This window comes from Cheilinus undulatus, linkage group 19, assembly GCF_018320785.1.
Source record: "Cheilinus undulatus linkage group 19, ASM1832078v1, whole genome shotgun sequence".
Lineage (NCBI taxonomy): Eukaryota > Metazoa > Chordata > Actinopteri > Labriformes > Labridae > Cheilinus > Cheilinus undulatus.
The window spans coordinates 24,439,329-24,727,686 of NC_054883.1; the positions used below are offsets into that span (position 1 = coordinate 24,439,329).

Consider the following 288,358-nt stretch of genomic DNA (forward strand, 5'->3'; position numbering starts at 1 on the left):
CAGGGAGCTTGACCCCCGTCCGCTTCCTCAGGCTGACCTATTGACTCCGCTGCAGGGAGAGCACAAGTTCGAGTAGAGCGCCGGATTGATTGCTGCTATTAAACATAGTAGCGCATGGAGTGAAATGTTAAAGTATAGTGACATTACAGCCATATTTAAGGGTTTACAGCGATAATACCAAGCACATAAAAGACTAAGTGATTCACAGAGTGATTCACTGCTGAGACATAATCTCTAAAGAGCAATGTTCCTGCACTAGCTTTCTGAACTGTAGGTTATGCAGGGCAGATTCAGCCATCTTAGAAGAGTAATTCACCATCAGAAACATTAAACAGCTGATAATCCATCTATAAGGCAGATAGTAATGTCTCTACTCATGATGCACTGTGCAGTATAAAGTCACCAGACATGCAGGGAGTGATTGGCATGACTCTCATTTTTCCAGGACTGGAAAAATGAGCTTGAAGCTGCTATTTTATTTATCCCCTCTCCCCTTCATGTACACCAATGGCTTTTATAGACCAAGATATTTCAGGACACAGGGGAGTGCAGAAGTCTGGATTTTCAGGTCAGCTCATGGTTCAGTTGTTCTACCAGTCTGCTGGAGCAGCGGTTCTCAAGTGGTGGGTTGAGGCCAAAAGTGGGTCAAGGAACTGTTTCTTTTTCTTATGTTTAAGATAGATTTTTTTTTTTTTTTTACCTTTTTTGATTTCATTTTGATAGAACCACTGAAGAGAGATGGGAAATTTGAGGAGAGAGTGAAAGTCTAGGGTGTGGCCAAGGTTAGCCTGGAAATGTCCACCTTAAAATCAAGGTAGCGTTAAGCCTGCCCTCTTAGCATGCTCAGACAAATAATCTGCATGCTGGTCAAGTTAACATGAGTGTTTTTTAGTTAGGTGGGCTTTAACTACAACCTTTCACTTCAACTACAGTTGACACAGATGTCTGATTGTCAGGTCAGCTTAGGTATGGGAGCTTGTGCCAGTTTGGCAATTAGCTGCATCAGCTTTGGCCCTGTACTGCTTTGGCCTCTTGATGGCAATCCTCCAGGCCCATGGTCCATCTCTACAGGTATCCTCCCCGCTGCCCCTTGAACAACACACGCAGATCAAGCTTTGGATAACCTGGATGACTGAAAACCAGCACAGATTTTATACAGGAGAAATAGGTTATAATCATATATAACATTTTGTTGCATATGTGTCACACTTAAATGTTTCAGATCAAACTAATTTTAATATAAAAAAAAAGATTACCCCGGAGGAAATGAAAAAGTCTGTTTTTAAATGATGACTTTCATTTATTAAGAGAAAAAAATCCATCCAAACCTATACCTGGCCCTATTTGGAAACATCATTCCACGTTAAACCTAATAACTGGTTGTTCCAGGCTTGGCAGCAAAGAATGCAAGCAGATGACTGTGGAGGAATTTTGGCCAACTCTTCTCTGCAGAATTGTTTAAATTCAGCCACATTAGAGGGTTTTTGAGCATGCACAGCCTGTTCAAGGTCATGCCACAGCATCTAAATCAGATTTAGGCCCAGACTTGACCACTCAAAAATTCTTATTTGAGTTTTTTAGTCCATTCAGAGGTGGACTTGCTGGTGTGTTTGGGATCATTGTCCTTCTCCATAACCCGTGTGCTTGAGCTTGAGGTCATGATCTGATTGCTGGACATTCTCCTTCAGGATTTTCTGGTAGAGAGCAGAATTAATGGTCCTATCAATTACAACAACAATGGTCCAGGTCCTGGTCCAGACCATCACACTACCACCACCATGTTTGACTATTATGATGTTCTTTTGATGAAATGCTGTTAGTTTTACTCCAGATGGAACAGGGCGTGTAGTTCCAAAACTTTCATCTGATCAGTCCACAGAATATTTTCACAGAAGTCTTGGGGATCATCAGGATGTTGTTAGTCAAATGTGAGACGAGCCTTTGTGTTCTTTTTGGTCAGGAGTGGTTTTGGCCTTAAAACTCTCCCATGATGCCATTTTTGCCCAGTCTCTTTCTTATTGTTAAATCATGAACTCTGACCTTAACTGTGTCAAGTGAGGCCTGCAGGTTTTAAGATGTTCTTCTGGGTTCTTTCCGGACCTCCTGGAAGAGTTGTCAATGCATTCTTGGAGTCATTTTGGTAGGCCGGACACTCCAGGGAAGGTTCACTGTTTTCTCCAGGTAGATTGAAAGTTTTCTCCATTTGTGGGCTCTCAGCGTAGAGTACCAAAGCCTTGGAAAAGACTTTGTAACCCTTTCCAACACTGGAAGCTCATAGTAATACTGCCATTCCTGTTGGAGAAATTCTAGAAATGAGTGAGCGAAAGTGTTCTGCTTTAGAACAATCAAAGTAGGTAGGAAACCAGTGTACACCAATTGCTAATGTGTGTTACAAATCACCTTTTAACTACTGAATATTAGCATTCTTAAAAAACACAAGGAAACACAAGGGTAAAGTTGTCTCATTCAGTCTTAAAAAAGTTGTGCCTTCTTTCTGGGTTAAAGAGGGCATAAAAGATGCTAGACAGAGACAAAAAAGCAACTCAGAGACTATTCTCTGTAGCCTATTGTCAAAGGAAAATATAACATTGCTAATTTACACCACAGAGCTTCAATAAAGTTTAAAACCTCTGAACTCTGCACAAATAGGCATTTTTTTTAGCTCATCTATTATTGGAAATCACCAAATGAATCCCAAGTAAATAATGCACTTTGCAGGAAGTGGAAATGTTAAAATCAGTCTGGTCAGCCAGTCGGTCTCTCGTGTAAGCGGGCTGCTACAGACGCCCTCTAATGAGCTGGAAGCTTCTGATCCAGCGGCCCTCGCCACATTCCACTGGCTCTAATAAGACCATGTCCCGCTCTGTGAGCTGATCGCAGCTTCATTAACCACACTATGAACCTCCACAGGAAGCTGATAGGGGGTTTTATTAGGGTTTTATTGCGCAAGAGAAAAGAAAAAAGTCTGATTTAATTGGAGCCAACAAGCAAGGTGGGAGCTGGTGGGAGAGGGGGCACGGCAGAGAGGAAAGAGTATAATCTACGTTTCATCTCTGCCTATTCTGCTATTCCTCCTGATCTTGAGGAAATCAGAGGTGGAGGCGAAGGAAGAGATGAATAGAAATGTGCCGCAAAAATAGGATAATGCTCCTGAGGATGAGTTTGTGTTTGTTCCCTTTCTCTCGATTCTGCACAGCTAACCTCAATCCTGTTGTGCCGCCGGCAGGCATCAGGAATCATTTGAGGCAAAGAGTTGTGATGTTTGACATAAGCTGGCTTGGGAGGCATTTTGAAGTGTTTAAGAATTTAGGTTGATTCTAAGTATGGATGCCTCCATAGTTAGTTCAGAGCCTATATTTATCCAGTGTAGATTTTTTATGTCAGGGTGCAAGAGGTGACACGAGACGTGCTCTCCTTATTTTAGCTGCAGAGATAAATAGGAGATGCAGGCATTGTTCGCTGTGACAACACATAATCTTGCTGTCGCTGTGATAACAGATATACAGTAATATTTTTCTTATTTTTGTATTCTGTTGGAGTCAAACGCTTTCCCTTCATTGTTATGCATCCTCAGCACATCTGGATGTTTTCATGTGACACTGCGGGGGTTCGACAGAACACTGGGTCCCATGGATTATCCACAAACACAATACGGATCTATGTGTGGCTGCCAGCAGAGCCACTTGGAGCTGAGGCTGAAACACAGAGCTGTCTTTGTGGCCTCCACCCTCATGTCCATATTGTCCTGAACTGAGCCCAACAAGTTAAGTGCTTGTTTCTGTCCCTCCCTTGTAGCATCTCCACCTCCCAAGGAATCGAGCGCTCAGGCCCTCATCCACGCTGACTAACACAGACCAAATGTACATGATCAATATCATATTAAGTTACACACCATCATTTTAAAACCAAACAGTGCACCAAAAAGCTAAGGCAACAGAGCCTAATCCAGTTATATTCATAGTGCTTGTTGAGATTCATGCAGACAGACATAACTTCATCTAAACAGCCTGTCTATTTTGGCTGAGGGATGCACACAGAAAAAACAGACAAGCCTGCTGTCCTCTAACCTTGCAAAACAGATGGATTAGCTGGACTCCATATCTATCATCGGGCAAATCCAATGTACAAAACTCCAATCTACAACATTTGAGGAGAACGAGGCGGTAGTCATGAGAAAGGTTTAGTTGTAATGAAGCTTAGCATAAGTTCATAGTAATGCTCTCCCAGTAATTTAATCCAGGGAGCATCTTTGAAGCAGAGCCTTATCCACCAAGTAAATCTCTAGCTCTATTTTACAGTAAAATGGTCAAATGTATGACAAGAGTGTTCCTGACTGAACTGAAAGCTGAAAATAATGGCTGCCAAAGGTGTAGCGCTGAACTCGGACGTAAACAAGTGTGTAGCAATATTTTAATCGGAACTGGACCACATTTCTTTGTCAATGCAAGAGCAAAGAACAGCAATGACAGCTTTTCATGACGGAAGAGATATTTTTGCTTTTCAGCTGATCTCTTTCAGCAAGAATTTTGCAAGAGTTGCGCATGGGGTTAAGTTGTGCTATAAGCTGATGTAGCCTGTTCAATGGCTGCTGGTGGAGTGATTAGCTCAGCTATAGCCACAGTGGCAGTTATCATAACTGGACCACATTTATTAATTAAAACAAGAGCAAAGACAACATGTTTTCACTTTTCTCTTGACTTGCTTCAGCACAAGATTGTTACCGGTGGGGTTCGGTTGTACTATAAGCCGGTGTATGCAATGGCATACTTTTTATGGGAGGTTTTCCAGATGAATGTGCAATATATCTCTGCAGTGTAGTCTATCTAGCATGTCAGGGTAGCTATCCTCTAGATTTTCCACGAGATGCAGCGCTAACAGAGGCAGTCTAAAAGGCCTGACTTGTTAACATGCAAGCCAAAATGAAAATCAAACCGTGATTCTGCAGCACCCACACATCCAGTCTGAAACATCCATGTGGCCATGCACAGCCAACAGCTGATACCTGCACAATGAATACAGATGCAGTAGGATGATATGGAGGAAAGTCGAAGCAGCATTTGACACACCATGTACATTTAATTATCAACAAGATACCAGGATTTTTGTGTGAAATAATCCCATAATAATATATATTTTAAAAGACTAAATTAACTTCATATTGACATCCAGCCTGAAACATAAGCAGATCATGGCTCAGCTGTGATCCTTATCACTACCAATGTGAATCATTTTTGGTTGTTAAGGCTAGGTTAGCTGAAGACAGTGTTGAATGGGTGAAAATTACTTCTCTATGAATTAGTTAAGGATTCATGATTAAAGGGCTTTCATCACTTTTTCTGATCTGTAATTGAGAAACATTCTGATTGGTTAATATTTGGACATAATTTCTGGGAAGGGAAGCAGCTGGAAACAAAAGCCTTGTTTTTAGCAGTGAAGCTGTTTCTGACATTTCATCTTTTGTCAGCAGAAGAATCCATAACGTGTGTGATAAAGCTATTTTTATGGTAGATTGAAAGATGAAACAACCTGTTTTGTTTGTGGATATAGCTTTTTTTTATGGGTCTGTTGCAAAGATGTTTGTGTTGCAATGGAATAAGTCAAAAATAAAAAAGGCGAGATGACATTTTATTCCATTTATGCAGCCTGAAGTCTCGGCTTCACTTTTATATCATGTCACAGAGCTGCAGAGACACTTGGCTGATGCATCTTTCTGGATCTGTCCAATGCATGCCAACAGTAGTTTCAAAGATGGATTCATGCACCTTAATGAAGAAGAGGATTTCATTTGGATGCTTTTCTTCCTCTTTTATCCCTCTTAAGTCCCAGCTATAGTGATTTTGAATAAATCTCTCTGAGGGGCACTGGCAGTACAAGGCTTGTTTTTAGTCTGTCTCATTTCATTTCCGTGCCTCTCTCTTACGCACAGATCGCCAATTTGTACTTACTGGAATACAGTGAAGCAGAGAAAAAACAACATTCCAGTATTTCAGGAATTCACCAGCCACCTACAAGTGACATCTGAAATTAATTGCGCATGGAGGAGTAGAGGGAGGAAAATGTTTTCCGTAGAAGTGAAACACATGGCGGTCGCAGTCTATATTGCACGAGCAATACCGCTGAAAGAAAACAATCTTTTACACTGAGGGGGGAATGAAATACTGCGGCTTTGATTGGAAAAATAATAGAAAAAAGGAGCAGCCCCTAGTTTCTGATTATAAAAACAGAGCGTCTGAATTGTATCTTTATGATTTCCTGGAATGAACGCCATTATGTCTGAATGCTTGGGAGCCAAAAGAACCCAAACACAGGAAATAGTCTGTTCTGCAGAGATGGTAGAGGGGTATGGTGCCCATTTTAACATATGCACATGCATTATTCTGTTCTGCAGCAGCCAGTGCAAATGAGCTTGAGCTCAGTCTATCAAAGGTAGTAATTGCATGGAACTTTTTTTTTATTTCTCTGGAACATTTAAATCCAGGGCTGAGTTGCAGTACAGTAGGAGCTAAGGTGTCACACAAAATCAATTTTAGAGTTAAGTTTTAGCAAATGTAGAATAGTACACCCGTATAAATGTAAGAACTGCTGCAAAAAAATCTTATCTTTGAAGGTATTATTTGTAAGAAGGTTGATATGCACATCATGAAGGTGCTGGATAATTAAATAACAGCTGCAGTGAAAGGAAAGCCTTGTATGCCTTCTCAGATCAATAGTAGACAGTTCTACAGAGCTGTCACCAAGATCACTTAGTGAAAACAAGGTGATGATTAAAGTCATTGTGCCCTTGATCTTAACTGAAAAATGAAAAATTTTGAATATAATACACATCGTTTTCTTATAGAGTGCAAGTCATGTCTCCTTTCATGGCAGTGCTATCTGGATGAGTGATATCCAATTTGGGGTTTTTAGCATGTACAGTGAAAGTTCAGTCACTGGTTGATCAGGATTTCTTGCTACCATTACACCATTAACTAAAGAACACTCCAAGGAATTCAGAGAAAAGGATATGGAAAAGTATAAGTCAGAACCCGGCTGAAGGGGATGGATACCAAAACATTTCCAAAGCTCTGAACATCCCCCCGAGTTCAGTTAAATCCATCATCAAGAAATGAAGTAATATGGCACATGTGTAAATCTGCCTAGACCAGGCCATCCTCACAAACTGAGTGAGTGTCCAAGGAGACTAGTGAGAGAGGCCACCAAGACACCCATGACTACTTTGAAGGAGATACAAGCTTCAGCAGCTGAGAAGGGAAGGACTCTGCATACAACAACTGTTGGCCGGATTCTTCACCAGTCAAAGCTTTATGGTAAAGTGGCAAAGAGAAATCCAATGTTGAAGAAAACTCAGATTCAATCTGTTCTAGAGTTCACCAGAAGGCATGTGGGAGACTCCATGGTCAAGTGGCAGAAAGTTCTGTGAAGCACGGTGGTGGCAGCATCATACTGTGGAGATGCCTCTCAGCAGCTGGCCCTGGAAGGCTTGTAAAGGGAGAGGGTAAAATGAATACCGTAAAATATAGGAAAATTCTGGGGAAGAGAAGTTGGGAGAGGCTTTATTTTCTAGACCTGAAGCATACCACAAAAGCTACACAGAAATAGTTTAAAGACAACAAGGAAAATCTTCTGGAGTGGCCAAGTTAAAGCTCAGACCTCAACCCAATAGAGAATTTGTGGCTGGACTTGAAAAGGGCTGTTCACGTCTGATCCCGCAGGTTTTCTCTCTTTCAGTGTGTATAGCATTTCTCTTGTTTTCCTACAGCACCAAACACTTATATTGTTTCATCTGCCACAACCACACTGAGTTAAAACACAATTCTAGGCTCAGTTTCCTGTTCTTAGCTGATAGGAGTGGCACCCTGTTTGGTCTTCTGCTGTTGTAACCCGTCTGCTTCAATGTTCGATGTGTTTTTATGTTCAAAGACACTCTTCTGCAAACCTTGGTTGTGAAACATGGTGACGATTTCTATGTGCCTAAATGCTTTGGTGACTGGCCAAGTGGATATTTGCATTAATGATGAGCTGAACAGGTGTACCTACGGATGCGATCAGTCAGCGTCTTTGCACATAAGAAAAAATAGATAGCTCTGGCCGCTAGGACTCAAGATAGCTATGTCATGTAATCAGCAAAGGCATTATGATTTATTATCTGGAATCATAAATCTTTGAACAAACGTCATTGCATTATCTCCAACAGATGATGATCTATTTTAATCTTGTGCAGTGGACCTGCTGACTGACCAACAATTTTGTTGCCAGCATGATTTATAGCTTTAATGCCAAATAAAAAAATCCTGCAAAATTGCTTTTTTGTCATGTAATATGAAGGAATGTGAGCTCTTAAAATATTTAAGAGGAATGTAAAAAGAGGCCACATCATTCTTGATCGATGTGGAGCTGGCCATAGACTGGGTTTTTTTTAGTTTAACGAATCACAAGTCAAAGAAAATGTGGAACCAGTACTCAGAAATCTAAAGCTGATTCTGGTTATTATTCTGTAGCCGTTATAACTCCTGAATCTACCACCCTTGAGACACTGCTGCAGTCATTTCTAAGCCGAGTGTGAACTTGAACCGGCCTTGTATCTGTGCATATGCACGTCCATACGAGTGTGCATAAACTCAGCCAGGTCCGTGCAGTGCAGGGAGCCAAGGCCGGAGCTGACGTGCAGGCTCTCACACAGCTGATAAGGCCTCTCTGGCTGCGGTGCAGACTGTAGATTAAGCTCTTATAGAAAAGGGAGGAGAAATCTGGCTCATGAGGATGAGGAGGGAGAGGGGGATGTTAGTGATCAGCCCCCCTCACCCCACCCCCACCCCACACACACACACACACACACACACACACACGAGGCCAGTATTATTATCTTTACAGCTCTAACACTGTACTCTCAGCCTGCTCTCCAGTCCTGCTGTCCTTGGTGTAGCCTTGTCTTTACACTCCTTCAGGGGCTTACACACAGACCAAACATTGTGGACCCAGGCCTGATGGTCAGTTCAAGGTCCATATCAAACACATGCTGGACTGCTGATTAGATACACTGACTCAGGGTTACATCAACAGTACATTTGAAGGTCTGATATCTACTTTTCATCCCTTAATCCCCAATTTTTTGAGAAAAAAAATACAACATTCAGGATGTAAATTATGATAAGTTTGAACTCTTTTAAATAGGAGGTGATCAAAATTGACTTGCTGCTGATCGATAAAGTTGAACAAGGTGTCAGGAGTGTGAAAGAAACACAGTCAAGCTCCTGGCCCCTAGCCATGCAGTCTCCATTTACAAACATCTGTGATCCTAAATGGGTCATTCTCAGTGACTTCAAGCATGGTACTGTGATTAATGCCACCATCGCAATAAGAAAGAAATATCATTCCAGCTAAATGTTCCACAGTCAACTGTAAGTGATAATATTAGAAAGTGGAAGAGTTTAGGAACAACAGCAACTGAGCCATGACAACTCTCTGCTGATTCCATAGCTGAAGAGTCCTGAACTTCTACTAGCATTAATGTAAACACTAAAACTGTGCGGTGGGAACTTTATGAATGGGTTTCCATGGCCGAGCAGCTGCATGCAAGCATCATGTCTACCTAGTCCAATGCCAAGCATTGGATGAAGTACGACACAATATATGATACAATACGATATACAATAAGATACAATACGATATATGATAAGATACAATAAGTTATACGATACAATACAATATACGATATCATACGATCCAAAATACTATACGATACAATTTACAATATGATGCGATACATTATACAATACGTTATACGATACAATAAACTGTACGATACGATACAATATAAGATATGATGCGATACAATACAATATGATATACGATAACATGTAATAAATAAACTAGAAAAATGCCAACAATAACCTCGTGAACGAAGTTGCACATATCAATAAAGATGCAACCATATGACCCACACACATTGCACAAAACTCTCATACAAATAGTTAAAAAGAAAAATGCAGGAAATAAATAAAAAAGACAAAGAGTAAAATACAGCCAGATAAAAAGACAGCATGACATTGACATTATAGCACAATATGGCTACATCTTCAGGAAACATTATTCAGAACCCTTATTGAGGTGGGCGCAAACAAGTTTTTAAAGCAGTAGCTACAGTTTATATTTGGGGACACTGTATCGCCTACCAGATGGTAAAAGTTCATACTCAGGGTAGAGAATTTGAGAAGGATCGGATAAAGCTCGCTGCACTTGCCTTAGAACAGACTGTTCATAGATGGACTGCAGGGAAGAGTTTTCAGTCCTCCCTACAACCTCCATGGCAGTCTGCAGCAGGCAAGCAAGTTTAGATTTTAACTGGACAGAGAGATTATCGCACCAGGCTGACATCCCATACTGAATAATGCTGTCTAAAACAGCCTGATAAAACAAAAACATGATCTTCTGATCAACACCAAACATCATGAGTCGATGTGAAAAATATTGCCTTTGCTGCAAACGAGAACACAAATTTGAAAAATGTATTTCTCAGCTAAACAGGTTATCTAAGTACACACCTAGATACCTGTAAGAGCTGATCTGGTTAGCAGTGGGGTATGATCACCAACTGAACGAGGGTCGAGCACCATCTCCTCAGGTTTCTTTACATTTATGGTGAGAAAGTTAACATCACAACAGTGGACAAAAGACTGTACCTCATTAAAGTGCAGTGAGGGATCTGAGTCTTTGTGCAGGAGGCCTGTGCTGATGGTTATTGAGTCAGAGATGGCCTTGTTGACTCGGACTTTTGAATTCTGTTGGTTAAAAAATAATAAAACCACTTAATAATAAAAGGGTTACTGGCAGTTGATTGGTTTTGGATCAGTAAATGAGACTGTGGCATGTTAAAAGCAGAACTAAAATCAATAAATAAAAGATGTGCATAGGCCTTTGGGTCTTCAAGATTTTTTTAGAGTTGAGGTGAGGTGAGAGGTGGGTGATGCCATTGATGGAGTCATCTGTACCTTGCCTTCGCCTTTAAAGCAAACCGAAAAGGATCCAGGTCAGAAAACTGACAGTGGAATGTGGAGCAGTAGAAACGTGTTCTGTGGAGTGACCTATCAAACTTCTGTCTTTGACAGTCAGATGGCTGAGTCTGGGATTGGAGGATGCTGGGAGAACATTACCTGCCTGACTGGATTGTTCCAACTGTGAAGTCTGGTGGAGGAGGAATAATGGCATGGGGCTGTTTTCAGGGTTTGGGCTAGGCCTCTTATCTCCAGTGAAAGGCAATCTTAATGCTTCAGCATACCCAAGACATTCTGGACAATGCTATGCTTCCAACTGTGTGGCAAAAGTTTGGGGAAGGCCTTTTTCTATTCCAACATAACTGTGTCCAGTGCACAAAGATGGACTACAAAGACATGGTTTGATGAGTTCATTGTGGAAGAGCTTGACTGGCCCACACAGAGCCCTGGCCTCAACCCCATTGTGGAGATTGTGAGGTCGTAATATGCAATACATTTTCAATGGGAGACAGATCTGGACTGCATGCAGGTCAGAATTACAAGTTTTGGGATTTTACATTTTCAAAAACTTGAATTTCTAATCTTGATTAATCTGACCACAGAACAGTTTTCCATTTTGCCTCAGTCCATTTTAAATGAGCTTTGGCCCAGTGAAGACAGCTGTGTTTCTGGACCTTGTCCACATATGGCTTCTGTTTTAAGGCCTCTGTTTTTAGGTTTTTAGGCCTTGTCCACACAGAGACAAAAATGATATATTTCCATTTCGTTTTGAAAAAGTTTTCCGTAAACAGGGGATTGTTTCAGGAAATGTCCACATAAGCACAGAACCACTGAAAACGACTGAAAACGCTGCAGTATCTATGCCAAGCCTGTGAGTGGCGTTGTAACACTGCAATGGAAATGCACCAAAAGAGAGAAGAAGATCACTGTAAACTGCCACAAATTTTCTCCTAGTTGCCCTTCTGGTTGTTCTCTGCGTTGGATTTAAGAACATATAGTGTATTTTGTTCACCGTGGTGTTAAAACAGCATCAGATTTTGCTGTAAAAGCCACAATAAGCTCAATATCTTCTGCAGCACGGACACAACCTTGTAGTCCGCCATTGTTGTTTTGGTTCGACATGCGCATGCGGCCTAAGTGTACTGCACTATGTGTGACGTAATTGTTTCAAGAAAGATGTGGTTGGCTGTCCACACAGAGACGAAACAGTAAGCCTTTACAGATTTGTTTACCCTGGGACCCGGTTTCAAAAAGTAGTATTTACGGCCTCCCAAAATGCCGTTTCCGTGTGGATGAAACGCCAATACGACAAAAACCTTTTGCGTATACTCCTGAATTTGTCTCTGTGTGGACGGGGCCTTAATGCAGTGGCTTCTGATGGCCCGACAATCATGTGCATCCAATATTGACCTTCAGCCTTGTCCCTTGCTCACAGAGATTTCTACAGGTTGGCTGAATCTTTTGATGATATTATGTTCTGTAGATGGTGGATTTTTAAGTCTTCACAATTTATATTGTGGAACATTTTTCTGAAGTTGTTCAAAAACTTTAAGATGTAGTTTTTTCGCAAATTGGGGAAATCTGCCCATAAATACTATTTAGACTCTGCCCCTGCCTTAGCTTTTGTTGCCCCGTCCCTAATTTTTTAGATGTGTCGCTGCCATAAAATTCAAAATGAGCTTCATGAAATGGTAAAATGTCTGAGTTTTAACATCTAGTATGTTTTTTTATATTCTATTGTGAATAAAATATAGGTTTATACGATTTGGCAATCATTGCATTCTACTTTTATTCACATTTGCACAGTGTCCCAACTTTTCTGGAATAGCAGTTGTATTCACTGATTATATTTAGTGCAACTCTGATATCCAATGCTGTAGATCTTCAGTATAAGCCTGTTCATGGCACAGTGGGAGCTCTGACAGAACAACAGAGCAGGTGTGATGGCGCACATGCAGCAGCTGGAGCTCTAGGGACTCATGTCACATGTATATATGTGGGATCACACATGCATTCTCTACTCACACTGTAAAGTCACCCAGGAGAGCCTGGTGGAGCGCTGTGGATGAGGTTGCTGGGTTTCCATGGATACCCACACCACGACCTGTACAATAGCCATGTGTGTCTATGCGGTGCACCCAGCTCATCTTCCGTCAGAGCGGGCTGGTCTGGCTGCTGCTGAATGGATGTAGCCTCTCTACTGTCCAGAGAGAGAAAGAATGTGCCAACCACAACGAGCCTGACACTGGGGACGCTCTGGCTGCCACTATCTCTGTGCCAGACTCCAATTAGGCAGCCGTCCAACAGTGAAACAATGGTGCTGTTGGTGGGTACTGTAAGCATGCATTCCCGTACAACATACAGTTTTGATCATTGTTATCTTGGACATTTGCACTTCATTGTAGTGGATACAGAGATACAGCTTACAAAGGTTACTTAAATGCAGCTCACAATAGGCAGATTTTCAACATCTGCGCTTTCGCTGTGGAAACTGCATCCAGACATGCACACACTGATAACCTTAGGGGCCTCTGTGTGCAGCAAGGCAGCTCAAATGTTCCCTCTCACCACCCTCAATGCACAGCAAGCTGGGGTGTTGATGTGTGGAAAAGCTGGAAGTAAAAGAGATCCCATAGGAGCACCAAGACGCTTGTCCCTCAACCAAGGAAACCAGACCTCTCCCAGTGCTATGGGGGACAATACGTGGAACCGAGAGGGGAAGTGTTTTGGAGATTACGTTCTCCACTCTGCTCTGAGGTCTTTGTGGAGGTAAGTGGAAGGAGTGGCGTGTTGATCGGATGGCTTGATAAAACAACTTCTGAAAGTGCTCCAGCTGATAAGGTCTCCACATCAAACACCAAGTTCTCCCAGAGCAAAACCCTGCAGCGCTAAAAACAGTCTGGGAAAGACGCCGCTAAAGACTTTAATAATTCTACAGAGGTATTCGACCTGAATTGCATGCCAAGCGCTTTTTTATTAAGTGTTGTTTTTTTCACCTCAAATCTCACCGTGTTTTCAAACCCTCAGGCCACCCTTTTACATTCTTTCAGGCTCTTTGGAGCTGTGGAAAAGGCAGCAGCATAAACTCTGGCCATCACCCTGCTGAACTTCTGGACTTCCTGTGATCCACATTGGACTTAACGCCAGTTTTCTAATAAATCAGAGCTCATGCTGTGATGCATGAAAACACCCCTGAGGAAGGTCAGGCTAGCCACACTCAACCTTGGTCCTTTTACAGACTTCACCTGAAGGTCACATAAAAACCTTGACCCCACAGCAGATGAGATGTGCTACAAAAAGATATCATTAACCTTGTCAATGACCTGTGGTAGCCTTTTGGCAAGTGGCCACAGTTTCTATATATCCCTGTAATTACCCCATAAAGCGTTCAATAGATGCAGAGAGGGGCATCAAAAAGAGAAAAGAGGTCTATAAATCTAACAATAGAACCTTCAGGGATCTCTATATATCCAAAAGAGCCAGTAGGTAAAATGTACCCTTTATCTGAGTGAATTTCACAACGGAAGATGATTCATTGCATCAAAAACCATCTTAGGACTGATGGCTCAGTCCTGAAACGTCCCTACCACCAGATTCTTCTTCAACCATAGCTTTCACCATAGTCATTGACATTTCACAATGATGAATGTCTTTTTTTCTGTAGTATCCATGTTTAGGGTTGATCTATAACTTCTGATTAGGCAGTGCAGCCATAGAGAGGGTTCTGGATGGCAACATCGATTATTTATCTGGTAGGGTGAAATAAATCAGTGGGAAAATAAATGTTTGTTATGCTGTAAATTTTACCTGTAATAACTTTCTAAATAAAGTCAAGTTAGACTTCTAGTTAGGGTGAGAGGGTTAGGACACCAAAAGTTAAGATTCTGACCTGCAAAAGTGGATTCCAAAACATTTAATAAAGCCAACTAAACTATCTGCACACAGGAAAAAAGCTTATCCTCCATAAAAGCACTGAAACACAACAAGAGACATCAGACGCCCCCTCTTGAAAACCACGATGCTAAGGAACGACATGTGTCATGACAGAAATGAAGTTTCTCTTCTATCTTCTGTATGACTTAATTCCCACTTTTGATTATTTTAAATTCAACTTTATTCATGAACAAAGTCTGTCAGTCACATTCATAAAAATAAACACATTACAGACAAAACAGCATTTCATACATAAAACAGAATAAAGGTCAGGGGTCTAACGTGGGATTTAATTATGTGTAGAGCTGTTTTAGAAGTTAAAAACATGAACAGTGGCTTGCTTTAGCTTTGTTAGCTTGAGCCAAAGCTAACATAGCTATGCTAGCTATTTAGTTAACATTACTGCTCAAGCCAATGTAGCTATGTCAGCTTTAGCTAAACTTAATGCAGCTAAAGCTAACCACCATTCATGTAACTTCTTATAAAATGGGTCTAGCTTAGTAAAGGCTATTGTAGCTAAATTAGTTTTGTTCGCTTTAGCTTTGTAAGTGACTTTGCCAAGTTAAATACATAACTTTTGTATCTAACATAACTTCATTAGCTTTAGCCTCAGCAATGTTACCTATGTAGCTTACGTAGTTTTGTTAGCTTAAAGCCTTAACTATGTTAGCTGTGATAGAGTAGAGGACAACGTTTTTTCTGCTGAGCTGTTTATTGTTTATACAGCTTTGTGAAACATTTTATAATCAGGCTTGGCAGGCTTTTAACTTAAGGTACCCTAACCCTTACCTTTGGCTAGCCCTTAGCCTAACCGGAAGTTTTATCAGGATTTTACTTTGGAAGCTTTAGTACATAGATCCATACTGACAGGGTAGTCTGAGATTTGTCTGCAGCCAGAGTGTCTTGGCAAATGTAGCTGAAGCAAATAGAGCAACATTAGCTATGTAGCTAAAGTAGCTAAGTAAACTAACATAGCTTTGTTTGCCTGAGCTAAATTTACTAAAACTTAAGTTATTACAGCTAGGCTTGTAGCTAATGTGGCTATGTTAACTTCTGTAGCTATATTATCCTATATAGCTTCACTGACTGCATAGCAAGTCCAGCCATGTTAGGTTAAGATAGGTAGCTAAAGCGAATATACATCCCCAACATCCCCAATTCCATAAAAGTTGGGTCACTGTGCAAAATGAAAATTAAAAATAAATGCAATGGTTGTCACAGCTCATAAGCCTATATTCACACCTCAAAAAGTAGAGAAAGAGCCATGTTTACCATTGGGTAGCATACTCTCTTCTTTTAACAACAGGCTGTAAATGTCTGGGAAGTAAGGAGACTGGTTTCTGGAGTGTTGGTGGAGTAATGTCCCATTTTTGTCTGATTCAGGTTCTAGCTGCCCAACAGTCCTGTCTTTTCTTTACTGAATTTTCCCATTTATGATGCCTCAAATGTTGTCTGTCGGCGAAAGGTCTGGACTGCAGGTGGGCCAGTTCAGGACATGAACTCTTCTACTGTGAAGCAATGCTGTTGTGATGGATGTGGTATGTGGTTTAGCACCGTCCTGCTGAAATAGTCAAGGCCTTCTCTGAAAGAGACGTTGTCTAAATTGGAGCATATGTTGCTCTAAAACCTCTATCTACTTTTCAGCATTGACAGTTCCCAGATGTTTAAGCTGCCCATGCCATAGGCACTAATGCAACCCCATGCCATCAGACATGCAGGCTTTTGAACTGTGCCAGGTAAACAAGCTGGATGGCCTCTCTCTTCTTTAGTCTGCAGGACATGGGGCCTCTGGTTTCCACAAAGAATTTGAGATTCATCTGACCACAGAACTGTTTTCCATGTTGCTTCTATCCATTTTAAATGAGCTTTGGTTCAGAGAAGATGGCGGCGTTACTGGGTTCTGTTCAAATATGGCTTCTTCTTTGCATGATCCAGCTTTAACTGTCATTTGTCCATATCAGTGATTTCTGGAAGTGTTCTTGAGCCCATGCAGTGATTTGCAGAACACAATCATGCCTGTTTTTAGTGCAGCACTGCCAGAGGGTCCAAACCCGTATCCCTTTTTCACAGAGTTTTCTCTTCTTTTTATATTACTACAATAATTGTAACTGTAGTTAATAATGTAATGGCAGTCCTAGTGTTAAAAGTAATGCACATTCTTACCACAAAATAGAAATCAAACATGCACCATGCTGACATTACACCTTCAAATGAACCCCAGCAGTCCTATTTCATCAGATTCTCCAGAGGTGTTTATTTCCCCACCCAATTCCCCCCAAACCATGGCATTTCATAACCACTCTGTTGCTCCACCAGATCAGATTCATCAGTTAGAAAGTCACTCGTAGAAATAAACAAACTGCATACCTCAAAGAGCACTGCCACTCTGAGAGGAAAGAGATGACTGAGATAGAGAGAGAGGTAATGAAAGCTCAGAGAGAGGAGAAGGTAGGGACAGTGATTGAAGTTCAAACCCAGAGTGACGGGGAGGAGGGGCAGGGGGCTGAGTGGCGGAGATGGGTTTCTACTCTGCCTCAGTTCTTTGGTCCCAGCCGTGCAGTGCCCTCGTGGCAAAGGGTGCAGAGGTGGTAGAAGGGGAGGGGGAGGCAGTTAAAAGTCTCTCCTCTCACCCCTCTGACCTCCCACAGCAATGAGCGGAAAAACAGCTGTGGGCCGCACACTCTCACTCCCCTTACAGTGTCCCATGGGCCTGAAGCACATATATACAAACACTCATAGGATGTGAACCTGCACATGCTCTCCTAACACACGCACCCTAAGGTCCTCTTCCTTTGCTCTGTCTCACATGCACATACATTACACTGCTTATGTAACTTTGGAAAGGAAAATAGGATACACATGACCTTTTTGGTGTTTTGACTTTTTGGGGTTTGGACCACGTTTAAGCAGTTTTACTGGCAGACTAAGACACTGGAAACTAAATTAAGTATGCTAAAAGGTAGAAGTCACTTTTCATATAGTTAATATGATAAATTAACAAGTAGGGTTCCAAAGAGGTCAATCCATTCTGCAGTCTTCACCACAAAACTGGCTGACTTTTGGTTTTCCAGTGTACTGGGTGACTAAGTTGATGGCCTGTCTGGTTCTATATAGATTTATTTAACATGCCTTTACCATTATGTCACTGCCTTTGATATTTCAGCTAAAATCCAGATGGAACATTGGAGAGAAAGTTGCATGATGTCCTTCATTTGACCAACATATGTCGGAATAGATTTATTAAAACCCACTCTTGTAATTTTGCACATAAATTTGGGTATCTGGTGTTTCTACTGAGCCACTAAATGTGAAATAAGCCAATATACTCCTTTTTTAAGTCAAATGTCACTTCCTGCTCCCTGGAGGGACCATTCCCCCATTTGGGCAGAGACCGGATGGGAATAAATTACAAAACTAAACATTGGTGGCAGTGTCAAGCTATTGTATTGTGTTTTGCATGCCTAGCGATGTAAAACACAATGCTAATATACATTTTATTGTCAAATGACAAATGAGTGTAAATAAAGAGATCTGTGGCTTTGGGTTGCATTAATAGGAGAAAGGGGGTAAAAACTGGGACTGGTGTCCCACCAATAATAAGTCGCTAGGCTGGAGTTGTAGGCCAATGATATGCTTGCTGTTTATTACACATACACTCATGGACAGAATAGTTTTTACCCTTCTGTTAAAGAAAGAAAAACCCACAGTGGTCAGTGAAATAACTTGAAACAGACAATAGTAATGATAAATAAAAATTAAATAAAAAATTAAATCATGAAAATCAGACATTGCCTTTGAAATGCAGTTCAGCAGAATCATTTTAAAAAACAAACTAATGAACAAAACTGATGGTACCCCAAGAAAAGATGTAAAATAATGGAGCATAGGGATATGTTAAAATAAGGTGTCCTGTAATTAGCATCACAGGTGTCTTCAAACTTGTCATCACTCAGTCTGCCTATTTAAATGTAAGTCGCTTTGGAGAAAAGCGTCTGCTAAATGACATTGTAACATTGTAACATTGTAAAGGGTGAAAGTAGTCACTGTGCTGTTCAGTATAATGGTGTGTACCACACTGAACATGGACCACAGAAAGCTAAGGAGACAAGTGTCCCAGGAGATTAGAAAGACAATGATAGACAAGCATGTTAAAGGTGAAGGTATTAAGACCATCTCCAAGCAGCTTGGTGTTCCTGTGACTACAGTTGACCAGACTATTCAGAAGTTTAAGCTCCTCAGGACTGTAGTCAGCCTCCCTGGGCAAAGACCCAAAGCCAAAGAGCCCAGAACAATCTCCAAAGAGATCAGAGGTCATCTTTAAGGTCAAGGTACCTCAGTGTCAGAACGTATCATCCGTCAATGATTGAGCCAAAGTGGACCTAATGGAAGACAACTGAGGAAGACTCTACTGTATAAAGCAAATTACAGAAAAGCCAGACTGGAATTTATCCAAACTCTAGTTGTATTACTAATAGATGTTTTAATTGAGGTAAAATTTCATGGAAATCCAGTTTCAATCACATTTAGTCTTTCACTGTAAAATACGGTAATGATTACAACATTTGCCAGGGCCTGAACCAAACGTGTTTTCTTTCCAAACAAAGACTTTTTGGCCTTGGTTTTTACTTAATAAAGGGATGTTAGTTTTGTAAATTAACCTTTTTTAATAGCCTCTTTGATGTGAATGTTGCTCTTGGACCATTAAGAAATCAATCCTACCTTTTTTTTCTTTTTTTACCTTATCCAACTCATTCGTCAGCTTTTTCTCAAACTTAAGCATCATACACTACATGGACAAAAGTATTCAGCTGCTTGACCATTACACCATCAGAGACTGTAATTGTATTCCAATACATGAACTTTAGCATGGCATTGCCCACTCTTTCTCTGCTATAACAGCCTCCACTCTTCTTGGAAGGCTTTTGGTGTGTCTGTGAAATTTATCTGTAGGTTAAGCCCATCCCTGTTGCTTGTGCACTTTCTTTATTCTCACAAGTTTCCCTTCCAGTCAACTTTCCATGAATATGCTTTGATTCAGCCTGTGAGAACAGTCTGACCTTTCAGCAGTGACCTTCTGTGGCTTACCCACCTTGAGGAGGGTGACAATGATTGTCTTTTGGACAATAGTCATGTCAGCAGTCTTCCTCATGATTGTGGTTATGTACTGATCCAGAGTGAGAGAATGTAGGCTCAGGAAACCTTTGCAAATTGTATTTGACCACAGTATTCTTATTAAGGCTGTTGGAATGAATTTTAGGGTTTGAATATAATTTGAATATGTGGCTAAAAACTTAGAGTGGCTTCAAAACTCATTAATATTTGAAAGCTGAGGTTACTATTCAAGCATGTTTTTAAAAAATATTTTTACTGTTTATAATTATTCTCGAGTCTCTCCACTCTCTCCTTGGCCTCTACTTCACCCATATGTAGGTGTAAGAACGCTCTGTTCTTGGTACAGAAAACAGGGATCACCTCGTGTTTTTTAGGTAAAAACATGTAGGAACAAGATAGTACCAACATATTTTAAATGTTTTGTTCATTAAAAACATGATGTCATCACTGGCGTAAGCGGTGCAATTTAATTTATTTGTTTGACATTTAATTTCTAACACGTGTGTTCGTTTTAAAGTTGACCATCAGTACCAAAATACCCGTTAAAGGCCTCTAAATGGTGCAGGTGGCTGTGTTTGCACTAAAAAGTTCATAAAAATAAACATTAACTTCTTTTGCTTTTAGCTCATTATTTCTTCATTGCAATCTGTAATATAATATTGAAGGGTTCCCTAGTGGACAAATGTGTAACTACATGGTGATTAAAGCAACTTAATGTTTTACATACATAATGAAAATGTGCATAAATTTTTGAATATAATTCAAAATCTATAAAAAGCCCTATAAGAACGATGATTCTGGAATATATTGAAGTTTCACCTTCTGAAGTAAATCACTGGAAAAATATGAACTTTTTCATGACATTATGATTTTTTAAGATGCACCTATGTGGTTAATTTAGGTGGCTGTTGGTGGAAAAAGCTGCTATTTAGCTACCTGTGCTTAAGGTAAGAAAGGTAAGAAGACTAGTCCTACAATGAGAAAATCGGACACAAAAACAATTTATATACAAAGTCTTTAATTTACTGTATGAAGAGATTGTAAATCAGAAAAAAACTGTGTGAGGAATAAAACTCTACTCCCTTAGTGAAAAGTTTGCAGTTGATTTTTAAGTATATGATTCCCTTTACTGCCTTTGTGGGTACAAATATGCTGACATTATTTGGAACTGAACCATGGTTATTATTATGTAATTCAAGCCTTGTTAAAAGTGATTTTGTTTCAGGTGTAAACAGATATTATTTGATCAGCATGAAGAACAAAATCCACTTTAAATGAAATGTAAATCTACAGTCTCTCATCCTAAAGAATCTGGGATGACTTGCATCAGTTTCAGTCTCTACAGTATGGGCTTTAATAAAAGAAGAGAATGTAGGTTTACAGAATAATACACAATGACAACTCCTTTATTTCAGGTCCCAAAAATAAGCACATACAGGACTCACTTGCACCCTCCAGTGTCCATGTTCTGAACAACAGCTGACAACAGAAGTTTCTCCTCACCTCCTCTGTGCAGCATCAGGCAATAAAACCCTGACGCCCACGACTGGAAGATTTAAAGTTATAGTTGGAGAACTGAGCTGAGTCTTAGCTTTTCTTTTGCTGGTTATTTTTTAATGACTCCAGCAAGCTCTTTATCCTCTCACTGGCTGGCTCTCGTCTCTTCTTCTTCCTACTTTTGACCCCCGCAGCCTGGGAGGGCAGGAGGAGAGAGGCAAGTCCCCAAGGTGTGGCAGCGTTTGTGCCTCCTGGTGTCCTGATTTCGTTCTGCTGGAGCAGCCACAAGCTGTTCTGACACAAAGCTAAGAAGCGGTTGAGCTGTGCAGCGTTGACGTTCTTGCTGACGTTCAGAGAGGTTTCAAAAGGGTTCTGGATGTGCAGTGGGGCCACTTCTGGCTTGTTCTGCTCTTTGCCCTAAAAAGAAGGAAGGGGACAACGCCGACAGATGAAAACACATTCTTAAGAAGCAGCAGTAGCCATAAGGCCTGTATGTATAGTATGACATGGTCCAGTCTATCGTATCTGTCATGGTTTTAGCAGTTTGCAGCTGTATTTGGGGCACTTATAGCTGACTAAAGCCCCCCTCTGCATGCCAGCAGATGGGAGACGGATCGACTCGGACATGGCCTTGGGAGGGATTTGGACTTGAGTGGAGAAAGTGAGAATAAATCATCAAGTGGAACAAAATAATGACAGGAATGTGTGGGACTGGTATTAAAACCTGTTATGCATGCCGTACATATTATCAACGGAAGCATGTATGATCTGTTGCTCTGTTTACCACCCATGGCCTTCAGATGAACCATTAATATGTGGGTCACACAGAAGTCAAGAGCCTCACAGGGTGCTTTGCATGCCGTGTCCTGCCTAAAGCCTGACAGTAAGGGGGCAGGAGTGATAAAGGGACGGGGCTGCGGGGGACAGAAGATGGCAACATAAAGCCATCAGTCAAAGGAGGGGAGTGAACCAGAGAATTGTTGCACAGTAAAGCAGATTTATGGCTGTTGCTCCTCTGGTGAAAGCCTATAGGTATGGGTCATGGCCACAGTCTACCTGCTAGCTTCCTCCACTGTGTCAACCTCATATTAGTCTCATATATTAGCCTGCAGGGTCCTTCTTTCCCACAGGCATCGATTCATTATTCTCCAAGCTCCAAGAAGTGCCACCGGAGCATGAACACCTACTTCATCAAGTACATTTCTGGTGGGAAAAGTAGCAGCTGATTAATAGGATGTTATTAAATGATGCAGATTTTAAAGGTAGGTTAATTAACCATCCTGTACACATGCAAAGGACAAATTATCCTTCTTATATAACCCTTTAGACACAGTGTAACTTTTGAGATGGGTCTAAGGACCTTGAACTTGCCTCTTTATTTTATTCAGAAAAACTCAAAAGTCTCACCATAGAAAAATATTCATTGCTTCTATAAAGACTTACCAACAGGCATCAGCAGGCTGATTGTCTCTCAGGTCATTCATGAATAATAATCAATTGACTGACAAAACGATAATAGTAAAAAAATAAAGAATTTTCAACAATTTCTCCATTTGTCCCTTTAGTTCTTCTTGTGTAATTTCTATTTTTTAGTTTAGGAATCCTTAGAGTGGCTCTAAAAAGTCTACACAGATCCATTTATCTACACCGCTCATCCTAGGGGGGAGCCAATCCCAGCTGTCATTCGGCGAGATCCAGGGTACACCGTGGACTGGTCAACAGTCAACTACAGGGATGACATTTGGAAACAACCAGGCATGCTTATACTCACACCTACAGGCAATTTAGAGTTACCAATTAACCTAACAAGCATGTCTCTGGTGGTGGGAGGTGGCTACCTTTTCTCTTACTGACTCTGGCAGGAAGTTTTCAGCAAAAAATCAGCACCTGGGTTAATAATAATACTGTAAGCTAAGTGTCTATATGAGAATTTTTAAATTCTGGCATTTTAACAACACTTTCTGAAGATGTGTTGTGTTACTGCCGCTGTAATCTCGGCATAATCTTGCAGTATATTTTATAGATTACCACGTGTTTTCGTCATCCTTCTTTTTAAAATCCAAACAACTGCCAGATGACAGATTCAGTGCTGTAATTTTTGGGAACCAAATTGTCTGTTAACTCGCCTCGGCGCTGTGTTTACTTTCCCCGCTCTCATGCGTCCCCTCCATCTCCTTCTGATGCAAAAACTCACATGCATGGCGGAGAGTTTGCTGGTTTAGCAGGGTAGTGTGCCGTCTGCTGTGAGAGAGCCACGAGGAGACAGTAGGAGAAACAAAACTCCAGAGACAATTACACACTGACCTATAATTTATGGTCGTTTTATATGTCTTACATGGCAAAAGTGCAAAACATCAAGTATACTCGACATGTCGCCCACCCCTACCTGAAACATGAACAATTCAACCTGAAAAAAAGCCAATATTTTTGTAGGAATAACTAAAAAACTATAAATCTGCATGTCCCTCGTCTAATACTTCATGAAAGCACCTTTTGATTTCATTACAGCATCCAAACTCTGGTCAGAAGTCTAGTCAATGAGACCTATCTGGAATTTGCCCACTCTTCATTGTAAAAGAACTAAGGGCATTTCCTCTGTGCACAACCCTCTTCAGGTTACCTGCAGGTTTTCAGCAGGATTCAGGGCTTTACACCACAAAAATATTGGGTTTTTTTTTTTAGGCAGAGTCCACATGTAAACGGGTATTTCTGAGGTTTTCTTCCACTGTTTACACAAATAATCCTGTCCACACATTCTCAAAAACTCTTTTGTCTACATGTAAAAATGCACCGCTGTAAAGGGCACGTCATGTCAACAGTATTCTGTCCTTCACTGTGCAGCTAAAGCAGCTCACCCACAGACGGCAACAATGCCTTTGACCATTTCATTTTCAAAATTTTCCCTATTCACATTTAAACACTGCAAGTGGAATTTCTAGAAGTCTTCACCCTGGAAGGAGTTTCTAAAAGATGTTAGGCTAAAACCCACAGAAAAACCTCAGTTTTCAAAAATACTTCCCTACATTTGGACAACGCCTTAGAGCAACTGTGTATTCTCACATTCTGTCCCACTTTTTCTATTTGTCTTTATATTTCCACATATTTTATTCACTAATTAATACTTTTATGCATTCATCCCTCTGTGTTTTTGTCATTCTTTTAGAGATTTAGTTTTTTTTTACAGTGGCAATCCTATTACTGCACAGGCAGTGGGTGTAAACAGAATAAATATGTGTTTGTTTACTCTAAGCCTGATGGAGCTCTTAATTGGGATCCCAGCTCAAGGGCGCCATGCTCTGTGGGGCCGACATCAATCACACATGACAAGGACAGCTGTCATCTGTGTGGGAAGACGCCATGCACCAAACTCTGCCTTTATTACCAACAGATTTCTCTGCTGGAGCTTGGCTGTGAAGCTGGGAGGGAAACTTGAAAGAAGGCTGAACTGGGTTTCCTTTAGTGTTGTAGCTCTTTCTGGAAGGAGTTTTTGTTTTTGTTGTAGTTTCTCAGTGATGCAACAGTTTAATTTTCAGACTAGATCAGACGCCAGCAAAGCAGCATTATGTCCCCAGGGATGGAGGGATCATTTTGAATTTCCAAGGCTTTTGCCAATAAAGATATGAGAATTACAAAATAATTTTTAAGGCTGATATTAACCTTTTAAAAATAAACTAAACATAAAACACTTTCCAGAGTTTAGAAAATGCGTTGGTCAGTAATCAAACAATAAGCTTTAATCCTGTTTAAAATTTCAATAAAAACTAAACTTTGCATTTCTGCACATTTTCAGATAATTGTCAAAAAAACACAGTGGCAACAAGCAATTATTAAAGCTGGCTGATTTACTGAAAGAGTGTTAACAATGGCTGCAGTCTCAGAAAAAAAAGTGTCCTGCTGCAAAGTCCACAAGGAGTCCAATGTTATTTTAAGACATGGAATAAGGCTGGCATCATCTATCTGTTATAAAAACGGCTTTTTGGTGACGTTAATGTTCTGTTATTACTTCTCAGGGCTTCATCCAGACAGTACAGGACTGTTTTATACCTAGTTCATTATGAAAAGACAGGAGGGTCTTAAGAAATAGATGTGCGGACAGGAATGTCTCCACAAAAAATTCAAAGGAACTCAAACCTCTGCATACTGTCCACTTTGCACAAAAAGGGTTAATTTACTTGCAAGTTTCAGTACTAGACCTTCATCAGGCAAACAGTTTGTTAAAGGGACAGGGCATCTAAAGGCACACTCACACGATGCATTTTGTACCATATCTGGGCACGTTTGAGCCTAATCTCCAGTTTGTTGGAGTAGTGTGAGTACACTATTCCATGCTTGGGCATGGCACACTGCGCTGCATGCTCAGCAAACACTGTCCAGAAAGAGAGAGGCTGATAGAGATGGCAGGATTTTTCAAGAGAGGTGGAGAGAGAACTATGTCTTTTTTCTAATTTTATTTTAAGAAGTTACAAAGATTTTATCAGAGCTGAAGAGTTTCACCATTTGCACAGAAACCTCTCATCCTAATGGAGCCCAATCTTGTCCGGATTTCTGACCAGCCTCTTGTAAAGTCAGGTCATGGACACGCAGAGGAACGACTGAAGGATTTATAGTTCAAAGGTTGGGGTTTGGGGAGCTGATCAAGCTCCAGATTAGGCTTTGGTGAGGGATAAATCTCCACAATTAACCTCTTTCTCAAAAGAGAGTAAATTTGCCATAAAAAATACAGTAGAGCAATAAAGGGATGTGGGGCGGAGGGTGTATAACGGTCTTTAATTCTAGTTAATCATCGTTCTGATGAAAAACATCTCTCTAAAGGAGCCCCAAAATGAGACCTTCCTAGAAAATCCAACTTTGCAAACCTTGCGCAACCTTCATGGACTGACCAGATTCCATGTCTGCCATTAGGCAAATTCATATTGCAAAGAAACATTCCTGTTCTGCCTGTAGCAGGGTTTAGCTGTACTAGAAGCCGATAGCGATGGCTGCAGCCAGTGTAGCGATTAGCTTGGATGTAGCTGTAGTATAACATCAGTTATATCAGAACTCAACGACAGTTCATTTGAAACAAGAGCAAAGAGTTGCACTGAAAGCTTTTCTTGTTGATGTTTTTGTACTTCTCTCAACCGACCTGAGTTTTAGCCACAATTGGCCTCCACTATTGCAAAACTACAACTGCGGTTTTCTGCCAAGCTCAGGCCACTTCAGGAGCTATGCATGTCTACTACCTCATTTTGTCATTCCTGCCCTTCCCAAATGCTTTGTATGGGAGTTTTCCCAGATGAATATGAAATACATGGAGATATGAAACAGTCGATCTGGCATGTCAGGTTACTGTGGAAGCCCATTTCAGCCACTAACAAAAGAAAAATGTGAAAGTTAGGCAATTGTTAAAAAAAAAAAAAAAAAAAAAAAAACAGAAAGAGAAAGAGAAAAAAAGAACAACAAACAACAAGATGAAGAATCCTAAGTCAAAATAATGAGAGAAAAAGTCGAAATTATGGAGAAATTCATAATAATAAGATTCAAAAGTAAAAAATTATAAAGTAAAAAGTCAAAATTATGAAATAAAAAGTCATAATAAGATAAACAGTCATCTACAACTTTATAATCTCATAACTATGACTTTTAACTCATAATTATAACTTCTCATCACAACACTTTGACTTTATCTATAATTTTGATAATTGAAATTATTAGATTAAAGGTCGAAATAATGACAGTCATAGTTTTGTGATAAGTCATAATTATGAGATAAAAAGTCATGATTATGAGATGATTGTTTATCTAACAATTTTGACATTTTATCTCATAATTTAAAATTTGCATTTCATAATTTGGATTTATCTCATATTTATGTCTTTTTAGCTCATAATTTTGCCTTTTTATCTCATAATTTCGACTTTTTATCTCAATACTTAGACTTAACTCACAATTATGACTTTTTATCTCATAGTTTTGACTTTATCTCATAATAATGACTTTTTTCTCATAATTTTGACTTTTTATCTCATGATTTCAACCTATCTCATCATTATAACTTTTTTATCAGACTTATGACTTGTTATCTCATAGTTTAAATTTTTTTAATCTCATAATTTCAACCTTTTATCACACAATTATGATGTAGGATTATGAGATAAAATGTCATAATTATGAGATAAACAATCATCTCATAATCATGACTTTTTATCTCATAATTATGACTTATCACAAAACTATGACTGTCATTATTTCGACCTTTAATCTAATAATTTCAATTGATCTCATTACCAATTTTATCTCATAATTTTGACTTTTTATCTTACAATTTTGTCTTTTATTCTAATAATTTGGACTGATTTTTTATCTCATAATTTCGACGTAACTCATTACTTTGGCTTTTATCTCATAATTATGACTTTTGATCTCAAAGTTTTGACTTTTTATCTCATAATTTTGACTTAGCTCATAATTTTGACTTTTTATCTCATAATTTCAATGTTTTATTTCATAATTCTGACTTTTTATCTCATAATTTCGACTTAAATTCGCAATTCTGACTTTTTTTCCTCATAATTTCAATCCATCTCATCTTTTTCCTCAGAATTATGACTTCTTATCTCATGGTTTTGATTTTTTTTAATCTCATAAATTCAACTTTTTATCTCACAATTATGATTTAGGAAATTTTTTAAATCTTTGTTTATTTTAGAATTGCCACATTCTAAAACTCATGTGAATCAGATTTTTTGCTTGTTGTGTTAAATCAATCTGTAGCAGCTAGGTAACGTTGCAGGGGTGGAGGGTTTGGGTTACCCTTGACATCATCTTTATGATTGTTTTGATTGAGAGTCCCCTGGTGGTAGAACTGACATACTGTGTGTTCAAGATTTACAGCATTGTATTCCTAAATTCTCCAATAATAAGAGGAAAAGGGTATTTCAATCATTTGGCTTATTATTTATAGAGCATTAATCATACATACCTTTCTGATACTAATGGACATCCTGTTGAATGAAAATGAAGCGTAGAACTCAAAGAACTCACAGAGAAGTTTCTCTAAGACAAAGAGAGTTAGAAAGTGGAGTTAGCCATCGACAGAATCATCAGTATCAGTCAAACTGAACTGTAGCCCTGCAGCTCTGATTCAACGCTCTCTTTCTCACCCAGGGTTTCTGTGTTGCTCTGGAGCTGGATCTTGCTGAAGTCGGTGACAAACGTGCAGTCGTTGCTCTCAATCACACACTTGTCTGTGGGACCTTGTGGGAGGAAAGAGGGGATACAAGGTAAATGGCTGGTGTAACAGGTCGGTGATAGCCATAAACAAGACTCAGATGGATGGTGACTTTGCTTTCATGAGGAGGAAACAGACACAGGACGAAGAGAAATATGCACGTGGACAGTGGATCATGTCCTTGTTTGGTTTACTTCTCAAGCTCTGCCCTTGTTACCAGTCTCCTTTACCCCAATGATGCGGCTGTGTCTGTGTTTTACTCCACTGTTTAAATAGCTGCCTGCGCACTAGCTTGTGTGTCCAGAGAAGGCGGGGTCATCAACCTTCCAGAAATGATGGGCCTTTTATTGTCCTGTAAGCACTCTGTGTGATAGAGTCTGCGCTAAACTCAGGCCGAGACGGGAGGAGGCGGAGGAGTGGGGGTAGATTGCTTTTGGAAGGCAATTATCAGGCAGCCAAGGTGACAGAGGGAGAGAGGAGACCAGGGCGGCGGAGCTGCAGTGCACTGGTGGTTCACAGTCAGGACAGATTTATATTTGGTAGTAAGACAGCGAGACACACTCCTAAGTTTTCTACAGAGCCAACATGGAGCTCACTAAGATAGGTCAAATAAAAGACTAACAACTGAAGACACTCGGAAGAAGTTAAAGATGGAAATACCCGGTACTTTAGGTGCATGCTGAGGGTTATTAGGTCATTCTTGACATTGAGGGGCTGCTTTTAGCTAAAAAACTCATTTGAAGCTACATTAACAGTATGTTTCTGTCCAGATATGAACAAGAACAGAAAACATGTTTTTGAGCACTTAAACTGATTGCTTCATCTTGGTTATTTGTAATTATTGGGTAATCCTTATCAGCAAAGAAAAATGAAAGTTATGGTAGTTGATAGTCTAAATCAGTTTCCCTCTAAATCCTGATCCGAATATCTGTATCAGTTTGTTTTATTATTTTCCCTTTATTTTCCAATTTCCCTTACCTGATACTTGAATAAAGTGAATATCTTTAAGTTTGTTTGATGATAGCTTGGAGAAGCTAAGGCCTTCCTGTGTATCCCAGCACATTCTGAACAGTGAAGCTGTCTCTTGCAATGCACAATTCATGGGGGTGAATATTTAATCACATCAGGTCGTGTGCAGTGGGTGATGGGGGTGGCTGTGATCACAGTTTAGCCTGCACGTGTTTAAGTATTTTATACAGGTACACTAACTACAGTGTACCTGTATAAAAATAGCTGCTTACACTGTGGGTTTTATAATAGTTATTGAATAATTGGAAAAATCTGACTGGGTTAAGAGTAAAAACAATGGTTAACTGAAGCCCTAGATTAAGATTTTTACAACTTCATAAAAAAAAGGAAATTAGCAAGCGTGACAACTAAAGATGTCCAGCACTGTCTGAGAGTAACTAAACCCTCAGATTAATTTTTCAGAGGTAAACCTATGCACATGGGTATGAAGTACTGTTGATCAGTTAGGGTCCTAATCTTGAAATTTAAAGCACAAAGTATACACCCCTTTATGGCCAAGGCCACGATGATGGCATAGTAGAAGCTGGAGGCAAACAAAGTGAGCCATGAATCACCAACACAGTGTAAGCCATATAGGAGCCTTAAAATGTCATCATGTGGGAACTGGTTTAGTTCAGTGGATAGAGCAGGCAACCATATACAGGTGCTACAGTCCTCACTGCACTGGTCACAAGATCAGTCTTGGTGCTACTTGGTTTTTGACTGTTTCCCGTTTGAGTGCCAGTTTCCTTTCCTCCATCCTTTATTGATAATCAGTCCACATTTAAAAAGCCAAACTGGGGCAAATGAAGAACCGTTTGGGAACCAAACAACCAGCTATCCTGAACTGAGCCAAATAATCTAGACCTCTAAAATGAGACGGATTTCTCATCACAAGGAGCAAAACTGGACGGGCATCAGCTGAGGAAACATGGTTAAGATCAGAGTTAAATGAGCTAAAATCATGGCAAAACTGTACTGAACCAAACCAGACTGCATTCTGGAAACAGACCATACAGGAGTGCTGTGTGATATCGCTTGTCTAGGCTTTAGATGGAGGCTTTTTAAATCCTTCCCTGCTGTTATTTCACTGTAAGTTTATTTAATCTTTCTTTTACCTGAATATTTCACTACTTTCAGGACACAAAAGTGGCTTAATAATTAAGAGTGTTTTTATTTTTGTACTTAGAACACTTGGCATAGTGTTGGTGGAGTTTCTCCATGTGGAAATCACTTCTTACTCCCCCATCAGGAGTTTTCCACTGCCGAGTTTAGAACCTTTGAACCATGTCTTTGTTCATATGAAGTGGCTATTATACAAACTATGTCTTCCACATGATCGCATATCATCGCTTCACACTCAGGTAGCTTACGGTAAGTCCACCTTGAATGGTTATAATATTCTGCCTAATAATAAATCTGAAAAGCAGCATAGACTGAATGATTTTGTTGCTGATAAGGGACAGAAGGAATTAAATTCCAGAATAGCTGCACCTCTGCTCAAACTCTGGGGTTTAGTTACTTTTTAAACGACTTCTGAAGCTTAGAGAAATTGCAATTGGTGATAATTACTCAGACTTTTCTATAGATCTATTTGAAACTCTTAAGTAACACTTATCTGCTCAAACAAATCTTAAACTTACCACCTTCCTGCTATGTGCACTGTGATGGCTTAATAAGTCTATTATTCATCAAGTTTATTTCAGAAGGTGCCTTAACACTGAGCGGAAACCTAAATGAATTACATGGATAGCATGAGATAAGAAATATATTTGAAACAGCATTTTTAAGTTCCTCTCACCCGTAATAAGAAAGATGAGGCAGTGTTCCTATTTTTTGCTTCCCATTGTTGTAACTGTTGTGAATAAATATCAGGTGTTACCTTGCTTAGGAGGACCAATACAGACTTGGTTTTAAAGATTCAGAAATTAATGAAAAAAAAGCTATATCAAAGAAAAAAGAAGGAGTGAAAGTTTGGACTGGTGGTACCTGCTAGGTCCCTGAGGTGGTCCAGTGTTGGGATTATAGGGGGGCTCCTCTTTTGCAGGAAGAACAACACCATGACGGTGAGGGAGAAGTTGGTGATCCAGGCTCCAGGAATGCTGCTGGTGATGCCGTGAGCTCGGGCCCAGCAACGCACAGTGAACACCAGGTAGCGGACCCGTGGGTCCAGCTCCCCATACAGGTAGAGCAGCTCTGTGCTCTTCATCGCCACCCTGTGGAGATCATTCAGTATTACTGTCTAACATCTGTGCTGCAGAATTGCTTAACTCAATAATCACTCAGCACACTTTGTTCAGTGTAAAAATTTACATACAGGGAAAGAAATGATTTCTGCATTCCTGAGCTTCATCTGTGGTCTACACTGATTGGATAAAGAGTCAGCTTTCTGCTCTGAGCAGCCAATGAGAAAACACTGAACCAAGGAGAAAAAACATGCTTGAGCCTACATTGTGTTGCAATAACGCATTTGAAATTCTGTGGTTGCTATTGTCCCCATATAAGCATAACAGAAGTTGAATCTGTCCTTTCATGCAAAATGCACATGACCTACTTGTAATCTCCCTGCATGTATTCATGTATGTGTAGAACTCCCACAGCCAGTTCTTTAATATTGATATTAATTTATTGGATAAAGACTTGACAACTTTGCACAATGGTACATGGTTGAGCATGTCTGTCCTTATGAATAATTAAAAGTGTGTTAAATGTGTAATTGTGTGTGAGTTTTAAATTTTAAATGCTCTTTGTAACTGGCGCATACACCACAGTATTTTCATGTTCCTTTTTATTTCTAGAAAGCATCAGAATAAATCTCCAGATACCAATCCTGGATTTTTGGGGGGTTGTTCCTGCTCTTAAGTAACTGTCCTAGTGCATTATTTATCACTGTGTCTAAACCATTAAGATTTCATGGATTTTGAAGGTAGTGAACTCTCTGACATCTCAGTACATGGATTCAAGTTCATCATCATAGAGGAACCACATTTATGATGTTTTTGGATCACTCCCAGTCCCCAGGTCACACTAATGTGTATGCTCTAAAGTGGGGATAATTGAAAAAAGTGCCATAAATAAGTTATTTAAGGATCAAGATGGATGATGTTCTCTTTCAGAGTACTTAAAATGTGGTTAGAAGACTAAAACTAAAAAAGGCTTTTTAAAGTTTTCCCTAAGTTTGTCTGTTAGTGGTAGTGGCCTGGTTACTTGAACAAAACAAAGACAGTTTTATTTACTTATTTTTGTTTGTTTATTAAAGCATATTTACTGTATATAGGTTAAAAAAAAACACTACAGCCTAAAATGGCATATTTAGTTTCTTGAATATTAGATGTAGATATAAATGGTGGGGATGTGACAGTAAATACATGATGCATAAATCTGGGCCCTGAGTAGGCATCAGTCTGCCCCCTGCTGTTCATGTCACTGTGTTTCCACCAGGTATCCCAGTTTGCTTGCATTTCCACAAGAGATGTAACTGTATTTCACCGTATCACAGTGACAGAAGCATCTCATTAAAGTTGTGGACATGTGACTGTTTCAAACAATAGGTATTCAGGGCAGAAAGTGTTTTTTTTTTTTTTTTTTTTAGTGGAGCAGAGAGAAGGGACGTGGGAACTACAGTTACCATCGGCCCTTGCATACCCATCACCCTTCATGCTCCACCAACCGGCTTGATCCAACCGCACAAAAATGCTACAAATGGCAAGGGAGAACCAAATGACAAAGTTTTAGAGATTATGGAGGCTCCAGCGACTTTTAAATCTGACGTGAGGAAGCATTTTGGTTTTCAGTGTCAACAAAATGAGAAAGGAGAAGGACAAACAAAAACAGCACTCAGACACTGTCAGACTGAGGAGACACTACTGATGGGGAATACAAGTGAAACAAGGAGCCACTCGGCAAATCATCCCCCTGAAAAGACTGAAGAGCAGACGGCGCAGAATCCGTATATCACCTAAGACCTACAGCTGTTCTAGCGGTGGACAATGAAGGTTTTAGAAGGTTAGTAAACACTGGTGCCAAAGTATAAGTTTATATTTCTAAGCCTAATGCACACCTACAGCATTTTATGCCATATTGTAGGAAGCAGGAAACAACTTTATTTCAGCTGCAAACTGCCATCTTTTTCATTTCCAAGAAGAACATACATTTTGAAAATGGGAAATAGAAATGTTGTTTTGAAAAGACTCCTTTTTCCAGCTTTGCTCATGAGCAGGACATGCTGTTCTTTGCAAGAGAAAACATGGGAAATAAAGGCTATAAGAGTTAATTTTTCAGGGGAAAATGAATGACTCTCAGCAGATATCTTTGTTATAACAAGGCTGAACTATTTTGGTGTTTATTCGTGCCATGAAATTTCACTGCCACACTACGATGATAAGTGATTATAATGATGATCGATGAAAAAATATATAGATGTAATCATTTCCAAAGTTAATGGCATGACATTTGCTGATGAAATTGGCGGGTCGCCTTTCAAACTGTTTTCATTTCCTTTTTCCCATTTACAATGTTCTAAAACCAGCTGTCTGCAATTTGACAAGCTGAATCACAGCCAACTCGGAGAGCTTCACTCAAGCAGCAACATCTCAGTTCAGACTGCTGCAGCTCTCACCAGCGACATTTAAAACTGTCTGGTTGCATCACAAATCGTTTGACTGAACTGGGCCTTTACCTTAATAACTATTAATAACAACAATATGAGTAATTACGTAAATATCTTCATCAATTTTTAGCAACAATCCACTAGGTGGTGTTCCTACTTGGTTCCAGGAGATTCATGCAGCTCAGAAATACTACTACTCCTGAGACATGGGATAATGTGCTGATAATTCTACTTTAAACGTTTATTCAGCCTTTATTTAATGTTAAAGAATTATTGACGGCATGCAATCATTTTCAATTATTTAGTGGTCTTGGAAAAATCCAAGACTCCATTTGGCTGCTGTTGGGCCATAACCTCTTATCTCCAAAAAACACCACTTTTCAGGGGAGGAGACACACTGTATTTTTCAGACAATTTCACACTGAACAGTAATAATAAGCATCTTCCTGACACTTTTTTACCATCAGCACTGATTTATGACAAAAGATTTAAGAGGTTTTGGCACCGGCAATTTCAAAACCATGCAGCTAAGAAAATCAATTTTCCATCTTTGAGCTTAATTTGTTGATTTTTGTCTTTGTGTTTCATATTCAAGTTGGTTTATGTTTTGTTTCATTTATTTTTAGTCCCCTGATGGCAGAAATAATGCTGTTCACTTGCTTTACACTATTATAATTCTACTTATATGTTTTTTCTTTTTTACACCAAAAACACAAAGACAGAAAGTCCTTGTATGTGTAAACTTGAACGATTACTCTTGTGCTGTTTTTGCTGGGGTTTCCACAGAAAAGACATTAACATTTTAAGAGGATTCCTGGTTTGATCATAGTTTTATACATTTTTATTTTACAAGAATGTCTAGTGATTTGTTTCATTAGTATGTAATTCAACATAGCACCTTTAAATCTTAAATAAATTACCAACAATTCAAACTTGAAAAGAGGATGTAGATGTAGAGTTAAAAACATATTTATAGTTCCTCTAGGCTTTCAAGTTACAGAAGGTAAAATTTGTCTTTGAGAGGTCATTGAAACTACAAACAGTGATACCACCACTAGAGGGCAGCCTTCATTCTGCTACACTGAGCTGCTATCGGTTTTCTTTTCTACACAGTCGAAAAGTGCTGCGCTTCAGAGATCTATCAGCTCAATAGGAGAAAAGTCCCCCTAACATCCACCCACATCTGGGCGGTTCAACTTTATTTCCTTCGAAACTGCTGTGTGGTTTTCTATACGTTAGCAGGTGTGTGCGTGTCAAAATGCTGCCTTCAGCAAAGACCATGACCTCTGTGTGGTTGAGAGGGAAGAAGTGAAACACAGACAAGCCCCCTCTTTGGCCCTGCTGTTCAGTTTGACTGTGGCAGTCAAATGAACTGTCATAGCACTTTATGCATTAGTCAGGTTTCTGTTTGGGGCTTTTACAATGTCAGTGTGGCCCCAACAACATTCAAGACAACAAAGCCTCGCAGTTTCTGTGAAGCAGCAAAACTATGACCAACTCGAACTGAAATTTTGACAACATGAAACCGAGCCGTTCTGTTAATGTATGCATGTGTTCGAGTGAATACCTGTTGTTGGCTGTGAGGTCACACTGAAAACCAGAAGGCTGGTGGGCGAAGCGAACCAGGGGACATCTTGCATTAAGAATCTTTTGCACACCAACACAGCCAGGTCCAAACTGATCCACACATTCCCCGATGACGGACAGGATGCTCTGAGTGACGGCCCGCTCAGAGTTTTCCCTCTTCATCTGGTACTCCAGGGACAGACCAGACTTTGGCTGCAATACACAGAGTTTGGAGATTTTGAACTATCTTAATCTAACTGTATTAAATTCACTAATAAACCATTTTCTTAACAACTTTGTAAAAAGCCATTCATATCATACAAAAAGATCCTATCCAGTCAACCAGTTTTTAAAAGTAAACAGTCAGACCTTTATCTTCTAATAAAGGAGTGCAAACCTGCTCTGGTGGGATTTCAGTGTCTGTCATTGGGGGTTTTTTCCATCTGACCCACTATGAACAGCTCCAATGTGGTACAAAGCTGATGCATGCACATGTTAACAGCTGCAACTATTTCTTAATTTCATAGTCAAGTGATCAGCAGTCCCATGCAAGAACCGTCTCTATTGAATAATCAGCATAAGTGTTGTATTAATCTAATCTGGAAAGTCAAAACCAATTGGCATGTTGTAGGGCTGCACTTTTAACACTCTTAGCACTCTTTTAAGGCGCTACCCATGAACACGGGCGGCCCGGGTTCAAATCCAGCCTGTGGCCCTTTACCACACGTCTCTCCCCACTCTCTTCCCTGTTTCCGAGTCTATCCACTGTCCTAACTCTATCAAATAAAGGCATGAAAAGGCCCAAAAATAAATCTAAAAAAAAAAAAAAAAAACCCACACTAACGTGTTATAAAAAAGCTATGAATTTGAGGTAGTGGTGATGTACTACTGTGGCCAAAATGTAACAGACAAAACTGATGGACAAATCAAGGTCGTGTTGATTAATGATCCTTTTTTGACATCCAGCTGCACAATAAGACACTCCTCCCTTCACACCAAAGACCCTGCCCTGTTTCCTACATGTTTCTCCCCACTTGCTCCCACTGTTATTCCTGCCACCACTGCTGTGACATAACTGTAATGTCTTCTTTAAATTGATCTATGACACAAATGATATTTTGAATCTCCCTGTTAGCTCATACTTATGCCTGTAAATCTTCAATCTAATTTAGACACCTAGTAAAAGACAACCTCAAACTCCAGTATTACCAGTTTTCTCCCACTGATGCCATCAAGGTCTAGAAACATGTCCAGGTCACAGCCGAGCTTCCCAAAGCCATTCACTGATGAGCCAAAGGGCTTGATAGTGCATTCTGGGAAATAAGCAACAGCAATGTCCTTGAGCAGAGAGCAGACGAGGAAGCGCAGTCTGGTGTTCTCATCTGTTAGCTGATAAGCTTCTGTCAAGGAGGTTACCTGCTGGTCTATCTATGGGGAAATGAGGAGACTGGTTAACACACAGAGAGACAAAAGTTTAACACTTTAACTCACTTAAAGCACTTACACTCTCCTCCCTGGATAGCCTCTGGATGAGCTCATTGATGGGAACAGTGGTTTGTGGTTGGCACAGCTGGTCTAGTTGCTTGTTTGTTGTGTCAGCTGAACCGGTGTTCCTCAGTGACAGTAGTCTTGATTTAAAAGGCACCATGGACTCATGGTTGACACTGGGAAAAGCTGCATCTTCAAGTAATGAGGAGACACTTTCCCGGTTGGTGTATTCTACAACAGCATATATTCCCTGTATAAAAACAACACACACGCCCTTTCATCTTTCACACAAACCATTTTATGACAAAGTTTGATGTATACATTAAGAGAAATGTCGAAAAAAAAAAAATGCTTAACCAAAGCATGATTATGCACTTACATAACTTTCATAAAAGAAGTATTTCTTGATTTCTCCATGACTGGATAAATATTCCACAAACTTTTTCTCATTGGTTTTGACGAGGCAGTTGATGAGAACAGATCTCTCTGCCTGTTCTTGTCTCTTCAACAGGAGGGTCGGCATAGAATGGGGTCCACCCTTCTCATCTGAAAACATTGTAAATAGTTACATTTCAACTTAAAATAAAAGCTCATCCTAATTTAAAGCCCTGTCCCATTTATCACCTGGACTATTTTGATGAATGAAGACAAGTCTCAAAAGGAAACCCATAGTGTGTATTGTTGAAATAGTGTTAGATCCAAATAAAGGAACAGGAAAACAACACCAAAAATTAAGATGAACAGAAGCTTACTACAAAAGAACAAGGCTAGTGTACACACTAGCTGTGTAAATTTACATTAAATAGTAATGTAATCTGCTGCAATTTTCGAACTGCAGAAGGTGCAATATTTCCTTGACGGGAAATGTGTGTCAAACCTTGTTTTTACTGCAAAAATGTTATGTCTTTTACATCATACAATCATTCATGTATCATTTTTAAGTACAGTTTACCAAATAGTACTACTTTTCTCATGATTGCATTTATTTTTCTTAATCTAAATGTAAATACCGTAAGGATCACTCCCTGAAACATCACATATTGCAGATTTAATATGAGCTGTTGTATTGAAGGGAATGAACATTATTATGCCATTCACATTGTAAATAAAAAAAACATATACAAAAATAAGAAAAGTACAGTATGTTCTACATTCATGCTGCCCACAGCAGAGCCAAATAAAACCCACCTGAATGAGGCTACTTCCATAACTGTGCTAAATACTTTACTTTAATGTCACTCTTGGTAAACGAACGTAATGCCGAACTCAACAGAGCCCTTCATGTTTTATGAACATCTTAATTTTCTATAAAATATCTTAAAACTTTTGTACGTACGGCAGAACAACTGAAAATACAACGATATTTTGATGGCGTTCTGACCAACGGTCACTTCAGGTAAGATGCTAAGAGTTTAGCCAGTAGGCTAACTTTGTTCATTTGACAGCTTTAAATACGAACCAGTTTCTTCTTTGTGGACGGCCTCGCCTTGAGCCGCAACAACATTTGATACGATGTTTCTTTTAGTGAGACTGTCGACCCTCTTTAAGCACTTCAGCAGGCTGCCCCTACCCGTCATATGTAATCTGCACACCGCAAAGGAGGACGCCATTGCTGCTTGGGAAGAAATGATAAGGCGCATGCGCAAGGCTGTGTCTACGGCAACTGAAAGAGACAAAACCGATCAAGTTGTGATTGTATTATATATCCCTAATAATACCGCTGTTTATACTCGTTATACTAAACTATACTTAAATCTTAAATTAGAATTACTCTATGACCAAAATTCAAATAAAATAAAATAAATAAATAAATAAACAGAACATTTAAAAAGGCTTTGCGGGAAAATTAACGTATATACATTCAAATCATGTCTACATATTAGACTTTCACAAAAAAAACAAAACCTAAGCAAAAACATAACAGCAAAGTACAGCAGTATATTTATAGAGGTAGTGATATTCAACAGAGTCTTTTTCAACTCAGTGCATTCAGAAAGTATTCAGACCCCCTCACTTTTTCCGTTTTATGTTGCAGCCTGATGGTACAGTCGTATAACTTCATTTTTATTCTCCTTATTCCACACTCAGTCCCTCTTCACAACAAAGTGGAAAAAGGGTTTTAGATTTTTCGAAAATTTATGACAAATTAAAAAAAAAGAACTATCACACTGACATAAGTATGCAGACCCTTCACTAAAACTCTTTAGTTAATTTAGCTCAGGGTTCTCCCATTTCTCTGGATTTTTGCTGAGATGTTTCTACACCTTGACTGGAGTCAAGCTGTGGTAAAGTAAATTGATTGGACATGATTTGGAAAGGCATACACCTCTCCATAGAAGGCCTCGCAGCTGACAATGATATCAGAGCAAAAACAAAGCCACAAGGTCACAGGGACTGCGGAGCTGCAGAGCTCAGAGACAGGATTGTTGACAGGCACAGATCTGGGGAAGGCTATAAAAACATGTCTGCTGCACTAAAGGTTCCCAAGAGCACAGTGGGCTCCAGAATTCTCAAATGGAAGAAGTTTGGCACAACCAGGACTCTTTCAAGAGCTGGTTGCCCAACCAAACTGAGCAGCTGGGGAGAAGGGCCTCAGTAAGAGAGGTGACCAAGAACCTGATGGTCACTCTGATGAGCTCCAGAGATCCTGTTCTGAGCTGTGACAAAGTTCCAGAAGGACAACCATCACTGCAGCCCTCCACTGATCTGAGCTTTATGGCAGAGTGGCAAGACCAAAGCCTCTCCTCAGTGCAAAACATATGAAAGCTCATTTGGAGTTTTTGAAAAAAAAAAAAAGTCTCTGAAGGACTCTCAGACTGTGAGAAACCAGATTCTCTGGTCTGATGAAACTAAGACTGGACTGTCTAGCCTCAAAATATGGAGGAAACCAGGCACAGCTCATCACCTGCCTAATACCATCACAATAGTGAAACATGGTGGTGGCAGTATCGTGCTGTGGGGGTGCTTTACAACAGCAAGGACTGGGTCAGGGTTGAGGGAAAACTAAATGGAGCACAGATATCCTCAATGAAAACTTGTATGCACTGTTCTGTTTGTAAAATGTATATTTTAATCCATGTCCCCCTTTTCAATGAATCCCTGTGGGAGAGGATCCGGAGCAGGCTGTGAAGTTTATGGAAGTTTTTTCTCATATCTTTGCCAGACATTAAAACTGGTCAAAGAGAAAATCCCAGTGTAGCAGTCTCTTTCACATCATCATAAACACAATGCAGAAATTTCCACCAATTAGCTACATGAATACTTCTGTCAATGTGAAATTTCGTTGTTGTTGGGTTTTTTTTTTGTTTGTTTGTTTTGTTTTGTTTTGTTTTGTTGTCCTTTAATTGAATTTACAACATTTAAAAAACTCTGTTTCACGTTGTTATTATTGGGGTATTGAGTGTAACTTCATAAGAAAAAAAATACTTAAATGATTGTAGCACAACATGCTTTCTGGATGCTCTGGTGCAATTTATTGTGATGGTAAGTGAATTGACAGTAAAAAAAAAAAAAAAAAAAGTCAAGAGCAAAACGTTGTATCTTGAGACAGCTGTGCAACCATGCATCTAAAAAAACTTCCATGTAAGGAAAGGATCACTGTTTTGCTGCTCCCCCGCCATGACAGAGAGGTGTTGTACAACATTAAAAGGTGTATTATGAGCTGATGTTCACAAAAGTAAGATTTCCCACAGAAAACACCCAGCGATTCTGTGGAAGGTGATGATCTGTGTTTCAGTAATCATGCCACATAAAATTTGTTTTTCATCTGAGCAATCAGTAGAAAGGGAAAACGAAACTTAGAGATAGCAAAGCGCAGGCACCTGACATTAAGCACACACCTCCCACGCGCTGATCGCGTGTACTTCCTCTGTTTACTTCCTTCTAAACACAGTCAGACCTCAGACTGCGACAGTCAGTCTGCGTAGGACACCACGGGCGACGTACGATGGATAGAGAAGAGTCCTAGTAAACTCCTGACTCTGATACGGCAAGTACATTTTCTTTTTGTTTGTATTTCTTACCCAACATGATTAAAGAATGCAGTAGACCTGTTCGATATACCTACTTTTATTTAATGCGTGTTAGGTTGCAACTTTTGAACGGCTTTCCAAATGAAACCTCACATTTTTTTATCAATTAGATATAAGCTCTTAATTTGTAAAGTTCTGTGTATGTTATCTATGCAGTTAACTATTTTCATGTGCTGCTGACTTGACCTATAATGAGGACTTTTGAAACCAGTTAGCAGCAGATGTAAAGTGAGGTCTACCTTCCCTGGGGGCTTCCCAGCTGCACTGTGAAACTCCCTTCATTTGCTAGGAAAACAATCTTACGCCCCTCCCAGATAAGCTGCACTGAAGTTTCATGCCTTAGAGAGGTGTCACTCTGTCTCTTCTGCTTCAGCTCGAGACATGGTCTCTTGCTCTTCTGATCTGGGTACAGCAGCAGGAATGTTGAGAAACTAACTGCTTCATGTTTCATTTTAGATCAAGCAGCAGAAACCAAACTTCAAGATGGATTACAAATATGATACTGGAGTAGAACTGCTGTTGGCTCACATGAACCTTGAGGACATCATAATCGCTGCAGAGAGGCTGTATAAACTTGAAGAAGTGGAGGAGGAGGAGGAAGAAGTGGGCTTGTCTTTCGAAGAGGAAAGTCTCTCCCAGGAGGAGATGGATGACAGTGAGGTGCAAGAGGATTCAGTGGGCTCTAGGGGTCCGCAGGAGGACTTTGGGGTTGATGGGGTTGGTGGTGTGCGCTACGGGACAGTGGCAGACCTCCTGTCCTTTGTCAACCTGCTCTCTGACATGCAGGCAGCAGCCCTGCAGAATGTACCAAAGGAGATGGGAGTCCTGTTGAACAAGGTAAGAAGCACCTCAATAGTCAAAATGAATGTTTGTGTGCATGCAAATGAGTCACCCTACTACACATGATACATATTCTCATTATTTGGCTGACCTTTATTTGCAGAAGTACATGTCTGTGAAGAAGAGTCGCTACCAGATTAACCTGGACGTGCTTCTTTTTCCATGGAAATTGACCTACAAAAATCACGGCTCTACCCTCGTGCCTAAGGGCTCATTTGGGAAAGTCCACTTGGCTCAGGACACAAGCACCAGAAAAAGGATGGCTTGCAAACTGGTGAGTCCTGTTCAGCAAAGACTGGAATGCAGTAGCAGCCTCTGCTGGCTTCTCAAAACTTTATAAGTGCCAGTAGTTCACCTGGCAAGAACTATTTGTTCTCGCTGTAACTTTTCCCGTTTGTTCAGCGGGTGTTAGAGTCAACATGACATTTTGTGTTTTGAGTAAAAGGGGAACAGCAGACTTCAAAAGAAGACAAACATCCGTTTCTTGCAACAAAAATGGGCCAAGACTAGTGCAAGAATGGAAAATGAATTGGCCCGTGTGAGAGGGGGGCTATGTGACAGTGTGTTTACTGTTTCTCACTTGGAAAATATTGACCGCTAAGGCAGGAAATAGTTACTACCTCGTCTGCTGTTGTCATCAGATCACAATGTTGACATGGTGGGTTAGACACACAGATAAGAGGGTTTACTGGAACTGCTTTATTTAGTTGTTATCTTAATTGCATAAGCATACTGTAAATCAGAAGACAGACACATCAATAAATCATTGTTTAACATCTGCTCCATGACAAAAGCAAACAATAGATGGGGAAAATACTTATATAGAGAGTAAAAGCAGAGGCAAAGAGCCATACCATCAACTCTTGTGAAAAAATATCAATATTTGGCACTGATGTAGGCTAATATTTTGAGTAGATATAGACCAACACTTACAGCTGATATAGGATGATAATTGTATGATACAGGCCAGTATTTGAAGCTGATATGATACAGGCCAATATTCATAGCATATATAGGAAGATAACTTCTGCCAATACATGTCAGTTTTTGTATCATAAAGGCCAATATTTACAGCACTTATTGGCCAAAATTTTCAGCTGATATTGGCCAAAATATACAGCTGATATAGGTCGATTTTTACAGCTGTTATAGGCCCGACATTTATATAATATAGGCCTATATTCAGAGCTGATAAATTCCAATATTTAAACCCCATATAGGCTGATATTTACAGCTGATATAGACCAGTATTTATTAAATACAGACCAATATTTACAGCTGATAAAGGTTGCTATTTACAGCTAATAAAGGCTATTACTTGTATGATATAGGCCAATATTTAGAGATTACATAGTAGAAATGTACATTTGCTGTAGGCTGATATCTATATGATATAATCCAATAAGTACAGATGATATAGGTGTCTTTACAGCTGATATGGTTCAAATTTTGAGTTGACATAAGCTAATACTAGTATGATATAGGCTAATATTTACAGATGATTTAAGTCAATATATATTTAATGTTGGCCGATATTCACAGCCAGTATATTTACAGCTGATATAGGTTGCTATTCACAGCTTAAATAGGCAAGTATTTGTATGATATAGGCCAGTATTTGGAGCTGATGTATGCTGATATTAAAAGCTGATATTGGCCAATATTCACAGCTGATACAGACTGATATTTACAGCCAATACATTCAGTGTTGATATTGGTAGAAATTTTACAATTGCCAGTACCACCAAACAACCTTTTAAGCTAATTTCAGCTGATGCCCCTATCATGCATACAATATAGTGCATTTCTACCATTTTGTGAAAAAAAAATCCTTTTGTCTTTGTTTTCTTTTTTTGCATGGATTAAACAAACAAGTTTATTTTTTAGGGGATTTTTAGCACCAGTAGATTTGTTTTTTCACCTTCACACATGTCAGGCCAAGGCCATCAAGGTTCAGGGACTACTTGCAGAATAGTTGCTGACTCAAGCTCACAGGACTTCAATTCATTTGAAATATGTTTTGAAAACAGTCAAATGATGAATCATGAAGTAGTAGTTTTGTCTGAATGGTGAAATATGAGTCTTGCAGACCTATAAAGTTACTTTACATGGAGACAAGTCAGACTGACAAACGCATCAAGCATTTTCAGCCCTGCATATTTTAAAAATGTTTTACTATATTGACGATAAACTCCTTTAAATGCATTAGGTAATGTTTTTCCATCATTGTGGCAGATCCCTTTGGAGCACTTCAAGGCAGCAGATGTGGAGTTCCAGGCCCGTTTCCACCACGAGAACATAGCTGAACTCTTCGGCGCTCTGCTCTGGGACCAGAGCGTCCACTTGTTCATGGAGGCTGGAGAAGGTGGCTCAGTCCTGGAGAAGCTGGACAGCTGTGGACCAATGAGAGAGTTCGAGATCATCTGGGTGACCAAGCAAGTCCTGCGGGGCCTGGAGTACCTACACTCACAGAAAGTCATCCACCACGACATCAAACGTAAGTGCAACAGAGACGCATGTGAAGTGTTTTTGGGGGTCATGCTAAATTTAACAAAGATAACACAAATGTTTCTGTACATGATGTAATGTCACTTTAAACCCCCTTTGCGTCAAAGTCAAGCCACAGCAGGATGCAGCTCTCGATGAGTTAAGTGCCAAGTAGGAAAGAGGTGATTCAGTCAACACAACCACAAACCAGGAAGCTTACAGAAATCTCAGACTGAAATTCTTACGCACACTTTAGGATAGTGGTAAAACATAGTCAGGTCACACTGTCGCATAATGTGGTCACTAATTACTTAGATTACAGGAAGATATGTCAATTACAGTAGGCGTGGTTCAGCTAAGAGGTAGTTTAACAGTGGTTGGACCGCAGTAGAGCTTCTGGGATCAAAGACTCCTCCAGCGCCTTGTGTCAGGCCTCGTAGCCTGAGGGCTGTTTGGTGTCTGGAAATTCCAGCCCTCCTTCTCGTGGGTTAATTGAGGGTCCACAGAGGCAAGTCTTTCATGACAATGGCCAGTTTGGCTCAGTGACATGTAGCTGTGGCTTTAGTGTTTTCTTCATGTGATCAAACTATCTTATTAAACCTTGGTGGGGTTTAAGAGAAAGGATGAGTCTCTTGTCAAAAGTCTTACCCTGAGGTTATCTGTCAAACTCAGGGCTAACAGCACAAGGCATGCTTGAATTCTTCTAAGGAAGCTATAGAGCTGTTTCCCAGTTTAAAGGAACACAGTGCAAGTTTTCCCTTAAATCCCAGCCTGCACTGCAGAGATTGCACCCCTGTGATGCGGGAATCACAGCTGTTATTTCTCTGTCATCCTCAGCCAGTAACATCGTCCTGATGTCGGACAAGGCAGTGCTGGTGGACTTTGGCTTGGCAGTGCAGATGACAGAGGATATATACAGTCCCAGAGACCTGAGAGGAACTGAGGTAAGACATGTAATCAAGTCTAAAGTACTATTTACATAAAAGTAGTAACACCTGGGGACAATGTGTGACTAATACATGTACTTCCTGCTGAGCATTTGTGTGTGACAAGCCAAATCTTTGTTTAACAGGCTGCACTGGCCAAAGTTATTATAGTAAACTATAACAAACTAAATAACAAAATGTAACAATCATTTTAGTTAACTGAAGTTAAATAAAAACTGAGCTTTACTAAAAAGTAACTAAAAATTAATTCTGTATTTGCAAAATTAACTATAATGAAGTAAAATTAGAGATAAAATCTCCTAGTCTTTGACAGCAGCAGACTGACATGTACATGAACACCCAAGTGTGGGGAGAGAAAAATAGCCTGATTTGATAGAGAAAGATTTCATAAAATGGTCAATTTTAGGTCCTGAGTTGTATTCAGACACCTAATTTGAATAAATACAATGAACAGTGAAATCAGCCTGTTTGACGGTATTTGTAAAAGTTGTATGATGTTTACTTTTTATGGCCCTTATGGATCTCTCTCCTGTCGATTATCCCATATTGCTGAAAAAAATAAAACTAACACTAAAACTAGGGCTGTCAAGGTTAATCACATTAATCAATCCACAATTAAAGCACTAAGAAAAATGTAACTGCGATTAACTGAATGATTTATCATCCATTTCAACACACTTTAGTTAATCCACATCAACATCTCTTTGCAGCCACAGTGATGTAAAATAAATCCTCCACTATTCCTAATGTCTCATTTCACAAAAAAAAAGTCACAGATGGCTCAGTGGACAGTCTAAACTGCAAACTAGTTGAATTTTAAAATGTGATACAAGGGGTGTGATTAATTGCAATTAACAACAAAAATCCTGAGATTAGTAACTTCATACTCAGTTCATCATAATGGTGTGAAATGATGAAATGCTGCTGCTGGAAACCTGTGGAGTCTCCATGTGGAGAATACAGCATTTATTTTGTTCCTGCATGCACGCAGACTTGCTCACAGTGGCGGTATCTGTGACTTTGTAACTTTGAGTCGCTGCTTTGTTGTGTCTCCTTCTCATCTAACCGTATGTCAGTCACTCACCCATCAGCTGTTGGCTGTGCTATCATCAGTCAGAAGCTTAACATGAGTAGTGCAACGAGCCGTTGTATACTGCAGTGGTAAACTTAGCAAAACAAACTCTGTCTGAGTGCCATAGAGTCCACTGTTGGCTCTAAAAAGCGAAGTTATAGCTCCAGTTAAACACACCATGTTTGTTGTCTGACAGCAGACAGAGCAGAGACACACACTCGCTAACCAACGCATACACATAACGCTCATCTGTGCGTACTGTCCAACACTGCCAAAGCTCGTATGAGAAAGAAAGACCGCAAAATGATAAAATAATCTATTTTTTTTAATTACAGCAAATGTGTTACTGACAGAAAGATTTATTTTGAGTGTTTTAAATATGGATGTACTTAAAGAGGATGAGAAATAGTTTGATTTTACTGATGCAGCTCTTTCACTCGGTCGTAAATAGTTTTAAAGTACTTTAAAATAATCGAAATGCTCTTATTATGTATAATCAAATATAATATTAAATATGATTATTGTAATTGTAGCGATGAGTGCATTGTGTAGTAAAATAAAGATGTGGTTGACTGTTGAAATGAAAAGTTTGATGTGAAGAGCATTAAAAAGTACACTCGTCTTGTGAGACAAGTGTCTCATCACGCCACTATTCAGAACAGTGTTGGATTTAATCCTTTCAGAGCTCTTCTTTTTTTCTCCATATAGAAATGGGAAACACTTTATGCTGAGCTTTATTTTACCTTAAATAGATTAATGTTCCTCTTTATATGGTGCTCCATTTTACTCTACATAGATCATTCTATCCCTGCTGCTTGTAATGAGGGGAACAAAAAACAAGGTGGTTTTGGAGTTCTTTTAGTATTTACGCAAGAATTAGACCTAGTGTTATAATTTTAAAGAAACACTTATACCAGACACACACTATATGGACAAAAGTATTCAGCCACCTCACCATTAGACAAACAGGGACTGTAATGAAATTATATTAAATGTTAAATGTACTTTCACATGGAGTTGGCCCTCTTTTGCAGCTATGAAAGCCTCCAACTCTGGCAGCAGCTGGTAATAAATACACTTAAAGGAGGACTATTTTAGAGGAAAATATTACTGTATCTCTGTAACTTGGTAAAAATAACTCCCCAGATTTTCCAGCACACAGACAACTTAAGATTATTTGCAAATCTCAAGAAAGCCATGATAATACTAGTCCCTTACTAATGGGGCCTTAGTATGGTCCCTTATTAATGAAACCCTAGGGAATATACATCTACTTATCTTCTCTTTTATAATTGTTTGGGCCAATAACTAACAGAATTGATCACAGGTGTGCTACAGAAGTAACAAGTCTCAATGAATCCTGATGCTAGCCTTCTCCATGGTCTGAAAGTCTTAAGACTTGTCAGCACTCGTCATTTTTAAAGCAATGGTTGTCAGTGATTGGCAAGCATTGCTGCAGAGCAGCCGGTGCACTTGTTGACTTTAATGATGCTAATAATAGTTTGCCGTCAGGGTTCCCAGGGCAGATTTAATCAGCAGTTTCGGGAAATTGAAGGATTAATACAAAACATCTTCCACAAGCCTTTTTCCCCCCACTATCTGTTTGTCTTTCTTTCCCATGTTTTGGCCTGTTTGTGTGTCACTGTGTATTGGTCCCTGCACATGCAGCCTTGGCCTCTCAGAATTTGACTTGTGGAAATTCCCAGGGCGGACAAACAGCAGTAATACTAAAAGAGGCAGAGTGAGCAGTTGCACCAGGCTGCTCAGGCTCACATTTACATGAGAAACAGCCTGGAATTTCCAGCAGAGAGAGAGAGGGATATTTGCTTTTTAACTGCCCTCATCTTGACACACACAGTTTGAGATAAGGTGCAAACCACTCAAATAGGAACTAGTTCACACCGTCTCTTACAGTTAACCTCTACTTTACTATTATGTTTAATTCATGTTGTGCTTTATGTTATATAGATGTACATGAGTCCGGAGCTGGTTCTGTGTCGAGGACATAACACCAAGACAGATATCTACAGCCTGGGAACCACCATCATTCACATGCAGACTGGGAGCCCTCCATGGGTCAGGAGATACCCACGCACTGCATACCCATCTTACCTTTACATTGTAAGTATTTGATGCGTTTTGGCTGCTGGTTAGTCTATTTGTTCACAACCTCGGTCTTAAATGAAATTACAGAAACACTTTATTATAATGCCTATACAACATTAAGCAATAGTAAAGGATTAGGAAATACTGAATAACCTTGAAGAGCAGATGGATTGACAAGACTCCATGTCTGTCATTGGGCAAATCCACCTTACAAAGCTCCAGTCTGAAACATTTGTGCCAGGTCTGAGAAAGGTTCTGAAACAATCAGCGTCATTTAAGGAGAATGAGTTATAGCTTTATCAGAATTGGGCCACATTTCTTTGTTAAATAAAGCCCCTAACAGGCTGGCTGCAGACCACAGCTTTCAGACGCCCCCTGTTGCAGACCACTATGAGATGTTGCTTCTGTCAGGACAGAAATACATGCTTACACGTTAAAGATAGAATCTGATTAATTTTTAGTGAGGTTTGGGTCAGAGTTAATGTAAGTTTGAGTATAATGTAGCTAAGGATAAAATTAATGAAGTCACATTGGCTGCGTAAGCTACAAAGTTAACATAGCAGAAGACTGTACACCTTTTACAAGTTTTTAAAATCCCACATTTCTTCACTTAAAATAGCTAAATAGCTAGCTTAGCTAAAGCTAACATAGCTATGTAGCTACATTGGCATTAGCTACATTTGCTAAAGCTTACATTGCTAAAGCTAGCGCAGCTACATTGGCTTGTGTAGTAATGCCAACTATGTAGCTAGCCTAGAGCCAAGAAGCTAAAGCGAGCCACTGTTCACGTAGCTGCTTCTAAAACATGTAATTTAACTGCTTGACTTTGGTTCTGTCCTGACAGAAGGGTGTGTCTGAGAGCTGTGGTTGCAGTCTGACCCCTCTCGCTTCGACATGAGTTTGCAATGGTTTTCATGGGTGGCTTTCGCATAATGAAGGAGGAATGCTGTTTGTAGTGACCCTACTGGTTAATGCTGTAAGCTACCCAAAAAGCATTCTAGTATTGCTTGCAAGGCAAAGCAGGAAGTGCTCTTTTAACAGCTTTTCTCCAAAGGGAGGTGGGAGTAGCTTAGCAGCATGTCTGGTTTCTACACAACCTGGGAATGCCAGGTAGGGCCCTAAATGTTACATAGGAGAGGCTGTTTAGTTTCCCTTTACAGGTGTGAGCTTACATGATTGATTTTATGGCAGAGAATAATTGTGTTCCTCCATAAGGAGGTAGCATAAATGAGATGCAGCAATGACATCCTGCCAACACAGGGAATGCCCTATTAAAACTTGAAAACTGAATCATTTCACTGGTTTTAAAATCAATTGGAAGTATTTAAGATAATGTAAGATCTCAACTAAAATGTATAAAACATAGGAGTAAACATTTATTAATTAATTTAGACCTCAGTGCAAACATTCTTTATATTGTTGCTTTAACTATGATGCCCAAGATCATTTGAGCTGTACTTTGTTTACAGAGATTCACTATCCAGTCACATAGCTATCAAACCAGACTTTGATTCTATCAGTGTATTTGTTTTTTGCTGCACAGTGACACACTTTCCTGTGACATGCCTCGGGTCTTCCACAGCCTAGATTATCATGGGATAAAAGAAGGCGTAACACGACTGATAGTCGTAAGACTTTAGCGCCATTTAGTCACTCTTCTTCTGCTTTTTAAAGTTTTCCGTGACATAGGTTCCTTGCTCTCTAAATGTCTCGTTTCTGTTTTTAAAACAACTTTTAGCCTTTTTGATTCAGATCATTACTCACTTCCTCATGAAACTGCCGTCATGGGGAAGTGATGTTCTGTCTCTTTTATAAGTAGCTTTGCTACTTTTGCTTGTTTCCTTTTGCTGCACCAAACTTGTTTGACTTGTTGATAATCAGAATGGCACTGTAATGGCTAACATAAAGCCAGTGAAGGCAAATAGATGGGCAAATTAATTCAGTGAGTCCCTCATCATGGCATTGCTTCTGTGAATTTTTGTGAAATAAGACAGTCTTTCTTTTATGGAATATTTACTGGTAACATTCTTCACTGTTCTTTGTACGCAAGATCCCAACAATGTGCATACAAATCCATACAAAGATTCACGAGACAACACTCTGCATTAGTTACTCAATGTGGCAATAAAAACCTAAATGAGTAACACTGACTCCTTAGTGAAAGTCCCTACCTTAAAAGTGCACCAACTGAACTTAAAAGTGACACCTGCCGGAACAGTTTGAGTCTCACAGCTCCTACAAACACTAAAAGTAGGTCACTGATGCAGGAGGAATTCTACATGTTGTTTTCATTGTTTTGAGTTTGTTACTATTCAAATTTTTCCCTCATGTTGCATTTTCCTAACCCCCTTACAGATCCACAAGCAGGCCCCCCCTCTGGAGGACATACCAGAGGACTGTAGCCTGGCTATCCGCTCTTTCCTTGAGCGAGCTTTGGAGAGGAACCCTTCACTGAGGAGCTCAGCCTCTGAGCTTTTAAAGGATGATGCTATCAACCCACCCAGAGAAGATCAGCCCCGCTGCTGGAGCCTGGACTCTGCTCTGGAGGAGGCAAACAACACCATACTACGGCAGCAGAGCCAGCAGGCCGAGGCTACACAGGGTAAGGACTGGGTTAGGTTATTTGAAAATGACATCACACAGCAGGGAGAACTCCCCTTGGAGGGCAAGATGGGATTTCTGCATAGAGAAACACAACAAAAAAGGCCATGTTTTGGGCTGTTTACAACTATGCAAAGCTTTCTAAGTACATAAATAGAAACATCCGTTATTCTACTCTTGTGTCTCAAAAGAAGTGAAATATCAGGGTAAAAACATTTGTATTATTATAGTTTTATCTTGCAATGTGAATTTAAAATGCCTCTGTCTAAAGCCTGGACAAGCAGTGTCGCACAATGTTCATGTATGATCCGTTTCCACAAAGCAGTCCAGTTTGGTTGTGATGGGAAATCTGTCTCTTTTTAGAGATCCAGATCATTCGGCTCAGCTCAGCAGAGCTGGTTGTTTGGCTTCCAAATGGGTCTTCATTTGGTACCAGTTTGGCTTTTTCAATGTGGATTAAATAATGACAAGGGATGGAGGAAAGGAAACTGGCACTCAAACAGGAGCTAGTTCTTGAACAGCACATCTTTATGCGGTCGCTCATCCCACAAGGTTAATTTGGTTAAGTACATCACCGTTCCAATTACAAACATGTTTGTGATAAAATGATTTTTTTGTGTTTAAGAGGCGCAGCTAGCCTCTTAGCTCAGTACAATGGAGCTTTTCCACTATGATTTTTGATCATACCGATCCAAGCCAAGCCATGCTAATTTACTCTCCATCACCAGTTTTGCTGCACCGGGTCCTGCTCTGGAGCAGGGCCCAAGCATGCTTGTCTGCCTCATGATGTCACAGCAGATCGTCATCATTTAGGGACACCGCACTGATATGTTTAGGTAGCAACAGCTGCACCAAACTTTGAAATACCTCAGGACAACAGCACACACAGGCATGATGTGGGTTGACAGCTAAACCAAACAGTACTTCTTACTGAAGTGCAGCTATTTAATATCATCAGCTCAAAACGCTGTGTCATCCACTCTAGATGCCCCTTCAAATGGGTAGCTCAGTTGTGGAAAAGAAAATCCCCTGCCATGCTTGGCTGCTGTGCTGAGTTAAACCAAGTAGAACCGAGCTGCTCAATGTGATGGAAAAGCCCCACAAGACGATGCTAGAAGCTAGGAGGTCAGGACTTCTTTTGTAAAGTGTAAGGATCTTACTCCCTGTATGTAGAAATTTTCTGGTAATAAATGCAGCTTGAAGTCCTGTTTAGAGCTTTAAAGTACTAACTCCGATCACATTTATTCCTAATGGCTGTCCCTCATCATGACATTCAGCATAACGTGACTGCAAACCACCTATGCTGATGTTAATCTATACAGGTCAATGATAGCCATTTTACCCCTATAACATGTTCATTTGTTTGTTTGTTTTTTCTGCAGAATCTTCTCTGTACTGTGAAGACTCTGGTCACATCAGAAGAAACGGCTCCTTGTACATCGACCTGGGGGCCCTGTCAGGTTACTCTAAACTGGTGACAGGACCCCCCACTTCAGAATATGGCTAGCAACGAACTGCAGCATATCATAAATGAAACTGGACATTTTCTTTAAAGAATGGCTCACTCTCCGCTACGGAAGCTGGCAGATGTTTCCAGAAGGATCACCTGCTGCAGGTGACTTGACCCATTGATGGACTGTGATTATTTACAGGAGACCAGAGACAAAGAAGGAAAAGATTTAGCTCAGACTTAGAAATGGAAACCACTGCTGGACAGTGGTTAAAGAGATGCAACGTGGATCATCAGGGTGAAGGATCTACTGGAAATGAGCATGCTATGTTTCAGTGGTTAGATCAGGAATCAAACAGCTGTTTCATAAGTCAACTGCATATAATCTAATATTATTTTACAGGTGAAATATGTAAGCTACCTGTTAAAGAATGTGTGTATAATGCAAACATGTATAATATGTAGTTCTTAAAGGACTTCCTCTTGTTAATTCCTGTGGAATTTGAATGTTATGATGTTGGCCAAATGCAGTTTCTATGTGAGGTCTGATTTCTGATTTCTACATCCTGTGAGATGAGGCCTGCTGTGCTTGTTTGAGCCAATGTGATTCACTATTTTTGAGACCAAAACAGATACTATTTTAAAAAGAAAACATTAACTTATCATAGCAACCACATTAGTAAAAGTCCCAATGGATTCAAATGTTTGCACCCCTGTGGCTCTACAAAAGCCCTAAAGAGGTTGATTTTCAACAACTTAAATAAAAATATTTACAAATTGTATGTTTTTAACCATTATTGTCTGCTCAGCTGTGATGTGATGCTACATGTGCTGCAGACAGTGTTTAGAGTAATGCAAACTATGGTATTCAATGCCTTCTGCATGGCAAAGTAAATGATAACACCTTTTCAAGCCCTCATACTGATGCATAGTGGAATAAACATTACTATTCAATCAGAAGGATTTTTCTTTCCTATTCAGGAATGCAATGGCCAAAATTTTGAAAATCTGTAAGTTTCTTGTAAAATAAAATAAAAAAAAACAATAAATAAATGATGCATGCAACAGTTATTCATTTTTTATCGTTTGGAAATGACAAACAGAATCTTTGACTCTCCATCCACAATGTTACGCTTTGAAAGTGTGAAAAGATTTGGTGTTTGATAATGAAATGACGGTCCTGACCACTGATGATTGTTAATGGAAAGAACAGAATGAGTTTTGTCTGTTAGTGAAAATGGTCCTGTGGTTGAGAGTAGGTGGGGGACATTCAAGTTCCACTCCTGTTTGTGCTATGGAGTAAAACACCATTTAAAGGTGATGTAATTTTTGCAGTTTGGTCAACACGCTCCATCCAGCCAAGAGTCACTGAGAAATTCTACATTCAGTTGAAATTGCTAAGATGCATCCTTATGGGTGTACAAAAGGCTGTGCTTAAATTGTAGCAATCTATAAAATAACTCTCCAGATACCTCAGACTGGATGAAAGTGCTGTCCTGAGCAGCCGTTTCACAGCAAGCATTACAAAAGTGTTACTTCTGCAGAGTGACAGTTTCCTATGACATACTGCTTTAGTTAATATAAGGGAAACACAACTTTTGCTTTTTCAGTAATTTTTGAAATTTAAACATTTTCATAACAGGATTTCTGCTTGTACAAAAAGAGAATTCAAAATCTTCTGTGTCATTTCATCAGCCATCTGACAAACCCCATTTCCAAAAAAGTTGTTGTTTTTGTAAAATGTGAATCAAAAGAGGCATTTTTTTACCAATATTAGATTGAATACAGCACGACAAGATATTTAATGTAAAAAAAACAGATACTGTTTTTTTTTAATTCACACACATTCTGAATTTTAAGCTTGCAACATGTTCCAAAAAACTTGGGACAGAACCATGTTCACTGTGGTTTCATCCCCTTTTCTTTTAACAGCACTCCATGCACGTCTGTGGACTGAAGAAAATGCAAATAAAAATCAGAATGCAAGGGTTTACAAATCTCATAAATCCACAAATGAATGTTAAAGCTGGGTCACCCAAAGAAGATGGCATATGTGAACAGGATCCAGAAACACAGCTGTCTTCTCTGGCTGAAATATCATTAAAAATGGACCAAAGCAAAATAGAAAACTCTTCTGTGGTCAGATTAATCCAAAATTGAAACTCCAGATGCTGAGTCCTGTGAATTTAGGAGGAGAAGAACCATCCAGATTGTTACTGGGGCTCAGTTTAAAAGCCTGCATCTCTGATGGTGTGGGGTTGCATTAGTGCCTATTTTGTGAGCAGCACAGATGGAAAGGTACTATTAATGCTGAAAGTAGATAGAGGTTCAGAGCAACATATGCTCAGATCCAGATAATGTCTCTTTCAGGAAAGGCCTTGACTATTTCAGCATAATGCTAAACCACATACCACATCTATCACAACCACATGGCTTCACAGTAGAAGAGTCTGGGCCCTGAACTAGCCTGCCTGCAGTCCAGACCTTTCACAGAGGAGAAACATTTAGAGCACTAAAGGAAAATTTCTGACAAAGAAGACGCAGAACTGTTGAGCAGCTAGATTCCTACATCAGACAAGAATGGGAAAGCATTCCTCTCCCAAAACTCCAGCAGCTGATCTCCTCACTTCCCAGATGTTTATGGTTAAAAGTGGGGGTGCAACACTGTGGTTGAACATGGCCCTGTACCTACTTTTTTGAGATGTTTTCCTGCCATCAAATTCAAATTGAGCTAATATTTTTAATGAAATGGTCAAATGTCTCAGTTTAAACATCTCACATGTTTATTATCTGTTGTGAATAAAACATGGATTTATGAGATTTGACAATCATTGCATTCTCATTATATTTACATTTTACACAGTGCCCCAACTTTTTCAAGAATTGTGGTTGTATTTTGTTTTAGTGTTACACTAGGACACTCTTACTGCCCCAGATTTGGAATTGTATTACTAATCACATTGCTGCTACATAATCTGGAATTTTTGAGCCATATGTGTGCAGAAAAGAGCAATATAGTGGAGGAAAGCCAGAACTTACATTTGACTGTGAGCTGATTAGAGCTTTTTATTTTTGTTTTTATCAAGATCTCCATGTAAGAATAAAGTTCAAGCATGTTAGACAAACACACAGTCAGAGTTGAGGTTGTTTCCTCCCAAATGCTAAATGTCATTACTCATGATGCTTATCTACTACTGGTTTGACATCAGGGAAACCCGAGTAGTAGAGATGTGTCAAGTGTTTTTTTCTCTTATCTCCTTCACAGGCCTACTCCTCCTCTTTTCAACAGCTTCACGTGCGAGTGGGTGTGAAGTTCCTCTGGAGGGGGGTTGCCTCAGAGCTTCATATGAAAGTAGCACCTTTTACTGCAATCTCACATGGCTTCATGATGACTGTGGAGGACAAATGCTTCCATCTGCTGGTTATTTTAAACAATTCAAAAACATTCTGTAAAGACAGCAAACAAGTGAGAAGAACAGATTAAAAAATAATAATAATACAAGAGAAAATCATACATGATTTTTTTGTTTGTTTTTTGGAGGTTCAACATTTTAGATGAACAAGAGCTGTCTAGTTGAAATCAGTCGTGGCTGTGAAAGGGATTTACTATCATTTTTACAGAATGTAGTGGAGTATAACAATGCATCATTTGCATAAAGATGAATTTTGCAATTCCCTGTTTAATTTGCAATATGTGTTGTTATGAGTTGTTGTAATGTCATCTCTTTTGTTTAAATAAAGAGCACATTTTTCTTTAACAGTTGAATGTGTTACTCCTTGTCCCATTTAAATTTGAATTATAAAACAAAGTTCTTTTGATAATAGCTGAATTTTGTGTCAAGATAACAAGCCAAAATGATAGGAAAGTAAGGCATAATATGAATTTTTTTTAAAACTCAGATTAATAAGACACACATTTTCATAATAACAACATTTTAATCTCATAAAACCCTTTAGGTTAATCTCACAACTACAACTTTTTTAGTCTCATAGTTTTATCTCAGATGGTGACTTATTTTCTCAAGATTTCGACTTTGATCTCATATATGACTTTTTCCCTTAATTTTGACTTTTTATCTTAATGTTATGACTCACTTTCTCATTATTTGGCATTTTGATCTCATGATTTTGACTTTTATGTCATAATTATAGTGTTGCTTGCTCCGGCAGCACAGATGATGAATTGGATTTTCTTGAATTTTCCTCGGAATTGATAAAGTATCTGTCTATCTAGCTAGCTATGTCTTCTTGTAGAGGGACCAAACTCTGCTTTAGCAACTAGCCGGTGCCAGATCCACCTGGCCTGTTCATGTCTGGCCCATGTATTTGAACCACAAGAACACCTGAGGTTAAGCAACTTCCGGTATGTAGTTGAGGTAGGGGAGAGGTGGGTGATTTGTGCTGGGGGGGGGGAGTAGCGCCACCCCTTGTGTGTAGAAACCATAGAAGAAATTGGTCCATTTTACTCATCCTGCAAAGAAGAAAGACACATGGCATGAGAGGTATGCACATTTTAGCTCAAAAAAGTGTTTTTGCCTTTCAAAGTAAAATTTCTATGAGCAAGGTTTTTTGATCATTGTGTCTGAACAATTATAGACAACTTTGAAAAAAGTTTACACATGTTTTAGTGCTTTAAGAGGCTACACAATGAGTCTATATAGTTAGCATGATCTTAGCTCTAAACTGCCGGATCATGCTAGTTTTTCAAAATGGTGGGGCTGGGGTGATTTGTGTCAAAGGGCCTGGGTTAAGTTTTGCCAGTGGCACAACTCAACCTACACAGCCAGACCCAAACACCCACAAACCCAGACCCACAGACACACCCAAATTTTGACACCCACACAACCAGACCCAAATACCCACAAAACCAGACCCACACATGCAGACCCACACACCCAGAGACATAAATCCCAGACCAACAGACCTAGACCCTAACCCACAGACCCTCTCACCCAGACCCACACTTCCAGTCGCACAGAGCCAGACACACACCTGACACACCCACCCTAACAAATCCACACAACCAAACCAACCAGTTTTCCCAAAAACTAGAAAATATGACTTATGCCAATAGTTTAATAGGGTGACAACTTCTAAATAAACCTTAAATTATTAATTTTGTATTGAATTTGTCTTGCTTTTATATAGCATTAAAGTTTATGAGATTAAAATGTTCTGTTGTACTTCAGTAATCACTGGCACAATTTTAACTTAACCCGCACCAGGGGCAAGTTGTGCCACGAGACCATTTTTTTTTTCCCAAAAGCTATATTTCTTAAATAGTTTATTTCAGATCCAAAGTTACTGTTCCCAGGTTTGCACCACATGCTGAAATATATAGACATACGTTGGAGGCATTACTGTCATGGCCTCACTTTAAAGTCACTTTGAGTAAAAACTGGCACAACTCACCCCACTCTCCCCTATGGGCCGTTGTCTGCAGGAAGGTACTCTTGTATAATTTTGACTTTTGATCAGATAATTTTGTCTTTTTATCTCAAAATGATGACTCATCTTCTCATTATTTGGCATTTCGATCCCATAATTTCAACGTTTGATACCATAATTATGACTTACTATCTCATAATTTTAATGGAATTTATTTTCTTTTAGAATTGAGGAAATAAGCTTCCATAGCTTCCATACTATACCGACCCTATGAAAGAAAACTTAAAGTGCAAAGAAGCTCCAAGCTCTCAGTCAATCCGTTTTATTTTGAAGTGCATCCGGAAGTGTTTGAGTAAGCCCCCACTGAATCTAACTTTATTGAAAAAAGAACTGGGTGAAAAGTTGTCATCAGCCTCAGTGACTCTGAGTACAGCAAACGGAAGCTGATCCTTCCCACAGACGGAGAATAAACAGACATGAAAATGGGTTTGAAACAGAGTCATTCTCGCTTTAAACTTCTCCCTGTGAAGAATCCTGAACTCTGGTTCGATTCTTCTTCAAATCACATTTCTGTGGTGTCACGGTCGACGATGTGGGCTCTGACAGCAGCTGTCAACACATCGCCGTGCTCCCGGTGTTTCACCGACCCTTCCGGTAACTTCATGAAGTTGATGTGGAGAAGAAGAGGAGCAGGGCTGAAGATGATGAATCATTCTGCTGTGGGGAAAATCCCAACGAGAGGTAACCGCCAATCTGAGTAAGACTGTAATCAGAGCTTCTCAGACAGTTAATAGCTGCAGTATATAAACAATAATAACCGTAGTTTTTCCTTTAATGCAGTTGCTGTGTGCAGCAATGACACATTAATGATTATAAAAACCTACTTTTCATGCAGTTTGTTGCAGACAGCGTTTCTGACCTTATTTATGTAAGCCTGTTAGACCAGCCATAAATCTTTAAGGTCGTGGTTACAAGCTCTGTCTCAGTTTTAATGTAAACTTTTAACCCTTCTTTATTTCTTCTGGGAATATTTGATATTTTATGGACATATAACATGCAAAAGCTTTGTTGCTTTTCTAGTATTTCCACCAGTGTAGATCACCAGAAAAAAAAATGCAAATGTCTCTTGCATCTGGCTGCTGATTGTGAAAATTAACAAAGTGAGGGGTGTATGATTCCTTTCTGAAATAATCACTGCCTCGTATCAGTAGGGGCTCTGTCCTGAAAACACTCCTCTGACTCTTAACTGCAAACATTGGTCAGCACCTCAGTGTTGTGTGTTTCTAAAGTCAGACTCTGATGCCTAACCCTCCATGTTTTCAACTGAAACCTTGTCCCACATCACGCTCAATATTTACTAAATATCCCTAAAGGCCTACATTTTTCCAGGTGTGTCACATTACAGAGTGTGTTTTTCTCCAATTAATGTTTTATTTAGTCATCTGTGTGCACCTGTAGATGTGTTACGGTACAACAAAGTGTAATATTGTAGGTTAAAGTTAAGATACAACTTCATAAAGCCCTACCTCTCCTATGTGATTCATTCCAGATCTGAGTACCTCTGTTAACACCCTCCAGTATGATTTAAAACCAGGCCCACCAACATCTGAACCTGGCAGACTGATGTTTGATACGCATGCTGTGGTTCGACTCTTCGAGAACAACGGTTGGTGCTTCAGAAGAAGAAATCACAGAGTGATTCTTTTAAAACCAGTCTGCTGATTTGTCCTAAAACCAGCTTTTCTCCTAATCAGGCTTCACAACGCAGCAGGCTGAAGTGATTGTTAAAGTACTAGTGAGGATGACGAACACCAACATGGAGGTCATTTACAGCGACATGGTGACCAAAGTGCAGCAGGTGAGACGGTGGGGGAGGCATGTAAAATGCATTTTCATTTAACATTATTTAAAGGACAGTTTCACTGATTTTTAACCTGCTGCACAGCTGTTGCTCTTCCTGCACCAGCGACATCATTTGTAGTAATTTGTCTAGCTAAGTAGTACATATTATTTCAACTTCTAGTTTCCACCTTCATATTTATCATAGAATATTTGCAAAACTGCACTTCAAATTGACAAAATGTCACCACAAACAATGAGTGCACATTTTGTTATAGGCAAAGAGATGCATGGTGTTAAAGCTGACTTAAATATGCAGTTTAATTTATTTGACCAACAGAGTAGGGCTGTAGAAATGCTGAAGTCTGCCAGAATGCAATGCATCATGGTACATGTAGTCACTGCTCCACAAGCAGGAGAGCTCAGCCTTCACTGTCTCTGTTACAGCACCAGGCAAAGATATAAAAACAGCTATTTACTATTCCTAAAACTGATCAATGGCCCATTATTTTCTTCTTTACATCCCCTAACCATTATGCTTTTTTGCAGAGATAAGGAGGTTTATTTTCTAACTTTTGCATTTGTTGTCTGTTTTTTTGCAGGAGATCATGCTGCAGCGTGTGATGTCTCAGATAGCGGCTGTAAAGAAGGACATGATTATCCTTGAAAAGAGCGAGTTTTCGACTTTACTGGCAGAGAATGAGGTTAGTATTTTTATCAACGTAATCCATAAAATATCCATATTTATTTTTACATTGAATCTTAGCTCTTTGCTGACTATATAGCTGGAATTTACACACAGAGAAATAAACACGCTTTTGACTAAGATAGTTCACAGAACATTTACTTGAATTCATGGAAGGTAGTTCATGCTTCATTGAAATCTCGGTAAAATATAATACGACTTTTAATCAGGATGCACAATGTTATCAGCATTTTTTTGCACTTGCATAGAAAGTATTTTGGTGTAATTTAAAGTCCCCTTGTAAGAATGTGGTCTATACAGAGCTTATTGTCTTAATACTGACTTCATATTTTCAATATTTGAACATTTCTCTCAGAAACTAAAGATCCAGTTACTGCAGCTTAAAGTACAACTGGCTGTAAGTGGATTTGATTGTTTTTTACTCAAATCATTTAGTAATTTTTTTTTATTAAATGTTCATTGAGACACCACTTTCATATTTTTTTTCATCAAATTTAGCAACAATTCTGTAGTGATTTAACTGTGGTTCTGTTTTTGTAGGATGTCCTGAATAAAGTTCGCTCAGACACGATCCTGGACATGAATCTGGAGAAAAGTCGTGTAAAAGAATTGGTAAGAATTAAACTAAGTTATTTCATGGATTAACTGAGCATTACTACTGGATAAAAGACAGATCAAGAAGCGCTCCAGTCAGGGAACCTCATCTTCAGCTCTGCCTCCCCCACCTTCTTGCTAACCTCTCTCTCTCTCTCTCTCTCTCTCTCTCTCTCTCTCTCTCTCTCTCTCTCTCTGTCTCTCTGTCTCTCTCTCTCTCTCTCTCTCTCTCTCTCTCTCTCTCCCCCTCCCTTGCAGTTTCGTGTGTAATGTTGGTGCTAGGGATCATTGTAGTTGTATTTATGAGTAGTGCCAGGGTTGGTAGTATCAGCATTATCACTACCTGGAGCTTGCATGTACGAATCCTGGGTCTGTTGAAGGTGGCAAGCTGTTCAGCCAGTGTGGGCTGTGCGGTAAGGTAGATAAGATGATGATGTCTCCGTGGTGACATGGAGGCGGGTGTGAGCTGGCATGGGGAGGGGTGGCTCTGGAACGCTGGAGGTCAGTGTTCAGCCCTCTGGAGGTGTCATGGCACTAACTAAAGGAAACACCACTGAAGAGGGAGTTCCTGCTTGAAAACCCTGGAGAAGTGTTGGCTTTTTGCTACCTTTTGGTCTGCGTGGTTGACTTGTGGAGGCAAATAGCAATGGAGTAGGGATTTCTTCACTGAGTGCTGATCCTATATGTAGGGCACAAGTATCTTGTGTTTATTAAAAAAAATTGACCTTATGATTAATGTACATATTCAGATTCTGCTTGTGTTTCTCCTCTTAATTAGACATATTTTTTCATTTTCAGAAAGCAGAGCATGAAAGGAAACTTCTAGAAACACGGACTGACATAATGGAAATGGTTAGTACATGTGTAGTAAATCTCCATCATTTCTCTATCTTTCCATGTGTAGAGTCTACTCCACTGTAAGTATGAAATATAATCCCCAAAGGAACTTTAAAGATATCTATTTTGCCATTTTAAAAACTATTGTTTCAGTCTATTTTTAACACTTGTTTCTTTCTGCCTTTTCATTTTTATTTGTTTTTCAGACGGCAGAGCAGGAACGATATTTAACTCAGACCAACATGAAAATAGACACTGAAGTGGCTGGTTTGAAAACCATGTTAGAGTCTCATAAGCTTGATACGATCAAATACCTCGCAGGTAGGACATCAGACTTTCAGACGCCATTGAATTAATAATTCAATGGCATACTGACTCTATAATGATTATATTTATACTATACTGTACTTTTTATGTATCTCTTATCATAGATTATACTGTACTTTCACTGCCCACAATATACAGGTTCATTTCGTATCACACATTCTCTACATGACAATATCCATTATTTGAATATTCTGACTACTACTATACTACATCAGGAATATTATTACAATATTGTTGCAATTTATACAAAATACTGTATATTATATTACTGTTTATTTTATAAAGGTAATCAAACATCACTTATTCAATTCAAATGAATTTGCTAAATTTTAAATAATCATATCAGTTTTATTTTGTTAAATGTATGATTTAAATTAGGTTATTTTGCACCAAAAACTATTTTGTTATTCCATATTTGTAATCTATTCTAGACACAATGTCTGTCACACTGCTACTGGAGTTTGGTCTGAAACCATGACAGCTTCAAAGTGCTTTTTAGTGTTAATCTCTCTTATACATTAAGAAATATGCAGGAGTGCATGTACAAAAAAGAGATTTTCTCGACCAACCGTTCCTTGTTTTGCTTTTGCTTTATCATTTATGCTGCCCGAAGACTAAATTTCTCCTCTGGAATCAAATAAGGATGATCTTTTCGGATCATTTTTTCAAGTTTGCGTTAATTTTACTTTGTTCTAATAGGAGTAAAACATGTTTAAGTAGAAGATAAAATCTGTTGATCTGTTTGTCTCTTACAGGTTCAGTGTTCACCTGTCTAACTGTGGTCCTTGGTTTCTATCGTATTTGGATGTAAGCATCACTACAGCTCTGATTTTATTATAAACTCTGGTAACACTTGAATTTTCATTTCTTTTGCAGTGTTAGTATTTTCTCAGAAGTTAGATAATGGAAGAAAACATTTGATCAAGTTAAAGTTATATTGACTTTAGAAAGCTTTAACCGTTGTGGGCCTTAGGCCGATAAATTTAAGCTGCCTTTCTCTTTGTTTGTTTTATTTTTTCTGTACAGTTGGCAGGTGTACTTATTAAAAGTTTTATGTCCATTTTTATTCCCATGGAAAATAACGGTCATTCTGGAAACTCTCCATTTAGATAATGTACAAACATTTATAAAGGATTTGTGTTTCCAGAAAAATCTGTTTGAAACAGAAGTTTTTAAAAATGTTCTTTGATTATTTTATATGTGCATTTTAAGCTAAATAACTGAAGAGAACATCATGGAAGGTTTATGTTGTGCGACTTTTAAGTACTCAGATATACAGCCTCAGAGATTTTTTTTTTACTGTTGTGTCAATAGAAGTTATTGAGGACAACTGAATAAACTGATTTATCATCCAATACAAACGCTGTGCAAAGTGTCTCTTTATTATGACAGTCTTGTGGGGAATATAATTTTTTAGGAATCCTTAAGTGGAAGTAAAATTACTAATTTCAAAATATACAAAAAAAAAGGACAAGAACCCCAAAGAATGGTTACAGTCATCTGTTAAGTTGTTATTACTCGCCACCTCTGTTATTAAACCAATTAAAAAAATGTTTTGTTTCTGAATGTTACATTGATGTTATCCCATAAAAACATTTGCCCCGAGAATAGTTATATCGATACAGAGGGGACCAACATATGAGAGTTTGCCTATGAAGGTTGGAGAGTTTATTTGGAAGTTTGCCTACAGCACTAGGGCACATTAATATGAAACTAAGACCACCTCCTTTCATAAAAAAATTGGACTATTATTCCACATGCTACATGGAAAGTATAAAAACATGTGATATATATATATTTTTTTTTCAATTTAAATATCTAACAAGGAAGAGCTGGAATAAGAATATTTTCGTCTTGCTAAATGTTCCTTCAGCGAGTTGAAGTATTAGTGAGAACGGCCTGTATTTGCCGACAGTCAATGCTCCAGTTGATGGCGGTAAAGCTCAAAAGCGTTGTTTGCCGTATTACAAATAACTCGAAGAAGAAGAACCCGGAAGTGATTCCCCGTTGAGCCGTGGTTGTTATGTACTCCTCATCGTTGACACGTGTGTATCTGTCAAAGAGACTTTAATCTGTATGGCATTAATTTGTATGCATTGATAAGGAATTTTAATAATAGTTTAGAATGATTCCAGCTAACAAAGAACTCTGGAGTTGAATTAAATCAGCCAGCGGTTTAGCTAACAGGAAACCGTGGCTATCTTAAAGAATACGCAACTGTAGATTTAACATTTTTGTGTCATTTTTTGTTGATATATAGCCCAAAACTTACAAAAAAGTACAATATAATTCCTTATTATAATAGTAGTAGTGGTACCAGATGTGTAAATATATTGACTTGAGTCTTTAATACTGTTTTTCAGTAGTTAAACGAAAGATTAAGGGTTTTCATTTTCTTTTTCCGCTTGTTTCTAGTAGATACACTCATATGTTTTTATTGTTTTTGTTTCAGGCTGCTGTATGTTTCATCTGCTATAATGGCTGATGCGTTCAGTAGCAGCTCGGAGACCGTAATACAGCGTGTGGTCGATGTTACGTTTAAGACCCACACCCCTGTGGAGAAACTTGAAGAGTTGTATCAGATAAAGGAGACTCTTGACTTCATCAGCGAAAGACAGTTCAAAAAGGTGAGGAAAATATTTTAACTTCCAAACATGTAAATAGTGTAATAATAATGATGTTACTTTGTATAGGATGGTATTTAGTTCATATTCTAGTACAGACTCACACAGACAACACAATAAAGAAAGCCCAACGTTGTTATAAAACTATAACAACAAAGTAACTCTCTATCACAACTGGATTTATCCTCCAAATATGGAAATGTGCCCATGTTGTCCCACTGTGTTGAAACGACCTCAGTGACTACTGACCAATTTCCAAACTGTCCCATCTTTGTAATCTTTAGTCAATAATCAACTCAAATCCTTCTTCTCAAGAAATTCTGCATGAAGTCCGGTTGAAGTACCAGTCTGGTGTTAGAGCTAAGCACAGCAATCTATCTGCAGTCACTTTAGCTTTAAATGATATAATATCTGTCGACCAAGAATAATACTGTGCTGCCTTGTTTGTCGAACTAACCAAAGCTTTTTATAATTTTTTTGTGATACATTGTCCTGCAGTGGTCACATGATGTTGAATTTGATGATTTCATGTTTATCCGTCTTATAGACTACAATGTGTAATATTAGAAGATTATAAGTTGGTATACTTACCATTATCAAAAAGGGTTCTACAAGGCTCTGTCTTGAGCCCTTTACTCTTTATATTATATGTATTAAAAAATTGTATCACTATTGTTACACTGTTATGCTGTATTTATGCTGATGACACAGTCTTGTATTGTTTTGCCAACATAGCACAGAAGGCCAGCAAAATTTGTCAGCAAGCATTCTACAACCTGAAAAATGCACTCTTTAAACTGACGTTTAGCCTAAATGCAAACAAAATATAAATATATGCTCCTCTGCAAATGCAGAGATTACACTGACAACAATTTACATGTATCTACTTTGGATGGTCATGAAATAGAAATGCCCCCTAAATACAAATGTCTCAGCATCTGGTTGGATCAAGAGCTTACATTTACAATGCTGCAATGCCGTTTAGCAGATGCCTTTGTCCAAAGCAACATACATCTGGGGCAGTCGTTCATGGTGTGAAGGACCTTGACCAAAGGTCCACACTGGATTCTCAGAACCCCCAGTCGCCTGTAACCAAGTCAGAGATGTAAACCACTGGGCTATCCAGCCATTTAAATCTATTATCAATTCGCTAACCAAAATATTAAGACAAAATAAACTGGATATTTGTATAGAAATAAACACAATTTCCCATTGACTTGCAGAAAGCAGATAATTGGATCTGTCTTTATGTCTGTTTAGATTATAGAGATGTAATTCACAGACATGCTTCTGCTTTCACTTTAAAATCTTTAGACTCGGTTTATCGGTCTTCCCTCAGATTTATCGCAGGTAACAGCTACTCCAGTTATCATAGCATCCTGTATGACAATTTTGAATAGCTTTCGTTAGCTGGATGTAAGAAACACTGGCTTCTATTTATCTACTAAACTCTCACAGGAAATCTGTCTTCTTGCCTAACTTCTTTACTAAACCAGGCATACAGTCAATACCAGACTCGACCGAGTAATTGGCTAGCGCTCAAAGTGCTATGGGTCAATACTAAAATTGGAAATCATCCTTCACCTTCTGTGCTGCACACCTCACAACATACACTAATAGTCAACACAATTATCATCTGGCAGTGTAGAGAGAGTCCGTTGTGAAATTTTTCCATTATAAACAACTAGAGATGCCCTAAGTTATTGGGAACCCATTATAAATTATAAAAAATTAGGATTTGTCAATGAGAAATCATTTTTCTGGTCACCGATCACTAATAATGATCACTTGTTGTTAATCAGGTAGGGCACACATTGATGTGACATGATTGAGAAGTAAATTTGTCTGATGACTTTTCACAGGTTGCTCTCCAGTTTCCTGATGAGCTGCTGGTGGATTCAGTTGCAGTTGCAGCAGAAATCGAGAGGAACAGTAAAGCCACTCCGTATATTTTAGGAGATACATCCTATGGCAGGTAACAACTAGGTTTAATTTTTGATACGAAGTCCAGAATATGACCAGTTTTATCTGTTGCTTCTTCAATTCTCACACTTTCACTCCTGGAAATTTCAGTGTTGGGAGTTTTTTGCACATTCAAACATAGTTGTTGATTCCTCTGAACAGCTGTTGTGTGGATGAGGTCGCCGCAGAGCATGTTGGAGCAGATTGCATTGTTCACTACGGTGGCGCCTGCCTCAGCCCCTCCATGCGGCTGCCACTAATGTACGTGTTTGAGAGGAGAGATTTGGATCTGGAGAAGTGTTCCTCTTCATTTAAAGAACTTTACCCAGATACACAGGGTCACATCATCATCCTCTATGATGTCAACTATGTTCATGCTATGAGTAAGTTACTGTACAGATCCCTACTTCGTTCTCATGAGAAGATAAATTGATAAAATACAGTGCATCCAGAAAGTTTTCAGACCAGAAGTTTTCCAGTCCCGGATTAGTGAACACAAACCTTTTTTTCATATGATAATTTTTAAGACTTTCTGGTTAATATTTTACACAACTGCACAGATTATTTATGCAGGAGTTTGTTTGCAATTTTTAACAATTGTAAAATAAGAAAATCACCCAATATTGCGTGCATAGGACTACTGATTTTTTCTTGTTTGTATTGATTTTACTTGATTTTTACAAGATTCATATCAAAATGTAGTATCATGATGAGTCTCGATTGTACATATGCATTCTGTCAAGGCAGACAGTATTAATATCTCTTCTTTTCCACATTTTAACTCCAGAAAAGTTTAATATTTTCCTCTCTGTACTTAAAACCTTTATTTTTGTGATTCCAGATGATCTTCACTCCCTTCTCTTGCCTGAGTATCCAAACCTGGTCCTGTCAGAGCTGGTGGTGGACGGGGAGCAGTGTTACAGCCATGGCTGGGTTAAAAGACGGCATGATGACAGCAGTGCGTCAGAGAGAGATGACAGTACCGTTATCTGTCAGTTTGGACGGCGGTTGTCGTTAAAGAGTGGCTCAAGCATAAAGGATTACAGCATGTTTTATGTGGGACAGGAGGGACCCATTCTCACTAACTTCATGATGACCTGGAATCGCTGCTCATTTTCTTCTTTTGACCCTAAAACAATGACAGGAAGGAGCGAGTCACTGAGTATAAACCGTGCATTAATGAAAAGATATTATGCCATAGAAAGAGCCAAAGATGCTAACGTGGTTGGCATCCTGGTCGGCACACTTGGTGTGAAAGACTATCTCACCGTCATCCAGCAGCTGAAGGAGACAATCCGCCGAGCAGGAAAGAAAAGCTACATGTTTGCCATGGGGAAACTCAATGTGCCCAAACTGGCCAACTTTCTAGAAATTGACATTTTTGTGTTGATTGCATGTCCTGAGAACTCGCTGCTAGACTCCAGTGAGTTTTATAAACCTGTGGTTACGCCATTTGAGATGGAGGTGGCCTGCAACAAGAACAGAGAGTGGTCAGAGGAATATGTCACTGACTTCAGACACCTTCTGCCAGGTTAGACTGGGATTTATTTAAGTTTATGGTGCAAGACTAGTTGTGCAGGTGTGGGGATATTAGAAGTAGGGTTGTCACAACACTGGAACTTCAAACTTTACTGTCATTCTAGTCTAAAATGAAACAATATTAATACCTTTTTCAGTAACAAAATAGAAGTCCTAGGCACCAAATGTTTGGCAGTTTCTTGTGATAGTTGACAAATATTGCAGGCAAGCATCTGCAAACTTTCTAAATTGCACAAAACATTATTGTATTTGTGCAATTTAGACAGTGCTCAGGGGTTTACCTGCAATATTTAATTCCTCTACTACACACCTGTCTTATGAACCAGAGGTAGTTTTTAAATTCTTTGTTACTTTTTGATACTGTCTATTATATTTAATCTCCAGTGTTTGGCTTTGCCTTCTTTTATCTCTTACATGCTCCAGGTGGGCAGAGTCATGTTCCTTTAGCAGATCAGCAGGATGGCGATGAAGAAACCGATGTTTCTTTAATCACTGGAGCTCTACGCAGCAGCAACCTGATGATCAGCGAGCCTACAGAATCGTCGTTTGGCTCCTCTGTCGTCCTCAGGAATCAGACTCTGACCGTGGCCAACACCAGTTCAGCTGGTACGAGACGCTCAGAGACTCAGTTTCACTCTATTTCCTGGCTTTAAAAAAATGTATTCAACTATATCTCAAACACATGCAGTTATTGTTACACCATGTGCACAGTAACAGTAAAAAGGATTATAAATATCTCAATACCCATTTGTGTTTTTTCAGCCTCTTTTCTGGCAGAGCGAAGCTGGCGGGGTCTGGAGCAGAAGTTGGGGGAGACTCCTGTGGTGAAGGCAGTGAAGGGGAGGAGAGGCATCGCCATCGCGTACGAAGAGGAGGGATCATGATTTAACACTGATACCAAACTGAGTATTTAATAATGTTTATCTGCATTTGCTTCTTTTAAATGTATGCTCCCGGTAATTGCTGTAAGACACGAGTAATGACTGATTTTGTCTCTTAAGCGTACAATGAAACCTGCAATTCTGTTTAAATATTGTAATCTGTCTAAAGATGGATGAAGAAAATAAAAATGACTTTATTTTGATACTTAAATGTTAATTTTGTAAGCCCTTTCACACATACTGGTCACTACAGTGGACAACTATTTATAAGCAGGTTTCTACTACAAGGATGGGTTTAGATCTGTGACTCCCAGACCCCCCTCCCCAGGACCCACACAGAAAAGTGACACATTTTGGTCATAAAATGAAAACAACTTTAATTGTTTGCATGGATAAAATCACAGCAATAGGTGCCTACATACTAAAAGAACTTTGTATAAACTATCCAATCCCATAAGTTTGTTTTCATGACTTTAGTTAATGTGCAAGTCTTATTTTAACAACCTAGGAGCAGAAAGCGTCAAGCTCCTCTCTAAGATCTTTGGTGGTCACTCAAAGGGGGCTCAGGTCTAAGGTTGGGAACCAGTGGTTTAGATGAAATGGTTTCACTATGACCATTTAAGTGGACTTTTGTTAGTCCTAACATGTTCTGCCCCCTATTGTCAGGATGGCTGATGGAAAGCCACAAAAGTTGTGTAACAGGAATATCTTTCAAAACCTGCTATTCAAGAGAACCCTGCTGGTTTTACTGTAAACATTTTTATTCACTACATCTGTATGATATCAGTTTTTTAGACTTGTATAGTGCATTCAGAAAGTATTCATTGCAAATGTATATCTCTTTGAAAAAAGGAGGATCTGTTCATTAAAAAAAAAAAACGTTGTACCTTTATATGGAACCAAACTTTTTTTTTTTTTAAATAATTGAGCAAAAATAGCCGATTGTGTAGAAGAAAATGATCCTGGATTAAGCCTTTTCCTTGCACATGTCCTGCAGTGGCAAACCTAATCATGTTATACCTCGCTGGGACTAATCAATAAGGGAGTACCTGTGACTTTAACCCAGAATTATCCCTTTATCATTGTCTGGACTTAGAAGATACATTTCTGTAAAGTGGAGCTATCCAACCACTGTTTTCAGTTAGGTTTGTCACACATTTTTGACTTTAAAGAATCATAAATTTATGACGCTAAAAAATTGGAAGTCTGGACTTAAAATGCCAAATTTGCCAAGTCTTAAACTCAGGAATTGTATGTTTGGCTTCTTGTAAAAAACTAAGACTGATAGTCTCAAGCATTTTGTTTTATTTCTAAAGATTTTCTAAACATTTTTTTTTCTCAAAAATTAACAGATCTTTTATTTTATCTATCAGGATGGTTTTAATACACTGTTATGTTTTTGATCATGATTTTTTTTTTAAATATGTATATATATGCACATCTGATTTTGACATGGTTGTTACAGACAGGGTCCAATTACCCCACCTGAGATCTTTGGCGCCCCTAGGTGTTCTGAACCCCCAGGCAGGGAACCACTGGTCTAGGGTAATGACTAAGAAAAAAAGCTACTGTTAACATTTTAAAGTATTGATTGTTTAGAGAAGTGATGAAGAGAGAAATACATTATTGAACTGCTCTCCATGAAATTGGCCGTCGTGCATTGCTGGTGGTAATTCAGTGAAAGTTAACATTGATTTTGAGATTTGCATGGAAGGGTTAAAGCCTAAGTTGGATCTAGTTTTATTGTTGAATAATCTCCTGAAATGTCAGAAAAATGACACCTTCAAACTGCTTCATTCCTCAACCAGCATCCAAAAAACCCCAAAGATGCTCCATTCACTGCCAAAAATGATAAAGAAATGCAGAAAGTCTAAAAAACTCAATAAGCTTGAACCTCGAGATATTTGACATGTTTATTGAAGACATGACTAAAACACGAAAAAGACCATTAAAATAGCTGACAGTTTCCTCTTGATGGACTGACTGTAGCAGCTTTAAATTAGTTCTATCTTTAAATTAGCCCATTATAAAAGGGGTTCTAGCTTTGGCCACTTCTCTCTACCACTAGCTTTTCTTGCTTTGAGCCATTCATTAAAATCACTGCATACTGAGAGGAACCTCTTCCACAAAAGCTGCAGGAAATATTCCAGTGTTCCCGTTACACTGGCCCTCCAACCAGTCCTGGTTAACTAAAGAAATGGAAAATAAAACATGGATTAAAACTTCAAATATTATGCTATATTAAAAACCAGTAAAAGGAAGGAGTAGTACCTCTAGAGAGGAATATGATTTTGTCTCCTTCATGAAAATTGAGATCTTCTGGATTTGAAGACTCGTAGGAGTGAAGGGCCACAAAGTGAATCTCTGTCTGAGGCTCTCCATCAGTTTGCTGAAAACAAATACATACAAACATTTGGCAGTCAGTTTTATCATTAATTCTGTTAAATCTTCTATTTTAGTCTGAAAATCTCTGATTTTTGTCGTTTGTGCAGCTCTAATACTCTGTCATAAGATTTCAAAGAAAAACAGATTTTTCTGGTCAAAACTGTCATATCCTTTGAAGTTGCAAATTACATTAAAGAGGAATTTTGATCTTTTTAAACTTGGGTCCTCTTGATATTATGAAAAGGTTCTGAAATACTCTAGAATTTCTGCAAATTGTTTCGGGCAGCAGCTACAAGATAGGCTGTAATGTTTCCAGGTAACCCCTGAAAGATTTGATCAATGAGATTCACTAAAAGTTTCACTGACAGGCTTTTCCAGCACAAAATTTGTGCAGCTGCACTAAAAACAGACTGAATGAAGCAATATCTCCACTAACTACTCCAAGCTCTTTCATAATCATTCCTAATTTTTAGCAAGATGGAATAGAATTAATATATTTTTAAAACTGAAAACAATGAGAATTACCCTCTTACCTCTTTGGTGTGACACCACAGAGTGATGCGTCTGCCTTTTGCACGACTCCACACATTCTCCATGTCTGAGTCTGCATTGATTACACTTTGTTCTGTTTCCTCAGAGGTCAGACTAAAAAGATTTAGAATCAGAAACACTTCAGTAATTCTAGATGGGAAGCCTGGGCATTACTATTGCTCCAACTGAATATAAGCATTAAGTTATAGAACATAAACCTAAGAAAGAAAAAGTCAGATATGATTAAACAAACATCCCTGGATAGAGAGGTTTTACTTAAATTGGAAACACAATACACAATTTAAACTTCTTTTAAATTCTACTTTTAGGACACAGACCCTACCTTAAGGTGATCCCATTATATGGGAGATTCAGTTTCTTGCTGATTTTGTCGATCAGTATTGCATTTGAAGACTCAGCTGGTACTGAGACAGCAAAGGTGAACGAGGAGCGGACTTTAACGGTGAATGAATTGTCTGCAGGCTGCGAATCCTGGAGATTATTAGAGGACAAATCTCAAAATAAAAACAGATCTCTACAAAGTAAGGTCAAGTAATAAAAATTTGTAATGTTAAAAAAGTGCATAAATATTCAACCCCTTTAAAGAGACTGACCTAATTCAACAGATGTCCAGCCAATTGGTGCCAGTAGTCTCACAATTAATGAATGTGTCTCAGTGATTGTAGTATAAAGACACCCATGTCAGGTCACTGGCTAATCAGGATTCCTGGCTACCATTACACCATGAAGGGAAAAGAACACTCCAAGCAACTCAGAGAAAAGCTTATTGAAAAGTATAAGTCATATGATGGAAACAAAAAAATTTTCAAGGCACTGAACATCCCCGAGAGTTCAGTTAAATCCATCATCAAGAAATGGAAGAAACATGGTACGTGTAGATCTGCGTAGATCAGGCTGCCCTCACAAACTGAGTGAGCAAGAAGGAGACTAGTAAGAGAGGCCAGCAAGACACCTATGACTACTCTGAAAGAGCTACAAGCATCAGCAGCCGGGATTGGAGAGACTCTGCATACAACAACTGTTGGCTGGGCTCTTCACCAGTCAAAGCTTTATGGGAGAGTGGCAAAGAGAAAGCCACTGTTGAAGAAATCTCAGATCAAATCTAGGCCAGAGTTCACCAAAAGGCATGTGGGAGACTCCATGGTCAAATGGAAGAAAGTTCTTTAGTCTGATGACACCAAAATAGAGCTTTTTGGCCATCAGACAAGATGCCACACGCTGCACAGCACCACGAACACACCATTCCCACTGTGAAGCATGGCCGTGGCAGCATCATGCTGTGGGAGTGCTTGTCAGTAGCTGTTCCTTGAAGGCTTTTAAAGGCAGAGAGCAAAATAAAAACACAACCAGCTATGTGCAAAGTGGTCAGCAGTTTCAAATGCTGCACTGAGATCTTCAAGAATTTCAAAAAATACCTTTGGCAATGTTTTTTTTTTTTTTTAATTTCTTAATATGGTGTTTGCTTTTAATCCGGAAAAATTTTTTTTGTGAAAATACCCAAACTTATGAACTTGTGCCTAAAAGGCACTCTTACTCAGTCAGTTAAAAACACACCAGACATTTAAACCCTTCAAGTGCTATTACGGCATTGTGTATTAGGAGTGTGCAGTGTTGCTCTCATAAGCAAACTCAACAAATGAAGGATTAGAGTCAGCATACCTTTGATCGTGTCTCTCCACTTTTTTTATCACTGCGAGTACCACCTGAAACACAAAACAAGATTTTCATATTTTGACTATAATATCAAGAACTTATTTATAAAGCAGGTTTAAAAATGGATGCATATAAAAATGGATTGTTAGGTCAAACAAAGACTAGTACACAATTTAAAATGCAAGATCAGGATGCAAATACAAAATATCAACATGAATAAATGCAAAAAATATAAAGGAATAATAAAAAGATAGAACAGGTCAGTCTTGAAAAGCAGTTAAAGTAAAAAATAAATCAAGTTAAAGAAAATAAAATCTAAAGTGATGAGACTGTGATGAGTACAAAGGCAAATCAGGCTAAAACATGTCTGGTGTGTAGCCAGCCTGTCTCATCCCAGGTCAGCATGTGTCTGTATGACTTTGATTTCTAAAATGAATCTTATTACAGAATAGATAATTGCTCCTAAATTTCCTGCAGTGGCTTCGTCTGTGATGTGAAGAATACTCATTGTATTTGTAGCAGGGAGAGCACATTTGTAGTAATTTCAGTTCCTCTGAGAGGTCAGGTCACTACCTTGTTTCCTTTCAGGTCTGGTTGGAGGTTCTCGAGTTGGAGGGACAGAAATCCCTTGCTGAATGTAAGCACCATAAAAAGGAATTCAACTTCAGCCAAGAACAAAATTTCAACAAATGCCATCTGTCAAACCTGCATAGTATTAACAGTAAATTAGAAGTTAATTTATTTCCTCACCTTGTTCTGCTTTGAAGCTAACGACATCTCATAACGCTCCAGGTAGTTGTAAGGAACAAGCCCTCTCTGTGACAACCATCCATGAATGAGTCCTCTTTACACAACGTGACAAAGGATGTCCATACTTATATAAAACATTATTAAAATGCTTTCTTACTCTTTCATTGAAGACGACAGACGCCCAGTTGTCAGTTCCTTTCTGCAGCACAAACACGACGTTACCCGGCACAACAGCAAGCTCGTCACTAGTCTCAGGAACAAACTCAAACAAGACGATGTGCGGTTCTCCCTCTAAAGCCCTGAGAAAATGCAAACACATACACACAACATGCAGCTGAGGATGCACACTGGTGCTGATCATAACTATGGTATGATAAATACAGTATCTGTCCTGCTGCTGCAAGTTTAGACTGAGCTTTTAATAATATCCTCTTAAAAATTATTTCTGAATGCACATGCAGAGCGCTTAGAAACATGCAGCATAGTGTTTTTACCTTGTGGCTTTAGCTTTATCTGTATTTCGTTTTATATAATCTGAAGGCTGCCACCCAGAATTATCATGAAACATCCGTGCACTGCAGTAACTGTGAAGGTCTCTCTCTCTCTTTTATCATTTCAGTAATAATAGCATGTATTTTGGTTAGGGTTAGAGCATCAAAAGTGCCTGTTGTACCTCAGAACCTCAGGTTCTTTAGGGTGAACTGGACCATCTTCTACCTGTCAGGTGTAAACAAAGGCACAAAGCAATAAATTCAGTCATCAGTTCTGTAAATATGACTCAGCATAGTTACAGCTGTTAAGAGGAAGATCTACATCAATGCCAAAGGGCACAGAATTGGGTACTGATGCTTGAAGTGTGTCCCACCCATAACTTAGTCTGACAAGCCAAAGTGAAGCAGAACATTGGGCCATTCATTATTGTTTGTCAATAAATGAAAACACAAGAAAAAAAACTCCTTTCTGCCACAAATCCAACTAACTGGTGGAGAGATGTAGACTATAGGCAAGAGCTTATACTCATGAGGAGACATTTAAAAAAATCCATATTTCATTTTGGAAATAATATTATTGGTTAATTTTTTTCTGTTTTAGTTGCTAAAGAAGAGCCAAGAACATTTTACCTGTGGTTGTAACGGTGCAAATCCAGAGAAATCATCCTGAGGAACTACAGAGGAAATGATCTGAGGAACAGAGAACAGAGAAAACACATTATTTATGTCTAATTTAGAATATTTTCCTCTAAAATGAGCTCTACTCAGTATAATGAGGCCCACATCACACTATAGATAATTTTAACAATTCACAAGATGAAGTTTCACCTTTGCTTTGCCCAGGTAGTCCTTCTTCTCCAGCTCAGCCACGTAGTGTTTATTTGGTTTGAAGAGAACTTTAGATGGGAACTCCACCAGTTTGAAAAGTTTTTGTTTCTGTGGGGACATTGAACCACAATACAACTGTTTGTTGAGCGTTAATGACATGAAACACATTTTTATTGATAAGTAAATCTCACTATGTGGGACGCTTGAGCTCTCACTGTTCAGAATGATATGTGCTACATTAACTTTACATTATCAGACTTTATCAGAGCCCTGACCTGAACCCTATTCAACATCTTTGGAGCGACCAGAAAATGGCTGTTCGGCGCCAGTCGCCATCCAACCTGACTGTGTTAGGGAGGATTTGCAAAGAAAACGGCAGAAAATCCCCCAATCCAGGTGTGCAAAGCTTGTTGCATCATATTCAAAATGACTAGAGGCTGTAATCACTGTGCTTCCGTAAGTACTGAGTAAAGGGTGTAGATTAATGAGAATAAAAATGGATTTAAATGATTGTAGCATCAGGCTGCAACATAACAAAACTAGTAAAAATGAAGGTAGTCTGAATACTTTCTAACTGTATGGTAAATGATTTGTTTAAGCTTTAGCTGTTTGCAGCATGTTTCTTATCAATCCAGAATGTTATAAAGAAGCATTTTTAACACTAAATTTTCAACAGGCCATCTTAAGGCTAGTTTCATTTGACTGCTTGGAAATTATGTAAGAGCATCTACAATGTGGACAGGCTGAGTGAATAAGCATTACTTCTTTGCATAAAATCTTCTGCAATTTATACCAATAAAGTCCAACTTTCACAATGTTTTGATGTGAAAGCTTATACTGTGATGATGATAAAACTGAGATTTATTGTGCAGCACTTCCTGCTAAGATTTGAGCTTTTGCAGTCATCACCTTTCAGTGTTACAATATCATTTGGTAGACGCTGCTGTCTGAGTGCATAGCTTTCTCTAAAGAGCTGGGTGTTTAGCTTTTTCTTTGAAAGTAGAAAGGGACTCTGTGGATCGAATGGAGTTGGGCAATTCACTCCACCAATCAGGGACAACAGAGAAGAAGAGTCGAGGTAGTGACTTATGGCCCTGATGTGATGGAAGTACTAGCTGGGATAGGCTCCAGCCTCCCGTGACCCCAAATGAGATACGCCGTGTAGAAAATGGACGGATGCCTACACTTAAACTATTGAGGAGTGTCACAAAACTTCATCCTGAGACTAAAGGGAATGGATATTTTCTTAAACTCAATACGATTTGCATGAAAGCTGAATATCTGTAAATCTCACTGATAGTAACCAAACCACTGAAAATAGTAAAGCAGCGAAATGTTTTTTTGTTGCTGGTTGTCATTCCTTGTTGGCCTGAGGACTGAGTGTTTTACTAAATAATGTCATGTTCACTGACCAGTGTGGACTCCAGCGCTCGGTCAATGACACTGAGCTTGTTCTCCGTCTTAAAGTCGAGAGCTTTCACAAGGTTCTCCTGAGCTTTCTCCCAGTTTCCCAGTTGAGCCTCAGACAGAGCCATGTTATGAAGAACCTGCAGCCAGATACAGTCTTATTTAAAATTGTGGCATTTTAAATCCCCTATGCAAACAGAAGGATGAAGAAAAAAGCTGGACATCTGATGTAATGAATTTTAAAGGATTTAAAAGTGTAAAATTCTGCTTCAGACATCAGTCGAGCTGTTTAGAAACGGTCCAAAGTGAATGTGTATTTCTTTAGTAGAAAGGGAAAAAAAGGGGAATTGTGTTTACATGTTCTTACCTCACATGCATATAGTTTGTATCTGAGGCCAAGAGCTTTGTAGTCGATCAGCTGGTTTCCTCTCAGGGTTTTGAAGGCGTGTTTGAAATCACCTAAACTCTCCTCAAACCTTTGAATATAAAGAATACATCTGTTAACTTTTGACAGATGAGAATTGGAGTGGAGATTAAAGCTCGGCTGAGTCTAATATACAACATTTTTAAAATGTCTATAAAAGTATTCATCCCTTGATTATTTTACCTTTTTAGTGGTTATATAAATCAGTCATGGTCAATGTAATTTGGCTTTTTTCAACAAAAAAATGACACCAAAAAAAACAAAACTCTTTAATGTCAGAGTAAAAGTAAATGTATACATCATACTATATTTTGCCACATTCGTTTTACCCTCTACCTTTACAAGCCTTCCTGAGAAGCTTCCCCACAGAATGATGCTGCCACCATCGTGCTTCACAGTGGGGATGGTGTGTTTGCAGTGATGTGCAGCCTTTGTTGTCTTGTCTGATGGTCAAAAAGCTCCATTTTGGTCTCATCAGACCAAAGAACTTCCTTCCACTTAACCATAGAGTCTCCCACATGCCTTTTGGTGAACTCTGGTCCAGATTTGATCTGAGATTTCTTCAACAATGTCTTTCTTGTCTTTCTTTTTGCCGCTCTCCCATAAAGCTGGCGAAGAACCTGGCCAACAGGTGTTGTATGCAGAGTCTCTCCCATCTCAGCTGCTGATGCTTGTACCTCCTTCAGAGTAGTCATTGGTGTCTCGATGGCCTCTTTTACTAGTCTCCTTCTTGCACACTCACTCAGTTTGTGAGGACGGCCTGATCTATGCAGAATTACACATGTGCCATGTTTCTTCCATTTCTTGATGATGGATTTAACTGAACTCTCGGGGATGTTCAGTGCCTTGAAAATTTTTTTGTTTCCATCATATGACTTATACTTTTCAATAAGCTTTTCTCTGAGTTGCTTGGAGTGTTTCTTTGTCTTCATTGGGGTAATGGTAGCCAGGAATCCTGATTAACTAGTGACTGGACCTTCCAGACATAGGTGTCTTTATACTATAATCACTGAACTCAGGTGATCCCCTTTTCACTAATTGTGTGACTTCTAGCACCAACTGGCTGGACATCTGTTGGATTAAGTCAGTCACTTTAAAAGGGGTGAATATTTATGCAGTCATTTATTTTACATTACATATATTTTACTAATTGACATTTGACATTGACATTACTTTGTAGAAATCTGTTTTCACTTTGACATTAAAGAAGTTTTGTAAAAGTTTTTGTCAAAAAAAAGCTAAACTATATATATATATATAAAAATTATCACTATCCATTGGGATGGCAGATTCTGTTCTCTGCCTTAGTTTATAAGAAGTTAGTTTTAAAATACTGGAAAAAACAGAGGCTCCTTCTCTATATGCATGGAAAGGATTGATGAGATATTACTTGACAACAGAAAAGACACTAGCTGAAGATAACAATAAGGTGAAACAATTTAATGATGTATGGAAACAGATTCATGAAGCATTGTGAAATTCGAATTATTGAAACATTCAATTTTACAATTATGGGGTAAAGGGGGGCATCAGTGGAGAACACAGGACAGGGACCAATGTTAAGTGTTGTGTGTATGTGTGTATGAGGATATGTACAGGTGTACAGGGTGATTCTTGTTGGGGGTATGAGACTGCAGGAGTGGTATATGGATTTAAATGTTGTAATTGTTTACTGTGTGTTTTTTATGTTGGTGTATAAATGTATAAATGTTTCATGTTATTCTGACACCACTGTGGAAGAATGTAGATTGTGTTATATTGTTATGTTATGTTATGGTATGTTATGTCATGCTATTGTACTGTTCAGAAAAAAAGGCTATGTACCCTGTGGTGGGAAGCATGAAAATTAATAAAAAATAACTTTATAAAAAAACAAAACAAAACAAAACAAAAAAGCTAAATTATAGTGATTTATGACATCAATAAATGGGTAAAACATCCTAGGAGGTGAACAGTTTTTATAAGCACTGTAAATCCCAATGTAAAATAGGACAAGGACTGTCTCAGCCCCAGAAATAAAACTTTTACACAAGGCTATTTAAAAAAAGGCCTTGTGTTAGGACTTAATTGCTGCAAACATATATGTAAAATTTAGACAGCATCCGGACTTTATCTGAAACTGTTGATAGTTTTTTCTTTTCTTGACTCAGAAATAGTTTCATCTCTTTTTTAAACCGATGATATCTAAATATTTTGGCAATCCCAAAACATAAACGCAGACATTTATTAGGATAACAAGAGTATCTTGCCTCTTGGTTCTGTAAAATGTTATTCCTCTTTGAAAGAAGGCAACGGCAAGGTGCTCGTCTTTTCCTATGCTGCAATCGAAGGCCTGTGAAATAAAAGAAAACTGTAACTTCCTTAGGAAGAAAAGAGAAACAGTGACTTCTTCTTTTTCAGTGACTTGCACTTTTACACATAAAAATGTCACAGCATTTCATCCCTGCTTTATCACCTAAATCCTGTCATGGTTTTACTCTTTAGTACTATTAAGAAATAAAAATATAGAGATGTGTATGTTATGTTGGATTGTATTTACCTTCTCAGCAGCTTCCAGGTCTTCGTTGAGAAGCTGAAGGCAGCCAATGTCAAAATAGATTTTGGAGTTTGGTTCTTGGATAGAGAGAAAGATCCTCAGAGCGTTTGACAAATCCCCTCGGTCCACATAGGTCACAGCCTCATCCCACTGACGCAGAGTGTCCAGGAAAGACATGGTGACAGTTTGAAAGCACACAGGTCTAATGATCAAGTTAAGGAAGTGCGTCTGTTTTAAACCAATGAGAATAGGAAGTGAGTCAACTCTATATACACAATCAGCACCACCACCTGTTTAAAGGTCTGCTTATTGTCACTTATTCACTCTACAATACAGTTCAGGTTTCATTTGATTTTCTAGGACATAACAGGTTTGACATCATTAAACCTCAAATCCAAAAAAGTCGACTGAAGCCATTATACTGTGAAGCCATGTGATGGATGTGGTATGTGATTCAGCACTGTCTTACCGAAATAGTCAAGGCCCTTCCTGAAAGAGACAATGTCTGGATGGGAGCATATGTTGCTCTAAAATCTTTATCTACTTTTTAGCATTGAAAGTTCCTTTTGAGATGTGTAAGGTGTCCACGCCATAGGCACTAATGCAACCCCATACCATCATAGATGCAGGTTTTAGAACTGTGCCAGGTTAAAAAGCTGGATGGTACCTCTCCTCTTCAGTCCGCAGCACAAAGCATCCATAATTTCCAAAAAGAATTTCAAGTTTTGATTCCTCTGATGACAGAATAGTTTTCCATCTTGCCTCAGTCAATTTTAAATGAGCTTTGGCCCAAAGAAGACGGCAGTGTTTCTAGATCCTGTTCACATACGGCTTCTTCTTTGCCTGATACAGCTTTAACTTGCAATTTTGGATGGCACGGCCAGCTGTGTTGAAATTATTTCTGGAAATGTTCCTGAGCCCATGCTATGATTTCCAGTACATAATCATGCCTGTTTTTACTACAGTACCATTTGTACTGAAGATTGAACTTCCAAACTGACCTTCGGCCTTGCCCCTTGTGCACAGAGATTTCTCTAGACATCTGAGTTTTCGCAATTTTATGTTGAGGAACATTTATCTAAAATTGTTCTACAATTTTTAGACGCATTTTTTTTGCAGAATGGTGAACCTCTGCCCAACTTTACTTCTGAGAGACTGCCCCTCTAAAATGCTCTATTGTTCTATTATGAATCAAACATGGTTTTAAGATATTTGCAAATCATTGCATACTGTTTTTATTAACAATTTACACCGTGCCCTAACTTTTTTTGGAATTGTGGTTGTAATTGTAATTGTTTGCTCTATATTTCTCGGTTCTCTATTTTGTTGCATTGCGACAGGGCACACCTGGAAAACAGACCTTGGTTTCAGTGGGTTATCTGCTAAAATAAAAGATACAAAGATAAAAAGATTTGACAACTAGTACACCAAAGTAGCATGCTTCAAACGTTTGCGAAATACTTTTCTGAAACACGGTCAAATGGAGCCTGCCAACCCTCACATCCCATTTCTATAGGTTTCACTATCTTACTGTAAATTCTAAGACAACCACGCGACTTCTAGAAGGAACTATTAATACTTTTTAATCCTTACCTTCATCAAATTTCCTCATGTGTACCCCAAAGTAAATAAAACTCTTATTTTTAAAGGAAAGTGACGTATTTCCGTTATTGATGTGGACAGTCGCCTTGATGTAGCCGTCGAGAGCTAAACAAACATGGCTCTGCCACTTTATCAGACGTCAGATCTTTACGATACGTAGACACAAGATATAGCAAGTATGCGACGATTAATCAGAATAATGCCAGCCAAAGGCGTAGATAACCGGGTGTATTACTGTTGAGTTAGTTAGTTTAGCGTATCCCTTTGTGACCGTGTTTACACAGTGCTAACTCTTCAGTTGGCTAATGTAAGCTAGCAAGATGGACCTTGGAACAATGTTGTACAACAATTTAAAAGATGTTACATGGAGCACGACGTCCTTGCCGCTAGATCAACTGGTCAGTGCTTACAGGCTGCCCCAGATTGTCAAGCTTGATAACGGTTAGTAAGTTTATGTTACTGCTATTTTTTTATGCTAGCTGCTAAAATGCCTGTTAGCTGTTAGCATAGACACCGAGCCGTTGGTGTCACACTTTTTCTTTAGGTTTGTGGTGTATACTTCAGTAATTTTCTGCAACAGTAGCATGTAAATATTACTGGAACTTTGTTTTTTATGACCATGACAGTTTGATATTTAAGGACACTTCTATTTTTAAGTCTTTGCTATGTCTTGTTAAACTCACAAATATGTAGAGTAGTCCTGTATTCTCAATAGAGTCCTGCTGTTATATACTGTATATATGGTGTAGAATATACTAAAAACAGTTTATGCCCTTTTTGACTTGTACTTGTAAGACATGTGCGGGGAAATCAAAAAGAAAGCATCAGAAGACTGCCAGTTGTGAACTTAAACAAAACTTAATGCAATTTGAAGTTATATCATACCACATTTTTTAACTTAAGTCTACTTACAGTAAACATCAAACAATGTCAGTGTCGGTGCCAATACTACAGCTTAGAGGTTTAGTCCTAGGCACCCACTGTTTGGCTTTTTGGTAGGGGGGTGGGGTAACCTACTAAAAATGTATCCAGACTCACACTGTAACCTGCAGAAATGCAATGCACATTACATACTGTATCTTTTAAGGATGCACGCTATTTTTGGCATGATATTGATGTCAGCAGATGTTTATTATTGGTATTGGCAGATTGGAAGATTTCTCACAAAATTTCAATCCGTATTTTGGCTATTAAAGTATGTGTATATCAGCTGTAAATCAGCTGTAAATATTGTCCATACAAACAAATGTTAATGAAGTTTTAGGCTGGACCAACAGGCTGAAGTCTTTTTCTTTATTCATCATCATTCCTTGCACTGTAAGTGTGTTTGAAGGATTGTAAATGTGTGAATTTGTACAACATCATACTTTGAATTTTCTGTTTTAAGGGCTGAATTTTGGGGTCTGAACTACATCTAAATATTGGTATTCTCCACAATTAATTTGTAAATATTGGCATGTCAGATATTGTTGATTATAAATAAAGACTTACCTCATTAAGGGTAAAGCAAACCTACGCAAAAACTCTAGTCGCAAGATGCATCCAATGGCCAAAACACTGCAGTCTGGACTGCCTATTCAGGCCCACAGCTTTGATTACATTAGTCCCATTATCTGCGCTGATGAATACTTGACAAGTTTCTGACAAGTTCCATGACATGAGAGCATCTTTCAGACCTTGATCAAGGAGCTCTCTTTTGTGATCTCTGTTAAAAACTTTCACCTATTTTAAACTTGATAGTCGAGGTACTGCCATTTAATACATCTCACATGGCAAAAGCTATAATACATCGATATATATATATATCGTCCACCCCTAGATCAGATAAACTTTTCCATTTCCTGACTCTCTAACAGATCAGCCATAGGTTGGCTGGTTAGAGAATGGGTTAGCTTGATAAGAGAATATTTTTTAATGTTGTTTACTTCTAGTTGATTATAGTACAAAAAGATAAAAATGATACTTGTTACAGTACCACAAAACTGAATCACAAGTTCTCAGTAATAACCTGCAAGAGTGTCTTGAGTCTGACCTAAATGATAAATAATCTGCATCGGCCAGTGCTGCTGCTTCCCTGTATAACAGGCAGCAACTTTTGGTCAAAAGAAGAAGATGTGCCTGCACACATGGTCGGAGCCACAAAAAACAATTAGATTACTAATGTCTGGGGAAAAGTGTTTGTATGTAATAACCAGAGGTCTTCTTTGGGTGATGACTTTTTATCCAACGTTTTTGTGGCTTGACCCAGTGTGAGGTCAAATGTCTCCCTTTTTGAAAAATGCTTTGTTTGCATAACCTGTCTTTTTCTCCCATGAGACAGTAGTAGCAGTATGAGTCAGCTTCAGTTGCCCCTTTAAGTCTGTAATCTGTAAAAGACATAAACTTAGAGCTGTTTAAGCAAATTGCTTGATAATTCAGTACATTATTTTTGATACATGTGATACAATATGATATAACCTCTAATGTGGATTAATCTGTAGAAAGTTGAGTTTATTTTGATGCGCAGTTTAAATGGAAACTTTCTGAACTCAGCAGTAGTTATGATTTGTGCTTTATCCTGTTTGAGACCTCTGTCACACTCTGCTGCGCCTCTGCTGCAGAACTGTGAAGGTGCATTGCTACTTTTAAACTGGAGTGCTTGCTTTTAGAGAGGTATGGATTAGGGCATTAGTCATTGTCCGTAGAGGATAGTGACTGGAGTTAGCTGAGAAATCCAATGCCCTGGCATGAGTGGAGCAGACACAGGGGCAGTACAAAAGAGAGAATGGATTATAGTGCAATTATCCTTGGCATAGTTGAGATAATATTTAAATGAAATATTCTTTATGCACATGATCTTGTCAGATGTATTGATTTAATAAATGCCACTTTATGCCAATTTTATCAAAACTCCAGTAAAAAGACTCATTTCATCATTTAGCTACAGTATTAACTAAGTACTTTTACATTTTGCAGATGTCATAAGATGTGATGTTCAAAGGGGAGTACAGATATTCGTACATAGTTTTAATATTTTGTGGTTTTCACTCTTTATAGCATCTTGCAGTATTGCAGCATCTCCTGGACTGTGATGTGTTATCACTGTGTTCACTCCTGCAGGTCAGCTGGTTGAAGGGCTCAGGGAAAATGACTACCTCTTGATTCATTCCTGCCGTCAGTGGACAACTATTACTGCTCACAGTCTAGAGGAGGGACACTACGTCATTGGGCCCAAAATAGAGATTCCAGTTCACTATGAAGGTAAGCGACTTCCGCTTGAATGCATCCTGTGTCTTTGCATTTTATTAAAGTGTGACTGATTTATGTTGTTGTTCTTCAGGTCAGTTTAAGCTTCTGGAGCAGGACAGAGATGTGAAGGAGCCAGTGCAGTACTTCAACAGCGTAGAGGAGGTTGCCAAAGCATTCCCTGAAAGAGTTTACGTCATGGAAGAAATAACTTTCAATGTTAAGGTACATCATCTCTTTGAGGAATTTTATGACCTGGCATGCTGGTTTAGCTCAGTTGGGAGGCTGCAGTCCTCGATTCTGTGGTCACATGTATGAATCCTGATCTTGATTCTGTTTGGTGCAGGTCTTCCCCCAATCACTCATTCCCAATTTTTCCTGTCTTTCAGCTGTTCTGTCTAATAAAGGCAGAAAGCTACACAATAATGAAAAAATACAAATAGTTAAAAAAAAGAAAGATTTGTGACGGTTTCTGCAGCCTTTTTTAAAACAGATCAGTCAGAGATGTACGGTGTGTGAAGTCACCAAACCTCAAGTTCAAGTCTGAGTTGAGCCACCAATGCTCAAAGAAGGATCTGAGTCAAGTCTTCATTACCTGAGGAGGCTTTTAGGTTGAGTGTGAGCTATTCTGAGATAAGCTTGTTCCTCCATTTTAGCACATTTTTCAATTTATTTGAAAATTTTGTTTGATTAAATGCTTTTAAGATGAGCTTGAACTGATAAGCTTTGACTGTACCTCAGTCTTAGAAGGTGTGATATTGTTTAAAATCAATTAATCAGCTAGCCCTACCCTTTTATTACTTTTGGAGACCTATGTGAGGATTGAGGGGGGCTTCACTTTAGTGGTTTCAGTCATGTCTTAAAGATGTTAAACCATAGATTACTTTAAAATGGTCTAAATCTGAGCGACAACAAGACATAGGTCATTGTGTTTGGTCAGCCTGATCTGCTAGAAAGCACTCTCAGCCCTCTTGCCTCTGTGTGCATTCTTCAGTGAAGTCTTGGTGCTTATTTTGATGATGCTTTTAAATTTGATCAGCACATCTCTTCTGTTGTAAAGCTTTTTTTTTTAACTAAGGCTAATATCTAAAGTAAAGTTGCATTTCCCTTTCAAAGATTCAGAGAAGATTAAGCATGCATTTATATCATCTGGACTTGAGTACTACCCCTACAGCTAATCCAAAATGTGGCGGCCCACCTCCTGACAGGCACGACAAAGAAGGACCACATCATTACCCAAGTTGCTGTCACTACACTGGCTTGTTGTTTGCTACAGGATAGAATTTAAGATTTTATTGATAGCTTTTAAAGCTCATGATGGTTTGGCACCATCTTACTAATGTGAACTGCTTCATTTACATGCTCCAGCTAGAATATTGAGGTCTGCCAACCAGCTGCTCCTGGATGGGTACAAAACAAGGCTCTAAACCAGGGCTGTTCCAGCTTGGTCATTAGCTGCCCTGAAACTGTGGAACAGTGGAACTTACCCCTCCAAATAGGCCAGAGAGATCAGCCCCAGTCATTGTTCAACTCGTCTCCTCTCTTTGTCTTTCATTTCAGGATGAGATTGTTTTATCTCAACAGATTTGATATCACTATTTCTTTAACCTTTATTTTATGTTATATTTTAATTTATTTTATGTATACAATATTATTTCCTCATGATGTATTCCGATTTCATGTCCTTCCTTTGACAATGTGAAGCACTTTGGTCGATACTGATTGTTTTAAATGTGCCATACAAATTAAGTTGAATTGAATGCTGTGAGTGATGTATAAATATGCCTGCCATTATAATATCTTTATGCGCTATGTCATGTTTCCACAGATGGCTTCAGGGGAATGCAATGAAGACACTGAAGTTTACAATATCACTCTGAGCACAGGTGATGAACTGACACTAATGGGCCAGGCTGAGATCCTTTATGCCAAAACCTCCAAAGAGAAATCAAGATTCAACACCATTTTCAAGAAGATTGGGAAGCTAAACTCGATCAGTAAGATCGGTCGAGGAAAGATGCCGTGTTTGATCTGCATGAACCATCGCACCAATGAGAGCATCAGCCTGCCATTCCAGTGTAAAGGCAGGTTCAGCACATGTAGTCCGCTCGAGCTGCAGATGCAAGACGGTGAGCACACCATCAGGAACATCGTGGAGAAAACCCGCCTCCCAGTTAATGTCACAGTGCCCAGCAGTCCGCCCCGCAACCAGCACGACCTCCACCTCATCCGTGAAGGTCATCGCTACAAACTTGTCAACATTCAGACCAAAACTGTGGTTGTATGCTGCATTCTGCGGAGCAACAAAATTATCCCAACCCACTTCCCTTTCCACATGGCCATGCCCCGGTTCATTATCCCAGAGGAGCTGCTGCAGGGAGAGCTGTGGCTTGACACCATGGTGCATCGCTGGTTCTCCTTCTGCCAGGAGCAGTTTGACATTGACGACTATTCCCGAGCTGTCCGGGATGTACGGACAGACTGGAACGATGAAGGAAAGAGCCCGAAGAAAAGCAGCGGGAATGGAAGCTGCAGTGGAAGCAGCGGAGGGAGCAACACCTCCAACGGATGTCCCAACCACATGCACATCCCCAGCTCTTTAACCTATGCCCGTGATGAGCTCACGCAGTCCTTCCACAGGCTCTCTGTGTGTGTGTACGGCAGCAACCTGCACGGGAACAGTGAGGTGAACCTGCAGGGCTGTATGACGCTGTGTGGAGACTGGGCTCTTCTGCCGTCTGATAGCATCCCGTCAGACTCAGGAGAGAATGAACACTATTTTCCCGAGCTGTTAGAAAACACAAACCAACAAACGTCTCTCAACAAGTCAGATGTCCCCTATGAGGAGCTGTGGTTGGATCACCTGAGAAGTCAGATCCCTAAACCTTCTTTGAGTGAAGGACTTCAAGGCATCAACAATGGCTGTTCTTCAACAGCAGCTCTGTCATTCCCGGTCACGTGTCCTCTCAGTGCAGCGACAAGCTCAGATGTTTCTCTGACTCCACCACCTGTCCCACCCAAATCTGAAGCTGTGAGTATGCACCTCATATATTCACACAAAGTGCACCTAAGAGTTCTAGAAAATTTCAGACAAGCTGTCTCTAGAAATCTTATTCATATATGTGGGAGACCATCCCTGTTGGATGGGAAGGAAGGGTCTTACCTGTAATTCCACCAGACGCATTCTCAGTCTGTCTCTGCTCCGTCACAGCAAAGGAACCGATAGGTTTCAGTTTTAGCCAATGAGAGTGCTTCCATCAGCACCATTGCGTTGCTCCATCACGGCACTCCTCAGCAGATATGCAGGGCTATTTTTGCCAAATGTTGGACCACAGACGGCAGGGCATTCAGTCAAACTACAGTGCAACTGTGACAGACTTGGAGACAGACCCAGTGGAAGTCCAGGGTTAGGAGGCATGATATGATGTTAAAGGAACAACCCAAGTGGCAGATAAAGGAACAGTCTTTTCTACAACTGGCTCTTTAAGTTAACACATGTGGCTTACCCTGAACATTTCAGACAGTTTTTAGGAGTTTTGTTAAAGTGTGAATAGGGCTTAGCAAACTTAAAGGGTTACTACCCAGTATTTTCAGTCTTGGTTGTTTTTGCAACACCCTGGGTTATTTTTGTAACAGGAAGTCTAGTTAAATGCTCTCACACTCTCTGCTACTTTTGTGGAGAAAAAACAAGTTAACAGATGTCATTCAGTAACTAATATTATCCAACTGTTATCTGGATTGTATTTAACTTTTTTTAATCAAAGTTCTGATTTCATGCTGCTAACAGTGAGAGCATTTTTCCATAAAAGAACACAGCACAATTATATCTGCTACCTGGCTGATGTGTTGAAGTATGAGCCCTTTTACACCACTTTTTAAAAAAATGTTAAAATATTCTTTGATGCAAAACTGTCAGAATTTACTGTTTCCTGGGGCTATATCATACATTGGGCACTCTTGACGTTCATAGCTGATCCGTCTTAACAGTGGTCATTATTTTGAATTTCTCCAAAGATAAACTGTATCACACAAAAAGCATCAAAACATTTTATTTGATTAAGACCTTTGCAGGGTGTCTACAGGCTCTTAAAAAACTATTAAAAGTTGATAAACCAATTTAGCAAAAATAACCTTTTAAAAAGTTTCAAAAAGTCATAAATACAAGACCATGTGGTCTTACATTTTGTGGCTATTTTCAGTTTCATGTTTGTCAAGAAAGGTTGCAGGCAACTTTCCTGCTTTAGCTTTCACATTTATTTCAGATTGCACGCATGTTAATGTTCTGGCCCATTGAGCTACCACTTCATCCATAAAGCTCCGTTGGTCCCTAGCGAGGAAGTTGACAGTATGATTCAGTGATGTGTGCATGTAAATGATCAATGTAAGTTTCATGAGAAGGTTATGGAAGTTGAGGCTGGAGTGAACCATTGATAGTGCAGTGAAGCTTTTGTCTAGTGTAATACTGGCACACAGCATGTTAATGTTAGCACTGCTGACATTTCAAAGTAAGCTTTATTTGCTTACAGCACCAACAAATACTGTCTGTGCTTTCTTTACCAAGTAGTCACATTTTTATCCTACCATCCAAACAAAACATGCACATAACTGTCGCAAGTGTAACTGGTTAGAAACTGAAGCTGTAAATGAGGTCTTAAAATACATGGAGAAGTCTAAAAAATAATACATTTAATGTGAGAGTTCCTGTATATACCCTGCTTTAATATTGTCTGGTACTAATCTTGCTTAAAATAAATATTGAATATTTGTTTTGTTTTATGTTGAAACTTTTTTCTTTCCTGACCAGGTGAAGGAAGAATGCCGTCTTCTAAACGCCCCTCCTATTCCTCCACGTAGTTTGAAACAGATGCCGACAGTCCCCGTCCTATCCAAGCCTCGGCAGCAAGACACCCGGTCTCCAAGTCCAACCCTCTCCTATTACTCCTCTGGACTCCACAACATGTAAGAACTTAAATCTTTTGAGTAACATTTGCATATTACATTTTAAGTCTTAACAGGGTTTTAAAAATACTTTTCCTCTTCCTTGCTAAGCTGTCCCCGGATATCTAGCTTGTTTTTTAAAATGATACATCTCTCAAAGGTAAACCTGACAAGTCTTAAGAAAGACCATTTCAAACCATTAAAGCCAGCCCTTTTATTAATGGTGGGCTGTTAAATTGATTAATTGATAGATTGGCTACTGATATTAATAACTAGAAACAGCCATTCTGTCACTCCTTCCAAAGCTACCACTCTGCATGGACTAAAACAGTACTAACCCTAGCTATGCGACACATGGAAACAGCAGGTTTGTTTTATTGAGCGTTTATAGATGGTTATTTTATAATCCAACATGGTATTTGTGCAACACAGAATCAACTGAACAGCTGAGGTAAAAGATGTACAGAAGACTCAACATTGAAGTTACTCTTTTTGCTAGTTGAGTTGGTCTGTTTAGAAGAATATTTGGGATGATGTTTACAAGGCGCTCAAGGAAGCTACCATTTAGTTATGGAGAACAGAACATGCGTAATAAAGATCGATAATCAATAATAATATGACCCATGACTGGAGGACAGAACACACAGTCTGGGCTCTGTTTCTCAGACAGCTTTTTCTGTATGCGAGCGTAACAGCCAGAGTGCTTTGGTCTAAACTGTGACCGCATTAACGTGCAACTTCTAGCTGATTGCGTCCATAGATTTCATCGTAACAGAAGTTGTTGAAAATGGAAACATTCATCCTCATCTGGGTCATGGTGGCAACAGGCTGAGCAAGTCAATCCAGACATCTCGCTCCCAAGTGACATTTTCCTACTCCTTCTGGGGGATCCCGAGGCGTTCCCAGACCAGACAGGATACATAATCCCTCCAGCACATTTTGGTCTCCTTCTAACCGGACGTGCCTCCAAAGGAAGGCAGACCAGACCAGATGCCCAAACAACCTCAAATGGCTCATTTCAAATGCAAAGGAGCTGCAACTCTACTTCAAAATCCCTCCTAATGTCTGAACTCCTCACCCCATCTCTAAGGCCAAGCCCTCTGGAGAAAACTAATTTCAGCCGCTTGTATACGACATTTAATTCTTTCAGTCATTACCCAGAGTTCATGACCACAGATGAGGGTTGGAAGGTAGATCTACCAGTAAATCTTGAGCTTTGCCTTCCAGCAGCAAGGCCCCCCTGCCTCCCTCTTCACCACAACGGACCTACACAATGCCCACAATACTGCTGATGCTGCACCGATCTGCCTTTCAGTGTTACACTGTTTACCTTTACTCATGAACAAGAAAAAGTCTTCCCGAATGTCCAAATATACATCAGATATGTATTTAATGAAAAACTCAACTAATACAAGCACAGCCCCAGAGGGATTCAGCTGAATGTCACCAGTTATAAGGTCACTTGTAGACTGTACTTCAGTCTTGTTCCCATTAATTTTTCAGGTTTCCATGTCAATTTCTTTAACAAAACTTATCTGTGCCAACCTCCTACAACAGGCATGTTTGTCTCTGTGTAATAAAAATAACACATCCTAATAATCTGTATGATTTTAGACTTGATCTGTCAGTTAGTTCTGATTTCCACAGCTGTTGTTCCTGATGTTATGTTGCTTCTGTTATATCCCCTCTGCCTTCTTCTAGGCCTGGGTGATATGGCCTAAACATCATGTAAGGGAAATTTTTCTTGCAGTTTACGGCAATGGTAATTTAAAATTAAAAGAGATAATGCATATAGATGCATATTCACATGTTTAAACCCTCTTCCTCCCCCTTAAACAAGCCTGTGTTGGCATACTGAACTCATATGATCGGAAAAACATTTTTTTATAAGTCTTTCTGTGTTCCCTTCTTTCTCCTGTATTCATAGTTTTAACTGCTGAGGTGTGTTGAGCTGCTACTGATTTTGGCACATTTCCTGACATGGGCAATCACAAGAAAAGAATTTGAGGAAAAATAACAACTATGGACTTTTATTGCGATGCCCTTGACAGAAGTAGCGTGTCTATCATTGATTTAATTTAGCTTTGGCTGCCTAACGGTCAAGTTTACGCAGCTTAAGAGCTTACAGCTGTTTCTCTGACCTCGTGTAATGCCACAGCCTGGATATTTGACTTATCATGGACTTCACACAAGACAATCAAAAGTTAAAACACACCTTTAAAAGGTTGTTTGAGCCTTTGTAAGAGGAACCGTTGCAGCACTGGTCTCAAGACAAACCAAGACAAACTAATGCAGCATGTACCATGTGTTAAAACTCCAGACAGACAGATGCTTTGAAAAGCAAATACTCGCTGTATGTTGCTGTTATTATAGCCATTAGAGTTGGAGAGGAACAAGCATGCCTTTTATCTGTATGCATGTTTAGTAGAAAAAATAAAATAAAATAAATAAGTAAAGGGTGGGGGATATTTGGTTCATTACCCAGCTGCTCCTAATGCTAGACCAAAATGTGCTAATGTTTGGGCTAAACCTGTAAAGACGGTGTTACAGAAATGCATCCCTTGGCAGAAATTTTACCAGTGATGGTATTAAAACTAGTTTACTTCCCACCATTGAATCCTACTTGTAAAGTAATTTGCCTCCTGCAATTTATGTGTTAATTCTGGAGGGCATGCACAGCTGGCGTTTTAAACAGATGCTGGAGACATGTAGCAGCTGTCACGCATGTGTGTAACTAAAAGCAAGCATTTCTCCAATTTAAGGAAAAAAAACCTAAGTCTTTCAGTGGCAAAAATGTCACTTTTAGAAGAAAATTTAGACAAGAACATATACCTCCAGAAATAAGCTGCAGCCATTTTTACCTGTTTGTTTACAGCTGAAGAAATCGAGTTTTAATGGTCTTTTAGACCGTAGAGTATGTGGTATTTTTAAAATCTGGGAATAAAATCACTGGAATTGTCTTTAAACAAGACTCTATCATATAGAAGTATTACTTTAGAAGTCTTTGCCTTCAACTTTAAGAACGTTTAAGGATCATGTCTCTCTCTGTTTAAAAATAACCAATGTCTTACAGTTGTCCATATGATGTTATACATGCTAATCTTATATTTTTCCCACAGTAGTGGAACAAGTGAGCCAGAGGCGGTGGAACCACAAGAGCAGAGTAACGTGTGCTATCCCTGTAACTGGGCTAAATCCAGCTGCACTGAACCAAACACTACGCTGTCCAGTGGCAGCCTGCCATCTGACGGGATGTCTTCCAGATTGTCTTGGCCAAATAACTTCAGCGGAGGAGAATCCCACGGCATGGATGAATTCCTGCCAACCAGCTGTCGCAGCTACTACAGCTACCCCAGAAAAAGGACCCCGAGCACCCCGAAGACCTGCACGTCCAGCTTGGTCGACTTCGATGGCAGAGAGCACGCACAAAGCAGCAAAGACTTCAGGCTACAGAAAGATTCTCTGAACCAGTTCTGCACCAAATCTTCAAGTTACAATTCAGACATGTACAGAGACAAACCGATAGAAGAATCAAACACTAAGCAGAGCCTCTCCTGTCCAATTTTACCACCCAGGACACCAAAATCAAACGCTGTAAAGAAGTGCACAGATTTACCGACGGGATCGATCTGTGACGGCACACAGGAGACATCAAACAGCTCTCTGACTCAGACAGAGCCGGGAACTAAAGAGATATTTTCCATCATCAACACATTAACTCCTAACTGTCCATCCTGGCAGCCCCCACCCTGTCTCGCCGGTCTGTCCATCGAAGAGGTTTCTAAATCTCTGAGGTTTATCGGCCTGCCTGACGACATCGTGTCTCTGTTTGTGTCCGAAAAGATTGATGGTAATTTACTTCTGCAGCTCACAGAGGAGATTCTGTCTGAGGACTTCAAGCTGAGCAAACTGCAGGTGAAGAAACTGATGCAGTTTATAAACGGGTGGAGGCCCAAGATTTAACTGACCGTATGTGACACTAAATCCAGAGACGGTGATGCCTTCAGTATATATGCTATGCACACACCAAGCCACAGAGTTTGTTTTGTATAATATGAACTTAATCCATGTTCCTTATTGTGGAGGAGGCTTCTTCTCCACGTCCCCTCTGTGACTGCTCTTTACTAATTGAATGAAATCATTCGGCACTTTCATGAAGACGTTTTCATGTCGGCTTCTTCTTAGTACTTTTCACCCAAAGCCTACAAGTGTTCATGTCATAAAAACAAAAAAGAACTTATTTAAAGTTAAACATTGATGCAGCAAGGACAAGAAAACATCTTTCAAGAGATGTTCCTGTTAAAGACAGAGTGATTCTGATTGCGATGGAAAATGTGATGAATAGATGGACATGATAACCAACAGAAAATATGATTTTAATTCAATAGATTGTTAAATAATGAAAAGTATGGGGTTAAGTTCTGCTTCCTCCAAGGTCCAGTAAAGGAGGATGTTGCTCCTTTATAAAACCAAAACCTAAATTTAGCTCACAGGTTTCGAGATAAACCTGTTCTTTTCACATTTTAATCACGTGTACATCCTGAGGGTAATTCTGGTACTAAACCTGGCTCTAGTTGTGCACAATATGAGGTCTAACTGGTTTAAATTCAAAAAACTTCTGGAGGTGCTAAAGTGAATTATTTGGCCCAACACAAAATTGAACAAGCCAGCTTCATCCCTTTGGGCAACTTGGCTAAAGTCCATCCTCTGCTAGTTGTTTTGTCGCACACAGGCTAGGATTGTTATTCTAGTGTCTGACATTAATGAAATAATCCCTACAGAGATGTACCTTTGTGTTAAAGACAAAAATGAATTTCCAAACCATAAGATAGTCACTGTATCATTCTAGTGGACAGACTCCATTGACTTAAACAGTAATTTCACCCTAATGTGTACTGGGCAACTTCTGCCTTGACCTGCTAGTTTGTATGTGATTGCATGTCACAAGATGTTGTGTTGGATACGATGTGTCCCAGCTTTTTTGACTACGGCACTGACTTGCACAGGGGTGGCATTGAGTAACTTATTTACCTACTCTGCCTCAGTTCACCAATAATATCTGCTTTTAAGTACGGTAAAATCCAGTGAATAAAACATTTTAGTACCTATGTTTTCATCTAAATAGACCAATATACTTGTATAAAATGCTGAGACAAAGACCATCATCCTGAGCCCTTTTTGCATAAGCACTCCTGAAAATGTTCTTTTAAAAAGTAATAATGAATAATGATGTGGAAATTTTCAGGGTAGCCAAACCAGAACATTTGGCTTGTGTTTGAAGACAAACTAAGTATAACTTCCTTCACACATGCACCCCACTCAGAAAAATTTAGGAAATTTTGAGGAATTTTGTGCAAGTGCAAATAAGGCTATTCACTGCACATGACCAGAAACTATTGAAAATTCACTTCCATTCATGTGCTTCATTTTTTATAATTTTCTGGAATAAACCAGACTGACTACGCCACTTTTTACCATCCCATCTCTGTCATTAGGATAACAATGCTGCATTTAATTTAACAGCGGTGTACTGCATAGTAAATAAACCTTGTGGAGGGTTGGTTTGATTGAAGACTCAATTTAAGACAAGAAGTCGCCTGAGGAGTTGAACAAACTTGGGCCTTCACTTCATAACTGTGAATGTTACTGTATGCTAAGGCCTCATCTACTATGCTATCACCTATCAAACAGCTGACCTCCACATGGTGAAAACAGATGTCGCTAATAGAGAAACACAGCTGCACAGAACTTGCAAAACATAGTAGAACTCATCCTGCAGGAAGACAGTTTAAAAAATTTTCCCTCTTGAAGCCCCCCCCGAAGAATACTGTCTTATTCTCTGGATTTTACTGTAACACAACAGAATGGCAACCTTCAAATCTTCCTAGCTTTAAAATTCTGCATGTCAGCTCCAACACAAACATGCAAAAATGTATTTACTAGTAACTTCATTGCAAGTACATCAGTATGAAGAAGTTACCTTGCAACATTTTATGGACTCTTTTCCTGAATACCTGCACAATGAAATCAATGAACAGAGTATTTATTTACAATTTAAATACCAACAAAAAGAATTATGCTACATTGACATGTAGGCACTACTAGTATCCTGTTGTAACAGCTTGAATAGCAGACTTAACACTCTCATATGGATGCAGGATACTGGATTTTTGCTGGCGCCCAATATGCCAGTACTTACAAATTACATTATTATAGATACTGATATTTAAATGTAGTTCAGACCTAAAATTTTAGTCCTTAAAATGCACTTTAAAGTTTATGGAATAAGGATGAATCAGTCTGTTGGTCCAGCCTAAAATTCCAACTTATTTGTTCATACGTCCAATATTTTCAGTTGGTACAGGCAGATTTTATAGCCAAAATTTCTGTTCTAAATATCAGCAGAAATCTTCATATCTGCTGATACCAATAATTCACTCTTTAAAATAATATCTGCCGATACCGATAATATCGTGCATCCTTAAGGTCTCAACTCTCACACAGCAAACATCCAGTCAAAGAGGAGGATTTTTGGGGTGGCCACCCGTAAGCACCCCTCTGGGCACACCCCTAGTTGGATCTAGTCAAACTCTTTAAAGCACCAAAAAACCCACATCAAAATCTTTTTCCCTGCTGCAGTTCTAGCACCTTTGGTACCAGTTATATTGAAATAAATATGAATAAATAACAATTTGTGTTATGCCCAGTTTAAAAATACAGTAAAACCTACCATTGTTCCATCAGTGTCCTTTTAACAAAATTAACCCCTTTGAAGTTTTGTAGTAAAACTTTCAGTCTGCATCATAAAAAAAGACATTAATTAATGTAAGCTAATCAGTGATTTTGTGCTGATATAAACACTAAAAAAATACATGGAGAAGCTATACAGTTCTTAATAGAAAATACTTATAAATAAAAAAAGTAAAACCAAAAACATCATCAAGCTGTTGGAGCATATATTCTGTGATTTTCTTCACAGATCTCTGCAAGTGCAAATCCAAATAACGGTTCTTATGTGATATCATTATGCAAGTTTTTTTTCCTATCTAATGCCTTTTAATTGTAAAATTAATTCTTATTACTTGCTTCAAACATGGCCGCTGGCCGAAGAGAATTATGTCCCAACTTTATAACTAACATGCAAAGTTTACCCCAGAGGTGAATGACGTGGACGGTCTATGTAAACATGAATTATGCATCATGCACTTTGGTAGATTTCAGACTAACTGCAGAGAAGGTCATTAACTATAGAGCTATAAAAGAAAATTCTATGTAGACAAAAGCAGTGCATGCTTTTTCAAATGGTACTTACGTTTTGTTCTCCCTCTCTGTACAGTAAAGGTTCTCTAATGATCGCGCCTTAAACCCACAGACCTTAAAATGTTTCACCTCTAGTGACAGAACAGTCTTTATAAAATGCTCCAAATTTAGAGATACTCAGTATGATCTCAAATTTAATATGGTTTTCATGGTACCTAATTAACTTTAAATTTAGAGTTATTTAATTTATGCAGCTATGAATGAACTCGTGTATCTGGATGTAGAACGATGCAGAGTAGTTAAGGACAGACTGTTTGTGTGGCTGATTCATGAAGGTGCCTCAGCAGCAGCAGCCTCTGTACAAACACAGGTCTGATCTGTTGTTTTTAGTCTCTACTCCGCTGATGCTTTTAGCAGTGGAATGTTACATATTTTACTTGATATTTTTATTTTTTATGTAAGTGCGAATATAATGTTATTTTTTAAAAGAACGATTACTGATGTTGAAATAATTTTTATTGAAAAAAAAAAGCTCATGTTCAAATTTCAGTCTTTTGTTTATACTGTGTGATGTTGGCTACACACCAGATGGTTTTCAAATCTTAGCTAATTTTAAGAATGACATGGGGACAGCTACAACTGATTTGTTCACATTATAATCCTCTAAATTCTCGAGACAGACCAAGAGGCCACACTCCCGTGGTGATTCCACAGATGAGATCTCACAGAAACTCGTGATTAAATGTGTTTTTAGAAGAAAATCAGATATGGAGGATGACTGATGTGATCAGCTGCCTGTCCTGGGCTGTATTTATTTTTGAGTGAAACACAAAAAAACAAGGATATGTGAAATCCTGGCCAAGAAGGCGGCATTGTGTGACAGCAGTAAATTACACTACATCTAGCTGGTAAAGCCGTCCACTCTGCTTGCTCTCATTGGCAATTGCAGCCCGATCTTCAGTCAAGGCTTTGACTTGATCATGAGCAACAAATGATCATATTGGTGGGAAAACTTGAGGGTTTTATTAATTAAAAAATTGGTTGTGACAAGCCTCAAATTGGGAAACTCATTTTTGATTGTTTAGGGGGCAAGTCGGGCCTTAAATCATCTAGTCTGTAGCCATTATAACTTGGGTTGTAATTGGGGTTACTACTACATGCATCACAGTAACAAGTTGATCAGCTGTAAGCCACAGTTACAGTACATGCACAGTGACCAAAACGTAATGTTTCTATGCCTTGTGTCCAGGTAATTCTGCAGATTTCCTCTGAGATTTTCTTAGTGTCATCATGTTTTATGGATGAGTAAGATCTGTCCTTTTACAATATCGTCATCTGGTGGTTCATGTTCTATGCAAAGTCACGGCACTTCAGAGACCCGAAGAAGGAACAAAAGGAGTATTATGATTGATGAAATTACCAGTGTTCATTTCAGGTGAATTAAAATGCCAAAGGAGTTAAAAACCAGTGAATAATTCAGAGATGTATCTCTGAACATCACCATCATCACAGTGTTAAAGGCAAGTCCATAAAGTGTGTGAACTGTGGATGACTTAATGTGGACTTAAATGACTGTGACTCTGGGTTTGATGATATGGATCAGCGTAACTGAAATATGGACTTATTGATGGTTTTGTTTCAACTTCTGTTTTATTTTTGATTGTATGATCTATTAAAAAAGGATTAACTGATAACCATGGACATTTTTTGTCTCAGAAATTGTGAGTTAGATAAAAGTAGACCTTTAGCACTATTTGCATGGGATTAGTATTATCTGTGACCCTCTGGTAATTTATGAATCACTCCCTGACGTCAGTGTTTGGTGCAGTGCATTTGCAGTCTGGGATGTAATTAAATTTTCGTCTAATTCTGAAGGAAAACATGGAAGTCCTGCACGACAGCAGCAATGAACACATTGTGGATTTTTACTTGTAAATTCCATACAAAAATGTAATGTGGTGCACCCGTTTGCAGGTTAGGCTTCCTTCACATACATATGCTTTTAAACAGAGTTTACAAACGTGCCAAAGTATTTAATATTTTTTTACAGCAAGTTGTCCACGATCAACAAAACAGTGAATGATCTCTCCTGTCCCTCCTGTTACACGTGTGTTTAGGATAGGAACCGCTCTCGTCATCTGTTAAAGGTTTTCTGCAGTTTATTCTGTTCATGTTATCTTGCACCTCATTAATTTGGGATAATTTTTATTGTTTATGTTTGCTGACATTTTTGGCCGCTTGCAATCTGAGCCTAACAATTTCTTTTACAGCTTCTGAGCGATAATGACCGTATATCATCAAAAGTAAAGCGTGAACAAAACAGTTAAACTAATTACAGTCACACTGACGAAAAAGGGAGTTAAGATATAGAGTGCCTATAGAAAGTATTCAACCCCTTGGATGTTTTAGCCTTTTATTGATTTTATAACTCAATAATGGTTAATATAATTTGTATTTTTTTGACAAAAAACTTCTTTAATGTCACAGCAAAACAGATTTCATATGACTTATTGAATTTGCATAAATATTCATTCCTTCTAGTCAGTATTTAGTAGAGTCACCTTTGGCTGCAATCACAGCACTGAGTCTGTGTGGATTGGTCTCAATCAGGCTCAAACCTGACACTGAAATTTCACTCCATTTTTCTTTGCTAAACTGCTCAAGCTCTGTCAGGTTGCACAGGGATCAGGCGTGAACTGCCCTTTTCAAGTCCAACCAAAAATCATCTATTGTATTGAGGTCTGGGCTTCAACTCGGCCACTCCAGAACATTCCCCTTGTTGTCTCTAAACCATTTCTGTGTAGCTTTTTCTGTATGCTTTGGCTCATTGTCTTAAGTCTTGGAAATGTTTTTGTATCTATCTCCCCACTTATACTTTTCAATAACATCTTCTCTGAGTTGCTTGGAGTGTTCTTTTGTCTTCATGGTGTAATGGTAGCCAGGTATGCTGACTAGCCAGTGCCTGGATCTTCCAGACACAGGTGTCTTTATGCTACAATCACTGAGTCGATCCCCATTTCATTATTTGTAAGACAACTAACACAAATTGGCTGGACCTCTGTTGAATTAGGTCAGTCACTTTAAAGGTGGTGAATATTTATGAAGCCACTAGATATTTTTGTTTCTTTCTTTCTTTGTGGAAATCTGTTTCCAAATTGAAATTAAAGACAATTAAAAAACAGAAAAATTATATTTATGGTGATTTAATTGATTTATAAAATTAATAAAAGGGTAAACTATACAAGGGGGTGAACACTTTTAAAGTGCAGGCTTCTTTCAGTCTATCTCCAACACTTTACTTATCTTGGTTGAGTTTCAGGAAGGCACTCCTTTCAAAGATGACCCTGGCCTTGTTGTGACTTGCCTTTTTAAGGTCTGTTATACTAAACACCTGCTTAACAAAGGCTTGTGACGCAGGCATTGCTAGTAAATCTAAAGCCAGAGGTTTCAAAGTCACATATGCCGAGTTTTGCTGTTCCAACCAAAAGTCAATGCCTCGCTCAAAATGACAGCTTCCTGGACACAACAGCTCCTCTTTGTATTTCTTCAGGTCCTGTTGAGCAACACAAATGTTGGGTTGTTTTGACAGTTTAGAGGATGCTGACTTGGTGGACAGAAACCTAAACAGCCGCTTCTTTGAAGGGGGAACGTCTTCCCTCACAGACTCGTCCCCATCTTCACACTCGTCCTCCTTCTTTAGTGAAGCTGGTGTGACAGCACTGAGGATAAATTTTTCTGCTTCAGCCAAAAGCTCCTGGATTCCATCATCTGTGTTTTCAATAAGAGCATCGCCAGCAACTGTGGGGTCAAGAAGGCAAGCGGTGGCTGCAAGTGGAGAGAACTTAGCTGCACTGGGATGCAGGAAGCAGCTGAAGCGCTCCTGCAGGTCTGCTTTCATTCTGTCTGCCAGTCTGCAAAGGTCACTGTGAGGTGACTGCAGAGAGAACTGGGAGAGGTGAGCCATCAGGTCGAGTAAGGCTGGCACTGCCATAGACAGAGACATCGTATCACTGTGAAGGGTTTTTGTGTGCTCTGCAAAGGGCAGCAGGAGTTCTTGGATGGCCGTCATCTTGATCCATTCACTTGGTAGAAAACAATCCCAACCCATCTCATCTGCAACTTGAGCCACAGAATCTTTGACCTGCAGGAGCCGGGAGATCATCTGAAATGTGCCGGACCATCTCGTCTTACTGTCGTTAATAAGAGTCAGTCCACACAGCTGACGTAGTTTCACCATTGCACTGGGAGACTTTCTAAACTGTTGGACAACTGCATTCACCTTCTGCAGAAGTCGGGAAGCAGAATCATCTTTGTGTATCATGTTGACAACCAGCTGCAACATGTGAAGACAGCAGGGTATCCGCTCGATGCCTCCATACCTGAGGACAACACAGAGAGGAAGATTTCATTATCGATATCTGGGCTCCTGCTCTACCAAGTTAGCTAAAGCTACCTCTACTCTTGAAAGCTGAGATACAGTTTTCTACAAAAACAATCCCTTAATCCAGGGATTCACAAGCTTTTTCAGTTTGAGACCTAAATGAGACCTTTGTGGTCTCCCGAAGAACCAAACTTCTGGAAACACACCATGTATCCCCATAACATCTACATGTTAAAAATTATATATATAAAATCCTTATGAATTTTATGATTTTTAAATATTTTTAGAGGGAACACGAAAAAGACTTGACACAAGTTATACTTTGGCAGCAATTACAGTTTCAGGTGTTTTTGAATATGACTCAAAAAGCTTTGCACGCCTGGAATGAAGGATTTTCTGCCATTTTTTTCATTGCAGATCTTCTCAATCTCAGTCAGGTTGGATGGGGCCTGTCAGTGCATAGCTATTTTCAGGTCTCTCAAGAGATGTTTGATAGGGTTCAAGTCACAGCTCTGTGAATGTCCCAGAGTGGCTTAACCAGAGTTGTCACTATAAGTCACTCCTGTGTTATCTTGGCTGTGTGTTTAGGGACATTGTCATGTTGGAAGGTGACCCTTCAGGCCTGGTCTGAGCACTGTGGATTAGGTTTTCATTAAGGATATCTTTGTACTTTGCTCCATTGAGCTTTCCCTCAACCCTGCCAGTCTCCCAGCCATGCTGCTGAAAAAAACCTCCACAGCATGATACTGCCACCACCATTTTTCACTGTTGGGATGGTACTGGGCAGGTGATGAGTGGTGCCTGATTTCCTCCAGACATAACAATTAGAATTGAGGCCAAACAAACTCCAAGTGAGCTTCAGGTTATGCACTGTGGAGTCTTCCATCTAGGCACTCTGCCACTAAGTCTAGATCAGAGGAGGGCTGCAGTAATGGTTGTCCATCTGAAACTTTGTCCCATCTCCACACAGCATCTCTAGCATTCAGTCAGAATGAACATCAGGTTCTTGGTCACCTCTCTCACTAAGGCCCTTCTCCTCTGATTGATCAGTTTGACTGGGCAGCCAGCTCTTGGAAGAGTCCTGGCTATGCCAAACTTCTTCCATTTGAGAATTGTGAACTCCACGGTGCTCTTGGGAACCTTCAGTGCAGTGAAAGAGCTCTGGGCTCTGCAGGAAATTCCTTTGACCTCAAGGCTTGGTGTTTGCTTTGATATCATTGTCAGCTGTGAGGCCTTCTATAGAAAGGTATGTGCCTTTCCAAATCATGTCCAATCAGTTTAATTTACCACAGGTGGACTCTAACCAAGGTGTAGAAACATCTCAGCAAAGATCCAGAGAAATGAGAGGAGCCCACACTAAATTTCCAGTGTTTTTGCAAAGGGTCTGAATACTCATGTTGGTGTAATATTTCAGTTTTTTTCTTTTAATAAATTTGCAGAAAATGTGAATTCTGTTTTCACTTTGTCATAATGGGGTACTGGGTGTAGATTAATGAGGCTGCAACACTGAAAAAATGAAGGGGTCTGAATACTTTCTGTATGAACTGTTTAACTAGGGTACTGAAACTTGCATGGCTTGTCTCATTTCTGTTTCTATTTACTCTTTGTCACTTACTGCAAAACAACTGCACACCTGTCTAAACTATACAAAAACACTGGCAGTGTGCAGGGTTTGTTTGCAAGTTTGATGGACTTATACCCCTGTCTAATGACTTTATTTTAAGCTTCAGTACTTTGCAATTCAATTGATCGTCAAATTAACAGACAGTACTGTTGTAAATTACGAGGCATCCCAAGGTTAAAGTACTGAAACATTTTTGACCACATGTATTGATAATGTTGTTCTTACCTCGCCTCGTCCTCATCCTCCCAGTCTCCATCGCTACTTTCATCGTCTTCTGACTCATCCGAGGAGCTGTGCCCCTCCTCCTCCGGTGTTTTAAATGCAGCAGCCATGTTGCTCCCATTATCTGTGATGACCGTGATGATTTTGTTTTCTGGTATCCCCCACATTTCAGTGCAGTTGTCAACACAAGCTTTGACGGACCTGTTAGTGTAGGGATGAGAGATCTGTTTGACGCTGAGTAGAATGTGCTCAGGTTGGTTCTTTACAGTGCAAAAGAAGCATGCACTTACAGCCAGGAAGGAGAAATTTACTCTCTTTGTGGTCCAAATGTCTAGTCCGATTGTTATCCTCCGAGCTGTGGCCAGTCTCTCTTTGAATTTCTTTCTTTCGTCCCTATAGATGCCCTCGACCAGGTTAATGATTCTGGTTTTGCTTGGTAAGGTCAACTTCCTGTCAACTACTTCCATCAGTTTAATGAAATCCCTATCCTCCACTGTCCGCACTGGCAGACCGCTGCGGCCTATCCACAGAGCTAGAGCTCTCTCTTTAGTTTGTTGCTCATTTTCACCAAGATGGTACTGTAATCGCGAAGTCAGCATGCTGGGAATTCTTGACTGTTCTTTCACTGTTTCACTGCATAGTTTCTGTGGTCGGTATACAGTCTCAGGAATCTGAAAGACAAAATGTTCAACATTATTATTTATTTCAATATTTTACAATCAGAAAAATAATCATTAGGTATGTCTTTAATGAAAATCTAACCTACAACAACTATAGATGCATTATTTTGCTATATGTAGTGTTTTGTTGAAGTTGCAAACAAACAAGACACACTCATGAGCCAGTAACAGTTCTGGGCCCCAAATTTATTCCACAAAAACCAAAAGCTACCAGGGTCTAAATGAATCCCCCTGGTTCTCATAGTCAGTTGTGTATCTTTTTTGCTGGCTAACAGCCTGCTGTCGTTTGTTGTAGTTTTAGTCTCAGACTAGTCTCTTTGGACTTTGGTCTTCAATTCACCCAACAGGTTTCAATATCAGAGCTTTGGTCAGGCCAGTCAATAACATTCACTTTGGTCTTCTGAAGCTAGTTCTTCAACAGTACAGGAACCACAGATGTTTTGGTCACTGTTGTGTTGAAGACAAAGCAACAACCCAGATCCAGTTTTGCTGCAAGAGTAGGGATGGGGATCGTTAATTTTTATAGAAACTGATACTGCTTTCGACACTCCTTATCGATCTGAGTCCTTATCGATACCACTGATGATACTTTTCTCTTTTTTCTCTTTTCGTTTGGGTTAGAGACAATATGAGGAGAAATACTTAGAATAGAAGTGGTAAAAAACTGAGCTGTGTTTTGGTTAAAATGTCATAATACAGTCTGTAACATCTAGGTTACTTCATATCCCTCAAATGCAAATAATTTCCTCATATTCACGGGTGCATTTATTGAGGTTTCTTGTCAAAAAATAAATTTTCATATTTTTTAAGGGACATTTGAACATATAGGATACAGTCGTCTAATTTCCTGAGGTTACCTGAACGCACCTTATTTTCTGTCTTTCAGCTGGCTGAGTTCGCTAATTAACTTCAAGTCTGTTGATTTCAGCACGGATTTCTTCACTGGGTTAACATTTTTAACAAACAGGACTTGTTGCAAAGGTTGGGAGCACTTTTCAACATTTCTCTGAGCACATGAAGAAGAAAAATATCTTAGAGCAGTTGAAGAGATTGTTATGAGAACATCTCAAGGGCTCCTGTTCGTGTCTCGGGAACTTGTAGAACGAATATTTAGGGCTCCCGTCTTCATTTCTCATAAAGTGGTGGTTTCGGCAGGTCCGTGCACTGAAACACTTCACCATAACAGCAATTTAAATTTCGACCTATTTCAGACCCGTCTAGATAACTCGACAAGGGAACTGTTGGGGTAGGTCACGCCCCCCGGATGCCCGTATGTACGTGTCAAAGTTGTCAGTTGCTGTAATCACTCTTTACTTCATTACAACAGCAAACTTATCGCTTGATGTTTCGGTTTAAAAAGGGACCGTGTTACCTGATGTCTCTTTGCTGAATGGATCTGAGCTTGTAGCAAAAAGTGGTAGTTGTTTAACAACCGAGAAAAGCCTCGGTAACGCTGTTTTATTCATTTTTCCAATAAAACACATTTAAACATTAAGGTGTATTTTGATTGCATCCGGCAAAAGTCACCAGTCAACACGGTCACTCGTTAAATCAAAACACCAGACACACTGTAAAATCTGATGTAGGTGTTTGACAGTGTCGTGTCGTGGATTCATCACAGATCACAGATCATTTTGACATACCTGGGCAGACACTTCGGGATGCTTCAGCCTCAGGTGTCTTTTTAAATTGGTGGTGTTTTTCCCCCCCATCTTGTGGCCACAAGGAACCCCGTACTCATCTGGAACGATGCACCGGGTCTTCTCTTCAGTTTTAATGTAGAAGAAATGTGACCACACGTCACGTCTTCTCTTCCTTCCCGCACTAGACTCTTCTTCGAGTAAAGCACTCATATTAAAGAAGTAGCTTTAAATGTATGTTTGTGAAAAAGGAGTGAAAGCTCGCTTCTTTTGGCTAGCAACCACTGGTACCAATACTACCAACGCGTACTTTCTTCTTCTACGCTGAGGTTTTCGACAGACGGCTGCTGTTTAAGCTGCATTACTGCAACCCTCTGGTTTCATAATTTACTTCATTAACCCCTATCCTCACTTACTGAACCTCAGATGTGATCCATCACATCAATGGTTATCTTTTGAATGCTGTTTAAGAATTAAATAAATTAAGACAAGAATAGATTTAAATAAGTGAATAAAAAAACAGCCACTGGATGTTCAAAAAACTTCCCTCTCTGTGACTCATGCCTTTTAATTCTGGCCTTTGCTGGAAGTTTTTATTGCTTATGTCTTCATGTCAGTGTTAATTTATTATCAAAGATACATTTTCCATATATAATTTCTGAATTGACTAATTAAATTAAACGGTAAAAGGAAATTACAAGCAACTGACCCCATAATAACTAGGGGTGCACAACTTTGGATTTTGGCTGATATCCACCTATATTTACAAAATAATTTCAGTCAATACCAATATTGATAACCTCCTAGGACCTGAGCTTTTGTTAATAATGCATTTTAAAGTTTATCCCACTTACAGTGCTTAACAAATTTATTAGACCACCCTAACCCTAACCAAAGCAAGGTTTATGCCAAAGCTGCCCCAAATTAACAGCATTGGTAATTACCAAATTTGTTTTTATGTTTCTGCAATAGTTAATACACCAATATGTAGAAGCTCTTTAAACAAAATGATATTTTTAATGCTAAAATATAATTATTATTATCCATAAATTTTCAAATTGACCGATTTACAAAAAAACTGAAAAAATAGTAAAGCACATTATTATTTCTTGATTAATATGTCAAATTATAGTTATTTACTTGCATTCCTGAACAGAAAAATGAATTTTAGTGGTTGAATGTTATGCTTGATTAATTTTGGATTTCTCAGAGATGCCCAGTGAGCTGGCTCAAATGAATTCAGTTTGAAATCCCTCATTCCTGTTCAAAATGGTAAAACGTGGAGAGCTCACTGAAAATAGAAGAGTGCGCATTAAAGCACTTCATGATGCTGGATGGTCTTTAAGACACTTATGACAGATGGTCTAAGAAATTTGATAAGCACTGTATTTGGGATTAGTAAAAATTTTAAAGGCAAAGTCTTGTTTTTAAGGAAGAATTCGTTTTACCAAAAATGATGTGTCCACAGATCTCCTGGGGGTCTTGTTTCTGCAGAAAATACAGACCTGGATCGGTTTTTAGAGCATATTAAACTGGGTCTTGGCCAGTTGGTCAGTCATTGAGAGAGGGATGGGGGAGTCATTTTTCTTGTTTTTTTGGTGATGGACCTCAATGACTTGTTAAGGAAAAGCATGAATAATATTTCCACTAAAAGATCAGAATTTATTAGGACATTTTCCTTTCCAAAATCCACACAAAGCCCCTGCAATTTCAAAGAAAATACTTCAAAATTCAGTGAAAATTCTCTAACATATTTTTCAAGTATTCATAACGCTTATTCCAAAATATCTTCAAAATTTCCTTAAATGTTTCAGTGAAACTTTATCATAAAGCCTAAACATTCCAACAAAAAAGTCCCCAATATTCTATGAAAAATTTCAAGCAAATTTCCCAGAATTCCGAATGAACACCCCCCCCCCCCCCAATTTGTCAAATTCTTCAAAATTCCACAAAATTTCATGAAAATGAAAAATTGCTCCAAAGATTCAAACAAATTCTCAGAAATTTTCCTTGAAAATTTTGAACGACATCCCCACCCAAATTTACAAATAAATTTCCAAAATTTCCAGGAGAATATCCACCCAAAACTTCCATGAAACTTTCCAAAAGGTGCAAACATATTCCCAGATTTTTCATTAGATCTTTTAATTTCCAAGCAAGCTCCCCAAACTATTCAAACTCCAAAATCCTAACATTTTCTAGCAAATTCTCCCAACATTTCATACAAATTACTTAAACTTCAGTGGACATTCCAGACAATTATCACAAGGGAGTCAGGGTTTGGGCTAGCCCCCTTATCTCCAGTGAAGGCCAATCCTAATGCTACAGACTACCAAGACATTTAGACAATGCTATGCTTCCAACTGTGTGGAAACAGGTTAAGGAAGACCCTTTTCTATTTCCACATGACTATGCTTAACAAAGGACTATAAAGACATGGTTCGATGAATTTGGTGTGGAAGAACTTCACTGGCCTACACAGAGACCTGGCCTCACATTATCACGATTGACTGATAATGGCATAATAAGGAAATTTTCACTGATTAATTATTAACTGATCATCTTTTTGTTTTGGTGTAAGAGTTGATGGCATATCTTGCAATTTTATGATTTTAAACGGTCTTCAGTTTCAACCAGGAAAACGACAGATTCATTAATATGGAAAGAGTGAGTTAAAGCCAGACTTGATTTAAATCTCAAAAGTGCCCAAACTTTGGTTTGGTTTTCAGGTAACTTATAAAACCAGCCACTTTGAAGAAAGTCATCAGATCATTTCTGAAGAATTTCAGGAAGAAGTTCTTCTTCGCATTCTGTTCTGTTGTTGCAGCTGCAGTTTCCGGTCTTACACCAAAATGTCAACAGCTCAGATGTTACACCACTTCTGCTTTGTAGAGCCATTTTCTCACCAAGTCAAGATTTTAAACCTGAAGTGAAATACTCTTAATTCCTATTTAAAGCCACAAAACTCTCAGTACCAGACAGAGTTTGGAAATCGCAGATGTGCATTGCATATCGAATTAATTTGTACAACGAGCTTTCCTTAAATTTTAAAAAACACCACGGACCTGCATAAAACAGAAGTATCTCTGACTTTTTTGGAAATAAATATCTGTGAGCTAAACTTGTAAGCGTCCTTGCTCATGGGTTGAACATTTCCCTAGAAAGCTTTAAATTTGTCTGCCAAAAAACTTGTGCAAACATTCCTGGTTCAAAGACAGCTAATCAAAATGAGACAACTTTGGTTCACAGTGAAATATTTTGATAATCTCGAAGTATGGCTTTGGACCTTTTTTGTGTTCCATACAGGATGATTTAAAATAATTAATTTCCAGACTCCAGGCTTAAAGAGATTTATTCCTAGGTAGATATAATGTATGACAAGCCGATCCTTCCATTACAGTAAACATGAGATTTATTTAACAGGTACAAAAGAGAAACTGTGACGTTAAAGGCTTTTTTAGATTTATAAAGGAAAACGTTCCCAGAATTCCCTGCCCATTCTCTATAGTCTCATCCAAGCTGAGTTTCCACCAAGCCGTCTGAGATGGACGCTCTGTTTTGTGTTTGGTCTAAAGAACCGCCACTTCCCATGTGACAACTGTAATAATAAAGAAACGCAGTATGTGCCATGTTTATGGGCACAATGTCTGTGTATTGCTCAAGCTTTCACCACCCATCTACCACGTAAGAGTACTGTGGAAACACAAGAGAGATCAGGGTTTACCATACCAAAACCAGACAATTGGTTGGAAATGTACCATCACACACCTTTTTCAAAGATGTGTTTTTCATTTATCCTGGATGACAATTTCTCAGACCCACGGCTCCCAGCCCACCCACACTCTGCCAAGCACATTGGGATCCATGGCCTGGTCTAGCAGACAGTCAACCTGCTGCTCCACGGTCAGACCTGCAGCTGGAAGTCGAGCACGAATGTTGTGCTCCTCAGCTCCCAACGCCACCGACTGCATCCCAGAGAAGGCGTCAGTCTTCTCAAAGCCCAGCTTCAGCTCCTCACTGACAAAAAGAAAATGTTCAATTCAAATTCTGATTTTTGGTTCTAAAAGGCCAGTTAAATGTTTTTGGTCAGAAACCAGTAAAAGCTCATACTCATACTACCAAAGTACTATTAAGTGGTATAACATGTAATCTGGTGGGTACCTGGTTATAGCAGATGGATTTGCTCCCTCTAGTTTTCTCCTGGCAAAGTTGACTTTCTGTAGAGGATACCAGTTGATTTCTTTAGTGTTTACGTCCTCCGTCCATGTTCCTCCTTTCTTCAGCTGTTTGAGCTCAAAGTTCTGCATCAAAGCAACAAGAAAAAAAAAAATCTTACTTTATTAACTATATCAAGAGTCTTGAATCAACTACTCTTATGTCTGTGATACATAAAATTAAACGACTGTGACAAAATTATCTTTCCATCTTCTTCTGCATATCTGTGGGTTGCGGTGGCAGCAGGCCAAGCAAGTCAGCCCAGACATCTCTCTCCCCAGAAACATTTTCCAGCTCCTCCAGGGGGTTCTGAGGCGTTCCAAGGCCAGATAAGATATATAATTCCTTCAGCAAGGCCTGGGTCACCCCAGGTCCCCTCCCAGTCCAGATCTCGTGTGTTCACCACTGGCACCCTCTTCACTAAAGTCGTTATAACAATGGTAGGTGTTTGGTCTCATGGTCTGGCTGCACTGTCTAGTACAGTGATTTCCAACAACTTTTCCTTGGAGCCCCTCGTACTCGTATTTAAAGCAAAGCTGAGCCCCCCCAAACATACACAAAAAAATCTCAACATATCGTCCCCAAAAATCAACATCCATTGAAGTGTTTCACTGATAAAACAATAAGAATCTGGCTCTACACATGTTTTTCTTACCAAAAGACCATTGTATAAACTGTTCATTAAGTGTTTTATCATGATTTTTACTTAATATATACAAATCTTATTATTACAACCTCAGAGCAGAGGAAGCCTCGCACCACCTCTGAGGTCTTTGGCACCCCCCCTAGTGGGTCCCTGACCCCAGGTTGGGAACCACTGGTCTAGTACTGTATGTACTCTCGGAGGATAATAATGTTAAAACTGTTTGAAACTGTCCTTATGTTGCTGGCCTCCAATGTTTTTTAGAATGAGTTATTCTTTAAAATCCTCTAAAGCCTTGGTTCCAAACCTGGGGTCCAGGACCCCTTGGGTGGGGGGGGAAGGCAGAGATTTAAGGGGTGGTGCGATGGCCTGTTTGCTCTGAGGCTATCAATATTAGGTTCACTCAAACTACCTAAAATCCTGATAAAACCCATATGAATGGGTCATACCAAGGTTTTTTGTTAATAACATTTGTGATTTGGGCTGTTGTATCTGCCCGATAAAAACAATACAAATTTATGTGTATTTTTGACATCAATATGTCACTTTTTTCCATGTGGGTCCTGAGGGGGGCACAGCTCTTCTTCTTCTTATTGGAAAGGAGGATGCACAATGGAAAAAAGGTTGGGAACCACTGCTCTAGTGTATGGCCAGCCTGATTTTATTCCCTTTGGTAGAGTGATGTTTACCTTCCAGTCCAGCGATGGCTCCTTCACGAACACGTCCATGGTGTTGAGCAGGAGGTCAGGCTCCGCCCTGTACGCTCGGAGGGAGTGCACCATGACGCTCTGGATCAAACCCAGCTCCTTTAACGGCTGCATCAGATTCACAAACTGCTGAGTCAGCCGGAAAGGCATAAGCTCAGGGACGGGGAGGAACTGGGAGAAGAGACGCAGGGTTAATTATACAAGAGACAAAATATAGGAATATTTTAATACTTAATTTAATTATTCACTTTTTCCCCTTAAATTGTTATTTAATATTTCCTAAAGATGACCCTAGGAGCAGCACATATACAGTAACTTACAGCGTGCCTGCATCCTGTTGCAGCAGCTCTATATGACTTAAGTCTTAAGTTTTGGTGTAAAGTACACCCTAAATCAAAATCTAATGTTTATTATTGTACTGATTTTAATATTCACCTAAATTGAATACATCTGAACATTTAGTCCCAACAGGACCAAACAATCATGGCTTACTTGTGTAGCCGAACCAAATGCATGACCGAAGTCGATGCCGATCATTCCTCCCGTCTCCATATTGATCATGAAGTTGGAGAGGTGGCGATCTCCAATACCCAGAATCCAGTGGCTGACACAGAGCAGTGCATGAGAGCTGATGAAGTGAGAGCGTAGAGAGAGGAAGGCCTCCGGGCTGTTACACAACTTCAGAAAGGCTCTCCTGTTAAATAAAGAGAACAAAGCGTTGGCATTTTCAGTACAAAGTTTAGTTATACATCACATTATCAGAGTCCTTTCATTCAGCTTACTTCAGGAGGTCTGTGGGCCAATGCTGCAACACCCTCAGGAAGTTGCTCACAGCTTCGGGACGTTTAGCTTTCCTGGTAAATAAAAGATGTGTTAAATAATCCTGACTCATCTTCAACAAGTAAGTGTTGCTTAAAATTTAAAACAATAGTTTTGAGATTTAAAGAGCTGTAGATGCTGAATAGTGATCAAGAACTTTGAGGTATAATTTTCAGGAGTGTTTAATAGGAAAAACAGAATCTTACTTGTAAGCCGGAGGATAAAGGGCTGCAGCGTTACGAGACTTCGAATTTGGAGAAAATGATGAGAGCCATTTATTATAGATTTCTGCAGACCTGAAAGAAAAATGCTCAGGATTAGAGGATTCTAGACTGTCCTTCACTACATGTTAATACCAGTCATCTTAATGTACATTTTTTTCCAGTGACAATGGAATAAAAAGGGAAATGGATCACAAATGAGAATATTTTAGTTTAATATACACCGTGTTCCAGATTATCATGCAAACTGGATTTCAGTGTCATAAACATTCATTTTTTGTTTCTCAATTAAACTCATGGATGGTATTGTGTCTCAGGGCTCTTTGGATCACTGAAATCAATCTCAGACACCTGTGATAATTAGTTTGCCAGGTGAGCCCAATTAAAGGAAAACTGCTTAAGAAGGACTTTCCACATTATTAAACAGGCCACAGGTTTCAAACAATGTGGGAAAGAAAAAGGATCTCTGCTGCCAAAAAGCCTCATATAGTGCAATGCCTTGGACAAGGTATGAAAACATTAGATATTTCACAAAAACTCAAGCATGACCATCATACAGTGAAGACATTTTTAGCTGATTCAGAGCACAGATGGGTTCGTGCAGATAAAGGCATAATGAGGAATGAGGAAGGTTTCTGCCAGACAAAATCATCAGATTAAGAGAACAGCTGCTACAATGTCATTACAAAGCAGCAAACAGGTATTTGAAGCTGCTGGTGCCTCTCGAGTCCCACAAACCTCAAGGTGTAGGATCCTCCAGAGGCTTGCAGTCCATTGCAGTACATAAAGGTACTATTCGGCCACCCCTAACCAATGCTCACAAGCAGAAATGGTTGCAGTGGGCCAAGAAAATATATGAAGACCAATTTTCCAACAGTCTTGTTTACTGATGAGTGCTGTGTAACCCAGGATGGTCCAGACTGAGGAGTAGTGGTTGGTTGGTGGATGGCCACCATGTCCCAACAAGGCTGCGACATCAACAAGGAGGTGGTGGAGTCATGTTTTGAGCTGGAATCATGGGGAGGGCGCTGTTAGGCCCTTTTAGGGTTCCTGAAGATGTGAAAATGACCTCTGCAAAGTATATAGAGTTGCAGACTGACCACTTTCTTCCATGTTAGTACACAACTTTTGTCATTTTTGAAAAGAAAACAACTCACTGCTGGTCTTTGTTCTTCTTTTAATGAAGAAATGTTGTCAAGTTCTGATAAACTGGTGCTTTAGCAGCATCCATGCTATTGTCATGTCTTCCGCCATAACGGCACTGGCCTCTTATTGCTGCTTGCTTACGTCATGACTCCGACGTGCCTGAAAGTACTGCCCCTTGTCACTGATTGGTCATGTCACTTTCTAACAGGACCAAAATGGTTCAGACGGGAGCTCTGAAAGATGGATTCACCAGTTAGAAACAAGGAAACGGGCTTATCCATCTGCTTTGCAAGGTTATGTGGGAGCAGCATTTTTAAAACTCCTTGATTTGGAATGAAGGGCTGACAGTAACATAATCAGAGTAAATGAAATACTGTACCCAGCTACTCTCTTCTCCTCCTCTGGAGTCATGGTGTTATACAGAAACTCCTTCAGCGTGCACGTGTTCTCCATCCATTCAATTAAACCGATCCTGGAAACACATCAGAAAATTCAATAATGGGTTACTTACAGGAGTGTAAATGAAAGACTTCCTCTGAGACAGATTTTTACACTAAAACAAGTGCTTTCTCTTGGTACAGACCACCTTCATTCTTCCAGGATTTTTTAAAGAATAATCCGATTTAATAAAATCATAGTACATCAGGAAATGTTGCTTTGCCTTTTTCTCTATAACCTTCTGTCAGTATGCTGATTGTATTTCAGTACCTGGTGTTGATGGGAATGACTTGATATGTGCGCAGTTGCAGGCCTCTGTGGGTGCAGGCGGCATCATGACTCAGCAAAATGTTCATGACAGAAAAGAGCTGCTCGATGCGCTGATCCTGACGGAGATCTTCTCCACCTTTTACCAGGAAGGGGTGGTCCTGCTCATCATCGCCACGGATGATCAGACGTTTGGGGCGGCGGATGGAGGACATCACCTTTACCTGCAGGCAGATATTCACTTTGAGTCCCAGACGTGTTTGATAGAGGAGTGTTATATTCAACAGAGAAAAACATTAAGAGTGTACCCTTTCATCAAAGCCTGTAATCTTTGCGTGGTACTCTGGCAGAGGTTTGGATCTGCCATCATATTGTCCTGCAAAAGAAGATCATAAGGTAAAAACGGCTTTAACAGATGCTCTCAAAAGTTCTGCTGTTTGGAGATGTGTGAGGCGGTACTGACCGGGGATCTCCAGCTCATTGCTGAAAGCGTCAGCTTTAAATCCGCTCAGCCACGGTGAGTACTCCTTCAGGTTCCCGGGTTCCTTCTGAAATCCTCTCATGGATGCAGCCAGCTCCTCCACCTGCTGCAGCATGCTCTTCTCTTTCCTCTTCTCATACAGCTTAGTGCCTTTGGGACCAATCACTTTCTCCACATCTTTGGAAAATCTCTGCAACAAATCCCATAAAAACAGTGGTGAGATGGTTTAGATTCCAACAAGCAGCAGCTGTGTGCCTTAGGTAGATTTACCTTGGTAAGTGAATACTACTTCTTCCAAAACGGGTTATTCATGCTTAACCACCTCCTTTCTGCTAGTAACAGATTGTGGACTAGTTTATACACTGTGTTCCAAATTATTATGCAAATGATATTTTTCTCTGATTTTCGTAAATAGTTGATGCAAATGACAGGCAGTATAATTTTCAAGTCATCAACCATTACAGCATTATTCAAATTTTACTGAACAAACCTCCCAATGATAATTTTTTTCAAAAATAAAAAAAAACTGAAAATGCACATTTTCAAATCATTATGCTAAACAAGAGTTTCAAAACATTTTATAGGCTCTAAAGAACTGAAAACTTTGTGTTCCTCCCGAGGAATTTTGAGTCGATCTGTAGCCAGCCTTCATTTGTGGTGACAAACAGCTTATTGTAAATCAAAGTTGGCTGCTTAATTTCATATTAATTTAACAGTTGACAGCTTATCAACTGCTGCACCTCTGATGGTCTTTGCTAAACAAATATTAAAAGATAAAGTAAACACAAACCTTGATAAACTTCTTGCGAAACATCCCGTGCCCCTCTGTGTTGTGATCCCCAAGTGATGAGTACATCTCATCATACATGTGGCTCATCCGTTTCTTATCAAAGCTCGGTTTCTCCAGTTCATTCTTCACACAATCCCACCAGTCCTGATCCAAAAGAATTAATATAATTATCAATGACAGGTAAGATTTACAGGTGCTAAAGGGGTTAGTTTCAATTATTCAAGGTTGAACTTGTTACCCTAAAAATCATGTCAGGGTTCGTCAGCTGCTGCAGAGCATCAACGAACTTCTTCACAGCTCCGTCTTTATCCAGCATGCTCCTCAGCCTACACAAACATACAGATTTAGAACCAAACTCAGGATACCACTCTCTTAGGGATCTCAGAGAAGCAAAGGGAATTTATGTTTAGTTTTTAATTTCTTCAGGTCACCTGTTGACAAACTGCTGCTGCTTATGTCCCATGGCCGAGTCCTCGAACTGATAACTCTCACTGCTGATCATGAGAGCGTAAACCAGAGCCTGAGGGTAACAGTCTGCGATCTGACCAATACAATTCTGCACAGCCACGGCTTCAGGTTTATCCAACAGAGCCACCATCTGACTGATCCAACCAATCAGCATCCAGCATGGCACTGACGTCATCTACACGATGAAAACACAGAAGAGTGACATAGAAAAGTTAAGTGCACAAAAATCAATGGAACTCCATCCCTGCAATCATGAGCTGTTTGAGTCCACCCACCTCTCTGGTCATGAGGTCCAGAGTCTCAGACGGATATGACTCAATGATCTGCAGCAGACGGGGAAACCTGAGCCGAGCTTCCTCTGAGTTCATCTTCAGAGCTTTCAGCATGCTCTCCACCACATGAACAGGCAGCGACATCACATCTGGAAACTGGCTCTCTGTATAAAAAAGACGCAATTAAGATTTTTTTTTTCTCCAAAGATTGCCAAATAGAGTCTCAGGTGTAGGGTTAGCATTTCTGCATAAGTGTGAATCATTTGCCTTCTTTTGTTTTACTCCTGAAGACACAAAACTTAAATGCAGTGGGTACTTTTTTTTTGTTTGTTTGATCTGTCTATTTACAGAAAACTTAGGATTTATAGGGAAATATACTGGAAACCTAAATTTTTCTTTTCTTTCTCAAATTTACAAAATACTAAGGTCAAAAATTCACAACACGACAAGACTGTCAAAGAATGTCCCAGGGGACAATTGCAGCTGTGTGAACTGTGCCTGTCTCAGCTTGAATCAGGCCAGGTCACCATATTGTCTGCGATTCAGTTTGTCAAATCACCAACAGCTGGTTTCTGAATGCTGCAAGCTAGAAATGTGAAATGGGAAAAAATAAACCAAATGGAATGTTTTTAAATGACAGAAATAATTCTGTAATGAGAGTGTTAAAAAACAAAACCTTTTTTTTTCTTTGGGTGTAATATAACTGAATTGTGTAAAATGGTACAAATTGTCATGAATGTCATGAAATGAATCCTAACTCCCTTTGTTGAATTATAGAGACACTTGTAGTGTGATAAAACAGTTGACTAATTGATAACCCTAATGATTAAAGCTTTGATTCATGTTAACAACAAAATCACTGTTTTGTTGGGGAAATACAGTGAGACAGATATAAAATGTGACCAAAGGTCCTAGCCAAACCCAAGTGGGAAAAATAGATTGAGGTAAATTGAGTCACTGAGACAAAGTGGCATTAAAATACTTAAAACCAACAATTATTTCAGTTTTGATGATGACTGTAGAGCTAACATCTGTCAGATATAAAATGCTAACAATTGTTCCAGAGAGTATTAACATGTTAGGACATACAGAGTCCCTCACCAGTCTCCCTCTGCTCCTCCTCTCTCAGTATTTTGTCACAGAAGTTTGCTAAAGTCATGTATGTCTCTGTGATGCTGCTGCTCTCCACACAGTCCTGAGAGAACGACTGAAGCTCTTCATCCGCCCTCCTGGACGCTTCACACAGCAGCTTCAGGGCTTTAAGCTGGAGCCCAACCTCCACTGTCTGCAGGGTTAACATATTTATAGCAAATGAATTCACTATCATTTATTTAGGCTCTATTTAAAACTACCAGGTCATGTAGGCTGGATTAAACAGCAGTACCTTTGGATTTTCATTTGGCCAAGTTGTTCCAGAAAGCGTCACAATTCTCTCTGCTTTTTTAGCATCAATGGTTTCCAGCACTGAGGGGCTTCTACCCAAAGCATTGGCCAGGATGCTGAAAGACGTACCCTGAAGGATCTTTTGGTACCTGAAAACTTTGGCTGAGGCGCTCTGACAGTCAGCCTGCAGGTCCTCTGCAGGGGAGAAGACAACAGAAATAAAACATTGTACTTTAATTCTCACTAAAGTAAACATTCTCAGGTGGTTAATCTAGTAAGTTATGTCCTATCCTGCACTCACCCAGCAGTGGGATGATCTTTATGATGGAGCTGACCTGCTCCACAGGTCCCTGGCTCTGACTGCGTTTGTGGCTATATCGACTGAAGCTGTGGACCCATCGTAGTAGCCAGCGTCTGTTCGTTTTAGCGTCTCTGTGAAGATCCTTCAGCAGTTTTGTGGCTACAGGAAAGTTATTCTGGAAACAACATCTATGGTCATTAAGAGGTAAATATGACAGTATAGAAGACAGTGCTTCCTCTGGCGTATCTTCACCTGCTTCCAGGCGCTGTCAGCCATCCGTGACTTCATACTGAACTTGCAGTCGTCCACTAACGTGTCAATATCCGTTGCTGCGTCCTCTGAACCATCCACCTCCATGCTGTCAGAGGGAGCATGGCCTCGCAGCTTCTCCCTGATCTTATCCAAGAAGAAACATCTGAAACAAAAAGATCAGTTTATCCCTTTTGATTTCCTGATAATTCAAAGGATATTCAACCTAAACATTAGGTTGCCTACCGAGATGTGATGATATCATCCCACAAGTTCACAGGATCTGCTTTGGCATCAGGATACCGTTCAGTCCAGAGTCTGATGAGCCGCTTCAGGGAACTCACAGAGACTAAAACAAGATTAAAGTGAGCACAGTGGGAAGAGCAGAAAGGTTAATTTAAAGCTTTAAACAAAGACAGTGAAATTATTCAGCATGCAGCCCTAACACAGGCTGTAGAAGATGCAAACACAGTCAAATATGCTGCACACTAAAGCCCACTAAACTCATACAACCTTTTCCAACTTAAACTCCAGTTACTATGCTGTTGAAATGCTTTTACTATGAAACAGTAATATCAGGAAATTGGATGTTTTAGAAGCAGTTTAACACAATTCACAGAAAAAGCACCCTAAAACTCATTGCAAATTGAACACACACACACACACACACACAAGCAAAGAATCATATCACAGACACACTGCTGTCAGCGTGAGTCTGGTTCTACTCGAGGTTTCTGCCCGTTCAAGTGAAGGTTTTCCTTATCCTTGAAGTGCTGAGCTCATGGTGGTTTAATATTGGGTCTTTAAAGTAATACATCAAAAAGTACGGTCTAGACCTGCCCTCTTTGTAAAGTTTCTTGAGGTGACTTGGGTAACGAATTTGTGCTGTACAAAGACTGATTAACTGATATCACCGGCTTGTTTGAGGGAGAGAAGGCAGATCACAGTGCATGAGCCTGTATTCATATGCATGATCCCTTTAAATTTTGAAAGACCTCAACATATATGGCTTCCGGTCAGCTTCTGCATCGACTTAAGATCCTGCTCCTGACCTCCTGAAGTTCAAATTTATTTATGCAACTATTATATTCTTGTGGCAATAAAATGTAAATAAAGAACCCCAGGTTTAAATTTCTGGTTTATTATAATAGGGAACTTCTGATTCTCTAAGTTTTTGGGAATGTCTTTTCTCTTACCCTCTCCTTTAATGAACAAAAGGAAGTCCTGTATTTCAGTCAGAGCCTGCACAGATTGCAGGGTGGCAAGTCGACTCTGAGTCAGCAGAGAATCGACACTGGAGTAATTCTAGACAAAGAAAACAGAAACTGGAGTTAAGAGGTAATGCATTTCTGAAACACATTCATAGAGAATTTAAAACACTTGTGCATTAGCATGCACAGTACTGTGCAGAACTTTACGGCATGTTTCGGCCAAATATTGAAGCTGAAGTAGGGCAGGAAGGAGGATTCACATAACTGTGGTCATGTTCTGGATATCCTTGCATTACATCAGGGCCATAAACTGTTGAAAAAATAAAAAAGTCCACACTTTTAGGGCAGAGTAAGGGTGGACATGGCAAGTAAGCAGGGCTTAGGGAACTTCCCGGGCAGGTAGTAGGGTTGCCACGGACCCCTGGTCTTGCTGTGGATGTCTCAACGTTCTTAGAACCACTGGAAGTGTCCAGGCATATCATCAAGGCTGAAAAGGCCCAGACAAAGGAAAAGCCATCGAACTTGGCCTCTGCTGCCAAGCGACACATGTGTTGACATGTGTCAAGCTGTGGTGAATCTCTACATGCCTAAAACTTGTGCACATTACTGTTTATGCAATCCTCTTTACAGTAAAAAAAATCTTTCCTTCTCCTACAGTGGACATTTATAGATTCATTAGTCTATAGCTAAAAGCTGATGTGAAGTAACATCAGACCTCCATGAAAAGCTGCATGGCATTGTTGGTGTAGTATTTTGCTCGGTCGTAGTCCTCCTGCAGGATATAAAGCAGGCTCAGCTCCTGGCTGTAATGACTCTCCAGCAGCTTTTTGCATTCCTCCACCTTCATGGCTTTGTCGATGAAGCTCAGGAGAGACTGATCCGTCTCACCCACCTGCAGCTGCTTCAGCATGCTGCGAATCATGTGAGGCAGGTACATTTCCTGAAACAGATGCACAAGATTCATGAAGGACTCTTGCCCATTTCTTGCCTACTAAACTCTTAAATGTACAATCCACATCCAGTATGTCAGACTACTCACCTGGTAGAGCGGCTCTGACCACATCTTGTCCAGGTTCGGTGGAGTGTTTTCATCTATATAAATTGTGGAGCAGTACTGAAGAGACTTCCAGTCTGTCAAATGACCGTAGGCCTCCATCGCAGCCACATCCCAGAAATCCCTCTCTGAGGCTGTGGGCTCACCGTCACTCCACTCCTCAGTGTTCAGAGCCTAAGAGTACAAAGAAAGAACCCGTTTTACACAACCAAAACTGTAGCTAAATCAATTTCTTCACATCCAGGATTCAACCATAAGCTTCTTCTGTCCATGGAACATCAGTACCTCGTTGTAAAGCTTCACAGCTTCTGCAAAGTCAGAATTGGCTTCAGCTTGTAGAGCAGCACAAGTGATCGCTTTGGTCCCAACTTTTCCTCCAAAGATTCCACGCACAACATCATAATCCTCCAGAGATCTGTAAAGCCTGTAAGACAGAGAGCATGCTCAGTAAGTGACCACATTAAATCAAATTAACAACAATCTGTTTCTAATCAGTTAGCATTGTTTTTTCTTTTTCAGACAGACTTATATTCCTACATTTATCACTGTTTTGTCTCAATGAAACACACCAGATAAAGACCAATACATTCAGAAAGCGTTAAGTTAAAAATGCATTGACAGGCTCTGATTAAGCTCAGTTGGTAGAGCAGGCAAATGAGGACTCTTCAAGACTTTCCTCTGCTGGAGAAACACATAACAGAGGGCATGCACTGCAGACCACCACATCGCCTCATGTCACAGAGACTGGGACTCTCCTCCCTGAGGCTGACTGCTGGTGCCTCAGGTCACCACAAGGGTTGACAAGTTGAGACTGAAACGTCTGGCAGCAAAGCAAACATATGACGGATCAGCGAGGGATCTATGAGCTGAAAATCGGCCAGCCAGTACAGGGAGAGCCCCTCCCAGGGGAGAGGAGGGGCCAATGGAGGAGAAGTGCATGCATCCAGCAGGAAGGACACCGATCCTATCTTGTCAACATTGAGGGGACCATGTATCGTTGCAACAGAGTTGATCTAAGACCAGCAGAGGTAGCCACCCCCCGCCTGCACTCTGGAGTCTTCAATGTCATTGCCATCAAGGTCATGACTCCAATCCCCTCAGACTGTGAACACACCTTGCTGTTCTGATGTTATTATGATGCAGGTATCAGCCCAAGGTGTCCTGGTTGTTTATTATGGTTCTATATCAGGTTCTAATGCTCTAACAGCTAATCAACAGGTTGTATTCTGCTTTTGAAAGGTATCTTGCTAAAGAAAGGGAGATGTTACAGGGTGTCTTGTAATAGAGAAGTCAACAGCTCCACTCTGTGGATGCTGACTGCCATGTTAGGCTCACGTACCTGCCTATGTGTTGACATGCCTCAGCTGAATGTATGCACTGATTCTGAATACACCGGTCCTGAGACACAGGCCATCTCATGTCCTTCATTTATATACCTAACCCTGTACCACTGTCTTTCCTCACTCTCTCTCCCCGCATTTCCTCTCTCTTCAGCTGTCTGAACCAATGAAGGCAAAAAGCCCCAAAGATATTCTTAAGGAAATAAAGAAGCATTGGCATACTTTGCGAGGTGGATCCATTTCTTAGTGTCTGGGGGGATTTCTTTGCGTCCTCGTGCACGTTTAGTCGGAGGTTCATCGTGGCCTGCAGCGTGCAACAAACCCTCCTCCAGGAGCACGATCCCCGATGGCTGCTGGAGACTCACCAGGCAGGTGGAGCTGATCGCCGCTGGATCAAGGTGCTGGAGATCTTTGTGCTGGAAGCACATGTCCTGAAAATACAAGTACGTCTTTATTTCTTTGAATGGATAAGAATGTTTGCATCATTCTTTAACAGTCTGCTTGCTGTTTATCAGCACTTCAGCCTTTTTTTGATGTAATATTAAGTACATTACGTTTCACAGGAGATCGTGCTAACATGTATACAAAGGAGAGCTGACAACCCTGAAATTAGTCTTATTAATGCAGGTTAATAATGACAATAAAGCTAATAAAGGCGTTTGATAAATGCAGCTCATGCAAAAGGAAAGAAAACATTTCTCATTAAAAAAGAAAGGCAAAAATCTGAACAGGGGTTGACAGAGAGCCATTCATTGAAAATAACACACAATTAACAAGTTTTGATAATTTTGTCATAATTTGAACGCACTCTTGATGCATTACCTAAAACATTCATTTATCAGATAGTATGACAATACCACAGAAGTGAAAATAACTGGACATTATCTGGTAGTCATACCTGTACACATGCAATGAATGGAGGGAAGCAGACGGTGCTCTTGCTCAGAAACGTGTTCATGCGGGTCTGTAGCTCCTCTTTAATCCTCATGCTCTCTCCCCTTGGTTTGTGAGTCTCCATTTCTTGAAGGATTCCAGCGAACAGAGAGCTGAACAGCTGTTTGGCTAAAATCGGATCTCTCTGCAAGACGTCAAAAGACAAAAAAAAAAAACAAAAAAAACCAAACACATTTACACAGAAGGAAGCTTCTTTGTTTCACAGACTGATGCTTCCATGGTCATGAATCAGTCTTACTTGTGCCAGAGCTTGCAGGGGCGCGATGAGGCTGCTGTAGGAGATCTGGATATCAGGAAAATCTCCCACTCTGTAGTTACGATACAGAGTCACCTGAGCTTCTTTTTTCAGCCTTCGATCAGCCTTCTCCTCCTGCAGAAAAAATAAAAAATAAAACAGTACAACCACTGACATTCATTAGCACAGGTGATGCCTTTAAAGGTTAGTATGGTGGTATTTGTTACCCTTTTCTGTCGTTGTTGCTGGATTTCTTTTTGAGCAAAGTTCAAGCTGACTTTCTCTTGATCTTTGAGAAATCTGCGCCTCAACCTCAGGATGTTGATGCGCTGCTCGTTTGCTGCTGTAGACATAAAGACACAAAACATACCATCATCACTGATTGGAACACTAAGAGTTCTGGTGTTACTGGACTATTTTAGCTCCTGCACCTTGAGAATGGAGTGAGCTGCATGTTTAAACAGACCATCCAGACTAGACCCACCTTTGGTGCGACTGTCCACCTCATCTGTTGATGCGGTCAGACGTCTCAGACCAAATCCTTCCCCTACTGCTCTCCTGGTTGCAGCTCTCCTCTCTGTTTTCTTTTCAAACACCATCAGTGAAGATAAAGACTCAGAGCCAAGTGTGTACTCTGCCAGAGTGTCCACGCTGCTGCCGGTCAGCCAGTTATACGTCGTACTTCGACCTTAGGGGAAGAATGAGACAGAATTAAACCTGAAAGCTCTAGGACAGCACAACTACTGCTATAGATCACCCTCTGTGTATTTAAACTTAGGATAGCATACCTGCTTGTGTCTGGGAGAACTCTAATGTTGTCTGAGTGGCTCTGAGTTTCCCTTTCATGGATCCAGACTGAGACGCTGCCACACTCTCTGGACTCTGAGAGCTTTGAGTTTCTACAAACATGGGAGTCATCACTGTGCTCCTGAAGCGCCAGTCAGAATCAATTACATAGTCCTGCAGAGAGGGAACATTCAGTCAATGAATCATCAGAAACATATGAATAAAAATTAAGCAACAGAGGAGTGAGTCTGACCTGGAAGGTACACTCTGACAGAGGATACTCAAACATGTTTCTGCTAAAGTCAGGACTTTGGCTGGTGGTTTCCAACAGCAGATTGGTAGCCAAACTTAGGAAACACCTTTCTATCTGGCAGGAGTACAGAGAGCGAAGCACTGACAACATCCGCTCCAGAGTGGCAGTGGGCAGACGCTTCTCCTGACTCCAGAAATTACGGACATAAAGCCTGAAAACACAACAGACATATGATGTTTTCAGGTTGATCATTGTATGTTTAATGAAACTTTTTTCCTTCCAACATTAGGAGATTTTATTAAAGAATTTAAGGCAAAACAATGCTTTCAACTGTTTAGAAATATTGAAAATACATAATAAAAGATGTCCACAAGCCCTGTGCAATGTCTGCAATATATTGCAAAACAATAGCAACACAGTAGAGTTGCTGATTGTGACAATCAGGCACAATGCTGATATACAGATTGTTAAAATAAGAATTGCCAGTGTCTTTTGTTGTAACACTCCCACTATGCCACATTTTCTCTTATGTTTGAGGATGAAAACTGACCAGAGTTTGTCCAACAGCCCATACCTTTGGCCCTATAAAACCACCTGCTCTCTGAATCAGCCATTAGGTGTGCAAGATTCAAGGATTAAAATGATCATTCACAACAGATAAGTTGCTACTGACAAAGGTTCATGCCCACAATGCTGGTCAAAAAAGGGCCAATATCTGCTGATACCGATGCTAAACTGATGCATCTCTGAAGGAGTCCGGCCTGTAGCCTCTATCTCTATCCCACTCTCTCATCCCAGTTTCTGGCTCTATCCACTGTCTTCCTCTATGAATAAAGGCATAAAAAAATCTCCCAATATGTCTTCATATTTGTCTTTGTCTGTACTTACTGGAGTCCCTGGTTTTCCTCAGACAGTCCCTGAAGCAGTGTTTCTTTAGCTGTATTCAAAACCTCCAATGAGGTCTCATCCTCCATGCTCTCTGTGTCACTGCAATGAGATAAAACAAAATATACCCAATCAGAAACAGCTTTATTGGCCAAGTATGCTTAAAGATCACATATTTTACCCCTTTAAGACAAGTTTATATTGGTCTCAGAGATCCCAAAAACATGCCTGTGATGTTTGTTGCTGAAAAGACAAACCATTATTAGATTTATGCATTTCAAGAATGCTGAGTAGACATGATCAGGATGTGGGCAGATTTACATGAGGTAAATAACAGAATATTATACATTAACTAGTCCAAACGTGCATATAAGGTGAGGCATTTTACTAGGGGTGACCTGGAATAGTCGGCGATTCGACGATTCGATTCAGAGGAGTCTGATTTGACTATGAACCTCATAGTCAAATCAGACTCCACCCACTTGTCCTGCGGTGCTGGGGTTGTTGATCACCTCAGACGGCAAGCACATGGCTAATTATGTATGCACGATGACATCAAAGCAAGTCTATCTCTCTGCCCAAGCTCAGTATCGCTGGGGACTGTCCTGGGAAAGTGGGAAAGTTTGACCAGAGCTTTCTCGTAAAGCAGAATTTTAATCTGAGATTTTCCTGGTTAGGTAGGCTTAATATCATCAGCGGTATGGAGGGATGTTGTGACATCGCTGCAAGTAATAGGGAACTATAGCCGAGCGCCGTAAGCACCGATGCGGCAACAGAGAGAGAGAGGCTTACGCCGGCTAATTAGCAGAAGTAGTCTTGGATAAGCAGTTAATGAGAGGAGGACTGGACCAGACTATCTGCTGTGGTGCTTTTGTATTTTCGGGACTAGTCCAAATAAACCAGGATGGTTGGATTTCCAGCTTTAACAGAGGTTTCAGTTGTCATCATGAGGACTGATATTAGACAATTGACGGTAAGACTCATTTTTCATTGAAATGTAGATTTCTAACGCGGTGTCCAGTTAAGAGAGCACTTTTGTTATGTGTTTGGATGCTTCGTTGTTGTCGGTGGAGGATGGTATTTGGCTGTTGTGAGCTGCTAAGTTATAGTTGTGGCCAATGTGCTAACAGGCTAACAGTGCTAATGTGAAGCTAACTGTTGTTGTTTATGAGTTTAACGTGGGCGTATATTGTGTAACTGCCTGCTTGTGTAAGGAAAAGCACGCAGCTTTCATTTTGATATTTTAAACCACTTACACAAAAAAATAAGAGAGAGATTTATGCATTTTGCTGCTGTTAATCTTACAAAATAATGTTAAAGCAAATGTCCGGTAGTTGTCCGAAATGGCTGGAATTCTTGAAGACTGCCTGTCATTTTGACCGGGGACAAAAAAGTCTAGTGGAAACGCTGTTCGACTATTAGTTGACTTAAGGCAAAATCTGACGAATCAGATTTGACTATGAAAAACCTTAGTCATTGACACCCCTACATTTTACCACAGAGAGCTTTCTTACAGTCAAACAAGAAACAGAAGATACAATAAACCTACATCCATGGTTCCTACACTGAGAGTACCTGTAGTTGTCCTGGATCCACATAAGTATGTCGTACATCCTCTCTCTGCACACCAGTGAAGGATGAGAGATGAATGCTGTAACGGCTGACAGGAGCTCCTGAAGCTGAACCGGAGTCAGGAGAGCGATGATCTTATGGATGATATCCAAACAAACTCTCTGTCTTGCTTCATCCCTGCAGAAACAGCAGAGTAAGGTGGAGAAACGTAAGCATGTGAATATTCAAACATGTTATTCATGATATTCAGAGATGCAGATTTGCAGGTGCAAAGATTTTAACCAACTTTATTCTACTCTGATGGATGGAAACCAAAAAAACAACTCATGAAAAAAGATGTCAAGTATTGAAATAAGGAAGAAGATAACAATCAGGACCAACCTGTGTGCCATCATCTGGGTGAATCCGGTGGTCTTCAGCTGCATAAAGATTTCAGGGATGACCTCAGCTCGGCTCAGGACGCACTCCAAACAAAGAGTCTTTAAGATGCCATGAAGCTTCGGCAGCAGGAAGAACACATGGTTCACAAACCTGAAAATAAATAAAGCTGCAGTTATAATAAGGTCAGACAACTTTTAAAAATAAGACTTGGTAAAATTCATAAAAGAGAAAAAGAACCCCAAAAAACTACAAACTCACCGATCCATGAATGGTGGAAAGTGCTTAGACACTTTGTCCAGACAGATTATGAACTTGTCATCCATTTCTTTCTTCTTCAGATTTGTAATTTTACTCACAGCAAGACTCAGAAGTTCCTGATGATGCTGAGACAAGAATGAAAAATGAAACTAATCAGTGCTCAATTTTAAAATTGATTTTCTCAAATAGGTACTGTCGGTCAGTTGGATCCATCACAAAGATATGAGTATATCTGTACAACTGACTTTACCACAGGATCAACATACAAAAATGTTTTTAATCATAAATGATAAAATAATAAAGACTCATACACTCTCCATGTCTGTCATATTCTTCAGAATGAGGCCAATTATTTCAGCAGCAGCTGCGTAGACATCTTTATACCTCACGAAGGACACGTTGTTGGTCAGAGACTGGATGTACCTGAAATTAAAAAAAAACATTTAATGATTTATGGCAATCAAGAAAGGGCTGGTAGCACATATTTAAATGATCCATTAGAAGGTAATTTGGGGAAAAGTTGACCCTTTTCTTTGCAAATCAGTCTCAATGCAAAACTCCTATTCACACACTAATACCTATGCTAATAACCATGACAGAGTGAGAAAAGGCATTCCACTGAGAGTTGGTGGTATCTGCACTGCAGTATCAATTAGAGATATTATAATATATATCAATCACATATCAATATGTCTCAATATGTGCTTTGTAATTTGACATTAAGATGGAACAGAGAGAAAAAGCAAATGATGCGCACTTTTTGAGTTACTTTCCATCCACACTACACAGAAACATTTCAGTTTACCTGTCATAATCGATTCCACACGATGCGTCATATGCAGGGAGGTTGTTGGCAAGGATGATTCCCAGCAGCTGAAGTCCCAAAGAGTTATCTTTACTGTTTGGATCGGTGCCGCAAAATCTCTCATAGATCAGACTACAAGGACAGAAAAGAAGCAAAGAAGCTCAGGACCGCTTAAGTATCAGATGTACTACAGACTATATCATGTTTTCTGAGATTTTCTTTTTGGAAATGGCGGAAATTTGATTATCAATAAGAAAATGTATAAATACATTTTAGGCACCATTTTGAACACTTTGCCTACAGCCAATTTCAGAAGGCTGTGGCCATCTGCTTTACAAACAGCTCAAATTTAAACTACACTCGTAGAAAACACACCTGTGCAAATCTTACCTGTAGGGAACATGCAGACAGTCTTTCCAGCACTCCACCAGGGTGCGAATGATCTCCAGGTTGTGTCTGAAAACCGCCCTCTTAGGATGAAAACTGTGCTTCATCAGGAACTCCAACAGGCGGTTAGCTAGCACCTCATCTCTGGGGTTACCCTGGGAAATAAAAGTGATTATTAAATACTAGTATTTTATTGGTTGGTGACATTGACTGGGGATATGTTGGATTTTTTGGGAAAAATGCATTGCATATGTTAGGATATAACAGTCATGATTAAAATTCCCAACTTATTTCTGTTTGTTGTTTTTAAATGCATTTACAGTTTTGTGTGCAAGTTCAAGGCATGTAGGGTACTGAGGATTCATCACAAGGCCAGAGAGGTTGTGTCACTCAACTGCCAAGGTCAAGCTCGAGCATGTTTTTTAGTCCAGGCCTTTTCACCCCTGGGGACAAACCTGGAGAGTGCTGGTGGTTGTCAGGCCCTAGGGACATCCACAACAATACCAGAGGCCTTGTGGCAACCCAAGTTTCCATCCCGAATCAGTACCCTAGGCCGTGCTTACTCGCCACATCCACGCTTCACTCCGCCCTAAAGGTGTGTACTTATTTTTTGTTACTTTTTTGTCAGATTATTGTCCAATGCCCCTGGTAATACACAAGGACATCGAGAGCACTACAAAAAAGTTGTGTCAATCGTCCTCCACGCCTTATTTCAGCCTCAGTTTTTGGCCAAAACATGCCCCAAAGTTCTGCACAGAACTGTCTCTACCTTGGGGCTAGCCACGCTCGTCCAGGAGAGAACTGTGACCACGATTTCCACCACCATAAAGTGGATCCCCTCTCCCCCGTTGTTTCCAGAGACAACGAGCTGCAGGAGCGGCCCGAGCCAGTGTCTGGCATATGGTCGAAACACCTAGAAGATCAGCAACAAAAGGTCGTCACAATACCAGAATTTTAAACTTTTTGACACTAGAAAATATCTAATAATAGCAATACCTCAGCAGATAAAACAGTTCTTGGTACCACAACATTGGACAATTTCTGGACTGATTTATTACTCCGTAACACAAGTGTCTCATGCATTTGTCTAGTTCAGTACATTTTGATAGTATTGATATTTAAAATATCATAGAAAATGTGTGGTATCAGCTGTGTGGTATAGAGTATTGTCAGTTTAGACAACCTTACAACAACGAAGATCAAGAAAAATGCAGTGCTTCAAACATGCCATTTTTGTAACCAAAAAAAAAGAAAAAAAAAAAAAAGACTGACCTCCTCTGTGTTGGTGATGAGCTTTGAGATGAAGAGTCTAATATTTAGTGGTGTTGCTGGGTTGGAGAGCTTTGTGTGGAGGAATTTCATCCAAGGAGGAAGATCACTGGGCGAGCTTCCCTGTTAGTTTGAAGAGAGAGTGTGTTATGAAATTATATTTGCTGACAATCTAACAATGTTTTAGTTAATCTGGTACCAAAGTAGCTGTTAAGGACAAAGCTAACCCTCTCTTTGAGACTGTTTTAGTGGCACAGACCTGTTCAACTTTGGGGGTGATGCTGTTCCTCTGCATGTGTCCAATCAGAGCAGTCATCGCCGCCATACATTCATGTTGATTCAGCTCATCCATCTCCAGATCCACCATTGATTCCTGGGAGGGATTTGCCTCCTCTGTCTCCTTAATGGACAACATTATCATAAATTAGTGCTGAAAAACCTCTTCTGAAACATTTTTAGGCCCTTCAATACTAAAAATCACACTGCAGCATCATCACTAACTCTCTTGATGATGGTGCGTCTGTGTCCTTCAGGGTTTTGGGAGTTGAAAGAGAAGCTCTGGACTCCGGTGGAGAAATCAAACTGGCTCATCTCCTCGCTCAGGCTGCTGTCAGCCATGTACGACTGAGAGGACAGATACACCGGGGCTTCTATGGAAAAACAAAAAACATGAACGAGAATCATCAAAACCGGACATGCGGGGTGGCCAGGTGGTTGACGGCCCAGGTTCGGGTCCAGCACGGGGCCTTTACCGCATGTCTCTCCCTGCTGTCGTCCCGGTTTCCGACTCTATCCACTGTCCTTATCTATCAAATAAAGGCACAAAAATGCCCAAAAATAAATCTTAAAAAACAAAAACAAAAACTGGAAATGCACTGGCTGTTCCACTGCAAAAACTAAAATCTTAGCAGGTTTTTTTGTCTAATTTCTTTTCTAAACTATCTGACTACTCTTATTGTAAACTAAATACACCTGAAAGATCAAGATAAGCATCTTCTTTCTCTGATACTACAGTCATTAAATTAATTTTTTTCTCTCATTAATCTCCACTCAGCAACCCCAAGCTATGAGGTCAAAGGAACTGCCTCCTGAGCTCAGAGACAGGATTGTTGATAGGCACAGATCTGAGGGGGGGGCATAGTGATAGAAGTGACCAAGAACCTGATGGTCACCCTGACTGAGCTCCAGAGATCCTGTGTGAAGATGAGACAAAGTTCCAGAAGGACAACCGTCACTGCAGCCTTCCACTGATCTGGGCTTTATGGCAGAATGGCTAGACGGAATCCTTTGAAAGCCCATTTGGAGTTTGCAAAAAAACTCCTGAAGGACTCTCTGAGTGTGAGAAACAAGATTCTCTGGTCTGATGAGACAAAGATGGAACTGTTTGGCCTCATTTATTAACACTATGTCTGAAGGAAACCAGGCACCACTCATCACCTGCCCAATACCAACCCAACACTGAAGCATGGTGGTGGCAGCATCATGCTGTGGGGGTGTTTTTGAGCAGCAGGGACTGGGAGACTGGTCAAAGCTGAATGCAGTGAAGAACAGAGATATCCTCAAGGAACACCTGTTCAGCAGCTATCAGGACCTCAGACTGGGCCGAAGGTTTACCTTCCAACATGACAATGGCCCTAAGTACACAGCCAAGACAACCCAGAAGTGGCTTAGGAACAACTCTGTGAATGTCCTAGAGGGGCCCAGCTGGAGCTCTGACCCGAACCCTGTCAAACATCTCTGAAGAGACATGAAAATGTCTGATGGTCCCCGTCCAACCTGACCGAGCCCCAATCCAGGCGTGCAAAGCTTGTTCCATCATATTCAAAAAGACTTAAGGCTGTAATTGCTACCAAAGGGCACGAGCACTGGAACTGCAAGACTGGCTAAAAAGGGAGTGATTAGCTCTACAGTGTGCTTTGCAAGTGGATTGTGGTGCAGCTGTCATACGTGGAAATTTGAGGTTAAAAATACCAGAATAACCCTCAATGCTGTCACTAGGATAGTTTTAATGCTAAACACAGATTTGTCATTTCACCTTTACATTAAAACACAAGTGAGACATAGTCAGCCAATAAGGTTGTGAGCTGAACATACCTCCACTCTCCTCGCTCACTTCTTTTCGAATCATGACGTACTTCTTCTTTCTTTCAAGTGGAACCTACATTGATATAAAAAAGAATAGAATAAGTCATGACGGCCAGAAAACAGTCAAACAAAGAGGTAGGAGTGAAATAAACACAAACCTCTATCTCAATGGGAAAGTTGTAGGTCCGTCCAACATTGATAATATTTTCCAGAATGAACTGATTCTGGAAAAGGAAAGGAAATCATCACCAATAGACAACATCAGAAATGTGTATGGATACATGAAAAGAGAACTGTTGGTACCTTCTCAGGTTTCTCACTGAAGAGAAAGCCGTGGTAGAATTTGGGCTCACTGAAGCTGCAGCTGATGACGGCGATGGCACAGTTATAGGCAGAGCAGTGAAACTGTCTCCTCTGCTCCAGCAGCTGAGTCTCACCAGCCATATTTTCAGTGAACGCTTCAACACAGGACCTGATGAAATAATAGCCACCGTTTATTTTTGGATGAATATTCTAGGTAGTTCCTAAATTCTGTGAGTGTTGTTAAATCATACTTGATTAACATCTTGGACAGCTCGTTGCCCTCTGTCTTCTCTAAACGGCAGTATGCCTGGTTAATACGAGACTCTTTTGAGTAAACTTCTTCCTTAGGAAGTCGAGAATAAAGCAGCTCCATCATTTTGAAGCAGCCATTCTTCTTCAGCAGCTGAGTCTCAAATGTTAATTCATTTGACTGTAAATAAAACAAATTAATTATCTACAAAATGAAATACAATATACAAAGTAAATAGCAGCCAAGCATGTGATTTCAGTTAAAATCTCAATATGCTTTGGGGCTAGGATGGCCTAGCAGTTTGGTTATGTTCTACGCACAAAAGCTAGTCCTCTAAGAGGGCAGCCAGGGTTCAATGATGCCCCCAGGCAGCTTACTAGCCACATCTACACCCTACTGCAGCCTCATTCTTTTGCCCAAACATGCCTAAACCTTATGCACAGGACTGAAGAAACAAACCTTAGTGAAGCGGCTGAGCAGTAGAGCTGTCATGTCAGAGATGTTTGCTATAAAGAAGTCGCTGAGGGCCTTGGTGCTGCAGTTTGAGGCCAGAGGCAGCAGAACTCTCTCCATCATCGCCTGCAGCATGGAGATCATCGGCACGTCTCCCTGCTGGACCACTTGGTAGACTGCACACAGCAGCTGCAGCTGACGCTCAACACTTGACCTGGTAAGACAGATCCACAGAAGAAGAATGGCACAAACCCAGCAGCAATTAGAACAGAAAGTAAATAATCATTTATTACCTCGTTGTGATGTTTTGTGCAGGCTTTACTCACCGCTTAGCAATTCTTTGGAAGCAGGTTTGGAAGTTTTCCTCCATGATGTGTTTTTTGTCTCGGCACAGAATTCCTGCCATCAGTTTGAGGAGCAGAGGACTCTGAGAGAGCTCCAGGGTGTCCAGCAACTAAAGACAGACAAAGGCAGAATTGGAAGTATATAGGAAGTGGTCAAAGCTTTTTGGTCTCCAATGGAAGCCAGCACATAACGTCTTAAACATGCTGCATTCTTTATTTAAAAGGTACAGCACTGGGTGATTTTATCAGTCAGTTTCAAGTCTTCCTCTATACACCATGTTCATTTAGTAAATTATGGTCCCCTTTAGGGTCAGATAGACCAGATCAATTTCAGTTTCAAGTGATTGAAGTATTAAGATACCTGTCTGGAAGGAACATGGTTCATGTGTAAATCTGCCTGGATCAGGCTGTCCTCACAAACTGAGTGAGCATGCAAGAAGGTGAGAGAGGCCACCAAGACACCTATGACTACTCTGAAGGAGTTACAAGCTTCAGCAGATGAGATGGGAGAGACTCTGCATACAACTGTTGGCAGGGCTCTTCACCAGTCAAAGCTTTATGGGAGAGTGGCAAAGAGAAAGCCACTGTTGAAGAAACCATCCCCACTGTGAAGCACGGTGGTGGCAGCATCATGCTGTGGGGATGCTTCTTGGCAGCTGGCCCTGGAAGGCTTGTGAAGGTAGAGGGTAGTATGAATGCTGCAAAATAAAGGAAAATCCTGAAGGGCAATGTTATTCAGTCTGCAAGAGAACTTAAGCTTGAAAGGTTTTTTTTCCAGTAAGACAATGTGCCGATGCATACAGCAATGCATAACATTGTTTAATTGACATTAATTTTTAGAAATCTGTTTTCACTTTAACATTAAAGAGATTTTTTCTGTATTTTTTTTTTGTCAAAAAAATTGTAGACCATGACTGATTTATAAAATCAATAAAAAGGAAAAACACCCAAGGAGACAAACGATTGTTATAAGAACTGTAGCTGTTACCTTTCTGATACAGTCCATGTAGTTGTTGCGGTGCAGAGATCCTTTGGCAAACTCGTCTGAAGTCATAGGGAAGTGAGAGGCCACAAGAGCATCCAGAGATTTCTGCAGCTCAGAGAGCTGCTCATCAGGGAGGGTGGTGAAGAATGGCAGCACCAGCAAAGCCTGACTCTGAAAAGTTGAGAAAAAACACCAAAAAAAGACTTACAATTAAAACACAAGCAGAGAGGGTTAAAGTAGAATGGCTAATGGCAGAGCATCTAGGCTCTATGTTACCTTCAGATTCAGGGGCAAAGTCATGTCGACCAGCAGCAGAGTGAAAGTGGAAAACACTGATCTGAATGCTTGATGGTTAATATCAGAGCAGACGGATGAGTCAATCTGACAGGAGTGGAAGAAAGAAGTCATGGAAGAAAGACAAAATTGATATTTATAATAGTGTAAGCATTTTCAGACTGTGATGTATTGTTACTGTTTCAGATGTGCTCACTCTAAACAATGAGCATTAATGCATTCCCTTTTTTAAATTGTGGTATGTAAAATCCCACTACAAGGGGGCTTTCAACCAAAACAATAAGACAGTATGAGGAGTACGGACCAGCTCTGACCATAACTTCTTGTTTAGAACTGAGGAATCTGTTCAATAAAAATTGCACCTCATAAAGCATTTACTAAACAGAAAAGCAACGTTCTTTTTTCATTCATAAAGAGGGAGAAATACCCTGAAAAGACACTTCGTGACAGCACTGGAAGTGATGCTGCAGCTCTGATGCAGAAGTATAAATCAGGTTTTAGAGGGCAGTACCAACATGAGCTCGGTAATACCTGCAGGAGTTTAGAGAGTAGCAGAAGAATCGCTGTTTTGCCCTCTGCAGTTGAAGACGGTCCTTCCCACCATGACTGTAGACTGGCCCATCTCTTCAGCACCTCTTCCACCAGCTGCTTGCCCTGAGTCTTCCTCACAGAGCGCTCTCTGAAGCTGTGATCCAGCATGCCGTTCAGCAACACACTTACCTTATGACAAATACAACAATAGAAAACAAGCACACACAAAGCAATACAATAATATTCATTAACATGAGAGCAGCTTCATTGCACTAAACAGAAGAGACTTTAAATCACTTACATTTCCATTTGTTAAAATGAAAATCAAACTATAATTTTGCTGATAATGATCCTTGTAAAAGCACCAGAGAAAGAGCAGTGGTACCATGCTTTGGTTTTGAGATGAAGCCTTCATGAGGTGTGGGACGGTGGAGTTCAGACTTCTCAGCAGCTCGGTGTTGATGGTCGTCTGGAAGAGGCTGTAGAAGTACTCCCCATGTGAAAAACTCAGGAAGTTACGGCTATGACTTCCAGATATCGGCACAGACAGCATGATGGTGTTCAACAACAATTCAACCAGCTGCTCACTCTGCAAACACAGAAATAAAGAACGGGAGGCAAAGTCAGGAGGTTTAAAATCTATCCTAAATGTATTTTTCCTCCATTTTAAAGTGTTTTTTTTACAAACCTCTTCACTCAAAGAAAAGGAGAGCTGCAGCAGTCCGTCTGCCAGTCTCTTTGTGTTGATGTCCAAAGATGGAAGAGACTTTCTGTCCTCACCTGGAGCGATACCTTTATACACCGTCATCAGGAGTTTGGACCCAAGGGATTTGGTAAAGACTGCATCCTTTAGAAATGACAAGAAGCACAAAACAATGTGAGGTTTCTGCTGTAATGGAGAGCATGATCTGGGAACATCATCTACAATCTACATTGTTGAAGTAAATCTACATACATACAAAAATTCATTATTTAAAAGCTTAAATATATTTTAATTAATGATAATTAAAAAGGTAACTGCATTGTTCACCTGGATGACAACACTGACTACAAATGGACAGCAAAATGCTTCTTGCACCAAAATCCAGTCCCACACCATTAAAATTACTATGAATGTGAACCTTTAATTGTAATTTCAATTTTGTAAGCAATGCTAAAGTTATTTCTTTTATTCAAAGGTACAATATTTGATGTTTTTTGCACTGAAATGGCTTCATAAATTAAAAAAATGGTAATGGTCTTTCAGGGGGAAGGGCCTTAGTAAGAGAGGAGACCAAGAACTTGCTGGTCACTCTGAGCCCCAGTCATCCTGTGTGAAGATGGGACAAAGATCCAGAAGGACAACCATCACTGCAGCCTTCCACTGATCTGGGCTTTATGGCAGTGTGGCTAGATGGAAGACTCTGAAAGTTGACTTTGAGATTGCAAAACAAATAACCTGAAGGCCTCAGGGAGTCTGAATATTTTCTGAATGCATGGTTTGTGTCTGATGGTTTTCCCCCAATCGTACTGGTTTTCAGCTATTTTTAGTCTTGATTACAGATGTTTCAGTACAAAAATAGCATTAGATTAACCCTATAATAAGACTTTAAAATGCTGAAGATGGTGACTTGTAAGGGGAAAATCCATTGCACAATTATTCGTAACACTGTTCAGATTCAGGTGAAATATGTTCATTAATTCAGAAGGGTTAAATTGTTGCAGGTAAGCATTCATAACTGTTAAAATATATGTTGATTTGAGGTCAAATACCTGATTGTGCAGGATGGAGCTGAGGGAGCCGGCTTTGTGGATCTGTTTACAAGAAGACAGAACCATCTCCATCTGATCCTGACAGCTCACAGAGTCACAGTGATAAAGATCAACCACACACAACTCCTCCACACTGAAGGAACACCACAGAAAGGAGAAAGACATCATATAATAAACTGCCTGTTTGTACTTCTTTAACCAAAGTCCTCTGAGGTACAATAATTCCTTTAAAGAGTTTCCTTTGTAAGGAAAAACAATGAAAGTGATACTGTTCTATATATTATTCTTAATGATAGTTACTGCATGCATAACGAGGTCATCATGATGGATTCAGGGATGATGACAAACCTTTTACGTGAGATTTTGGTCCTTAAACTGCTTTCAATCTGAGAGCGGTAAGGAGAGGCCAGCAGGGCCTTCAGTAAAGGAACACACACTTCTGGAAGCTTCTTCATAACCTCCACATCAGCCATGTTGAACCCAACAGAGGATGGTTCACACACCACCAGCGATGTCAGCTCAAAAAAAGCTGGGATGAAAACATCTTGCTCCAGCAGCTGTGGATACCCAAACCAAAACGGTGAGAAAACATGATAACTCATTTATTTCTTCATCTTAGACTTAGTACTACCTTCCAAAACTCCTGGTCTGCTTTCATGAGAATCATAGTGACAAAATCCAGCAGGCGAACGATGATGGTGCACTTGCTGAAGTGGTACTGGTCCACCTCTCTGGGGCTGAAGTGGGACGTCTTCTCACTGACAGGGAAACAGCTCTCTGCTGCTGACAGGTCCCGGGTCGCCAGCTCAGTCAGGAAGAAACTGACTGCTTTCAGAAAACTCGATTTCTCTTTCAAGTCTTCAAGATAAAGGAGGAAAGTTTTTTTTTGTTTGTCCTTTTTTATCAGTCATTTCAATCTCTAAGTACATTTTAAAACTGTTTTGCCCTTTCCAGTTAACATGCAAACATGCAAAACAAAATTCTGCATAAATTCCAGGGTCACTATATTCAGTCCCATTAATAACAGTATTTACGGGGCGCAGGTGGCCAAGTGGTTAAGGCGCGCCCCATGTACGCGGACAACCCGGGTTCGAATTCGGCCTGAGGCCCTCCACCGCAAGTCTCCCCCCCTCCTCATCCCTGTTTTTGACTCTATCCACTATCCTCCTCCATCAAATAAAGGAACAAAAATGCCCAAAATAAACCTTTAAAAAAATAATAAAATAACAGTATTTATTCACCAGTATGGCTGACTTACTCATCATGTGGTGAGGTCTTATGATGTGTAAACTGATGAAGGTGTTGTAGCAGTCCAGGGCAGCCAGCAGCAGGTCCATCCACTGCAGTGTGGCTCTGATGCTGAACGGACCTCTCAGCTCTTTGAGGGTTGGCTGGGATAGGAGACCCCCACCCTCGAACCGAGCGATCAGGAAACCAACGCCCTGATCCTTCAGCATGCTGTCGAACCACTGAGCAGTAGACTTCTTACCTAAAGAGAGTCCCACATATCATTGAATTACAACTGCAATTCTTCAAAAAATCTGGACGCTGTGTAAAATGTAAATAAAAACAGAATTTAATGACTGTCAGATCTAAAGAACCCATCTTTTACTCACAATAGAACATAAAAAACCATCAACACAGCTGATGTATTAAACATTAAACAGTTTATTATTTCTGTTTATGAAATGCTTGTGCGTGGTGGGATTGCTCACCTGGAAGGAGAGGTGTGAACTCATAAAAGAGAGCCATACATCTGTGTCTGCACTCAGTTTGAGGTCGGCCACACTGTTCAAGGAGCCACAAAACCACATCAGAGAGACACAGCTTCTCATCAGGGGGAAAACCTCTGCAAGAGGAGGACATGTTTGATTGTTCCAATCAGGAGTTAAAATATCTAATCAGGGCATACACATAAATCATCAAGGGAATAAAAAAAAAGGAGAGTGGGCACAAATTGTTTGATAAAGAGTAATGGTCAAGATACAAAAATGTATCATCATGTGTTTATATTTCAGACAGTGATGTAAATAGATTTTTCACCAAGTCTGTAAGCATTATCTCTATATATTATTTCTATTTAGTCACAACCAGAAATTGACATCAGTCATCTTTATTATTAATCACACTGTCTTTTTATATTTTGACAAAAATATACAGTTCAACAATGTGTTATTTTATTCTCAGAGCACAAACCTGGGAATGCGTCTCTGTGCACTCCGCTCATTCAGGCTGGGAGCTTTCTGTTTGATGATTCTCTGCAGATGATCGATGGCACTGCCACACTGCTGCAGCGTACCTAAGAAACAACAACATAAAACCCATAACTAAAGGAGCTAAATTGTTTAGTTTTTTCTAGTTGTTTTTCAGTAAAACATTACAAGAAATGTATCACTGATATTTACACTTCTTAAGTAAATCTGAACAAATAAATGAACCAGTAATTGATCAGGTTGCACAACATGCCAGTTACTGAAAAATAAACAGATAGCATTTGACTCAGAGCCCAGCCTCAACTTGCCAGATTCACCCAGCAATCACACCTGCTTAGCGCCTTCGCACCAAATAAGGATGGAATCATCAGAATGACAGGGGTGTTCATGTGGGACAGTCCTTGCAGACCGGACAGGTTTAAATTCAAACACTGAACGAATTCAATGACGTTAATCCACAGCAGCAAGCTCCTCTGACTATTGGAGAAAATGTGTCCCAACTTCCTGGTTACTCCTTGTTTCGTTGACATTTCTATGTTCTTATATTCTTATATGTTTTTTATCTGATTTTGTTGTGATTTCACATTTTGTTTAATAAAGCCAGTTTTGGGACGATCTGACCAGATCAAAGGTTTGGAATAAATCTGTGTTTCTCAACTGGTGGGTCTGGACCCAAAAGTGGGTCGCAGAGCAGTTTTCAGCGGGTTGCAAATGTGTGTATAGAAAAAAAAAAATGTTGCAAAAGTCTATGAAGAGCATGCACTCGTACCATTTATTTTACTCTGTTTTATTGTGATAATGGGCAAATTTAAATGTTTTATCACAATTTCAACTTATTATCTCTTTTTCTTGCAATAAAAGAGTGGGTTTTACCATGTTAATGAAATAATTTCTCAAGATATCTGGAAAATTGGCTAAAACTTACACATTATCATGAGGAAAGGGGCATGTAAAATGTGAGCAGTTGAAAACCACTGGTATAAATTGGGCTAGGTTCAGGGAATGCTATTGAGTTTTGGTCTTTTAGATACATGTGGCAACCAAAAAAGGGCCATAATTCCATACCAAAACTCCTCCATAAAGATATAAGGCCCAGCTACGAGCCAAATCAGCTATTATATTTGGTGTGTTCCTGGTAGAGGTCTGGTTTTGTTATTATTCACTGCTGACACACACTTGGGTCAGATTTTGGCCGCCATGCACTTCCTAAATGTAGGATATCTTTGCTGTTCATCTGGTACATATCCGAGCCAAAGGACTCTTGCTCTCAGTGTAGTTTTAGATAGCATCCAGCAAAAATATTTGCACCAGATCAGCCTCACAGCTGGCACAGCCTGTGACATCTTTGAGCTAGATCTGGGCCAAATGTCTTTGCTATCTGAACATTAACTTTTTCTATTTCTATTAATCTGGACCTGTTCTGGTCCAAAACTGTTCAGATTCATCATGTGAGTCCACACAAGATCATGACCATTGTGCAAAAAGAAACTGGGATGGACCCATTTCTCTAATTTGTACCCAAAAAATGAAACTTTCAGGTAAAGTTTGCAAACAGCTTTGTAATAAAGAACTGTATTGCTGCAGAGATGCCCTTATCTTCAGATTTTCCCAGATTTAAAGGGGACGTATCATGAAAAACCCTCATCTTAATATATTTTGCAGATATATTTAGGTATTTTGAGAGTCCATTCAACTGCAAAATGTGAACTAAGCCTGAGTTTTGTTCATGGTCTGTCTATATATGAAAACATTAAATTTGACAGTCTGTTCAAAATCTATGAATAAATAACCAAGCCAAATTTAAAAGCAAAGTTCTGAAATGTCAAAAAGGAACACAATTTTCTTACATATCTTTCAGTCCCAGTTGATACATTCAACAAAAAGCTGTTTGTTAATCTATGACAAGAATTACTTTATTGTTCTATTACTAAGTTTCCTGTCTTTGATTTTTGACTGGAAAAATTATTTACCCATGGATCTCTCATCTGAATGTGCCATAGCCAAACTTTCCAAAAAAATGACGAGAATCTCGAAGACAAACTGTTCCACCAGCGAACTCTCCTCCCTGAAGACATAAAACAACAACACAGAGAGAAAAACTGATTTTCCATCCTTTTGAATCCAATCATTAAATCAGCATAGCTGTGGGGTTTTAAAGAGAGTAGATAAACGAGGAGGAGAGACAGATACCTGAACAGCCTGTAGATGCTGTTGAACGCTAACGCTGCACCAAGTCTTTTGAAGCCGTTTGGGTGGAGAGCCAAGCTGTAGATCCGTTTGAACAAAGACTTCATGTTTGTGGGGCTCTTCTCCTGTTGCTTTGGGGTCGTTTGTTTGATCGACCATTTGACAAACTCTTCAATGCAGCGTCCGCAGAAATCTCTGAGAGTGCTGTCCATTGGGTCAACAACACCGTCCTGAAGACCATAATGAGAAATAAGGCAAACAGAGGAGGAAGAGGAGGCAGCAGGTATTTACAAAAAGCAACACTGAAGACAGAAAAGACTGCATCTTAAGAAGAGCCTCTAAAGTGCTGATAGATTAGAAAAACTAACCATAATGGCCTCCAGGACAGCAACTGTGTCTTGACTCTCAAACTTCTTGTTGTTTGTGAACCAGTGAATCAGCTGCATAACCAGCGGCTCAAAGAGCTGACGGGTCACCTGATAAAAAAGAAATCAACATTCATCACTGTACAGTATTGTGGATCAGTCCACAAACCCCTATATGAGGAGGAGCAGATGTGCAGACATCACTAAACGTGTGGAGCCTTTCAGAGATTATCTGTCTGTTAACAGTCTGCACTGCTCCTCACTCAGTTCATTGGTAAACTGAGCTGCATCAAAACAAATAATCCATTCAAGTATTTGCTTCTTTTCATTTCAAATGAGTAAGTGTGCAGTGGGTCCGCGGTATATCTAACATTAAACTGCAAGTGCAGCTGCCAACATAACACAATGCACACACCATGACACTAAAAATTTTAAAAAGTAATGGGGCTATAAAGACAAAAGACAATACTAAATGGAAATTGAAACTCAAAGACTTTTATGTATTAAACACAGTAAACATCGATGACTATGAGTTTTTTTTTTTTTTGGACAAACTTGTTCTTCTATCTCTTTGGGACTAAAGAATAAAAAAAAATAATACTGAGACAAAAAGTCTCCAAAATATTCACATTTTTATAATAAAAGTCCTTGCACTTTTGGGAATTTGAGTCATTATTTAAAGTGTAGAGACTCTGAGGGATAAATTACACTCTCCCTGTGTTTATTTGTCTTTATTATGAGCCATTTGTACTCTCCTTCAGTTTCTAAGTCGACAGATCAGCTTCCCATTGGATGTCACAGCACGGTCGCAATGTATTCTGGGATACAAACAGACAATATGGCAGTGGGGTAACTGGCTAACTTTTGAGAATGATTGAAAAATGGATTATAAATTGATAAAAAGACGTTCAATATCGGAGTTAATGGCATGGATTTAATCTTTAAAGACCCTGGAAAGTCAGCCAAGTTCCAGACTGACCAGAAAACTTTTTGTAAGAGCTATGAATCCAGTGACAGGGCCACAGGTGCTCAACTAGGGTCAAATTTTGACCTGTTCAAAAAATGGACGATTTTTCACCCAAAATTTGAAACAGGATCACAGACGCTCTTTTTTGGTCAGGTTTTGGAGAACACCATTAGAAAGACACAACACAGAGCTTTCAGAGTAAAAAACAAGTAAGTGCCCATGACTTACAGTTCAAATGTTACCAAGAAATTTATAAGGGGTGAGCTCTAAGGGTTTTTAAATATTCAGTTTGTTGCAGCAGCTCAGAATTAATATCAGGTAACGGAACGTGTATAGAAATTGGAACAGATCAGGACTAAAATAAAAATACATTTCAAGAAAACAAGAGTTCACTGTTAGTCATCTTTTGTGAGTGTTGGTTTCATTGAAGACTCCTCAATTAAAGACAAGTGATGGAGGAGGTGGGCAGACCCTCTCACAGGCTGTGGGTTTGTATTTCACAACTATTATGATACTGTAAGCTGAGAGCAAAACTACCATACCAAAACCAGCAGGAGTACAAACTCCATGTGGTGATAAAAGGTTATTTACAAGAGTTACACAGCTGCATGGAAACTGCATGTTGTGGTTTCCTCTCCAGGAGACACCAAATCCAACTGCCTCTTATATACCAGTGTGAATTACATAACAGCTTTTACAGTAATTGTTTATCTGTGACTGTGATATTTAAACATTAGTAGTTTTTATGGGGCAGCATCGTACCTGATCCACATCACAGGCCAGACGAAGCAGGACAGGAAACAGTCTCTTGTGCAGTTTGTACATCGGAGGTAAAGTATTTGTTCCCTGCACCATCTGAGCGCTTTTCCCCACCATGTAGACCACAAGACTGTGCAATAGCTCACAGGCTGCAACCTACAGAAAAAACACAAGACAAGCTGGGTTAAAACCATCCCTCATTTCTACTCATTTCATCATATCTTTGCATCAAATCCATCAGGAGATTATGAGGACATACTTTGGTCTGTCTGTCACTGGTGGACAGAGCCAGTTCACTGATCCGGGGCAGGAATGGGTCGAGGTAGATGACCGGCTTCATATCAGCGAACGGCACTGCAAAGCTGAGCCTCTTCTCAGAGTCCCAAGACACAAATTTCTTCATCATCTCCTCCGATGAGACCTCTGATTGACAAAAAAATCAAATATCTTATTTCACTTTCATGTTTAAAGTGCTTTGAAACATCACTTAGCCTTTATAACCCTCCTCTCGGTGTTGCAGTAATGTAAATCCTTACCAGTAACAAGGTTCCTGTTGAGCTTTCCTCCCAGGTGACCAAGTAACTTCACCACCCTCAGTCTCACCGTGACAAGAGGAGCATCTTCCTGCAACCAAGAGTCATTCTTTCACTCATATGGAGGCAAGAGAAAGTAAGAACTGCAAATACATTTTCTTCAGGGCTGGGAAGTTGGAACAAACATGCAAATCTGCAGAAGAAATATTGATAACTTATATGAAGTCCCAGGTGTTTTTGGTACCATTGTTAGCTGGTTTGATTTTTTAAGAAGCCTGGTCATCACTTTGCTGTATCCTCGGCCACTGCTTGATGACACAGAAGACATCACCTCCCACTTGCTGTCATCTTTGTCTGTAAGAATTAGAAAAATTAGATTTCTAATGAATTAGTTAACTGGTGTGTAATAAATACTCAGGCCATACTGTCAGTGGAGGTGGTCTTCAGGTATCCATCCAGCAGAGGGAGGATGTTGGAGTAGCACGGCTGCATCGTCTGAGGAGGGATGTGAGAGGACCAGTCCTCCAGAGCATCGAGGGCAACATTAGCCAGAGGAACATGGCTCAAACCCAGCTTCAGAGCTGCCTGGATTTACCATCGACGAGCACAAGAACAAACAAACAAACAAGTTATAAAGGAAGACCAAACAAAAACAGTTGCTATCCAATACACTCAAATATCCCATTCTTAATCTGCAACATTTATTATGCTCTGAATGTTCTTCTGAATGTACTTATCACCATTAATGCTAGTCTGCATTTGAGGCCAAACAGTTCAATCTTGGTTCCATCAGACCAGAGAATCTGGTTCCTCACAGTCTGAGAGTGCTTTAGAGATTTTTTTGCAAACTCAAAGTAGGCTTTAAGTGTTTTTAGCCACTCTACCATAAAGCCCAGATCAGTGGAGGGCTGCAGTGATGGTTGTCCTTCTGGAACTTTGTCTCATCTCCACACAGGATCTCTGGAGCTCAGTCAGAGTGACCATCAGGTTCTTGGTCACCTCTCTTAGTACGGCCCTTTTCCACCCTGATTGTTCAGTCTGACCAGGCAACCAGCTCTTGGAAGAGTCCTGGTTGGTCAAAAGTTCCTTCATTTGAGAATTCTGGAGGCCACTAAGTTCTTGGGAAACTTCAGTGCAGCAGAGATGCAGCAATCCTGTCTCCTAGCTTTGAAGGCAGTTTCGTTGACCTCATGAGTTTTTGCTCTTATAGGCATTAGAGTTGTCTGCCTTTCCAAATCATATCCAATCAGTTTAATTTACCACAGGTGGACTCCAATCAAGGTGTAGAAACATCTCAATCCAGAGAAATGGGAGGAACCTGAGCTAAATATCAAGTGTTTTTGCAAAAGGTCTGACTGACTGACACTAATGCCAATGTGATATTTTAGTTTTTATTTCTAATGCATTTGCAAAAATATCTAAAACTTCTGTTTCACATTGTCAGGATGGGGTACTGAGTCTAGCATCAGGCTACAACATAACAGTGTTCAGCTGTTTTAATTTATCTACCTATTCTAGTTCATAAGATTATGCTTAAAAAAGAAAAGTCTCACCTCCAGAGCGGGGCAGTATGCCTTGATGTCCAAAGCAATGATGTTGTGATGCAGTGAGAGGACAAATGTGAGGCAGGAGGCCAGCAGCTCGTCCTTGTACTGCTTCATTCTCACACACACCTGGAGGGAATTTACAGGTAACTCAAATATCGCACATTAACCTTCACACAGCCTGATAAAAATATGTGTTTAAAATGATGATACCTCTTTTCCAAACTTTGAGATGAGTGCTAAAGTGGCACTTTTCACAGAGTCACTTGGGGAGGATGTAGAGCTTTTCAGGCCAATGCCCTGTAAAAAAAGAGATAACTTCAACAATCTGTAACTCCTGTTCAGCTGTGGTTAATCCTACCCTACATGTCTGTGTTTCTATTATGTCTTCACTTTAAAATTTTCAATTGTTTTATCTTAAAAGCTCACTTGTAAATAAAGAGCTTGGACTTTCAAAGATAATATTTCAAATGCATTTGCTAGAGCAAAAAAAGTAATGTGATAGATACTGCTTTGTGCTAAAGCAAGTATTACCTGGTAGTATTTGATCCTCTTTGATATCTTCATGTTGACTGAGAGTAGTTTGTAAAACCCGCTGACGAGCGGGTTTCTGATGGAGTGGAGGATGAGCTCGTGGCTCAGAGGAAACACCCAGGACTCAAAATACTCCACATGATTATTCAGCAACAACTCACTGTAAAATAAACACTAAATTACTCAGACTGACAGCCACAGTTTAAAATAAACTCTACATGTGCTAAAGTGAATAATTAAGATGTCTGAAGACACCAATGAATTAATTTAACATTTTTATGGCCCTTATAATGTCTGACATCTCAGGTTTTGATGAGCCCAGAAAAATTTAGACTTGCAACTAGGAGGAAAATCGGTTTTATAGATCTTGTCCACACTACTCTGCTTTTCTGGAATGATAACAGTCTCAGATGTACATTCACTAAAATCTTTTGCAGTGCACTAATAGCTCCTCTTTTGCACCAAATCCACTAAACAATTCACTTTAACCCTTACGGGTCCACGATCATGCGGGTGAGATTTCATCATCCGCTATGTTTGTCACATGATAGAATGAAAATAAAATCACATTTTGCATTGCAATCACTTAGTGTGGAAAGCTTAATTTTTAAGCTTTCTTTCCTTTTTTATATCAATCAAACCCTCCAAGACGAACTTGGAAAAATTAAACATAAATTTTATTGTTTTCATTGAGAAAAAATAAATAATAATAATAATAATAATGTACCTACATACATTGGCTTTTGACAAAATATTTATGTATAAACTATCCATTAAATTGACAATGTATAATAAAGAGGATCTGTTAATTTTCAAGAAAAAAAATACAGAATTCTTAAGCCTTAAAAATGTAAAATCTTTTTACTTTTAAAAGTTGTAAATGTACTTGAACAAAAACGTACAATTTTTGAGACTATAAAGTCAGAAATCCAACCACTGTTTTCAGCTTTCTTGTATCTCATTTCACTTTTCACTGTTGTAAATTTTAGGACCTAAAACTTGACATTTTTGAGTTTTAATGTCAAAATTTAAGTCTTTTAAAACTAGGAAATTTCAAGTTTTTTCGAGCAAATTTCTGACTTTATGAACCCTGAAATTCTGAATTTGATTCCATCTAAATATATGACCATAATCTCTAAAATGTTGGGGGGAGGGTTCAAAAATGTTGATGTTTTTGCACAAAAATCAACAGATTCTCTTTATTTTTTTAATCTTTCAGGTTGGCCCTTCGACATTATGTCTCTAATCGTGGTTTAAAAAAAATATATATGAACATGTAATTTTGACAACATCAGAACGCCTCCCCTGAGATTTTCGGCAACCCTCCTAGGGGTGCCCGGACCTCAGGTTGGGAACCACTGCTCTAAGGATTAATCAGATGGGGTGCTAACATGCCTAGAAAGTTTGCCACCCAAGTGTACTTAGCGCATTTTGCCACAAAAGCAAAAAAGTGAAAGCAGTTAAAGAAATTAAAAATGATGAAAAGAAGTAAGAGCAACAAAACAAAAACAAACAATACAAATATGAATTTAAAAACAAATTCTAAAAAAGGAGAAAACTTGTAATTATTTGCAGTCATTTTAACATATTAGACCTTGTGAGTTAAAGTTTAGGGCTCTAAAATCCAGAAAACTGTGGTCAAAACTCAAACAACATTTCTCAGACATGTAAATATGTTAACAGAGCTCTAAAATGTTGAGCATAGACACAGGTATTTGCTTATTTCGACAGCTTTCTTTGTGTTTTGTTTCCATTACCTGCAGAAATCAACGAGGTTGATAAAGGCGGTAAAGTCTTTGGTCTTATTGGGAACCAGGTGAGCTGTAGGGTCAGTAGAGGGCAGGACATGAGCAGCATCGTCAGGTTCCTACAGACAAAAATTAAGTGTCTTCAATTATTCTTCATCCAACTGAAAGACTTCTGAAGAACTGAATCATGTGTAAAGTAAAAAACTTCAGCAGCAGGTATGCAAAACATTTCAAGCTTTTTAGAAGTGTTCTGTTAGAAGGTGTCAGAAGGTTTCTCTGGGACTTTAAACAACCTGAGCCTAGGAAATGAAGAGTATAATGTTCTGGATGTATTTAGCACCCGTCACCTCACCTCCTCTCCTGATGTCACTTTCTGCACAGATAGGTCTAATTTCTCCACAATCCTGAGAATGGACTTCACCACCTCGTCATAAAGGAGTCGACTCAGAGAACCAAGAGCAGCGTTTTGACTCTCAAAAGCTCCGTCCAAAAATCCTGAATCCTGAGAAGGAGAAAGTAAAATGTTATGAAGAGGTCTCATAGTAAAGGTGCAACAACTACCTGCTACAACAGGATGTCTTTTTATCTGTTCAAATGAAAATTAAGTATCTCCTACAGAAGAACAGGATAAGGTTGTCAAACTCTTTAGTTTGATAAATACATAGGTGCACCTTGAGCCGATCACAGTCCAGAAGGTTTTTATACAGAGCAAGGTAGTTCTGACTCGAAGGAACTTTCCATTTTCCAGTCCGAACCTCTGAGGACTCAAACGAAGGGCTGTCTTTCTCCTAAGAGGAGAAAAACAACAAAAACAGTAAAAACCCTGTAAACAGGATGACTGACCTGAAGGAGAATGAGACTGAAAATGGGGCACTGTTTGTGAGTTTAAGCATTGATGTGAAAACAGGGATCTGACCTTCGACATGATGGGTTTTGAACAGACACGGATTAAGCCCTGGTGCACTGAAAAATAAGCATAAATGAGAGTCAAGTTCTACTTTTGTTTTTTTTACAGATAACCTGAAAGCATCTATTGGACTTTTTACTAATGTGAACCTGATCTGATAAAGGCCCATATATTCTATGATAGTTTTTAATACCATGCTCCTGTTCAACTCACCCACAGAGCTGATAAAACTCCATAGAACAGGCCCTTTAGAGGCCATGGCAACCAGCACCTTCAGGATAGACCTGTAGCATGTAGTCTGCATCCTCTCACTGTAATGAGGGAAGCTGTCGATCTGCACCACCAGGAGGCGCTCCAGCAGAGGAGTGTACACCTCTGGGATCTGTAAGAATCCAGAAAAGGCAGGAGGAGATGATCAGAAGTGAGTCAATGCTTACAATGTGTGAATCTCTGCGACAGTGGAGGTGTTTTTCTACCTTATCCAGGTGAATGAGGACACTGGCGATGGAGTCGAGGAAGCTGGGCAGCTGGTAGAAGCTGTCATCCTCTCCATCAGACTCCGTCAGGTACATCTGTTTACAGCGCTGAATCAGCTCTGTGTACATCAGGTCCACATCCTGAGGGCATACTTTCTTACACGGCTGCAGGAGGAAAAGGGATTTCTCTTTGACTATTCTAAAAAGTAAAGGTCAAAGTTATACCAAAACAACAGAATTCACAATACAAATGTACAGTTATCTATATCAGAGTTCTCAAAATACCCAAAAGTGGGTTCACAGAGCTGCTTTCTGCAGGTTGTACATGTATTCCTTTTATTAAAAAATGTAGCAAAGTCTTTGACATAGAAAGGTCTGAAGCTGACATACAGGGGTGGAAAGAAAGTAATCACATGTACTCAAATGACTGTAATTAAGTAGTTTTTAGGTGTACTTGTACTTTTTGAGTAGATTTTGGAAAACGCCCTTTTACTTCTACTGAATTAAGTTTTATCCAAAGTAACTTTAATTTTACTGGAGTACAATACTTCTTTTCTTTTCCACCTCTGTTGACTGTACTGTAGCACATAAAGAGAGATAACTGCTGGGGTTCTTTTCGTTATGTTTCTGGTGGACTGCTGTTGTATTTGATGTGAGAACTATTTGTACCATGGGTGAAGTTATCCACTGAGTTACAGTTCCTGCCTGTGACTTTAGGTGTTCCTACCGTTTGCATAGTCCATAAACTTTATCAGTATGCACTTCCTTTTGTTTTCTTGTGGAAACACGGAAATTTTGATTTTGGTTTCTTGAGATCTTGACTTATTTTATCTTATTATCTTGGAATAACTGGAGCTGGTTTACCCAAAATATTCAAATCCAAAGAACACTTAACCCTTATCAAACATTCCCTGTTTACTCACAGAAAGAGGAATTACTGTGTTTTTAATCATACATTACTGTGGATCACATATGCACATTTTCCATCTTGCCTTTCAAGAGGACCTGCTTTGGTGCAACATATATTGCTGTGTACGACTACCGTACATTTGGGTCAAAATTGAGGCGTATATGTGGTAAGTTAGCCACCTGAGGGCACCATCAGGCGGGAAGGAGGATTTACACAACCCTAGTTCAGGTCTAACCTTGTAAAGCAGATGGATACGCCCGTTTCCGTGTTTCTCACTGGCGAATCCATCTTGCAAAGCTCCCATCTGAACAGTTTGGGTTAGAAAGTGACAGGACCAATCAGCGTCAGGGGGCAGTACTTTCGGGCCCGGCAGAGTCATGATGTAAGCAAACCGTGACAAGAGGCCGGTGCAATTATGACGGAAGACATCAGCGTGGATGCTGTTATAGTGTGTCAGTTTTATCAGAACTTGATGACATTTCTTCGTTAAAGAAGAACAAAGAACAGCAGTGAGTTGTTTTCTCTTCAAATACAACAAAAGTCGTGTACTGACATGTCTACCATCGCAATGGTTTGTGTTACGCAGTTCTCTGTGGAGTTTACTCATCTGTTGCAGCGCACCTCCGTAGCGGCTAGGATGTCACATTTTGTTGCTTTGATTGGCCCGTTAAGATGTGACAGACAGAATGTTCATCCATAATTACCCTCCGAGTTTTTTTTAAAGGCTCTGTCCTTTCACAAACACAGTCTATTTGGAAGTTTTCCAGATTGATGTATGAAACAAATCCATCTGGCGTGTCAGGTTAGTACTGTTCTGGATGTCCTTGCATATTACCAGAGGCATGGAAAAATAACCGGTTGAAAAAATAGTCCACACCTACTTTTAGAGAGGAATAAAGGGGTGAATGTGGTGAGTAAGCATGGTCTAGGGTAACAACTACTTGGGTGAGTGGTAGGGTTGCCGTGAGCCCCATGTTGTGCTGTGGATGCCCCCAGTGCCCAAAAATGGCAAGCAGTCCACAGGTGTATTACCAAGGATGAAAAGGCCCAGATAAAAGAGATGCCCTTGTGCTTGACCTTGTCTGCTGAGAGACACACGTGTGTCGACATGTTACGAGCTTGACTCTGCACCCCAACCACCCTACAGCCCCAGGCTGTGGCACATCAGGACCTGTGATGAATCCTTAGTGCCCTACATCTTTCCTTGTGTTGTACTCACTCTCAGATGTACGTTGCTTTAGACAAAAACATCTGCTGCATCTCTCTCTGCTGCATCAGTGGCATGTGAATGTGTATGACTGGGATTAGTTACTAATGATAGGCACTTTGCAAAGCAGCCCCTGCGTGTAACTGTGTCAGTGAGGTGTGAGTGGGTGCGTGTGATCTTGAGTGTAGAAAGCACTTTGAGTGATCAGATGGCAAAGGCAAGCTCAGGTCCATTTACCATGTTTAGTTGTGTAAAAGGTGGATGATTTAAAATGAGTTGGTTGTTGTTGTGGTGCAACACCAGTCCTCAATAACAACCCATTCACTATAAATCCTCCCTCACAAGCTACAGCTGATTTTGGACTGGCAATCTTTTTAAACCTGCTCCATGTCATATTACACCTAAAATCCGTTTATCCTCTGGTGTTGGGCTTAAATAAGCTCTAATGACGATTAAATGAAATAAAACAAGGCACATACCCCTGCAAAGAATCCATATCCTCGTATGGCGATGGACAGTTCTTTGTGAGTCGAGTCCATGGTCTTAATGATCCCGCAGAACTTCTGCATGAAGAATTTCAACTTGCTTTTGTGCTCCTCGATATTTTCAGCCACCAGCATCGCAATCTACAGACAATCGCAAAAGCATTTTTAAGGTGATATTTTGGCAGCTGACATCATGGAACAGTCCATAGGTTTTTTCGAACGAAGTACTGATCTGTTTTTGAACACGTTTCTGTGAAACTGGCTGCAGAATTTACCTGTTTGAGGAAGGCTTCTAGAGCATAGTAACTCGTCTTCTTCATCTCAGCGTTGATGTGTCCGCAGAGTTTAGACATGACATCAAACAAAGCTCTGTAGTGATCCATTAGGCAGCTGCTGAACTGAGCTGCATGTCTGGCAAAGAGTCGAAGCCCCGCTGGAAAAGAAAATACCAGAGAACTTCATAGATTTCTTCTAAAACTTAAGTACCAGATTGCTCGATAATTAGTGCACAAATTATGAGAAATGACATAATCCCCTCATCAGCTGCCTGCGTAGGCAGGGCTCTCAGCACTATACTAACATGCATGCAGCATTTTATGGTAAATAAAGAGAACCAGTAGTGAATTCACGAACTGTGCAGCCTAATGGTAAACCTTATGACGACAAAGATACAGAAAAAAATCCTGGCATAAACAGTAAGCTGTCAACTGTGTAAAGAAAGAGTAAGCAAGTGTTGCAGTATGTGTGGCTGCTGCCATGTGCACGCCCCAACATGTACATGACAGTGCATGTGCAGTTATTATCCTTCTTGTAGAGACACACTGAGCTCAGAGCAGCTTAAAAAACAAATCCAGTCAGCTAAACTGAATGTGGGAATTATCACTGTGAAAACAATTCACTGTTTACCCCAGTTTCAGCGGCGTGAACTGGTAGGCTTTAAGAATGGTACATAGTTGCCTGTTGCAAGCTTTTTGCAAATATTTGCGTGAACTATGCATTTAACTTTTAACTTAATTTCCATATGGAAAAAGTTGGCCTTACCGAATGTGACAGCATAGCGAGTCATTTCCATCTGCAACAAAAAAATAAGAAGACGAGCTTACAGGAAAGATTTAACGGTTTATTTATTCATTTATTTATCTTTTAATTTACTCTATTCCAATACTTTATTAAAGGACATGCAGTAATGAGGTGATGTAGGGTGAAGGAGCTGCACCCTGAGCCGTTAGGATTTCAATGTCTTGCTTAAGGGCACATCTACAGTGCTCAGGAAATGAACAAGCACCTCTACAGAAACCAGTCCTATTTGCAAACTTTGGCCAAACCAAGAACCTGTACTAGGGCTGAACGATTTGTGAAAATAATCTAATTGTGATTTTTTTCCCCCTAATATTGCAATTGCGTTCTAATATGAAATTATTTTTAGGCTCCTCATGTTGTGTATTGTTCAAAAAACACAAGCAATAAATCATATGATTTTTTGCTTATATATTTTAACCAGCACAATATTGTAGATGAATTAAACAAGGGAAAGAAAGACTTGAAAAAAAAATCTCATTGTAATTTTGGCTCACATAAAAAATTTGATATCAATTGCTTTACTTAAGTGGGTATTTTTCCATGTTATTCTCATTTTCATTAAGAAAATAATTTACATGAACAGGAAAAGTGGGATTTTTGTAAACTATTCTAAAAGAAGACACTTAAATTTCTGCATAATGTGTAGAGCAAAAAATCTCTGAGGCAAAAAATTGAATTAAACTGGTATTTTAACACATTTCAGGTTGAGGAAATATTGTACTGTCTGCGATTTAAAAATAGCAGCAGGTCAGTTGCGATTAAATCTAATTTGCGATGAATTGCCCAGCTCTAACCTGAACCTGCGACACTCCAGTTATAAACCCAAGTCTGCACATACTGAGTATTGCTGCCATTTAGCATAATGCAATTAACACAACCCATCAGCAGCTTCTCTTAAGTTAAGTATAGCATTAGGAAATACTTATTGATTTAGAATCCTGCTTTGGTAAACAGTTTGTGCCTCTAACTACAAAACTATTTTTCAGCTGATAGAGAAACATACTGAAGTTTGGCACCCATCCCTGTTCACTACACCTGAGCGTTTATGTCCTCATTACACATGAACCACAGCTGTAAAAGTGAAGATGATGAAATCTACCTGAGGACTGATGGCCTTCAAAGCGTACTGAAAAATGTCCTTCGATGTGGCTGGATCTGATGTCAAACACAAACACTGATTCAGTCATCCTGCAGCTTTAGAACCAGATCTGAGAATCATTTTGTAAATGTGAAATAAACTGACATGACAAGTAAAACATGTAAACACAAACCTTCCTCCATGGTTTTAGTGAAGTTAACCATCAGAGCAGTGATTCCTCTCAAACATCCGGCTACAACAAAAAGTTTTGGCTCTCTTGTTGCAGATGTCATCTTAAACAGAGGACAAAAAGCTTATTTTATTTTTCTGTTTTGAGCTGGCTGCATCCCCATCACAGGATCAGAAAATCAACATACAACAGAGCACTAAACTCTCTCTGCAGCGTTGCCTTTAAGCACACCTGTTCTTTCAGCTCCCCCAGGTAAGCTCTGTACAGTTTGTCAGAGTTGTTGACCATCTCGCTTGGATGAACCTCCGCAAGAACTCCCAGCAGCTCGTAGATTTTTCCAAGAACTATTCAGGAAAGAAACAACAATGAAAAGTTTTTCATATTTTCATGGCAAAGTCTATGGGCTCATTGTCCTTCTACTCTCAGGAAGGAATGTGTTCTGAAAATCCACTTTTACAATAAAAAAATCTGACATTGTTGAATCATTAGGACGTGTGTTTTTCCTTAATTTTGCACGTTTATATCATTAAATATAGATATACAGTGCGTATGGAAAGTATTCAGACCCCTTCAAATTATTCAATCTTTGTTAATTTGCAACCATTTGCTTAAATCATTTAAGTAATTTTTTTTCCTCATTAATGTACGCACAGCACCCAATTTTGACATATAAACACAGAATTGTAGACATTTTTGAAAATTTATGAAAGAACAAAAACTGAAATATCACATGGTCACAAGTTTTCAGACCCTTTGCTCAGTATTGAGTAGAAGCACCCTTTTGAGCTAATACAGCCATGAGTCTTCTTGGGAATGATGCAACAAGTTTTTCACACCTGGAACTGGGGATCCTCTGCCATTCCTCCTTGCAGATTCTCTCCAGTTGTGTCAGATTGGATGGTGAGCGTTGATGGACAGCCATTTTCAGGTCTCCCCAGAGATGCTCAAATAGGTTTAAGTCATGGCTCTGTCTGGGCCATTCAAGAACAGTCAAAGAGTTGTTCCTAAGCCACTCCTTTGTTATTTAAGGCACATTGTCTTGTTGGAGGGTGAACCTTCGGCCCAGTCTGAGGTCCCAAGCACTCTGGAAAAGGTTTTCTTCCAGGCTATCTCTGTACTTGGCCACATTCATCTTTCCTTCAGTTGCAACAAGTCATCCTGTCCCTGCAGCTGAAAAACACCCCCACAGCATGATGCTGCCACCACCATACCTCACTGTTGGGATTGTATTGGGCAGGTGATGAGAGGTGCCTGGTTTTCTCCTAATCAAATCCAATCAATTTAATTAAACACAGCTGGACTCCAATAAAGGTGCAGAACCATCTCAAGGATGATCAGAAGAAATGGACAGCACCTGAGTTAAATATACAAGTGTCACAGCAAAGGGTCTGAATACTTATGGCCATGTGATATTTCAGTGTTTCTTTTTTTAATGAATTTACAAAAATGTCTACAAATCTGTGTTTTTCTGTCAAAATGGGCTGCTCTATATACATTAATGAGGAAAAAAAACACTTAAATGATTTTAGCAAATTGCTGCAAATTAACAGATTCAATAATTTAAGGGGGTCTGAATATTATCCGTACCCACTGTTGTAGTCATCGTTTTCAGGAGTTTATGGCAGTTAAGCTAGTATGACTGAAGAGCACCATGCCAATAAACTAAAATACTTAAATTCAAGGTTGTGTATGCCTCTGGCATGAATGCTTGCATGCTTACTAATGATGATGAATTGATCATAGAATGATTGAAATAACCCTGCAGATGCTTCACACTTAATTTAAACAATAAACTTAAGAGAGACATTTCACAAAAAACATGGAACAATGCTGGTGAATGCTATCAGCAAATGAGGCATTTTTACTAAGTTATTCAAGGACTCAAAAAAGACTGACCAGAATCTGAAAGTTTGGTCTTCTGACAGAGCTCGCTGTAAAATCTGTTGAACATTTCACAGATCCGAAGGTCTGCAGCCACGCTGGATGCTTTTGTGGTTTGGAGAACCTGGGGAGAATAAGAGGAATGTTTGGGGAGAATTTTGAAGCAACAACTTGATAAGGTACAGTGGATCATATGAATACAATAATCCTTTATTGTTACCTGTTTAGGTTGTTGCTCTGAAGGATCTATTCAGATAAGAACGATCTAGATTTGGTATTAACCAAGATCACATAATCCAGCTCACTTTAGCTAGTTCACAGAAAAACTATGATGGACCAACCTGATCCATGGAGGAGGTGAATTATTTTATGAGAGCAAATCATTTAGAGACTTTTTACCCTAATTTTTACCTCATGAAAGCAAAAAAGTATTCTGGAAATTATTTTTTATCTTTTAATTTTGACAACATCAACTGCCTTGTGAAAACTGTTGAATTGTTAGACCAGTTAAATCTGTCTTGCAATCTGTCCTGTAATCCAGCCTGAATTCAGGCTTCTTTTGGATTTAGAATAATCCTGGTTTTTGAATTAAAGCTATCACAACCCTTTTCAAAAGCTTTCAACAACACAAACTTTTTTTCAAACTTCTCAAAACTGAAGTTTAAGATTTGATCCAATCTAGTAGCTGCAGTCCTGTTGGATTTGTTTTGGAAAACTGGCCCGAAGATTAAGATTCAGCAGAATAATATCATACTGTTGACAGTGGATCTCCTCCTTTGGTCTGGTTACATTTTCCAAGGCCGCTTTTTATTCAGAAGATATAAAAATAATCTGACCTTAATTAGGAGCTCCAGAGTCGGAGTTCTGCATTTTGCAGCTTTTTCCTTTGTGTACACAACCAAACACGTGTCCTGCAGAAAACAAGAAAGAAGAGAAAATAAAAAACAAGTGAAACTAGGTCTGAACAGTTAAGCCTGTCTGTTAGTTTGTCATTTAAAGTTGTCAATAATTAGGGCACTAATAGACACCAAATTGTGTTATCTAAACATTAAATAAAAAGGGCACATCAGTACAAAATGATCTGCTCCCTCAGTAATACTTTTACTTCTCTCTGCTCTTACTCATATAAATGCAAAAATTCCTAGTGGCAAGACAAAACTTCCCTATAAAAACAAACATTTTATCTGGTCTGTAAATGGGCTGCTTACTTTGATGTCAATAGCGTACGTCTTCTCCCATCCTTTGACTCTGGGGGAGACTCGGTCCAGAAACTTCTCCAGAAAACACAAGATTTCAACTCTGGTGTCCCGAAGCTTGAACAGAGAAGTTTCCATCAGTGTAAGAACTTTAATTCAATTACTGTCCATGAGATGGTAATTTAAATTTACCTCATCTGATACCAGGGACTTCCTGAGGAAGATGAGCAGTCCATAGTCTTTAGAGAACAACAGGGATGTGTGTAAGCCTTTAAAATAAAAAGAAAAGACGAATGTGAATTACACTAACAACATCTCAATCTGTATAATGACAGCAAGATTGAACTGAACACAATGGACATATAGTGAATATGCAGCTTCAAAGTCTCAAAAGCAGACTGCCAAGAATCATCCCTACAGCATGATGCTGCCACCACCGTGCTATAAAGTGGGGATGGTGTGTTTGCGGTGATGTCAGTGTTTGGCGTCTTGTCTGACAGCCAAAAAGCTCCAATTTGATCTCATCAGAACAAAGAACTTTCTTCCACTTAACCATGGAGTCTCCCACATGCCTTTTGGTGAACTCTAGACCAGATTTAATCAGAGTTTTCTTCAACAATGGCTTTCTCTTTGCCACTCTCCCATAAAGATTTGACTGGTAAAGAACCTGGCCAACAGTTGTATGCAGAGTCTCTCACATCTCAGCTGCTGAAGCTTGTTACTCTTTCAGAGTAGTCATAGGTGTCTTGGTGGCCTCTCTCACTAGTCACCGTCTTGCATGCTCACTCAGTTTGTGAGGATGGCCTGATATAGGCAGATTTGCCATATTTCTTCCATTTCTTGATGATGGATTTAACTGAACTCTGGTGGATGTTCAGAGCCTTGGCAATGTTTTTGTATCCATCCCCTGACTTATATTTTTCAATAACCTTTTCTCTGAGTGACTTGGAGTGTTCTTTTGTCTCCATGGCATAATGGTAGCCAGGAATAATGACTAACTAGTAACTTGACCTTTCAGACATTGGTGTTTTTGAAATATAAACACTTAAGAAACATTCACTGCACTCAGGTGATCCCCATTTTACTAATTCTGAGACTGCTAGCATCAATTGGCTGGACCTCTGTTGAATTAGGTCTCTCACTTTAAAGGGGGAAATATTTATGCATCTTATTCTAAATGGTATATTATTATTAAATCAATATTCCGTTGTAGAAATCCATTTTCACTTTGACATTAAAAGGTTTTTTTTCATCAAAAAGTCCAAATTATACTGACCATGATTGATTTATAAAATCAATAAAAGGGGAAACATCCAAGGGGATGAATACTTGTTATAGGCACTGTAATGTCTGGTAGGACAAACCCTCTGTTGCAAAAACCGGAGGATTGTTTTAACACTGACATCCTTTATCTTTTATTATGTAAATAAAGTGTCACTGTGGCACTTGCAGACTTTGCCCACCTTCACGGTCATGCGTGGTCCATACATCTGGCTAGATTGAGCGTTACCGCCCACCATGATGCCGTTTTGGCGGAACAAGCTCTCATGGTGCAGGTAAAGTAAATTAAAAAATAAATTTTTCTACATTATTGTACATTTGAGAGTGGGACGAACTGATAATCAACTTCTAACAGTTCTTAAAACTACAAACCCTCTAAGGTTTTAGATACACATCATTCACAGGAGCATGATTCATGTTGAACGGACAGGTTTGTGAATGGAGTCTGGTACCGGTTCAATGCCTAATCTAATGTAGTATTTAATGGACTTTATCGTCTTACCAAGCTCATTCTCTGTTGGTGTTAGCATGCACTCCTGACCCAAGTCCCCGACAATATCGTGACATTTTAACGCTGCAGCTCTCGAGTCTTCGTCTGAAAGTGATTCATGAAGTTTGAGGAGGAGAGTCTGGATCCCTCCAGAAGACATGACTGTAGGTCTGTGCTAAGCTAACGTTAACATCACTACCAACACAAAGACTTTAAAAACAGAACAAAACTTATCATACAGCTAAACAACACAGTCATAGCCGGTGTATAGCCTCTCTGCGCATTCAACTCAGCACCAGGAAGAGCCGAGACCGGATACACGCTGCATGTTTCAAAATAAAAGCACTGGAGAAGTATGACTCATATTTCAGACAAATGATGCATTGATTAACTCAGCATGCTCATCGTCGCTTAGTTAAATAGATAATTCAATTCCCTTTCCTCTTTAATGATGTTCAAGGAATTTTGTATCATTGAACTAAGGGTTTCTGTCAATCCAATTTACGACTTTAAAAGTAAAAGTTTTTTTCTCTCTTGAGTTTACGGTTTTAAAGGTCAAAACTGTATTTTATTTGTCTCTTAAATTTATGATTTTTTAAACTTGAAGACTTTTAGTTATTTTTTAACATAAAAATCCTTTTGTTTGATTACCTAATTTAAGTGCTCCTATTTATGGATATTTTAGACTGATTTTTTTTTTGCAAGAACCTATTATTCAGGCTTATTATGTTGGGATTTTGTAAATTAAAACATTAGAAACCGATTTTCCATTTTTCCCAAGTGGCTCCTTTTAAATTGTGATTAATCTCTGAATTTCTGTAGTTCACTATGATTAGTCGCCCTCTTTTTATTGCATTTTTAACTTCCACTGTATTGCATGTGTGACTGTTGTAATATTTGGGATTTTCACAGTGTCTTGAACAAATTGATTTCCTGTTTGGATACAGACCTACTTATAAATGCAGATCAAAGATTTTAACATGAACTTAACCATAGCAAAATGAAGTTGCGACGGATCATAAATGAATGAGGGATCAGCAAAAAGGTAAATGCTTGATAGCACAAAGTACAGATGATTTTGACTTGCCCACTGAGCTGTTCGTGAGTTTTTAAAGAGAAATGAAACATTAAGAGACATTTGTGGACTTGTGGACTGGATGCAGGGAGATGTTGCATTGGCTTTGCCAAAGTGTGTTGAAAGAGACAATAAAGCATTTGATTAATTGCAATTTTCAAAATTAGTGCACTAATTGTACACCTTGAATAATCACGGTTTATTAGATTAATCTTGACAGCCCTACTCTAAACAATTTCAAAGTTATTTATTCGTAATAGCCTAAAAGATCTGGCTCAGTGTCTCAAAGGCTAAATGAATCACAGAGTTCTGTTATTCTTACTGTAATAAGTTTCAAAATGTGGATAGTATTTAACCAGTGTTTTTTCTGTGTTTTCATACAAATATTTAGGTAATTTTTGATTGAATAATAGAAATAAATGGACAACACAATGGTATCATATCAAGGTTCATTTTTTATAATGCATAACTTTTCTATTACAAACAATATGTACAGGATATATCAAAGAAATCCACAATAATTAGAAGTGAATATTTTGCCTCTTACAGATGTTAAACTACACAGCATCATTACCTTTGACTTTTTCTGTGGCATCAAGGAATAAATATGGAGAGATTTCATGCTTTCAATAAATTACAGAAGAAAAAGGGGATCATAAAGGTTTTAACCTTTTCAAAAATCAGTCTGAACCAGACTGTGTTGACTTTTTAAGTGAAATTAGCTGGCAGCCAGGAGTTTCATTGTCACTTTGTTCAACAAACAAAGTTTAAAGTAGGCTGTATGGCAGCTTATGAATGACTACACTATCAGATACATGATTTTATATTCTGAAGCTCATTTAGCTCCTCCCCAAACTGTTTTTGGAGTAAATATAAAAAGAGAGAACTACCTCATTTGCAGCAGTTTTCTGCAGTGGTCTGCTAAAGTTTTAAAAAGCAAAGTTTATTATGTTCAGGTTTTTGCTCATGAGAAAAGGACAATGCTGACAGAGAGAGTCGCTGCCACTAAAACAACCACCAGCAGTAATAAGAACACAAAGATGGGGCTGCGCTGGCACAGAGACTTTGGCTCCTGCTGCTCTTCATCGATGGACATCAGAGCTAAGGACGTGCTGTCTGAGCAGCTCAGCTGGTCGACATGCTTCGGCCCCCGAGGCTCCACCATCCAGCGCAGAACGTTCACCTTCATCTCCATGTCGTCGATCATGTGATCTATCTGACTGATCTCCTTCTCCATGCTGCTGCGCTCCTGGATCTCCAAACCTGAATGGAGGGTGGAGGTCTGAGCTTGGTTCAGATCCGGCAGACTGAGGGCCCGAGCACACACTTCACTGCCTCCTCCTGAAAGAAACAACACAAAATATCATAAATTAATGATCATAATTCACATAAAATCTCAATATTATCACCTTAAAACAAGATTTGATACACAGGACTGTTACATTAGAGTAGTGGTACGTTATTTGTGTCTAAATGTACCTAATAAACTGGCGTCTTGTTATATAGAGTTACACAATATTAAGACAAATTGTGATATACAGTTTATGGACAAAAGTATTCGGACGCCTGACCATAACATCAACATAGACTGTAATGATATTCTATTCAAATAGGATGGCAGCAAGAAAGATGCACTCTTGAGCTATATCTTGGACTTAAAGTGTTTTTCACAATAAGTTGACAACATATGTTGAAACCGATGAAAGCAACAAAGATGGATAGTCCAGTACACCTCTGAGATAGAAAACGGGAAATTTCCGTCAAGAAAAACCCATAAAAGGTGAAAAAGAAGACTTCAGTCTCAACTACAACTCCTGGCTAGCTTAAAAGCTAACAACAACTGCCAGTAACTGCCACCAAACACTGCCTGATCAACAAGAGACCCCTGAATGCTACCTGTTGAGGTAGCACGGGATGGCAATTACAAAAGCAGCGGCCTGGCGCTCCATCACTAGCAGCAAAACAAAGCCCTATGGGATTAAGGTCGAGGCTCTGTTTGGACCAGTCAACTTCTTTTACACTGAACTCATCACACCATGTCTTTATAGTCCTTCTTTGTGCACTGGGGCACAGTCATGTTGGAACAGAAAATGGCCTTCCCCAATCTGCTGCGACAAAGTTGGAAGCATAGCATTGTCCAAAATGTCTTGGTATGCTGAAACATTAAGAACGGCCTTCACTGGAGATAAGGGGTCTAGCCCAAACCCTGATAAACAACCCCATACCATTATCCCTCCTCCACCAAACCTCACATTTGGTAAGGCAGTCAGACAGGTAACGTTCTCCCAGCATCTGCCGAACCCAGACTCGCCCATCTTACTGCCAGACATAGAAGTGTTTCCACTGCTCCACAGCCCAGAGTCGGTGGGCTTTACTCTACTCCATCTGATCCTTGGCATTGGACTTGCTGATGTGAGGCTTGCATGCAGCTTCTCGGCCATGGAATAACATTGATGAAGCTCAGCTATGGAGTCAGCAGAGCGTTGGAGACTTTTATGCACCATGCACCTTGGCAGTTGTTGACCCTGCTCTGTGCTTTAACCTGGTCTTCTGCTTCATGGTTGAGTTGCTGTTATTCCCAAACTCTTCCATTTTCTAATATTACTTACAGTGGAATACCCAACAGGGATGAAATTTCATAGATCGTTTTATTGCAATGGTGGCATCCATCCCAGTACCACACTTTAAGTCACTAAGCTCTATAGAAAGACCCGTTTAGGATCACATAAGCTTGTGAATGGAGAGTGCATGGGTAGATGATGATTTTATGCACCTGTGGAAACAGACTGAGACACCTGAATTCATTAGGTAACATGTGTGGCTAAATATTTTTGTCCATATAGTGCTTTGAGACTTTTTTTGAGAATTAAATAGGATTCCAATGACCTACTGAAAATTTGGTTTAGTTTGCATAAATCTGACATGACTATTTGTATACATCATCTATTTGATGATGGATGATTTGGGGTCACCCCTGCTGTCTTGTACAATCTTGAAATATAATTTCAGACAGAAATGGGTCGTACTATTCTTTGACCATGATGATGACTGAACTGCAGTAATTCACATCTGTGTAGAAATGGTTTAACCCTGCACCCTGGATAAAAAGCTGAACTCCCTGAACTTTGATTGTTTAATTTGCACTCTGAGTGTTTCTTGAAAGACCTTGTGGTACATGTACAAATGAGGAAGTGAAGCGGTGCTGCCCTCAGGCCAGATGGTTTTATTCTGTAAAGGGTGAAGAGACAAAAGCTTGCTGAGGAGAGCTGTGCACAAAGCACATCCTCTCTAGAAAGTGTCTCTATGGGTCTGAACAAAGAGCAGCATTAGTCTACATTTTAACTTGAACAAATGTCTGATAGAGGGTTGAGATTTTCTTTTAAAGTCACGTTTGAGCTCTTAATGACATTATATGACAGCCTTTTTTCATCTAAATTAAATGGTTTGGACAAGAGCGACTACTTTGCAATCACTACTCCTGAACATAAAAGCTAAATAAAGTACTTCTCAGTCTACATATTGGTTGTAATAAACCTGGTTTAATATCAACTATCGATGCAATTTTAGAGAATCTAGAATTGGTATCATAGTATTATCATGCTCAAATCAGTTCTGTGGCTTCACCAAGAACCTACCTTTAAATATTCAATTGCTAAAGTTGGCATAACTTCCATATTCTAAATAATCTCCTTTTTGGTGATATAGTCTCTAATAATTTAAAAAGAATGATTGTTTTAGACAGTAATAAATGCAATGCAATTAGTCCATCAAAATTGCAGGCCAGCTTTTGTACACAGGATGCAAGAGTTTGCCTGCAAATTTTGGCAATTCAAAATGAGAAACTACCTAGTGTTGGGTGTTTAAGATTTGTATGTTTTTGCCAACCTAATTTTACTGGTGTAAAAATCAAGTTTTTTTTACTCATATCTAAGTTCAAAATTCTTGAATCTTGTCAATCCAGCTAGATGCCCAGAAGACTGAATCTCTTTTAGTCCCCTTGGTTCCATTGCCATTTCACTCTACCAGGCACCATTTGGTCAGTTTTCATTGAGATTGCTTTCATTCTTATGCAGATGATTTACAGTTGTACCTGCCAAAAATCATTACCCACCCAATATCCCTACAGTGAAGCATGGTGGTGGCAGCATCATGCTGTGGGGGTGTTTATCAGCAGCAGGGACTGGGAGACTAGTCAGGGATGAGGGAAAGCTGAATGGGGCAGAGATATTGTCAGTGAAAGCCCCAGCTTGAACCCTGTCATACATCCCTGGAGAGACCTGAAAATGGCTGTCCATCGATGGTCCCCATCCAACCTGACTGAGCTTGAGGATTTGCAAAGCAGAATGGCAGAAAATTCCCCAATCCAGGTATGCAAAGCTTGTTGCATCATATTTAAAAAGATTTGAGGTTGCCATATTTAAAAAGACTTGAGGTTGCCAAAGGTGCTTTCAGTAAATACTGAGTGAAGGGTTTGAATACTTATGTCAATGTGATATTCCATCTATCCATTTACTACTTATTCCGTTGGGGGCCGCAGGGGTGCTGGAGCCTATCTCAGCTGTCACTGGGTGAGAGGCGGGGTACACCCTGGACTAGTTGCCAGTGAATCACAGGGCCGACATATGGAGACAAACAGCCAGGCAAGCTCACACTCACAGCCAATTTAGAGTCACCAGTTAACCTAACAAGCATGGGTGGGAGGAAGACCGAAGTATCTGGAGAGAACTCATACGTTCATGGGGAGAACATGCAAACTTCACACAGAAGTTGCTGCTGTTGCTGTGGGGCAACAGCGCTAACCCCTGCACCTCCATGCAGCCCTCAGTATTCAGTATTTTCATATCTAAAAAAAGTGTGTTTTATCATTGTCAGTTTGGGTCGTTGAGTGTAGGTTAATGACACAATTAATACGATGTGCTTGCCGCTGATTTTCTGAGTAGGACCATCATTTACCTTGCAGACCAGTCTTCACCAGAACTTTTGTGTTGGTCAGACAGAAGGTGTCACCCATGTTGAACACTTTGCACATGTCGAGGTGGAGGAGCTCCAGGCTGGAGGAGAAGGCCACCCAGAGGAGCTCCATCTCCTTACGCTGCTCCTCAGGGAGGCTTTTATTTCTGAGGTGAGAGGTCAGGTGACTGCAGATGTCCACGGCTAACTTCTGGGCCTTTTCTCGTGTTTGTCGGAGCTCATCCCGAAGCTGCAGACTGTCTGTGCAGCCACCGACACACGAGGCCAGGTGTCTGTAACATGCCACCACCTGAGTGAGGAGAAGAAAGAGTTAAATGTGCTTATGACGAGAAGCTGCCAGCTAAGACAGAGTTAATATGGCCATTATGTGTTCTAATGTCCTTGACATATAAAGCTCAGGGAGGATTACATGCAGAAGGCTCCTTCTGTCTCAGACCTGATGACTCTTTAATTTTTGTGTACACACCTCTGATTAAGTTTGCAGTAATACTCCACAAAAAACACCAGACGCCATTGATAAAATCAAAAATTTTGCCTTTTCAAAAAGTGGAAGTTGCTCATCTGCAGCTGCCTGACTCAGTTGCATGTCTTTTGTGTTATTATGTGCAAGACAAATACTTTGTTAGATCTAAACTCACTATTTCAAACACCAAAAATAACATGAACAAAACACAGCACAGCTATTCCACACCCTGCAAGGTGAACTCAGTGCATTTACATGCACAATCAAATTGAGCAATGGTTATGTTTGATTAGGATCTTTAACTGGACTTCTGTACACTGATAAAACGCTGAGGATTTTATTCTATTTAGCGTTCATTGAGTCTGTCCTGTCCTCATCCCTTATTTCATGGTGTTGGCACCCTGGCCAGAAAAAAGCTTTTAACAAAGCCATGAAGTAGGTGAGCAAGCTTATACAGGTGCATCTCAAAAAATTAGAATATTATGCAAAAGTTCAGCTTTTTCCAGTGATTTAATACTAAAAAGTTTTATTTCCATTTATTCTGGATTTATATCACACAAAGTTAAATATTTTCTTGACTTTTTTGTTTTAATCTTGAAGATAACATCTTACAGCCAAAAAAAAAAACAAAAAAAACCCCACAATCTCAATTAATTATGATATTGTGAAAAAGTCAAATTTGCAAAGGTTTCCTGAGCTTTCCTTCTCTCTCTTTATGGTTCAGTACACACAACCATAATCATGGGGAAGACTGCTGATTTGAAGATTGTCCAGAGGACAATCACTGACAGCCTCCACAAGGAGGGTAAGCCACAGAAGGTCACTACTTAAAGGCCAGGCTGTTCTCAGAGGTCGTATCAAAGAAGATCCAAGGAAAGTTGGCTAAAGAGAAAAGTGTAGTAAGAAAAGGAGCACAACCAACAGGGATGAGCTCAGCCTCGAGAGGATTGTCAAACAAAGCAGATTCAAGAACTTAGGGGAGCTTCACAAGGACTGAACTGAGACTGGAGTCAGTGGATTAAGAACCACCACACAGACAGGTCTTCCATCTGCTGAGAAGCTTCATGAAGAATTTATGTTCCAGCAGGACTTTGAACCTGCCCACACTGCCAAAAATGCCAAAAGCTAGTTAAATTACCATGATGTTTCTGTTTTTGATTGTCTTGCAAACATCCCAGACCCAGACCCCCTAACCCTATAGAGAATTTCTGAGATACTATCTAGAGGAAGATGACACACCAGACCCCAAAATTTAGACGAGAAAAAAGCAACCTGGACTTTATAACATCTCAGCAGTACCACAGACTGATCGCCTCCATGCTACACCACTTTGATGCAATAATTCATGCAAAAGGAGCCTAAAGCAAGTGCTGAGTGCATAAATGAGCATACTTTACAGAAGGCCAGCATTTAAGTCTTAAAATCCCATTTTATTAGTCTTATTTGGTCATGTAATTTTTTGAGATAATGGGTTTTGGGGTTTCTTTGGCTGTGAGCCATAATCATAACAGTTGAAATAAGTTAACTTTTTCACAGTTTACTGAGATGCACCTGTAAATTGATTTGATCCTATTCCACAATAAACGCTGTGAATTTCCATCATTTTTTAAGTGGCACAAAGAGATAGAAATACTCCGTAGCAGTTTCTTTAGTGTAGTCAATCACGTTTCTTTGTCTCACACTGAAAAAATAACGCTTAAACATAATTAAACTACTTGTTTTACAACAAAATTACAGCAGAGAATTATGGGTCAAACTAAAAAATAGAGGCCTGCAATGGAGTAAAATGTCTGTGCCTTTAACACAGACAGTGCGGTTATAAAGATGCAGTGGAGCAAAAAGTTATTTTCAGTGAGTGCTTTTTTAGCTGCAGGGGGCTGAGGATGTTGTGATGTCGTTTTTGTCTGTGACATAAATCAAGATTGAAACAAGGGATTACAAATTAAGATTTTATAATTACTAATATGAAATATATTTAACTTTTCATTTAGCATCTGTGCTCGGAAATATCAAAAGGTAACCTGAATAAAGTGGAATTTTTGCTAAAATTGCACACAGCATTGATTCTGTCTTTAAAAATAATTTGCATGTATAAAATAAGCTCAAACTTGAGGCGGCTTACCTTCACCAAAGAATCTACCAGAGCTTTCCCATCAACCAAAGCCTTCTCTGTTCCGACTGTGCCTCCATCGCCCACCTTGTTGTTTACCAGCGGCATGGTCCAGACTCACAGATCCCGGCCAGGCGGCCCCTTCCCTTCACTACTCCGGCTGCCCCTGCTCCTCTTCCTCCCCTGGATGATGCTTCATTCAATGGCTAAGGGTCCAGACAGAGTCAGTCCCTTGCTGCATGATGCATCATAAAATCCAACTTTGGTCAGCAGAATTACAGGTGGACATGCTCCTGTTGTTAAAAAAAAAAAAAACATGAGCCAAGAAAGTGAAGAGGAAAAAGTGTAATAAAGTGATGTGAGTCTGAGCAAGGTGCTAATCCTGTGATTGACCCCTTTGGACTGACGCAGGCTTACACCAACAGCTAATCTCATTAAGTATCACTGAGACCAGAGAGATAGATGAGCAGCTGGCTGTCTCTGCCACAATGACCCTTAACTGGGAGGAGGCTGGGCTCTGCAACAACACGGATACACAACATTCAACCCAGTGGAAGGGCTGGAAAACTACACAACATAATTTTTTTTAAAAATCAGCATTTTGTTTCTAATGTTGCATTGGAAAATAGTGAATTTTACAAACTGAGTGTAAAATTACACCAATGAGTAAACACTCAATAGTGATGCATTTAAAAGATTGAAGTTGCACATGCCATCTTTGCACCATCGGGGTCTTTTGTGCTTCTTCCCCTCAGGCTGTGGATAATGGACAGCCTCATTTGACCAGGCTGATATGAGGTTCAGTGCATTTCCAGTATGAATTCCCTGGCGTGACATTCCTATAGAGATGAACAACGGGGTCTCAATGCAGAAAAATCACTGCACGAAAATAGAAACAATATTGGAGCGTGCGGTGGCCAAGAAATGACCTCAAAGCAGCGGAAAAAAAGAGTCCGAGATTTATCAAAGGACAGGAAATCAAGCTTAAACGTGGATTTTTAGTCACGGAAGGACTCAGATTGTATGTGTGGACAGCATTTCAAGAGGACCCTCAAAAAAAATCATTTTTTGTCAGACCTTAGCATGCACTTTTTTACACCAGAGACTTATTTAATCAGCCTTGATGTAGCCAGGTTAGTCCTATGAGGTCAGACATCTCTTGCAGCAACACACAGTTTTGACAACCAACGCATAAAATTCAAAATATTTCAAGACTTTTTTATTTACATCTTGATGATTACGGTTTGCAGTTTACAAAAATCAAACATCCTCTATCTCTAAATATTACAATATCACAGAACAGCAGTCCAAAAAAGGATTCATAGTAGACGTTCTGGAAAATTATGCTCATCTATGTACTGAGTACATAGTTGGAGCTCCTTTTGCACAAATAACTGCAACAATCAGTCTGTGGCACTACTTGGGTGTTATGAAGCCCAGGTTGCTCTGATAGCAGCCTTCAGCTCATCTGGATTGTTGAGTCTGGTGTCTCTCATCTTCCAGAGATTCTCTACGCTGTTCAGGTCAGACCTGGCCAATCAAACGCAGCAATACCATGGTCAGTAAACCAGTTTCTGGTAGTTCTGGCTTCACTGTGGGCATGTGAAAAGGAAATCAGTATCTCCATAAAGCTTCTCAGCAGATGGATATATGAAGTGCTCTAAAATCTCCTGGTAGACAGCTGACAACATTAAATTTGGATTTGATAAAGACCAGGAGACCAAAAGCAGCAGCACAAACCATCACGCACTGAAGGATTCTGGTCCTGTCTCATCTTCCCCCAGACTCTGGAACCTTGATTTCTAAATGATATCCAAAATTTAATGACATCTGAAACCAGGACTTTGGACCACAACAGTCAGTGTGGTTCACCACACTTGTAGTCCGTGTGGTGGCTCTGGATCCACTGACTCCAGTCTCAGTCCACTCCTTGTGAAGTTCCCCTAAGTTCTTGAATCTGCTATGTTTAACAATCCTCTGTAGGCTGACCTCATCTCTGTTGATTCTTTGTCTGAACCATTAGGGCCCAGTTAGAAAGTGACAGGACCAATCAGTGTTGAGGGGCAGTACTTTTGGGCAGAGTTGTGATGTAAGCAAGCTGCAACAAGAAGCCGGTGCAATTATGGTGTAAGACATTAGCATGGATGCTGCTAAAGCGCTGGTTTTATCAGAACTTGACATTTCTTCTTTAAAGGAAGGACAAAGAACAGCGTTGAGTTGTATTTTTTTTTTTTCCATAAACGACTTAAGTCATGTACTGACATGTCTACAGTCGCCATGGTTCATGTTAACCAATCCTGTATGGAGTTTACTCCTTCGGTACAGGCGCAGCTTGGTAGTGATGATGTCACGTGTTTTGTTGCTCTGAGTGTTTTTTCAAACGCTCTACCCTTTCCCAAACACCGTCTATGGAAGGTCTATGCCAGGTTGTCTGTTCAGCCAGCCTTCCATGAATATGCAATAGATTACGTATTTAAAACACTAATACAGCAGCAACCTCCAACTGAAGTCGATCATCTGGTCTATGATTTATGAAGGATCTTTAGCATTTTCAAGCAGATATGTCTATAAAGAAATTGTTAAAAGGCATCACTGTGTTTCAGCTTATGCAGTTAGCACGGATTATATTCTACCTTGGTTTTTCTATCCACATGGACAGTTTCATCTTCGTACACCAAAGCCTGACAATACATAAACAGTGATACTGAAAATCCTGACCCCTGTGTACTGATTCTACGTTTTTGTATAGAACCTTTTGTATAGTAATACTGCTTATTACTATAGCAGTAAAAGAACAGGATCTCTCTGTTGAAGAGAAAAACTATCCAAGGAAGTGGGGACCAAGAAATGACCAAGCAGAGAGCAAGAGTTAAATTCAAATTTTATTAAAACATTTAAAAACTTAATCTGAAACCTACATAAAGCATCACACAGGTAGGTTTCAGTGGTCTGGCTTCTTCATGGTCTTCCTCAGAGTCCGGCTGGAGGTCGTCTTCCGTGGAGAAGTCACCACCTCCCTGATGTTGGCGAAGAGACTGCGTTTGTTTTTTTGCTGCACAGGAGACTTTTGGGAAAGCTTGGCAATTTCTGCCTTTAGTGAGGCGATCTCTCTGTCCTTCTCAAGGTTCTGTCGCAGGATGTCCTCAAGATTTTTGCCCTGGGATGGATAAAAACAAAAAGGGACAAAAACCTTCAAACTGCATGGAACAAAAAAATCCTTCAGAAAGAAGAAATTTGAGAATTTAATTGTAAGGTCATGATGCTGCAAGAATGAAGTCTACATTTTACTAGAATAGGTTTAAATAGTCACAGATACGCTCAGGCTGCCTGTCAGACTGACCTTTGGATCAGACTAATACTGAGTTTAAAGCTTAATTTGAGAACACAGAAAAGAAAAATATTGCAAGTTAACATAGCATGTGTGGTGCCAAAAAAAATTAGCATGCAGTTATTTGTACAAACTCAAGTATGACTAGATTAGCTCAGGTTACTGGGTGCTCATTGGATATTCCCCTGTTAAATTATAGATAAGCTAAATATAGCTTAAAATGTACTTGAATTGCCATACTGTGCAGAACTTTTAGATATGTTTGGGCCAAAAATTCTGGCAGAATTAAGGTGTGTTATGGCAAGTAAGCCTCTGCAGGAAGGATTGACAGAACCCCAGCAGTGCTCTGGATGCCCTTGCATATTAGCAGGTTGGCAGCAAGAAAGATGCACTCTTAAGTTTTATCTTGGACTTGCAGTGTTTTTCACAATAAGTTGACAACATATGTTGAAAACAAAGAAGATGGTCCAGGACACCTTTGAGAGAAAGAACTGGAAATCTTCATCAAGAAAAACCCAAAAAAAGGTGAAAAGAGGATCTCAGTCTCAACTACAACTCCTGGCTAGTTTAAAAGTTTTAACCTTTCCTGATGGAGATTATCCGGAGAACTGGGCATTCAGAGACTGACAGGAGGAGGACGTGGAGCAGCACAACACCTACAGCCAGTGGGGAGGAGGCAGTGACAGCATTGGGCGAGAAGGCGAAAATGGGGCAAACAAGCTGGGCTGCAGGCTTGGCTAAGAGCGGCCCCACACAAACCTGCCCGGTACCGTCCAGGTGGGTAGTAGGGTTGCCATGAGCCCCTGGACAGGCTGTGGATGTCCCAAGGACCTGAATATCACCAGCTGTCTCTGGGCATATTAATAGAAGTGAAAAGACCCGGACAAAAGAGATGCCTTTGAGCTTGACCTTGGCTGTCGAGCACGACTCTGACTGGTGCTGCATTTACAATATGTACCCCCTACGTTTGTACATTAATGTGCACCGTCCCTTTTAAATAAACAAATAAATTTTAAAAAAGTGTAGTTTATGAATGGTGGAGCTTGTCGGTAGCTAAAACTCATGCTGTGGCCGGTTGAGAGAAGACCAAAAACATCTATGCCAAGAGAAGCTTTCATTGTGGCTCTTTGCTTTTGTTTTAATGTTTTAAGATGTGGTCCAGTTCTGATGAAACTGCTGCTTCACTATAGCTACAACCAGACTAAGTGCTACACTGGCAGCAACTATTACTGTCAGCTTCCTACAACTAACCCCTCCTGTAGCTACCGCCTTGTTTTCCTCAAATGATGCCGATTGGCCAGATCTGTTTTTAGACCTGGCACAAATGTTTAAGATTAGAGCTTCGCAAGATGGATTGCCTGATGATGGAAATTGGGTTTTTAAAATTTTGGATAATCTATCACTTCTGACTCACCTGAGATTTGAGATTTATTTATTTTTTAAAAAATAGGACAATATGCATTAATGGACATTTACATTTACATGTAAATACATGGGATTTTAGCCCGATGGCTATACCTGGTCATCAGATTTTCTCTGCAGAAGCTCCAGATCAGCAGACTTCTCCAGGAAACCATCTCTGACCTTCTGCAGGGTGTCACTGAGCTCCATCAGCCGTCTCTCCAGAGACAAAATCAACTGAAACAAAGCGGAAAACTGAGCTTGTGATGAAATAAGATAAACACAGAATTTAAAGTAGTCTTTGTCACCTGCTGTTTATCCTCACACATCCGCTCTATGGCACACTTCTCTCTGTAGAGACGATTGCAGCGATCATCAGCTGTCAGGATAGAGAGAGCTGAGTGGAGTTTTACAACGAAAGTCAGAAACTTAGTGAGATACAGAAGAAAAAGTCGGAGCAATGCATCTTAAAGAGGAATTTGTTTTAAAACTACTTAGGAACAAAATAAAGTGGTGTGAAACAAAGGCACTGACCTCCTGAATCTGTTGGTTTCTGTGGTTGAGTTTGGCATGACTGATCCACGGTTTGAACTGCCTGCACTCTATTACTCAACATTAAGTTCTCCAGTTCTGACACTTTTCGCTTCAGAGCCTTCACAGTTAGCAAGACAAAGTTAAAATTAGTTTACTTTATAAAAAGTGCACATAGTCATTTATTGTTTTATTGTCAACCAATGTGAAATCTCAAGTTTGTCATTTTGACCATCATCTAAGGCAGGGTACACACAACAAGAGAATTGGGACGATTTTGGGCCCCATTCGTCCTTACAATCAGATTCAGCAAAGGCCTGACTATCCAACTTTTCTAGAGATTATCTTGCCAGATTTTCCTGTGGTGTGATGTCTGTTAAAAACCAGCTCAGACCACAGGCTGGACTTGAACCCAGGCTGCCCGTGTTCATAGGACACAGCCAAACCACAAGGCCATTTTCCCAACATCTTCCCATCTTTTATACCTTGTATGTCTCTGCTCGGTTACCAGCTGATATGACAAACCTCCACTTTCTCCTGCTCAGCCATGAACTCGTCCAGCGGCACGTAGTTGTCTTCCAGGTTGTTAATGGCGCTCTTGTAGGCGTACTCTTTGATGGCATCTTTGTACATCTCAAACGTGCTCTCCAGTTTTGCTTCGTAGCTCTCCTTCAGCTCTTCTATCCGTCGACTAAACATGAAACAAACATTTGCCTCATAAGTTTCATTTGGACAAAATTATTGCAAACTTTAGCATCTGGTTTTCAGTGTAAATTCAAGCTTAAATTTAGAGTTTTGCATCACCTTGATTATTTAACAACTGAAATTTGAAATAACCTACTTGCGGAGCTCTTCACTCTCCATGAGCTGCTCTAACATCGCGTCTCCCATTTCTTTACGGATCTCCATTTCCTGAACCAGATTTCTTCTCCGCTCTGCCAAAAGTTTGGACCTCAGACTCTCAATCATGCTCAGAAGTTCCTGGAAGAGTTGGAGAAATACAATCCTGTAAAACGCTTGTTAAAACAGTACTCATATTTGACGCCTTTTGCAAAACTCTTGTCCAGATTTAATCTGAGTGTTGTCCAACAGTGGCTTTTCTTGTAAAAAAAAAAAAAAAAAAAGCCAATAAAAGGGTTAAACATTTTGAGTGAATGGGCACTGTAACCTGAAACAAAAAAGCAAGTTAAAACAACATGTGAGCTTCATATTCACTGGGTGAATATGGCTTATAGTGGTATATTTACATGCTGAGGCAACAGAGACACATCAGCCTCGTCCTCCTCATCCAGTAGCTCTTCCTCAGACAGGTAGCTCTCCAGGACCTGGCTATCGATCATCCCGTTCTTCACCAAAGGTTTCCCATCACTGCCGACCAAACACGGAGCCAGAGATTCCAGGTGTTTGTCTGGAATCACCTGAACCACCTGCAGACAGCAGAGCTGGATAAGAGGAATAAAACGAATAGAACTACCTCTCACATCCTCACGAAACCAGACCAACCTGTTTGGCCACAGCGGCAAATTTCATCACATGCAGAGTCTCATCATACGTAGAAGCACACTGGTTAATGTTGACGATCATAGATGCTCTGCCTTTACCACAGAAAAAAGCCTGGAAGAGCTTTGTGAGTTTACTCTCTCTGAAAGGAATGTAGCTGCTCTTCGTTCTGACAAAAAGACAATGAAGAGGATTATAGATAGATGGATCTGCAGCTGGTAAACACCTGAAATCACTCTCTTCACCTTTACCTGTCAGATTGTATCTGATTGTTGCGGAGTGCTGTGATACATTTCCCCAGAATGAGAAGGGAGTTGTTAATGTTTCCAGCCTCCTTCAGCCTCTCTCCAAACGTTTTGGATTTGTTGCATCGTTCTGAGCCGGCCAGGTCGCACAGAGAAAACCTAGAGGAGCAATCAAGCTCATTTTAACACCTTTGACAGAGCTTCTCTTAGGATGCTGGAGCTACAAGAATGACACCTATAAATGCAGACAAATCAGTCATTCTTTTATCATTCATACAAGGTTTTCATCCTTTTTAACCTTGGCTTCTTTTTCAGCCTGGCAAAATTCCCAGTATTTCCCTATAATTTCTTTTTTCTTCAAAAAACCTATTTGGAGTACTACAAAATCTAATATGATCTATTTTGAGACGGTACCTGAAATCTCTTACAGTCGTGGACAAAAGTATTGGCACCCCTGGAATGTTTCCAAAAAATGTACCATTTCTTCCAGAAATTGTTGCAATTACAAATGTTTTTGGTATACACATGTTTATTTCATTTATGTGCATTGGAACAACACAAAAAACAGAAGACAAAAGCCAAAATCAACATAATTTTACACAAAACTCCAAAAATGGTTTATTTTCCGGAAAAATTCCAGGGGTGAAAAATTCTTTTGTCCATGACTGTATACCTGCAAACACTTATTGATGCACAAACGAATATACACTTTCAGTATTTGGCCACACCTGTTGAATATTGAAACCAGGTGTCTCAATCAGACCCATTGCCACTGGTGTAAAAAAGAGGCACCTAGCCATGCAGTCTATTTATTTGATATCCTAAATGGGTTGTTCTGCAGAGCTCGGTATCTCCAGCGTGGTACTGTGATGGATGCCACCTTTGCAATAAGATGGTTGGTGAAATGTCATCCCTGATGGATATTCCATCGTCAACTGTTAGGGATTAAAAAGAGTTCAGGAACAACAGCAACTCAGCCATGAAGTGGAAGAGGTCAACATGCATGGCGCATAAAAGTTACCATAGCCGAAGGGTTCTGAACTTCCACTGGCATTAATATAAACATTAAAACTGTGCAGCAGGAGCTTCATGAATGGGTTTTCATGGTTGAGCAGCTGCATGCAAGCTTCACATTACCAAGTCCAATATCAAGCGTTGGATGAAGTGGAGTAAAGCACACCAGCACAGGACTGTGGAGCAGTGGAAACGTGCTCTGTGGAGTGATGAATCACACTTCTCTGTTTGGCAGTCACACAGGTGAGTCTGGATTGGGCAGATGCTGGGAGAATGTGCCTGCCTGACTGTGAAGTCTGGTGGAGGAGAGATAATGGTATAGGACTCTTTTTCAGGGTTTGGGCTATACCCCTTATCTCCAGTGGAGGCCAATCTTAATGCTTCAGTGTACCAAGACATGCTATGCTTCCAGTTGTGTGGCAACAGATTGGGGAAGGCCCTTTTCTATTCCAACATGACTGTGCCCCAGTGCACTAAGAAGAACTATAAAGACATGGTTTGATGAGTTTGCTGTGGAGGAATTTGACTGGCCTGCACAGAATCCTGGCCTCAACCCCATTGAGCACCTTTGTAAACTGGAACAGAGATTGTGAGCCAGGCCTTCTGGCCCAACATCAGTGCCTGACCTCATACATACTCAATGAAAGGGCACAAATTCCCACTGAAACACTCCATAATCTTGTGGAAAGACTCCATCCAAGAAGAGTGGAGGCTGTTAAAACTGCAAAAGGAGGGCAACTCTATATTGAAGTATATTTATGTGAATACAATGTCATTACTGTCCTTGTTGGTGTTACAGTCAGGCATCGAAGCTTTCTAAACTTTGCTTGTACAAAATGTGCACTACACTGAGTACTTCTGGGAATTTCTCAGGGGGATTTATTGATCACTAGCATTTAGTGAATAAATCTCCCTTTTGTCATCCAGACAGGGATGGGGCTGGATGGGACAGACATTTTGATGACCGATGCAAAAGGTCTCTCAAATGCAGTTTCTGTTCAAGAGACTCTTGAATTCAAACAAGCTGGTGGACAATCCATCACCATGCTTGGACGTATAAGTCTTATACTGAAAGTGCCTCCTTACATAAAATATTTAGGTTTGTGTAGTGCATTGCTGTTTCTAATTCAGCTCAAACATTTGACATGATTCACAGAAAATGTTTTAAGAAACAATACTAAAGGTAATGTTCTTTAATGCTCATGATAATGGAGATACATACTCTGAGATCCTTTTGACTGTGCTACCATCGATCTTCAGTAACTTCATGGTGAATATGCTGTGGCTGTGAAGAAAACTGGTGTGAGTTTTAAATTCTAAATGTTGAGATATGGGTGTAGATGGGATTCAACAATGGTTTACCTTCTGCTGGATGACTGGTTCATCTTTGTAGCTGCAGCACTTCTGTTCTTGTTTCCAAACTGAAGCAGTCTGCTGGCTTCACCCAGAGTCTGGATGTTTATCCACCTCAGATCTAAAATTAAACCAGCTTTGTGAGATTTTAAGCCTTTAGAAACACACCGAATGCTGCAGCTAAGTAAAAAGCAAAGACGAGGTTACTTTCTCACCTTTAACGTAAGCATTTCCAGCCCCGTCATCACACACTCTCAGAGAAGCTCGTTTCTTAGATTTTGAGCACAGTTGAGGTTGAAGCAGGTCATACACGCATTCATTGTAGATTTCAAAAAATGCAACCCACAATGCAAACTGGCTGCTGTCTGTTTCTGATGGATTATTGTCTGAAGGTAAACAAAAAGAAGAAAAAAACTGGATAAAAGATGGAGAATGAGAAACATTTGAGGCCTGCAGGAATCCTGCAGTAACACCTTCTGTCAGTGCAGACAATTTACCCATGTCTGATTGAGTTTACACTATAATATAAACCTTAGTTGACATGAAAGGCAAAAAACTGTATAAAATAAGCAAAGACTACCAGTTTGATTGGTGCACAAAGAGGAGGATGAGATAGCTGAGCTGGAGTAGAACAAAGACTCTGAGCCTCTGCTGACTTTCAGAGCATCACAATCCTGGAGAGGTGCAAAGACACAGAAGTGCATCTTAAATTATGTGATGCAGCTGTGCATGCTACAGCTTCATCTGCAGAACATTTCAGTTGCACAAGGAAACCAGCTGATGTTTTTGGGTGAATGCAGAAAAATGGTACTCCTATGTCTTACTTCTTTAAGTGAAGCAAAAACAGCCACTTTAGCACTTCTCTCTTGCTTGACCTGATCAGAATCCAGACATTGTGCATCATTCCTCAGGTAAGGTTTTATGTCCATCTCTTCATACTGACGGCCTCCAATGTGTTGGAAGGTGGCATCAAGCACCCGAGGCAGGATCCCTGGCTCTTTAGGACTCCCTGAAACATTGAACAGCACACTTAGACTATCAGAAATACTTCCTAAGACTTAGCTGAATGTTGCATCTTCACCTTGGATTGTGTAGGTTTTCCCAGCATTAGTTACTCCATAGCTGAAAATCAGGGAATTTTCTCCATCCAAGAAATCTGACGTCTGAGCTCTGACCGTGTCCTCAAACAGCTCAGATTGTGTCGTCTCTGGTCTGAAAACCTTAAATCAAACAGGACGACATTCATCAGTGTTAAACAAGGAAGGTTTACTGTACTGTAGGCTGATTTAATACAGACCTGGGAGAAGGAGAATTTGTGGATGGACATGCCGATGCCTCTCTCGCTGCTCTTCATGGTGGCAGAACCTTTTGGTGCCTTCAGGGCCACTGTCTGGCTGTTTTCAATCAGCACACAATCCTGTGAAGAAAAGGACAAACTGAATAAATACATGATAACAGTGATGACAAAGACTGCAATGTGATGTGTCCAGTAGGATAGCCAATGTGGTTTAGCATCAGCATTGATATTTTTTTTTGAGATGTGTAAGCTGCCCACAACATGGGCACAAATGCAACCCCTTATCATCAGAGATCCAGGCTTTAGGACTGAGGCAGGATAACAAGCTAGATGGTCCCCTCTTTTGTCTGCAGGATGCAGTTTCCATGGTCGCTAAAAACAATTTCAAATTTTGATTCATCTGACCACAGAACAGTTGTCCATGTAGCCTCAGTGCATTTTAAATGAGCTTTGGTCCAGAGTAGACAGCAGAGTTTCTGGATCCTGTACACAAATGGCTTCTTCTTTCCATGATGTAGCTTTAACTGTCATTTGTGGATGCACAGCCAGCTATGTTGACAGACAAAAATTTCTGGAAGTGTTCCTAAGCCCATGCAGTGATTTCCAGTCCAGAATCATGCCTGTTTTTAATGCGGTGGCCCCTGAGGGCCTAAAGAAGCATTGTGCTTCTCCTGTTAATATGTACTACTCCCTAGCAAAGTGGTTCCTAAACTGGAGCCAAGGGGACCCCTGGGGGTTCGCAAGCCACAGCTTTGGGGTCTGTGAAATTATTCAAAATAAACTATTATATTATTAAATACTGGACTCATGGTAATCTTATTGATTAAATTGTTTATCCTTTGTCATTTGTTTCTATTGCTGGTTTAATGGTACTAGGTTTTTAAAAGTTAGATGGCACACATCTTCATTTTGTTTCCATAAAACAAAAATTCATCAACACACTGGAGTCAAACATACTGAACCTAGAATCGACACATATTTGAGAGCATGTAAGTGCAGCATACACTATAGCAAGGGTCAACAAAAATAGAATTTATGCTACATTTTTTTAAATAAAAGTTGAGTAAGATCACTACCCTAGTACATTTGATTTAGTTCCTGATGTAAAGTGCACAAGTGCAATACAAAATAAATGCACAGACCAAAGAGGAAAACCTGCCGGTTTATAAAACAGCTGCTCAATGTCAAAAACGGCAGATTTCATTTATTCTGCAACTCTAAGCATTTTTACCTGATCCTCATTTTCAGTGAGCTCCTCCTTAGAGAAGGGTCTGATTCTGAGGAAGATCCTCATAGTCTGCCGCTCTGACACACACAAGGGACCTTCAGTCTAAAAACAAAGAGACAACCGTCAGGCTAAAGACGACATGGCAGTGAAGGAGTTTAGATTTGATTAAGCATGACCGAGGATATCAGCACAGGAGCCTTTCTTAAAACCAGAATAACACGAATCAAGCAAAATAAAAAAATCTGATTTCACATTTTACCTGCTGGGATGTAGAGCTGTCAGGAGAAACATCAGAGCTCATGTTAACATCCTCAGGCTGCACTTTATCTCCTTCCTCACAGGCCACGTCAATAACCTCACTCATGCTGAGCTTAAAAATGTCTGAGTTCATGCACTGGTAAGGTTTACTGAAGGTGTGACCAGTGTTCTGCAGAAATCAAGACTCAACAGTCTGAGGATGATTCTCAGGATATTTTAGAGATCTCCACGGCATGAAGGCTTGCTGAGCTCTGAACATCGACAGAGATCTTCATCAGGTTTAAGTAAGCACAGCTGTGATGGAAGTAATGAGGGAACAGCCACAGACCTGACTTTAGCTTGGCTAGACCTTGTTAAAATGGCAGGCAGAAAGACATAAACTGAGGTCATTCTGCTCAACAGTAACAAGCTGATCTCTATATTTTAGTGAAATCTGCAGTTTTCTACTATTTCCTGTTTGTCTTTAAGGTTAGCTTTAAATATTTGATTTATCATGGTTTAATATTACTAAATAAACTCTGTATTGTTGTCTAACTCTAGTCCAGTTCTCTAACCTCTGGACTTCTAAAGTTGCCCACTTGGAAATGTGAGCAGCCCACTCTTATTTTGACACATCCTTTTAATGTTTTTCTTTTAAATAGACTGTTTAGAATCAGCTCAACACACCTGCTAAAATGTGTTATAAAATCACTACATGGTATTTTGATAGAATAGAGAAGATGATTGTTTTTTTTTTTAAATATATGCAATTTTTTGCATCCAACAATGAGATCAGTCCACATACTGTAGCCTGCCACAAGGTGGCGATTGAGATATTTTTGATGGGTATTTCTGGGACTGTTATGTTTTGCTATGTGCTGTCCCAATTGCTGAAAAAAACATGCAAGACACAGGTCTTTATTTTTGATTCTCAGAGGAAAACACCTGAATTTGAAAAAACAACCACAGTATTAATCAAGAGTAGACTTATAAGTATGTGTCTATCAAGCATCTTATTTGACAATAATGGCTAACAGGTCAATTTCTGGTAAATGGACCAAATACTAAACCAATCTGGACATTTTTTTCTTTTTTTTTAGCTGAAGGGATTTTTAAAAAATGATGCCCGATACACACACACATATTTTTTCCTCTGAATATTTCTGAATTTGGTAATGTTCTGGGGGCCGGATGGGAAGATGTGGGGGACCTGATGTGGCTCTCGGCTGATGACCACTGGAATAGAGGGTTTAAATGTGCCAGAAATAATCAAATTCAGCCTTTATGACCAATGACCTTTTTCCTTCACCATTTTAAATTTCATAAACATGACATTTAATCAGAATATTCAGCCCTGGTCTGATGTACTTACAAATCTTTCATTTCAGGCTGTTTACTGTGCAAAACAGTACTAGTTTTACTCAGTTCAGGTCTTGAAGTCTTAAATTTAATTATAAAAGTGTGTAAGAACCCTGATAAAGGCTCATTGTGTCCATTTTCTTCTGTATGTTATGCATCTCAGATATAGGTCTGGTAATAATTACGAGCAGTGTTGGGCAAGTTACTGAAGAACAGTAACTAGTTACAGTTACACTGCTTGCAAAAAGTAACTCAGTTATATCTATTTATATAACTAACTATATAACTATAGCATGTTATAAACTTCTTGCTACACTCTACTCAAGTGATTCCTGAGGAGATACAATGAAAAAAGACCACTATAAAGAAAAAGTTAGCTTCAGATCCTGCCGTCATGCGGTTATCTCTAATATTGACCGTCCTTTAAAAGCGCTGACACTTGAAAATGTCAGATCATAAGCAACAGAATGTTGAAGATATTAGAGACCAGACAGTAAACACCACATCTATTTCTTCACCCTTTTCTTTATTGAATCATCTGCATCATTTATGCGTCTGCAATGGTGACTTCGACCTCCACACCGGGCTCAATGCTGATGGAGGTGATCTGCTTCACGATCTCAGATGGGCTGTGCAGATCAATCAGACGTTTGTGGATCCTCATCTGGAAACGATCCCAGGTTTTAGATCCCTCACCGCAGGGGGTCTTTCTGGTGGTGATACGCAGAGTCTGCAGGAAAGGCGAATAAGGGAGAAGATTTTAGACAAACCAGTTAAAAAGAACATGGCTTTTCTATTTGCTGCTTCACAACGGTTGTGATGGAATGTCAGCTCACACTGTGCAACTGAACCATTTATGATGCACACCCAACCACACTGTGCTCACACTGTATGCCAGGATGGACTCTAACAGGTGTCAGTAAAGTCTCCTTTGAAAAGTCTCACATGGAACATTAAGAGATCTGTCTCATTTTCATGCTTCAAATGACAAAAGCACTCTTGCCATTGTTCTCACACGGGAACAGCACTGTAGGCAAAAATACTAGCAGCTAAGTAAATATTCCATATCAGCTGGAGGTACACAGGTGGGCTTATTTACTCAAAATTTGTCGGAATCTGCAGGAAAACTGCAGTGTATGCCTGGTTTAAGGTGAAATTGTTAGCAAAGAATCAGCTTCAAACTGCATAACATTTCAAATGGGGTTTGAAGTGCATTATGGGGGAAAACAGCCTGAATCTTGTGTATCACTCTCATGTTTATAGGAGGATCTTGTACAGAATACATCATCCAATTAAAGACTATTTCAATATTGTTTAAACTGGCACATTTTTATTCATTTTGGTGTCATCTTGCTCCTCTGACATTACTAAAACAAATCTGTCACCTTTTTGCACCATCACGTTGATCTAGCCTGTATATCTCAGTACCTTGGTTGGCATACGGACAGGTCCCTTCACTTTCAGGTTCTTCTCCTTAGCTCCACGGATCAAGTCTGCGCACACTGCAGAGTACAAAAATAAACTTTAACCACAATTAACAAGAAACGATTTCACTTCACTTTTTAAAGCCTTGGCTCAGAATAGCGTATACCGTCTTCAGGGTTCATCGGGTAATAATTTTATCCTCATAGCTCAGGTCTTTAATCATTATTAATATGGACTATTATTGAAATAACTCACCCTTCTCCAGGGACTTGACGTTGCGGCTGGTGAGGGTGATGCGGATGCGGTGAATGGCGACCTCGGTCTCAACGGGTGCCTTGCCGGTGTCCTTGAAAGCCTGCAGGTGCGGGGGGAAAAAGGTTGGGGTCAGCGGGGTACATAAGTAACACTGGGTAAAATGTAGCAAACCTTTGAGGTTGTTGAAAAAAATGCTGAGTGGAATGAATTACTGATCATCTGACCACAACATCTGCAGAGTATCAGCTGGTAATTTTATGTTTTGGATCCGTGTATTTTCACCAGCTTAAATTAGTATAGCATGGTTGTTTTTAGTTACTGAGTTGAATGTAGAAGTAACTTAATCCAACTTTATGCCACCTTCATAACCATTCTGATGGGTTGGTCCCCAATCTCAAGTAGAGTGAGGCTGTCTACTCCAAGGTTGTCATAATTATATTAACCAACAAATGGCATTTTCATAATACACGCGGCACGTCAAAACTACAAAAACGTGACAAACCTGGGGGGGGAATTTAAGTTAGTCCATTTCAAAAAGAACTTCAGAGTGTAATTTTTCTGTCTCCATCAATATACAACTAATTGACCTGTTAATAAATATGTTCATCATTGAGCTCTCTGTTATGTGGCGGGACTTAGATAAAGCTGTCGGTGCTAACCACCGCACAACAGAGATTTTAATGGGGAAATAAGCCGTTTATCAACGATTAAAACAACAAACTGGGATTCGCTCGACATATTAAGTCAAAGTTAAATAAAACATACCATAGTGATTATTCCTGACCGACTTATTCGGAAGAAATTCAAGCGAACAGCGGTGAGCCAGGAACAGGCGCCACCAACGTGGTTAGCTCTTCAGGGAAAAAGAACGAGCAGAGGACTACTTCCGTAATATGTACTGTTCATCCGGGGGTTCCGGTTCTTCTTCTGTGGTGGGTATGTTAACGCATAACCAACAGCGACATCAAGTGGCGAATCAATTGGCTTCAGTTCGTTGACTGTAACCACTAGATGGCAGTGTAGTCCACAACAGTCAACGCCACAGATCTTTTGTCAAGGTAGAAGTATTAATTAAAGTCCACATCCGGTCACATATTTCGAAATACAATCCAGGATGAGCCTCACTTAAAATCTTAAAGGATTAATGTTAATTATTCTATAAAAGTGTGAACTTTTAGGGTTCAAAATGTGAAAAGAAAAAAAAAAACATTTCCCCATAACATGATTACTTTTCTCATATTAACACAACTTATTGGACTCATGAATTTTCAAAAACCCAAGCTTAATGAATTTTTTAAAATCTTTTCTTGGCACAAGAAAGATCACACACACCATATTCTTGCCACTGGCATTAGCTTATCCTATAAGCAGAGTTTTGATGATAGATTATTTCTCAATCTCTTTAGCACATGTACAGGTGTATCCAAAAATGAAAAGGTTTGTTTAATCCCGTGAATAATTTAAGAAGTGAAACTTCCATATATTCTAGATTAATCTCATACAAAGTGAAATATATCAAGACTTTTTGTGAATGTTTATGATAATAGCTTACAGCTGACAAAAATGTAAAATCCACTATCTCAGAATACTAGAATATGACAAAACAGTCCAAAATAGAATACAAACATGTATTTTAATGATTTCTAATGATAATAATAATTTGACAGTTAATAATTTAAGTTAAAAAAGGCTTGAAATAATGCACGTTATGTATGATGAATCTAGAATACATGGAAGTTTTACTTTTTTAAATCAAATTAAATGAAAATATGGCAAGTAAAGCACGAGTGTGGCATCTATGCTGACATACTTTGACCCAACAACAATGTAAACCAGCAGCTGGGTAACACAAAAACTGCCCAACTCCTTGTATATAACCCAGAAAATGACAACACATTTGCATGTAATGTAACAGGCCTACGTATATGTATTTTCTGGTGTCCTTCCCTGAGAAAATTCTGAAGTCTACCTCTTTATACCTGTACTCAAGTGCAATTTAATACACTTATTTGCAACAGAATTGTGATTATTTTTGTATAAACAAAGAAAAAACATATTTTGTAAGTCAAAGACCAGCCTGGATGTCTTGCTTACCACTAAAAATTTAACGTAAGACGTATTTGAGCATGAGCTATGGCGTATCTTGTCATGCTTTTATTGTGGAAGATAAAAGCGGAAGTCTAATCTTATTTCGCCTCAACATTGATGCTATTCAGATTCCAAAACAAGTAACGGAACCGGGCAGTGGCGACCGGTTGCCAGAAAGTTGTTTTGTCATGCCCGTCTAGAAAGTCAGAAAAAAGATTGAGTAGAAAAATAAAGACACTGGTTTACGTGTTATGTTTGAGAATAGTTAGCTGTCTTTCACTCTGAGATTCTATTTCTATGTACGTCATGACTTCCAAACACAGGCCGCCGCCGAGGGACAGAGGGAAACTTTTGGACCGTTACTGTAAGTGAAGCTAACGGGAGGTAATCAGAGAAAAACTCACTCTCTAAGCGTGGAGATGAATTTCGGTGTCCCTGCAAATTCGCTGCTGCTTTTCCGTGCCTGTGACGAGGGGGACTATGACACCGCCCGGGGCATCTTGGAGCCCGGAGCACCGAGAGAGTCCGGGCGGCAGAGCAGGCTGCGGTCAGAGGCTGGTTCGGAGTGTAACACCGCGGACATGTTGTCTCTGGTACCGGTGGACTGCACGGACGAGGAGGGGAACACCGCCTTGCAGTTCGCCTCTGCAAGTGGTTATGAAAACCTGGTCCGATTTCTGCTTCGGAAAGGAGCTTCAGTGGACAGCCGGAACAACTACGGCTGGACCCCGCTGATGCAGGCTGCTAGGTGAGGCTGAAGAACTCTGCACACCAAACTCTACGTAAACATATGTGGATTTAATATTTTATATTGTACTGCCGGCTCTGAAACATGTGACAATACAACGCAAGACATGTTAAAGCCGGCTCATAAAATCGTCTATAAGAAACACAGAGTTTGGTAAAAAAAAAACTCGAATGTATTTCACTTTCACATCGTGTTAGCTGGTGACTTTTAAGTAGCATGGAAGCTGTAAAGAAAGTATATGAAAGTTTGTGAATTTTTAAAACATGAATAAAAAAAATCATAAGTCTTACATATTGGATTGTCAGCCATTGTAATAGTCAAAGTCAAAATTATGAGATAAATATTAATAATAATGAGATAAAGTCTAAAATCTGAGATTAAAAATTCATTTATGTAATAAAAAGTTATAATTATGATTTAAAACGTAAAAATAAATATAAGTCATAATTATAAGATAAAAAGTCATAATCATGCAATAAAGAAAAAACATTTGTAGGGGGAAAAGTCAAAATTAGGAGAGAAAATTTATTATTATGGAAAAACAAAATCAAAATCATGAGATACAAATGGATCATTATTAGATACAAATTCATTATTATGAGAGGAAAAGTCAAAATTGTGAGATAAGTTATAATGATGTGATAAAAGCTAAAATTCTGAGATAAAAAGTCCTGATTATGAGATATAAAGTCATATTTATGAGATAAGTCAAACTATGAGATAAACATCCATTATTCTGTGATAAAAATCAAAATCATGGGATAAAACATCAAATTGAGATGATAAATGTGATAATTATGAGATAAAAATTCATTTTTCTGAGATTAAAGTCAAAATTATGAGCCAAAAGTCAAATCGAGATAAGAATCTGTAATTGTGAGATGAAAAGTCAAAACTTTTTTTAGATGAAATGCCATTATGAGAGAGAAGTTGTAATTATGATATAAAATGTCGCCGTTTTAACTAAGTCAAAATTATTAGGTTAATCATAAATATGAGAGAAAGATCAGAATGAACAGAAAGCCTACCATTGAGTGAGTAATATTTATTAATCATTTACTCTGTCTTTTCACCCAGGTTTGGTCATCTTACAGTTGCACACATCTTGCTGGAAAATGGGGCAGAGATTAATGGACGAAACAGACTTGGAGCAAGTGTCCTGACTATGGCAGCCCGAGGGGGACACACTCACGTGGTGAAGCTGCTCCTGGAGAACCGGGCCTACGTTGACGACTACGATCATCTGGCTCTTGCTTCAGACGCTGTGTCTAACGGGAACAACAACAACAGCTGCAGGTTTGGTCCTATAACTTTGAACTGGCCATTAGAAATTATTTGAATAGAGCCCTTAATCATTTTTTTAATCCTTGTCTGGCCCCTCTGGGTCCTCAGTGGAGCTGGTTTTGGAGCTGCTGAAGGTTGTCCAGGAGGAGGAGGTAGAGAGTTTATGGACATCATAGCTCTGATGGTTGCAGCTCAGTATGGACACGAGGCCACAGTGCGTCTGTTGCTGGAGTGGGGCTCTGATGTCAACTTCTCCCAGAAGACCACCGGCTGGGGACCATTGATGGCAGCAACGCTTAGTGGAAAGGTGGGCTTTAAGATGGTTTACCGGACTTTGATATATTTGTTCATCAGAGAATAAGCTGCAGTCAAACTAGAGTAGTCATGATGATAGAAATGTAAACTTTGATAAGAGACTAGTTCAAACCATTCTGATAACTGTTTTGATTCAATGGCAACAGAGATAGGAGCACTAAGCACCCCAGACTGTGTAGTTCTCCTCTAAAACAATACATTCTCCCCACAATACAATATGTACTATAAAACTAGGTAAACCAACTTTTGTGCAATTAAGACAGTGCTCAGGAGTTTGCCTGCAGATTCACTCCTCTCCCATGCACCTGCACCAAGCAGAAATTGGGGTTGTTTTAATACAAAAATAGAGTGCCAAAATATTAAACGTCAAAAAAAATCTACAGTAAACACCAAATATCATCCATGCATGATTTGATACCACAACAACAAAAATGAATGCAGTATTGGTTAATTTCTTGTTTTTAATTGCCAAAAATTTGCAGCTAAACAGCCTCTGTTGCACAAAAAACACTGGCCATGTAATGTATTTGTGCAATATATACAGTGTGCAGGACTTTGCTTGAACTTTTTGATGGATTCCTTCCACTACAGTGCATCTATCATATGAAATAGCTGTAGTTTTTCAAAGCTTTGGTGTCTTGGTACTACTAATATTTGAAAGAACTGAGTACTGAGACTGTACTGTTTCACAACACTTCAACGTGAAGAAAGTCTCAAGAGTACGGAAAATTTGATGATCTTAGAAAAGATACATAAAGGTCTGTCACTGGCTAAATTCTAATAAATTTGTGTGTGTTTCAAGGTGGGTGTAGCCCAGCAGCTGGTGGAGCGAGGAGCCGACCCTGACAGAGTAAACGTCCTGTCTAAGACAGCGTTTGAACTCGCCATGCAGCTGAAACAGAGAGACATCAAGGCGTACCTGGACTCCATCACCACCGTCAGACCACAGACAGGTGATGTTTCACTCTGCATGTAAAATTCAAATTTATTTATTGATATTAATTGACCCCCGACCCGGAATGGAATAAGGGGTATAGAAAATGGATGGATGGATATTAAGTGCTAAAGCATTTCATACAAAGTAAACAGTGCAAGTTTTATGAACCAAAAGTTGAAAAAGATATTAAAAAGTTTACACATTGTTTACCCTTCAACTAGCAGCATTTGTGTACTACTCAGTAAACTGTTTCTAGATCCTCATAGCTTAAAGGTCTAATTGGTATCTTTTCAGTTATTTATTTATTTGTTTATTTTGGTTCTGAACTTGCTTTACCCTAGCTTAAATGCACAGTATTTGAATTCCACCACCAGGGGTCTCACAACCAAACCAGTAACACAGTATGATAAGTACAGACCAGTGCTGCCCAGCTCCCCTCTCTTGTTTTGAATTGAGGACTGTTCAATAAAAATGGCACCTCATAAGGCGTATTTACTAAACAGAAAAACAAAATTTTGTTTTCATTCATAAATTTCTCATAATGAGAGAGGAATACGCTAAATAAGGCAGTTCCTGGTGAGTGTGCAGGTCACAACTTGTCCATGAGATCGTTTTGGAGTTGTTGGATTGTGTATTTGATGAGTTTGATGAGGGAAAGCCGGAATACCGTAAGACTCCATAGAATAGGCAGAGCAGCTGGTATCTCAGGCCCACCGATCTTAAAACAGCTTGCACCAACAACTAAAGGTAACGAACCTATTGCTAAGACTATAGGGATTATGGCAATGGGCGAATTTGCCACAATGTTGAAGTATCCCTTTAATCTCACCTCTGCAACATGGAAACCCCACACTCACCAGGAACTGCCTTATGAGGAATTTATGAATGAAAACAAAATGTTGGTTTTCTGTTTAGTAGCCTCCATAAAAGATACATCCTGCTTCAGTTATGAAAATGAAGGATCTCTCTGTCTTTTAAAATGTCAGGAAATATTTGAGATTCAGTTAAAAGTATATATCACATACATAGGAATGGTCACTTTTTGAATTAATATAGATATTTCAGTGGATAAATTCTACATACTGTAACTCAATTTCAAAAGTTAGTTACTATAGATATTTTTTCATAGGTTTTATTTAAATAACATTTTTATCATCTGTTTTTTCAGATTTTTGTTTGTTTTAAAAACTCTTTTTCCTCAAATGTTGTTGTTTTTTTAATATCTGTTTTATCACCATGTGTAGGAATGGATGTCAGCATCTTGCTGGTTGCAAAACAAATCTATGTACAGGTGCAAAAAGGGTATCCTGAAGCTGGAATTTATTGCACTGTATCTAACTTCAAAACAGGGCTCAATCAAAGCAAGAGCAAAACATCGTAGACACATGCTGCTCAGCCCGGCCCGACTCCACAGCTGACTTCTAGTTTCGAACTATGACCAATGAAAACAGCACTTTATAAAGAAGATTTGTTAAATAATAATTCACTGTTTTCTGTTTCATGGATGAATTAATGGAGAAAAGCTGTTGAAAGTGGCCTTCCTGGTTAGTGCTGTGAGCTATTTGCGTAGTTTTTGGGATTGTGGATAGATAGATTTGAAATGCTGACTTTCCTCTTCATTGTTTTAAGTAACATCAGCCTGTTTCTGTGTGTCTGTGTCTACACTACAATTAACACTAATGTGAGAGTGAAACCAGCAGTACTGTCTCTCAGCCTCTTTCATCTCTGTTGACTTTTCACCACTACTTCAGGTGTAAACACTATTCAGTTTAAGTGTCAGGTTAGGTCTTAACAGGAAGTGACATACAATAGTTTGGCAAAGATACCCTGGATTCTAAAAGGGTTTTTCAGGGTTCCTGCAGATCCTTGAAAAGTCTTAAAAAGTCAGATTTTCACCAGTGAGAGGTCTTAAATTTTAGAAGACATGTTGATTAAGATGTCTCTCTATCTTGTCTCTATTAGAAGATTGGATCTGTGCCCTGTCTCAGAGCTCTGCAGGCAGTTCCTTTGACCTCATGGCTTGGTTTTTGCTCTGGTATCATTGTCAGCTGTGATGCCTTCAATAGAGAAGTGTGTGCTTTCCAAATCATGTCCAGTCAATTTAATTTACCACACATGGATGCCATTCAAGTGGAGAAACATTTCAGCAGCAATCAAAAGAAATTGGAGGAATCTGAGAGAAAAGAGTTTTTTTAGTATCAGCCTACAACATAACTGCATTGAAAAGTAAATGTTTCTGTGCTCTGCCAGGTTTCTTCTTCTTTTCTCTTTGTTCACTGTACTCTGTTATTAGTGTGAGCAGTGATCTCCTCTCTGATTATTTACACAAACCCCTCCTCACTAACAGATGATACTAAAATATGTGGAGAGTGTCCAAGAACAGCTGTTGTTTCAAAGAATACCACAGCTCTTTTCTGTTCTCAGTCTTTCTGTTTTCTTCACAGACGACGATAGAAGAAGACCCGATGTTTTCAGTGCCCTCAAGCTGGGTGAGTCAAATTTAAACTTTACAGAGGCAGAAAAGCTTCAACTAAATTCTGTTTAGGTTGTAATATAAGCTGGTGATTCCACTGATTTGATTATATTTGATATTTCCAGTATCATCTATCATAAATGTGTTTGCTGTTTCAGGAAATTCCCAGCTGGTCAAAGAGATCTTGGAGGAGGATCCCACTCAGGTGAATTCATCCAATCAGGAGGGAGCATCTCCCCTCATGATGGCGGCAGTGAGCGGTCAGTTAGAGGTGGTGCAGCTAATGGTAGAGAAGAAGGCCGACGTCAACAAACAAGATGCCGTTCATGGATGGACAGCTTTAATGCAGGCTACGTATCATGGGTAAGAAGGGGATACTTTTTATTTGATTAGCTCTTTATTCCAAGCCTCAGTAAGAGAGCAGTTAATTGGTTTGTTTTCTCTTTTTGTTCCAGTAATAAAGACATTGTGAAGTACCTGCTGAGTCAGGGAGCTGATGTGAACCTCAGAGCCAAGAATGGATACACGGCCTTTGACTTGGTGATGTTGCTGAACGACCCAGGTACCTCAAATATCATTACTTTTTAAATTATTCTTTAAGATATTTTTTCAGATAAAACACTTCTGTGTTAAAATACTGTTGATAACATTAGTAACAGATAATTTTCTTTTACATATGTAAGCCTGTGGAAACATGATTTTTCAGAAATGCAAATGAATGTTTACACAGTTAAATCCTTTAGATGTTACTCTTTCTTTAAGTTGTTGATCTTAAACTATAAGACATTTAACATGAGAGTGCATTGAAATCTTGTCTTGTTCTAAGTCTAAGTTTTTGTCAGTCCATCCTGATTTTTATTCTGTTTTCTCTGACACTTCACAGACACTGAGTTGGTGCGTCTGTTAGCATCAGTGTGTATGCAGGTCAGCAAAGACAAGTCCAAACACCGTGGTAGGGTATTAATGACTCGTTCCAAAAGCCGACAATCACTCAACAACGTTCCGGTACCGCCTGATGACAAGGGGGGACTGAAGGTAGAAGACAAGTCCTGTTACAAACCAGCTGTGATAAGATTAAATTTTGTCTGTCAGTTTAAGAATGAAAAATTCCACTCTGTGACTCTTGTGTGTTTGGCTCGTCTCCCTCTCAGTCCTGGTGGAGTCGGATGTCAAATCGATTCAGGCGGCTAAAGTTGACCCACACGCTGAGACACGGCCTCTCATCCAATCGCCTCGCTCCGTTTCCTGACGATGCTGAAACCTCATTGGATTCCACAATGAAAGCAGAGAGGAAACCCACTGCTGAGTCCAACGGGACGCTGGCACCGAGCCCTTCTTCAGGAGGGAACGACATGAGCACCGCCTGGGCCGTGAAGACCAAAGATGCTGGTGAGACAAATTTCAGCCCATTTCAAAAACATAACAAAGCCTGCCTCGGGTGTCTTCAGCATCTCATAAAGTATTAAAAGTGGATAAATTAATTTAGTGGAAATTGAGGCTTTTAAAGGGTCTTGAATGCAGGACCATGATTAAATTTTGAATCTGTTTTCAGTTTTTACATTTGTCAGTGGTTGTATGCTGAACTGTCATCAGCCTGCACGCTTGTTTATGTTCTGGTCCACTGGGCTTTCAATACATCCATAAAGTTCAGCTGTGTCTCTGGCTAACAAGTTAACTACGTGACTGAGTAATGTGTGCATGTACTAAGCCTATGAAAAGTATTCACCCCCTTGGATGTTTGACCTTTTTTTTTTTTTTTAAGTTTCATAAATCAATCATGGTTGACATAATCTGGCTTTTTTTGACCACAGAAACCCAGTCTTTAACATCAACGTGAAAAACTGACTTCTACAAAGTAATGACAATTAGATGAAAATACGTAATGTAAAATAAGGTTGCATAAATATTCACCAACTTGAAGTCAGTATTTAGAAGTCACCTTTGGCTGCAATCACAGTCCGCGTGGATGGGTCTCAGTCAGGCTGAAACATCTGAACACTGCAGTTTTTCTCCATTCTTTTTTGTTAAACTGCTTAATCTCTGTCAGGTGCACAGGGATCAGACCTTTTCAAGTCAAGCCACAAATTCTCTATTGGATTGAGGTCTGGGCTTTGACTTGGTCACTACAGAACATTCCCCTTGTTGTCTTTTCTTTTCTACCATTTCTGTGTAGCTTTCGCTGTATGTATCTAGTCCAGATTTAATCTGAGTTTTCTTTAACAGTGTCTTTCTCTTTGCCACTCTCCCATAAAGCTTTGACTGGTAAAGAGACCTGGCCAGCAGTTGTTATATGCAGAGTCTCTCCCATCTCAGCTGCTGAAGCTTGTAACTCCTTCAGAGTAGTCATAGGTGTCTTGGTGGCCTTTCTCACTAGTCTCCTTCTTGCATGCTCACACAGTTTGTGAGGACAGCCTGATGTGCCATACTCCTTTATTTCTCAATGATGAATTTAACTGAATTCTGAGGATGTTCAGAGCCTTGGAAATGTTTTTGTGTCCATCCACTGACTTAGACTTTTCAATAACCATTTTTTTTCTGAGTTCCTTGGAGTGTTCTTTTGCCTTGATGGTGTAATGGTAGCCAGCAACACTGATTTACCAGTGACTGGACTTTCCAGATACAGGTCTCTTTATACTACAATCACTGATCCCCATTTCACCAATTGTGAGACTACAAGCACTAACTGGCTGAACCTCTGTTGAATTAGGCCAGTCACTTTAAAGGATGTTAATATTTATGTAATCACTTATTTTACATTACATCTTTAACATATCATGCAGAATTGTTTTAACATCTTCTATATCTAAAAATACATTTGAAGAGTAATACGACTTTAAATAGGTACAATTTTGCATAAAGATATGTTCCAGTGAATATGTCAATATTTTGTTCTTTTTTACAGGTCTTTGCAGAGCAACCTCAGAAAAGGAGGACTTTCTTATAACCACTATGGTAGGAGGATTTTATTTAAAATAATCAATGTTGGGCAATGTTAAAATTAAATAGTTTATTGCACAGCAGAAAGAAATAATAATATTTGGCTCACTGAACCTCCAGCAAAGCTGTTATTTTTGTGTATTGATTCTTAATGTAATCAGTGAAGGGTCTGGGGTTTTAAAACTGTTTCAATAAGTGCTTTGTTATTTAGATTTCTGGTTGTTATTGGTGAAATTGTTTCAGTGATTTATGTTTTCCATCTCCTGTAGCTCAGAAGTGGTGCACCTTTGACCCGTCTACCCAATGACAAGCTCAAAGCTGTGATCCCTCCCTTTCTCCCTCCGTCCAACTTTGAACCCTGGAACTCAGACCGATCACGCCTCCTCAGGGAGGGAAAGAATGAAGCCCCCCGTCTGCCAATGCCCCCACAGAGGAAACTGAACAGCAGTGGAAACTCAGACATTGTGAGTACAACACAGAAAACTCAGATGAAATCCTGTCGTTAGGTTTCTTAGTCTGCTCTCTTCCTCATTGTGTCATTTATGTGTCAGACGTCCATCAGTCGTGTGGTCAGTAGGTCAATTAAGTTTCCCAGCATCCCTAAGGGGCCCTCCTCCTCCTCGCCATCAAACTCTGGTCATTACCACTCCCCCCACTCCTCAGGAGGCTCCAATGGAGTTGCAGGGATCAACCGGGACTCTCACAACCGCTCAGGTTTACAAAAACATACACTTTTCCTTATTTACACCCTTAAACAATGGCAGCAAATCATATGTGACTCTTGTGCATCTTTCTTCCACCAGGTGGCAGTGCAGACAGCGTTCTCTCACAGATAGCAGCACAAAGGAAACGTGCAGCAGGTCTCGTAGATGTGAAGACTCAACCACCAGAGAAACAGCAGAGTCAGCCACAGAACACACCCTCCCTCCCCTCCTCAGCCCCCGGCCTGCCGCTGCCTGACATCAGCCTCCCAGACATCCACACCCACCCCAGCCTGGTTGCCTCAGACCTCCACTCCAGAAGAGTCTGTGTCTTCTCTCTGTCATGACTTTAAATGTCTTCTTTCCTGTCACTAAACTTGTGCTTTCTTTATTCCTCTGCAGAAGATGGAGCTGAAGAAGAGACCTCAGTCAGGAAACTCCTCCACCTCAAAGAGCACGTCACCCACTCTCACCCCGTCACCTTCCCCAACACCCAAACCCCCAACTGGGCCGGGAGACTCTCTGTCGTCAGCCTCTTCACATCCTCGCTCTAAGAGCAGCGGGGGCTCCAGCAGTGGGACCATCACTGATGAAGGTGACACCAAATTCATCTGAATTTCACTCTGTGGGCAGGCATTAATTCCATGTTAGTTCAGCAATTAAACTAAGCAAAAAAGCAAGAAAACAGTATTTACTGTCAAGCTGATATGTTAAAGAGGGACTGTGATTGCTACAATTATTGCTACTGAAACTTTCTGCTCATATACACAGAGCATGATTTTGCATCAGTAAAAATCTTTTCAGGTGCCTCATTGCATGAAAGATCTCTACTTGTTTTGATTGCTACTAAATTGTTAATACATTTCTTAAAGTATTGTGTATGTATACACACATATACTTAGATCTAAGTAATTCTAGTTGTTAATTGTCAACAGATGAAATAAGAGGCAATAATTTAGCCATTTAAGCAAGCTTTACCATTCACACAGACTAAAACAGGGTCATATACTGTATCTACTGAGGCTCTTAACATTCTTGATTGTTTTTGACATTTTAAAACTGTGCAGAATTATACAGTCTCCTCTATTGTAATGATTAATAGCAAGGAAAAGTACATGTGTCTAAAATCACTTTAGATTTCCAGTCATATTTTGCAAGACAAGCCTGCAAATATTGAAGTTTCAGAAGTGTTTTTAGTGTCACATTAAGATGTAAAAGTTATGTTTGCATCTCTTACTAACAGAGAACATAGTAGATGATATCAACCAAAATATTGTCAGTTTACTTTTGCAGTTTAGCCTGTGTGTAGACCTTTGCTTGCATTTTCTGTTAACTGAAAACAAGAAATGTCTCATTTTTGGGTGCTTTTGACTTCTGTTTTTTGCTGCTGTGGTACAGGTATCTATGTTGTTTGATTCCATCATTGTTGTATGTAAGTTTAAATCCTGGTATTCTGAAAAGCCTTGTGTGCACCCTGATCCATAATAGGAACAGTGTAATATTGTTTTCACACTCTAAAATGTGATTTCTTTTTTCAGATGAGCTGTCTGGTATTTTGAAGAAACTTTCCCTGGAAAAATACCAGCCCATCTTTGAGGAGCAGGAGGTATTCTTACTTTTAATTTCTGGGCACTAAATATGTAGTCATTGGCAAATAATGTGACCTAAACCGGTATAAGAAACTATTGTTTATCTGTAGTGCCACATCTATTAAATGCTTTCATCTAGTATAATGGTGCCTAACCTGGGGTTCAGGATGCCAAAGCTCTCAGGGGGGGCATGAGGCTCTGTCTACTTTGATAATGTCAAAATAGATTTGCACATAATTTTAAAATCAGTATTAGACACATAGTTTATGCGTATAGTCATTGCAAGAAAAAAGTGGGTGTCAGCCTATTCTGTTGGGATTTTATTAATGAAAACAATTAGAACTGTATTTAATTCATCTATGCTGGTCCAGGAGAAGGCTTGGCTTTTCTAATTTATTTATTTATTTATTTTTCTAATAAGTCGTTTCTGCTGAGCAGTCTGGTTCATTTCAGTACAGCATGGTACGCTTTTATTTGCGTTCCCATTATTAAAAGTTGGAACAAGTCCCAACTAGCTGACTGGTACTGTCCAACTTTTTTGGCACCCTTCCGTAGGGGTGTCAAGCTTACGTATCTGTCCCTAAACTGTGGAACTGCACACACAAAAGACAATGCAGTTCACTGGTTGGTTGTCATTTCCCATGTGACAGTGGTAGTAAACACAAGCAGGGAACCTGCAGTGTTTAAATATCCCATAGATTTTGAAAGAAGTTTATATTTATAATTAACCATGTCAGTGTGTAACACCACACATAAATGACCTCGGAGGCACAGGCCTTCTTGGTGATTATCGGTGACAAAGGAGGTGCAGAGGGAATTGGACGGTGATGTGAGGCGTAAGGAGGCCTTCTAACTGGTGGCCTATCTTTGTCATCCAGCTTACAACACCACCAGCCCAGTGAAGGTGCAGTTGTCTGTGGAAGCGCAAACTATTTTGGGTTAATCATACCAAACCATACCAAATTGTACCACCTAGTGGAAACACAGCTTTAGATGCAAGAAGTAGGGAGGGGTCTTAGGAAAAAAGGTTGGGAACCAATGATCTAGCACACCTCACTGCTGAATCCAGAACAAGATTATCTACCTGGCAGAAGAAGTCACCTGTTGGGAGCCCTCTGGTCTGTTTTCATGGTCAAACACGAGAGAAAATATAGACATGGCGGGAGTGTTTCATTATAAGAAGTGATGATAGAATGACATTGGCTACATTTTTATTTTAAACATTGATCTCAGTATTAGCACTCATATTCACTCATATATTAAAACTGAATGTGAATAAAACCTGCATTTCTATATTCTCATTACTAGGCTGCATAGCTGAAAGGACTGTGCTCATCTTTACAGCTCTGCATGCTTCGCATTGTGTTTAGGATTGTTTTCTCCTCCTCTAGGTGGATATGGAAGCTTTTCTGACTTTAACAGACGGAGACCTGAAGGAACTTGGCATCAAAACAGACGGACCAAGACAACAGATCCTGGCTGCAATATCAGAGCTCAACGCTGGAAAGGTTTGTCTCCTTAATCATATACAGTGCCTCTTTAAAATGAAACCTCACAGGAATTTGTTGTCTTTTCAGCTTTCTCAGGACTTAGGTCAGACTTTTTTCCCACTGAAAAACTTAATATTGTGTCTGGAAATAATAAGAACATTGTGAGCCATCAGAGCTGGATAGAAATTATTAAAAGGACTTCTATCAGATACCAGAGGGAAGTATAGCAGGAGCATCCTCTTTGCCAGAAGCTGTTACCTGGCTTATGAGGAGTATGTTTTCTGTCCTCAGGGCCGAGAGAGGCAGATCCTTCAGGAAACCATCCATAACTTCCAGTCTTCTTTTGGGAGCAGTGCCAGTAACCCACGGCAAACAGGTGAACCACGCTGTAAGTACCAAAGGTTGAAATTGAGATATTAAATTGTTTCTCACCTTTACCCTCTCTGACTTCCTCTCTCTCCACTCTTTCTCTTCAGCACCAACAGGCTGGATGAGGCACCAGGTGCGACCAGCCAGCAAAAGGTAACCCTGTGTCCCCGATCCAGACCAGGAAGTCCGGCAAAGGTACCTAGAATAAAACACAGGTGACCTCGGGTAAAGGCACTAACGTGGAGTCTTTTGGACGCCAGTGTCCCAGACCGCTGACTGATTTAGCACAAGAGGACACTGCAGCACACCAGTCTCTTAAAACTCGACCTAGAGGACCCTCCAGGACTGCCTCGTGGTTTCCTCTTACGGATTCTAAAGCAAGAGGGGGGGTGACCAGGTCGGCTGAGTCCAGAGCACTGCTGCTGTTTGACAAAGTGTGTGATGTATGGCAAATTACATTTTTGGCCATAGTGGTGCAGTTGAAAACATTGACTGTTAATGCAGCACGAATCAATGAGAGATTAGGGTGCAGAATGAGAATAGATTATAAAATAAGCATGATTAAAGAAAGATTTAATGACATCCAAACAAATGTGAGGGAAAGAGCAGATGTGTTGTTAAGAAAGGCAAGTTGAATGGGTATCTGGGTACTTTTAAAACTGGGCACTATTTTTACATGTTTTGTGGTCTGAATGTTAAAGTCCTGTGTGTATTAACAGCATTTTTTTTGTCCTGGCAGCGCTCATGCCCTTAATTTCAGAGCATTCCCACTAATGCTTATTGATGCTAGAGTTATGCAATCTGGCTCACATCACTAGTGCTTCCTTCAGCTGTGACCATTAGGTCAGTTTTTTCGTTTTTTTTTGTTTGTTTGTTTGTTTGTTTGTTTGTTTTTTGTTTTTTGTTTATTGTTTGCTTTAATTTAAGGAAATTATCCTTAGAAAACTTAATAATGCCAAGGAGTCCTGTCCAGAAATAGCAGTTATAGACCTGGTAATTGTAATTTTAAAAAGACAAGTCAATTTCTTCTCCACCGTTGTTTAAAGACGGAGTTAAGACCAGAGGTCTTGCCCCTCCTTGACTGTGATTGGTTGGTAAGGAAAAGTGACATTCAAGAGCACAGCTGTGTTCTAAAAGCTGAACTACTTTTGAATGAGTGCGACATAAACAGCTGCCAGTGACGTTTTTGAGCTTAGGACGCTGAGCATTAATCGCTGAACTGCAGTGGTTTAGAAAAAAGGCGGTGCCAGAAAAAAAACACAGATCCTAAAGGTTACAAGAGGTTTATGAGGTTTTTTTTCTTTGATTTTGATCTGTGTCAGCCTTTATATTGCCTTCCTAAAAGCATCCAGACTTGTAGATGTAATTTTAACCTGAGGAACACAGGAGTTGCTGGTCTACCACTGTCTCTTTGAGAGGGGTGTCTTATATCAGCGGTTCCCATCATGGGGTCCAGGCAACCCTGGGGGCAGTGCAAAAGATCTCAGGAGAGGCGCAGGGCCCTGTCTGCTCTGACACTGTCAAAATTATATTTATATACATATATATATATATATATATATATATATATATATATATACAGTGCTTAACAAATGTATTAGACCACCTGTCATGTTTGTCTCAAAGACCATCCAGCATCATGAAGTGCTTTAATGCGGACACTTTCATTTTCAGTGAGCTCTCCACGGTTTACCATTTTGAACAGGAATGAGGAATTTCAAACTAAATTCACCCAAATTTAAGCCAGCTCACTGGGCTTCTCTGAGAAGTCAGAAATTAATCAAGCATAACATTAGACTACTAAAACTTATTTTTTTGTTCAGGAATGCGAGTAAAAACTATAATTTGACATATTAATCAAGAAATAATGATGTGCTTTACTGTTTATTCAGTTTTTTTGTAAATCAGTCAATTTGAAACTTCATGGATAACAAAAGTAGTTATATTTTAACATTAAAAATATCATTTGTGTTAAAGAGCTTCTACATATTGGTGTATTAACCATTGCAGAAGCATAAGAAGTTATTTCAGTAATTACCAGTGCTGTTAATTTAGGGAAGCTGTGGCATAAACCTTACTTTGGTTAGGGTTAGGATGGTCTAATAAATTTGTTAAGCGCTATATATTTTTTCATAATCATGATGGCATAATAGGGCCACCCTAAAAGGCTACATAATAGAGGATCAGTTTTTTTTTTTTAATATAATTTGTGAGATTATAACATTGTATTTTTTCAAGAAACCAAACTAGAAATTTCCAAGTTTAAAAAAGCCCAAATTCTGACGTTATAAACTAAAAAAATGTTGAAATTTAGACTTTGTAAGGTGAAAGTATGAAACACCGAGCTGAAGACACTACGCAGTTTGCTCTCTCAGTGTTTGTTGAAGGTATTCCATCGGAGCCATTAAAATCCACAATGCAGATTTTCAGGTCTGATAGGCTACGACGTGATTTGGAACAGTGAAATAATCATGTTGACACCATACACTTGGGGATTATTTAGACAAATAATCATTTGCGGCAAGCCTCCACTTGGCATATGCCCCCACGATTGTCTGGGGTAAATTTGGCCCAGAATCGGGCTTAAAACCTTAGTTTGTGGCCATCCTCGCACTAATAGGGGGCATTTTCCACACAGGATTATGTTGCTGCCATTACAGCCTGATTCACCGCTGTCGGCTAAGGAAATCTACCAGGACAGTGAATTATCTAAAAAGAGGGCCCAGGTTTAAAAGAAAGGATTTCCCCAGTTGATAAGGAGAAAGTAAGCAAAAAGAGGGAGAGAGAGAGAGGATGGAAATAAACTGTAACAGGTGTTAAAGGTGCACTGATAGGGGAATTTAAGGACAGAGAAAGGGACTTCAGCCATAGTGTTTTTACTCTTTCAGTCTCTTTGTTTCTTTTGTCTGTGGCTCTCTGTAAACAGACTGAGTTGCCATGAGTGCATAAACAATACGACGATGCAATAACCATATATATACATATTTGAAAGATCTTATTGGATTTATGATGAGAGGAAATTGGCAAAAACATTTCTGGAGCATTTATAAGCAGTTTAAATTAAGTTTGAAAGAGCTGCATTGAGCAATATTTTCCATTGTGTCTGTTCTTTGTTTTTCACATGGCTCCTTTATTACACAGGCAGTCTGCCTGAAGCACTATATCTTTCCTAAATATCAGGTACTTGTGGTCTAAATGTTCAACCCAAAGGAGAAGCCGAGGAGTCAGAAGGTGGGTCCAAGATGAGAATGCATCCTTCTCATTAATGTACTGTGAAAAGGGAACATGTTGAATAAACCTATTGTACACCTTTCAAAGGAATCTGTTGGAAGAATGAATCACAAATGAAGTGTAAATGATGCTGCTCAGGTTTGGGAACAAGCCTTAGCTCCTACTTGGTGTTTAAAATCTAACAAATGCATTCTGATGTAAGTCCAACTTTCTTCCACAAGATGGCGTTGAACTTGTATTGATGCAATTAATGATCCGAGTGCTTCAGTCTAGCTGTGTGTATGTGAACCGTGTCATTTTGAAATAAAGAAAGCAAATGAAAATCAAAATTCATCAGTAATACAACTCCAGTAACAGCAATCACAGACGTTTGTCTGCTTTTACTTTGTCTCACATTCTGAAGGGGATTATGGGGCTTCTAAAAATTCTGATTAGCTAAAGCAATCATGTGCTGTCAAATTAGGAGTGAATGATATTCAAGAATTTACAGATGAGGACAAACTGTTAGCCCCCTATGAAAATTTCATATTTAAAATTATTTCCCAAGTGCTGTTATACAGAGCAAGCAATTTTAACAACCTAGTTTTATTTTTGATGCTAGCATTATTTTACTTTACACACAGAAACAAAATTATTTCACAAAAAAAAAAACTGAAGGGTCTGAATGATGATCCCCCTGATGCTACTAGTCAGTTGTGTCTCCTTTTTACTGGATAACAGCCTTTAGTCATTTGTTGTAGTTTAAGTCTCAGATTCATCTCCTGAGGAATTCCAGCCCATTCTTCTTTGGCCTATCTCTCAAGCTCCTCCAGATTTGATGGTCCTCTGGCATGGACCTTGGTCTTCACCCCACAGATTTTCAGTGGGATTCAAGTCAGGTCTTTGGTCAGGCTGGTTAGTAAGGTTCAGTTTGTTCTCCTGGAAGAAGTTCTCCACCAGGAGCCGTGTGTTTTTGGGTCATTGTTGTGCTGAAGACAAAGCAATGACCCAGACCCAGTTTAGCTGCTGACTCTTAGAGGTTTTCTTTATAAATCCTTACATCTCCTTTCTTCATGATCCCTTCCACCTTTACCAGATTCTCAGTTCCAGACACTAAAGCATCCCCACAGCTTAATCCTCACACTGTCTTGTTTCACTGTGAGGACGGTGTTCTTTGGGTGATACACCTCTCGCTTCTTTCTTCTAACATCACCAGTGTAGTTCTCCAAAGAGCTCTAGTTTGGTCTCATCTGACCAAAGGACATGCTTCCACCATACATAATGTTGGGCCATCCCTGTGCTGGCCCCAGTGATTGTTTTCTTTGAGACTAGAGTTCCTGACTTGGATAAGTCATTCAGTGGTGTCTTGTCAGTTGTTCTGGGCTCTTTAGACACATCTAAAATGTGAATAAAATGTGGAGTTATGAGATTTAACAATCATTGCATTCTGTTTTTATTTACATTTTACACAGCAACCCAACTTTTTTGGAATGGGGGTTGAGAATTGGGATGCATCATGCGGTGGTTTAGCATCAATACCTGCAAATATAGGCACTGTTAACAAAACTTGGCCATCAGTGAACAACGTGTCAAGAGCCGACTTGAGTATTTGTTGTTTTTCTGTTATTGTCACTTAGGTTAGTGTGAATATCTAGCACATTTACCCAGTAGTTTTCAACTTGTCAGGCCTCAAGACCCACCACTTGTCCCTTAAGCAACCCATAATTTTGAAAATGTTCAACCATTTAATGAAAAATGTTGTAGTTTGCACCCCAAAATAAAAATGAATATACCCACAGAGACTGGAAAAATCAAACATGTCATAACAGGAAGACATGCATGCATGAATAAATCTTACTTTAAACCAAGACAGCATGAAATTAGGTGCTTTCTTGAGGGATTTCCTTGTTATCTTGGAAAAAAACAGATGTGTTAGCAAAAGAAAAGTGGATTAATAAGTAAAAATCTCAGGACAAATACTTAAATGTACTTATCATCGTAGGAAAACCTATGTATAAATATACTTTATGTCCCCTTAGGGCTTCTGTACAAACTTTTTGTCAATTTTTTTCCTGGCAGATATTAGTGACCCACTAGAAAGCTTCACAACCCACTTTTGAGTCTCGACTCACCAATTGAAAACCCCTGCATCTACCTGAAGAACCACACTTTTACAGGAAAGAAGTAAGCTATGAAAAAAGCATTGTTATGAGCAGTAACCTCTATTTCTATTGCAAGTATTTGTATCAGTATTAGCCCTAATTTTCACAATCCATGCACCATTTGTTTTGATGTTTAAAACCTTGAATCCTGATAACCCTGCAATGAACTAAAGCTATGAGAGCAACTTATATAGGTGAGAAAAATATACTAAACACTAGTTGTATAACCTGCAACAAAAAACACATTTTATTTTTTATTTGAACCAGTGCATTTTGTTTATTTCCTACATAACTTCTTTCATATGTGTTTATCAGGGTAGACAGACATGTTGGAGTTCTTCCAAATCAAATGTCTCATGCTCTGAGACTACCTGTGCCACCTTTTTTTAATTTGCAAATCTCAACCTTAAGATAATAATACATTGTAATAAAGAAAGGCCTTTAATGAGATCAGCACAGCCATCTGACAACTCTGAGAATCTGAAGCACACAGCTGCCATTACAGATTAATCAAAGTTCTTGCCAGTGGAAATAAAAATAGCTGCAGCCATTGTTAGCTGAATTATAGACATGATTAGCTTTATAAACCCTATGATGACACTAAGTCTTGCATGTAAATAGACGTGGTAAAAGGAGATTTATAGTGAGTGTGGAGGCGTTGCACATAGATCAGACTGCACTGTAAAGCTAAAACATCCACTTTAAGTAAAGAACATTTGTGAGTAGAGAGAGCCTTTAAGAAGAACATGTTCACTGTTTACACCGCGGTCCCTCCTGTCTGCTCTGTTTTTGTTTTTTTTTTTACAGTCTCCATGTGAGCTAAATGAGATGAAAAATGCAATGGTTAAAAGTGGCAAATGTTTCAAACTTCTCAAACCAAAATTCAAAAACACAGACCGTCCCCCAAACACGACCAAATAGCAACACAGCATGGCGTTGTTGAAATGATTATTGATGAGCTGGACGCGGTGCGGGCCGACAGACAGGCGACAGGGTTCCTGTAGAGTTTAATGAAAAGCATTGCTCAGCTGTGCTCTGCAGACTTTGTGGCAGATTGAGAGCTCAGATTTTCAGCCTTTTGAAACTGTAGGAGAGACGAATACATTTGGGATATATTATCATCGCTGTGGCATGTGGGCAGCAAATGGAGTGACTCATTCAATTTGCTCCTAATTGATTTCACTCACAGAAGGTTTTGATGGATTGAATCGTAATGACACTGTTTGTTTCTGTCAACACAGTAGCCGTGCAGTAGGAAGAAACAACAGACATACATCATGGGTGCACAGAGGTCACAGAAAAAGTGACTCAGATTTAGATTTCTTTCATGAAAAAAATTTTTTCTTTCAAACTGTTTTAAACTCTTGTGTCCACAGAGCATTAGATGTCTCCCTCATGGACTGAAACTCGTCTTTCTGCGGTAAAACCAGCTGACTGAAGGAACCTGAGTCCGTCTGGGTTCGGATCCACAGGAGAGATTCAGAGAAGTGCCAGTTTTCCGATCTTTACTCCTTGTGTTTCCTTATAGTTTGACATACTGTGAGCCTCAAATTTCAGGGCTAGTGTGGGCTTGTGGGTGCATACTCATATTAGGGATGTCCATGATCAGTAGATAAAACAATAAATCCTCTTCAGTGGTGGGGTGGTGGTCCCCATTTTTAAAAAGGGGGACCAGAGGGTGTGCTCTAGTTATCGGGGTATCACACTACTCAGCCTCCTGGGGGAAAGTCTACTCTAGGGTGCTAGAGAGGGATTCCAGCTGATTGTTGAGCCTCAGATTCCGTCCTGGTTGTGGGACAGTGGACCAGCTCTTTACCCTTGCAGGGATTCACAATGAAGCATCGGATTTTGCCTATCCAGTCTACATGAGTAGTGTGGACATGGAGAAAGCTAACAACCGTGTCCCACGGGGGTCATGTGGAGGATACTGCAGGAATATAGGGTCCCAGGGTTGCTCCGACATGCCATAAGGTCCCTGTATAACCGAAGTGAGAGCTGTGTTGGCATCCTAGGCACAAAGTCGGAAACATTCCCAGTGTGCATTGGTCTCTGCCAGGGCTGTCCCTTATCTCCCATTCTGGTTGTGATCTTCGTGGATAGGATTTCTAGGTTCAGCTAGGGAGAGAAGGGTTTTCCGGTCAGAATTTATCCCTACTTTTAGCAGATAACGTGGTTCTGTTGGCTTTTTCAGTGGGGGACCTTCGGCAGACATTAGGGCGGTTTGTAGCTAAGTGTGAAGGGGTTCATAAACTTACTTGGATGACAAATTTTTATCCAGCTCTTCTGGTGAGAGTTAGTTTTTTCGCTTTATCTTCGTAAAGTTGAAGGTCAGGAAAACAGCAGCATGCAGAAAGGCCCAGAACTCTGGACTTAGAGTGATGCACACTTGAGGCGTCTGAGTCATTATCCAATAACAGAAATGTCCAGGTGAAGTGTTGGGAAGTCCCACCATGACAGCAGTAACTCTCTGCGTCCATGGGCTCACAGTTTCTACACCTACACCACTAGGTAACTCAGGATCTCTCCTGCTAACCAGTCTCTGCTGACGTTTCTCCCCTCTCTTTATTCTTGCCGAGTCTCCATACATAGAAGTTGTTCCACTGTGTGCTCCAGCTTACACAAGTATCCCCACATAATCACGGTAAATAGTACATCATTGCCACTTAAATTGAAATTATTCAGTTTAGTTTTATTTTTTTGTTTTTTTCCAAAGCTTGCATTGTAAAAATTTCTGGTCAAAATTTCTGTCATTTGTAGGCCTACATGTCATATTTATAGTTGCAGAGTCAGTTGTCAGCTGTGATGTATTTCTCAGCTTGGGTGTCTTCTCTAAAAGCCTGGGCGACGTTACCATAAAATTCATTTTGTGGCCATTGGCTTCTGGCTGTACAAGCCAGCACGGTTATCAGATGTACATAACCTAGGGCAGTGGCTTTACTACAGTGTGTGTGTTCTTGTGGGTGAGTGTGTGTGGGTGCTGTGATGCCTGGTAATGCTAAGACTGTGATTTAGTGGGGAGAAGGGATTGCAGAATTGAGCCCTCTGGAGGCTTTTCTCTCTGAGCACACTGACCGCATATTTTACGCTCTCTCTCTCCCTCGGTTTACGTCTCAAACCCACTCTGCCCTCTCACTGCAGACCCATCATCCATCAAACTGGAGCAGTTTTAAACAGCTGTTAATTACAGCTAAAGCAGCGTGAGCGACTTTCATAGCCCTATGTATTGTTTGTGCAGATTATGTCCAAACAAACAATCGCTGCCTGATCTCACTGTCAACATTCATCTTCGCTAAAGTGACTCACTCGCTTACTTCCCAGCATCCTCAGGGTTACACAACACTGTGGCCCTTTTTGCTCCCTCGCCGTCCCCCTCTCTTTCTACACATAACCACAGTCTCAGCATGGAGCAGTTTACAGAGATTCTGATGGAAACATGGAGGACAAACACCACCTGACCCATGAGTGACCTTTTGAAAAACCCAAATCCAAATGTCAACTAAAGATTATCCCAACGGAGCCCTTAAACACAATTTCCCTCTCAAAGGGATTGACTCAACTCTTAAAGCTTAGGTGCATCCAAATATGAGAATAAATCACTGTGACAGCCTTTTTTTTTTCTTTTTTTGTAGCAGTTTGGTCCATTGGATGAAAGTAGCAAAACACAAATGAGGATTTCTTGAAACTTTTGGAAATGAATTTCACAAGTTTAATGTTACTTTCCATACAAAATATTTGAAGAACAGGACTTTAAAAAAAACTTTGAAAGTGATTGGATAAATGTTCTGTCACATCCATGATGGGCCAATCATAGTGACAGGACAAAATGAGATCATAGACATTAACAGCACCAGTAGTAACCTGAGCTCTACAGGCTACCATAGTGTATGAAGAGAGGAGCTTGACAGTGGATGAAATTCATGCCGAGGCCTGTCAGGAGATGGGCAAAAACACTGTCTTGTTTTAATAAACAATTGTGGAACAGTTCAGATAAACCAGCCACTGTACTACAGCTAATCTGTAGCTATCGCAAACTCTTGCCAAAGTAGGTTAGCAGAAAAGGAAGCTGTTCTTTGCTTATTATTCAGAAAGAAATGTAATCCAGTTCTTTATTGTAACCAGACACAGTTGTTAAATTGTCCATTTCTAAGCCACATCATCCTTGACAAATGGACATTTTACCCAGCAGACCTCTGGAGTAGAAAAGTAACAACAATACAATGTCATATCACGATAACGGTGACATAAAACGTTTTGGTATTGTTATAATTAGCTAAAAATCTAAAATAGTACCGATTCATCGTTTCAAATCATGTAATCAAGTTTGATTTAAAAAAAAAAAAAAACACTATAAATCTGATTAGCAGTGTGGGAACTAGCCTATACACTTTTAGTTTGCTAAACAAGGGGCAGCTGGAAGGATACCTGGAGAGGCGGGGCATTGGCCTGGTGCAGGCCTGGACGATGGCCATCAGGAGGCCAGAGCAGTACAGGACCAAAGTTGACACAATGAAGTGCCAAATGAGCATACGCTCCCATACCTGACCTGACCTGGGGTCTCATTTATAAAACAGTGCATAGAAACCAGACTAAAAGAGTACGTGTGCCAAAACCTTGGAAATGGCGCAAAATTATTTATAGACAGATTTATAAAACTTTGCCCACGCACATCTTCAAATCCTGGCCCACATGGAAATGTGCACATTTAGATCTGCCTCCTGCTCCGCCCTTTACATGCTTACAGTCAACGGTCAATGCAAAGCTCCTTATGAATGCAAATGCATTGAAATGAGCTGGTAGATCAAAGGTTTTCGATGACAACAGGAAGGAAGTCGAAGAAAATAAACTGACACGCAAACTGAGTTACTTGTGAATGAAAGGACAGTTACAGTGTTACGGAAATGGTTAGAACGACGTCACATTACAGAAAATCCACCTTTCACCATTATGCATAAGCATCGCTGCAGTTTTTTAAAATTTATGTGCCCACACTTATTTCTTCATAAAATGTCAGATCTCTTCTCCAGTAAAGAGAGTTTTAATTGGTCACTACGGGATTTAAATGAATTTACTGAATTGGTTGGCCTGCGTTGTTTGTTTGAAGACAAAATCATTGGTATGTTCTCATTTATAAGGCTATTCTTAATTTGCTTCCCTCTTACTTATGTGATTATATCAAGTTGAGAAATGTTGGAACTTAAAGTCTTCGCTCGGTCTCCCATTCTCAAGACCTATACTTGCTGTCTGTTCCTAAAGTACAACTTGAAATGGGAAAAAGGAGTTTTAGATATGCGGCTCCTGCTGCGTGGAACCTCTTGCAGGAGGAGTTGGGCCTGAGGGAGCAGGTCTCTGAATCTTTTTAAAAGTAGACTGAAGATGATTTATTTCTCTTCTGATGTTAAACTGGATATGGTGATCTGCTTTTGTCATTGTTTTGTATCTTTGTCTGTAAACGTGTTCTTTGACTTGCTGCTGTCTTGGCCAGGACACTCTTGTAAAGGAGATTTTTAATCTCAATGAGGCTCTCCTGATTAAATAACTTTAAATAAAATAAATAAATAATATTATTAAATACATACAGGTGATAAGGAGATGCTCAGTGATGAGAGGGCATAGAGGAATCCGTGTGAAGTGGACACCATGTCTCTGTTTTGTCTGTGCGTCTTGCAGCAAAGTGAAATTTATTCAAACAAAAATCACTCTGAGGTAACGGAAAATATATAAATACTAGAAAAGCACTCGAAGAGCGCAGACCTCCGCCATTAGCCCTATCTACCGATATTGAAGAATCCTTTAAAAAATTCCTGGATCCATCCCCATGTGCCCCCCACCACGGCATTCGCCGATTACCCCCTCCCCGGTGGGGGGGACACATGGGGAGGCAAAGCATTGGCTTCACTATGGGTGGACTGACATGGTGGAAGCATTGCCTGTTGGTGCCAACAGATGCACTGACAGTCTCACCTATGGTCTCACTGGAAAACTGGAAGTCATGGCAGAGGGTGAATATTATACAGTTTTTGTGGTAATTAAAATATGAACCGTATGATGCCCATGGAAATTTTAATACTGTTAATACCGGTAACCGTTTCATCTCTACCCTGGAGATATGACTTTATCTCTGTCTCAGATGTTTTTTGTTTTTGTTTGTAGCATTGTGTGACTTTGTAGTTTTTAGTGGTTTGTTTCCATCCAGAAAATTATTTGTGTGGCACACAATACCCCAGTACCTACTTTGATCACGCACATTTTCCCCCAAGGATTACAATGCATCTCGTATCACATAAGTCATCTGAAGTAATACTTGTGCATTTCCTAAACATTCTACAGCCATTGAGTGCCAAAGCTTGTAAAGATAGGGCCAGGGTCTTAAAACATCAGAGGTACCATTTTATACAGTCCCCTCTCATGTGAGATGCAAACTGACAGCAGCTATATTTCCTAGTGGATAACTGCTAGAGTTCAAAGTTTTATATTGATCATATTTTGTTTACAGACTGTTTTTCCTGTGTCGCAGGCTTTATGTCTCTGAAGTTCATCATCGGATTTTTTCTGGATTGAACCCTCGAGGTCCGATGAGATGACAGCCGAGCCATTCCTCGTCCCCAATAAAACCGTCCCTCTGTATGTGGTATTAAACACTTCAGGGTCACCATGTCAATGTTTGCTGTAGCATTGTGAAAGGAGATGAAATCAAGCAGTAGCACTGCTGTTTCTGTATGACTGAACATGATGTACACGAACATGTATGTTCAAAGTGAACATCACTGACCTCACAGGGCCTCCTGACCTGCTCTTGTCCGTTAAGAAGCTGTCGTGGATTATATACAGGCTCTACAAATCCTGACAACCCCATTCCTGCTTTACAACCACATTAGAACAACGGGCTCTCTTCTTGCTTAATGTTTTTGGGTTGACAGCTCTAAAAAGTACAACTCCCATTCCACAAGTTTACGTAATAGTTTTTGCTTGGATACAGATCTACATATCCGGACACAAAGAGAATGCTGTTAGCTGTGGTTTTAGGCTGCCTCCTTGGTCAATCAGCCATCCTATTAATAATAAATGTCCATTAGAATCAAACATGTCACAGCTCTGCACACACATCTTAATCAATGAAAACCACACTGATGCACCTGGCAGATGGCTGTTAGTAAGTCCTACAGAGCTCTGCAGTCATTATTTTGAAATGTGTATTAGGCTGCACACACACACGTGCTGTAAACACACTCACAGTGGACATGAGCATGCACTCACTCACACATCCATGTTTGCGTGCGAAGGTCTGCCCCTGCAGCGTTAGCACGGCTTTAAACCCGGGCTAATCTGTACGGCAGCTTGGATAGGGTTTCTGGTGGATTTGCATTGATACCAAAGCTCCCCGTGGCTTAAATGGCAACCACTGACAGTGTTAACGGGACCCCAGGACCTCTGCAGATCCTCAGCTCCACCTGTCACAACAAACAAAACATCACCCCTGATGGAGGCTTTTATACTTGGACTTAATCTTATCGGTGGACTTAATTTAAGAAGGTGGAGCCACATCACAGCACCACATGTTGGCCATGTCACACCACTCTGTCTTTTTAAGAATTAGAAGATATAAGCAGTATGTGACAACTTAATTTATAATCAACCAGGCTTTGCATTTGCCTAATCTATAATCAGATAAACTGCAATGGTGGATTTGCCACAACCTCATTTAGAATTACATAAGTTAAATGAGAAGACCGACATTATGGACCATATGATTTAAAGCAAAATATTCTGTTATTTAAACTATTGATAGTGTCAAAAAAACATCAATGAAATGAATCAATAAAATCTTGCAGCAAATTCCTGCAAACTGCCTAAATTGTACCAAAGCATGGGCTTATTTTCAATCCCAAAATGCTGCCAATGTTTTTTTGCAGTTAAGCCAGTGTTAAGTACTTTGGCACTATTTTCTTTTCTTCTCTTTTTTTTTTCTTTTTAAACATGAAAATAAGAAATGACCTAATATTGGGTGCTTAAGACTTCTACTTTTCTCACCTTGGTATCAAAACAGGTTAGTATTGTCTGATTTATTTAGTTTTTACTCAAATCATATCAAAATTTAAAAATCACTTTCCTTAGTCTGTAGTTTGCTGCTGTAACATTGCAAAATGTACTTTTTATGAGCAGAGATGGTATAAAAGCGCCAAATAATTGCCATTTTTTGATATTCAGTCTTATAAATTGTCAAAGGAAATCTGTTCACTATTAAAAAAAAAGTACTTGAAGGGTTAAATTTCTTTAAATTTATAATAATTTAATTTCTATGAGTAGAGGGGGTGTTGGTTGAAAAAGTGAACAAAAAAAGTTTAAAAAAATATAAATCTATTGGAATTTTATTGCCTAATGTATGACATGTGCCATTTTGGTCATATGGGGCTTATGCGTCACATTTATTTTACATTTGACACTGTGCCAAACATAGTAATGCATAAAAATACATTTAGCCAAAAATTATTGACATACACCAGGCTCTGATGACAAGGAAGAAAAAAAATCTACTTTGCTTGTATTAAATTAAAAACTAGAAAAGCACTCAGAGAGCGCAGACCTCTGCCAATAGTACAGAATCCTTTAAAAAAAATCCTGGTTCCAGACGGTGATCCAGATCACTCCCAAAATCTAACCAGTTCTTCCTTATGCCATTTCTGACATTTCTTGAAAATTTCATCAAAATCTGTCCACAACTTTTTGAGTTATGTTGCTAACAAACAGACCGACCAACAAACGAACAAACCCACCCGATCACAAGACCTCCTTGGCGGAGGTAATAACTCGTCTTTCCCACCTAAAACACAGAAGAGTATAGTGACAGAACCTGGCATTTAAAGGGTTAAATTTCTTTAAAATTGTGATTATTCAATTTTTATGAGTAGAGAGGGAGTTGGTTTAAAATATTAACCAAAAAAGTTTTTTAAATATTTAATGAATGTCTATTAATTTTATAGCCTAATTAATGAAAGGAGCTATTTTGGCTTTAAGAGCTTATGTGTCACATTTATTTTACATTTTACACTGTGCCAAACATAATAATGCATAAAAATCAATGTTGCCAAAAATTATTGACTTGTACCAGGCTCTGATGACCAGGAAGAGAAAAATCTACTTTGCATGTAACATTGTAAAAATAATTGGTTGATTTAAAAGATCAACCAAGAAAAGTTTTTAAAGTATTTTATAAATGTTTAATAATTGTATTGCCTAATGTAAAATTCAGTAAAAAAGTTAACATACACAGAGCAATAAATACATATGACTATGACTTATATAGACTGAAGATCCTGTAAACGGCTGACCCCCTAACAGGTGTTTTCTTCCATCTATAGTTTTCTTTGCCATCACGTGTAACAACACCTGGGGGATCCTCCGCTACTATGTCATTTCTATTTAAAGAAGAATTGAATCCCAGCCATAAGCCTGCCTGCATGATTAAGTACACATAAATACACAATAAGTATGTGTGTACACGAATGGGAAACACTTGGCTGTTTGTTGTGTATGAATTTGTACACTAGAGAGCAGCACAGTAAACTGCCACACACACATGAACTGTACAGGTAGTCTCAGACTAGTTTAGTTGGAGCAAAGACAAGACAGCATGTAAAAGACGTAAACTTTATTAGGTTGGACATTCACAAACCAAACATGAACACTTAAGAAATAAAGATGTGAAATAATTCACATATCAAACATGAAGGTAAGTTTGTTAGCTGTCATTTCAAACATGAAGTGTAGAGTCACACTAGCATGGTGAAATGACACTGCTGATGCTAATTGTTCCTTGTTTGCTTATTTTTACAGGTATTTGTGGCTGCAGAGGTTGTCTGCATCCATGCAAACATCAGTCAGCTGCTCAAGCTTACATTTATACTGGTTTGGTACATATAGCATTGAAATACAACATTATAAGGTAGTTTGAGGAAACCTAAATGAACTGCAATGTTAAATGCAAATGAAATAAGTCAGAAACCAGAAATGTTATGTTGGTAGGAACCAACACAGCATATTTTACACAAGTGGTGTTACACTATTGGGGGTGCATATCAACACCAGCTACACCACACCACAATAAAAATGCTGTTCAGGCTTTTCTTGATTAAAAAAAGAGATCCTAAATATAAAGTCGTAATGCAATGCTATCAGAACACAGAGAGAAACCGACAAACCCATTTATTAGGGATGCATGGCAGTGGCAATTATGGATTATTTTCCCAAATAGCTCAGGCCTAATCTAATACTGATATTTGAATGTAGTATAGACCTCAAACATAAGTCCCTAAAACACACAATTTAAAGTTTGAGGATGAACAAATTCCCAGAGTTAAGTCCTTGAAACAGACTTTAAAGTGATGAATAAAGAAAGACTTCAGCTGAGTGTATTTGCAAATAATCAAAGCTGGTGTTCCATACATTACAGTAACCAAACCAGTCATCTAGAGCAGTGGTTCCCAACCATTTTTTTTCTTGGAGCAACCCCAAAAACACACAATTTTATTTTTTAACATGTAAGAAAAAAAACAACTATTTAATTGTTTCATTAATAATACCATAAGAAAATGGCTCTACATGTTTTTCTTATTTACAGACCATTTTACTTATTTAGTATTTTATCAGGATTTTACTCAATATGTGCAAATCTAATGTTGACAGCTCCTGAGACCTCTGTCGTCCCCCCTAGGGGGTTCTGTACCCCAGGTTTGGAACCATTATTCCTTAATCTTAATCCCAAATCTTATATCTTTTTTCTTAACAATATAAATGTAAAATAGCCCCTTTAACACGTATTTAAGTAAAGCTATTGTATTGTTGCAATATTAAAATAAAGGTATTCAAATTCCGACAGCACACCTAATCTTGCCTCAAAACATTTGAGAACCACTGATCCCAATTGACTCAGCACTTCCGTTTTTAGCATTCAAAATAAAGCTTCTCAGGCGAAGTCTTTGCGTTTGAGCCTTATTTCAAAGTTTCGTTAAAATAATTTCTAATAACAAAAGATTACATGTAGTAATGCAATGACAAAATGCATCAGAGCTCGCCCAATGACTTTTACACGATGCTTCAGAAAAGAGGATATCTGCAGCACAGATGACACTCACATCAGCGTTATATTTTACTCCACATACTGAAGCGATTAATCCCATTACATTTCTGATATGAAATCCATGAAATATTATTGATTTTTCCGAAACTGAATGTCGTTTCCGACGTATGTACCGAGTGTAACGCTGCGTCTTAAGCCTTTCCCCGCCGAACCAGCTTGGTTTCCATGACTACATCCATCGAATTAATCGAGAAGAAGGTCGTTCCCATCCAGCCCCGCGGTATATTTTACATTATTTCGAAGTTTTTCGGTGAATCGATGCTGCAGAGAGCCCCTCGTGTCCAGGAGCTCTGCCGTCCGTCGTTTAGCCTCGGTGTATGAACACGGAGATTTGAGCCTCAGCTGCCCTTCGCGTGTGATCCCTCCCCTCGCGCTGCTCACAGAACGTTTCTGTGCTGCGCGCGACTGCAAGCTCAGGTCGGGCTGGGCTAGTGCTGCTTTCACGTACCCCTTGTAAAAATTAAAAATAGTCCCTTGTTTATTAAAAACACGATAATCAAAATAGTTTAATAGGGATAGTATGCGAGTATTTTTGTGTGGTATGTGGCAGTGTTTAAACTGAGTTTTGTTAATTCAACTAAAAGTTGTAGCTAGAACAAAGGAGGATATTTTGTTTCTAAGTCGATTTACTTTGTTGTTCGGCTTATCATTGTATGTAAAATCAAAAAGAATGACAACATGAATGAGGCGCATTGTTCATTAGGCGTGTTTTATGAGAAATCAAACGTCCTAAACGCGGGTTTGTAGCGCAACCATAATAAAAAGGAATGGTAGTTGTTCAATTTACCAGAAAACCATGAAAGCATCACAGGCTAAGCCTCCAGTGTGTGCGTGTGTGTGTGTGTGTCAGCCCTCGCGCTCCGCTGTTTGTGAGGCACAGAGTTGCGTGCGAAGAGCTCGACATGTCATTCAGAGGAATCCGCCACCTGAAACGCGAGGAAGTGAAGGCGACTCAATTGGGTATAAAGCATCAGCCAACATCTGCCCCGAGCAGTGCAGAGCTGATGAAAACATCAGCTCGGAGCTCGTTCAGGACCTCTGCGCTTTATTTTAGCTCTTTTGGATTTATCATTTGGCTTTACGGGGCCGGTGCACCCTGGGAGAGGCATCTCTTTTTGTGCAACTTCAAATAAGTGATTCCACAAACAGCTCTATACTGGAATTAACTCACATCCACCGAGATTTCAGGTCAGTACTATGAATTATATCACGGTTTGGCTGCTAAATTAATGACATTATTTTTGTTACTATTGTTATTGTTAGGAACTAGGCATGTCCTGAATATTGATTAGAGAAGTTGCCTCATGTAGGAAGTTTTTCTTTAATTTTGACCTACACTAAAATATCAGTGCTTCTCATATATATTTTGTTAGTGCTCTAACAGTACCTTAATTAGTGTTATTTTACTTCTATGTTTGGTTTCACTTTAGTTTAACTATTTAATGTCATAACATGCAACGGCCAGCCTGGGCATGTTTTATCCTCGCTGTGCAACATGTGTAAAGTTTTCAGTCACTAAAGGGCTCTGTCACCCCTGCAGGAGCGCACCTGTTACCTCCACGGAGCGCAGGACGATGATCCCTCCGGGAGACTGCATGTATGCAGGCAGGAAGAGGAGGAAGCCCATCCAAAAACAGTTAAGAAGCTGCTCTTTTGAAAAATGAGTGCATGTTGATTTGACAAATATCACTCTCACAGTTTTGGTTTTGAAGTGTTTTTAAATCATAATTAAATCAGAGGAAGTTTCGGGTAACAGCTGCATGAAGGTATGAAAATGCCCTAACTTAAACATACACAAATATATGATTTGTTTTAACATCACAGATATTGCAAAAAAAAACATCCTGTTTTTGATTGCATAATTTCTAACTATTTATAATGTTTACAGTCCTCTGTTTTTAAGCTGTTATTTATTTGATCGATAAACTTAGTTTATATATGGCACTCTCTTAATCCCAGATTCTTGGCAGTGAAGTTACAGTTGTTGTTTCAACTCTGCATGTGTATGTGTTTACAGTCAGACACTGCTTTACGCTGCTTGAGGTGTCTTTAAGTTTTTGAGGGCACCCTTTTTTTAGGGACAGCTTTGTCAGCTGATGTTATGAATAATGAAAAAAGGGTTATATAAGTTTTCAAAGAGGGACGTGGGAATTTAAGGAGGTCTGTGGCATTTATGAAGTGTTCACTTTTCCCTTTGCGGTTGATTTGAGTTGAAATTGTACCATCTGAACCTTTACGTGCATTAAAATTATAGTGTGCAGTTTTTGCCGTAAGACATTTGGTGCTTGAATATTTAAATCCATCGCTCCTCCTTTTTTAGGATCAGTATTCGGATGTTTAGCAAAACGTAGTTCTGTTTTAACTTAACCTACAATAGAAAATCTGGCACTCTTTGATAGATATTCAAACCAGATTTGAGCTCATAAGAACAAGACAAATTCTGATCTGTCAGCTTTGGAAATGGGAGCTCATCATTACACATACGGATCATGTCAGGTTCAGTTGGCGAGCCAGAGAACAACTTACTGAAATACACAAATATCTCCAAATGTTACAGACTACTGAAAGTCTTAGTATCACTTAAAAGATGAAAATTAAATATGTCAAATAACTCTAATATTATAAGTTTGTCAGGAGAGCTTGAGGATCTTTGCTAATACTAATTTGTTTTATATAGTTTCAAAATGTGGAGAGTTTGCTCACATGTTATTAAGTAAAATTTGTTGAATCTAATGTATTTTTCCTAATTCAAAGGAAGAAATTAAATAGACTTATTCTTGTTGGACATGCAAATCAGTGAGGTGCATCGTTGACTGTTTTAATGATAAAAATGGCGGTTTATTTGGTCATATGTCTCTGTGTGGGTTGCCAAACTCAGCACGAGTCACATAAAACATGATCACTTGGTAATAAATATTAACTACTGGCAACAGGCGTCTGTTTAGAAAGTTTTACTAAAAATACATTCATACCAGGACCAACTTTTATAACATTTATTGAAAATTGTTTTGTCACAACTGTAGCCAAATAAAAATCGAAGAACTGTAAAGGACTTGTGTGAAAGATATTTTTATTATTCTCCTCTGGAAAAAAAAATTCTTATTTGGTGGGAAGATAAAACACAATTTTTTTTTCTCCTTTGGTAGGTCATCTTTTAGTGCCACTAAAATGCACTTGCTGTGTTTTACAGCTATAAGAATATTGCCACTCATTCTGCACCCTGTCATTGACATTTGTGTATGAATGTAGCTCAAAGGGCCAAACATTACAGGAGCTAGTGAGATTTTAGTTTGTCCTGTCATTATATTAAAATTTTAAGCCTTATCTGTTCAACGTTTTGCCAAATAGCCTCAATTTTTTGTAAGATATATTGACGACAAAATATTTGCAAACTATCTATAAAATTGGGGTCTAAGAGCTGACTTTATAAACTTCACCAAAAGGTTTTTTGTCTTCTTGTTTTGCTGTCTTTTGACCTATCATTGAAAAACGTCCCAAAAGGTTGCAAAATTAAATTATAAAATTGTTCTGTGTGTGCAGCTGTCACAAACCGCCTGCTGATGTGCTAAAATATGTATGAAGTAAGAGCAAAAATCTGTGATTAAGTTGTGATCTTTACAGTTTTTTAAAATTCTTATTGTATCGACTCCGTCCACACAAACCCTCACGTCTCTTTCCTGTGTCATTATCAGGAAGCCGTCCTCTGCCAATGAGAAAACCAACCCGTCCAAGCGGCACAGGGACAGGCTGAACGCTGAGCTGGACCGGCTGGCCAGCCTGCTGCCGTTCCCCCCGGATGTCATCTCCAAGCTGGACAAGCTGTCTGTGCTCCGTCTCGCCGTCTCCTACCTCCGCGTCAAGAGTTTCTTCCAAGGTAAGAAAAGAAAAAAAAAACATACAAATATAGAGACCCAGCCTGAGGTGAAAACGGTGGAGAGATGTTTTTTGTGGAGGCAGGTGGAAGGGCTGAGTGGGCTGCATTTATGAGTGCATGCATGTTGGTTTGACTTTTATTCTTATGTATGGGGGATGCTATCTGCAGATGTAAATCTGTAAATCACTGGCTACATCATGAATATGAACTTTAAATTATTCTGTTTTTGTTGACCCTGTCAGAGAGGTCATACTTCAGCTGCTGGTTTATCATTCATACTAGTGATAAAAGGTGCTGTAGTGCATTTGATTTCAAAGATATTTCTATATTTTGCTAATTTTATGTATTTTTAACAGGTTAACAAAATAGTGTCTATCTCAAATAAATTAAATATTTACTTTATGTTGCACATATTAAACTGACCCGCTAACAGCCTGCAACAAATTTAAGCTAGTGATTTTATGTCTTTCGGGGAACTATTAGGAGTGCATATCTGCAGTAAGATTAACCTTTGTAAAATCATGGTCTTTGCCATTGTATTCCTGTAAAACCATATGAGATTGAGTTGAATTGCTTCACAAATTTGCAAAAACATCTCCTTATCAATCAAATTAGTATTGGTAGTTGTGCATATTTGTGAGCAAAGGTACCTTGGAATACTTGAAATCATGGTTTCTATCATTACTGCTATTTTGCAAAAATTCTAAAGCTTTCTCTTTGTTATATTTCATAAAAGTTGCTTGCAAACTATGTAAACCCTTGCACATTATTAGACAAAAATGAGCAGAATGCTTCAACTTATGATAGGGTAATTAGGGAGAAAGCCTCACAGTGGGATTTTTCATTTTCAGATAAGATGTTACATGAATTTGCAAAGATATCACTTATCTGTTTTATCAGTATTTGTGGTAGAGCGTATTTGTAGGCAAAGCAGCCTGAGATGCAGGGAAATCATGGTTTCTACTACTGCTGCTACTGTTTTGCATGTTTTTTTTCATGCATTCACTTTTTTTAATTCATACATTTTGCTTGCAAACTTCATGCACCCTTGTGCGGGATTCAGGCTGATGGATAAAGACACTGAGTGGTTTTAATAGAAAGAGCCTTATTTTTGTTGCTTTAGACTTTTATCATAAGTTTATCAGACTGTACACCTCAAATTAAAAAGAAAAAAGTTCTGTTGATACCAGTTAAGTTTGGGTGATCTATTTGTGTCTGAATTGTCAGATATTCTCTGAAAATGCAAAGTGCAAACACAACAGCATGTGTGCATTATCTGTGTTGTCTGATTACATTGTTTGGTCACGCACCATTTCCTTATATTGGAGAGTTTATTTAGAGTTGTCTCATTCTCATCTGTTCCAGCCTGTGTTTTTTGGTGCACTTTTAGTGGGGCACAAATATTTATTGTTTACCAGTTGCTTAGAAGCAGGGGTAGAAAGAGTACACAAATATTGGGCTTGAGGAAAATTACAGTTACTTTCATCAAACGTTACTAAAGTAGAAGCAAAGTAATGTGTCAGTAAGTGAGCCTAAGTTTAAGTTATTCTTTTGAAGTATTAAAATACCAAGCACTTTTATTCCAGAGAGGGTTACAAGTAACATATGATCTTTTCTTTGTGTTGAGTGCACAAAAATAAGCAACACATTCATGAAAAAGTTATGTGGAATATTGTACATGTTGGTAGTGCTCCTGCCTCATAGCAATAAAGTTACGGTTCAAATCCCCAGCGGACGGGACTGTTCCGTGTGGAGTTTGCATGTTCTTCCCGTGCCTGTGCAGTTTCTCTCTACCTTCCTCCCACAGACCGAAGACATGCTCGTTAGGTTGATTGGTGACTCTAAATCATCCGTAGGTGTAAATGTGCTGCTTGTTTGGCTCTATATGTCAACCCTGTGTGGCGTCAGCCCAGAATGCACCCCGCCTCTCACCCAGTGACAGCTGGGATCGGCCCTGGCCCCTTCACAGCCCCAAGCGGGATAAGCAGTATAGATAATAGATGCATGGATGTGGAGTCATTGTGTTGTTGTGTGCTCCTGACCATCATGTGGTTGTAATGGCCAAACAACGGACATTTTTATGTAGCTGACAGAAAGCTTGGACCTCCTCTTTTCTTATTCAGTACAGTTACTATTTTAAATCCAGCAAATCTGGAATACTTTCCCTGCAAAAATGTTCTTGAGCAAAAGTTAAATGACAGATTGCAAAATCCATCACAAAAAATCTACTCAATTACAGACACACGAGTAAATGCAATTTGCTACTTGCCACCCTGTTTATTAGTGCTTTTTGAGTCATTTAAAGCTCTTATTCTCTGTGATGGCACTTCTGTGATACTAGGCTGTTAACTATGTTATTAGAATATTGAATAAGTTGCTTTGCCTGCTAGTTGTTCATCTTTAAAGTCAAAAACTAAGCAAACTAAGATCATTGAAGTAAATATGTCCTTTATAAGTGGCCAGATAGTTGTTGAATATAGTCATGCAGAATAAAGCTAATAAGTGTTTTACAAGGACTAATAAAGAGCCCATATGCTGCTCATATTGATGCCAGTTTGCAACTAGCTTGTGGTGAAAATGTGCTCTTTATTTTTAAGTGTTAACACTTTTTAGTGTCAAAGTTTTATTCATTCATTAAGGATTTGAAGAAGTGTTTGTTTCATCATCACACTAGATTTGAGGTGTTATCCATCTATTCGTCCCCATAATTCCTCCTTGTCTGGTCGTCACATGTAATTAAGAGGCACAATGAAGCCCACACTTGTTTTCCCACCCCCCACCCCTCCACTGAACGCCTCCTTCATTGCTCCACGGTCCACGTCAAATATTCATGGCCTGCTTTAGAGCGTGTCGTAGTCTGGTGGCTGCTTTTTCAGGACAGAGGTTAGTGGCACAGCTGGATGTGGAAGGTAAAGTTTTTTGTTTCTTGGGAAAGACTGAGTATCTCTGTGTTATCTTTGGAGTGTTTAATGAGAAGTCAGTGAAGGAATCATGAGTCTTCCCAACACATGTGGCTCTCTCCTCTTTCACCTTCCCCTTCTCTGATCCTCGCAGGCAGCTCCCTTAATCTTCATCATCTGCTGCCCTGCTTTGGCATGGCACCAAACAACTGGCATCCTGTTGGCCTGAGTCATGCAACATTCGAGAAACACACAACGCACACGTTAACTTGTTTAACCCTGAATGCTCATTTAGCTTAGCCATCACGCAGAGTCACAGGTGCTAATCGGACTTATTAAAGGTGCCTTTCCTGGATAAGGGATCACGCAGAGATAAACTCAACAACCGCTGTGTCGATGAAGAGTGATGCTGAGGAGGCTTGGTGCCAGGAGAGAGCTGCAACGCTCCTCCACACTGAAAAAAAGGCAGTTCAGTCATGTGTGTGAAACTGCTAAAAGTGTTGAAGGCATGTTGAAAGCGAGATGCAATCCTACTTTGACGGTGTTAATAGCTTCCAGAGGTACAGGATGTTTCAAGGCATCTATTTAGGATGTTTTTCTCTGAACGCTTTACTTAATGCCAAAGCCCTATATTTGTTCACTCCACCTCTGCTGGACGCCTTGTTATCAGTGGCAGTAGTGACCAGCTTAACTGCCCTTTGATGCTCTACTAATGAGATTAATCAGAGTGGAACATGAGGGATTTTGGCATGTGCAATCTCTCCTCCTCCCTCCCTCTCCCTGTTTGGTCAGCTCACTTATCCCACAGTTTTTTTCCGCTGATATTAAGCGTGCAGCCAGAGTCTTTTCAGATAAATCTAAGATGAGCAGAAGTACATGTCCACATCCGTCCTGTGGTTTGGAACAACAGTCATACTTGTGTTTTATTCTTTTTTTTTTTCAAACAGTGACTCACTCCCCGAGAACATGCTATGAAACCACAGAACCTGCAACCGTAAGTTTCGTTTGAATTGAGGAAGAATAAAAAATTGTTTCACTTCTTCTCATGCTTTCTCCTTTTTGCCCACCAGGGGGACTGTGTGAAGTCTCTGTAATGAGCAGTGTCCACTTCAGCTGTGACACACAGGGCTTGGCTGCAGGCAAGGCTGCATCTTTTGTGTCATGCATGTACAAAAACACAGATTCACCGCCTGTATGACTCCATCATAAGACTATAATCTCAAGCACTGTGCAGGAGAGGAGCTAAATCAAGCAGCAGGTGTTGTCAGAGATTCTACCTGTTGTCTCTGTTGCGTGACTGCTGAAGGGTGGAGCGCTGTGAACAGTGTGTACCTACGAACTGTATGCAAATATCCCCCCAGGCTGTGTGTATCTGCCTCTGTGTGTGTGTGTACACAAAAAGCAACATCAGACAGAGATTCACTTCAGCTGGTTTCACTTATTCATCATATTATACGGGAGTCAGATGTGACGTGTTTATGCGCACAGGGAGATACTGTATGCCCTGAGATGACTCTGTGATGCTGAATGTACATTTTTAGTAAAGAACAACAAAAAATTAAAGTGTTTATATACAGAGATACTCTGTAAATTGTTTGCCTAGATTTACCTGTCTTAATGAGCTCAGAGTAGTCTGCCTGCAGGCTGCAAATATCACTGAAGAACAATCAGGTGATTTTGTTTCGATGTGTTTTCATGTTACGAGCCATTGCTGCTATTACTTTGATTTTTCCTCAGTAATGTTCCAGCTTTTTAAAATATTGATATCAGTGTTTCCTCCCTTTTTCCTGTGTCAGTGCTAGATTCCTTTTTGCTCTCATTCATCTGTAACTAGGGATGCATAGTATTATCAGTATGTTATCAATATTGACAGATATTACAGGGTGTCTGCAGGATCGTAAAAGGAACCTTGCATGATCAGACCAGTTCGTCTTGTTGGATACATATTTGTATCTCTCTTGTTTATTTTGAACTTAAAAAAACTCACTAGATATATGCATTTAGAGTAAATTTGAGCTTACAAACTCACCAGGAGGCCGCCATGTTTTGGTAGTGTGACGTCACAGTGCTCCCGATGACACTCCTCACCGTTCCTATGCAGTAACCATTTTTCAGATGTTTTTTTTTCTTTGCTTGCAGCCATTGCTGCCATAACAGCTTTCATACCAAACACGAGTTTGCTGCATGTTAGCATTGTCTCCCTGCTGTCAAAGCTCTGTCATTCCTCCTACGTTTTACCTCAATAAAACTCCCTACAAGTGACTGGATTCAGTGTATAATGGAAGCGTGCCAGGAGCTTTTTAAAATTAAAGTCTTATGTACACATGAAGGGAGTTTCTCCAAAGAAATGCTGAAGTGGTCTTTTACTTGAAAAGCACAAACCGGAAGTGCTTTCATACTGTGTTTACCTTTACCTGAACCATGTGGAAACAGAGAGCTTCAAAAAGAGTAGAAGTTTGGGGAACAGCTTTATTAAACAGACGCATTTTGGCTCACGGCCTTCATCTGGTTCATCAAGAAACGGACTTGAAACATATCCTGCAGATGTGGACATAAATATTTGTTACAAGAAGTTAAATATGGCTCTGTATTTATCATTTTCTTGTCTAGACGGACAGATAACTGCTCATGGTGCGTATTAACAATAGAAGAGACCTCAAATTTTAAAATTCTCTGTCTGTGAGACGTGCAGTGTCTCTGAGATGCAGCCCTAACACTGGCTGTCAGTCTGAAACAGCGTTACTGCAGAGGAACGGTGAGGAGCACTGTGAAACTGTGATGTCACAACGCCAGCACGGACCAAAACATGACAGCCTCCTTGTGAGTTTACAGGACGAGTTTGCTCTGTCTGAATTAAGGTTGTTAGGAATTATCAATGTCCACAATAAGTGCACAAAGTTTTAAAAAAAATGTGATTAATCTCATGCTTTATTGTCCCTTTAAAGATGCTTTGTTAAATCCACGTGAGTGTGTCCTTGCAACCACAGTAATTTAAAATAAGACCAAGCCTTAATGTCTCATTTCCCTTTAAAAAAAACTCACATACACCTCAGTGGACACTTAAAAATCAGCTGAACATTTACCTTTTTACTGTCCATTTCTTTTAAGATCTATAACAAATCCCTTTTAATATGTTTAAGTTCACATTATGATCTTTGAGCTACCTCTTATAGCAGGTCTGTATCTAAACACTTACCCTTAAAGACGATTGGAAAACCCAAAACATCAGTAATACAGTTTTGAGTGCAAAATAGTGGAATTTTAAAATGTGATACTAAGGGTGGGATTAATAAACCACAAGGTTCCAATGACATCTGATTTGTCCACTGAGTTTTTAAAGTGAAAAAAGACATTAAAGAGCAGTTGTTGACTTATTTTACATCACTGTGGCCGCAGGGTGGCTCAACTGAAGTGTGCTGAAAGGGGCAGTCAAGCATGGGATCGATGCAATTAAAAAAAAAGAATTGCATTGCAATGAAGACATTTATGCTCACAGCCCTAACCAAAGGCATTTCTGATGTCTCAGAACATTTTTTAAAAATATGTCCTGTCATTTTTTACTACAAACAATGACTTAATTGTTCATTTTACCCCCCATTTTGACCTTTTTCCTTATAAAAACATGCCAGTTGTAAGTGGAAAACTATTAAGGCTGATCTTGGAGTGAAAACTTGCAGACAATATGAATCTTTAATGATCTTTCCAGTAGCTAGACCCCATCAGAACTGAAGTTGGACTCATATCATATGGAGAGTTATTTTTGCATTACAGAAAGTTTACATTTGATTGAACTGTGTGCAAACTATAAACAAAAAACATATAGTTATCACCTGTCATTTAAGACTTATTTAATTTCCTTGCAGAGTAGAGGTGCACGCACGGTAGATGCAGGTATACGAAGTATAACATCTTGTTTTTTTTGTCACCATAAACACTTTAAAATGAAGAGTATACCCACTTCTGCACACACCACTAAACCACTGTGCACATAGTCATGTTTAAATGTTACGTTGGCTCGGCTCAGTCAAGTCCAGGCAGTGAAAATGGGCCACGGATCCAGAGGGGAACAACTACCACTTTAAAAAATAATGTCAATAAAACAGGAATCATCATTTTGTAGCCTGAAGCCTGTGTAAGGCTATCTGTCTTTCATTTTTTAATTTTTGTTTTAGATCAGGAGATCTATGTTTTCAGCATTTTTTGGCAGTTCCTCAAGCAAGTGGGCCCGTGTGTGTCCTGTTTGTCAGTTGTCATCTGTGTGTCCCCTCTCTCTTCAATGTTCATCCTGTAATTGCTGAGCTTGTTAAATATTTACCCTCAGGATTAACTTTACCTCCTCCTTTGTCTTTCTGCCCCGATGGTCTACATTTCTCCTCTGGTATGCCTTTTTTTCCTTTTGGAGTGATTGTGTTTCACTGCTGTTATTGTCTCATTATTTAAAACTAGAATTCTGCTTTGTTTTTAATCAGATTATGAGCTGCATTTAGAAGGGGACATTTCAAGGGAATCTTTCAGTTTAGACTAATTTGTTTTAATGTTTCTGATGTGCTGAGAGGAGGATGTTTTGTGGATTTGGGAATTACAACAATGTTGTTATATGTCCCTGGGACTATCAAATGCTGTGTTTGCCTCCAGTGATCATCTCTCTTATTGACAACTCGACACGAAACAAAATGTACATGAAAGGGAAATGAAATTGATACCAAGAAAGAAAGAACAGTCACAGAAGTTGACAAAGTCTTACATTTCTAAAGCCATGATGCAAATGTTGCTGCAATCTAAAATTAGATGGAGAATAATCACACAAGGGAATTTACTTAATGCTTAAAATGCAGAAAACAGACTCCAAGGTTTATGTGTCTTAAGGAAATGTTTAAGGTGCAACTCAGACCACTCTTAGGACTCCATAGATGACATATAAAGTGGTTTATCTACAACCCCACTTACAGAAAAGTTGGGGCGCTGTGTACAATGTAAATAAAACAAGATGACATTGATTGTCAAATCTCATAAACCCATTTTATTCACAGTAGAACATGAACAACATATCAGATGTTGAAACTGATACATTTTACCATTTCATGAAAAATATTAGCTCATTTTGAATTTGATGGCAGCAACATATTTCAAAAAAGTAGGAAAAGGGCAAAAAAAGCTGGAAAGTAAGTGATGCTACTGTAAAAACAGCAGTAGGCATGATTCTGTACTGGATATCACTGCATGGGCTCAGGAGCACCTCCAGAAATCATTGTCTGTCAACACAGTTGGCTGTGCCATCCACAAATGACAGTTAAAGCTGGATCACACAAAGATGAAGCACCAAACATGATCCAGAAACACTACCATCTTCTCTGGACCAAAGCTCATTCAAAATAGACTGCGGCAACATGGAAAACTGTTCTGTGGTCAGAGGAATCAAAATATGAAATTGTTTTTGGAAACCACAGATGATATGTACTGTGGACTTAAGAGGAGAAGGACCATCCAGCTTGTTATCCTGGCACAGTCCTAAAGCCTGCATCTCTGATGATTGGGGTTATGTTAGTGCCTATGGGCTGGGCAGCTTACATATCTGGAAAGGAAATATCAGTGCTGAAGAGTAGATAGAGGTTTTTGAGTAACATACTGTATGCTCCCATCCAGACAAGGTCTCTTTCAAAGAAGGCCTGGACTATTTCAGCAAGGCAATGCTAAACCACATACCACATCCATTACAACAACATGGCTTCACTGGTGAAGAGTCCAGGTGCTGAGCTTGCTTGCCTGCAGTTTTACACTCATATTTAACATGACTAAGAGTTTTTAGGCACATTTATTGGTTTTGAAAAATCCCTTTGACCCTGAAAACAACAGTCCAATGTGGATAATCATGTGAGTTTGGTCTGTCTGCAGACCATTTGTATTTATATGCACTTGCCCTTGGTGCTATTTCAGACTGTCTGTACTGTATTTTGATGAGGTGTGATCGAGGCTTATTTTGACACCGTCTGCCGCTGTCTCGGGTCTTGACCCTCACAACTCTGTGATCAGATTTCCCATCACACCCCTGGGAAAAACGCAGCCTGGGCCCGATTCCACATGTATTTCTTATTGGCCATGTCGACTTCAGTCTGCCCTCATCGTCAGTCTTGGATCACATACGAGGAATTTACCCTTCAAGTTTTACAGCTTCTGCTAAACCCTCAGTGTTGACTAGAAGGAATATGTTTTTTGATCCAACAAATCACTTTGTTGTTTGCAAAGTTTTGTCCAATTTTAATTGATCTGACTATCGAAACTTGTTGATTAAATTTAGTGGATGACCTTAGGACAGTGTTTTGAGGAGATGCAGATTTCCATGTATCGTTCAATGCCTTCAAACTATCTTCACTGTAGATATATGTGAAAGAACATTATTTTATCCAACATTAATGGTCCCCCTGAAACAATCTAACCCCATTTGAATGAACTAAACATGATGTTAAAGTTACATGTAATGAAGTGCTAACTACACACACACACACACATGCTCGGATTTTGGATCCCACAGGCGACTAAGCTCATCCTCCTGACAGATGGCTTGCAGCTACAGTTTTCTGCTCAGCTCTGTGCTTCGTATGGGTAAATATAAAACTAAAGATTCTGATTTTAAAGTTTATCTGCCATGCAGAACAACACACAGCAGATCTGCAACCTCATGGTTGATGGTTTGTTTCCCTCCTTGAAGCACAAAGCCAATGTGGTGTTGTCTGGGTCTTTCTCTTAATGCCAAATATATCCATCTTTCCTCAGAAAGTTCAGCCATTTTCCAAAGAATTCTTTTTCATAATGCTCTCCTGCTCTGGCCTGAACTAACAGTTATATAACTCATCACTGGTCCCATGTTTTTCAGTGGTTTTGCCACAATTGGTTTGTGTCTTAGATCTTCCAGAAAAGGTACAGAAACATGGAAAAAAAAACTAAGTTTAAACAAATTGAATTTAACTGTAAATTGAAATTTAAAGATCTTCCTGTTGGTGACCTAACCTTGCATGCAGATAGATTGACCAGATTCTGCATCTGTCATCAGGTGGGTCCATCTTGAAAAGCTGCAATCTGAAACTATTGTACCAGGTCTGAAAATTTACCTGACCAATCAGCGCCATTTTAGGAGAATGAGGCGGTAGCTACAGGTGGGGTTTAGCTGTACTGGAAGCTGATAGCAATGGCTGCCACTGGTGTAGCATTTAGCTCAGATGTAGCTTTAGTATGGCGGAAATTTTATCAGAACTGGATTACATTTCTTTAAAACAAGCACAGAGTCACACTGAAAGCTTCCCTCGGTGGAGAAGATAATTTTGCACTTCTACCAACCGGCCTCTGCGTAAGTGTTATCCAACAACAAGCTCCAACATGGGACAACTGTTTGTCAAGCTCAGGTTACTACTGGAGCTGCACATGCATACTACCTAATTTTGTCTTTGTCTTGTTGCTCTGATTGGCCCATAATGAATGCGACAGACAGAACGTTCCTCTAATCAGCTTCTGATTTTATTTTTCAGTCCTGCCCCTCCCATATGCTTTCTATTGGGGATTTCCCAGATGAATGTGAAAAATATATTCATGCAAAGGATACCTTTAACAGTCATCTGGCATCACAGGTTAGTTGTGACCAGTCTTCATGTTAAAATTTAAAACATGTCAAGTTAAGATATAAATCTATGCTTGTCAGGACCAATGACGTTAAAACAGCCACTCATCAGACAGACCTGCTGCACCACAACTTCCTGAACAGCGTCTGTACTCTTTGTTTTCAGTAAATAATCATCAAATCTTGCAGAACATCATAACAAGCTTTAAAGTTACCACCAAACAAACCTCAGGCCCAAAATGGGTTTGTGGTGTAAATGAACCCACTTCACAGCGAGGTGTATTTATAAGCATGTGTATGAGCTCTCATTAAAGCCCCACCTTCCCTCATAGCTGTCAGGCCAGTCAGGGTGATGACAGCCAACGAGAGCATACACTGGCGTGATGAGAGACTCCAGTATAAGTGTACCTGCCCGAGCCAAGTTACTGCTGCAAACAATCCATACAGGAGTGTTTAAATCTGCACGACGTGTCTGCGGTGCTGAGGTCCGGACGCGTGCCAGCCGCTCTCAGCGTGTGTTGTTGTGTGTCTCTAACTGCTGTCTGAGCTCTAATAAAAGAGGAAGAGAAAGGCCACACAGCCACAGACTCACGCTAGGCGTACGCCACTCGTGACGTCAACAGACAGTTTTGAAACGAACCCTCCATCATGCAATAGAGGAAGGAGGCATGGAGAGAAAACATCCAGTCTGGATCATTACTCTCTCATCTTTGAATTTAACAGACTTCACAGATGTAAGCCCCTTCTCTCTGACTATTTGGGTTAATCCTTTTCATGTCGAGTCTGTATCTAATCGAGTCAATACAAAGTTCAGACCGCTCGATTTCCCAGAGAGGGAAGTGCTGCAGCGTGATAGCTCTTTCTGAATGGAGCCTTTGCTGAGGGGTGAAAATGGGTATCAGGTCACATTATAGTCGGACTTTGTGTTTACTAAACTCTCAGTGACCCCACTCTGTTCCTTCCCCAAACCCAGCAACCCAACGGCAGACAAGACGGCAGGGCAGAGGCCAAGACGAATCAGCAGGCTGCATAGACCATAAATGAAGTGAAAAGGTTCAGCAGGAGAAAGGTCAACATGTGGTCAACACAGTTGTTTTCCCAACAAGAAGTCTGAATCACTGACTGCAACCAGGAGTTACTCGAAGTCTTTAGCAAAAGGTAGTATTTACAGCAAGGCCAGTGTCTCCTAGACTTATTTTTCAGTGCAGAACACTACATGTTTTTGCCCTGAGTCATGTTATGTTCCCCCTCTAGGCCACAGTTTAGGAAACTAGAGGTGTCACTAGTAAAAATCAAATGGTGCCAATTCATTTGAGCAATTTAGACAGTATGCTGGACCTGGCCTTGATAGATTTATTCCTCTCCAACTCACCTGTCAAATGAACAGACATAGTTTTTAAAGCTTCAGCACTTACAATACTATGAATTATTAAAATAACAGAGATTGCATTGCAAACAAACCATGAATCACAGAAGTAAATATGTTGGCAGTGTATTGGTACTGAAATGTTGCCAGTGTTTCTGTGGAATTTGAACATTTTGTAGGAGTTTGTTTTTGTTGTGATGGATTTATCCCTTGCTTACACATCTGGCTTTTGAGCTTGTCATGTGCATAAGTTTTAGGCATGTAGGGCGCTAAGGATTTGCCGTGGGGCCAGACATGCCACAACCTGGGCTGGAGGGGGAGTGGAAAGGTGGCCAGCTCAACACGTAAAAACATGTATGTCTCCCAGCAGCCAAGGTCAAGCTTGATGGCATCTCCTCAGTCTGGGCCTTTTCACCCCTGGTAACACGCCCAGAGACTGTCGGTGGTTTTCAGGCCTTTGGGACACCAACAGCCCAACCAGGGACTTGTTGCAACCCTACCACCTGTCCTGACAGTACCCAAGGCCTTGCTTAGTTACCACATCCACACCTTACTCAGCCCAACAGATTATTTTCCCATGCCCCTGGTAATATGCAAGGACATCCAGAGCATGCCCTGGGTTGTGTTTCAATCCTCCTTCCTGTCCTCAGGCAGTTTACTTGTCACATATATGCCTTAATTCAACCTCAATTTATGTCCCAAACATGCCAAAAAGTTCCTCAGTAGGTTTGTTTACCTCCATGGAAAGACAGACATTGTGATCATAGCATCAGCAGACTTTCAGGCTAGCTGTTTCCAAAGTTTAATGTCCTTATAGCCTTTTTTTTTTTTTGACACATGCACAAACTCCCCAAAGTTTCCAGAAATTTTCCTGGTGAGCTGCATGTGTGAAAATGCACAAATTTTTCACCCTAACTTTGTCAGGTTTTGTTTTTGCCTGCTACATGAGACATTTGCAGCAAGTTGGGTCAAGCTTATGATATGTTAGTGTAGCTGGTAAAATTCTGGCAAATTTAGAGTAAGCAAATGTACTGGTTGATGAGGTTTAAACCTTGCAAACAGGGCGGTGTTTGTGCACCCAGAATGTTCTTTTCCTCTCTTTCACTGATACTGTGAATGTGTCCAGTTTGATACAAAAGCAAAAAGTCCTCATTAAGCATCACACTGTTGCTTTCCTCACCTTTTGCAGGCTATCACATCTTCCCCATCCATTTTGTCCAATGGGAAAACTTTGTATTGTTAGGGAATTGTGTGAAAGAGCAATTTCAGGGGTAGCCTATCCTGATACTTTTCCTCAAACTTTCAGTTGTGCATTTAAAAAACTTTTAGTGCAGATAAAGTAACTGTTGGCCTCCTTTGGTTTGCACCTACATGAGAGAAGAGAGTGGTATCAATCTTCTCATAACTCACTTTAGGAAAGGAATGAATGCATGTTTCTCATGGTGTAATAACCAATCTTCAAATACTCTAGCTGTTGACAGAGTTTATCATCAGCCTCGAGCCTCGCCCTGTTTGAGTGGAGGGTTGGGAGACAGCTATGTCGGCACTATTAAAGTACCGGTAACCATCCACTAACAGACACTGTTTCAATATTTATGTTTGTAATATGTTTGCATATTTGGACAGAGGGCAGAGCAATAAGATCATGGTTGTTTTTTCATAATTAGTTTTCTTAACAGATGTCATTACTCCTAATAAAGTACATGTTGAAAGCAGTCTTCACACTCTTATCCATCTTCTGTGTGGCTGTTATGACACGGCTCATGTTGGTTGGCCTGCAATGAATTTACTTTAACCGACCAATCTGGACTAGGCTTAAAGAAAACAACTTAAAACATCAGTTACATTTTAAATATCTACTGGTGATCATTTGTATTCATTTTTATTTGAAGATTTTAATAAATTGTTACACTCAGGGTGTTTGTGGCCAAAAATGGACACTATACAAAAGTAACGATAAAAAATCAACTGTTATACATTTTTTTAACTAACATCAGACCTGATCATGAATATCAAATATTGATGTCTGTAAAGCAAAAAAGAAAATGAAAAATACTATTTAGTTCCTTGAAGGTATTTATCACAACCTTGGATATATTAATAATGAGCAACAACTTTAATTTTTATACATCACTTTGTTTTTTCATTTTAACCTCCTGAGACTTGGGCTTTTGTTTAGAATGCGTTTTTTGTTTCTTTCTGCAGAAAATACGGACCTAGATCAGTTTTAGAGCAGATGTTTTGCCCACAAGGACTTATAAAGGTAAAGCATGAACAAAATTTTCACTAAGTTTTGAATTTCTTTGAAATTTTCCTTTTTAAAATCCACACAAATTCCAAAGAAACTGCCTAAAATGATTTAACAATTCTTTAACCTATTTTTAAAGTACCCATAAATACCCCAAAATTAAAAAAAATATACCCACAATGTTTCAGTGAAACTTTATTGTGGAGCCCAAACATTCGAATAAAATTGTCCCCAAAAGTTTCATGTAAATTTCTGAAATCTTGCAAGCAATTTCCAAACATTTTAAAGCAAATTTCCCAAAAATGTATTATGAAATTCCCCCAAATTAATAAACCATTTCCTAAATCTTTCTGAAAATACCTAATAATTTCAATGCAAAATTTCAATTAAAACTTCCAATGAAACTCAATGAAGTCTGAAAATTTTTAGGGATTTTCAAATCCTTGGAAATATGGAAAATGGCTGACGATTGGTGACAAACAAGAAAACTGCATATTTAAAGCAATGCCTCCATAATTAAAACCTAATATCATAAAATTTATGTTGTCTGGAAGATCAAAAATTGCAGTCTTGATGGGTTTTAATGGGGCATTTTTGGTCACTAACACCCTGAGTGTATACGAAAAGTCACAAGAGCAATTATTGACCCGTTACAGATTCTGATATTACATTTTTAGATTCTACTGAACAAACGTACCCTCTAAAATTAATGTGGTGTGCATATAGACTGTTTCTGGGGTATTGATGCTATTGTGTCATATTTGGGTCAGTTTTACAAGTTTGATCAGGGTGTCAAACTTGTTCTCATTTATAATCTAGAGGATATTCTTCACCAAAAATATGACCAAATAGATCATATCAGCTCCCCTTTAACTGTAGCCAATTAAGTTGTGAAAAAAGCTGCTTTTTGAAGCATGCATAGAAGGAGTATCGACATGAAAAAATTTGAAGTATAACTTTATTTCTTCTGGTTATTGCTGCATGGAACAATGCTATCACATATCTCATTTCTTTCTTGTGTAGGCCTGATTATGGTAGGTTGTGGTCATTCTTAATTCACTGGACAAAATATTTTAGAAAATGGGCATTCTAAAGAGTTTGAAGAGGCACCAATGCGAAGCAAACAGTCCAAACACTTGTTTGCATCCATTACTATAGCATGGGTTTGGCTTTAATGCTTTAGATAAAAGAGGTCAACCTTTATTACCGCCATCATCAGGTCAGATTATTTATTTGTGTTAAACTGATAGACTGGTACTAAGTCTTTGTAAAGGTCTTGTTCATGTTGACCTGTGGCACCAGAATCATCCTAAGCTCCGGCACACTGAGTGATCGGCTCCATGGCTCATTAACCCGTTTGTTACATCTGTCTTTACCTTTTTTGATGTGAACACTCAAATCCAGTGAAGGTCGAAGCCTTTGACCTCCTCCCTTGCCCCCGTTGTTTGACTCAATCGCAGCGTTGGAACGACCAGCAGAGAGGAATCAGTTAAACTTCTCGGGTAATTAGTCTCAACGTGAGGAGCTGTAAATCAATGCTGATTTTTGATGCTGGACGATTGCATATTTTAGTCCTGCAGCACGCAACGCCTCAAAGCCCAAAGGATGCTGGGACTTCAGCCACTCATCGGCCCATCATATCAGTTAAATGTCATATGTCACAACAAGTCTGCAGGCGGATACAAGCAGACTGGCCAGCGCTGTTCTGGTGTTGGTGGCACGACATCTCCGCTTCACCCTAAGCTCTTCTGTTACTTTTACATCATGCAAGGTGATGCTTTGAATGACACTTTTCCTTTTGTGGACATGATTCCTTTTGCACATTCATAAGATGATGTGCACGATCATACCACCAAACTCTTCCTGATAAATGTAAGAGCATGCAAAGAGACAATGACTCCCAACGTCCCGATCTGTGCGTGATATCAATGAAGCAGATCAAATCTGCTCTTAGGCGTGATTATCATCTTCACGGGGGGTACAGATGACTCTGTCACCCCATTTCATACATTTCTGTCCCTCCTCCTCCTCTTCTCCTCCCTATGGGGTTCTGCCCTTCTGTTTGTTTCGCTGACCCCTGTAGAAAAAAAAAAAAAATCACCTCATCTCCATGTGCTTCATGAAGAGTGCGTGATCAGGCTAAATGCCAGTGCTCAGGCTTTTCTCCTTCCTCTTTTCCACACATGCGATGTCTGTAAGTCCGAGCTCCGAGTTCTGTATACAAAGGTAGATGTATGGCTGCTTCATAATGTTAATGCCTTCTCTTTGTTAAGACTGTACATTAATGCCAGGTCTAGTCATTTCTGTCCTGTATTTTGACAGGTAAAAACTCTGATAATTTATTCTGAATGGGCCTAGACAGAAATGGGCTGATACTAAGTGGACCCTCTCATGATGTTTTTAGACTTTTAATATAAACTACTGGCAGTAATTGAGTGGATATTTAGAGCATCTTAAGTTGGAACGTTTGCATACTAAAACTCACCAGTTGTTGGGATATTCTGTTTTATTTACCCTTGAAGAAAGAAAAGTTGGTTACATGCACATCAAGTCAAAGTAAATTTATTTGCATGTTTAAAACAGCTTATACTTAAGACAGTGTTGGTACCAAATATGAACTAGAAAAGCACTCGGAGAGTGCAGACCTCCATTAGCCTTATCTCCCAATAGTAAAGAATCCTTTAAAAAATTCCTGGATCCAGACAATGATCTGGATCACTCCCAAAATCCAATCAGTTCTTCCTTATGCCATTTCTGACATTTCCTGAAAATTTAATCAAAATCCGCCCATAACTTTTTGAGTTATGTTGCTAACAAACTAACAAACCCTGTAGATCACATAACCTCCCTGGCGGAGGTAATAAGAAGCAATAAAACCCAATACAAAGGAATTCTAAAATTGCAGTAATAAACAGTAGAAAAAGACATAGAATGTAAAGATGTCAAGCTTAGCTTTTATGATAAGCAAGTCCAAACAGGTGAGTCTTAAGCAAGCACTTGGAGTAAGATTGATCCGTTCTCATTTTTTCAGGTAAACTGTTGCACAACCTCGGAGTGGCCATCGCAAACACTCTCTCCTCTGGTTTGAAGCCTGCACCTACAACCATCTAAGAGCATCTGATGTGGGCAGCAACACCTTAGACCAGTAATGTGGGGCTAGCCTGTGCAATGTTTGAAAACCAGTGAAAGAATCTTAACTTGATCCTTAAGTTGACAGGAAGCCAAACTGGTGTGAAATGATCACGTCGTCTCGTCCCTGTCAGAAGGCGTACATCTGCATTATGGACCAGCTGCAGACGACGAAGCAAGGATTGATCAAAACCGATGTGAAATGAACTACAATAGTCTGAGCAACAAGTTATAAACGTGAATAACCTTTTCAGACTCAAAAGAGGGGAGCAGGACTGCCCACAGAGTTGATTTGGCCTCTGAACCCAGTTAATGGGCCCTCCCCGGCTGTGATGTATGGATGATATTAATGAATGGATCAGTAGCATTGGTGCTAGCTTCCTGGCTAACAGTTACTTTATTTTGGAGATGTAAAGTTTGTCAACCTTATTGGGTTCTAACTTGGATTTATTTATAAGTGCTATTTTTGATTGCTATTGCCACTTTTAACATGTTTTTGCCATTTTTGAGTCCTTTTTTGCCACTTTTTGAATATTTTTCGCCACTTTTAACCCCTTTTGAAAACCTTTTTGTCACTTTTTTGTCTCTAAACCATTTTTGCTGCTTTATTTGTTTATTTGTCACCCTTTTGACATGTTTAACAATTTTTTTTGCTGCTTTTCAACCATTTTTTGCCACTCTTTTTGCTACTCTAGACCCATTTGTGCTACTTGTTGCTGTTTTTATACAGAAAACTATCCAAACCCCAAAGATCCTTCACTCACTATCAGAAATGGGAAACAAACACAGCAAATGTGATCATAGAACAATCCCTTACCGTTATGTTTGCTTTATGACTGAAAAGTGCAAGACACACTTGAGTTTCTTCAGAACAGCCTGACATCTTATCTTTGATATGGACCACCAGGTTTAGTGTTGTCTAAGATTACAAGTAAGGCGCTGATAAAACTGTAACTCCTGCAGGTGTATATTTTTCCATTTCTCCTCAGGCTGTAGAGAAAAACCACTTTGGCTCTACTTTCTTGTATGTTGGCTACTAAACGTTTATCAGTATTTCCCATGTTGAAGCTAACATACAGTTATTACCCGCCTAATGATTCATGCTAAATTACACATTAGTTGCATGTCCACTCACTCTCCCACCCTTTTGCATGTGTGTCGGCCCCCTCGGTCACACAATAGCTGTTAACTAGTGCGACAGGGCAGCCATGCAAATCCCTTGTATGTGTCGAGGAGCATGAATGGCGGAGCCGCCTTATGCATTTAGGATCCTCACAGCTAACTCATTAGTTGCTTGAATCAAAGGCATGACACTGTCTTTGTCCCTGCCTGGCCTCTCGTGCCACAGACACTGAACTCGCTTGAGTGGAGTTGGACTGTGTTGGTCCTTGGGGGGGCCCGTAGAGCCCCCCTGGGATCACAAAAGGCCATAAGTGAATTACTCAAATCAGTGCCGAAGGGGGCCCCCCGTTAGACGCTAACTGTAACAGCTAGTGGCGGCCGAGCTGCAGTAAGAGGTGTGTTTGTGTGCAAGTGTGTGTGTGCGAACAGACGGGTAGAGTGTGTGTTTGAGTTTGAGTGAGTGTGAATAGACAGCCAGGGCTCATGCAAAGGGAGCAGAAGCCTTTGTTGGCCCAACACTATTGTTGGAAGCTGTCTTGTGTAATTACTGCCACAGCTACCGCCTAGTGCGCCGCTCTGCCTGCACACAGAGAGCACGCAGGGATGGGGAAGAGAGCTAGCAGCGCTGCAAAGCCCCTGGAGTTTAACTTGAAAATTATATCATGGAAGCACTTTAAGCATATAGCGGCGCTAAAAACACACTGGCTAATCCTAGAGTCTGTTTTACATGGTTTTTAATAGAATTGGATTTGGTTTAAAAGCACACACGCTGCTCCTAAGTCAAATACGCTTTTGGTCAGGACATGGAGATGAAATGAATGACCTCAATTCTGGACTGTGATAAAGGTACATTTTTAACTCCATGGTTAGAAAGAAAGGCAAAGACATCCTGTCATCTGTTACCTTTTGTTCATCTTTTTCTTTAACCATATGAGGGTTCTAGTCATTGAATGGCTGGATGGTAATCAGAGAGACAAAATGAGCTAAAGTTAACAGTAGGGATGCACAATATTTTTTTGCCAATATCTGATATGTTGAAATTTCCATAGTCTGATATATGCACACCTTTTTATTGTAAAAATTAAAAGGATGTGCATGTATTTACTCAGCCTGTCCCCAGGGCTCATACCAGGCCCCTTTGAGTTTGAGGGGCCCTACGCAACCACCTATTGGTTGTTTGCAGTCATGTGATTCTGAATCCTCAAAGAGGTCAGGAAGTGGAGGACAGCCATTGAAAATGAATAAGAAAGGAGGAGAGTTAGAACTTTACAGCTCTAAATGGACCTGTACACTGGTATTTTTGCCGGAACATTTTTAAATACATTAAGTACAATTCCTACACTTTCCAAAAAGTCATTATTTCCACAGTTTAACAGATTTACCCGGTGTTAAGGATATCACAAATACTCAGTCCTGCAGACCTCCTAGAGTTGTCTAGCCAGATATAGGGAGACTTTAGGAGTCCTTGCACTGAGCCAAGAGCCACAGCATGCTTTTAATTGAAACGGTGATGTACTAGCAACCCAATAAACCTTGTGAGTTAAGCGACTGAGCGATGATGTGTCTTTCATGAAAAAAGTCTGCAAGGTTGTTATAGTTAACTAAAACTAACTAAACAACTAGAACTAAAATTCAAAAATCATTTTAGTTAACTGAAACAAAATAAAAACTAAGCTTTACCAAAAAACGAAAACTAACTAAAACTGTATAGTGCGCTCACAAAACTAACTAAAATAAAATAAAATAAAAATGGAGACAAAATATCCTTAGTTTTAGTCTTTGACACAACCATACTGACTGGCACCTACACCCAAGTCTGGGGAGTGTAAAATTGACTGATCTGATTGGTTAAGACTTCACATAGTGGTAGTTTTATGTCTGGAGTTGTATTGAAACATCATCATTAAGTAAATTAAATAAGAGAAGAGTGGCCTGTTTGAATATGTTTTTAAAAATGTATGACGCTCACTCAGCCCTGACATCTGTCCGTAAAAAACTAAAACAAAGCATTTTTTGCAAAATAAAAACTAAACTAACAAACCAGCAGTCAAAACTAATAAAAACTAAACTGAAATCGAACACAGAGAGTGAACATGAAATAAAAATAAAAACTAATGAAAAATCCCAAAGTATTATAACCTTGCAAGGCTGTTCTGCTAAATTGCTCTTGGATGTTAGCCATGGTAGCTAGCTCCTGTTTAAGTGCCAGTTTCCTTTCCTCTATCCTTTGTCTTCATTTGATCTACATAAAAACACCAAACTGGTATGGAAGTAAATCAGTGCCATCTGAGTTCGAATTTGAATTTCTAAAACTGAATTTTTTTTAGCATCAAAATTGGATTTTGAATTTGAAAAACCATCAAATTAGCACCAAAATTTTTTTGCCACTGAATTTTTATCCAATGCGAAAATAAATTCTGTGTAAAAAATTCAATGTCTCAGAAAATTCAGTTTTTAAAAATTCAACATCGAAAAAAAATTCAGTGTAAAAAATTCAGTGTAAAAAAAATTCAACGTCTCAAAAAATTCTGTGTCAAAAAAAATCTGTGTCAAAAAATTCAACAGCTAAAAATGTATCTTCAGCATCAAAAAAGACTGAGTAAACCAGGGAGAAGCAATCGATCCCTGTCTTAATTGATCTAACTTCCAGCCAATCAGATTACGCTCCCTCAGTCATGTGACAGAGACCTTCGACGCTTCATCAGCAATGTCAGCCAACGGGGGAGATTGTGCTTCAATTGAGCCAAATGATCTGGATCTGTAGGAGGAAATATGGGCAAGATCAGAGTTTAAAGAGCTAAACCATGACAAAAGTGGACTGAGCCAAACCGGACTGCTTTGTGGGAATGGACCATACAGGAGTGTTGTGTCAAACTGCTCCTCTAAGCTTTAGATGGAGGCTTGACTCTTGCTTAAGAATCAAAAATGCGCTTATTTTTGCACTTTGAATGCTGCCAGTCATAAACAGGTGCATCTAAAAAAGAATAGAATATCATGAAAAAGTTCAATATTTTTTGTCACTCATTTCAGAAAGTGAAACCCATATATTATATAGACTCATTACACATAGAGTGAAAAATTTCAAGCCTTTATTTCTTGAATTGTTGGTGATTATGGCTTACAGATAACGAAAACCCAAAATTCAGTGTCTCAGAAAATTAGAATATTACATAAGATCAATAAAAAGGATATTTTCTAACTAATTTACTAGTTTAACTAACGTTAAACTTTTCAGTCCTGTTGGATACTATGTTAATGTTGTAACACAATAAAATCCCCATTTCTTTTAATAATGGTTTTGTTGAAAGAGCAGAATCTTTGGAAAAACTCCAAATCTTTGGTTGCATTTTTAACCCAAAGCTGTAGGGAAATTAAGGGCACAGATGCATTTGCAACAATTCGGTATTGCATCACCGACAACAAATTTCTGCAACTTGAGACATTGTGCAGGACTTCTCCAACTGACATGCCAGACAGACTGTTTCACATCTCCATGGCATGGGAAATATTTCACACTTGAGTGGAACCAGTTATTTACTATCAGTGGAACCAGCTGGAAGGTCAAAGTCTTGGCAAAAGTTGGGGGAAGAGCAAAAGCGTAATTTCCACCAGGAGATGTCTTGATTGCAGTTCTTTGCTCTTCATTAAAAAAAAGTAGAATGCTGCCACTGTTGCTACTTTTGAAGAAATCATTTAATTGGTTGTCATTGTTAACTGGCTTGCAGTAAAAACAAACTACGCCTGTAGCTGCTGCCTCATTCTCCTAAAATGAAACTCATTGGTCCATCATTCTCAGACCGGGCACAAATGTTTCAGCTTGAAGCTTTGCAAGATCGAGCTGCCTGATGACAGACACGGAATCTGGACGATCCATCAGCTTTGCAACGTTATGATAAAGGACGTATTCCTCTTAAATGCAATAATTGAAATATAAGAGATGGCATCATTTTAAGACACGTGGCAGGGAAAAAGTGTTAAACCACAGAAAATTCTGACAAGGGTACTTCATGTTGTGCTCAAATATTAGCTATTCTTCAGTTATTGAATGACAATCTTACAGTCAGATACTATATTTCTCCCAAACGTTTGTTCTGCTTCTGGTTTACAGTGAAGCTGCTGTGCTATTTTTACAAACAACGCTTAAATCCATTGCAGCCCTTTTGGCTTAGATTAACTAATTTCACATTTATTCTCTTTCCTCCTCATAACAAACAAATAGACTTTGTTGATCTCCATGCAAACATGCAATATGGCCCCCAGATTCAGCACTGCCCAGAGCCACATGTTGAAAGCACATTTGATAAGTCATTAAGCCCCAGAACAGTTGGATGTTTTTTAATTTGTTGTGACATGCGGGCACAGGATCAGCTCCCTGAGTTTAAGGAAAGTATTTGGGGTCTGTTTATTGTGGAATTACTGAATTTGAGAATCCATTTAGCTACAGAGCAGGAATGCAGATGAACAAAGGCTCATAAGTTGCACTGATTGGAATTTAGCATTGCAGAGCTAACCTAATCAATAGTAGCATCCAAGAATCAGACTTGAGTCTTTTTGCCAAGCCTGTCTGTGTCCCTCTCTTGTCCTGTTTGCATTCTTTAGAAACTGAACACAAAAGACTGATTGATAAAAGATTCACTCTCCTGGACTGAACGTTGGCTGTCATCCTGGCTCAAATGGCCACCAGTTTCCTCCTAGTGAACACCCAAGGCCTATTAGCTACAGCACAACCAATTTAACATGGCCACCCGCATAAAAAGCTCACTGGTGTCAGTAATGCGATCTGTTGATGGCTAAACCGAGCGGATGGAGAGGCTATTCACAGTGGCTGATGGGTGAACTCAATGACACCGCTGCTCTGGCACGATTAGGATCAACAGCACAAACCAGTAACCAGCAGAAAGTTTAAAGGGGAATTTAACATTTTATAAATGGACATTTCATACATTTTGGGAGCCAAGAGCTGTGAATTGGACTGTATTGTGACCGTGTAATACTGTAGATCTACTTAAAGAGCTTGTATTCCCTCTCAAAAGACTGATCATTTTTTGAAAGTGTCTGACAAATGATTTTGTTAGTGTTTTTATTTCAGTCACAAGCAACTGCTGCATCATTTATTCAAAGACACCAAACTTTATTGACAAAAATAGATATTTATCATGCAAGAGAAGCTGCACGGGTACTAGTGTATCCTCACTGGTCTCATGTTTCGATTATCTGTTAACAAATCAGTGCAATTTGATATCACAATGCATCACATTGGGTTGGATCCTAAATTTGTAAATTACTGCACATGGCTACTTTCTCATCTGTGTAGACAAGCAGCCAGATAAATACAGAACTTCTCACAGAAGGACACTTGTGAGGTAAGGACAGCCATCCTGATATGTTTGTGTTTCTGTCATTTGATAGCATTCATCAGCATTATATATTAGATGAGCTGCATGTGTGAATGCTTATGGATGACCACCATCCAAGAGTGCAGGAATACAGGATAATAATGGCAGCAAGAAGCTGCAGAATAACACTGAGATGACAACATACAAGGCTTCATTTTGAGCATGAGACATGAAACCTCAGTTGGTGCATTCATGGGAGGGACATGCAGATGTGATGACAAACAAAAAAGGAAAAAAATGGCTTGTCACTGCATTATTGTTGGATCTTTTAAGTCTGCATGACAAAGCATCGTAGAAACAAGTAATTTCAACACACCTATCTACCAGTATATCATTGGGTGATCATGAATTGCGCCAATGCCATGACATAAATGCATAGATATCATTTTAAGACAGTAAGCAGATCCTGTGTAGAAGTCAAAATGACTGTTTTTGTTAGATCATGATGATGAAGCAAACGTTTCTCAAACGTTTGATAGTCTTTGGATGCCATATGTTTTTTTAATCCAGTCTGTTAGATTACTACAGTGGCTTTCTTATATTTGTATCAGTAGTTATGACATCTGCTGTAGATTCATTGCTAGCCCTACATTTACCTAACCTTGCAGAGTAGACGAAACGGCCAGATTCCATTTTTGTCATCAGGCAAATCCATCTTGCAAATCTCCAAAGTGATGTATATCTATGGCACAGACAGTTTTTCATGGTGTTAAGAACCTTTCCCACTAGTTGTGCCCAGACTGGGATTTGAACCCCAAATTTCTTGTATCAAAGCCAACAGCACACATGCAAACACACTTTTTAGAGAGGATTTTGTGGTAGTTGTGAGATCCGAACCTTGTTTCAGTTTCCTTCCCGGGTGTGGGACTTACCAGCCAGTTGGTTAACTGACTGAGCAGGTCGCTTTGATTGGCCCTTAATGCATGTGACAGAACGTTCGTCCAATCACCTTCTAAGAATATTTGAAAAGCCCTGTCCTTCCCAAACGCTTTTTATGGGAGGTTTTCCACATGAATGTGAACTATTTCTATGTAATGAAACAGTCTATCTGGTGTGTCATGTTCACATTTACCACCTCACCTCACAAAATGTTCACATGCTTTCCAGCATAGTGTTTTTATTTGCCTTGCTGATCTCCCTGTCATCATTCCGTCTGGGGGACATTATGAATCACTGTAATGATTATAGTAGGCTTATCTAAAAGTGCTAAACTCTGAGAAAAAAAACACAAGATGGGTGCATAGGAGAGGAATCATTGCTTCAAAAATTCCAAGCTAACTCCTGCACACTGTCTTAGTTTCACAAATATGCTGTACAAATATAATTTTTGTGCAAGTTAGACAGTTTGCAGGAAGTAGCCTGCATTTTTTTTTTTAATGAAACAAGAAAATTCTGAGTATTGGGCACCTAGAATTTCTGCTTTTGATGCTATGGTATCCAAACCAGTAAAGACATTGTCAGAATTTATTCAGATCTTAAAATTCTGGCATTTAATGACCTCATTGTCCAGCAGGTTGAAATTACTTGTCAGTAGTAGTTTATAAGAACAGATGAACCCCAATCTTAACCCTTCTATGGTTATTTTTAGATATTTGAATACATGTATTGATACCATTCATTCAGATACATTCAGAGGTAAAAGCAGGTGGAAGAGGATGTAAAAGCTGATTCACATTACACATTAGCCCCATTCAGCAAATACACTTGAATGCTCATTATACTGTAGCACAGTCAACTTAGCTGATAAATGTGCCAAATCCTGAAGTAGTCATGGCTCCAGTCTGCAGTTAAACACCAGGATGTGAGTGAAAAAGTGCAAGCAAAGGAGCTGAAGCACATGCCTGCAATAAATGTTTTCTGCTATGAATTCAGCTCATGAATTTCCTCATTCACTAAGACTCCTCAGCCCCTGTCTGCTCACCGCCTGTTCTTACTGTACATCTGAGCGCTTGTTTTGTCTGTCACCTCCGTTTATCTTAATTGCAGCATGCTCCAGTGCTGCAGCAGCAGCAGCAGCAGTGGACAAGCCCGCTCTCTGCTGATGTTTCCAAGTGTAAATCAATATGTTTCCATGTGGTTGGAAAGATCACTAAGCAAAGGTGGCATCTGACCCGATCTGGCTCAATACGCTAACTACCGTCAACCAGATGAGGTCCCCTTTCATCAGGACTTGATATAGGGGAAACAGGAGCACGTTACTCGCCTCAGTAAAAACAGCTCCTTGGATCTTGTCATATACAGTTAGGGTTATACGGAGCCGCTCTGGGGGGAGAGCCGTTCTTTTCAGTCTTTGGGTTAGCATCATGTAAACCTAACATAACAATTTATCAGCTATTAGAGAAACTACGGTGCTATGTTTCAGTGGGGGAGGTGGGGGGGTTAATTAATGGGGAGCGGAGAATGTGAAGCAAGCGTTTTTTAAAAGGGTTTGTGTGATTTTATTGGCAGTGGGCTTGGCTGAACCCGCTACTCAGCCTGAACTCTGACTGAACTCCTGCTCTCCTCTGAATTATGATCGAATGAGTGAGCCCCTGTAAATATTTTTAGGATGGGGAGACACACAAGCAGAGGGGAGACAGCAGGATGTGGAGACTGTAAAGACAGTCCCTCGTTCTGCACATGCACCAGAATTTCCAGCTTGATATGATCCTTCTAATGATTAAAAGACAAAGCAACCTGTTTGATGCACCAGCAATGAAAGTAAAAGTCCTGGGCATCTGTTACCAGGCTGATCCTGCTTTTAATCATCAGATTATTGCAGGCAAACTCATGCACACTATCAAGAAACACCAGCACTGTTTCAGGACTGTTTTGTGGAGATTCACAAGATATCAAAGCTATGCATAAAAACAGAAAATCTTTAAGCAACTGCTCAGCCTGCAGCCCATCCTGCTGGCTGCAGAAGCTTTAGAGATGTGATCTTCCACTTTAAAGTGCTTATACTACTATTTTCTTTGAAATAAAGAAGTAGCTTTTAAAATGTGAGATTAAACCTATTCAGGCAGACTCTTTATCCTGCCATTTTTCAGAAATATATAATTAGATTATTTATATAGATCAATTAAACTACATAACGTCCTATTTAAACTTCAACGAAGGGTTGTCGTAATACCAGGATTTTAGACTTCAATGCAGTTCTAGTAAAAATCAAATGACATCAATACTGTTCCAAGACTGTTCAATACAACTGCAACAAAGATAAAAGTCCTGGGAACCCAGTACTGAGAACTCAGAAATGACAGAAGTGCAAGCAAACCTCTGCACATAGTCCAAACTGCACAAAAAATGATATAAAATGCATAGCTGCCAACATTTAGGTTTGAATCTATGTGTTTGTTTTTTAATGAAGAGATATGCCTTGATGCCACATGTGCTCCAGCTGAAATGTAAGGTTGTGGATTGCCAGGTCACAGGGACAGGGGGGTTAAAATTAATGTAGATGGAAACTGTGTTTATGTTATGTGAGCTGGCAGCTAAGGTATCCTCAGACAAACATGCAAACATGTGATTCTGTGTTTATTAATCAGTCTTTTATAGTAGAGCCATGAAAATGAAAGGAGTTTTCTGGGAGAAATAACAAAAATTGGAGGTTGGAGGGAGATGACCCCAAATATGGGAGAAACCCAGGAAAAACGAGAGTGTTGGCAGGTATGGAAATGTCAACATATGAGCTTAAAGGTCATAAATATGAGACAGAACTTAATAGTTCAGATACAAATGCCAAAATAGGACAAAAACAGTGCTAATTGTGTGACAAAAGTCAACATTTTGAAAAAGATTTTGAAATTATGACAGGTAAAGTGAAATTTATGTGACACAAGGTCAAAATTATCAAATGAAGGTTTTGAAAAAGAAATTTTTTAGATAAAAACTTCTTAATATGAGTAAAAAGTTAAAAATAATGGGTAAGAGTTACCATGTGCCAACTTTTCTGCAGTTTTAACAGCATCAGCAAGTTTCTGTACATTAACCCATGGATTTAGTCCTCTCCTATAAGTACCTGTCTTATGTAATACATTGAGTTTTTGCATTTTCTTTTACTTTTGATACCACAGGTCATTGCAAAGCAAAAACTGGGCCTCATTCACCAGCCGTTCTTATAAGAAATTTGTTCTTAAAACTCTCTAATGTAGTTTAAAGAGGATTCTGACATTCACCAAGGTCCTCTTATCTTTGATTTTACCTTAGCTAAGAACTAGATTTAAGAATACAGAACACTCTGACCAGCATTGTAGCGCTGATATGACAGGATAGAATGTTTGATTTAGCCCTCATCAGCACTGACATATGCTTCATTAAGGGTGACACAATAAATATGATTATCAATTCTACTGTACCATTTATCAATTTAACATCTTTATGTAGTGATATGCAAAAATAGTTGACGTAAATAAGTTTTGATTTTAACATGCTGTGTTTGATCTTCACCGTAAAATGTTAAATTCTGGATATTATTCTATCGTGTGTATGAGTTTAATCATTAAGTTATTGAAACAATAAAAAGCTATATTCACATGCAGGCAGTAAAATGTGTTTAAACATTGTTCCATTGTTTTAAAGTGTCAGGTTAACAAAACAGCCCTCCCCTGTCTGAACCAGTTACATTATCCAACAAATATGTTGTAGCATACATTTAATATCCACTACTGGTGCAAGGAACATGATCAAATATTCCTCTTTTGGTGTCATTTGGAGCAGCACTAAAATATTTAGAAGTGTTGTGGGGGTAGGGTTTGATTCTCCTCTCACTCCTGTCTGCCTTTTTTAATTTTTTTTTTTAACCATCAACTGATGAGGAAGAAATTGTTACACTCAGGGTGTAAGTGGCTCAAAATGGCAGTATAAACAATACAATCAAAAATATGTAAACAGTGTATATTTTTCAAACTTTTTCACATAAATTCTTAATCAGAATCAGACCTGATCCTAAATATCAGATCTTGTCTGCCTTTTGTGTTTGCACACTGCCCTGCAGTCTCATGTCCTTATATGGGCCTAAAAAGGGGCATTTCTTCATGCTAATTAGGAGAATGGTGCATATGCTTCCATCTTAAGAGTGCCTGCCATTCATAAATTTAAGAACACAGGAGAGAACAGTTTAGCAGTTGAAGAACTTGTCATGAATCCCACATAGGTTTCTTTAAGAATTATCTTAAGAACTAATTTTAGAAAAAAAAGTTTAGGAAGATATTTGTATATGAGGCCCATTGTGTTCTTTTAAAATAATTCAGAGAAAATCAAGTTTTTATAAAGACAACTTCAGTTCTTTGGTCAAAGACTGAGGTTTATGTTTTCCCTCTTTTCAGGGTCTTAAATTCTAATTCCAGACTTTTAAAGAACACAAACAAAGCTAACACTATTTTTGCACTGCATGGAGGCGATTGTATTTCATGTGGGACACATGTTGGAAAGCTTGCTTGCCTATTTTGCATGTCCTTTCTGTTCTTTTCCCCCCTCAAACGGTCCCTGTAATTTTTTTTTGTCAAAGTCAAATTTCCTTGAACCTATACTTTAGTTTGTGAATATATAATATGCTGCTATGTGAATTTTTACATGAACAATATGCCAAATAGATTTATAAAAATCATCTAGGCTGACTGTATACATGAAAACAAAATAAGGGACCTCACATAAGCAACAAACTAGGACTTTTTAAGACATTAAATGACATTACATTTTGAAAACCTAAGAATCTCAGACTTTTGTAGGATCGTGTGACCCCTGTCTTTTGTCTAAAATGCCACCAGACTCAACTGACCTTAGCAAACAGAGGAGTCACTGGTCTGCTGCTGCCTCAAAATGATATTCAGTGTTCCTTAAAATGCATTTATTGGTAATTCAAAAAGAAATGTCTTTGTGTCAGTATAACACAGAGAAAATGATGCAGTGGTAAACCACAGACTTCTATGTGATGGGTGGTAATATCCAAGTTTTAGCCATGAATATTTGCTCCGCATAAAGTGATATGACAGCTGTTGGTGTTCGGGTAAGGTGAGTTTAAAAAACATCTTACTCTGACAAATTATTCTGTATTGAAGAGATCTTTTGGATTGTAGTCAACAAGTGTTTTTAGCAGACATACAAGGTTACACTACAACCCATACCAAAATGTTGCCAACATATTTGTGCAAGTCCGCCATTACTGATGGATTCATACTTCTTCTTATGAATGCATCTACTTTTTTAGAGCTCTGATACTTTTAGACAGTACTGATCATGAAAACCACAGAGATTGTTTTATTTTAAACACATGGTACCAAAAAAAGTATGGATCATTTTGATGACCTTGGTCCACTTTTACTCAGCGACAAAAACACTGAGGACAAACATCAGTCAGCAGCAGGACGCTCTCTGACTTGACATGGTCCAGGCACATTGTTAAAGAGGAGAGGCTCTGCAGGGCCAAATGTCTCACCCAGGCAGCCAGGTACCTAGTGAGTCAGGATGGAGAGAGTGTGCGCATGTATTTGTGCATGTGAATGTGTGTGGAGAGGGTGACTAAGACTTGGAGAGAGAGAGAATGAGAGAGAGGCGGTTGCGTGACTAGTGCTTGGCTCAGCCCTTCAGCCCCCAGGCTTTATTTGTTAGCCAGGAGAAAGGAAGGTATATCTTAAGTGTTCAACAGTAAACAGAGCCATGACGGAGCCCCAATGCTAACTGGGATTTATTTAAAATGCATGTGTCCATGTGTGCCCTGCAAAAAAATAATAGGTGCTGCAAGTGATTTGAGCTTGCATAGAATGCTTGAAATTGCATCACATTGTTTCAGTGGAAAGGGAAAAACTCTGGTGGGAAGGGATGGTTTAGTAAAACCACACATTCAAAGGAAACTCGTGTTTTTTTAGAAGATATGCGGGGTCAAGACACTCATGTTAGAAGAATTTCCTGTATTGACAAATGTGTTGAAACCAGTTAATTCCACTGAAAAACACCACGCCAAACAGTTTTCATGACAACAGTTTGGTTCCTGGCCAGTGTGTTCAGTCGTGTTTGTGTGCTGGATTGCTGGCTCTCTCTGGAGGTTTTCACCAGCAGCACTAAATGTCCGCTGGGGGAGTTTGTGGTAAAAGCTCTCTGGGGCTTTCCAAATGGCTTAAACTGTTAAAATAAAGAGAGAAAGGAGAGTAAAACATGCAGAAGGGGAATAATACAGGAGAAGAACACTCTTTTAAGAGTTGTGTCGAAGGTCAGCATAACAAAGGACATAAAAGCACCTTATCAGAAGGCTTTATCCTGATCTTTCACATAAACAGAATCGCAGGACATGCAAAACAAAGCATATTAAATGCATTGTAACTGTTGGTTTCTTGACGTTATCCTATACTGTGGAGTTTTCATGATAGCAGTATTCAAGTAGGTAACAATAACCCAAAATAAGCATGCAACCAGAGCTGTGGTAGTAATTGTACTCTGCAGGACAATATTAAAGGGGGGTATGAGTGACCCCTCTCAATTTGGACTAATCCTTATATTAGAAAATCTGATTCTTCTCAAATCTGCTCATGTGGGCTGATAGTATTTGCAGGTGTCTGGGTTGGTGAAAGCTAGACTAGCAAAAATCTAAGGATATAAAGTGTTAGAAGGACAAAGAAAGGCTAGATTTTATGATTGTTAATGAGGAGAAGGAAAAAGCCAGCAAAAATCACTGACAGTCTAGGTGTGTGGTATGACTGCCTAAGGAATTGTTGTATCCATAGTATTAGATATACACAATAATGACCTCAGTATTTGGCCACATCTAATCAGGTGTATAAAAATCATCACCTAGACATGCAGTCTCCAACATTTGTGATCCTAAATATGTTGTTCTGAAGAGCTCAGTGACTTCTGTAATGGATGCCACCTTTGCAATAAGATGGTTAGTAGAATTTCCTCCCTGCTGGATATTCCACAGTCAACTGTAAGTGATATTATTAGAAAGTGGAAGAGTTCAGGAACAACTGCAACTCAGCCACGAAGCAGAAGACCATCTCAGAGCGGGGTCAGCGACTGCTAAGACATATATTGCATAAAAGTTGACAACACTCTGCTGATTCCATAGCTGAAAAGTTCTGAACTTTAACTGGCATCAGTGTAAACACTACAACTGTGCAGCAGGAGCTTCATGGAATGGATTTCCATGAATGGATTGGTGGATTGGATGCTGAACTGTGGAGCAGCAAAAACGTGTTTTGTGGAGTGATGAATCAAGCCGGTCAGCCTTAAAGCTTCAGACCAAGACATTTTGGACAATGCTATGCTTCCAACTGTGGCAACAGTTTGGGGAAGGCCCTTTTCTATTCTAACATGACTGTGCCCCAGTGCACAAAGAAGGACTCTAAAGACATGGTTTGATAAGAGAGTGAATGGGCACAATTTTCCTCAGGAACACTCCAAAGTCTTTTCTTTTGCATAGCGCTCCAAAAATGTCCAGAGTTTTCTGAGGGGGGTGGTTTCTGCAGGAATCTGCTGTCTGTCACCAACACTCTTTGTGTTTGTGACCTTATTAGAAAAGGAGCCACAGGCACCATGCCTATGGACCTTTTAGGGACGAGCTCAGCACTGATCTAATGACTTATTCATGGGCCACAATGACACGACCTCTTAAAGACACTACATGACAGAGAGCAGAGGGATCAAGTCAGATCGTCATATCAGGTGCAGGAGATCATTGCATCTAATGTAGCCCGTTAAGTAAGCTCTGTGCAGGCAGGGCGATGAGCGCTCTGGTGTTTGCTGAATTCAGAGGCAGTGCAGCGGATATTTTCAACAAAGGGAAGCAGTAAAAGAGAGAGAGAGCGAGAAAGAAAAGTGGAGAAAATGACAGAAAGAGGTGCTGAGGAGAAGTGTCAGACTGTGTTTCTGTCCCAGAGGATCGTGTTTAAATTGGCATGTTGCAGGGAGAGCACTGTTAGACTGAATTTAAACAGCTGCCGGCTTCACCCACAGCAACACACACTCACACATGCACACACACATTTCGGCCCTCCCCTGCTCTAAGTTTGCGTGCGGAGCTGGGAAATTCTCCATGCTAATGTGCCAGGGTTTGTTTTCATCATCAAATTGCAAATGTTTTAAATATGCATCACACACACTCACACACTGAGACTACCCACATTATCCACTCAGAGCACTGACAGTCTAATACGTGTTTTCATACAGTTTCATCTGTCAAATAAAAGCTGAAGCGGCTTCCACCCATGTTTATTTTTCAGACACCACTCCCATCATTTTTCACTCATATTTAATCTCTAATGCAACAGTTTTTGACCTTTACAGAATTTCAATGCCCTTCCTGCCGGCGGTGTCTCAAGATTAACACGTGTAATTTTTCTCAGTGTGGTAGAACAATGAGAGAACACGCAGATTAAAGAGAAGGCTTAGCGTGTTTGTACATGGACACGGTGCACACTGGAATCTGAATCTTGAATACTTAAACATTCAAACACAAACATAACTACTAATCATCTATTTCTAAACAAAGTGAAGGTTAAAATTGATTTGAAACTGCAGACATTTTTTGTTGTTTTGCATTCAAAAACTATTGTGTTATACTTGAACTTTGCAAGAAAATCATAATGGTGTTTACACAGGCAAGGACGAAAATGTCTCAGTTTGCCACTGACACTTCCAGTTGCAATTTCTCTAGTGTCTTTCAAAGACATTGAAATACATTTGAATGTTCATGTGTTTCAAATACATGGGCCTGACGTGGCCATGGAACAGGCTGGGTGGAACTGGTACCTTGTAGTTCCTAGAGCACCTCCCCTTTTTGCATTCTTCATACAGGATGGAAAGAAAGTAAAGATGGTTCAGCTGCACTTTGACCAAAGGGCAGAAAGCCTTCTATAATAAGGATGTGCATTTCCTCAGTGTGATACTTTGGGACGATCTTGGTATCCAGGGTGTTATTAACGCCATGAGATTTCTCAAACTTCATCGGGTTCTCCAACCATGCATAGTGGAGGAAGGGGAAGACTAAATGTGATGTAAAAAAGGATGCTGCTGAAATAAGGGTGTTATGCTGCAGCTAATCCAAGATGGTGGATGGAGAAACAGAGTCCAGCACGCTCATGGCAGGCTTTTGACTCTATATCGGTCAGTTTGTTTTCATGTACAGTGAAGTAGATCTACAGTTCTAACATGATCAGGCAATGTAATTGGACTTTTGTCCTTGTCCCAGAATGCATATACCACAGGAGAATCAAGTTATTGGCAGATGAAAGGCTGGACTGGCAATCTGGTATACCAAAAAATGTTTGAAGAAGGCAAAACTTGCCTCTACTTTCCAAATACAACTGCTGTGCTGTGATCTGCCAGCGACAGGCATTCTGAGCAAATCGCCCCTATCTTGTCAGTCTGAGCAGTTCTACTGCCCATGCTTAAATCTATCCATGTAGAGCAGATCCATCCAAACAGCCGTACAAATGTGCAAAGTATTCAGTCGACCTCAAAATTCAACACAGTGCACAGACATCTGAGATGCCATATATCTCAGAATGGAAAAACATGCAGAAATTTTCAAAATAATGTCAGATTAAACTTCTGTTCAGTGTTAGGGTGACGGTTGGGATTCCAAAAGTTAAAAGTGAAAAAAACCTGACCTGAAAATCAAAATTACAAGAAGTTCAATAAAGCCGAATAAACAGTCTTAAAAAAAAGCTCATCCTCTATGTAAACATTCTAACGCAGCAAATGTAGCTTGCATAGCTCCTGTTAGCTGTGTAAGCTATGTAGATAATGTAGCTATGTAGCGAACATAGCTCTGTTGGCTGCATAAGCTACATAGATAATGAAGTTACATAGCAAACATAGCTCTGTAAGATGTGTAAGCTACATAGGTAATGGAGCTGGGTAGTTAACGAAGCTATGTAGCTAAAGCTGAGCTTACAAAGCAGCTACATAGGCAACATATCTATGTAACTTATGTAGCTAAGTTCACTTTAGCTATGTTTGCTAAAGCTTACTTAGCTACATTAGCTCATGTAACAATGTAAATTATGTTGCCAGCGTAGCTTTGTTAGCTTTAGCCAAAGCTTATGAAGCCAAAGCAAGAACTCATAACTCAATCCTGGATTAGACAGCTGATCTTTTCTCTGTTTTAGTTATTAAATGTTGCTCAGTCTGTAGTTTTTGCTATATGCTTATTTCATGAATGTTACAGCAAGGTTTTATGTGTAAAGTTGAATTAAAATAAAAACTAAAACTGGAAGTACATTGTACCAGCAAATAAAGCAGTTCATTTCTGAGATATACAGACTGTCTTGACAACGGTGCCATTGACGAGGAAACTTTAACTTTTGAAGTGGAAAACCACCAAATTTTACATGAGCTCACCCATCCTCTGTAGCAAACGTAAACCTTTTAACTTCATAATGTGGTTACCCATGATGGAAGCAATAAAATAATTGAATCATGTCAAAATGAATGGCAGAGCAACCCCCAAAAGGCAAAATAATCAGCTGTTGGCTTTCTAATCCTGTGTGAACTTGCAGTTCCCCCATGATCTCTGACCTCCCTGTCTTTTCTGTGCAGCGCAGCTCTCCAGATATGCTTCCAGTGTGCAAACCGTGCTGCTGCAGAGTATGCTGGTATATGTGGAAATTACAGGTCATGTTATAAAGGAAAGAAGGTAGTGTAGACTACCTATCTTATAGTCTTCTCTCAATATGGAGGTTTTTCACTCTAAATCATAAATGAAAGTTTGATCTTTCTTTAAGATCACATATTTATTCTGCATGATACATGTCTGACAAAAACCTTTAATCACAAGCTTAACTGGATGTTAAATAACGTGTTACAGCTGAATTTGTTATTAATGGTAATCAAGTTTTTTTTATTTGTGGTTTGAGAGTGTTTTTTGTTTTTTTTTTGTTTTTTTTTACCCCCCAAACAAGCCAGACTCTGTTTGAATTTAGGCCCACCATCCTTGTTATTTACAGCGCGTGTGGGTAGGCTAATCTGACTGAGTGACCCCAGGGTCTGCAGCTTCAATGAGCAAACTCACAGCTTACAGGGTCATATCAATGTTCAATGAAAATGCTCAGAATTCACTGGAAAACTTTGAGAAAGGAGGGTTGTCTGTATTTGGCAGGATGCTGATTTATTTACTCACATTACAGCTCATTAATGCAGCTAATTCACCGTGTTGCTGACATGCCTGTGTTTGTTCCTTGTAGTCAGAGTGATGAGTCTATGACCGGTAACAGCACAGGCAGAGATGTTAACAAGGTGTGGGGTCACAGTAACTCACGTTAGAAATTGTAGATCTACCTTCATTTTATGGATCTTTTCTTCTCTTCGCTGAACTTTTTTCACTTCCGCTTTTGCCAAGTTGCCTACCAAAATTGCATTTTGCAAAGTCACACAATAACTATGTTATAGGAGCAAGTTGTTCTCTCTGCGTCTTTAATACCTTTGCATTTGCTACAGAATGTGATGTTATTTTTGGGAAACACCTGAGAAAAATACAGAGGTCCTGACCTCAGTGACCTCATTGATAGGCCATATTTGTCAGAAGTATTACAGTCTGTTTTGCAGTGTCAGGAAGCAGTCTGCTGGAGCAGTTACAAAACTTGGAGCACATGTTCAGGATTGAACCCAAAACATGCCAAATAAGGACCAGGATTAAAAAAAAAACCCTCAAAAATCACACTTTAAACAGCCTTTTTGGAATTGGTCAGAGATTTGAACAACATCCTGTAGGTTTTCAATGAACGCATGATTTACATCAAATTGCTGTTGACTCTAATAAATTCATGCAATGAGATATTCTTATCTCAAACTTAATTTAACCTAGTCTGAAATAGATACTGTACGGTTAGTTATAAATTACCACATCTCATCTGACTGAAGCATTGCTTCTCAAATCTGTGAGGATAATTTGACAAATTAAAAGTGATAAAATTGTCAGCATGAAGTATAACCCAGTTTCTCTCTGTCAGCGTTCACGATGGCCCAGCAAACGCTGTGACATTGAGACGATGTTGATGTGACAGCCTGTTCCGATGTTTAAAGGCAGAGTAAATATAGCAGCAAAATCAAACCCGAGTCACATCCATCCGTCGTCCATACAGCTGCCACCTGCGTCATTTTCAGAAACCAGGACTTCGATATCTGACTGATATAGTTCAAAACAAGTGTTTTCACATTTTTCACTGTGCTGTACCATCATATTGTAAAAACTTTGCCTGGGATGATGTTGAACTTTGCTACCTCCTGCTGTCAAATGTTTGCTGGGAGCTTTTATTTGATTTTCTGGGGAGAAACAGCAAATCTTTGCTTCAAGTTATGGATAACCCAGTTTAGGATGAAGGAGTGTGAAATATTTGTTTGCCCAGGGTTTATAAAGTCTCAATAAAGTTAATACTTCAAAAGTAATAAAAGTCCATGTTTGGACACGTTTCAGAGCTTATCTTACATCCCATGCATTAATCCTTTCTGTTTAAAGACAAGGAAAATGTTCTGTTTTGACTAGACATGATAAAACAGCTTAATCTAACAGCACTGTTTGAAATAGAAAATACAACACAACAACAAACCATGCTGGGCGTCTGCTTTGTTAGAAACATTATACAAGACTGTTTATTGTAGAGCCAAACAAACAGAGCTCTTATTTTCATTGAGTTGATGATTACTACAAACATAAGTCAATTTCACACTGCAGGAGAGACGAGTATCACAGCAACACTTTTTGATAACAGGCAGTGATCATGACTGTTCTGTTCATCTCCTCCACCTGGAGTCACTTCAGTTTAGTAAGATTTAAAATGAAAAATTGTGAGGCGAAGGTGGTCTAGTGGTTAGCTGTCCTTGAAGCCAGTGGGCCAAGTTCAGGTCTGGCCCGTGGCTCCTTTCCCACATATCATTGCCTGCTCTCTCTCTGCTTGTTTCCAATCCTGTCCACTGCCCTGTCTCTTATACTGTCAAAATCCTAAAAATAAATCTAAAAGATTAAGTGCTTCTCAAAAATATATACTGACTTGCATTTTGTTGAGTCAAGTTGCATAGTGACATCATGGTACTTGACATTTACATTGTATTATCTAACATGATGGAATGTTACTTTGTTACATTTGTTACATTCTTACGTAGTGTTACATCACATTGCATTTAGTTGTAACAGTTTAGTTGTACATTGTAACCTTGAATCAGGTCATGTCACATCAAGTCATGTCAACTTACTCTTTTGCAAGATCATTTTTGCACATCACATCCACAAGTCATGTCATGTTCCTTTTCTGCAAGATAATTTCATACACGTCAAGTCATGTGAAGTAAATTTGTCGCAAGATACGCTCAAACATGTCACATTATGTCAAGTAATGTCAAGTTCCTTTTTTATGATACATTCTCTCACATCAAGTCAAGGTACTTTTTTGCAAGATACCTTCTTACGTTAACCTTGCGAAGCAGATGGATATGCCCGTTTACATATATTTATAACAGTACAGCCAAAGTCATCTGCATCTTTGAGGGTAATAAACAGCAGCAAAATAACCTGCTGACACTGAGCTCCACAGTGAAAAAAAGAAATAGTTTATACATTTAGATTGATTGGCTCCCTGAGATACTCCTGACAAAGTGCTTTAAATAACAACAACAAAAAGCTTTAAACAGCACAAACTATCTAAGCGACCAAGTTTAATGGGCATTTCACTGTAAACAGCTCTTTAACAACACAGTGACACTCACATCTCCAATGCTGGAGACATAGCACCTTCGTACACCATGCATGGAGACTTGGCACACAGACCATCATTGCTTTTGCCATGTTTCGCGCACTGTCACCTAGCATGACATGCACATTCTTTTTCTCTATTTTCCATGCTGGAAACATGTTATCAAAAGCAGCTAAAATTGCAGCTGCTGAGTGAGCACTCCTGTGAGTGCAGGACAGGTTTTTTTAAGAGTGAAATCCTCATCTAACCACTTAGGCAGTGAGGCTCAACATGCTAATAGGACGAACACTTGATGTCCATATATCCGTGGTGAAGCTAATATGTTTAGCTTTAACGAGGAGCTTATCTACGTGACTGGAAATAAAGTTTGGCAGTTTAGGTAAGGCTATAAACGCCTGCTAGGTATAACGCAGAGAGGCTTTATATGCATCATTAGCCTGCTGAAGCCTGTATTTTCTACTATGCTGAAAGGCTGATTATCAAGAGCTATACAATTCAGTGATTATCCTGTTCAGCTCCTTACCTTTGGGTGGTTGCTGCTGTATTTTTTAGCTTTGTCGAATGACTTAAGTAGAAGCTGTTGACGAGTTTTCCCTGGCACAAAGTTTTGTCATTCTATGTCTTAAGAAAGTCCTTGTAGTCATCAGGGTGATGGTTTTTAAGATGCAGAATTAAACTGTCGAGTCCTCTTTGTATCATATGTACGTTACAAGCGATGCAAACAGCTACTTTGCTGTCTTGTTCCCACACCTCAAACTTCTGCCACAAAGCCGACGTGTAAAGTTTGTTGTTGGCACACGTCCGGTGCTTAATTATGATGTCACATTATTGGCTGTACAGATAGGCGTAAATTTTATTATCGACCAATCCCGATAATTAACTTTTTAAGCTATTATTGGCCGATACCGATATACTGCCAATAATACCGAGCATCTCTAGTCATTTAATAAAATTGAGTGAGTGCATTTCTTTTGTTCACCCCCCTTTTGCTATAACTCTGGGTCACCCCTTTGGCAAATCTTGTGTTCTACCCCTCCACTGCTACTGTCTGTCATGAACTTAATGTCGCCTACCTTTGTGGTGGCTTAAGCCTTGCTTGAATTATGTATTTTGTATGTAATGAATTAGAGTTTCTACAGACTGACTAAACAATGTCAAATCCTCTGTAAATGGATGATAGATGTGACTTTCTCTGGACTGGGTTGCACAGACTGGCAGCCTATGCTATCATCCTTTTGCTAAATTAAGTAAGAGTTGTGAAAGCTTCTCCGCCACTCTCAATAGATTAAATTTAGATAATGATAGCTTTCTGAGGAGGTGATAAGAGAAAACATCTCCTTTAGACTGAAATAGACTGAGTGATTCCTACCATGAGTAATAGGAGGGTAAACAGCAGATCACTGGAGACTCCTTCCTTGTGACTCATGGGCAATAAGTTCTCAGAAAGGAGAGAGGGAGGAGGAGGGGGGACCATAATAACATCATTGTGGCTGTTTGAAGTCGCATCAGGCCTATTTCCCAGATACAGTAAGTACAGGCTGTCTGTATGTCTGCTGGCCTCTCGCCACTCAAAGGCCACATTCATGGAGGCGCTGCCGCCCTTACAGAGGGCAATTGGATCCACCGGATACCCTTCCCTTCTCACGCAATGTTGTGTAAACCCAGGGAAAATGACCTCAATATGTCCTAAACAAGTTAAGGATGAAGATGCCGCGCCCGCTCACATGTCTCAGGCATGATAATGTGCTGATAGTTTTATAAATACTCGCTCTCATGCACACGCAGGAGCTGCACAGTGTGTCGATGTGTCGAATCAGCTGATGTTGGCTGACAGATCATCTGCACCATCTGTTTATACTGCACTCCTTTTGCTTTCATCCAAACAATTATCAGTATCATCTTACAGACAACATCTCTCCAAATAATGGAGGCCCAAACAAGGTCAGAATCATCAGTTTTATTTTTGGGTCTCATGGGTTTTAAAATGATGTTTCTTTAATGATCAGTAGTGGCAAGCTTCAATTAAACTACATCTTTTCACTAGACAGATACTATAGAGAGGATAAACCCAGCAAAAAATTACAGGTGAGCTCCTGGATATGGCTTAAACTGCACAAAACATTGGCAATATTTAAGTACTGTGCAGTTTAGACAGTGTGAAGGAGTTTTCATGCAGTTTTTGGTAATTTAAAACAAGCAATATTGGGCGCCTATGACTTCCTCTTTCTGCGGTGACATCAAAACAGGTATGAATATTATTAAATCTTTATTACTGCCCTGTTAAAGCTTAAAAAGATACCTGTGCCCTATGAAAAGATAATCAAAGACATCCCTTAACCTGGGTATGAGATCAAGAGCCAGGACGTCACTAGGGTGGTCAAGTGGGAAGCTCTTCTCACTGGAGTTTTGTCATCTTGATCACACAATACCTCAGAAAGGCTGGATGGTGACCTCAGAGCCATCCCCATCCTATTTGACCTCTCCTACAACATGCACCCCTTCAGCTCAACCAGCATTGTCGCCTTCAGCAGATCCAGTCTCTGTAGCTACAGGTGGAGCCTACACCAGTGCTGTCTATCCTGCCACATGGGCCCCGACAAACAACCAGAAACAGCTTTTCCTGGTGCCATCATTACTCATCAAAAAGAACGGCTAAAAAACACAAGAGTAGGTAGAGCTAAGAGCTCTCACAATGTTGTTTGATCAGGCTGTTAATATATGATTTACTTTAAATCAGCGATACACAACATGTGGCTCTTTTAAGTCTTACTTGGATAAAATATTCTTCCAGAAAAACTTTAAGAAGGAAAGTCTTGACTTCAGAAATGATCCACTGTGAATCACATCACTCAGTTTGTTTCCCACACTTAAACAATGAACTTTAAATGTCCTATTTGACTGCCAACCTTTATTTTTTGTCTGAATATTTTCATCTGGTTCTTGAAAAAAGAGATAGAACTGACTCGCAACTTGACTTTGTACTTTGTTTTACTATTATAATTAGAACTGGATTTTAGTGTTGGCTGAAGTCTCAACTAGTTGTGTGAAGAAACAGAATTCAATTCAACTTTATTTGTCAAAATGTTTCTTTTATTGCCCATCATCTTGATTTTTGTCAACTCTGTCAGACAAACTAAAATGCATTTTATGTAGATTTTATTACTTCAAGGTTAATGCCAAGTTTTCAGTTATCTAATACTGGTATTCAGTAATAATATTTTGTAATAAAATGCATTTTTGTCACTTATTTTTTTAAATTTTGTCACCCCTTAGAACCATAGCTCAGCTGTAAAATAAAGTTTAACAGCCTCACATAAATCAGCTGTTAGTGCACCTACAGTAGATTAAATCACAGCCCTCCTCTCCAGTCATTTTATCACCTTAATTAGACTCGCTGTCTTCTGTGCATGTGTTTTCTGGATCAATCTCTCTCTTTATCCTTATATTCAGACCTTAAGGCAGCAGGGTTATTTTATTTTATTTGTTTGGCCATCACTGAGCTTCTAAATCTTCTGTTTGATATATATTATTCTTGTGGTGCCACCGCTTGTCAGCCTGCAGGTCTGGATAGACTCAACTTGAGGGCCTGCTGGTGTGGATTCACACTCGCTCTTTCACTGATGTTTGTGTCTCTTTACATATTTGACTCCTCATATTCTCACCTTTAACTCAAGCTCTCACTTTTCTAGAAATTTCTCTGTAACCTGGCAGAGCCCTGAGATGTGGAAGTCCATACACGCTGCTTAAAATCAGTCTGCAGATTGTTCCAAGGAAAAGGTGCAGAGACACTAAAAACCTTCCCAACTCAGTTTGGACTTTTGGAGCAACACATTTTACAAAGTCAAATGAATGCAGGTTGTGTAATCCATCCTTCAAGATTTAAAGGGAGGAAAGCTCCAGATATTTGCAGAGAATGGCTTTTTAAATGAAGAAAGTCCAAAACGATGTGTTCTCAAAGAAGTCCAGCTGACTTTAGAATATAAAGAAAAATGGTGAGTGAGAAATCCACAGTTAGTGATAAATCTTAGCACACCCTAATACACACTTTCCAACAGATGATGACTCCAAGCAGAGACATTACATCATAATCCAGAATAAATATAAAGGAAGTTTCATCTGGTCTCTTTTTCTGAGAAAAGGAGAAACAGGACTTATTTCTGTAGCTAATTCCCAATAAAACCTTAAGCAGAAAGTCATAATTGGTAGACTAAAGGTCAAATTGTGAGTCAAAGTCTGTTTTATGACATGGACTGTCTGAACTGTGTTATACAACGTCAGACTAATAATACAGAGCAAACTTATGAGAGAAAGAATCAAAAGTATGGACAAATTATGACAGAAAAATATCTCATTCTAAGATATTTAGTCAAAAGTTTTGGGATCAAATTTCCATTAAAGTCCAAACCATAAAATTAAAAATTAAATAATAGGATAAAAAATCTGCAAGAGAAGTCGATATAACAGAAGAAGTCAGACCTATGAGTGAAGTTGAGATAGAAGTCAAAACCATTCAAGTATCGGCTCCTTTGTCTCCCTGGCAATAATCGGCTCTGATTTTAAAAAGACCTTTAAACAATGAGGTCAACACGACTCCCTATAAGTAATTTATGATTTCATGAATGATTTGAGCACAGTGCTGCATTTGACAGGGCATGTTAAAGGCAGAATAAAATAGACAGAGAGGAACCCTGCTGCATAATTCATCAGGGCATCGCAATAACACTTCCTTTGTTTAAATGTCACATTCAGGCTCCTACACACCGGACAAACTGCACAAATACACAGGCAACATTTTCAAACAGCAGCTCTTCATCTCAGTTTTTATCTTGAAATTTTCACCTTAAAATTCCCCCTTTTTTAAAAATAATTTCATTACTTTGACTTTGAAGTTTTTAAATCTCAAAGTGTGGACTTGTTTATCTCCGAATTGCACTCACTTGTCTTGTAATCAAAACTTTACATACACAAATTACCTTTTTTCCTTAAGTTTGACTTTTTTTTCCATTTTTTTCTTGTAATTTTCAGGTTTTTTCTTATAAGTTTTTACAGAATTATGACATACAACTTTAAATTTTGCCTTTTCAGTACATACTTATGACTGCAAACTTTGGCTTTTTATATACCACTCACCATTTCTTTTATGCATATCAAAAAATGTCCAATTTAGACAAGATGCATGTGTTTGCTTGACATTTTTGATCACTGAAAACTAGAAAGTACATTTTAGTGATGATTGGTTGCAGGGTTAGAATTTAACTTGTCATCTACCTGCCACTGTAGTGGGTGGTTTCAAAATTCTACCAGCCACACAGATTTTTTTTTTCCAGCCACTTTATTTTAACAAGCAGCATTATTTAATGATTTATAGAATAAAAATCAGGGCTTCAAGTTACATGCTAATTAAAAATAGGGAGTTTTGCACAAAAACTCCCCTCTGTTCCTCATTTTAAACTGTGCTTTTTGGTCAGTTTGTCCTGTACTCTACCATGTAATCGTTTGCTGTGCTTCCTTCAGGGGCACTTATAAATCCACAGGCATTTTCCTGCATTATAAGACTCGCTTAAATTTAATATTTTTTGCACATTGTCTGCAGTCCAAAGCCAAAACTCAGGCTTTGCAAATTGCAGATGAACTTTTGCACACTGTCTAAATTGCACAAATGCATTGGCAATAATGATGTTGTTTTATGTAGACAGAGTGCAGGAGTTTTCCTGTCGTATCCCATGATTACAAATGAGAAATTATCCAATATTTCTTGTTTTCTAAGGTGTGTCTTCTTGCTGCTTTTGTATCTAAACAGATTCCTATATAGTCTAGATGGAAGTCCGAGGTCCTGGCATCATGATGACACTACCACCTATTTCATCTGGGATCAGTCAGTATTTTCAGTATTCTTCGTAATTAGCAGCAGCACATCAGATTAGTGAGATTACAGGCTGTGTGTTCAGCTAATAGATTGTGTTGTAACACCTTCAGCAGCTGGACGGATCACAGAGTCAAACACCTGCCAGAGTCCTTCAGGCTTGAGCCTTTTACTCTTGGCAGGCTGCTCCTCTCTGCTACCTCAAATCCTCTTCCTTCTCATGCATCCTCAGCGGGCCAAATTCTCCGTCCATTTCCAGACCTTATTGAGCCTGTCGAGAGGCCTCCTCCTCCTCCTCCTCCTCCTCCTCGGCTGCTGATGTCATGACAAAAAAACACAAACTGAGGTTTGATGAGCTGGAAAATCTCATTCCAGTTTGTAAAGGATTATTGTCCACTCTGTGTAGAGAAAGCGTCAAAGTGTCAGCTCTGGTTATACAGCTGTAGAGCAGCTAATAATATTAGAAAAGGTTTGTGTTCCATCATTCATATACCTGCATATATTTAAGGTTAGCTTCTCTAGCTGGAGTATTACCCTTTGCTGTATTTTAAGAGGGTTTTTTTTATTAGATTTCACATTATTTAGAAACAAACTCTGCTGAGATAATTCCTCCTTGTTTGGCCTTTAAGGCTGTCACAATTCCACTTCCAAAAACATTTTCACGCTGAAACTTTGCTGGTGTTTTGTGCAGTGTGCCGGGGTTTGCCTGCATTTTTGATGATTGAAAATAAGACGTTTTTCAGTGTGCTGGTTGCCTTATACTTCTTTTGTCAAACAGGTATTGACACAGTTTAATCCTACTAGAATGATATAACCCTTTTAACCCCACTTGATCACCGATGATCTCAAATGGTAACGCAGGTGTTGATAACAATATCTCTGGAACCATAAGACAGATCTCAGTGGAATACATTTTGATCTGAAGCTTACCTTTTTGCCGATCTACAGATGGCTCCTGGCGTTTGTATCTCTTCCAGAACATTTTTAATCCATGCACACAGCACAGTCTTTCTTCAGAGCTTTGACACTACAACTCAACATTGCTAAATCCATGATAATGTGACTATTTCATTTTTTGTGATGAAAAACGTAGCAATGTTGCTATCACTCTTCTATTTTTACACCAGAAGTAAAAGGCAACAACTTCCTGTTAACCTGTCAGCCTATTATGATGCTCTATATCCTTGTTATACTGTTTTCTTGGTGCCAGTGACCAATCAGAGCCATTAGGTTCTCTTATTTGGTCTTTCTGGTCATATAACTTTTGATACACGCGTATGACATCCTTGCAGCACACATATTCTGATAGATTCTACATGCATTTTTGCGTAAAAATACTGGTGGTCCAAAGACAGCAAAAAGGTTGCTTGGATTTCCAAGGGCTGAATACAAGAGTCATAACAACCCTAGTAATGGTGGTTTTAAAAGCTGCAGCTGTGAATAAGAGGGTTAGCTTCTATTAACAGCTCAGTCCAGCTGTATTGGATTTGGCAGAGTGTAAACTTCAGTACCTGAAGCCAAAAAAAGTCACCTGAGGTAGTCGTACGATCACCCTAACACTTTGTTTTAACCTTAATCCCTAAAGCCTTGGCTCTGTAATGTAAGAGTGAAAGAGCCAATTAGAAACCGAGCAGTAAAAGATCAATGATTTGCAATAAATACATTATGCAATTTGCACGTTAGATTAGCCAGTGCTAAGCCTTTAACTCGTGACGTTTTGGTGTTACAGAAACAAAAATAGAAGATGCTAGGTGCCAAATACCAGGTAATTTCATATTTTTAGTGAGTAGAAATTGCAGGCAAACTCCTGAACACTGGGTACAAACGTGTTGATAACTCTCAGTCTGCAAATTTCCCTAACCCATCGTCTTTTGAAACAGATCAAAGGTCAGTGCTTTTATCGTTCTGATCATAAGAGCATGTTATGCTTTGACATCCTTATTCCATATTTCATAACCTGTGCTGAATTTTTGAAACATTAGTCACAGCTATCTTTTAACTAATTTGGCATTTACCTTCAAGAACACAGCAGCTTTCTTTATCCAAATTTGTCAGAAAATTGAATTTTCACTAGAGGATTTAAATAGAAACTTGCATTGCCAACTGTGTTAGCCATGCAAAGACAGAGCAACGAGGAGGAATGAGAGGTTGGTGCACTTATCAGTCAATTATCAGTGGAAGAATCGATTTAAAGTCTTCTAAAGTGCATTCCTGCATGAATAATCCCTGCAAAAAATATTTCAGTGTTGAGTAAAGCTGCAATAAAAGAAGCAAAAAAAGGTGGGGTAGATGGTAATTGACATTTAGATTGCATGGATATATCTCATATTCATCTAAGAAAGCTCCAAAAGAGTTTTTAAGAAGGGCAGTCATTACAGGCCAATCAGAGAGACAAAACAATATGAGGTAGTGTGCAAGCACAGCTCCAGTGGTAAACTGTGTGGTACTTTATGGACAGCAGAGCTTGTTGGTTAATAAAACTTGTGATGAGGCTGGTTGGGAGAAGAGCTAAAACATCTTTTCCTTTGTGAAAATCTTTCAATGTAGCTCTTTGCTCCTTATTTCATAAAGAAGTGTGGTCCAGTTCTAATAAATTGCATTATAATAAGGTTAAATCCAAGCTAACTGCTACATTGGAGGTAGCCGTTGCTATCATCTTCTGGTAGACCTAAACCCCACTTGTAGCTACTGCCTCTTTCTCCTCAAACGATGCTGATTGGCTGGGTCAATTTTCAGACCTGGCACAGTCACTGTAGATTGCCACTTTTCAAGATAGATTTGCCTGATGATGGACATGGAATCTGGACAGCCTGTCTACTTTCTAAAGTTACTCCTTTTAACCAAAGCCTGACTAAAGAGAAAGGAAAAACTTTAGGTGTTATTTTTGTCTTAAAAGATTGATGTATTTAGCTATAGTACTTTAGAGATTTTAACTTAGAACAAACTGTCCCCTGAGTCCATGGGTTTTGGAGGATACACCTCTGTTAAGTTGACTCTTTGTGCACTGACACAAAAAATTAATATAAATGAGGATGCTGGTATAAATATTTAGTTCTTCGTGCACATTTTTCAACATTGCACCATTTGAAATTGGTATTTGGTCACTTCCCTCCAAGACTTCCAACAAACCAGACCTCTGTAGGAATTTGCAGTGATGTGAATGATCCTTTTGTTTCTCCGTCTTCCTGAACCCGTTCACTTTCTGTCTGCCCTTCGTCTTCTCCCTCTGGCTCTCTGTCATCCCGGGTTACTGCATATTTATCCCTGGGGTATCCTGGTGGAGGGGAGGTGATGAGAGGACCGAGAGGTGTTAAGAGAGGCAACTAGATAGAAACAAGAGGATGAGGAAGAGGAAGATGGAAGATGGAAAGGCCGGGTCAGGGCAGGACATTGTTGGAACTGAACTGCTGCACAGACAGATGGAAGTCCTGCACGTAGAGAAACCAACAAGCATTAAGAGAATCTGTTTTAGTCCTCTCATGTGCTTTAAACATTTTTGCATGACATGACTTTGCCCTTGTAGGAAACAACTTTATGACCTCCCTGTAGCAGAAAGTATCTTTTTCCTGCAACATAAAATTCTCTAATTGCATATTTCAGAAAAGAAGAATTGTATTGATCCCCTAAAGCTGAAAGTTACCACAATGATCACTTTGTTTCTGCTCATGCTTTTTTTTTAGGTTGTCTTGATTGATCAGATCACTGAGTTCAGTATGAGGTTTTGTAAAAAGCAGAAAATATTGTTGTCTGCATGGATGTCTTTGCAAGAAAAGTAACAGTCCTAAAACATGATAGTAGTTTCTTGTTTTTGATAGCCTGAAGTGGCAGACAAACTCCTGCGCTGCCTAAACTGCACAAAAACAGCTTTGCTAGTGTGGTGTGCAGAGCTTTTTTGCATCTTGCATGCTCTTTACAAACCTTTTCTATAAAATGTAGCATTTTTAACAATTTTGATAACTTTTTTATTTTAATAATTGTCAAAATAACATATTATATCACTCTTTAACACTTTTAATCTCCTCATTACTAACTAACTCCTACTTTACTCAGTGGCATTGTCTAATACTTCGGTGCTCTGTAGGGATGCACCATCCCTGAAAAGAGGCCATTTTTTGGGTCCTCTGCTGCAGAAAGTTAGCAGATTGATCACTTTTTCCTGCACCCTGAAATGATGTATTTACATGTGCTTTCATAAGAAAATGTCTGGCAAAAGTTGTCTGAAACATTCACTTTATCTGGTGTTGTATTGCCCCTTCGTCAGCTACAGGTTGCACATCGTGTTTCCTGCAGCGAGGAATGCTTTGAGCACAGAGAGCCAAAAATAGACCTGCCGACCCTTTAAAGCTGAGTGCGTAACATGTTGTGGCTGCAGGGGGAGAGCAGCACACTGCCTCTTTAAGACAGGCTCCCGTGTAGTGTTTCTGTGGTAGTGTATGTGGGCATATACTATGTATGTGTGTGCCTTCTGCATGTAACGCTGACTGAGCAGGCGAGGGTTTGCGTGACTACTGCAGACGAGGCTGTGACCTCAGAAAAGTGGTTATGAAAACGATCTGTCGAAGCGAGCGGAGAGAGAGAGAGTGAATGTAAGAGGGGAAGAGCGAGAGACGTAAAGAAAGAGAGAGGTAGAGAGAGAGAGAGACCAGCCCTGCAGAAATGAGCTCATTTGCGCTATACTATCACTGAATGACACTGGAGAGCTGCCACACACTCATATTCCTTAAGGTATTCAATACATATGCACACACACACAAAGACTCATACATTTGTGCGCTCTCTGTCTGTACTATACTTAAACATGGCTGTGAGAGAGGGCAGTGGAAAGGCCACAGGGAGCAGAGAGTGCAAGCGGACTGAAGCAAAAAGTCAGAGATGAAAGAAGGGAGAGGAAAGGAGTGGAACATTTTTGTCGCTGAGGGAAAAAAGAGCAAAATAGCAACAAGAGTCAGTAATGGTGGTGTTTTTCAAAAACTGGAAAGAATCCTCTACATACAGAGAGGTTTAAAAAGGCAAATCATGTAAAAAATTCTGTTTAATGTTGTTTTTTCTTTAGTTTAATCTCTCTTGTGTGAATAAAAGCAACCATACTTTACATTAACTTATACTTAGGTATTGCCACTTTTCTGTTTTAGTTACTAAGGTTGCAAAAATGTTTGAAAATTATAGCGTTTATCTAAATCAATCAAATAGCTATGAATTATTTAGACAGGGGAGGAATGAATCCATTGAAAATTGGAGGCAAACTCCTGCACACTCTCTTCATTAAAAAAAAAAAAAACATCAGCAGTTTTTGAAGGAGTTTGCCTGCAATTTATGATCATTGAAAACACAGGATGCACAGATGCATCAGTTTAACATTGATATCAGCCATGCTGCCAAACATCTACCTCCTGCAAATTATGTGGTTATGAACAAGTATTAACTTTTCTGGTGTATCTTATCACTTTAATGCACAACCATTGGACCATGTAGTGCTATGCCATGCTAATCCTACAAGATGCTATTGGTGCTATCTGTTCATCCTTGTTTGCATTGTGACAACAAGGCAGAAGTAATCTAGAACAGCTATAAGAGCAAGTAATGGTGAGTGGCTAGGTTACAGTTTGAACGAGGTGTTTGTCCGGGATTCTGGGCCTGAACTGTTCAAAAAATGTTAAGAATTAGTTAAACCAACTCCTTGTTCTGGTGCCGATTACCAAGGGAAAATAATCTGTTGTTTACATACTCTTTCCACATGAAGTGGTAGTTCTCCCATGATCTTGTAACACTAATAACCTTGCTAATCTTTAGTGTAAATTGTGGGGAAAAAAAACAATCTAAACTGTCTCATTCTTTGCAACTTACACATTTCCATACACTATTATTGTTGCTTAAGTTAAATTAAGCTAGTTTCATAATGAAATTCCCCCCTCATAAGAGTCTTTACTTTAGTATGTAACCTTCATAATGTAAGAAATGCACTGGGGGCATGTCACACATGACCTTAACTATAGCTGCATGTAAAATAAACTGTTACAGCCAATGTAGGAGAGATTTTCAGCGCTTTTTCAAAGATTTGGCACATGCATTAAAAGGAAAAGTCAGAATAAGGAATGGCCCATTTGCTGGATATTTCAGAGACGATGGCCCCTGATCTCTAGAAATGACCAAAAATTGGATGCATTGCACCTCTAGATTTGGTGCTGTGCAATTAAAACAGCATCTTTATTTTATGATTTTTAGTGAAATCATATAGAAGTTTGAAATTCCGGTATTGAGGCAACTCTAGTCATTAGTTTTCCCACTTATCAGTATTTCCTTCTATAAATGCTTGACAATATCATCAAATCATCTGTATGATATTCAGTATTAATACAGGTGTCAAATCCCCATGAAATGATGCTTTTCTTCTGCTAATGCAATATTCTACACAACTTTCAGGGCTTTTAATGCCTTCAAAATCACACTCTAACACCTAACACTGTGGTATAAAGGTTTTGAAATGGTACAAAGTAATGATTGGGAACATTTTGCATGCTATTTTAGTTGAATTCAGCTTATTTTTTCAAGCATTTAATGATAAAAGAGGATGTATTGTAATTCAAGCTGGCATGTGCCCTTTGGCCTTTGCACTTGGGGCAGATTTAAACAAAAAGTAACTCCAGTGTTGGAAGATTTAATGCTCCCTGTAGGAAATATCTTCCTTGAAATTTTTAGTTTAAACTTCACTTTAGGAAAACAGAAATTCGCTGCACAAATTCCTGTAGATGTGGAAATTGTAACTGCCTCTCAAGGTCAACCCTCTGTGCCTTTTAAAGAGGGTGAATATAAGAAAGGAGAGCTAAAGGATTGAAAGAGCGAGGGAGAGAGGCAGGCAGGGAGGGGCAGAGACGTATCGGTGTTGGGTGAGGATTGCGTGTGAGCAGTAATGCTAGCCTTCAAAGAGCACAGAGGAGCACATTGTATCCATGCATGAGTCGCTCAACAGGGACAGCAGCATGACGGAGGGAGGGAGGGCACACCAGGACAACAGCCCAGAGAAAGATGGAGGGACGAGAAGAGGAGAGAGAGAGAGAGAAAGAACGGGTCTCTGACATGACAATCATGATCTTTGTTTTGGATCCAGGCTGCCAACTTTTACACTTTTGGTGTGAGATACACACTTTTACACTCTGTCCCACACCCTGAGGCTCCACTCACAGGTCTAACACCAAGAGGAAGTACAGTATTATAAAACAAAGATGAACTGTGCAAAACATAAATTCAGTATAACATTGCATGCAGGAATTAATGTAAGGTTTCTTGGAAAGCAAGAGAACTGTGCAGTAACTTGGATTTGCATTGTAAATACATCTAATTATAAACATATGTGATGGGCAAACTAAGAGCCAGAATGCCTTTATTGTCATTGCACAGCTGCAGAAGAAAATAGAAATGCTTCTTTTTAAGCAGTGCTTTCTTACAGTGTAAAAACTACAGTGGCCCATGAGGAAAAACAATCCACAATGGTCAATACTACATACATTGGGGATTATGTGCAGCAAATTTAGAAACAGCTTTGATTCAAATGCAAATGCAAAAGTTGGAAATAAATGCATTAACTAAGCAAATAAAAGAAATGTGCAGCAAAAAGGCAAAATAACTGCATTAACATCAAGTATGCTGCAAATGCATGAGCATAACCCTAACCCTAACCCACCCCTTTATGGTGCATATATGAAACATCTGCATTTTAAGACAAACACTGCAAATCCAGAAGTGCTCCAGGCCTGTAGGGGGCACTCAGAGGATCCGTTGGCTGGGAAATTAGTATAGTTTGACAAAACAGAGTGACATTAAAACTTAAAATAGGGACTACTTGAAGATTTCAAGAAAGTCCAGCCTGGGTTTTAACATGTTATTAAATCACAGACTGTTGGCTATGTTTATATATATACAGTACATTGATAAAGTCCTGGTGATTCCAACCATCTAGCTACTGAAGGGGACTTTTGAAGCATGTTGATGGCAGTGGCCATATTGAATATACAATCTCGAACTAACTTTTTCTCAACCTATCACCAGGCAAAGATCCAGAGTTGAAGCAAGCCTCAAATCTCCGGACAAACATCTCCACCATGCCAGCCCTTCAGTCAGGTCAGCCGCATGTCTCATGAATAATATCTGCTACATGAAATTGATACGGATGGATTACAAAGAAATGTTCAAGGGTCAGCTAATAATTGATTGTTCCTAGCATTCAAATCATAAATGATATAGTGATGTTAAAAACAGCAGTCTGTAGTTAGAACCAAACCATGAATGTTACATTCAACCAGTACCAATACCATCATGGGTAAAATTCTTGCCATAAACGATCCCATTGCAAGCATTAAAAGGTGATATGTGACAGAGAGCAGCTTGATCTGAGTTCAGTCAGACAAAGATCAGCCTGATAAGAGACCAAACATCACCATTTGTATGAAATGTGAAGCACAGAGATGAAGTAAATAGTGTTTTCTCCTCCCAAAGTTTAGTGTCTGTAATAACAGCAACATGAAGCGAGTGTTGCACAGCATCTCTGTCTGCCTGCTTGGGGCTTCAATACAAACTGGCCTCAAGATGGTTTGTCTTTAGCCCAGCACTGCAGTGACTCGTATTACAACAGCTGTGTTTGAACTAATGATTTACTTGTTTTAAGTCCATGATGATTCAAAGAAGTGAGCTGTGGTGATAAACAAGGTCACGGAAGCAGCTGCCGACTCTAGTAGCGTAAACTTGCTGATATCGCTGCTAAAGCTGAGTTAAATCAATGCAAAACATGGTACTGCTGAAATACCCTTCACAATAAAAGTCGGTAGTAGTTGCTTTCCCTGAGTGCTTTTATTGTGAAGGACAACATCAGGAAATACGGTGTTCAGTAGCTGTTTGACACAGGTCAGCAAAAGAAGACTGAAACTTAAAACTACAGGTTCAGTATAATTTATCTTGTAACACATTACAAATGCCCAGGTCTACAGTATGTAAAAGGAAGTTTCTGAGTACTAACATTAGCTGTGTCCTTAGGGCGGCTACTGGGTATCAACTGGGCTGTCTTTCTTACATTCCCAATAAATCTCAGATCTTCTTTGTTAATAGCAATTTATCTATTTTAACTTCCTGTTTGGATTCCAGCTTTTATTTTGAAATACAATAAGGAACCCTAGGTAGATCAAAGATTATAAGGTAAACAGTAAAAAGTTAAATGTTTGGTACCACAAGGTGCACATGACTTTAACATGTCCTCAGAGCTTTCTGTTAGTAAAATGAGACATGAAGGAGCAGCGGTGGACTTGTTTTACATCACTGTGGCTGCAGGGAGACGCTGCAGTAGTTTAGCCTTAGTGCACTGAAAGGCATGTGATTAATCATGGTTTTAATAAAAGTTAATGAGCTAATTATGGACCTTAATTGCATCACAATTATGACATTAAACTGACAGCCCTAATTATCAAACATGTTTCTAACTTTGAATGTGGCTCACCGTGTCTTCGCAATTTCCCTACCTTTCATCTCTGTAGTTTCTTATCTTTGCATCACTGAGGTGACACCGGGGGCTGCAGCTGGATAGTAAGGGTACGAGATCTCCAAATGTTTTGGCTTCACTTTCAGTGAGCTGTCAAATGCTTGTGTTATTATCAAGTGGGATCCTCCCATACAGCAGAGCCAACCACATGTTAAAATGAGCATTTTTACAGTAAAAATAAAAATCAGGTAGGTGGAATCACTCAGATTTTGTCCACTACTTCTGCTGTCAATTGCTGATATGCTATGTCATTTTGAGAGATTTTTAAACAGAAATGCATGAATGCATGTCCTCTTAGTGCTTCTGTAGAATATAAATAAATTCACAACTAAGAAATAAATGTATTTATAAGCCAGAAATGGAAGAAAATGTTAAATGTTGGTGATTTAAGAGCACACAGATGCCAAACCTCTTATCGCGTATGCAGTGCGGCCTGATCTTGTCTCTTCTCTTTTATCCTGACTTTATTTTTGCTGATATCAAGTGATGTCTTTGTGTGGTTTAAGGGTTTTTCCCTTCTCTTCCATGTCCAAAAAGATCTCTGCAGATTCTGCTCTGAAACAAGAAGTAAAGCCTCTGTGACGGTTCAAAAACCAGCGTGATGTTTATCTCCTCAATAAGAGTCATAGCTGCTGCATTTTCCAGACCACTGGAGAACTTGTACTGTGCGTGTTAGTGTGTTTGTGTGTGCGGTGTTGTGTGTTTTGTTGCCTCCCTGCTGGTTCAGAGAAACAATACTACGCACAAACACAGACTACCATGCACACATTGTGCCCTCCTCGCAGGGTCAATATTTACAGTTCATCTTCTTCAGCAAAATCATTCTGTCACAAAGCCTTACCATCTCCCCCTGCCCTCCCCCTCCTCCCCCCTCTGCTCTGCCTGTCACTTTGACTGTATGTTCCAATGGCTGAGCGTGATCTGGGCCAATTATGGCTTGTTTTGAGCGTGCAGGGCATCCTGTGGAAGCAATACATTATGGGAAATTCGTGCCAATCCACCTCTCCCTCCATATGTGCATCCTCCATCATTCCCTCGTGCTACTACTACATGCAGCCATTCATCTTCTACACAGCTGTTGCATCCACTTGGATTGTGGGTGAATGAATTTAATGGAGTGTCATTCAGTATGTACATTGTGGGGCACACGGAGGATGTTTGATACCTGCTCACGCTTCTCCAAAGAGGATTCTTGTGTTTGTCCATCTCACGACAGAGTGAGGATCTGGTGACCAGACCTGATAAAGAGGAAGATTTCCTCCTTGGATTCTGCAGCAGAGTATGGCATCAAAGTTGCATGAGACAAATGAGTGAAGTATCCACCATTCAGCATAAGAAACACATGGAGTTTGATCCGTGTGCATGAGTCTAGCGTTGTTGTGAAGTCACTGCAGCTTTGCAGGATGTCATGAAACAACACAGGATGAAAATACGGATCATAAATGTACTCTGAAGAAATTTTAATTGAGAATAGAATCAATGATTTTCCTGTCTCAATCAGGCCTGGACACTAAAATTTTACTCTGTTTTTCTTTGTCAAACCGCTCAAGCTCTGTCAGGTTGGGATCAGGCCTGAACAGTCCAGGACTTTTTAAGCTCAGTCACAAATTCTCTATTGGATTGAGGTCTGGGCTTTTACTCTGCCACAGAACATTCACCTTGCTGTCTTTAAACAATTTCTGTGTAGCTTTCTCTGTATACATGGGCTCATTGTCATACAGGTAAATAATTCTTCTCCCAAGCTGTAGTTCTCTTGCAGACTGAATAAGATTGTCATCCAGGATTTTCCTGTGTTTTGCTGCTTCATTTTACCCTCTATCTTTCCAAGCCTTCCCGGGCTGTATGCTGAGAAGCATCCCCACAGCATGATGCTGCCACCACCGTGCTTCAGTGGGGATGGTGTGTTTGTGATGTGCAGCAGCCAAACAGCATTTTGTCTCATTTTGGTGTCATCAGACCAAAGACCTTTCTTCCACTTGATCATGGAGTCTCCCATGTGCCTTTTGGTGAACTCCAGTCCGGCTTTAATCTGAGTTTTCTTCCAGAACCTTGGCCAGAACAGATTACAATGACAAGAAACTGCATGCAAACTTCTGCACAGTCTACTTGCAGAAATGTGTTGCCTATATTTTTCCAAAATAAAACTGTTCCTTGTGCAAATCACTGATCTCTTACTGCTTGTTTTCTAATTGGATTTTTCACTCTTGCATTACAGATTAAGGGATTAAGGTTAAAACAAAGCGTTAGGGTGATCGTACGACTATCTCAGGTGACTTTTTTTGGCTTCAGGTACTGAGGTTTACACTCTGCCAAATCCAATACAGCTGGACTGAGCTGTTAATAGAAGCTAGCCCTCTTATTCACAGCTGTAGCTTCGAAAACAGCCCATACTGTGGTTGTTGTGACACCAGCATCGAGACTTTTATATGATTCTATCAAAATCAAATAATATCAGTACCATGATGGCACAGGTAAAAGCCTTCTGCAGGCAGTTTTACTAAAAAACAAACTCCTGCACTCTTGCACGGATACTTTGCCTAAGGTGCTGCACAATGTAGACAGCATTTGTTGGCAGTTTTTGATGGATTTACTCCTCTCGTCTATGCTTGTCTCAGGAATTATACCTAGGATTTGACCACCTTTGTCAATGTAGTTAAAGTGCCTAATTTAAACAGAAAACTCACAAAAATGGTGCAGCATTAGGACTAAAATAGTTTTAAAGATGTTAAAACGTGACTATTTTGCTTGTTAAGTGCAGCAGGATTCTTCAGAACATCTGTTCAAATGAATTAAATTAGGAGGAGGGAAGGATTTGAGGAATCTCTCCAATAATTCGTTTTGTTTTTGAGTAACACCCAGAGGCGATCACCTTTAAAGGTAGTCAGAAGTTCAAAAGAAAAACCCACTTCTTCCTGTTGTGTGTCCGTTAAGGTGGAGATGCTGCTGAGGAAGGAGGTGTCGAAACACACAAACACAATGGTACAGTTTCCCTCTGCTGCCCCACAGGAAGCTGTCAGCATGTACACACACGTGTGACACACAAAAACACACACCCAGAACAATGCATTTACATATGCTGCTCTGTTTTAATTTAACACCTCTAAACATGAAGACAGAGTCAGATCATGTTCAGATTTCCAACATATCCACAAATAATGTCTGAATAGTTAGAGCTTGGATTAGAACTTTAGACTGTACTTCACAGTAATTTTCAAACATCCTCATATGACTTCCCTACAGTGATCTTTATATTTGACTCCTTATCATTCAAACCAGGACATGGAGGTGAATGAACTCAACGCTAGCTCACTTTATTCCTCCTCTCTCTACTCCATCCCTAATTAGGAACAACCGTCACATCTGATTTGTAGCATTACCATCCTCTGGGTATTTTAGAGTAATCACTGCAGCCAGATTGGAGATGTAGTGCCTATAAAATTGCATAATAACACTGGGCTCGTACGATTAGTATAATCAAATCATAAAACCACATTTTTACCATTAACAGCCCTTTGTGCCGGTTCCCCCCTATCAGACCCAAAACTGCTTTCTCAATACTTTAGAGGAGAATTCTGTTTTTCTTTAAATGTCGTGGTTTAAATCAGTGTTTTTTAAATCGTGGGTGCTGCCCTTAGGGGGTTGGCAGGGGTGCAGAGGGGAACACAATCAGATAGTGTAATACCGTTAATTGAGATAAAACAGCTTAATATGTAATGTCTGCATATGAAGATTACCATGCTCTTGTCTGTGTTGGTTATTTAAGTAGATAATTAACTCAAGACAGTCTGGCTGCAGGCTACTTATCTCTGACGCCAAAAAAATCACAGAATTGAAATACACGCTAAAACTTTTGAACTAAAGTTGGATTAAACTTCTTAAGGATATTTGGATAAAAACCCTGACCTGCAAATCCTGATTACAAAACATTAAATAAGCAGTTTCCTTACTAAGAAGAAGAGCTCATTCTACATGAAGACACTCTAATGCAGCATGGTGCTTATGTACCTCCCTAAGCTGTATCAACAATGTAGCGAAGATACCTACATAATTAACATAGCTAAAGCTAAGCTCACAAAGCAGCTATATAATCAACACATCTACGTTAAATAGCTAATTTTGTTTTAGCTAGGTTTGCTATCTCACATTGCTTAAGTTAACTTAGCTATAGATAAAGAAGCTATGTAGCTACATAGCTAATGTAGCTTAAAAGCTCACAAAGCAGTATGTAAGTATAAAGCTTCAGTTAAAATTTCTACACTCAAATTGCTAAAGCTTAAGTTGCTAGAGCTCGACTTGCTTAAGGTAATTCAGCTATAGATAACAAAGCTATGTAGCTCATGTAAATAAAGCTAAGCTCACAAAACAGCTGTGTTAGCTACGTCGATAGTTAAATTAACTTTAGCTACGTTTACGAAAGCTCATGTTGCAACAGCTCACACTGCTTAAGGTAATTTAGCCGTAGATAACGGAGTTCCATAGCTAATGTAGCTAAAGCCAGGCTCTCAAAGCAGCTTGGTTAGCTACATAGATGCCTAGCTAAATTGGCTTTATCTCTAAAGGTCATGTTGCTAAAGCTAACTTAGCTGCATTGGTTTTGATTGTTACAGTAATTACAGAGCTAGCATAGATATGTTAGCTTTAGCTAAGCTAATGAAGCTACAGCCAGCCACCATTCGTGCAACTGTGTGGTGAAGGAGTTGGTGGTCTGCCTCTGTTTTTTAGGTAGGTTTTGTGAATGTTGTTGTGCTCCTTTGGTGGGAAAAGGTTTGTGCCATTTTTTCCCAGCACAATAATACAGAAGAACCAACGTCAGACAGCGGCTCAATATTTAAATGACTTTGCAAAGACTGAAGGTGGGCTTTCTCAACCCAAAGGAGGTCTATGTAGTTAGACCCTTTGAATTACAATATGAGTCTGTCAGTATCAAAAACAACAGCTTTTAGTGGTTAGTAGTTTGATTGGACATATATTTGCCCCTCAAGTTAACTTTGCATAAATAACAGAGTGCAGGGTCAATATTCCCAAGAACCTGGAAAAAGCAAAATAATATCTAACTTTTGAGGGGGATATGAGGATGTCTGTAAAGGGTTTGGACAAAAAAGGAATGAGTTCAATAATCAGGGCTTAGGTGTAAAATTGAAAGACAGCCCTCTGTGTGTCAGCGATTACATGACTATAACACAGCATACAGCACCTCAAAGCAGCTGTCACATGTTTCTTATCAACCATGACCTACATGCTTTGCTCTATCTCTATCAGATCATCTGGATTAGTGCCATTTAATTGTGTTATATTGCCATTTTTCCTCTCATCCTTCTTTCTGTTCACTACTGTTCATCTCTCCTGTTCTCATCAATGGCTCTAAAAGTAGAAGACATCGCGTGTCCCTCTGCAGCGTTAAGTCTATTTAAGGCCTCAACTTATGTCAGGAAAAACTCAGTGACTTGATATTGAGCTAATAATGTCTGACCGCTTTCCCTGTGAGCTGCACAAGTGCTCCTCCGGGGATAAGAGAGAGAGCGGGCGAGTGAGGTTCACAGAGAATGGGGAGAGAGAGTAGAGCAGTGTACGAAATGACCTCGCTGCCGTTGCGTGCCACGGTTTGTTTTCAATACCGGCCACATGTTTGAACATTGCATAACTTCTCAGATGCGGTTTGTAAATCATGAAGTATTTTGGGGGTATGGAGGTGTGTGTGTGTGTGTGTGTGTGCTGACAGCCTCCTCACCTTACACCCTCAGCTTATTTATCTCCACATAAATACCCTCCTCTATTAACACATCCTGCGTCATGATGTAAAATGATAATTACTGAGAGGCAAAAGTCATTCTTCTCTCCTCTGTGTCTGCTCGGCTCCACAGCTGCCTGCCCGTGTCTCTCTGTCCTCACTGTGGGAGCTATGGTCCAATTAAAGCCTAATTAAAGGGTCAGTCCGTGAAAACAAGACCAGTCTTTATAGTGCTGTTTGCACAGGTGTTGTGCATCACATGTTGTAATGATTTCAGGTTTAAACATCAATGCTTCACACATGGACACATGTAAACACTGGTGCACTGTACATGGCAGTTGTCACAATAACAGAATTTAAACTTCCATACAATTCTAGTGAAAATCTATCAACATGGATGCCTTTTTTTAATCATTTCCTGGCAATTAACACCCTATAATGAGTAATTTCTTGTTTTTAACAATCCAATATGGTAAGCAAACGTGCACAGTCCAGCTTGTACCAAACACTAGCAATATTTAGACACTTTTCCAATTTTTTGTGCAATCTAGACAGTGTGAAGAAAGTTTTTCAATGTTAGATAGTTTTTTAATGTTCATCTGAAAACCTTCCACATAAAGTGTTTGGGAAGGGGGAGGACTAAATGAGATAGTAGACATGCACAGCTCCATCAAGTAATGTTTTCTCTGCAGGCAGACATTGTTGTAGTTTCAGTCGGGAGAAGTGCAAAACATCACCTGTCAAGAAAAGCTTTCAGTGGGGTTCTTTGCTCCTCTTTCAATAAAGAATCATAATCATCATAATAAAACATAAACAAAATACTGACATAATGAAAGTTTTGATAACCTGAAGTGAGGCAGGTTGAGCAGCACTGTGTCTCTAATTTGAAGCCAGTGAGTAATTCTGTCTGAAAAGTTTGCTTTTATCTTTTATTTGTACTACTAGATGAGTGGGTGCATGTCAGTCACTGTATTTCTCCACATGGTCTCTGTTTTTTTTTAGTTTTTTTAATTATTATTTTAAATATATATAGTGTATTTGGTGAGCTAGGCACAGATATTATATCACCAATTTTAATGCCACCACTCTACTGAAAACTACAACTAGCGCCTGCTGATTTAACGTCTCTGCAGAGTATACAGTGAACTACAGTGGTGGGTAAGAGGAAAGACTGGAGTGGTTTTGTCCTTGGCCTTGTACTTCATAGATGTAAGCAGTTTATCCCTGAGTCAGAGTGGACATTTGTGTAGAAAATCCCTTGAGTCATTCTTGAGTTACTGCCTTCACAGCAAGGGATAAAGATGAGGTCCAGTGACATTGACCTTTGACCTATGACTTCCAAAATCAAATCAGTTTGATCAGAACAGACATTTGTGAAGAAAGTCCCTTCATGCATTTTCAAGATACAACATTAACGAATATCAACCTTGCAGAGCAGATGGATCTGCCAGATTCCTGTCATCAGGTAGATCCATCTTGCAACGCTACAATCTGAACTAGTAACGAGGACCTGAGCAATCAGTATCATTTGAGGAGAATGAGGCAGTAGCTGCGGGTGGGGTTAGTTGTACTGGGAGAGGGTAGCAATGGCTGCTGCCAGTGGATGTAGCTATAGTACAGAAGTAGGCAATAAAAATCAAGAAAATAAAAGCATTCTTTACCCTAAAATATGTTTTTCTCTTCTCCTGACCGGCCTCAGCAAGTTTTTTTTTATCATCTAACCCCATGGATAGCTAAAAACCATAACTGTTGCCTGCAACTTCAGCTGTATAGTTCAGTCCCTGCAGCCAACCCCACTTTGAGAATATTTTAATACCATTTGGATATCTTTGTGTATTAACGGTACTCTAAAAATCAAGTTTCTGTGTCTTTCTTTGTTTTGGCATAAACTTCATGTTTACAGACTTGTAGTTCAACTAAACCACACCTGTAGCTACCCCCTCTTTCTCCTTAAAATGACTACTTGGCATGTCCATTTTCTGGAAACAAATGTTTCATCTCTAAGTTTTGCAAGATTGATCTACCTGATGACATAAATGGAATCTTGCTAATCCTTTCGCTTTGCAAGGTTGACACAAAATAGAAGGGGAATGATACAAAAAGGAAAAAGTATGATACTTTCAATCATTGCAGAGGAGATCACAGCAAGAATAGAACATAAATTATGGAAGAAACAGAAAGAAAAAGGCTAAGAACTACTCACATTTAATGAAAATAATTTGAGTTGCAACCTCAGTGTAGACATTGTAAAAATGCACTTTCACTCATGCATTTTGCAGGTCATTCAGAATACTGCTTGTGCAGAGACCAAATCAGTCCTCAGCCTGCAGCTCCAGCAGCTTGTTAAGTTTCATTAGAGTCCTGTTGAAAGATATTTCTTCTATACTGCAGGCCTCTTCAATGCAAATATATGCATGCCTTGCACAGAAACATTCCTACTTAAAACAGACTGTGAAAGATGTTAACACTCCTCAAATTAAAAGTAAAGTTTCAGCTGCAGATATTTCATCAATCCAAGCAGGAATGGGACTCTGTTTATCTGCTCGGTTACAGTAGAATCAGCTCTGCAGGATGAAAATAGTTTGGAGGTGGACAATTTCTCAGCAATGACATGTTTTGATTCGGTCGACCATAATAGGCTGCACTCTCACCCACCACACACAGACAGAGGACTGGTTTTTCTTGTCAGTGCTGGGATCTCTTGCAGACTGACCACCCACACTGCGAGCGAAACCTCTCTAAAGTGTGAGGCGAAAAGATGAAAAACTGCTCTTTAACTCTGGAGACACATTAATCTTCAGGTGCTGCAGGCAGGTAAATCGGATCATGCTTTTATATTTACATGCAATGAGTATCGTTCTGTGTTTCCAGCCGCTGTGCCTCCAGCAAACATGGGATGTGCATTCCCTCTGACACACACACACACATCGGGGTTGAGGTTAACCAGACGGGGGCTGATACAGAGATAAGAGGTCTCGTTTGGTCACGGAACGACCAGCGGTGGATTTAATGGGGCTGACAGGTGAATAAATGGTTGAAATCCATTAACCCTCCCACGACACTGGCTCACACCAGCCACTGCTATGAGCTGTTGTCTACTGTATTTATATGTGCGTGTGTTTGTGTGTATATGTGCAGAGGCGGGGCTTATCTCGGGAGTCCCACCCAGCTGCACGCGATGCTTGGGAATCCGTGCCGGTCGAGGATTTACTGAACACGCTTTAGGGAATCCCAGCACTCTCCTCCACACACACACACACACACACACACTAACAAACACACACACCTTTAGGATATAGAGCTGACATGGTTAACGCTGATCAGGTGGAATCACTCGGACACGCACAGCAAAACATACGTGCACGTCTGGAGGATGCAGAGCTGTCATACCTGACACTGATCAGATGAAATCACACATGATGCACACTAACCATCACCTGAGCAACCAATCAGATGCCTTCATTCTCCCCTGATGGCTTGTGGTTACACCCCAGATTTAAATGTGCATCCAGCCTGTGTTGGATTAAAAAACAGTTCTACAATGAAGTAACAGCTCATGTTCCAGTTGGCAGCTTTTCAAACAGCCTTTTTGGCTCCAAGTCAAGAAAAATAAAAGGTACAAAGATGCAGCTACGGCTTATTAACTCCATCAGTCTTTCATTTACCTGTCATGTTTTAGTTATGCAACATTTCATCAGTGATGCATGGATACAAGTGAGTTTTCAGAGCAGACGAAGTTGCATTTTTAATGATAAATGAGCAGCAGATTCCTAGCGGTTTCAGATTTATTTAATATCTTTCAAACAAGAACAGTCCTGCACAGAGTCCTGCAAATTCATTTTCATAGTGCTAATGAAAAGTATTCACCCCTTTGGACAGAGCCACAGGCTCATCCTCACTGCTTATTTTCATCAGAGTACAAAACACTTTGCCACATTCTACGAATTTTTGCAGTGAATACAAATAAAAGTACTCTGTGCAAGTTTCAAGTGTGTGACTTTTTTTTTTTTTTTTTTCACAGATTAGGAACCTGAAAAAATGCAGATAAAAACAACCGACCCGGTGTGCAAAGACCTTAACACTTGCCTCATAATGCCATTATTTTCTCTCGTTTGACCGTAAAAACAACAGGTCATGTCTGCCTGATAATAAATCTCTTCTCTGAATCAGCTGTTTGTGAGCTTCAGGCCAGCGTTAAATAAGTATGATGAAACAGATAAGTGTCCCACATCATTTCCCAGTGGCTAAAGTGTGCCTAAAGGGCCGGTATTGGCAGATAATAAACCAGTCCTTCTGTGCATCCCTAAATTCTAGTTTGGATTTTATCCCAACAGATTTTACCATAATTCTGTATGACAAACTTTGGTCAACCCTTATTGTTTCTAAATCGGCTATATGAATGAAGTTTTCTTGACTTGAATATTCATTGAATGTTAGAATTAAATACTACCCTGTTCTGTCTGTCTGCTTTTTCAATGTCAAAATGAATTTAAATTAAATTAAATTAAATCCTTTATGAACAGAGTTTACGATCCCAAGGCGGTCATCTGTTGCATTTTGAGGAAATAAGTTTGTATAAATCTGTGTTTTCTCTCCGTCTGGTCCCATAATACTTTAATCAGAGAGTATTTCCTGATTTTTATCATCTTTATTGGTTTTCAGTCCTTGTTTGTTATTTTTTCATCTTAAATGAGGATCTTAATGGCTAATATTCATTCTGGGATTTTGTTTCAATATTTATTAAACCCTTACACAGTATGCTTGAATGTGCTTTTTAAATCATTTTTTTTTTACATTTTTATCATTGCGTGTTTTTTATAATGCTCATTTTCTAATCTGCATAATGCATTTCATTATGCAGATTAGAAATATGCAGATAAACAATTTAAGCGTCCATCTGCAGTTTGTTGCACCTTTTTCCATATGGTGCCATCTCTGCAGTGCTCTCCTTTTTGTGCACAGCTTTATTTCTTGTTTTGTTTTTATTCCTATATTCCCTACTACTTTATTGTGTTTAACAGCAACTGTAATTACTTAACCCCCCCCCCCCCGGGATAAACAAAGTATTTCTGATGTCTGATTTCACAGATGATTATAGCTCAAATAACACTTTATCTCCCCACCCCCCTCGTTTTCTAGACTCCTCGCTGCCTCAGTGATTCAGCGCTGCTGATCGGAAGTGAATTTCACTATTGTGGCACAATGAGAGTAAATGTTTAGACAGGGAGAAGCTGCGACCGTCAAACAGGGGGAGGGGAGGAAGGGGGAGGAAAGGGAGGCAGGAAGAGAGGCAGGAAAGAGGAGAGGTGATGTCAGGCTGGCTTTCACATTGGGGAAGTGTTGAAATGAGGTAGATGTTACAATCTCCTCTGAGTGTGTGTGCTCATGCTTTCCTCAAATACAGAGGAGCCAAAAAAAAATGCACCGTTATCATGCAAAAAGATTACATTAAGATCCTCATGATTCAGGCTGGCGTGCATCTAAAAGAAAGTGCAGGTTAAAGCAAGAAAAGCCAAAAATGTTTGGTATTAATTCTCTTAAATGTGTAGAAATGCTGAGGACTGAAGGCATGTGCAATCAGACATATGCTGGTGGAGTTAAAATGCACCCATCCTCTTTGTGTTAGCTCTAAAATCAGTAAAAAAACAGGGTAATTGGGTGGATGTTGTCTTCTATTATTCTTAAAAAGATAACTGTATAATCATGGCTCGACCCATCCCTGTGCCTCTCATCTGTGAACCATCTGTCTGAGCTGAACACCATCCATCCCTCATCAGGTTTCATTCAGTCCTCAGTCGTCTTCAGTGAGACTCGCTCATCTAACAGTGAAACTTGAAGCATGTTTGAGACACATCTGGATCTGTGAGAGTCTCCTTCACAGCACAGCGGAGCCACAGAGGATTTCTGCTTCCTCCTAACACATACTTTTTCATGTTTTATTGTCCGGTGGGAAAAAGACTTTGAATCTCGTTCTCTGCTCGTTTTATGACAGTTCCCACCCTGGATTCTCTTTATCTCCTCAGTGCTTTCCAAATTTCTTTTTAATATCCCACAGAAAGGATTCCAGCCTTTTTTCCCCTTCAACCTCTTCTTTGTTGGTCTTCTGTAGACAGGCTTTTAGGGTTTAAGGAGCCATGGAAATAATGCCTGAATTGCAAGATGGTATGTAGCCATCCTTAACCAGGTCCTGATGACTGGAGGCAGTGACTTCAGTTTTTTAAATCCCTACCTCACAGTAACACCAATTAAAGCATTCAGTTATGGGCTAAAGGCAGGAATAGCAGCCTCTTTTCCTTAATTATACTCTGACATCATCAATCTGGAACATTTCTGTACATTTAGGTTTTTATCTTATCCAATGCAAATCTATTTCTGCTGCACAGCTAAAAACAACAAGGCTATAAAATCGAACATGAAAACTGTAAAAACTAGGGCTGTCATTTATATGTTACATTCTTTAATCACATGCTATTTTGTCTCTTAATGCGCACTGTAGTTTTAGCTACTGAAGCGGTGCAGCAGCTGGACTCAACTTAGCACCTCTCCCTGCTCTCACAGTGATAGAAAACCGAAATATCCCTTCAGTGCAGGAGATAATTTTCTGATCTTTACTTTAAGATTCAATCCGATGTACCACACAGGCTTTGGAAATTGAAAATTAGATTTAGCTATAAAGGCTGTGGCCCAGTGCATTGGAAACTGGTTGTTAAATTTACTACAGACAACTGCATCTGTCCCTGCCAAATAAACCAATGAAATAGACTAAAATGCTAATAATTTAAATGAACGCTGCATTGACTTAAACGTAGGAGACAGATTATCACCGTTATAGGTTCTTTGCAAATGACGTCATGCAGCAATGGAGAACTCCAGATGTGGGCAGCTGGGGTGGAGGAGGTTAAGCTTTGCCAGCAGCAGCGGCATGGTGCATCAGTATTAATGAAGCAGGGATTAGTGAGAAGTACATCATTTAAATACACCGCTGTGTTGAGAGAGGGTGATTGGCTGTGAGAGCTGGGATGTGATAATTGGGATCAGCTGACCATGGCTGGTCATAGGACTACTGTGTCCTGTATAAATTAACGCTAGGCTTCATTTAGTAGATGAATCAACCAAGGGATTTTGTTGCAGCCAGTACAGCCTGATTAGAAGAGATCATTTCATACCTTTTAGTCATTCAAACCCTGGAATATGTATTCCTTTAGAAAGCCTGAGTTTAAAACTGCCAGAATTGCCCTTGAAATCTTAGTTGTGGTCTCTTATTCGCCACAGCAGTGCTTTTTCATTTGGCCATGTTTGAAGATGAAGAAAGCCCAGATTTAAAAATACCAGATAACCTTTGAGTCTCCATCGTCTCATGCTCAGTGCCGGCCCGCTCACATCAGTGGGTATAAACTGCACAGTGAATAAAACTCGGTCTGAAACTGGATGTGTGTGCTTGAATGGACAGATTATAGCCGGCTATTTAAAGATGAGAGGCCACAGTGGAAACAAAGGCTGAATGACGAGACCACACACTGCCATGGCAGAGATCTCCTCTGCATCTGTACGCCTCGTCCTCTCTGTGTTTGTGCAGATTCAGGCATGCATGTGTGTGATTTGTCACTGATAATTTGGTTATCTGGCTCTCTATCCCTCCAGAGGCCGTGATATCATCAGCTCTGTTTAAACATCCCCGCTGTGAACGCTACAGGAAGCCGTCCGTCTTAAGTTTCGCTCCAGGTGTCCTCTGGGCTCGTCCTAACAGTTTTGGACAGGGACAAAGGTGTTTTGGCAGCTCTAAATGGCTTTGAGATGCTGCTAATAATCACTGGTGTCACTGAAGAAATGGATCGGCTGACTGTGCTTTATCTGAGCTCCTGCTGCTGATCTAAAATTCTTATTAAGAGCAAAGACAAAGCATCAGATTGACCTGTGACCCTCTTAATAAAATGCTAATATGTCAGGAGAAAAACCATTGTTGTTTAGTCTTCATCCTACTGAGCTCCTCTCATTTTCTCTCCTCTCCTGCACAGTGGAAAAAGCAGTCATAGTAATTAGTAATTATAAGCCGTGGCAGGCAGTAAAAAGAATCATGGGGGGGGGGGATAAAAGAGGAAACAGGTTTCTCTTTTTGACGTGTAAAGCGTGTAAACTTGGCAGGACTAAATTTGTTGATTGCGGGCTTCTGATGTGACCCATCTGGGCCTGAAACGTTGTATTAGGTCTTCGCACGCTATTCCACGCCACTCCCTCCCTCCGCTCACAGCCCCCCCACCCCTCTGTCACATGAGAAACAGTTGCAGTACTGTTGTTGGGCGAGGAGGATGTGGGTATTCGCTGTGTTTATTTTGTGTGTGTAACGGGAGACCGGCCCCTTAACGGACGGTCCGGGCCCTGCAGCAGCAGCTGTGGGCGCTGCTGAAGTTTCTATGAGCAGAGCATGGCTGAATTGTTTACATGCACATGCTTGCATCAGGATTATCCGCTAGTACCGGTGTGTGTTTCTGTGTGTGCGTGCATCCTTTAAGTGGATCAGAAACTGGAGGCTTGTGTGACACTTTCTCCAAACTGTGACAGTGCTGTAGCTCTCTTTGTAACTCATTCACTCTCTGGTGTTTCATACATAACAGGGGCAATAAGAAGGTCAAAACGTGCACCAAATTTCTGCAGAAACAGATGATGAATCTGATTATTAGCTCGCTATAACAGTACATGTGTAGGTAAAGGATTGTAGACCTTTAACCCTTCATTTATGCAGCATTTTTAGGTGTTCATCTGTGATTTTGAGCCAGCAGATTTGATACTTTATCCATAAATTGAAGCTATCTATTTCTACTCTTTTGACATGATCTTTAAAATATTTTTGTGTATGTTTTTTCACTTTTTTGAGCAGTTTTCAATCAAAGCAGACCTATTTAGCTGTCTTTGCAGCTGTTTAATATCATTATCTCAACATTTGAACTTTCTAAGCTGTTTATTCCAAATCATTCCCTTATCACATTTCTTTTGAAGACTTTTCATGCTCAGTATCAAATGAATATCATGGCTTTTTAGGCTTGATCTCTCAATTGAATCAACTTCTTATTATCTTTTCACTTTATTTTGTTAGCAAACATCGTAAAACCTAACCTTCCAAAGCAGATGCATGGGCCAGACTCCATGTCTCTCATCAGGCAAATCCATCTTGCAAAGCTTCGATCTGCAACGTTTGTGCCATCTCTGAGAAAAGATCTGACCAATCAGCATCAGTTGAGGAAAATGAGTTGGTAGCTACAGGTGGGGTTTAGTTGCACTGGGGGCCAATAGCAATGGCTGTCACTAGTGTAGTGAAATAGAGAACATTTCAATCAGGAGAGGCTTAAAGATTTTAATTATAGAGAAATGTTCAATGTCTATGGCAATGAGACTTCATCGTAGTGAGGCAAACTGCAGGCATAGGATACCCCCAATGGAGTTTAGACCCTGGTGGTGGTGCTGATGAAAGATGGAGGATCAGATGAGGAGTAGACTCTGAGAAGCTGGACGAGGAACCATGAGGTGGCTTGGAGGAGGAGACCTATTTGAGGTGTAAAGGACAAAATTTGTTCTTCATATGCATGCACATCATCAATGCAAGCACATGTTTCTCAGATTGAAATGACACGTTCATTTGATTTTGTTTAAGTTATCACATCTCTAGGTTGCAGGCATGATCCATTCATCCCAGTACTGGAAAAAATGTAAATGACCTCAGTTGTTGTGGCTGCTGCCTTGCCTAGAAATAAAACTACTACATTTTTGAGTGCTGACTCCTCAGTCTTTTTGTTGTACACCTTCAGAAGTTAATTGTTGGAGTGTGCTTCTTTTTTGCTTTCTTTGTCAACTTCAAACTTTGCAAGTACCTCTGTCGAGTGGAGCTTCTGCAGGATTGTTCAACAAACGATTGTAAAAAAGCAGAATAATGGGTAAAGACATACTGCAGCTTTACCAACAGCCCTTAGGGTTTTGCAGGATGCAAACTATAATTTTGTATTTTATTTCTGTTCTGGTTTTTCTGATGTGTCTGACCTGGAGAAGATGGCGTTTGCACCCATGTTTGCTTGGAGTTTATTAGAGAAGTGACAGTAAAGTGATTTTGACTTTTATAGTTTCTGATAGTATTAAAGGAATATGAAGCAGCATAAACATTACATTTCTTTATAGTGTGAAGCAGAGATACCACACGTCTGTCCTTCAAGCTGCAGTCAGACATTTTTATCAATAACAATAACACAAAAATAATGACATTTAATCATTTATCAAAAGTAATATAACTCTGATCATGCAAAAACATGCATGAGTATTTCTGCATACTGTATTGCTCTTTAATGTGCAGTATTCATTTGCAGCTTTTGCATCTCTGTAACTGTTTATGTTGTTTTGAAAGTCCTTATTTGTTTACACTGTATTTCCATTTGTCCCTTTTAAAAAGTCTTTGCTGCTGTTAACACTCAAAGTTTGCATCATGGGATCAATAAAGTTTAACCTAATCTAATCACATTACACCAAATCAATAAATCAGCAGAGATCTGGTCCTTTTTCTTCTCTATTCAGCTGATAATTGTCGACAGCGATCCCATCAGATTTCACAACAGAGCAGAAAAAAAAAACAGAAAAGTCTGCCCCGGTTTACAGCGTCCTCATGTAGCA

General features: G+C 39.5%; 13 protein-coding genes and 1 non-coding gene across 20 annotated transcripts in view; 6 read left to right on the forward strand and 8 right to left on the reverse strand.

Annotated features, from left to right (window-relative positions):
- Positions 1–21,424: 21,424 nt before the first annotated feature.
- Positions 21,425–39,054, reverse strand: LOC121527713 (mitochondrial poly(A) polymerase). Its single transcript, XM_041814740.1, has 9 exons — positions 38,874–39,054; positions 37,794–37,960; positions 37,431–37,664; positions 37,136–37,354; positions 35,928–36,139; positions 31,741–31,967; positions 28,676–28,768; positions 28,495–28,568; positions 21,425–21,950 (listed from the first exon to the last, which is right to left on the reverse strand). Exons 1-9 carry the CDS (start codon positions 39,052–39,054, stop codon positions 21,624–21,626), a joined length of 1,734 nt encoding a protein of 577 aa, XP_041670674.1. The 3' UTR covers positions 21,425–21,623.
- A 2,251-nt stretch (positions 39,055–41,305) lies between these two features.
- On the forward strand, positions 41,306–54,015 carry map3k8 (mitogen-activated protein kinase kinase kinase 8). 2 transcript variants are annotated; one of them, XM_041814655.1, is made up of 8 exons: positions 41,306–41,402; positions 41,902–42,282; positions 42,389–42,559; positions 44,521–44,782; positions 45,610–45,716; positions 48,760–48,912; positions 51,253–51,499; positions 52,881–54,015. In XM_041814655.1, exons 2-8 carry the CDS (start codon positions 41,929–41,931, stop codon positions 53,003–53,005), a joined length of 1,419 nt encoding a protein of 472 aa, XP_041670589.1. In that variant the 5' UTR covers positions 41,306–41,402; positions 41,902–41,928; the 3' UTR covers positions 53,006–54,015. The 2 variants fall into 2 exon arrangements, with proteins under 2 accessions (XP_041670589.1, XP_041670588.1); XM_041814654.1 differs by lacking the exon at positions 41,306–41,402 and having other exon boundaries at positions 41,796–42,282.
- Positions 54,016–58,743: 4,728 nt separating this feature from the next.
- On the forward strand, positions 58,744–63,982 carry mcur1 (mitochondrial calcium uniporter regulator 1). The gene is made up of 9 exons (XM_041814341.1): positions 58,744–59,077; positions 59,886–60,002; positions 60,091–60,194; positions 60,778–60,879; positions 61,237–61,278; positions 61,422–61,493; positions 62,274–62,327; positions 62,519–62,633; positions 63,395–63,982. The coding sequence occupies exons 1-9, from the start codon at positions 58,813–58,815 to the stop codon at positions 63,448–63,450; spliced, it is 927 nt and encodes a 308-aa protein (XP_041670275.1). The 5' UTR covers positions 58,744–58,812; the 3' UTR covers positions 63,451–63,982.
- A 646-nt stretch (positions 63,983–64,628) lies between these two features.
- dph2 (diphthamide biosynthesis 2) lies at positions 64,629–69,850 on the forward strand. Of its 2 annotated transcripts, none has more exons than XM_041814311.1 (7): positions 64,629–64,684; positions 65,092–65,266; positions 67,126–67,238; positions 67,388–67,608; positions 68,067–68,756; positions 69,188–69,370; positions 69,527–69,850. In XM_041814311.1, exons 2-7 carry the CDS (start codon positions 65,117–65,119, stop codon positions 69,646–69,648), a joined length of 1,479 nt encoding a protein of 492 aa, XP_041670245.1. In that variant the 5' UTR covers positions 64,629–64,684; positions 65,092–65,116; the 3' UTR covers positions 69,649–69,850. The 2 variants fall into 2 exon arrangements, with proteins under 2 accessions (XP_041670245.1, XP_041670246.1); XM_041814312.1 differs by having other exon boundaries at positions 64,646–64,713.
- Positions 69,851–71,544: 1,694 nt separating this feature from the next.
- ncf2 (neutrophil cytosolic factor 2) lies at positions 71,545–82,336 on the reverse strand. 2 transcript variants are annotated; one of them, XM_041814310.1, is made up of 16 exons: positions 82,265–82,336; positions 80,675–80,821; positions 80,385–80,467; positions 78,079–78,187; positions 77,717–77,851; positions 76,305–76,412; positions 76,107–76,166; positions 75,659–75,702; positions 75,143–75,284; positions 74,986–75,051; positions 74,809–74,866; positions 74,242–74,285; positions 72,905–73,053; positions 72,564–72,675; positions 71,917–72,034; positions 71,545–71,834 (listed from the first exon to the last, which is right to left on the reverse strand). In XM_041814310.1, the coding sequence occupies exons 1-16, from the start codon at positions 82,268–82,270 to the stop codon at positions 71,743–71,745; spliced, it is 1,473 nt and encodes a 490-aa protein (XP_041670244.1). In that variant the 5' UTR covers positions 82,271–82,336; the 3' UTR covers positions 71,545–71,742. The 2 variants fall into 2 exon arrangements, with proteins under 2 accessions (XP_041670244.1, XP_041670243.1); XM_041814309.1 differs by having other exon boundaries at positions 80,675–80,899; positions 82,265–82,310.
- Positions 82,337–82,359: 23 nt separating this feature from the next.
- garem (GRB2 associated, regulator of MAPK1) lies at positions 82,360–99,397 on the forward strand. Its single transcript, XM_041814313.1, has 6 exons — positions 82,360–82,714; positions 85,373–85,513; positions 85,593–85,723; positions 87,327–88,529; positions 90,303–90,457; positions 93,556–99,397. The coding sequence occupies exons 1-6, from the start codon at positions 82,594–82,596 to the stop codon at positions 94,397–94,399; spliced, it is 2,595 nt and encodes an 864-aa protein (XP_041670247.1). The 5' UTR covers positions 82,360–82,593; the 3' UTR covers positions 94,400–99,397.
- A 1,151-nt stretch (positions 99,398–100,548) lies between these two features.
- Positions 100,549–106,544, reverse strand: LOC121527366. Its single transcript, XM_041814301.1, has 3 exons — positions 106,247–106,544; positions 103,927–104,594; positions 100,549–102,075 (listed from the first exon to the last, which is right to left on the reverse strand). The coding sequence occupies exons 1-3, from the start codon at positions 106,454–106,456 to the stop codon at positions 100,992–100,994; spliced, it is 1,962 nt and encodes a 653-aa protein (XP_041670235.1). The 5' UTR covers positions 106,457–106,544; the 3' UTR covers positions 100,549–100,991.
- Positions 106,545–109,579: 3,035 nt separating this feature from the next.
- prkdc (protein kinase, DNA-activated, catalytic subunit) lies at positions 109,580–159,344 on the reverse strand. The gene is made up of 86 exons (XM_041814031.1): positions 159,074–159,344; positions 157,483–157,559; positions 157,303–157,407; positions 156,931–157,005; positions 156,110–156,218; positions 154,445–154,557; positions 154,217–154,316; positions 154,045–154,100; positions 152,907–152,937; positions 152,141–152,298; positions 151,860–152,006; positions 149,264–149,428; positions 149,001–149,169; positions 148,797–148,843; positions 148,552–148,668; positions 148,233–148,382; positions 147,890–147,999; positions 146,133–146,292; positions 145,812–145,898; positions 145,608–145,727; positions 144,480–144,639; positions 144,299–144,408; positions 144,058–144,145; positions 143,781–143,944; positions 143,525–143,677; positions 141,799–141,906; positions 141,434–141,660; positions 141,214–141,308; positions 139,227–139,329; positions 138,746–138,879; positions 138,289–138,519; positions 137,662–137,888; positions 137,379–137,587; positions 137,031–137,163; positions 135,967–136,125; positions 135,664–135,867; positions 135,279–135,467; positions 134,730–134,834; positions 134,457–134,624; positions 133,451–133,578; positions 133,131–133,338; positions 132,673–132,851; positions 132,422–132,590; positions 132,277–132,342; positions 132,128–132,191; positions 130,535–130,683; positions 130,293–130,433; positions 130,037–130,156; positions 129,534–129,677; positions 128,768–128,919; positions 128,378–128,509; positions 127,884–127,995; positions 127,573–127,697; positions 127,315–127,464; positions 126,937–127,110; positions 125,365–125,463; positions 124,477–124,687; positions 124,226–124,397; positions 123,922–124,125; positions 123,665–123,780; positions 123,441–123,572; positions 123,147–123,326; positions 122,471–122,679; positions 121,194–121,332; positions 120,894–121,082; positions 120,570–120,794; positions 119,840–119,948; positions 118,890–118,992; positions 118,647–118,809; positions 118,395–118,569; positions 118,095–118,288; positions 117,812–117,995; positions 116,714–116,874; positions 116,402–116,613; positions 116,209–116,296; positions 115,971–116,114; positions 115,163–115,370; positions 115,008–115,075; positions 114,703–114,923; positions 114,374–114,466; positions 112,834–112,923; positions 112,591–112,662; positions 112,301–112,502; positions 111,791–111,979; positions 110,405–110,544; positions 109,580–110,260 (listed from the first exon to the last, which is right to left on the reverse strand). Exons 1-86 carry the CDS (start codon positions 159,219–159,221, stop codon positions 110,056–110,058), a joined length of 12,321 nt encoding a protein of 4,106 aa, XP_041669965.1. The 5' UTR covers positions 159,222–159,344; the 3' UTR covers positions 109,580–110,055.
- Positions 159,345–161,100: 1,756 nt separating this feature from the next.
- LOC121527690 (regulator of G protein signaling 9 binding protein) lies at positions 161,101–167,788 on the reverse strand. The gene is made up of 3 exons (XM_041814717.1): positions 167,693–167,788; positions 165,090–165,396; positions 161,101–161,477 (listed from the first exon to the last, which is right to left on the reverse strand). Exons 1-3 carry the CDS (start codon positions 167,786–167,788, stop codon positions 161,101–161,103), a joined length of 780 nt encoding a protein of 259 aa, XP_041670651.1.
- A 2,756-nt stretch (positions 167,789–170,544) lies between these two features.
- Positions 170,545–180,113, reverse strand: zgc:56231 (uncharacterized protein LOC406257 homolog). 4 transcript variants are annotated; one of them, XM_041813685.1, is made up of 18 exons: positions 179,837–180,113; positions 179,581–179,679; positions 178,350–178,469; positions 178,134–178,272; positions 177,877–178,061; positions 177,633–177,726; positions 177,268–177,438; positions 177,062–177,173; positions 176,922–176,984; positions 174,692–174,844; positions 174,444–174,609; positions 174,188–174,367; positions 173,782–173,921; positions 173,466–173,631; positions 172,944–173,061; positions 172,718–172,806; positions 172,527–172,646; positions 170,545–170,837 (listed from the first exon to the last, which is right to left on the reverse strand). In XM_041813685.1, the coding sequence occupies exons 1-18, from the start codon at positions 179,966–179,968 to the stop codon at positions 170,622–170,624; spliced, it is 2,463 nt and encodes an 820-aa protein (XP_041669619.1). In that variant the 5' UTR covers positions 179,969–180,113; the 3' UTR covers positions 170,545–170,621. The 4 variants fall into 4 exon arrangements, with proteins under 4 accessions (XP_041669619.1, XP_041669620.1, XP_041669618.1 ...); XM_041813686.1 differs by having other exon boundaries at positions 172,718–172,788; positions 174,188–174,382; XM_041813684.1 differs by having other exon boundaries at positions 174,188–174,382.
- Positions 180,114–181,680: 1,567 nt separating this feature from the next.
- On the reverse strand, positions 181,681–183,772 carry rps20 (ribosomal protein S20). Its single transcript, XM_041814277.1, has 4 exons — positions 183,619–183,772; positions 182,854–182,953; positions 182,602–182,675; positions 181,681–181,903 (listed from the first exon to the last, which is right to left on the reverse strand). The coding sequence occupies exons 1-4, from the start codon at positions 183,619–183,621 to the stop codon at positions 181,721–181,723; spliced, it is 360 nt and encodes a 119-aa protein (XP_041670211.1). The 5' UTR covers positions 183,622–183,772; the 3' UTR covers positions 181,681–181,720.
- LOC121527757 lies at positions 182,742–182,808 on the reverse strand. The gene has a single exon (XR_005993437.1). It is a non-coding gene; the product is annotated as a small nucleolar RNA U54 (small nucleolar RNA).
- A 1,308-nt stretch (positions 183,773–185,080) lies between the features above and the next one.
- On the forward strand, positions 185,081–199,368 carry LOC121527606 (ankyrin repeat and SAM domain-containing protein 6-like). The gene is made up of 18 exons (XM_041814619.1): positions 185,081–185,689; positions 186,767–186,985; positions 187,082–187,280; positions 188,091–188,241; positions 190,670–190,714; positions 190,857–191,061; positions 191,154–191,260; positions 191,582–191,733; positions 191,850–192,087; positions 193,601–193,650; positions 193,905–194,099; positions 194,187–194,349; positions 194,439–194,659; positions 194,739–194,931; positions 195,875–195,942; positions 197,317–197,433; positions 197,707–197,803; positions 197,892–199,368. Exons 1-18 carry the CDS (start codon positions 185,361–185,363, stop codon positions 197,939–197,941), a joined length of 2,799 nt encoding a protein of 932 aa, XP_041670553.1. The 5' UTR covers positions 185,081–185,360; the 3' UTR covers positions 197,942–199,368.
- A 15,860-nt stretch (positions 199,369–215,228) lies between these two features.
- The window catches only part of LOC121526995, a 135,173-nt gene continuing 62,043 nt past the window's right edge, over positions 215,229–288,358 (forward strand). Inside the window, exons 1-4 of the mRNA XM_041813623.1 lie at positions 215,229–215,478; positions 215,831–215,926; positions 217,983–218,164; positions 270,501–270,572. Coding sequence (XP_041669557.1) covers positions 215,865–215,926; positions 217,983–218,164; positions 270,501–270,572 — 316 coding nt within the window. The 5' untranslated portion in view covers positions 215,229–215,478; positions 215,831–215,864. The remainder of the gene's footprint in view (positions 215,479–215,830; positions 215,927–217,982; positions 218,165–270,500; positions 270,573–288,358) is intronic.

Bases quoted from the DNA above. Each gene is read 5' to 3' on its own strand.
- LOC121527713 (XM_041814740.1), bottom strand. From the start codon at position 39,054: ATGCGCCTTATCATTTCTTCCCAAGCAGCAATGGCGTCCTCCTTTGCG. The intron at 37,665-37,793 runs GTAAGTGCATAA...GTTTTTATACAG, and splicing joins ACTTCTTTTATGAAAGTTAT to GGAATATATGCTGTTGTAGA. The intron at 31,968-35,927 runs GTATTCACTCGA...TGATCTCCACAG, and splicing joins GACCTCACAGCCAACAACAG to GGTGGCGATGAAGAGCACAG.
- map3k8 (XM_041814655.1), top strand. From the start codon at position 41,929: ATGGATTACAAATATGATACTGGAGTAGAACTGCTGTTGGCTCACATG. The intron at 44,783-45,609 runs GTAAGTGCAACA...TGTCATCCTCAG, and splicing joins CATCCACCACGACATCAAAC to CCAGTAACATCGTCCTGATG. The intron at 51,500-52,880 runs GTAAGGACTGGG...TTTTTTCTGCAG, and splicing joins GCAGGCCGAGGCTACACAGG to AATCTTCTCTGTACTGTGAA.
- mcur1 (XM_041814341.1), top strand. From the start codon at position 58,813: ATGAAAATGGGTTTGAAACAGAGTCATTCTCGCTTTAAACTTCTCCCT. The intron at 60,880-61,236 runs GTTAGTATTTTT...CATTTCTCTCAG, and splicing joins CTTTACTGGCAGAGAATGAG to AAACTAAAGATCCAGTTACT. The intron at 62,634-63,394 runs GTAGGACATCAG...TGTCTCTTACAG, and splicing joins TACGATCAAATACCTCGCAG to GTTCAGTGTTCACCTGTCTA.
- dph2 (XM_041814311.1), top strand. From the start codon at position 65,117: ATGGCTGATGCGTTCAGTAGCAGCTCGGAGACCGTAATACAGCGTGTG. The intron at 68,757-69,187 runs GTTAGACTGGGA...TACATGCTCCAG, and splicing joins CTTCAGACACCTTCTGCCAG to GTGGGCAGAGTCATGTTCCT. The intron at 69,371-69,526 runs GTACGAGACGCT...GTGTTTTTTCAG, and splicing joins GGCCAACACCAGTTCAGCTG to CCTCTTTTCTGGCAGAGCGA.
- ncf2 (XM_041814309.1), bottom strand. The intron at 75,703-76,106 runs GTAAAATGTTCT...TACACCTGACAG, and splicing joins TTGCACCGTTACAACCACAG to GTAGAAGATGGTCCAGTTCA. The intron at 74,867-74,985 runs GTGAGGAAATAA...GCTTACATTCAG, and splicing joins TAGCTTCAAAGCAGAACAAG to CAAGGGATTTCTGTCCCTCC.
- garem (XM_041814313.1), top strand. From the start codon at position 82,594: ATGGACCTTGGAACAATGTTGTACAACAATTTAAAAGATGTTACATGG. The intron at 85,514-85,592 runs GTAAGCGACTTC...GTTGTTCTTCAG, and splicing joins GATTCCAGTTCACTATGAAG to GTCAGTTTAAGCTTCTGGAG. The intron at 85,724-87,326 runs GTACATCATCTC...ATGTTTCCACAG, and splicing joins AAATAACTTTCAATGTTAAG to ATGGCTTCAGGGGAATGCAA.
- LOC121527366 (XM_041814301.1), bottom strand. From the start codon at position 106,456: ATGAGTGCTTTACTCGAAGAAGAGTCTAGTGCGGGAAGGAAGAGAAGA. The intron at 104,595-106,246 runs GTATGTCAAAAT...TTTGTCTTTCAG, and splicing joins ATCCCGAAGTGTCTGCCCAG to ATTCCTGAGACTGTATACCG. The intron at 102,076-103,926 runs GTAAGAACAACA...TGTTGTCCTCAG, and splicing joins GAGGATGAGGACGAGGCGAG to GTATGGAGGCATCGAGCGGA.
- prkdc (XM_041814031.1), bottom strand. From the start codon at position 159,221: ATGTCTTCTGGAGGGATCCAGACTCTCCTCCTCAAACTTCATGAATCA. The intron at 132,343-132,421 runs GTACCAACAGTT...TTCCTTTTCCAG, and splicing joins TCAGTGAGAAACCTGAGAAG to AATCAGTTCATTCTGGAAAA. The intron at 130,157-130,292 runs GTCTGTGCCACT...TCAAACTAACAG, and splicing joins TCACCCCCAAAGTTGAACAG to GGAAGCTCGCCCAGTGATCT.
- LOC121527690 (XM_041814717.1), bottom strand. From the start codon at position 167,788: ATGCCGCTGGTAAACAACAAGGTGGGCGATGGAGGCACAGTCGGAACA. The intron at 165,397-167,692 runs GTAAGCCGCCTC...CTCCTCACTCAG, and splicing joins TGGTAGATTCTTTGGTGAAG to GTGGTGGCATGTTACAGACA. The intron at 161,478-165,089 runs GTAAATGATGGT...TGTTTCTTTCAG, and splicing joins GGTGAAGACTGGTCTGCAAG to GAGGAGGCAGTGAAGTGTGT.
- zgc:56231 (XM_041813684.1), bottom strand. From the start codon at position 179,968: ATGAACTCAGACATTTTTAAGCTCAGCATGAGTGAGGTTATTGACGTG. The intron at 177,174-177,267 runs GTGAGAAAGTAA...GTTTAATTTTAG, and splicing joins TGGAAATGCTTACGTTAAAG to ATCTGAGGTGGATAAACATC. The intron at 173,062-173,465 runs GTTTGTCATATC...CTAACTGTGAAG, and splicing joins CTGAGCAGGAGAAAGTGGAG to GCTCTGAAGCGAAAAGTGTC.
- rps20 (XM_041814277.1), bottom strand. The intron at 182,676-182,853 runs GTGAGTTATTTC...TGTACTCTGCAG, and splicing joins CGTCAAGTCCCTGGAGAAGG to TGTGCGCAGACTTGATCCGT. The intron at 181,904-182,601 runs GTACTGAGATAT...CCTTTCCTGCAG, and splicing joins CTGTCCGTATGCCAACCAAG to ACTCTGCGTATCACCACCAG.
- LOC121527606 (XM_041814619.1), top strand. From the start codon at position 185,361: ATGAATTTCGGTGTCCCTGCAAATTCGCTGCTGCTTTTCCGTGCCTGT. The intron at 187,281-188,090 runs GTGGGCTTTAAG...GTGTGTTTCAAG, and splicing joins CAGCAACGCTTAGTGGAAAG to GTGGGTGTAGCCCAGCAGCT. The intron at 193,651-193,904 runs GTAGGAGGATTT...CATCTCCTGTAG, and splicing joins ACTTTCTTATAACCACTATG to CTCAGAAGTGGTGCACCTTT.